The sequence below is a fragment of the Salvia miltiorrhiza genome, unplaced genomic scaffold (assembly GCF_028751815.1).
Source record: "Salvia miltiorrhiza cultivar Shanhuang (shh) unplaced genomic scaffold, IMPLAD_Smil_shh original_scaffold_399, whole genome shotgun sequence".
Taxonomy (NCBI): Eukaryota; Viridiplantae; Streptophyta; class Magnoliopsida; order Lamiales; family Lamiaceae; genus Salvia; species Salvia miltiorrhiza.
Genome location: NW_026651541.1, coordinates 37,983 through 326,340, shown reverse-complemented (window position 1 = coordinate 326,340; position 288,358 = coordinate 37,983). Strand labels below are relative to the sequence as shown.

Sequence of the window (288,358 nt, the reverse complement as noted above, 5' to 3'; positions counted from 1 at the left end):
CCGTGGATGTAAGAAGTGTTTTTCGAATCACATAAAAATCTTTGTGTTGTTTACAACTGTTAGGTCCAGAGGGTCTCGAATAGGTGTATGGGGGGGGGGGAATACACCTATGGGCTATTTTAAAAACTCATCCATTAGAGGGATCTCAGTCAGAGATCTAAACGAAACTTTACAAGCAATCAAAGACACCTGTTCAACTGAAAACAGTTTTGACCAAACAGGGTTGACGACTGATACTGAAAGCTCTTCAGTAAAGAGTTATCAGTTAAGTTGCTGGAACTTAACTGATGCAAATAAAGGCTTCAGTCGGGTTTGCTAAAACAGAGATGATAACACTCTTCCTGACTATCAGAAGATAGATCAGTCAGACTGATATCATACGCAGCGGAAATTAAACTTAGTTTTGCAATAGCCTCGGTGGAGCACGTTGTTGGTCTTTAGGTTTCTCTTTGCAGTTAATCAGTGTTCAGTTTATCAATTGAAATAACACAAGTAAGAATGTAAAACTGAAAGCTGTAAATAGCATAGAGACTTTTATGTGGTTCGGAAAAACCCTTTCCTACATCCACGGTCGGTTGATCAGACCAACAATCCACTCCGCAAGTGTTTAACAGGTGCACTGCCGGGTGCACACAACCGTACCACTGAAGAAAACCCTTCTTCAGTACCCACGCTTAACTCGCATCGAATTTCTCTTGCTCAGCACAACCCGTGCTAAGACTTCTCACTCATAGTCAAAGTACCTTCCTGAACTCCGAATCACTCAAACACTCTTTTGGGGGGAGGTTTGAACGAGTGCCAATTATACTACAAAGAATAAGTTCTTTGAAGCAAGTTTGACCTTTGGCTTCTGGGTAAACAGAGATTTGCCTAAGGTCTAAGAGAATATGTGTAATCAGCAGTGACTGATTTTGGCTTTGGAATTCTCTTCTTCGATTCAAGCTTTGGGGAGGTTAAGCTTTAGGCTGAGTAGCAATTTCGGCAGAGCTTCAGCTTATGTCGTTGAATCGGTGAAGGTTGAAGTGATCCTCAAGCGCTATTTGTAGGAGAACTCTTGAATAGATTCGTTGGCGTAGAACGTCATCAAGTTTTCTTCCGTTGGAGAGCAATTCGAATTTGGGCTGAGGCTTCAATCTTCTAGGTTCTTTGTCTGGGTGGAAACGGCTCTCTTGATGGACAGGAGATGTGACGTCTCTGAAAATTAACCACCAGATAGGAATGACCTCTGCAGAGATAAGATCCTAAGATCTCTGCATTTAATGCGGCTGTACTTTGTGAGTACGTGGCTTCCTCTGAACGTTGGAAGATCAGTCTGAGGAGGAATGTTCAACTGATACTTGACTTTAGTATCAGTCCATTACACACATTAAGTAATCAGTTCCTAACTGATTCTTCAACTGATACTTCAGTTGGTATCTGCAGTCTTCAGTCCTTCGTTCTTCAGTCTTCAGTCTTCAGTCTTCGACACCGCAAGCTAAACTAGAACCGAACTCTAACACTTGAGTTCAAAACAATTCTAGTCTATTACAAATACGACCTATGAATTTTGGTATCATCAAAACAAGGATTAGGATATTCCACAAGGTTCCCAACAGTTTCCCCCTTTTTGATGATGCCAAAACCACACAGCAGTTCTAGACAACAAAAGGACTGAACTCACAGTACAAGTTCTAAAACTGGGGTGAAACCAGTTCCCCCTTAACAATAGAACCTAAAAACTTGTACTTAGAGTTAAGAACGAAACAGTTCTAAAACAGAACAAGGAGAAGATAGAAAAACATAATCAGAGTCTGGACAAAGAGTCATTGTCTTTAGGTTGAGATCAAAATGAAGTTCTTTTCATTAATAAAAGACTGATAAGCCATCAGTCGAGGTACAGAGCAAGACTTACATTGGAGTAAAAAGAAAAACAAAAACAACATGGGAAACCCATGGACTCCAGCAGTCTGCTTGGCTGCGCCTTGAACTTCTTGATCTTCATCTTCTGTCTTCGTGTCTTCATGTTCCTAAGCTTGTTCCACTCTCACTTGTTTTCCGTTGAGTTGAGGTCTTTACTGGAACGTCGTCCTTACAACTTCTGGTGATCCTTTGTAGTCTTATCTTCAGTCAAGAAATAAGATGATGATCTGTCTTCCAACTTTTTCCCCCTTTTTGGCAACATAAAAAAGAGAGCTGATGATGAAGACAATGATCAGACGTTACCCAACTCCTAGTCTCAGAAGCTCTTGAGAAGATTCGAGAATAGGGTGAGTCCAGATATGCAGAAGAGGAGAACGCCAGTGATGAGGTGAGGAGATGAGAGAGACGGAGAAGTGGAGGAGGACAAGAGAACGTAGAATACGGAAGATAGAAGAAGGCTGCCTTGGAAAGAGGAGAAGGCTGCCTTATGAGGAGAAGAAAGAGTTGGTGAATTGGAAAGAAAGAGAGAAGAAAAGATGGGCTTGAGAAGGAAGAATCGAGTCGGTGGCAGCTGAGAAGACTAACACCGTCGATTCACCGGCACATGGTCTTTGAAGAATAGACCTGGTGCGGCTGAAGATGCCGGCCAACAACGAGAGAAGTCTCGTTGTTTGTTGCAAGCCAGGGAGGAGTGCAATATCTGCGATAAGGAAAATCTCATCCAGAAGCTGTGAAGCTTCTTGGCGCCAGGCATGAGGATGGAAGACACTCGCTTCGCTGGATACAAGTGAGGGTAGAGCAAACTTTGACGCCGGAGAGACGTTGAGATCCAGTGGAAGGGTCCGGTGAAGACCAAGTATGTGAGCGTCATTCTCCCACTCCATGACTTTGCAGTCATAGATTTCTCCTTTAGTCGGAACAATTTTTCTCTGCAGCTTTGGAAATATTGAAGGATTTTCTCACAGTGAAGGCTGTGGAGATTTGTTAGTTGATGCAGAAAAATAGTGAAGACAACATGGTATAAATAGACAAGATGTGTACCACGTAAGAAGATGAAAAGTTTTTCGAAGACTGTGCCTAAAATATTTTTGAAGAAATTTTCACGTCCGCCGTCACTGCAGGGGACTGAGACTTCAAAAAGGTGAGAGGCATCATTGCATTATGTCATGTCAATGAGGTTCTCAAGAAATTTTATCACAGAGGCAAAAGGGGTTGGAAAGATTTTTGGCAAAAGATCAGGACAAGTTCAATCAAAACAGATTTTCCCTTTAAAAAAAAACTTGTCCTTCTCGGATATTCCATTTTCCAACAATCAGTTAAAGTTTTTGAAAGAAACTGATCAGTTAGAGAAAGATTTTGAACTGAAACTCAAAACTCTGAACTGAAATAACTGATTTGAAAAGTAAGCTTTTAAAATACTTACTGATCGACTGAACATTGCAGTCAGTCGATACCACTTGATCCTGGTTGAATCATCAGGATGGCTTCTTCTTCAGATGAGCGTTCTGACTTCATCGCTTTCCACATCGTCGATCGTAGACTCAGCAGTTGGTTGACCACCAGTCAACATGACTATTTGAGAAAGTCTTCAAACACAGCATCACTCTTCAGGGTTGATGAGGCCGATCTTTCCACACAGATCGTTGAACCTCTCTTCTGGAAGAGCCTTGGTCAGCAGGTCCGCTCTCTGAACAGCAGTGGGAATCCATTCCACAGAGATATTCTTCTTTTCGACATGATCATGGATGAAGTGATGTCGAATAGCAATATGCTTAACTCTGGTGTGATGAACTGGATTCTGAGAGATTGCAATAGCACTGGAGCTGTCGCAATAGATTGGAACCTCCTTTTCGTCGATCCCATAGTCCTTCAATTGATGGACTAACCACAGGATTTGTGAGCAGCAGCTTCCGGCAGCAACATATTCAGCTTCAGTTGTGGAGGTGGCGACAGAAGTCTGCTTCTTTGAAAACCAAGAGATGAGCTTGTTGCCTAGGAATTGACATGTTCTGGAGGTTGATTTGCGATCAAGCTTGCATCCACCGAACTCTGAGTCTGAATATCCGGTGAGCTTGATGTCGTCGTCTGCTGGATACCACAATCCTAAATTGGGTGTGCCTTTGAGATATCTTAGTATTCGCTTTGCTGCATCCAAGTGAGCTTCCTTTGGATCTGATTGATATCTTGCACATACCCCGACTGCAAATGCGATGTCTGGTCTGCTCGCAGTCAAATACAGCAAAGATCCAATGATTTCTATGTACTTCGTCGAAGAGACAGATTTTCCTTCTGAACCTGGATCAACTTTCCAGTTTGTGTTCATTGGGATCTTAACTGATTTCATGTGCTGAATACCGAACTTGACTATCAGTTCCTTAGCATACTTGGATTGACTGATCAGTATTTCTTCGTTGGTCTGCTTGACTTGCAATCCGAGAAAGAAATTCATTTCTCCCATCATGGACATTTGGAATTTGTTGGTCATGATGTCAGCAAACTTCTTGCACATGCGTTCGGATTTGGATCCGAAAATTATGTCACCGACATAAATCTGAACAAGCAAAGGATCTTCTCCTTCTTTGAGAGTGAACAGAGTTCTGTCCACAGATCCTTTCTTGAAACCTTGTTCAACAAGATACTCCGAGAGAGTATCATACCACGCTCTTGGTGCTTGTTTCAATCCATAGAGCGCTTTCTTCAGCTTGTACACCTTTTCTGGTCCAGCAACCTCAAACCCTAGAGGTTGTTCCACATAGACTTCATCTGTGAGCACTCCATTGAAAAATGCACACTTGACATCCATTTGGTGTACCTTGAAACCTTTGTGAGCTGCGAAGGCTAAGAAGAGTCTGACTGCTTCCAATATGGCAACTGGAGCGAACGTTTCGTCGTAGTCGATTCCTTCTTCTTGACTGTATCCTTTAGCTACAAGCCTTGCTTTGTTTCTCACAAAGTTTCCTTCTTCGTCTTTCTTGTTCTTGAAAATCCATTTCAAGCCAATCACCTTTGCATCGTCTCGTCGATCCACAAGCTCCCAAACTGAATTCCGGTTGAATTCATTGAGTTCTTCTTGCATTGCGATGACCCACTGAGTCACTTCAGAGCTTCTTCAACATCCTTGGGCTCTGTAGATGATAAGAAACAGCTGAAAATCTTATCTTCGTTGATGCAGTTCTGATTGATGTCAAAGACGAGGTTGCACATTGATCTCCGAGTCTTGACGCCATCCGATGGTTCTCCAATGATGTTCTCCTTTGAGTGGAGTTCAAACCATCTTCGATACTTCTTTATCTCTTCTGGAGATGGTGGGGCTTCTTCGGTCAGAATGGTTCTGAGGTGTTGAGCACCTTCTGGAGCATGGGAGAGTTGAGCTGGAGCTGCTTCACCACGTTCAACTTGATCTTCAGCAAATGGAGTTCCCCCTTGACTGATGCCATCTGCATTAGCTCCAGTCTGAACTTCAGACCTTTGGTTGATCTTTTGATACTGAAGCTTCTCAGTATCTTCATCTTTGCCTGGTCCCCACACCAAGACAGTAGAGGGCTCGGTTTGTAGATTTCAGCTTTGGAACCTTCAGTGTTCTGGACATACTTTTCAGCTTCTTGTTCCCTGAAATCATCTGTAGACTCATCAAAGATCACATGAGGTGTTTCTTCAACACAAAGAGTTTGAGAATTAAATACTCGATAGGCTTTGCTTGATCGTTCTGTTCCAGAGTATCCAAGAAAGACTCCTGGATCAGCTTTGCTATCAAAAGTGTTTAACCTCTTCTTTTCATTGTTGTGGATGAAACACTTAGAACCGAAAGCATGAAAGTAGGCAATTGATGGCTTTCTATTCTTCTATAGCTCGTATGGAGTTTTTCCATGTCTCTGAGTGAGGAAGGAGCGATTCTGCGTGTAGCATGCGTTGTTGACTACTTCGGCCTAAAACTTCAAGGGGGGTTTTGATTCGGCTAGCATCATCCTTGCTGCTTCCTTCAAAGACCGGTTTCTTCTTTCTACAACTCCGTTCTGCTGTGGAGTTCTTGCTGCAGAAGTTTGATGACTGATTCCTTGTTCATCACAATACTCACGAATGATAGTATTGAGGAACTCAGTCCCACGATCTGATCTGATGCTGATGATGTTGACTTCCTTTTCAACGCTCAATCTTCTCAGTAGCTTTGGCAGTTCCTCCAGCGTCTCATTCTTCTTGAAGATAAAGATAACCCAAGTATATCGTGAATAGTCATCCACAACTACTAAGGTGTACTTGCTACCGTTGTAGCTTCTTGGAGTGATAGGGCCAAACAGATCCATGTGAAGTAGATGCAGAATTCTTTCAGAGAAGTGTCCTGTCTTTAACTTGAATGACATTCGCGTCTGCTTTCCTCTTTGACATGCTTCACATTCTTGCTTCTTCTGGAACACAATAGAAGGGAGACCTTCTACCAATTGATGATTAGCAAGCTTGTTGATCGTCTTGAAGTTGAGATGGTTGAGTCTCTTGTGCCACAACCAGTTGAGCTCCGAGCTGCTTTTGCTGATGAGGCATGTTTCTGGTGGGCTGTCTTCCCATGAAACGACGTAGAGACTTCCTTGTCTGAATCCTTTCAGAACCACCTTCTTTTGATTGTTTCTAACAGTGAATTCATCCTTCTTGATCTTCACTGTGAAACCGCTGTCACAAAATTGACTCACAGACAACAGATTATGTTTAAGACCAGAAACAAAGCTAACATTACTGATACTGGCGTTACCCATGTTGAGCACACCGTAGCCTTTTGTTTCTCCGATTGAGTTATCTCCGAATGCAACTTTAGATCCAGCTTTCTTAACATACTGAGACAGATATTCTTTGTAGCCCGTCATGTGCTTCGAGCAGCCACTATCCAAATACCATGTTCTGATTGAAGCTTTAACCTCTTCCTTCTTTTTGTGTTTCTTGACATTGACCTGCAAGGAAGAGTTGCTTCAGGCACCCAATCAAGCTTTGGGTCCTTCGATGTTAGCTCGAATTCCCTTTAGAACCCATATCTGCTTCAGAATTGGTCTGGCTGATCTCTTGCGCTTTGTTGATTGTCTGATTGACGTTGTTGGCGCTTTAGTTGGCACACGAACATTCTTCTGTTGAGAAATTCCTTTAAAGGCCTCACTCTTGTAGCAGTTCTGTCTGATGAGTGGTTGAGGTCTTCTTTGCTCGGCGAAGTATCTTTCTTGAGATACTCGAGTCTTTGCAGACTTATGGAGACTTGACTGAGGAACATGAGTCATTTGATGTCCAGTAGCTTGTCGTCGTGGAAGTTGCTTGGCTCGACTGGACTCAGCATTGTTTGGTCTCCATGGATGTTGTTCCTTCTGAAACTGAACTGATGTCAGTCTCTGACTGATGTGGCCTTTCTTCCCCCTGGATTGGTGAGGAAGATTCTTCTTGATTCCTGATGTTCCTTCCCCGATCTTTGACTGAAATCTACTTTCCAGTCTTCTCAGTAGAATGATCTGGTTGGGGGCCTCCTTTGCTCGTCTGTAGCTCCGTAGAGGTGGAACATTTGATCTTGCCATCAGTCTGCGTTTGCGAACTTCATCCATATCATGATCTCTTGATTCTTCTGATGATGTGATTTCAGAAGGATCTTCCTTTGAAGCGATCATGACTTTCTTTCCTTTGTCAGCTGCAACCTTTCCTCCAATGCTTTTAACAAGACCTTTCGATGGAAAGTTGCTCATCATGGGAGACTGCATCATGTAGTTCTTGACTGTTTCTTCCAGCTTGTGATTGAGCCTCTTGATCTCATGAGATGCTCTTTCACATTCTGAGTTGGAGATTCTGAGCTTTTCTTCCAGTCGGCTGTTCTCCATGATTAGCTGATCAAGACAAGTTTCATCCGGAAAGTAGATGATTGTCTGATTCCTAGCTCGTTCATCATTGATCTCCTTGTCCATTTTCTGATTCTGCTTGAGGAGATCTTCGAACATTTTCCTCAACTGACAATGATCAGTCATGAGTTGATCAAACTCGTCAGTTTCATCGGATGAGCTTTCTCCAGATTCTGAGTGGTCTCCTGAAAGCATCAGGAAGTTATCAGTATAAGGAGTTTTTGAGTGAGAGATTACCTCTGAGCCATTCATTCCATTGTCGTAGCTGTTGTCAGCCACGCTTTCAGATTCATTGGCCATCAGGGCTCGGCTCTCATCGTCTGAGCTGGAACTGTCGAAGTCGGATGATTCTGATGTGTCTTTGGAAGAATCAGCATCGTCAGCAACCATCGCTTTCTTCTTCGAAAAGCTGCGATCTTTCTTGGATTTCAGTTCTCTACGCTCAGCTTGAGTCAGATCAGGGCATTCATTTCGAAAGTGCCCTTTCTTTCTACATCCAAAGCATTCCATGTCTTTGATGTCGTAAGCGGCTGACTTCCTTTCTCCGCTTCGATCTGTGGAATGTCTGGAGTTGCTTTCTCTTTCTTTTCCTTTGTAGTGCTGCTTGTGGAACCTTCTGTACTTCCGGAACTTGGACTCCATTTTGTTGAATCTTTCAGTCAACAAAGCATATTGACTGAAGAAGTCCTCAGGGTTGAGTTCCGTTGGTTCCTTGATCTGCTTCTTGCCTTCTCTTGTTGAGGCTTTCAGTGCTGCTCCTCTTGAGGTTGATGGACCATCTTCGTCTGATCCTCTAGCCTTCTTGATTCCAAGATTTCTCAGAAGGTCGAACTCATTTGCATGAGATCGGAGAAAAGCTTGTTTGTCGGGAGCTGACTGAATCCTGGCTTATGCTGATGAGCGACTAAGTAGATCTGCCATTCTCCTCGTGGCAGTGCTCGAAGAATCTTCAGGTTGATTTCTCGTTGAGTGTATTTGTCTTTAGAAATGGATTGAACTTCATTCAAGATTTGATTGAATCTAAGTTCCATTTCCTCGACAGATTCATTCTTGAGCATGAGGAATGAGTCGAACTTCTGGCAAGCTATGGATAGCTTATTCTCCTTGATTTCCTCAGAACCTACGCACATTCTTTCCAGAATGTCCCACATCTCCTTTGCAGTTCCACACTTGATGATCTTCATGACATGCTTGTCGGGAACGGTGCCGGAGATGATGCTTTTGGCGAGGTTGTCAAGCTCATCTTGCTTCCTTTATTCGGTGGTGAAGTCTGTGTTTTGCTTGGGCTGGACCTCATCGTAAGGATCTTGTTGTGGATCAACAGGAATCCGTTTGATGGTTTCGGTGATGATGATTGGTCCGCTGGTGATGACTTCCCACATTCGGCAATGTTGGGCGGTGAGGAAGCTTTCAAGCCGGAACTTCCATATGTCGTATTTTTCAATACTAAACATAGGTAGAGAAGATAATCTGCTGTGGTTAGTCTCCATAAAAAAAGAGAGAACAGATAACAACAGATAGAACAGATAGCAAGCACATAAAGAAAGAGATAACTTTTTCGAGACCTTTAAGAAAAATGATCTAGTTCAATTAGAACCTAATCAGACACAGAGTGTTCTTGCGAACAACCTGCTCTGATACCAATTGTTAGGTCCAGAGGGTCTCGAATAGGTGTATGGAGGGGAGGGGGGGAATACACCTATGGGCTATTTTAAAAACTCCTCAATCAGAGGGATCTCAGTCAGAGATCTAAACGAAACTTTACAAGCAAACAAAGACACCTGTTCAACTGAAAACAGTTTTGACCAAACAGGGTTGACGACTGATACTGAAAGCTCTTCAGTAAAGAGTTATCAGTTAAGTTGCTGGAACTTAACTGATGCAAATAAAGCCTTCAGTCGGGTTTGCTAAAACAAAGATGATAACACTCTTCCTGACTATCAGAAGATAGATCAGTCAGACTGATATCATACGCAGCGGAAATTAAACTTAGTTTCGCAATGGCCTCAATGGAGCACGTTATTGGTCTTTAGGTTTCTCTTTGCAGTTAATCAGTGTTCAGTTTATCAATTGAAATAACACATGTAAGAATATAAAACTGAAAGCTGTAAATAACACAGAGACTTTTACGTGGTTCGGAAAAACCCTTTCCTACATCCACGGTCGGTTGATCAGACCAACAATCCACTCCGCAAGTGCTTAACAGGCGCACTGCAAACCAAACCGTGTGCTTGCCGGGTGCACACAACCGTACCACTGAAGAAAACCCTTCTTCAGTACCCACGCTTCACTCGCGTCGGATTTCTCTTGCTCAGCACAACCCGTGCTAAGACTTCTCACTCAGAGTCAGAGTACCTTCCTGAACTCCGAATCACTCAAACACTCTTTTGGGGGGGAGGTTTGAACGAGTGCCAACTATACTACAAAGAACAAGTTCTTTGAAGCAAGTTTGACCTTTGGCTTCTGGGTAAACAGAGATTTGCCTAAGGTCTAAGAGAATATGTGTAATCAGCAGTGACTGATTTTGGCTTTGGAATTCTCTTCTTCGATTCAAGCTTTGGGGAGGTTAAGCTTTAGGCTGAGTAGCAATTTCGGCAGAGCTTCAGCTTATGTCGTTGAATCGGTGAAGGTTGAAGTGATCCTCGAGCGCTATTTATAGGAGAACTCTTGAATAGATCCGTTGGCGTCATCAAGTTTTCTTCCGTTGGAGAGCAATTCGAATTTAGGCTGAGGCTTCAATCTTTGAGGTTCCTTGTCTGGGTGGAAACGGCTCTCTTGATGGACAGGAGATGTGACGTCTCTGAAAAGTAACCACCAGATAGGAATGACCTCTGCAGAGATAAGATCCTAAGATCTCTGCATTTAATGCGGCTGTACTTTGTGAGTACGTGGCTTCCTCTGAACGTTGGAAGATCAGTCCGAGGAGGAATGTTCAACTGATACTTGACTTTAGTATCAGTCCATTGCGCGCATTAAGTAATCAGTTCCTAACTGATTCTTCAACTGATACTTCAGTTGGTATCTGCAGTCTTCAGTCCTTCGTTCTTCAGTCTTCGACACCGTAAGCTAAACTAGAACCGAACTCTAACACTTGAGTTCAAAACAATTCTAGTCTATTACAAATACGACCTATAAATTTTGGTATCATCAAAACAAGGATTAGGATATTCCACAAGGTTCCCAACAACAACTTTCAGTTTTTACATTCTTAATTGTGTACAAGCCTTCTCCAACTGAAAACTGATTAACTGCAAAGAGAAACTTAATTTCTGACAACGTGATTAATCTCACAGGTTATTTCGAAACAAAAGTTTTCCGCTGCGTGTGTTATTAATCTAACTGATTTATTTTCGGATAGTCAGTAAGATTCATAACATCTCTATGTTCAACAAATTCGATTGAAGCTTTACGTGTATCAGTTAGAGTCTTTGACTTAACTGATAACTATTTACTGAAGAGTATTCAATATCAGTCGTCAACCTTGTTTTGCTAAAACTCTTTTAACTAAAAAGGTTGTGTCAGTTTGTGTTTCAAGTTTCATCTTCAAAAATAGCCTATAGGTGTATTCCCCCCCCACTCATACACTTATTCGAGACCATTCGGACCTGACAAGAGGTTCATATTTAAATATCTCAAAACTAATTAAAAAATCAGAAAAATATGAGTAATATAAAAATAAAATCATAACAAAAAATATATTTATATAAATAAAGAAATAATTCGTACACATAATTAAGTATAATAATTTAAATTCTAATTTTTAGATATATATAACTAGTTTTTTTATTTATAAATTCATATAAAATATTAAAATAATTAAAATAATTATAATTAAACAATCATGTAATTTTTTTTAAAAGAAAATAAATGGCACCTACTTATTTTTTCAGCAACATAAATAAAATGAAAAAAAGTATAAATGTTCACCATTAAAGATAAATGAGAAAGAATAAAAATTAATTTTAATACATGAAATGATAATAATTTATTTGTTTCAATTTTTTTTTATAATTTTTATATCAAATTAATGATCTTTTCGTAATCTTTAATTCAATACTCATATTGGATATTTTTTTTCATGAAGTTAATGGTTTTTTGAAAAAATAAAATAAAATAAAATAACTAAAGAAAAAAGAAAATTTAATAAAAAAAAATTGAGAGAAAAGAGAAAATTTTAACTACGGGTGTTTGCGGTTTGGTTTGGTACAGTTTGACATTAAAATCAAACCAAACCGTACCGTAAAATACGGTTTGACAATTTTTTTAAACCAAACCAAACTGTATTAATATCAAAACCAAACCAAACCAAGATGTATAAATATGGTTTGGTGTGATTTGGTTTGCAGTTTTTTATATTTTTTATTTTCCTATTTAGAAGTAATAAAAAAAATCGAACTTCTAAGATATTTAATAATAATAATAATAATAATAATAATAATAATAATAATAATAATAATAATAATAATAAAATCGAAACACATTAAGAACTATTTTAAGATATAAATGAAATGACCCTATCTTTCTTTTTTAACTTAGAGAAAGTAACTATGTAAGTGTGCAACAAATTACTAAATTAATAACAACAACAACAACAACAATAATAAGAACTTTAAATATAGTATGATATACGGTTTGGTTTATTTTATATTTTTCAAAAATATAAACCAAATCATATTTTTTAAACCGTAAACTAACCCAAATCGCACAAATACGGTTTGATTTGATTTGGTTTACGGTTTAAACCAAATTGTGAACACTCCTAAATTTGACGATAAAAAAACTTCTGTAGATTCTTTAATACACATCTATCTATATAATATATAAAAGAGGAGTTTTCTTCATCCATTTTTTTCCTTTCATTTTTTCTCTCTCTTCTCCCATCAATTTTTTCACTATGTTTTTTTAATTTTAATTATTTTTTAAACATCGTCAAATTTGATTTTATGAAAACATATTCAATATGCATCTTAAGTTTAAGTTTGTAACAAAATTTCTAATGTAGTATAAAAATTATTAAAAATGAATTTAAAACAAATAGGTTATTAAAATTTTAAAATATTTTATTTTCTTTCTATTTGCTAAAATTTTACAACTTTTTTATTTATGTGTGTGTATGAAAATATTAATTTATTCATTATTAAGTGGGATACTCGATAATAATAATGTGTACATTATTAAATAATTTAGAATTATTAATAACTATAATTATCAATATACTTTATACATAGTTAAATATTACCTTTTTAAATTCAGAAATTTATTGAGTAATTGATATTTTATTTTTAAATCGTATATATTCTACATTTATTAATATTTCAATTTTGTTTAATATTTATATTTATTTATTTAAAATGTCATTTAATTTCGATTTCGCCGTGCATCGCACGGATGAGCGTACTAGTACTATATTAAAAAGAGAGTTTCCAATTTGAAATCAATTTCAAATTTATTTCAAAATCGAGTGGCAATTTTCTAGTTATAATAAAATTGAAGGTTTATGTTTAAACTATATATTTTTATTTTTATTTTTATTTTCTTTAACTTCTTATTTGTTGTTACATTTCTTTCCAAAATTGTCAAATGTGATTAATTATAAAATATTTAATATGCACATATCAAATTAAAGATCACGATAAGAGCTTTAATATGAATATTTTCTGAAAATATTTGATTTAAAATGTAAAAAATAAATTTGTTTAGATATTAAAGTTTTATAGTTTCTCTCTCTTCTCTCATCTTTTTTGAATAAATATATTTTTAATTATTTTTAATTAGTATCGGGATGCAGATGCTAGTGCTAATTAAGTAAGTAGCCAAATTAATTTCCCAAAAGTCAAAGAATAAGTGATGGGGTTTTAATCCTCAAATTAACAACTTACAATGTAAACGTATGTACAAACTCTTCATCTGTTGAGGTTCAGCAATCGATTGAGAGAGAGAGGGAGAGCTCCAAAATGGAAGCAGTGGAACTCCTTCTAGATAAGCTCCAGCAGCTATGTCTGTACCAGGCACATTTGATCAAGGACTGTAAGGACGACGTGGAGAATCTGGAGAAGAATCTCCAACTTGTGAAAGCCTTTCTGAAAGACTCCTCCGGCAAGAAGCAGCAAACGCTAGTCCTCCAAATACGCGATTTGGTTTACGAGATGGAGGACATCATCGACGCCTATGTAACAAATGCTGCAACCAACAAGTCCAAGAGCTTCTTCAGCAGAGTAGTTTTGGCTAAGCCGCCGGTCAACCTCCTCGGCGTTGACCAAAGATTCCAGTCACTCCTCCGCCAGATCGAAACTTTCAGGGATGCCTCTTCCACCACCTCTCTTGTTCAACACCCCAAACAGGTCCTTCATTTTTTTCTATTTTGTTTTCTCCTTTCTCATATACTCTACGTGATTTAGGCAAACAATAACCAAATCTAACTGGAATTCGATTTATTTTTTACGATATTTTTAATTCTTGTTAATCTATTTAAGTATGCTGCGAGCCTGCGGATGTTCTAAGTTCTCAATATGGTATGGTTTTACCAAATTAGGCTGCCTGTGGTATATATAGTTAATGGTTACTTTTAAAGTTCCTTCAAGCATCGTTAACGACTTTTATTCCTAAAAAAAGGTTTAAGACTTCATCATTGAAATTTCGCAACTTTTTACCAATTTGAAAGTTAATCGACTCTAAAATGTTTATAGTCACTGAAATATTCGCCCTACCATTGCACCGGAAAGCTACCTGAGCAGTTAACCTTTCCACAAGATCAGTTTCTGTAGCTTTTATGTTTACTTCTTGTGGATTTATATTTCTAAAATTACTTACTTTTAATTAATTTGTCTTTGGCTGACAGAATAGTCCCCGCGTTTTGACTCGTATTGTAAGAACACATAAATGATAAAAGTCATGTTTACTGTGCAAATTAAGATTTAAATGCAATTAATTAACTCTAGAAAAGAGTACATAAATTTAGTCATTAAAATAAAACATGTATCTTTCTTCTCCTAAGCTTTCTGAATTTAATGATGATCCTGAATTCCAACAGGAACCCCCGATTAGAGACAATTTAGTGGTGGGTTTGGAAGATGTGACAGAAGAAGTAAAAAGTTATCTGACTGAAGAAACTAATGAGCTTGATGTGATCACCATCGTTGGTATGCCTGGAATAGGCAAGACTGCACTCGCATGGAAGACTTATGCTGATCATGATGTCATTAATGAATTCCCTATCCGTATATGGATCGATGTATCGAGTGAGTTCACGATGAAGGAAGTCTTTTTTGCCATTTTGAAGCACATCCCCTCGCTCGCAGACGATATTAATGACAAAAATGAGGTCGAGTTAGCCCAACTTGTTGCTAAATATCTAAAGGACGGACACTTCTTGATTGTCATGGACGATGTGCTTTCAACTGATGATTGGGATAAACTCCAATTTGCTCTACCAAAGTCCATTAAGAAGGGGAAAGTCTTGATCACCAGTTGTAATGAGAGTGTAGCTTGGTATGCTAGCAAATACAGGTCTCCTCTCAGGGTGCGTTTCTTGAATCCTAGTGAGAGTTGGTCCCTACTTCGAGTTAAGGTTTTCGGTAATCTTGAATGCCCCACCGAATTGGAAGACATCGGAAGACTGATTGCGGACCAGTGTGAAGGGCTGCCACTAGCAATAGTGACTGTGGCACGTGCTCTTCTGGAAGGCAACTTGTCATCTTCAACTACGATAAGGGTGTGGACTAAAGTTTGCTCGCGAGTCCCTCAATACACTAGTAACATATTTCATCTTAACCTGCCTTACCAGTTGCGGATGTGCTTTCTCTATTTTGGGATGTTTCCATCCGACTTTGAGATCCCAGCGTGGACACTGATATGCATGTGGATTGCAGAAGGATTTGTACAACCCCGGGGAAGTGTCAGCTTGGAGGAAACTGCGGAATCCTACTTAAAGGATCTTGTTAGTAGGAACTTGGTTAGAGTCGAGAAGATCAAGAGCAATGGTAAAATTAAATCATGCCGCATTCATGGCATGCTACACGAGTATTGCAGAATTGAAGCTGGAAAAGAAGGGGTCCTCCAGCAAGTTCAGTTTAGTGATGGGGATTTTGATCCTCCCATCTCTGACCTGTCAAGCTGTTATCGCCTTTGTATTACTTCCAACATCTTGGATTTCCTTGCTTGCAAACCTTCTGGTCCTCGCGTCCGTTCCTTTGGTTTCTCCCATGATGAAGTTTGCTTACCTCTAGCGGAAATTTCCACCATCCCTGAAGCTTTCAAACAACTCAGAGTTTTAGCTGTTCCCATCAAATTTACCAAAATCCCAAGTGACATGTACCGATTGGTCCACCTGAGGTTCCTCACTTTGTCCTCTGATTTAGCTGTTCTTCCTGCTAGCCTTTCCAAGCTTTGGAGCATACAAACTCTTACAGTCAATACCACTAGTTGCACCCTTGAAATGAAAGCAGATATTTGTCAATTCACTCAGTTAAGGCATTTTAAGACGAATGTTTGTGCTACTTTGGCCACGACTGCTAAACATGGCAAAGAAGGTGAAAACCTTCAAACTCTAGCCACGGTTTCACCTGCAAGCTGCACGAAAGAATTTTTTGCCAGAGCTTGTAAGTTGAAGAAGCTGGGCATTCGTGGGAAACTATCCTTGTTTTTGGATGGAGAGATTGGATCATTTGATTGTTTGGGTGAACTGACTTGTCTTGAAAATCTGAAGCTACGAAATGACGTACCAGAAGGTCAACTGCGTAGGCTTCCCCCGGCCAATAAATTTCCACCAAGTCTGAGGAACCTAACATTAGCTGATACACAGCTTGATTGGAGTGAAATGCGTATCCTAGGGTTGCTTAAGGGGCTAGAGGTGCTCAAGTTGAAATGCAACGCATTCAAGGGAGGGAAATGGGTAACAGATGATGGAGGTTTTGAGCATCTTGAATCCCTGTACATTGAAGATACAGATTTAGTTGTTTGGGTAGCTTCCGCCCATCACTTTCCCAGGCTTACAACTCTTGAGCTGCGGAGATGTGAAAAACTAGATCAAATTCCAATTCAGCTAGCTGATATACCAACCCTCCAGTTTTTGGAATTGTACGATAGTAGACATGCAGCCGCTTCTGCCATTAGGATACGTGACGAGATTCAAGAACACATGCATGAACAAGGGCCGGGGAGGAACGCCACCAAATTCACGCTCTCCATTTACCCGCCCACTGAATGACCACCGTTGCCACTTGTCAGGTGAGCTAAGCTATCAATTATTCCATGTATACAGTTTTAGCTTTCTAATCATCATCTCTGATAAGGATAGTTTTCTTATTTTTCTTTATTAGTTATGAGATTGAATAAGGCCAATATTGGTTGTTTCGTGCTTTACACTAGGTTCTTACTATTAAGACACCTGACTCATGCCCCCCAAAAATGTTGAGGTTCCGTACATTGATGTTTTATTTATGTACAACGTCTTCATTTTCTTTTCTTTTTTTAATTTGATGTCTTTATTTTTCTTAAGATGAAATAAGTTTTGTTAAATGTACTACTAGTTTATCTATGTATATCTTGCCTCAGGCTCATATTTTATCAATGTTGTTATATGTTGCAGATGTCACTCAGAAGTTTCCAAAGAGATTATGGAAGATGCCTGCGTGGGAATCTTCTCGACAAATCTCGTAAACTAGCTTCAGTAGTTGAATAAATGTTGTACTTTTGTTGTTTTCCATTAAGAATGTTGTTTATTGCACCCTGCCTCTCTTACCCTGTTGGTTTGAGGTAATAATCATGTTGACTTGGACATTTTAGTATTTTTCAGTGACTTTCGTTTGAACACGAAATGGTAGAATTTGGGTGAATACGTTTCGTAGATTTGTGCTAGTATTGTTTATTAATTCAAGGGATAATTGCGTGAAAATACACAAACTTTGCCAAAAATTCATATTTGACGTGAAGTTAGGATTTTACATTTTAATACACCAACTTTCGTTGTTGTCCAAATTTGACACGATTTAATTCTTAAAAATTCAAAAAATAACCTCTTTTTGTAAATAATTATACAAAGACCCACTTATGTTATTATTTGGGACATTTAAACCAAAACAAGATATTTCCTTATGATGTTTTCTTTTAATCTTTGATCCATGCCTAAAATGGTTTAAAAGAAAACTTCATAAGGAAATATCTTATTTTGGTTTAAATGTCCCAAATTATAACATAAGTGGGTCTTTGTATAATTATTTACAAAAAGGGATTGTTTTTTGAATTTTTAAGAATTAGGTCGTGTCAAATTTGGACAACAACGAAAGTTGGTGTATTAAAATATAAAATCCTAACTTCGCGTCAAATATGGATTTTTAGCAAAGTTTGTGTATTTAGGTGCAATTTTCCCTTAATTCAATGATATCTTTAGGCTTTAATTTGGTGTTCAGCCCACAGAAAGCACTATCAATTTTTGGCATGTTAATGGTAAGCAAAAATATTTAAGAAATCTAGAGAAGTCATAACTCATTGTTCATACCCTTCACAGGTTTGATGCCTGCACTGTCTTATCAGCTGCTAGTTGTACATAAATGTTAATACTTGAGATGAAAATCGCAATCTAATTGACAGATTTGATCGAACTCAAACCAAAACACAAACAACACCGGATGTACGTGGTTCGACTCTTACGAGTCTACGTCCACAGAAGGTCAACAACGATCAATTCACTAAAAACAAGAATGGAGGTTACAGAATCCGGATATTGAAGGCAAGAACTCACTACTCTCAACCCAGAGATATCTATCTGTTCTAGAACCTCATTCCCTTCACAAAGAAACTCGGACTTGATATGATTGAATCTAAGTAAATTAAAAATCTACAAGATAAAAGCTATATATATATATACAGCTCCAACTAAAACATGATCTTCAGCACCCATGACCAACAGCTGAGATCATCGGCTCAGCTGAGTAAAACGTGTTCTTCAGCAGCATACAACAAAGTTAACATACTAAAACATATTTTGTATCTCAGTCCTCAAAGTATCATTATACTTTAACTTCTGCCTCAGAACATATCTCATGCAACTCATGCAGTACACAATCACAATAACGAACAGGAGCCACAACGACAAACAAGAATATCATCATTAAAAAGGACAGGTTATTGACAAATATATAAGCTAAAAACACGAGTTATATCTTTTTAAAGAGGCCGTTTGCTAGTAAACTAGAGGGTTTCATCTCGTACTTCACTGTAGTTCTAAAGCAATGCTCGTTAGAAAAGGTCAAATATCTTCAGATATCGCTGTGTTTGCTTCTTTGGAAACTGAGTAGCATTAACGTTAAAGGAATTCGTTAAGGCTAATAATAGTACTAGACTTTGATTGAATTACTTCATATAGGATGGAGAATGGATCAGTTGCTGCATAAGCACAACAACTTTTGTTGTCACTGCCATTTAAGCAGATGAGTTTAAGGTCAAATTAACATGCAGATGGTCACTATCCCTCGGATTCCGACTGATGAGCTGAAGGAGGTTACTGATAAATTCGGTTTTAAGTGTTCCGTTCATGAGGAATTCCAAGGAAAGGTATAGATTGTGCAGTCTTGAAAAGTGGACAGGTGATCGGAAAGAGTGGATTTAGCAAAGTCTACAAAGGCCTCATTGATATTATTGGGTCTGTTACTTGGGCGGTGTCTCATCAACTTCCAACCAATTGCAAGGGAATGCAGACAGTTTGCGGCGAAGATTGAAACACTAATTAATTAAGGTCCGTAGTCTCTCTGATTATGATTCTTTGTATGAGTACATGTCTAATGGCACGCTCTCACAGATCACCTTTACGATCCAATTCCCTGCAAAACGGCACGACTCTCTCACTCCCGGTTCTGCTACGCATTTCGAGTGAGCCCAGGTTAGAAAATCAACGTGGAAGAATGCTTTGTCTAGGAATTTTGTGTGAACATACAAGAGAATCAGCACATCATCGGAGATTTCTCTCTAGTCTGTTGATTACCCTATCGGAGATTAAGATGTGCTCATTGTATGGATCAAATAGTGGCGAATCTGGGATTTTTAAATTGGGGTTGCAAAAAATAATCTTATAAACACTGGCGGAGCTAGGATTTTTTTGAGGGGGTTGAACTTCTACGAATCTTTTTTTGAGGCCTTCAATACATTTTAGACATTTTTTTTTACTAAAATACAAATATAATAGTAATAACTCTGTATTCCAAATGCAAAATGTGTACTTGCAACTTTTTTATTAATTAAGAATTGAGTAATGGATTGATTAAATGATGGGCTCGATCAAAAGAATGAAAAAGAAAGAGATGACGGGCTCTCTTTTTAGTTGGGCCAATGAAATTTAGCATTTTAAAAACTGGATTTGCTTTTATTTTGGATTAAAACTTTTATTTGGGGGTGCAAATCTTAAATTTAAAATAATTTATATATGAATTTAATACTATTAATTTTTTTTTTGCCCCATGCACCACACTGGATCCGCCAGTGGATCGAAAACAGCTCACCTTGACGCTCATGCAAGAGCTCTAACTACAAATGAAAATGTAGAATGGAAACTCTTAGTATTTTTCGAACTCTATATTTATTATCATTATGTAGACAACACATGTGTCTTCCGATGTTCTACTTTGATATTAGAACAGTAGCTTCACAAGTTCTAAGTTATACTGGAGACCAGTGGCGGAGCCAGGAACTAAATTCGGGGGCTTGAACTTGTACGTGGTTCGACAGCCTTTGATTTTTTTTTTGGCATTCCGTATATTTAAGGCATTTTTTATTAAAAGACGAGTATAATAGTAATAATAAAGAACAACATTGTCATAAATTATATAAATTATATAGTTTCAATACATTATAATTTTTTTTGGACATTCTGTATATTGCCTTGTCTACGACCGGGAACCACCACTCCGGAGTTCTCGGCGCATTTGCATCGATGCCTAGAATCCCTCCGAGACCACTCGAGTCGATGGCATTCAGCACTGCATCATTCTCGCATAAAGCTTGTTGCTCGGAAGAGGCTTGTGTCAAGTCGAGAGTGATTTGAGTTGACTCCTTAACAAGCCATTGCAGCGCTGGAGCTGCTGCATTCAGCAGCTCGGGGGTGCGGAGAAACGCATTGATGGTTTCCATCAGCATGATGCGCAGGAACGCATGACCCTCCGACGATAAAAAATAGCGCATCCGATATTGTTCAGTTCCGCGCCGGAAGGCCTCATTCTCGTTGGACACGACCTGCTGCTGGAGGGCAGACAACTTCTTCGAACAGTCCTGAGTCACCGCCGCGAGTTCTTCTTTCTTCTCATGATTAACACGCGCTAGCTCCTCTTGAACCCGTGTCAACTCCGCGTCAACGGATAATCTCTCGTTTTCCTCTCACAAACGGCGAGATTCCTCCTCAGCATGAGTACATCTGGCCAGCGCCGCCAGGAACTCCCTGTCCTTGGTCTGGACCTCGCCCTCTGCACGGAGAAGGCTTCGAGAGAGGGCCAAACACTCAACCCTGGCCTGCGCAGACAATGTATAAAAGAAATTGAGGAAACATCCGTTAAAAACACCACAAAGAGAGCAAGTAACAACATTTTACCGCCTCAATCGTCAACACAAGGTTATCCGCCATTTGCTAGCGCCCCAAGGATTCCCGGGCCTCGAGGTCAGACGGAGCAATCTGGGCGATCATTTGAGACCGACATTCTTCGCTGGTCAGATCCGCAAGAGCACGAGGGGCAATGCCCACTCCAGAGGTCGTCCCACCGTCGAGAGGACGGGGAAGAGAAGCAAGCATATGAGCAGAGGAGGCGGCCTCCTCCGAGTTCAGTTCAACCGTCTCTGGCTGCGCCGCCGGCGTCGCTGCCTTCTTCTTCTTCTTTTGTTGAGATGGCTTCTTAGTCGGGGCACCCTTTCGCTTTCTCTGAATCAAGGGATTGCTTTCTTCTGTACCTTCATCGTCCAGTTCCTCATCATGAAGCTGAAAAGGACTGAGCTGGGGACGACGAGAGGCCGAAGACCCCTCTGCGATGGCCTGAGCGGCGCCACCAACGGTCTGCGCAGCTGGGACCGATTGGCCAGCTCCTGTTTGAGTAAAGTTAAAACTGGCGATGACACCGTGTGCCGGTGTTTTCCACGAATCCATACCTAACATGGATTAATCAACAATGAGAAACACATTTCAAAATATATATATATATATATATATATATATATATATATATATAATACGAACATCAACAAGATAAAGGGAGCAGATAAGGATGTAGAACATAATAAATACTAAAACACCAATAATACGTTCAATACCCGCTCGGGACAAGGGATATCGGGAGAATAATCCTGCGCCGGCCAGGACAGAAGGTTTAGTCACTAGTTCCTTCACCATCAAAACATTAGCATTACGGGCTGCAGCTAAATGATTCAGAAGGTTGTCTTCAATATCAGTGATACGTTCGGAGCTGGAAGGGAAAAGTTGTTTGGAATGATGCCATTGAAGCTGGGCATCAGCACCAACAATATCTGACCAAGAACCGTGGCGGGTTTGGACAAAGAAATATTTGTTATGAAATTTTTTGTCTAAGGAAGTCAATTTTTTCATGAAGGCCATATGGCCCCCAGACTTGGAAGTAAAATTATAATGGGACCCGGTCCGTTTCAAGACACGGGTCTTATGAAATAGGGTGGCGTTGTAAGGGTAATTGTTAGCGGCGCAGACTATATGCAACAAGTGGGCTCGACGAATAGAAGATGGAGAAAGCTGAAAAAAAGGAACCCCAAACCGGTTACATACATCAATAAAAAAGGGAGAGGGAGGGATTCGCAATCCTGCATCGAGTTGATGCACCCAAACCGGAATGATGTCAGGGTCAATGCCCCGACGAGTATCAGGCATATCAGAGTTAGGATTAGCCGAATTTTGGATCCGGACTTTAAAGTCCGGATCGGCGATGTCAATACGAAGAACATCTCTTATCACCTTTATAGACCGGATAGGTAGGGTAGACTGGGGAAGTTCGGACCCCGCGGCAGCCATGGATGATACAGAGTTTGAAGATGAAGGTAATACGAAGTGGGAATGGGGATAATGAAAAGATTGATGGGAAAAATAGTACACTATGATAAATCAGAGGAGGGAGAGAACGGGTACCTGGTCAGACCTAGCGACGGGAAAAGCGAAGAGAGGAAGGAGAGCGATCGGCAGAGGAGAAAAAGAAGCCGGAGCAGGGATGGAATGCAGAGGAATATGAGGGAAAAAGAAGAAGAAAAAAAGAAGAAGATGACAAATATTTATAGAGGAAGGGAATTTAAAAGGACGGGAGAGGGGGAAATCATTAGGGCTAACACGCGCCCAGAAAAAGAATGGTCCAGATTACATCGCAAAATGGCGGTTGGGAACGGAGGGCTCAGATTGAATCAGGGGCTATGAAAGGACACGTACGGGGAATAGTGAAAGTGTCAGGCATTAAATGAGGAAACGTCATAGATAAGGAAAACCATGCGCTGATGGGAAGGCGTCAGAAGTCTAGTACAGCTACAAAAATTCAAAACTTTCTTTTCGTAGACTAGGGGGGAGTAGCTGATGAGGAGTAAGGATCTCATCAGCCATCCTATTCCAGACAAGGATTAGCAGCGCCGACTTAGGCCCCAAACATATTTGATTCAAAGAGCATAGATGCACCAATTCATGGTCAAAGCAAATTAGCGGCGCAGACTCAAGTCTGCGCAAATTAGAAGAGACGGCTTGGTCCCAAGATAACACGCGGAAGGGATTCAAAGAAAGAAACATCTTCAGTGAAAGTAAGGATCAGAAGAGCTGCGCAGACCTGACTAGAAGGCAACACACGAGGGGGGCCGATTATGCCCTATTTAAAGGACAGCGCAGACGAAGGACCGTCCCATCTAAGACGGTGCCGACATAGGGCCATCCCATTTTAGGCGGCGCAGATGAAGAATGAAAGCAACCAACGCCAAAAGCTCGGAAGGACCACATGTTCAACATAAAGCTGCAAAGTAGTTAGGAAAGTTTGTTAGAAGATAGAGAATCATTCACGTACACCGCCTGTGGAGCACGTGAATGACCCATAAAGTCTCTATTACCCCTCGCCCTAATGTAACTCTATAAATACTCCTTGTAACTCATTATAATACACAGGCAAAAATACTTTAGAGAATTCATCTGCAAGCCTAAAGCTAGCTTTTCTCTCATATCGCTCGACAGGTTAATCCGATTTCCTTCTCCGTTTCATTTAGATCTAGGTTTGAATGTTGAGCTTCACCAGTAGGCAACAAGAAACTCAAACAAACTCTAAAAAAGTGACAGTTGCTGCATAGTGATGTGCATGCATGCATGCTGGTGAAGTATAACCGAATGGATATGGATTTAATCGGTGGATTATTGTAAAATTATGAATTATACCTAGTGTTACTTGAGAATCGAGTGAGGAAAATAAAGTTGAGAGCACAAAGACTAATTGCTGTTGTATTGCAAAATGAAGATAACGTAAGATTACAAAGAGCACGTAAGTAGCTATTTATAGATTACACGTAAAGGGTAAAATGGTAAATTCATCACTGGAGCATGCGCCTTTCGTGGTCAAGGGCATAATAGTAAAATTGCCCTCAGGCGGGAGATTTTCCCGCGTTTTTGGTGATTTCTCTGGCGAAGACCGTTCCTCTGGCGAGAGCGGCTTCTCTGATGTAGGTCGTTCCTCTGATAGGGTCCATCCCTCTGACCTCTCTGCGAGAGCCCGTTTCTCTGGTGAAGTCCGTTTCTCTGGCTTATATCATTTCTCTGCTCTGCACATATTACTCCTCATCACATGCCCATACATATCAACATAGCAATTTTAACAGGCCCCCTCAAGATGGACTGTAAATGTTGATGAAGCCCATCTTGCTCATAATCAAGTGAAGAGCTGGTGCAGATAAAGCCTTGGTAAGAACTACGTCAGCGAGTTGGAGATGATTCTTGACATGAACAGGATGAAACACATTTTGAAGAAATTTGTCACGAACAGTGTGACAATCTATTTCTATGTGCTTAGTTCTCTCATGGAAGACGAGATTGCAGCAAATATGAACGGCGGCCTGATTGTCGCAGTAAAGAGGTGAAGCCTTGGTCTGAGGGATTCCAAAATCCAAGAGCAAAGTGCGAATCCAAGTAATTTCACAGCTAGCTTGTGCCATAGCCCGATATTCAGCTTCGGCAGATGATCGAGAGACAGTAGATTGTTTCTTAGACCTCCAAGAAACGAGAGATGATCCAATGAAAACTGCAAAGCCGGTGACAGATCGTCGTATGGTGGGGCATGCAGCCCAATCTGCATCAGAAAAAGCTGAGATATCCAAGGTAGAATTTTTATCAAAAAATAAACCATGACCAATGCTTCCCTTCAAATACCGGAGAACACGTTCAGCTGAAGCCATGTGGCCTTCACAAGGCTTAGAAAGAAACTGACTTAAATTGTGGACCGCAAATGTAATATCTGGGCGTGTCAAACATAAGTATAACAATATGCCAATGAGTCTGCGGTATTTAGTGGGATCAGGGAGCTCTGCTCCTTCAATCAAGCTGAGATGCTTCCCTGATTCCATCGGAGAAGAAGCAGGCCTGCAGTTGAGTAACCCTGCATCCTTCAATAAATCCATAACATACTTGCGTTGATAAAGATAGATCCCTTTGTCATTTAGAGCAACTTCCAAACCAAGAAAATAAGTAGGCTTCTCTAGGTCCTTGTATCTGAAATGTTGACTCAGAAAGGCCTTGAAAGAAGCAATCATATCATCATCATTACTTGTGAGCAAAATGTCATCAACATAGACAATGAGACCAAGAAATTTTCCTTGTGACTTCTTGTAGAAGAAAGAATGATCACTGGTGGATTGACAAAGACCAAATTTGGCTAAAACTTCGAAGAGTTTTAAATACCACTGTCGTGAGGCTTGTTTAAGGCCATAAAGAGAGCGTTTCAGCTTGCAAACAGACTCTGCAGGATAGGGCTGACCCCTCTCATCAACTAAACCAGGTGGAAGCTCCATATAAATGTCTTCACTCAACTCACCATAGAGAAAAGCATTGTTAATGTCGAGATGGCATAGAGACCATCCTGAAACAGCTGCAAGTGACAACATAACCTTGACCCTGACTAACTTTGCTACAGGGGAGAAAGTATCAATGAAATCTACCCCTGCTTGTTGTGTAACCTTTGGCCACTAAATGTGCCTTGTATCTATCCAAGGTTCCATCAGCAAAGAATTTGGTTCGGAAAACCCACTTGCATCCAATGGCAATCTTGCCCAAAGGTAGCAAAGTAATAAACCAAGTATCATTTTTAATAAGAGCCTCAAGTTCTGCCTGTATAGCTTTCCTCCATTCAGCATACTTAGATGCTTGAGAATAAGAAGAGGGTTCAGGAATAGCAGAGAGAGAGCAAACAAGTCTTAAATAGGCTGAGGAGAGTTTGGAGTAGGAGATGTATTTATGTAAGGGATAAGGGGAACAGATGACAGAGTTACATATGTAATCTGACAAGTAAGAAGGAGGTTTCCTGATTCTACCCATCAGGCATGGAAGTGGCATCTGAAGTGGAGTCAGCATCAGTACCTGCCTCATTTGTATCAGGAGGTGTACTTGCTGATTGAGGTTGAGCTTGACTAAAAATGTTATTGGGAATTGATAAGGAGTAATATATGCAGAGCAGAGGAATCATCTTTGTCAGAGGAACGGACCTCACCAGAGGAGCGGATATGTCAGGAAAATCACTCCCGATCAGAGAAATGGCCCTTGCCAGAGAAGTCACTTACGCCAGAGAAATCACGTATGCCAGAGAAGTCGCTGAAGAGCGGAGGAATCTCCCGCCTAAGGGCAAATTTACTATTATGACCTCGACCACGCGAGGCGCATGTTTCAAGCACTAAATTTACTATTCTACCCTCAACGTGTAATCTATAAATAGCCCTTAGCATGTATCTTGTAATTTTACGCTATCTTTACTCCCAATACTACAGCAACTTTTTCTCGTGCAATCTCGCGATCTTCTCTCACTTTTACGGTCAATCTCTAGGTAAAATCCATAATTCACCGATAATTCACCAAACAAACGATCACCGTTCATTTATGCTTTACCAGGAATGAAAGTGTCTACTGGGAAGGTGAATTGAGGTTCAGGAAACTGGGAATGAGGCTTATCAGAGTAAGGAAGGATTTGCTCATGAAACACAACATCTCTACTAATATGGATTTGATGAGTGTCTAGATTTAGTACCTTATATCCCTTGTATCCAGAAGGATACCCCAAGAAAACACACTTGACAGCCCTAGGTGAGAATTTTGATCTGTGTCTATCTAGAGTTGACATGTAGCATAGACAACCAAACACTCTCAGATGAGTATAAGAGGGTGGCTTCCTGAACAGCATTTGGAAGGGAGTAGCATTGTCAGGAAGAACAGATGAAGGAACACAATTTATAAGGTAAGAAGCTGTGTGTATACAATGTCCCCAATATGAAACAGGTAAGTATGACTGAAATAAGAGACTTCTAGCAACATTAAGCAAGTGTTGGTGTTTTCTTTCAACTCTAGCATTTTGCTGTGGAGTGGACACACAAGAGTAATGAACTATAGTTCCATATTTGGTGAAAAGCTCTCCAAGACTAAATTCAGGACCATTATCACATCGAAGAATTTTAATGGGTTTTCCAAACTGAGTGTTGACTGTATTAAAAAATTGAGTTAATATAGTCTTCACATCAGATTTGTTTTTCATTAAAATGGTCCATACAAACCTAGAGTAATCATCAACAATGGTGAGGAAGTAGGTATAACCATCAACAGTGGAAGAAGAGTAAGGTCCCCAAATATCACAGTGTATTAATTCAAAAATCTCTTGTGATACATGCTGAGAATCAGGAAATTGCAATCTTCTCTGTTTAGCCAAAGGGCAAATTTCACAGAGAGTTTGCTTACAAGATGAAAGACATAAAGCTTTTGATAAGAGCTGCAACTTATGAAAAGAAAGATGGCCTAATCTATGATGCCATAACTGGGATGAGATGACTGCTGAAGCAGAAATGCTAGGGAATGTGACTTTGGTGGATGTGGCTGGATCAGTCTCTAACACATATAGGTTTCCAACCTTGCTACATCCACCAATCACAGTCCCCTGAGAAGCTTCCTGAATAACAAAAGAATCATGAGTGAAAAGGACTGAACATTTAGCTGAAGCAGTAAGTGTACTAACCGAGATGAGATTATAAGAGAATGTGGGAACACAAAGGACAGAATCTAATTGCAGATTAGGTGTGAGAGTAATGGTTCCAATGTTAGTAACATTGGCACTACTTCCATTGGGAAGATTAACATGAGCATTGGAGGTATTAGAGATGTTTGTGAACAGAGATGGATTATTGCAAACATGATGAGTAGCTCATGTATCTAGGAGCCATAAAGTAGAAGAAGAAACAGAACAGATAAGAGGTGTTAAGGAGACAGTACCACTGAATGGTGGAGAAGCATTTGTAGGTGTAGAATCCTTAGAGCTCTGAGTATCAGATACAGTAGAAGAAGAACCACCAATATTTTGCATTTGCTATTGCAAAAAGGAAATGATCCGAGCCATATCTGCGGTTGTCATAGTTCCACTAGCCTTAGACAAATTTCCAGACTCATCTCCACTGACTTGATTCACAAATCTGCCACTATCTGATTGTGTTTTACCCCGACCTCTGCCATTACCAGGGGGATAGCCTATTATCTCAAAACATTTATCAACAGTGTGGTTAGTTTTTCCACATTTGGTGCAAAGAAATTTTCCTTTTGCACCTCTGCCTTTAGCATAACCCGTAGCATTTATCATAGAACCAGAATTTTCAGTGTTGATTTGTGGTGCTTGAGGCACAAATTCAATAGATCTTTGGCATTCTTCTTGAAGCACCATAGCAAAGATCCGTGACAGTGAAGGAAAAGGAATCATAGAGATTATTTGAGATCTAATCTGAGCAAATGAGGGATTCAAACCGATGAGAAACTGCATCGAGCATTCTTGCATCTGGTACTCGCTCCATTTCTTTGAGCTGTGACAACGGCAAGTGTCACAGGTACACCATCGTGTTGGTTGGAAATCGCGGTATTCATCCCATAGAATTTGGAGCTTAGTGAAATAGGACCCTACATCTTCAGATCCCTGCCTCAGATTAAGAAGTTGTTGTTTCAGCTGGCAAACACGAGCCATATTTCCTTGAGAAAAACGATCTCTAAGATCGTTCCAGATCAGATGCGCGTCATCAATATACATGATGCTCGCGCTAATTTCAGAATTAACGGAGTTACGCAACCAAGAAACTACCATAATGTTGCAACGCATCCATTGTGGATACAAATTTTCATTTGGATGAGGTCGCTCAATAGATCCATCGACGAACGCGAGTTTATTTTTCACAAGGAGCGTCGTGGTCATGGAGCGAAACCAACTAGAGTAATTTGATCCCGTGAGTTGCTGTGTAACGAGCTGCACTCCAGGGTTATCACTATGAGATAGATAAAAGGGATGGGTTGGATCCTCGTGAGGAGGAGTGGGAGGAAGATTTTGCTTAGGAGGAGCCATGGGAGGACAACGGAAGAGTTAAGCTATTGCTTTGATACGATGTTAGAAATGGATATTGGGTCAATTCCTCCCTTAAAAGGCCTTATAAGAGAGAGATTGTCTCACCATATAAAGTGGCTCATGCCACTATCTCCAATCCAATGTGGGACACTTCAATACACCCCCCGCACGCACAACATGGACTATCTCAAACACCATCTGTTGACAACGATATTGGGGGCCCATCATTGAATTGGGTTGGCTCTGATACCATGTTAAAAACCAAAAAGATGCTAAAAGCATGAAGAAAGATAAAGGAAAATGATTGTACTATTTTCTCATTAAACCGAAATACAAAGGAGTAGCCTTAATATATAGGCAACACACGAGCACATCGTGAGGAAAGAGAAAATCGAGAAAAAGGCATAAAACCGTAGGCAACAAGAAACTCAAACAAACTCTAAAAAAGTGACAGCTGCTGCATAGTGATGTGCATGCATGCATGCCCATACATATCAACATAGCAATTTTAACAGTAAGAGAAGATAATATAGTGGGTTTTGAAGCTGAAGTGGGTGCACTATATGGATATCTCCTCGAAGACACTGAGGAACTTGATGTTATCACGATTGTTGGTATGCCCGGGATTGGGAAGACAACATTAGCATGGATGATTTATAGGGATCCACGCGTTTAAATTTCCGATCCGCATATGGATTCATGTCTCGAATAATTTTACAGATAAGGATATCTTTGTCGCCATTTTGAGGCATTTGATCGAACAAGTGTTGAGGAGTTAGGCGAAGTAGTGATTGGGCATCTAATGAGTAAAAAGTTATTGATTGTGATGGATGATGTGCGATGAGTGGGATCGACTCCGAATTGCAATAAAGTGTTGGTGAGCACTTGCAATGAGTCAAAGCGAGAGTTGGTCGCTGCTGGAGTTAGAGGTTTTCGGTAGGCAGGGTGAGTGCCCTCAGGAATTGGAGAACATCGGAAAGCTAATCGCAAAGCAATGTGAGGGACTGCCGCTTGCAGTAGTCCTTATCGGAAAGTATTCCTTTCTGTCAGACATGGCGGCAAAGAAAATTGGGTGGATCAAGGCGTCCCTAAATATCGTACTAAGAAATTTTATGATGATTTGCAGGTTTGCTTTCTGTATGGAAACTGATACAAATGTGGATTGCTGAAGATAACAAGGTGTGAGTTTGGAGGAAACTGGTGAAAACTATCTCGAGGATCTTATCAACAGGCACTTAGTTGAAGTTGACCAGATTAGAACATGCTGTATTCATCCCATGCTTCATATCATGAGTTTTGCAAAATTCAAGCTGGAAAGGACAAGGAGAATGTCCTGCAAGAAATTAGCAAGGTAGACCAATTTCTCAATTCATTCCAATCTCGCTCATTTTCTCTCTTCCAAGCCTGCTGTCCGTTCCTTGGCTGAGGAGTTTAACTTGTCAAGCCCATCATCTTCTCCAAAATTATTGAAGTACGTACCTCGTTCTATATACACAACATCTCAATTAAAGCAGATATTTGGAAATTGGCTCACTTAAGGCATTTTAAGATAAATGCTATTGCTAATCTGCCCAAAGCTAGTAGAACTAAACAACAAGGTCAAAATCTCCAAACACAGTTGCACGGAGGAAAACTTTGGCATGGCTCCTAATTTGAAGAAACTGGGCATTCGTGGGAAGCTTTACTCGTTATTCCAAGGAAAAGACTGGCTTATCTTGAAAACGATGTATTTCCTCTCCCAGCTTCAGTAGGTCGACTCCAATGCCTTCCCCTATCCTATAAATTTCCTCCGAGGTTAAGGAGCCTAACGCTATCTCATACTTTACTTGATTGGAGTCGCATGTTAATCCTAGGATCACTGGAGAAGCTGAAGGAGCGCAAGTTGAAAGAAAAAGCATTTGTGGGTCATAATTGGGTAACAGATGATGGAGGTTTTCGCAATCTTGAAGCTTTACATATTGGGCGATTTGGGTAACTTCCGCCTATCACTTCCCAAAACTTAGATATCTTGAGCTGCACCACTCTGAGAAACTTCAACAAGTTCCAATTGAGCTGCCTGATATACCAAGTCTCCAACGGTTGGAATTGTACCAAACAAAACTTGCAGCTGCTTCTGCTATTAGATTTCATGAGAGAAAGCACCGTTTCATTTTGTCGATTGGGATATAGCTGTTGAATCACGCTTTTGGTAGTTCGAGAATTGGAGGAATCGATTTTTTCATTTTTGGAAGGGAATCACTTGATAAACTCCGTGGTTGCCTGCAGTTATTCTTTTAATTAAGACATGTAAATATTGTTGTGGCCTAATAATTGAAGACTGGAAACATCTCTAACATCATTTCCCTGAAGCTCACAAATAAACATACTGCATGCAGCATGCTACTTCCAATATGACATTGTTAATCTTTATTGGAATAGTAAGGAAATTGTTTCAAATGTTTTAGCTTAACTAGATTTATCAGATGAAGAACATTGAAGAGGCCACATTTTTGTGCAACTTTGGCAGTTGATACCCTTGAGATGTATTCACCATTTCTTCAGGCTTGATCGCCTGCGACATCAGAGCAGCCGCTAGTCGTGCATAACGAACAGGAGCCGCTGCAACGAATAATATAATATCCTCTTGATAAAGAATCAAAGCTAAAAACTCGAGTTTTTATATGTTCTTAAAGAGACTGTTTAGTTGTGGATCAGAGAATTTCAATGTAGTTATAACAAAATCTTGTTACCTTCAGATATCGCCCTGTTGCATCTCTGGAACCTGAACAAACATAACAAATTGTCACGCTGTAGAATTTGATAACTAAGACTATTTGAATTGGAGTTTTGACCGAATCACTTACATATATGATGAAGAATGAATCAGTTCCTGCAGATCATCTGATGTGAAACCAATTTCGTCTACCACGACATGGTAATGGGTCGGCCTTGCTGTCCCCTGAGAGTCGAACATTATCAGCAAAAGTAATTTCTCTTACAAAAAAGATTAATTTGATCTACTTACAATCCTGGCAGAATGAGCACACATGTAGAAATTAGTACATTGAACATCACAAACTTTGCTGTCAACAATAGTTCCTGCACACAACATATATATATGTCTGAATGAACATTTTATACAACAGTAGCTCAGTTTGCTCTTTGAGAGAACTCGGCCTCACCTGGAGGAACGTTCACTCCCAAACCAGCCTCGAAGAATTTAGTGTGATGCTGCCTTTGTGACACAATAACTGTGAACTTGGGTCGCCAGTTCGCCTCTAGAAAGCTACAGGCCTTGAAATATTCATACAGAAACCAGAATTTTTGTACAGAGAGTTGGATTCAGTTGGAAGAAAAGGATTTAGTTTGATTAGGCATAGACAGAGAGACGAACCTTAAGAATCTGATCCATTTCTACATTCAAGAACTCCTTAAACTGTGATGTGCTCAATCCATTCCTGAGAAACACATTCCAAGATCAGACTCAAGCAGAAGGGGAATTTTCAGAAAGTAAGAGATTTGATAAAGGCAAAACCTGCACTGACCTAAATATTATGATTTGAGCTGGCTTTTTCTGGCCGGAGCTCGAGTGAAACTCCCTCAGCAACTCCCTTGAATGCAAAGTGATCAAAGAGTTATAACTAGTTTTTGTAGAGTGAAAATCTGAAAGAGAGAATTTGTGTTTTCCTACCTCATTATGCCGGCATCCATCTGCTCAGAAATTGGCATGAAAAGTGAATCAATCATTTGAGATTTTGGAGGAAGTGCACGGAGAGATGCACAATAACTCGACACTCTTGGCCACTCTCTCGAGCCAACTACCTAAAAACAACAGAGACAAAAAAGCAAATGAAGAACTGAAGCTGGATTGGGATCAGAATGAATGGTACATGACTAATGATTAAGTGAAAAAAGCTCATACTGAAGCAATGGAAGGCGCCTCTGCTCGAGCATGAGAAACATGGATACCAAGAATCATCGTAGGAATCTTACTAACCAATGGAATGGTTCGTGTTGATTCAGAGACGATGGCGTGATTAAGTCCACCAAGCTTTTGAGAGAGAAGTATGTAAAAATGAATTAGAAACGGAACTTCAAGAAAAGAAACAGGATCAAACTACCTTAATGTTAATCTTTAGCAGCAAATTGATCAGGTATAGCTCATCAATTTTGCTAGTTGAAAGGCATTGATTCTGAATTCCAAACTCAATGAGAGTCTTCCTTTTCCAAGGACCTTCAATTTAAAACAATCCAGTAAACCAGTGATGATGGCTTTCTGCTGAATAATCAACTCACGAGGTTCGGATAGATCATAAACTAACCATATAAATCAGAGAGCTTCTTATCAGAAAGAAGGCAGATGATAAATTTTGGTGGATGGTGCTTGAATCTTGACTGCAATTGTTGGAACATCATATCGACTCTAACAGAAGGCGGTTTCTTTCTATTTTTAGGATTTTCATCAAGAACACACGCTGGAGGACTCGTAACCTGAAACAACAGAATAAATATTATAATGTCATGAATTTCACTTCTTCAAAGAATTAAGGAAAATCTCACCATTCCTTTAGCTGAGGCGACTTTGGCAAACTCCATAAACATATTACGAACATCACAGCTAGTGGAGAAGTTCACCACCACCCAATTCTCGAGTTTCTTTGGCTCCAGGAGTTTCTATACGATGCATAGAATTAGTAACAACAGTAGCAAATGTATACAATCATTAAGTTATGTCTATCACCTTATCTTTGATGTTCCACCAACCATTTCTAGGTATAATATGCTCCCCATTTCCCTTTTTCAACTGTCCATTTAAGAATAAGTCTAAGTTAAAAACTAAAGCTCAATCAAGATTAAAGTAAAAAAGCCTCACATATTACCCGTGGGGCTGGAAGAACGCGGCCTTCTGCTTGAACCAATGAACTGTTGATGTTAAAGCCACAAGATTGTAGCAGTGGATCAGTTTCGACCTCGTGCTTAATCCTCATTGAAACCTATCAAAGAGACATATTTCAAGTTGATCTTAATTCATGTGTTTCTGAAATTTCTTCATACTGGTCCATTAACTTACATTAGTCAAAATCTTGAGCAATTCCTCCGGTTTTTGGCTAGATTTAGTCACCATTGCAGTTCTCTGATAGACGGTTAATTCATTCTTGTTGCGCTGTAGAGGTACCAGATAACAAAGCTGCATAGACTACAACATTAGGAAGCAAAATCTTGAGATGAAGAGAGAAAACTGATGAGCAAGATCACCTCGACTGGGAAATAGATAGCTCTATTAGGCTTCCCAACGTTGATGCAAGGTAACTTTTCACTATAACACAGTGAAATTGTACGCGTAGTGACGAAGTAGTCATAAACCGTAGTCTGAATTGTTTTGACACCGTCAATAGAGTCACTTGCTCCTCTCAACTCCAAAGGAAATCTGTCGAGCTCAAAAATATAAGTGAAATGTGACATCCATTCTGAATAAATTGGATTAGTCTTGACTCACTTCTGTTCTTTGCAAGATCTTTCACTTAGCCCTGTGATTCTGAACTCCTGATTCAAATGTTTCACTCTGATCCTCATATTCTTTAATGTCCGGCTAGCCTAAACAGAGTTGATCAAATCACTCGATATACATAAAAAAATGTGTTTCCAAATGCCTAATCATCACAAGAAGTTCTATTTTACCTTACTCCAATCAATGTTGAAGGGAGTTTTCACATTTTGGTTGCTCAAAAGGAAATCAACCACTGCACCTGATTGTATGGTTGTCGTCATAGACATGTCTGTAACACGAGCAACGAGAACAGTGACAAAATCGATTAGTGAAGGTGAAACAGAGAGGGAGATGAGGTTAACACCAAGAGAAGCATCATATTACCATGATTCAGAAACAATCCACCCTGAAGAGCCCTGAAGCTCGAAAAGAAACCTCTACATCCAAGAACGCCACCACCTAAGTCGATATAGTTTGATTGCTCGTGGAGAAAGAACGATTGGCCAACAACGAGACAGCCCCTAAACATGTAAAAGTCAGCATCTATAATGACACAAATCCAACAATAAAATATTAAAATTTACTCCCACATTTGCTCTTACTTTCTACTTGCTTGCTGCTGCAGAATAGTATTCAAGACTCTCAAGCTTCTCTCATTGAAGGATTTCATTGAGATTTGAGAGGCAAATCTCATCTCCACTTTGAATGCTCTGGAATGAAACGCAATCTTCTGCCTCTTCTGATCATTCCCGTTTGGGCTCCCATCGCCTCCAACACTGCTGCCTTTCCTAATACTACAAAACAATCACACAAGAAACTCAGAACTACATCAAATGCATAGCATATCTTGCAACAGAAACTCTTGTGTTTTTAACCTTTTCCGAACCATCACAACAGAAAACTCAAGATTGTTCTGTGGCAGTGGGCCAAGAGTGAATAAGCTTCCAACACCATCATAAACAAGTGTTTTCCCTGATAGCTCTTGTTTATACATCTCAGAGCCAGAGAGTTCTTCAACCACAGCCCTCTTAATATTTTTACTAGTAATCTCACTACCATCTTCACGAAAGATCGATATCTACATATAAAAAAAACAGTTATCACAAGGAAAATGTCCACAAACAGAGGAAAACTAGCATTTCAAGCAAGAAAGAGACGAACATCATAGTGATATAAGTCATCTATAGCTCTGGCGACTGTGACATTGAAAAGATTCGTCAACAAACACACTCTTCTCCCTTTCAATCCGGGCAGGTGGCTGATCACCGGAGCAGCTTTAGGCTTCACTATTTCCATCACTGGCGATTCTTTTGGTGGCACCATTCTTATGGGAACAACATTTAGGGGAATTGTGTCGAGAGGTGGCAGCAGAATATCAGGCTGTTTTACTAACTCCATTTTTTATGCTTCACTACATTACAGGATAGATCAAAATTTGACACTAACTCAATTTAGATGCAAGGACATGTACAGAAACAAAAATGCAAACAAGAATGAAAATTTTGCATGTTTTTGGAGCAGTGTGATTGGTTTCAGACAGTAAACAGAAACTAGAAACATAGTATTGTTGTATGCGCTAAGATGAAGGTGGTGGAAAACAAACCTCAGAAAATTGAAATTCTGTTTTGTCTGGTTTGACAAATGGCATGCATGAAATGAGACAAGCTAATGCAGAAAGAGAAACGTTGGTTTCGTGTCTGAAGATTAGAAGGATTTGTACTCGTTTTAATGTTCAATTTTTCAGACATTTTCAGGAAAGATTTCAGAAGAGGACAAAACGATTCTGTTTAGTACAAAGTGTTGGAATCTTATTATGGTACAACTACAGAAAAGCTATCAAAAACAAGAGATTTTCTGTTATGTCTTTTGAAATAGGAATTCACTTCTAAATTTTATGAAATTAAATCATCCAATACATTCGGTAAGTGTCGCTGAAATATTAGAAAAGACTATGGCTTGATATTAATTTATAGGAACCCACTACATGTGTTTTATCAATTTTGATAGAAATTGACGTTTGGTCTTTTTCAGAAATGTGATCTAATTAGATGAAATTAAACTTTTTTATTTTTATGGAAAACCTATACTTATTATAACAAGAGTAAAATTTTGGAATAGCCAAAATGGATCATAAAACACAAATTATGGCCACTCATTGAAAAAACATAAATTTTGGCCATTTTTATAGCTTTGGGACGTTTTTGCCCTTAATTGGGCGGACTGGGTAGGGTCAAGAGTGCGGGTCGCGTGCCGGGTAGGATCAGGCACGCGGGTCGGGTTAGGCACTTATGGCACTATTAGTGCCATAAGTGCCAACGAAATTTTTTTTTACTCCCCCTGCCCTGTCTACCCCCCCAGACCCCCGACCCCACCCACCCCCAAGCCAAAAACAAAAAAAAAATTACTCCCCCTAGAAAAAAATAAATCAAATTTTACTTTTGTTATTTTATTTTATGGCACTATTAGTGCCATAAGTGCCAACGAAAATCCAAAATAAAATAAAGTAAAATGGTCTTTTTAGCACTTATGGCACTATTAGTGCCATAAGTGCCAAACATACATAACAAATATAGAAATAACAGCATCATCTAAACCCTAAATGGAACATTTAAACCCTAAATGGATAATCTAAACCTTAGGGGAAGTGTTTAAAAAGTTCCTTTTGGCTTGGGGGTGGGTGGGGTCGGGGATCTGGGGGGTAGACAGGGCAGGGGAGTAAAAAAAAAATTTCGTTGGCACTTATGGCACTAATAGTGCCATAAGTGCCTAACCCGACCCGCGTGCCTGATCCTACCCGGCACGCGACCGGCGCTCCTGACCCTACCCAGTCCGCCCAATTAGGGGTATATTAGGCATATTGCCTAATTAATGGCCATAATTTGTGTTTTTTCAATTAGTGGCCAAATATTGTGTTTGCATGTTCAAGGTGGCCATTTGACACCATTGTTTCTTATAAAAATGCCTTATCTTACAAAATTGGATTTGTTTATCATTCCCTTACTATATATTTATATTAGAGGTGGCTTTGGGTGAAACATGTTGCATCATACAACAAGGTTGACCCATGACCCAAAACTCGCGCCTATGCGTATTTATATATTATCTGGAAGGCATAAATATCAATCTTGCACGGTGCAACATATTGAACACAAGTTTTTGCCTTTATTATTATGGGACAATAGTGTAATATGATATATTACATTTTTAGTAATTATTATTATGAAAGTGTATATTTTTATAAATATTAATTTTACGTGTAATATCCTTATTTTAATTTCGAAAGATAATTTAGTAGCTTAATATTTGTAGGTTCTTTATATATCAAATAAGAACCCCTATGTATCTAGAATTCTTTAAAATTGTGATATGATTATTGTTTGTTTGAATTTAATATTTTCAATAAAACTCATATACACCCTAGTGTACGATACACCCGAGTCGTATCCGACCCGAATCTAACCCAACTGTACTATTCTACGCGAATGTTAAGTGTTAGTACCATTTCGGTATAATGTTAGTGTCATTTCAATATAGTGTAAGTGCCATTTGTAAAACAATATAGTGTTAGTGTTATTTTTGAAATAGTATCATTTGTAAAATAAAATAGTGTTAGTGTTATTCCAAGATCGTGTTAGTGTTAGTGTCATTTCAAGAAAAATGGATCAGGATGGTCCAATTGGATTAGGATCCAAGTCGGGTACAACCCGGGTGTACGGGGGACCACCTCTAATATTTTTACATGCGTTGAAAATACATTCCTACAAATTTAAATAAAAATGTACTGAATTTTTACTCCCCTACTGCAGAGGGACTTTGAATCCGGCTAAAGAAGTGGCTTTCATGGCACGAGAAAAAGATAGTTTTACGAAGGCTATGGAATTTAGTTTAGAGTTATTGGGGTAAAATAAATATTTATAGACTATGAGGAGAATTATTGATCATCTTTTGTGCAGAATAAAAGAATGCCCAACTCAATGAGTTCCATACTTGTAGATATAAGGTGATTACATGCGTAGCTCTCGTTTTACTCAATATAATTTTTTATTTTAAATAATAATAATAATAATAATAATAATAATAATAATAATAATAATAATAATAATAATAATAATAATAATAATAATAATAATAATAAATTATTATAAATTTAGTATTTTGTTGTATAATTCATACCCCCTAATTTTAAAATCTCATAGGCTATAGCCTCCAATTAAATGCCCTATAGATAGCTAGCTAGCCTCCAAATAATTAATATAGTATTATCTCCGTCCCACGAATCTTAACACGTATTCTTTTTTGGACCGTTCCACGAATCTTGACACGTTTATAAATATAGTAACAATTAGCTAAACAATAAGGGTTCTTAATTACCTTTCTCTCTCCGACTTTATCACCTTACATCTCCTACTTTATCACTTTTATACTTTATTGCCTACACACTTAAAACACTAATCTACAACTCCTTAATTCCCGTGCCGAAACCAAACGTATCAAGATTCGTGCACGGAGGGAGTAATTTTTATTCTCATATTTAACCTAACATAATGGAATATTTGATCATTTCACGTATAGATGAGATATTTTCATATTTTTTAAGGTTGTTATTTGAAGGCCAGGAGCTATTGGATATTTAATTTGAGGCTACGTGGTAATGTATGAATTTTTATTTGGAATTAAGGCTATACACTATAGGATAACATGGTAAATACGTGTATAATTATTATTTATTACTCCGTATTATTTTAGATCGTAGCTATAGTGAGTAAAACAGCCGTGATGAATGAAATTATCCATAAATATATTAATGAGGCGCACTTGGGTGCGCTCTCCCACATTATGCGCTCATCATGCATGCTTATATATATTGAACCGTTGGAATTAATACCAACTGAGCAAGGAGCTAGCTCAGTTGGTCCGGGCTTCCATTTTCGAGCGTTAGGTTATGGGTTCGTCCGGCTCAGTAGTTTTTTTTTTAATTATCAACTTTTATAATTTTATTTTATTTTATTTTATTGTCCAGGCCCGTCTCGATCACATTCAAAAGTATCATTTGTATATATTTGAAGTGCCATTTGAATGCATTAAAAATGTCATTTGTAATACATCATTTATTTATACAAAATATCATTTAATTTCATAAAAAATACTTCATCCGTCCTTATAAAAAGTAACTATTTCTAAATGGCACGGGTTTTAATAAAGCAGCTGAATGTATTGTGAGTAGAGTAAGGGTCTCACTTTATTGTGAGTGAAAACTTATCGAAAATATACTGGATACATTTTATGTGGACAGACGAAAATAGCAAATTTGATACATTTTATGATGACGGATGGAGTATCATTCAAGAATTATCATTTGCATACATTAAAAATATCGTTTTATGTTATTAAAAGTGTCATTTATAATGCATCATTGTGAAGTAAAATTTATCGTTCATTCGAAAGTATCGTTTACATGCATTTAAAGTGTCATTTTCTATTATTGAAAGTGTCATTTGTAATACATCATCTATTTTTATACAAAATATTATTTTGATTTTCATAAAAGATATCATTTACGAAGTACTCCCTCCGTCCATAATAAGTGTGGTGTGGATGAGAGAGCATGAACTTTAAGATAATATTGAGAGATGTGTATAAAGTGGATAAAGGGTCTCACCGAAGTTGATTTATTAGGTAATTATTAAATGGTTTGTGAGATGAGTTATTTGTAAATATTGTGTGTGAATGTGGGTAAAGGTATATGTCATAAAGTGGAAAAACCACACTTATTGTGAAAAGATGAAAATGGTAAAAAGACCACACTTATCGTGGACGAATGGAGTATAATTTTATGTTATTAACTGTATCATTTGTTATGCATTATTTGCGAAATATCATTTCTTGTTCATTCGAAAGTATCATTTACATGCATTTAAAGTTTCATTTTCGATTATTAAAGGTGTAATAGCCGAAAAATTCATGGATTTTTCCTATTTTCTGGTTTATATCACGACCCTCTAATTTGACTTCTAAATACATCAATTTATAATTTGTTCGCAATTATCCCACGGCGAAGGATTCCGGAAAAATTGAAACTGATGTGGCAAGTACGTGGCAAAATCAGAACTGATGTGTCACTTTCTTAGATAAAACGACGTCGTTTCATTAATAATTAAAAACAGTTTATATTTAATTAAGAATAAAATATAAATTTAAAACCTAAATTCAGCCACGTCACCTCCCCTTCCCCCTCACTTTCCCCACTACCTACGCAGACCCTCCCCCTCCTCCACCCCCGCGCCGCCGAGTATTCTCTAGCCGGCGAACCATCCCCCATCTCGAGTCTCGACCCCTCCGAATCAGAATTTTACATCGAATCAGAATTTTACAATACAAAGCCAATTTTACATCGAATCAAAACTGATTACGTTCTCTTGTTTATATCGAATCAGTATTTTACAATACAAAGCCAATTTTCCAGAGAAGTTGCAAATGAATTCCAGTCCGTACAATGTAGGAAACAAATGAGATGAAAGACGAGAAAAGGTGAAAGAGAAGGCGGCGGATCTGGTGATGGTGGTGGGGAAGGGCGGCGGAGGTGCCTCTGCACAGAGATGGTTCTTCTACACCTCTACTCGATCTGGGAGGCGGCAGCCGTGGAAAGTCTGCGGGGGTGGTTGGAGGAAGAGGAAGGCGGCGAATCTGGTGATGGTGGTGGGGAAGGGCAACGGAGGGGGCTGGAGAAGACGTGAGATAGGGCAGTGGAGGAAAGTGGCGGATGATCTGATGATGGTGGTAGGGGAAGGATGTGGAGGGAGAAATGTGGTGGTGGGGAAGGGCAGCGGAAGAGGCTGGAGAAGACGCGGGGAGGGCGGTGGAGGAAGGCGGTGGATCTGTGATGGTGGTGGGGGAAGGCGAAGGAAGAGGTGTGGTAGTGGGTGTGTGTGTGTGTGAGAGAGAGAGAGAGGGGGGGAAGAGAGAGAGAGAAGTGTGTGTGTGATTTGGCTATTTTAATTGCCACATCGGCAATTCTGATTGCTATGTTGGCAATTCCGGCCGCCACATCATATTTAATTTGGGGAAAATTATAAATTATGGACAATTATGAACAAATTAGAAATTGGTGTATTTGGAGGTCAAATTAGAGGGTCGTGATATAAACCAGAAAATGAAAAAAAACCATGAATTTTCCTGCTATTACCCCATTATCAAAAGTGTCATTTGTAATATATCATTTACTTTTATACAAAGTATCATTTGATTTTTAAAAAAATATCATTTACGAAATATCATTGTGCATACATTAAAAATATCATGTTATTAAAAGTGTCATTTGTAAGGTATCATTGTCGAAGTATCATTTATCATTTCATTCAAAAGTGTCATTTACATGCATTTAAAGTGTCATTTGTGTGCATTAAAATGGTCATTAATAAAAAAACGTATTCATTGTTAATTAAATTAAGAAATAGGTCAATTAGAGAGAGAGAGAAAGATAAATGTTTCATTGAGAATACTAAATATTGTGAGAATTGAGAATAATTATTGCATATTGATTTATCAAATATAACGACTATAATTTATCTTATTATGTGCATGTGATTTAATAATAAAGAACACATTTATTCTAATCAATTTTTTCTATATTGTTGGAACAAATTGCAAGCTTATAATTTTTTTTATTGGAACAAATTGTGGAACAAATAAAACGAAATGATATATTCGTACTGTTCGTCCCAAGTGCTGGCGCGACAGACCTTGAAACAAATGTCGCGAATATGCCATTTCGTACCATTCATCCCAAATGGTGGCGAGGTGGACCTTGAGATGAATGGTACAAAATTATTTGCACCAATATTCGTCCCAAGTACTGCAAATAGACCTTGGAACATATAGTACGAATATCCGATTTAGTACCATTCGTGCCAAGTACAAGCGCGACAGACCTTTGGACGAATGGTACAAAATAGCCTATTTATACCAACACTTGCACGACAGATCGTGGCACGAATGGTGCAAATAGGTCATTTCGTACCATTCATCCCTACATTTGGCACGACAGCTCTTGGGATGAATGGTACGAATATACTATTTCATACCATTCGTTCCAAGTTATATCGCAATAGCTCTTGTGAAGAATGGTGAAATAGCATATCTGTACCATTTGTCCCAAGAGCTGTCGTGACATATCTTGGAACAAACAGTACGAATCAACATAAAATAATGCGAAATAACACAAAATTTGAAATAACATGAATTCGAAATAAGATATTCATCTTCTTTATTTTACAAACAAATCCAATTACCAATACAAATACAAATCTCACAAAATAACACAAAATAAAGTGAAATCTGGCAAATATAACTATGTGCCAAAATTAAATCTACAATGATTAAAGCGGATACCACTATTTCCGCCGGTGTATCTTAGATCTTGGCACACTTTTTAGGGAAGGCTGGAGGTTGTTTTGGCACCACCCTAGAAACTATACGCCGGTACATATGGGTACGTCTGGACCATCTATTTCTCCGATTAACACGACAGATCTTGAAACGAATGGTATGAATTTGTTCTATTTGTATTATTTCGATCCAGATCGAAGATTTGGATTTGCATCTCATAACTCTTGTAGATCTGCAATTTCTCGAACTCCTAGAACTTATAGATCTGGATAAGAGGATATTGACGGCAGCGTACAAGTGAAATTTGAGAAGAGATCGTTGAAGATAGAGAAATAGAGAGCAACTCGTCAAAGAAAGAAAATGGCTTGTCAAGCAGAGAGAAAAAAGAGTAGCTCATCAAAGATTCAGGGTTTGAAAAAAGAGAGTGAAAAATAAAGAAATTGAGCCTTGTCGAATGTTTAGTACGTACAAGAAGGTGTGGATAATTTCGTTAAAGCAATTAAAGTTAACTATAATTATTGAAATAATGACGGATGAATAACTATTAATTAACTTTTGCTAATCTTGATAAATATTTCGTACTATTAACTCTAAAAGTTACTACTATTTTCAGAAATTCATAATCATTATAATATATTTTAATATTTTTTGATATACTAGTTATATATTAAATTCATAATCATTATAATATATTTTAATATTTTTTGATCTACTAGTTATATTTACACTTCTCTGATTTCGCATGTGAGAGATGTGACCGAACCTTCGAGGTTTGTGCCATTAAACATTCATGTTAATAAATTAATACTGTAGAAAAACCCTTAAAACAGTTTCTTACACTAAGATACAAAGATTAACAACAAGGAAACTTTCAGTCATATCTCACTAAACTATAAAAATATAAAACAAAAAACCTCATTGGTCGAGTTGGTGTCCGCTTTCCCAAAAGCTAGCACGTGCTAAGAATGAATGTTGAAATTGTCTGGTTCATGGTTGTATTCCTTTATCAATTGTTTATTTCTCCAAAGATATTGCATCAACATTATTTGTCAGCCATCAACAGCAAATACTTCACCTTTTTCTATGACAATATTAATATATATGCATATGCTCAAATTATTTCGGAGTAGCAAGAAGTTTCGCATACATAATTCCTAACTCAAAGATTATTAGTCAACTAAGAACTGCTTAGAAACACATAAAAACGAAACGCTTTTTGGATTTTTAATTTTGTTTCAAGTTTATATTAACAATGATTCACCAATTTTAATTAGTAAGACCACATCGCAAAATATCACGGCTAAATAAATGATCTCTACTAATTAGTTACCGATATGAATGATCATATGGAGATATAATCTTTCCCAAATAATTTCCAAACTAATACATATCCAAAAATATTTTCATACATCCAACCCGTTTTAGGATGTTATATTGTCTCGAATTATTCCCCAAAAATTGGCTAGATTAAACAAAAATGACTTCTATATTACGTCCGTTTAATTTTTTAGCTAGCAACGGTTAAATTAATATTCTACGCGTTTGTTGTGGCCTCACACTTTTCTTAAGGGTGCAGGTTTAAAGAAAAAGATTTGATCAAACCACCACATCCAATCAAAACCATTTATAAAAAGTATGTAAAAAGTAAGTCCATTTTCGCATTAGATCACCTTAGTTTAATTAACCCCCCTAATTAAAAAATAATCCCATTGACAAACGCTAAGCCAACCAATTAAAGACTAGTGTGTCTGTCCAAGTGTCAACTCCTCCTCCCCCAAATCTTTTATTAATACACACATCTCCACCCCCTAATTCAAAACCCAACTCATTTCAACACATCTCTCCAGTCCCTCCACTGTGTGTGTGCGCGTGTGAATCTTCCCTCTCTTTTCTCACACAGAAACAATATAATGGAGGATTTGCATTCATGGCTGGCAAATGATGATTACAACTCATCGTCGTCGCTGTCGTCTTCGACGCGCAGCGCACCCACACTGTGTGAGGATTCGAGCTTCAACAGCATCAGATCCAGCTCCTCCACACACACATATTACTACAGCTACCAAGCCGCAGCGAAACCCTCGATCTCTCATTTCTGCATTGCCTCGATCAAGGCCACCGCGGCGCAGATCAGCTGCCTCGCGGTGCATGATAACTTCCTGTACGCCGCGACCATCAAGGAGATCAACGTCTTCGATCTCGCGAATCTCTCCCTCGTCGACACGTTCGGGTCCGGGTCGGGCTGGGCCAAGTCCATCGCCTTCAGCAACGGTAAAATCTTCACGGCGCACCAAGACTGCAAAATTAGGGTTTGGAAGCTGACGTCACCATCATCCTCATCGCCCAAACAAAGAAAACACCAACTAATTTCAACACTCCCGACGTTGAAAGACCGGTTTCTCAACTGCCTCTCCGCGAAGAACTACGTCAAAGTCCGCCGCCACAAGCAGAAGCTGTGGATCCAGCACGCCGACGCCGTCTCCGGATTGGCCGTCAACGACGGCCTCGGCGTGCTCTACTCGGTCTCATGGGACAAGAGCTTCAAAACGTGGAAAACGCATTCAAACATGCAGTGCATTGACTCCGTCGCCGCGGCGCATTCCGACGCCATCAACGCCGTCGCCGTAAGCCCCACCGGCCGAACCGTCTACACAGGCTCCGCCGACGGACGGATAAAGGTGTGGAGATCCTCAGTCGCAACAGCGACTCTGTCGAAGCACGAGTCGAGCGTGAACGCGCTCGCGCTGACGGCGGACGGGTCGGGTTTGGTTTCGGGCGGCGGCGACGGAGTTATTCTTGTTTGGGAAAGAAGGGATGATGATGATTTTTTCGTTGCTTGTTGCCTGAAAGGACATAAAGGGGCTGTTTTGTGCTTGGTGTGTGTGAATCGTGATTTCTTGATTAGTGGATCTTCGGACACGAGTGTGAGAATCTGGAAACATGGGAAAGGTTTCGGTTACAGAGGTTGCTGTCTGGCGGTAATGGAAGGGCATTGTAAGCCTGTGAAATCCCTAGTTGCAGTTGAAGCCGAAGATTTGGATGAGGAAGGGTTTTCAGTTATCAGTGGGAGCTTGGATGGGGAAATTAGGGTTTCCAAAGTTGTAATTTCTGATCACTATGCTCATTAATCCAGGGATGTTTTTCGTGATTCTTTATTATAAATAGTATTATTATTATTTAAGTTATCTAATTGTCGATTATGCGTTCTTACTGTATTTGTTTGCGATTTACTGAATAAGAGATTAAATAATGTTTGGAAATTATTAATACTATATATGATCTGATACGACATTTGGCATTTTAGTTTACTGGATAGAGTGCAGCATATATTTGAATCTGTTGCCATGTGGTATAATGTTGGTGCCAGGTTACTATTATTGAGATTTGAGGCTACTTGTAATATGTATTTGTTTCTAATTCTTTAATGTTTGGATCTATTTATTTTTGGATTTCTTGGAATATTTAGACATCCCTCGTTTGTCGGAAGTTAAAAGTTTGAAAAATAAATTGCAAGTTGCGCTTGTGCCTTCACACTAGCGTTGCTACTTGCAAGAGTGTAATGTCGGATTTGTTAGTTATAGTACTCCCTCCCTTTGTTAGTTATATGAACAATATTTATATAGTACTCCCTCCCTCCCTCCACTAACTATTGTATTTTCGCTAATTTTGGTGTCTATAATAAATATGACATTTTTTTTAGAACATGAATCCATATATTTTCTTTATTTTTTATCCTTACAAAATACTCCTTATTTACAAAAATAATCATCTTTGGCCACACTTTTTTTTTTTTTTTTGAAGAAACAAAGAAACTTATATTAAATCTCGATGAATCAAGTCCAGTAGCCAGCTAGGGAAGCCCGACTTCCAGATCTTTACACCATCACAAAGAGAAGCGAACTTCGCTAAAGAATGGGCAACGAAGTTTGCTTCTCTACGGACATGCAGAAACTCAAGAACACACGTCTCTCGAGCATAGGCGAAAGTCTCATGAAGCTCGTCGCACAAAGCCTCTTGACTGACATTGTCGTCATTTGCCACATGAACCGCTAAGAGAGAGTCCGAATACACCACGATCGGACCAAAGTCATTTTGTAAGCAGAAGCCAATGCCAAGAATCATAGCATGTAACTCACCCATCAAATTAGTGGTAGTATAACCAATTTTCTGAGCAACCGCAGCAAAAGGAACTCTTTTCCAGTCACGAACCACGAAACCGACGCCCGAAGCACCGCCTCCAGCAGGCCTTGCCACATCAACGTCCAACCATAAAAGATGCTTTCTCGGTGGGATCCATCGCCGATCGCCCTCCCGCAGAAGAAGGCGTTGCTGAGTGTCCATGGAGGCTCTGGCCTCCTGGAAAGAGCCCAAAATCAGCGCGCAACTCTCCACCATGGTGTCAAGCTGGACTTGATCTTTCCCGTGCTTAATTTCACAAAGCTTGCTCCACATCAACCAAAGGCAAACGCAAAGAAGATTAAAATCTTCCTCAAGCAACATCTCCCCAAGCTTACACAAAATATCTTTCATCGACAAATGAGCGCACGACTTCAGAAGGGGCCACCAATTTGAAGCCTTCCAAGAAGAAGAAACCCGGGAACAAAAAATCAAACAGTGGGGAGAAGTCCCCCAGTCTGCTTTGCACCAGGAGCAGATTCCGTTACAAGGGATATGGTGCCGTTTAAGATTCAAATCCGCAGCAATCCGGTCTCCTGCCAAGTGCCATAAGAAAATCTTGATTTTGGGGGGAAGATCTCTGCCCCAAAGAAAACGCCATTGAGCTTCCGTCACAAGAGAAGAAGTGTTTTGGTCTGCATTGTAATATCCCACCTCCGTCAAATACCCCGACTTAGCACTGTAGGTCCCTTTCTCGTCGAAGCGCCAATATCTGGAATCATTTCCCCTGCCCGTGTCCAGATCGATAGCCAAAATAGCCTGCTTCACATAGCTCAGGAAACAAGAATCAAGCTTTTGTTCGTCCCAAGAGCTGGAAGAGGAAGTAAACTCATTAACACACACAGTAGAATCAATTATGCCTTTGCCCGCTGCCACACCATCTCCAAACCCCGGAATCCAGGCATCAACGTGGGCTCTCACAGATTTACCATCCCCAATCTTCCAACGAAGCCCTTTAGCAAGTAACTTTTTTCCCCAACAAATAGATCTCCATGAATAGGAGGAATTAGGTGGCGGCTCAGCCTCCATAATATCTTTATCACAATAATATTTTCCTTTTAAGATTCTCGCCACAAGGGAGTCAGGAAATTTAATAAGTCGCCAGGATTGCTTTGCCAAAAGGGCTTTATTAAAAGCCTCCAGGCTCTTAAAACCCATACCTTCTTTGGACTTTGGTTTGCAGAGAGTAGTCCAAGAGGTCCAATGCAATTTCTTGGCTTTGTCCGTTTCTCCCCACCAAAAATTGGCACACGCCCTTTCCAAATCCCGGCGGACGCCATCGGGGATCTTAAAGCATCCCATAGTGTAAGTGGGAATAGCCTGCACAATGGATTTAAGGAGAATCTCTTTCCCACCTACCGAGAAGTGCTTGGACTTCCAAGAGCTAAGACGTTTACAAACCCGTTCTCTAAGATAATCAAACTGAATCTTTTTCTGGAGCATAACAAAAGTAGGCAAGCCAAGATAAATAGAATGCCCCTTGGTCTCTCGAATACCCAAAATAGAAGTAACCACTTTCACTTCTTTCTCCTTGGTACAGGGACTGAAACTCACTGCAGATTTTTCAAGATTAACAATTTGGCCCGACGCCTTAGCATACAAATCAAGAACCTCCCTGATAGCAATGGCACCAGACTCCTTTGCTTTAAAAAATAAGAGACTATCGTCGGCAAAAAATAGATGTGAGACCGAAGGACAAGTTCGCGTCACCTTCAACCCATCAAAATGCCTAAGTTCCTCCGCCCGATGAAGAGACGAAGAAAGACCTTGAGCACATAAGACAAACAAAAAAGGAGAAAGCGGGCATCCTTGACGAAGTCCCCGAGTCGGAAACACTGAACCATAGACTTTAGAATTCACCAAAAAAAGAGAACTGCACAGAGGAAACACAATCCATAATCAAAGAAATCCAGTTTTGAGGAAAACCCAGAGAACGCAGCATCTCCTCGAGAAATCCCCATTCGACCCTGTCAAAAGCTTTGCTCATGTCTAATTTAGCCGCTGCAAAACCAAATTTTCCATGCCGTTGGCTCTTGAGCATGTGCATACACTCGTAACCCACAAGAATGTTATCAGAAATCAGCCTTCCCGGAACAAAAACACTCTGGGTATCATCAATAATCTTATCCAAAATACCTTTCAAACGATTAGCTAAAGCCTTTGTCACGATCTTATAGATGGTGTTACAAAGGCTTATAGGGTGGAATTCGCTGACTTTAGAGGCACCTTTAAACTTGGGGATGAGAACAATATGAGTGGAATTCCAATCTTTGACACTAGCCCCATCATTCAGGATATGCAAAACTTCTTTAGAAACATCATCCCCAATCTCTCCCCAGTACTTTTGAAAGAAAAAAAGGGGAAAACCATCAGGCCCCGGGGCCTTATGTGGGTTCATCTGGAAAAGAGCTTGTCTGACATCTTCTTTCGAGAAGGGTCTGTTGAGCACGGCAATAGACGAGGCATCCAGAGTTCGTGAAATATTTCTCGTGATCCTCTCAAAATCATCAAAACCAGGCTGCGATGACTTGAAAATATCTTCAAAAAAAGACGGAATAATATGCGCTTTCTCTTTTTCATCCTTTCGTGGTACCCTAAAATGATCAAGAAGGTAGCCAATACGATTTTTTCTCTTCCTTTCAGAAGCAAAAGAGTGGAAAAATTTTGTGTTTCTGTCGCCCAGGCTAAGCCAGTTAGCCATGGACCTTTGCTTTCAGTGAATCTCGTCCGCCTCCAGGAGACGTTCAATCTGTTTGTCTAACTGAAGCAGTTCCTCGGTGGCCCATTTATCGGGCGTCTGATTCAAAAGTTTCACTCGCTTCTTCCTAAGCTCTTCAATAGTTTTAGAAGGATTCTTGAATTCCGATCGATCCCATCTCGAGAGAAAAAGTTGACATGAAGAGAGTCTCTCATGGAGCGGCTGTCCTCCCCACCACCTCCATTCCAAAAGTAAGTCTGGAGTAAAAGACTTGTCGAGCAACCACTTCTGCTCAAAGTGAAACTTTTTCTGGCCCCCAACAGCTGAACCCTCGTCGCGAGGCACAAGCCTCAAAGTCACAGCTCTATGGTCCGAACCGTAACAGTCCAGGACGCGAGTTTTGTTAATCTCAAAAGCCAACTCCATCTGCTCATTAATCACAAAACGATCAAGAAGTTCGTGAACCAGGGCATCACCCTTTCTGTTGTTGCTCCACGTAAAGTCGGAATCTCCTTTAACAGATTTAACCCTGCAGAAATCCAAAGCCGAGCGAAAAGCCATCATAAGAGACCATGGTTTCCTCGGACCCCCTCGCTTTTCCTACTGACAGATGATTTCATTGAAGTCCCCTCCGATGACCCAAGGAGAAGAGGAGGGATTTCCATCCGCCAAACGCCTCAACAACTCCCACGAATGATGGCGATGTGATGAATCAGGATTTCCATAAAACCCAGTAAAACGCCAAACAAAAGACTCCCATTTCACAAAACAATCAATATGACCACTTGAAAAGCTCTTAATGTCAACAGAAAAAGGCGCTTTCCAAAAAAACATTCAACCCCCCTTGGAGCCCCGGGGATTAACCACGAAATGTCCATCAAAGTCAAGGATATACTTCCATCTCTCACTTCTTCGCGAATAAATCTTAGTTTCCGAAATGAACAGGAGAGTTGGGGAAACACCGGACACCAACCGGCGAAGCTCATGGAACGCCCTTGGCTTCCCCAAACCTCGGGCATTCCAAACGACACAATTCATTGGGATCGGCGGGGCTGCAAAGATGCAGCCTCCACCGCTGGTAAATTTGATGATACTTCTGACTTGCGGGGAACCTTACTCATAGGAGTCTCCTCTCCCTCGCTCAAGATGGGACTCCCGACCCTTTTCTGTCCCACTACCTTATTCTCCAAAGTCTCTTTCTGAGCCTCGTTACAGACAGAAGTAACCAGAAAATTTTCGATGCTCTCACCTTTGCTGCCCAGATCAGAACTCACCAGAAATCCTCCCCCTCTCCTTTCTCAGCTCCCCATTCCATCCTCTCCCTCCTCTGCCTCCCCGGCCGCCTCTGTGGATCATCTCTGGATTCCTCCTGCCAACTTTTTTCTCTCCCTTAATCGCCCTCGCCCTCCTCTTCCATGTTGAGCTCCCTTTCCCCGTGGTCGTCTCCAAAACAGGCCCCTTGCCCATCGGTTGCTTTCCAGTGAAAACAGTAAGTGCCAAAGAAGGCCCCTCTGCTCCTAAGGCCTCCTTAGGCCGGTTATCACTTTGGGTAAACTCAGTCAAAATTTCCATAGGAGAGAGGAGTTCCTTATGTCCCTCGTTCATCCTGACCAAAGTAGTCTAATTCCCTGGATTCGGGTGGCTCTCCCCTTTTTCCGACCTACTAGGAGAATGTGTGCTTTGGGAGGGCTTAGTAGGAATACCCTGTTTCCTTCTAAGATCAGTAGGTTTTGCCGCTATAAGCCAAGTACAAAATTTTAAAGAATCATTCGTACTTTTCTGGTCTTCACAGAAACGCAATAAATGCCCAATTTTTCCACAGTTAAAACAAAAGTTAGGTAATTTCTCATATTGGAGTAGAATAATAGCTCCTTACTGCTCCCCATTTGGGAGAAGTCTCACACAGCGTTTGAGAGGCTGTCACAGAAGCCACCGAACCCTGACCCTGGCAAAGCGACCCAAACAAAGACCACCCGCCCCCAAATCAATTTCCTCCACCATACCAATTTCTTCCCCAATCTTTCGAATTACTTCCGGATGCATACAAGCCACCGGTAAGTTATGACACTGAATCCATCCCGTGAAAAACTCAAATTTGACATCAGTGGGTTTTTGGAACCCTTCAATCTCAGCAAATAATAGGAGATCCTGAAAGAGATGCCAAGGACCTCCATTAAAGGCATGTTGACGGTCAGCAATGGAAGAAAAATGAACCACAAACAGGTTTGCTCCAACAACCTCGACCTCGATTTTTCTTGGGGACATCAAAATGTTCGGAAGGTGAAAAAGAAGAAGGTCACTGCTTATTTGCTTTCCGACGAAGACCTTCCCAACCAAGCAGAGATCTGTATTAACTTTTAATTTTTCGGTCAGAGAGGCCGAAATGGCTACGATGGCACCATCGGCCTCTTCCGATAAGTTCAGCTGATCAACCAATCGTTGGATTTCTTCTGGGTCCATGCTGCAGAACACAAATCTCTTCCCCGGCAGAGAGAAACAAAACACCGTCGACGGCGATGAAGACTCTTCTCTCAAGTCCCTAGAGAAAATCTAGCGAGGAGGAGAAAATTCGAATTATTCTCAAAACCTTTGCAAAACCCCAGAGAGCAAGAAAGGTAGAGAGAGAAAAATGTACTAAGTCATAATGTCCTTCAAACACCTTTTTTTTTTCTTTGGCCACACTTAAATTAACATTCACCACTAATTTCATAAAATAATGAATTTCTTTCTTTACTACATAGAATTAATCAAATATTACATTGAAAATTGTGACGAATATTCAAATTATTATAATTTTCATAAACGAATGGAATATATATTATGATTATTATTAATTACTTAGAGCATCATTAGGGAGGAAATTTCGAGAAATTTGATCAGGTGAATGGAGAAGCATGACTATGGAGGAAATTTATTTTAGGAAGAGCGAGAGAAGAGAGGAGAAGCTAAAGTACTTTAAAAAAGATGCATCATTGTGGGCTTCGGGAGAAAGACTCTAATAAGGGTGGGTAAATGGTTCAGTTATGGGTTAATAGAACAAAAAAAATTGTTAATCATGCGTACTGGAATTTCGTCAAATTTCATTAACTGTAATTGTACCTAAATAACGATTCGGTTAACCGTTACAAAAACCACTAAATCTCCTACAATACACTCGGGTAGTACTCGATTCGAATCCTGATCCGGATTTAATCTAAATGGACTATTCTACCCGAATGTCAAGTGTTAGTGTCATTTCGATATAGTATTAGTGTCATTTACATGTAGTTGTTAGTGTCATTTTCGAAATAGTGTCATTTGTTTTCAATGTCTTAAATATTTTAATTGTTATATACTTCCTTCGTGCACAAAAAAATAGTCTATTTTTGTCATTTTGGGTCCTTTTCATTTTTGAAAACTATTTATCACATGGTGGACTCCATTCTCCAGTCACAATATATATATAATTAATTATCATTATAAACACTACTTTTAAGTGGATCCTTTTCTCCAGTCATAATACAATAACAATTATTATTAAAACTCGTGTCGTCCACCTTTAAAACTATTTTTGATGGGCGGAGAGAGTATTTTTATTGTTAATCCGGTGTTAGATACATACAGGCGCGGCAGATCGTCAATAATTTATTTCTAGTCTAATATAGCCACATGTAATGTCCTATCGCATTAGCATAATACTATCATCAAATGTTTATGTATGATGTCAATCAAGTAGGATTTGTTAATGAAATTAGCATAAGCAAGATGAAGAAAAGTATAATGGTCGCGTTTATTATTGGAATGTGTTAAGTGAAGCTATTGTTATTTTTCCATAACAATTAATGTTTCTCTCCAATTAAAAAGTTCAATAATTAAGAAATTGCTTCTTCTTCTTCTTGGTTTTTTTTTTTTTTTTGAGGCGGTTGCTTATAATTCATTAATGTTGTCGACTCCATGCATATGGGGACAATATAGTGGGAATTATCACATATAACCTTTTTTCATAAAAACATGAGTTTTATAGCCCCACTTTATAATACATAAGTTAAACATCCATTTTAAGCTTAAAAAGACTATAATACCCTTTGACTTTTATATATTTTATTTAATATTTTATATTTTATAACACGTTTTTTTATTTTATAAGTTCTTTCTTTTCTTATTGATGAGGACTAAATCCTCCATCTGCGCTATTTAACTGAAGGTTTTGGATAATATAAAGAAGATTCGCCTGCGCAGATAAAACGAAGTATGAAGGACGCGTGCCTGCGCAATCAAGAGAACTCGAAGCGCATGCGCAGGCAATAAACAACGAAGCTCCCTGCGCTGAAAACTCAAGCAGAAGCTAGAAATCATTGTAATAAGGGCCTAAGCCCGTTTATTGGAGTTCATGGGCCCAAAGGCCTTTAGTTTTATACTTGTGCCTATAAATAGAAGGTCTAGCATTAGAGTTAAGGGATTCATTTTTCTCTTAGTTCACTTCTAATATGTAAACACTATCGATATAGTGAAAACACTCAAAGATTTTCCATAGACGTAGGTCTTAATGACCGGACCACGTAAATCTTGTTGTTGTTTACTGTTTTAATTAGGGTGAGGTTTTATGTTCCATCACTTATTTATTTTCTTCTTCACGTTTCTTCTTCACCTTTCTTCTTCACGTCTTCGGCGCCGCATTGCAGCCGTCCGCATCGCCGCCGTGAATGCAGCCTCCACCGTCATTGAATGCAGCCGTTGATTGTAGCAGCCGCCGTTCATCCGCGTCGCCACCGTTTGCTGAACTCAGCCATGACCGTTCGCGTCATTGCAGTGCCGCCGCCGCAAGTCCAGCCGCCGTGCGCGTCGCTGTCTCCAACCACCCGCACAAAAATGCATCTGCTTCATCAATGAAGTGCAACCCTTGGATTTTTTTGCCCAATCAAACAATAGATGTATCTTCGTAACTTTTCCTCCAGTCATCAAGGCATAATCAAGGCCCTAATAAACAATCAGTCTATTTCATAATTACGAGCAACAATTTGTTGGTGTGTGGTTTCACAAAATCTGACCACTACTCGATCGAGTACATGATCCACGATTGATTACTCGATCGATGGTGAAAGGCATTGAGTACACCATCGAGTAATGGAGAATAGTGATGATTTTTTTTCATGGTTTAGATTATAAACAATGTTATATGATTATTGGTTCATGAAATAAAATATTATTGTTCTTCATTACTTGATGTGTACTTGATTGATTCATGAAAAAAAATCATCATTTTTCTTTACTACTCGATGAAGTACTCGATGGTGAACGTCATCGAGTACTCCATCGAGTAGTGAAGAACAATATTCAATTTTGCCATTTTTTCCGAGATTTGTAATGATATTAAGAAAAAAACCATCATTGTTCTTCACTACTCGATCGAGTACTCGATGGTGCCATCGAGTACTCGATCGAATAGTGAAGAACAATCTTCAATTTTGTTACTTTTCTCGAGATTTGTAATGATATGAAGCGTTTCGTCGATCATTGTTCTTCACTACTCGAAACGCCATCGAGTACTCATAACCTCGATAGCAGCATCGAGTACACCGAGTTCTCGATGGTGTTATCGAGTGTCGTATCGAATAATGATTTTTTTCATTGTTTAGATTACAAACGATGTAACAAACATCATTGTTCTTCACTATTTGATCGAGTACTCGATGGTGAACGCTATCGAGTAGTGAAGAACAGTCTTCAATTTTGCTATTTCTCTCGTTATTTTTAATGATATGAAGCGTTTCGTCGATCTTAAGTAACATGATTATGCTAAATTCAATGAAAAATAAACATATTAAGTGAATTTAGCTATTGCACTAGAGTAAATGATTGAAGTGCAGTATATCTACTACATAAGAGATAGTGTGGACTTTTATTTTCAAAATTAGAATATGTGTCACATGTTCAATTGAAACATTTAATACCGACAATTATTATCACACCTCGTGTTATATAATAGTCAAATATACTCTCGTTGACGTTATAAACAAGAAACGTGGGTTGAAATCATAATAATTGAAAAAAAAATCATCATTGTTATTCACTACTCAATCGAGTACTCGATGGTGAACGCCATCAAGTACTCCATCGAGTAGTGAAGAACAATCTTAATTTTGCTATTTTCTCGTTATTTTTAATGATATGAAGCGTTCTGTCGATCTTAAGTAACATGCTTATGCTAAATTTAATGAAAAAATAAACATATTAAGTGTATTTAGCTATTGCACTAGAATAAATTATTGAAGTGTAGTATATCTACTAGATAAGAGATAGTGCGGACTTTTATTTTCAAAATTAGAATATGTGTCACATGTTCAATTGAAACCTGTAATACCGACAATGATTATCACACCTCGTGTTATATAACAGCCAAATATACTCTCGTTGACGTTACAAACAAGAACGTGGGTTGAAATCACAATAATTAAAAAAAAGTGTTAATAGGGGAATCTACCCACATCTATAATATGTCTTGCAAAATTACCCACTTTCAAAGTCAAAGACCGAAAAGCAAGTTTGATGGTGATGGGTTGCTTGGTTTTTTGTGTAAAAGTTGATGATGATGGAAATTGTGTAAGAGTTGTGTAAGAAAACAGTTAAAATTGGTACAAAATGTGAGAAAATGTCAACTCACGTCACTTTCATGCATTATAAGATTAAATAGATTTGCAAATTTATAATAAATTAGGGGACGTTTGTATGTTACAAACATTGATAAGAAGGCCAAAAAAAACACAAATATGTCAATTCTTAAGAATTTTTTTTTTTGAAACCAGTGAACCATGTATCCGCCAGTAATTCGTAGCCGGCCGCAGTAGCCGCTGAAGTTTGTTACTGGCGGCTACTATTCAGCGGCTACTATTTACTGGCGGATACTTGTGTTATTCGCTGCAAAAAAATTTTTTTTTTCATAATTAACATGACTGTGAATTTTTATCCTTCGTGATTTTTTATTGTTACATATGCACCGTTATTTTTAGATTTTTATTTAATTTTACAAGGGGAAATATGAGAGATAGTGAAATATTTACAGTACAAGAAGTACACATGGATGGGAAATATGAGAGATAGTGAATCTGCCAAAATTTGGATTATAGTGGGGGTAATAACACTCACTTTATGCATGATTTGACTACACATAAAATAATAGACTTGCACATAAAATAATAAGAAATTATATACCAATTATTTTGAAATTCATATATTCGGAAATGAAATAATATTCTATAGCCAAAAAGTAAAGTATCCGCCATTAAATTCAGTAGCCGCTAACAAAAAAGGTATGGCGGCTACTGGGTCCTTTGTACGATTTTCTGGCGGATACTGGGTCTGTGAGGCCGAAAATATTATTTTATGTCAAAATATGTATAATTGTTAATTTTTCAGCTTGTTATGAATGTTTAAATATAACATACGCATTACTCTTTTGTATTTGTTGCTTTTTTTTTGTTAATTTTATAGTAAAAAATTAAAAGTACATACTGAGAAGGTGACTCTGCAAAAATTTTGGTTGTAGTGGGGCATTAATGCTAATTTTATGCATGTGTGAGGTGACATGCAATAATAGGTTGAAGCCATATTGAATGAACACTACACTTCACGTGAAACGTTTGTAAGGAATCAAGTTTAGTCCTTATAAGGCTACATTTGTGAATGACCAAAACACAAATTGAAATACTCACCTTGAATTTCAGAAATTCAGGCATACTCTAAAGATTTGAGTGGTTTTGTGCGAGAGCAGGCAATTTGTGTTGAATTTCAGCCCGAAAAGGTGATTCTCCTGTATTGTTTGTATAAATTATAGTTTGCATGTTTAATCGTATGTTGTTTTTAACGTTGAGAGCATGTTTTACATTATTTTAATGAATTTCTTTATTATCTGACATTTAAAAGCATTTTAGAGAAATATTAAACCTGTTTCTAATATAATTGAATGTTTTGAACAAAACAAACAAAGTATCCGCCAGAATTTCATTATCCGCCAACAATAGCCGCCTAGCCCATAAGGTCAGCGGCTACTGATTGCGGATAATTATTTACTGGCGGATACTTCATTTTTCGAGCTTATTGTGATGTTTTGAACGTTTTAAGCGTATTTTAATACTATATTTTATGTGGTTTTATAGATGGAATTCGTGAGATACATATATGTGAGATACAACGGAGTCGTCGATGGTATATACTATGTTGGCGGGGCTACGGAGGTCCTTCCCCTCTTAAATGAAACAGTTGCGAGCCTGATATACAACATCAACAATGTAATGACAACGCATTCGTTGAGCCCGAACTATCAATTGTATTATTTGGCGACCAATCGGTTTGGAAGGGAGAAGAAATGCGTAATAAGTGACGACGATGATGTGCAAGGCTTGTTGGAAACTGCCGAATATCCCATGGTGTACGTTGAGCACAACAACGACCCGGTCGAAGAAGCATACATCCCTACTTTTGATTTTGGCCAGGCTTCAGGATACGGAGATGATGAAGCACAATCTAGTCAGTATGAGACGTCGTATCATGCTCGCGAGAACGCGCCTCCAACACAGTACTTTTCATGGGATGGGTAACCGTTGGACGAATCCGCATGGAATCTGAATGAAATGTGCGGGAGATTCAACCAGGTGCGGACGGATGAAGCCGTACAACCTGAAGACGAAGCCGAAGAACCTGATGACGATTCTGATGAAGAAGACGAAGAATACGATCCAACGAACGAGTCGGGCACAGATTCTGCCGCCTCTGAGGATTTATTAGACGATGATCTGATAGAGTTCACGGCGACCGAGCGAGCAGGTTGGATCCGACAAAGTAGAACCCGTCACGGAAATCCAACGGACTCGACCGGTGATCTATCTAATTGGATAGTTCCGTTGATTCCAGTGGACGCCACGACTTCGCTCGTTGCTCGCGAGAGTGAGCTGTCCAGAGTTGCTGATTTGGGGAAGAACTCTTTTTACAACAGTAAAGAAGAATTGGTCCTTGCTGTTGGCTTCTGGAATATGAAGCAAGGGGCTGAGGCAAAAGTTGTACGCTCAGATCAGGGACGCCTCTATTACAAGTGCAAGCACTCTGATAAGTGCAAGTTCGATGTGCGTGCATCTTGTCACGGCGGAGGGATGTGGGGAGTGCATAAGTTTAAAGAGCACTCTTGCGAAGGGGAGTTGGGCATTTTGAAACGAATAAAGGCACATTCGAATGTGGTTGCAGCTTATGTGGAAAAAAGAATACGCGATGACGGAGAGGTCATTAAGCCGAAATCTATTATGTCGGAGTTGTTACGTGAATTTGGCGTCAGAATCAAATATGATGTCGCGCTGCGTGCAAGAAATCTCAGCTTAGAGAAGATATACGGTCGAATTGATGATTCGTTCCTTCTTCTGCCCAAATATTTGTATGCCCTAAGTCAAGCGAATCCAGGCACCGTGATGGATTTGGAAGTAGACGAAAACAACCGGTTCAAACATCTGTTTCTTGCTCTTGCGGCTTCCATCACACCTTTCTTCTTTTCGCTTCAGCCAGTGATTGTGGTCGACGGCACACACTTGAAGGGGAAGAACAATGGCATTTTGTTCGTCGCCGTGACAAAAGACGCAAACAAGCAAGTTTTTCCGTTGGCATTTGGTGTCGGGCCGATCGAGAATGATGAGTCATGGAAGTGGTTCCTCTCAAATGTGAGACAAACTTTTGGTCAGCCCGACAACTTACTAGTTGTCTCTGATGCGCATGTCTCCATTGCTAATGCTGTGAAGAGCGAGTTACCAAATGCTACTCACGGTCTTTGCTACTACCACTTGCAGAACAAAATTAAGGGCTACGGGCAAGCTGTTGTTGAGCTTTTCCGCCAGGCTGCATACGCCTACACGGACTCAGAATTTTCACGTGCAATGTCGGCTATGGCTCAATTGAAGCCGGCGGCGTACGGGAAGTTGATGCGCGTAGGCCCTGAGAAGTGGGCACGATCACAAAGTCCGGTGACCCGTTATAGTTTTCTTACATCTAATGCTGCCGAGGCTTTGAATGCCCGTTTGTTGTGGGCCAGACGCCTTCCTATATGCTCCATGCTGGAGGCAATCAGGATGGTTCTGGAGCAGTGGTTCAATGACAGGCTTGCGTCTGCGGAAGAGAGCGATGACCTTCTTACTCCAGAGGCAAAACAGAAGATAAATGCGGAGATCTCAAAGAGTCGTCGCTACACTGCGAAGAGGACCTCCGAGAGAAAATACAGGGTTCGTGCTGGTGATCGTCGCTTCATGGTTGACCTTCAAGCGAAGAGCTGTGAATGCAATGAATTCGACCTGGACGGCATGCCGTGTTCTCATGCGATCGCAGCCATTACGTATGCTAAATCTATTTTATTATAAAATTACAGTTATTAGATGCCTACTAAATATAATCTTTCTTTTCGCAGTGAGGCGAAAGAGCCAGTGGAAGATTACGTGGAAGCTTACTACCTGCGGAGTTCACTGGTTCAAACATACTCCGGTCCAGTAAATCACTTGCCTCCCTTAGAGCACTGGGAAATTCCGTTTGAAGTTGCAACTGATATTGTTTTGCCAAACCTTTCTCGTCGACAAGCTGGTCGACCAAGAGAATCTAGAATTCCTTCAGCTGGTGAGAGGCCGACTCAAAGGACCACAACAGCGGATGCATCAAGTAGTCTGGGAAAACGAGCACCCAAAACCTGTGGTCTATGTGGCTCGCCTGGCCACACACGTAGAGCATGCAAGGGTACGGGCTGGGAGCAGTAGTTTAATTACCTTTTATATTAAATTTCGATGGATATTGATGTTGGGAGTATTGGATACTGATTGAATATTCAGTAGAGCTAGTTCATTCCAGTAAGTGATGTTCTGAAGTTGGGAGTATTGGATACTGATTGAATAAATTTCGAAGCGGTGTCATTTGCATAATATCGATGAACTAGCAAACACCATGGAATGCTCACTATCCGCCAGTAATTAATGGTTTATCACTAGTAGCCGCCCAACAATAAACATCAGCGGCTACTGGCCGCGGATATGTATTTACTGGCGGATACTTTGATAATTAGCGGTTTTTTGATGTTTTAGAAGCTATTGTGTTGCCTGATTTGAAATATTTGAAGCAGAAAACACACGCCTTTAGTAATGACCAACATGGACATGTCTTAACAATTATGAGTTGAAATTATGAATGAGACTTTGGAGAAGTGAACAATGTTTTATATAAAAGTTTTGTTAATAGCATAAAACACCCAAAGTATGCTTTTTTATGCATTAAACTATCAAATAAGACGTTTAGCCCAAGTAGCCGCCAGAAATTAATTACCCGCCGTGATTAGCCGCTGAAATGTTTTCAAGCGGCTACTGCTTGCGGATAATTATCTACTGGCGGCTAGTTGCATTAATCATCTTATTTCATAATTTTATCTAGGATGCAAGTGGAAAATCATATAAACATACTCAAAAAGATACTGCAACCTCTAATCAAAACGTCATTTGCATAATTATCATTTAAATGTACAAATACATAAGCTATTTCGATGCGGGGATGCAAAACTCGTAGATGCTACTGCCTATCTTGCGCCTATAGTCGGCGGCGTGCCCATTGCCCCACGCAAGGCTCGGCGAGCCTGATATCAGACGCTCCACATACATGCACGCAAAAACACCGGAGCTGCATTGATCTGGCTGCTGAAACTGCTCATTCTCGTCGGCATATTGGATTTTCAACCTTCGCCATTGGAGGTTTTCCAACGGGTTGTCGACAATCGTGGTCCTTGCGAACCACTGGGACACTTCAAGCATCTTACCCAACAGGCACTGCAGCGGATATAGGGCGGCGATCACATCAAAGCGCGGCTGCGGCATGGTCTTGAACAACTGCGAATCGAAGATGTCGCAAACTCCACTCAGCAAATCCACTCGGCATGTAATGTAACGTCCACACACATGTATAGGCAAAATGAGCTGCACACGCAAATGCAATTGGTGAAGAGGAAATAAAAAATGAACTACTCCAACATATTTATACTGTAGATATATATGTGTACCGTTGTGGCATTCATCCAATCGCCATGAGTCGAAGATACCCCCTGCCCATGCACCATATACATCTTCTTGGAATGCGGTTGCCACGAAGCAAAAACTCCGTCGGAATATCTAAACCGCCCTTCTGCCTTCGCGGGAAACATTTCCCGCCACGCTGACATCAACTGCGTGAATTCATCATCGAAATATTTGATTACTGGCGGATACATATGTGGTAGGATCTCTAATATTTTACCGTTTCATAATATATGATTATATATATTTTTTATCCAACATTTTCTATTATTTTATGTGTTAGGCTATATTAATTCATGTTAAATAAAATAAAATAAAAAATTCGAGACTTATTGCACCACTATGATCCAAATTTGTCTAAATACAAGCCTATTATGTATTTCTACTTCATAGAATATATTTTAAAAAAAGAATACAAAATTAAGGTAAGTTTGTGTATAATAAAAAAGTAATAGGAGGATGTAAACAATTGTACTTTAAGTATATTTGGAAACAAAAAAAAATTCTTAACCTAATGTATACATTATCCGCCAGTAAAAAATAGCCGCTAGAAATAGCCGCCAGGATAAAAAACCCGGCGGCTATTTCGAGCGGCTATTTTTTACTGGCGGATAATGTATACATTAGGTTTAGAATTTTTTTTTGTTTCCAAATATACTTAAAGTACAATTTTTTGCATCCTCGTATTACTGTTTTATTATACACAAACTTACCTTCATTATTTTCAAACTTAGGGCATTATACGTCAATCATCTTACAATAATTGCACATTTATCTGGTTTTGTGCATTTTTAACTACCTATCTTACACATTTTCTTACACAATTGTACTTGTGTAAGAAAAGTGTAAGAACTTTTACAAAAAACCAAGCAACCCATCACCATCAAGTGTACTTTTCGGCTTTGACTTTCAAAGTGGGTAGTTTTGCAAGACATTTTATTGATGTGGGTAGATTTAATTCCAACCCTAAAAAAATCATCAGTGTTCTTTACTACTCGATCGAGTACTCGATGGTGAACGCCATCGAGTAGTGAAGAACAATCTTCAATTTTGCTATTTTTCTCATTATTTTTAAAGATATGAAGCGGTCCATCGATCTTAAATAACGCGCTTATGCTAAACTCAATGAAAAAATAAATATATTAAGTGTATTTAGCTATTGCACTAGAGTAAATGATTGAAGTGTAGTATATCTACTGCATAAGTGATAGTGTGGACTTTTATTTTCAAAATTAGAATATGTGTCACATGTTCAATTGAAACATGTAATACCGACAATGATGATCACACCTCGTATTATATAGTAGCCAAATATACTCTCGTTGATGTTACAAATAAGAAACGTGGGTTGAAATCACAATAATTGATAATAAAAAAAAATCATCATTGTTTCACTACTCGATCGAGTACTCGATGGTGAATGCCATTGAGTAGTGAAGAACAATCTTCAATTTTGCTATTTCTCTCATTATTTTTGATGATATGAAGCGTTCCGTCGATCATTGTTCTTTACTACTCGATGGAGAACGCCATCGAGTACTCCATCGAGTACCACGGGTACTTGATCATGTACTCGATAGCACCATCGAATACACCGACTGCTCGATGGTATACTCAATGGGTACTCGATGGGTACTCGATGGCATCGAGTACATGATCGAGTACTCAGTGTATATCTTGCACAATTTTCAATTTTTCTTATTTTCTCGAGATTTGTAATCATAATTATGTTACATCTAATTATTAACGAGTTATACGCTTGTGCGAATTATAATCGAACCATCAAATATGATAATCAACTAAATTATCATTCAATCATCAAATATTATAGCCAACCACACATCAATTAAAAATAAAATAAAAATAGTTTAGTTTTCAAACAAAACTTCTAAAAGAGTAGTTTAATCACATGTCAGCCAAAATATTTTGGATTCTACAAACCACCTGTACTCAAGAATACAGGCTCCATCTGTTAGTTGTCCCTTGTACTCAAGAATACAAACCACATATTTAGCGGAGAAAAAAAGAGACAAGAGAATAATTTCTGGCGAGTACTCGATGGAGTGCTCAATCGAGTACTTGGTGGTGTACTCCATCGAGTACTCGATTCACGGATTGCAGCAGCAGGGGCTGGGCTGTGAGCCCTAGTTCGGCGGCGGCCAAGGGGGGCTTCAGCGGCGGACAAGGGTCGACGACGGGTTGGACGACAAGGGCTGGGCTTTGAGCCCTAGTTCGGCGGCAGACGACGACGACGAGAAGTGCGACAGGGGCGGCAGAACAGGTCGCGCGACCTGGGTTAGTTGGGCGTCCGTGGTTGCGCTAGCTTTGAGGGGGTGTGGCTGCGCTTCGATGGCGACGGGGCGGACGGCAGAGAGGGCGAGCGATTTTTTTTTTAATATGGCTGTGCAATTTCAATTTTGAGAGAGAGAGTTTGAATTTCTATTTTGTGGGGAAAAAATATGTAAGGGTATAATAGTACTTTCAGGCAAAAAGGATTATGTAACTTGTATATTGAAAAATAAGGCTATATAACTGATATATTTATGAAATATGACTATAAAATGATTTGCGTCGACAATATAACCATGAAACATAGATATATATAGGGCATGTTTGTTTGGCACGGATTCTGTCCTGGGAAAGTAATCTGATTCCAAAATATTAAATTCTTGTGTTTGGTTAAATTTTTGTCAGATAGAGAAAGTAATCAGAATCCTGAAAACAAGGAAAGTAGTACAACTTTCCAGGATTCTTATTCCTAGCTTTTCTTAGGTATTCTTTTTCCTCATTCTCAGGATTCTTACTTACATATATATCCAATATTATTTTTTTATAAAATGAAAATTATTATTATTATTATTATTATTATTATTATTATTATTATTATTATTATTATTATTATTTTAAGAAAATCATAATTTAATTTTTAGAATTATGAATCATACTTATTATTATTATTATTATTATTATTATTATTATTATTATTATTATTATTATTATTATTATTAATTAATTCATTCATTCATTCATTCATTCATTCATGCATTATTTTAAGAAATCATAATTTAATTCTTAGAATTATGAATCATACTTATTGTTAATATTATTATTATTATTATTATTATTATTATTATTATTATTATTATTATTATTATTATTATCTAAGAAAAAAAATGAATTTAATTTTAGAATTATAAATCATTTAGTTAATCTTAATAATGTACTTTGTTGTTACTATAAAATTAAGGGTAAATATCACTTTAAACCCTGAACTATTTTCACACTATCAATTATATTCTGAATTATTGAAAATAATTTTTTAAATCTCGAAAATTATATTCTGAATTATTGAAAATTAAGAGTAAATATCACTTTAATTCTTACATATATTAATTAAATATATTTATTTAATGATACAATCCAGAATCCTAATAATTAGTTTTGATATTTCCAAACACTGGATAATGAATCTATTAGGATTCATTTTCCATAGAATCATTTTCCTAGGAATAACAATCCCAATTCAGATTACTTTCCTGACAAATAAACATGCCCATAGTGTTTGAGAGTGCAATAATTTTTGTGCTCACTAAATTTCCTTATAAGTCTCTAGTGAATTGTCAGCATCGGAACATTGCAATTACACATGACTCATGAAACTATATATGTAAGCATCAATTTAAATTATTAAGTATTAATAGTGAGACTTTTATTTTTAAGAATCTTCCCCTTCCACTATTAACTTAGTAATTATGGATTATACTCCATAATCGAAAGAATATTATGAAATCGATTTCTCCATCGCATCTTTTAATCGAGCTATCATCGCAATAATAAATAATAATAATTAAAAAAGAGAGAGAGAGAGAGACAGGGAGAAAGAAAGCTTTGACCATGACTAGTTTGGAGACTTGGACCTGCCTACAAGAAACATTTTCGTTAGACTAATGAGCAATTACAGTTAAATTACTAAATTAATATGTTTGACAGGAATATTGTTTGAAAACTCGTTTCAACGAAAAAAATCAATCATGTTATTTTAAATATTTTATTACTCTATCATTTTATACCCTAGCTTCCATTCCCCTATATATTACTCCACTTATTAAAAAGAGGGGGACATGGACTTTCTGGCCACTGTTAAAGAAAATAATACTCCATATTTAAAGTCAACAACTCTTGTTGGAATTAAGCAAATCATGAAGCAAGCGAAATGTGTCTTTGCAACGGTAAAGTCCATGCTAGATCACCCCTAATGAGGATCACCGCTCGGATTGCGACACGTGGCGTGTCTTTAAAGAGGAAAAAAAACCCATGAACCACCCCTTCCAACTCGGTTCAAATTTAAAATAAATCACCCTTCTGAATTTTTCAAATTATTGTACAGAATACTCTTCTTCATCGGACAACTGAGAAATTCTCTGAAAGTTTGAAGATTTCTTGCATCGACCCCACGTGTTACGTTTTTCCTCGTTAATTTGTACAAGATCTCTCATCGGTTCACATTCTTACAACATTTGTTTTGGTGAAAGGTAAATACACGACTAAATACACCCACCAATTCCGGTCCAAGTTTTCACAGCAAAGTCGTCGATCAGCCTAACGCAGAGGGAAAACATACTCCAAGTAACAGTTTATCGAGCTATTCACGTGAGATCTAAAGTTCTCTTTCTCGCCGAAGCTTAAGGAAACTGGGAATTTAGTTTCTCGCTGTTTATTTTAATGTTTTTCGTTTTGTTTTAGACGATGTTTTTAGATTTTTGTTATCACCTCATTTCATCTCAAACTTTATTTGTAATGAAGTCCAGCCCATGTATTTGATGAAATGGCTGCTACGCGAAATCTGGTTTTCTGAAAATGTACTTGCAATTATGTGCATACCATCTGTTTGATAAAATGCGTGTGAGACTAATTAAATGAGAATGATTTAAGTAAAATAGCTAATAAAATTGAACAGTAATAATAATGAAATGAAGTGTTTTTTTGTAGTACAATATATAGTATTAAGTCAGAGGTTTAAAGTATTTAAGCTAAACTATAAAGTATTATCATTTGTAGTATATTTACTCTATATTCGTGTATCAACTATTAATATACACTATAAATGCCAAATTTATATACAATATAAATTATTAATTATTAAATATAAAATAAAGTAGAACCAAAATATACAGTTTCCAATATACACTATATACTATAAAGTTTTAAATATAGAAGATAGTAAATTATATGTTTGTATTGTACACACTATAAATTCTATAAAATAAATATAATATATGAAATATATAAAAAAATCTGACAATAAAATATAAAAAAAATTTATACTGTAAAGTATATACTACAAAATATATATATATAAAATAAAGTATGTACTGTAAATTATTTAATTTAAGTTTAAAGTATATAGTATAAAATAAACTTGATAGTATATTAAGTAATATATATATTCTACTATTTAGTGTAATTTTTGTAGAGAAATATTCTAAAATAATGTTTCAAATAAACATTCGTTTATATGATATTTGCAACAAAGTCCTTTTACAGCTTTTATTTATTATTATTATTGTTGTAAATATTTATCTAAATTAATATTTTTTTTCTTTATTTTACTTTATATCTATTTTATATTATATTTTAAAAAATATAAATATTTATCGAATATTTTCGAATACCCAATCGAGTATCATAATTCTCGAATCGCAGTTGATACTGATCGAATGGAAAAAAAGTATTTGTAATCATATTCGAATCATAAAATTTCATATTCGAATATCAAAAATTCGAATCAACCTATATTATATATAATCAATATGTAGTCATTATATTATATATAATCAATCTATAAAGTATACTAAAAAGTAAATTATATCAATATTTTGGGTTGTATAATTTATATATTATCTACTACGTATTATGGGAAATCTAAAGTATAATATATAGTTCGAGCCTATTTAGTATACTATATAGTTTACTATAAACTATATACAACGAAAAATTACTCTATAGTTTAATCTATTAGGTTTAATATACTTTTTTTTAATATATTTTGTTTAGTAATTATTTAGAGTAATCTAAATAGTTTATTATGTAGACTAAATAATTTATAATTTAGTATAATCTTAGTAGTTGATTATAAAGTATATTATTTACTATGTCATTCTGAAGTATTTTGTTCTATATTAAACTAAATTACTAAATACATTAGATTTTAGTATAGTATTTAATCTACAATCTAAAAATATTTATTTCCAAAAAAATCTTGTTCTAATATAGTTTAATATAACCTTTTTACAGTAATTTAATTTGTTAATAGTTTAATAAATAATATAATAGAAACGATTTGTTATAGTTTATTTTGTGTATAACAAATTAAAATTACATCTAAAAAAGCGCATGTAATTATCTCAATGAACCTTTTTACATGAGATTTGAACATGTGTCTTGTGTTTAAATTGAAAAAAAAAACCAATGAGATAATTACATGCGCTTTTTTTTTCAATTTAAACACAAGACACATGTTCAAATCTCATGTAAAAAGGTTCATTGAGATAATTACATGCGCTTTTTTAGATGTAATTTTAATTTGTTATACACAAAATAAACTATAACAAATCGTTTCTATTATATTATTTATTAAACTATAAACAAATTAAATTACTGTAAAAAGGTTATATTAAACTATATTTGAACAAGATTTTTTTGGAAATAAATATTTTTAGATTGTAGATTAAATACTATACTAAAATCTAATGTATTTAGTAATTTAGTTTAATATAGAACAAAATACTTCAGAATGACATAGTAAATAATATACTTTATAATCAACTACTAAGATTATACTAAATTATAAATTATTTAGTCTACATAATAAACTATTTAGATTACTCTAAATAATTACTAAACAAAATATATTAAAAAAAAGTATATTAAACCTAATAGATTAAACTATAGAGTAATTTTTCGTTGTATATAGTTTATAGTAAACTATATAGTATACTAAATAGGCTCGAACTATATATTATACTTTAGATTTCCCATATACGTGGTAGATAATATATAAATTATACAACACAAAATATTGATATAATTTACTTTTTAGTATACTTTATAGATTGCTTATATATAATATAATGACTACATATTGATTATATATAATATAGGTTGATTCGAATATGAAATTTTATGATTCGAATATGATTACAAATACTTTTTTTTCCATTCGATCAGTATCAACTGCGATTCGAGAATTATGATACTCGATTGGGTATTCGAAAATATTCGATAAATATTTATATTTTAAAATATAAAATAAAATAGATATAAAGTAAAATAAAGAAAAAAATATTAATTTAGATAAATATTTACAACAATAATAATAATAAATAAAAGCTGTAAAAGGACTTTGGTTGCAAATATCATATAAACGAATGTTTATTTGAAACATTATTTTAGAATATTTCTCTACAAAAATTACACTAAATAGTAGAATATATATATTAGAGTGGATTTTGAAAATAACCACTTTTATATAGTAAAAATAAATTTTACCCACTAATATAAAAACTTAAAAAAATACGCACATTTACCATTTTACCCTTACATATAAAAAATTTACAAATACCCATTGTTCACTGGTTGTGAATTCAACTCGAATTCTAGTATTGGTTGTGAATTCAAGTTTTATTGGTTGTGAATTCGCGTGAATTCACAACCCACACTATTTCAAGTTGTGAATTCACAACCGATAAAACTTGAATTCACAACCAATATATTTTCAAGTTGTGAATTCACAACCAATAAAATTTGAATTCACAATCAACACTATTTCAATTGTGAATTCACAACCAACGCCGATAATTCAGTTGTGAATTCATAAACTTGGTTGTGAATTCAAGAACATTTGTACAAAATTGTGCGATTTTCATCAATTTCTTCGTTACTTATATTTTTTTCCGATTAAATTCAAATTGAATTCAACTTTTCCTCAAAAAATTTCTCTTCTAGATGGCATACTTTCTTAAAATCATAGTACTGGGATTCACCATTTTTCTTCAACAATCTCTATCATCTCCAAGTTTCACTATGAACACACCAGCATCCCTTTCATTCACTAGCTGCAATTTCAGAGTTTTGCGTAGGAAAACATCAACATATGTCAAGCTATATGCATCACTTTCTGTTCCGCTGACTTTTATGGACAGATGCACCAAATAGAGAAGCTTCTGAAGTATTCTTCCCTGCCAATTCCAGGACGAGATTCCTTAAATGGTGGGCGACGGAGGCAGCGCGGCGCTGAGGCGACGGCGTGGTGAAGGACGGGGCGGCGCGGCCGAGGCCAGGCTTCGCTGGATGCGATCGGAAGCAGAAACCGAGAGAGAGAGAGAGAGAGGGAGAGAAATCGGCGCGCCGCTGCCGGGGTTGGTAGCTCTGCTTCTGGCCTCGTCGTCGGCGACGGAGTTGGCAGTGGCCGTGGGAGCGTGCGGCGGCGCCGCTTGGAAAAGAGAAATCCAGAGAGAGAGAGAAGAGAGCGTGCAGAGATAGAGAAGAGAGAAAGAAAAAAAATGAGAGAATGAGAGGAGGCTAGGGTTTGCCCATTTATATAGAAGGGTAATTTAGTCCTTTAACACAAAAAGTGAGTATTTTTTTATGTTTTTTTTTTAGTGGCTAAAATTTATTTTTACTATATAAAAGTGGGTACTCTTATATATTAACACTATATATTACTTAATATACTATCAAGTTTATTTTATACTATATACTTTAAACTTAAATTAAATAATTTACAGTACATACTTTATTTTTTATATATATATTTTGTAGTATATACTTTACAGTATAAATTTTTTTTATACTTTATTGTCAGAATTTTTTATATATTTCATATATTATATTTATTTTATAAAATTTATAGTGTGTACAATACAAACATATATTTTACTATCTTCTATATTTAAAACTTTATAGTATATAGTGTATATTGGAAACTGTAAATTTTGGTTCTACTTTATTTTATATTTAATAATTAATAATTTATATTGTATATAAATTTGGCATTTATAGTGTATATTAATAGTTGATACACGAATATAGAGTAAATATACTACAAATGATAATACTTTATAGTTTAGCTTAAATACTTTAAACCTCTGACTTAATACTATATATTGTACTACAAAAAAACACTTCATTTCATTATTATTACTGTTCAATTTTATTAGCTATTTTACTTAATCATTCTCATTTAATTAGTCTCACACGCATTTTATCAAACAGATGGTATGCACATAATTGCAAGTACATTTTCAGAAAACCAGATTTCGCGTAGCAGCCATTTCATCAAATACATGGGCTGGACTTCATTACAAATAAAGTTTGAGATGAGATGAGGTGATAACAAAAATCTAAAAACATCGTCTAAAACAAAACGAAAAACATTAAAATAAACAGCGAGAAACTAAATTCCCAGTTTCCTTAAGCTTCGGCGAGAAAGAGAACTTTAGATCTCACGTGAATAGCTCGATAAACTGTTACTTGGAGTATGTTTTCCCTCTGCGTTAGGCTGATCGACGACTTTGCTGTGAAAACTTGGACCGGAATTGGTGGGTGTATTTAGTCGTGTATTTACCTTTCACCAAAACAAATGTTGTAAGAATGTGAACCGATGAGGGATCTTGTACAAATTAACGAGGAAAAACGTAACACGTGGGGTCGATGCAAGAAATCTTCAAACTTTCAGAGAATTTCTCAGTTGTCCGATGAAGAAGAGTATTCTGTACAATAATTTGAAAAATTCAGAAGGGTGGTTTATTTTAAATTTGAACCGAGTTGGAAGGGGTGGTTCATGGGTTTTTTTTCCTCTTTAAAGACACGCCACGTGTCGCAATCCGAGCGGTGATCCTCATTAGGGGTGATCTAGCATGGACTTTACCCTTTGCAACATACATAGGTCTACCTCCTAGCTAGTATGAGGTTTTGTGGATTCATGCACCTACTTGATTAAATAGCAAATAAATACATGTATGTTACATTCTTTGTCAAGAAATTAAAGCTTTTCATATAATTGCAATCATGCACAAATACGACAGTATCGCATGTTCGCGCAAAAAGTGCAAAATGCTTATTTTTTTATTGGTGTGCGTCAATGTCACACTCTATAATTTTACCAATGAGTGTGGGCTTAACAAATTAAAAAACATGCTAACTCATCGATCGTTATTTCACTACACGTATCACTAATTTGTTCCTTTAAATATAAGCATGATTGTTTCACGAGGGTTCAATTAATTATAAGGCATTAAATATTAGTGCTACACTTTATGCATCAGAGTACACGAATATATATATTATTTGTTTATAAGCATCGTACACAAGAATTATATATAAATAAACCTAATAATGCAAGAGAAATGTGTGAGCTCGTCGATGGAGAAAAACATAGAAAAATTCATCTACTGCCAAGTGACATACTGACATACAAACAACTTGTATAAATATCTATAAAGTACAGAAATGAATTAACTGGATGTGTTTTTTACTCTTTTATTAAAAAATAAAGTGCTGAAAATATGAAAAATAGATTCATAGATAAGTATATAAAATTTGTTTGGTGCGGGGTGATCGAGGGAGGGAATGATAAACTGAACGAGACCTCACATGCTACTTCTAAGGTAATTATTTAATTTCAAGAACTTTATGAAATGTTTGCGCGCGGTTTATCTAGTTACAAACTTTGTTTGCGTAAGAGCTTACGTAAGTTGAGGAATTCTTTTAACCTTAATTTAATTAATTTGTAAAAAGTAAATTAAAGTATTCATTGTCTGTATGTACCAAGATTGATCTTATATAATTTGACAAAATTTAGATCATTGTTACACAGATCTTATATTTATTATTATTATTTTTATTTTTTGAGGTGGACTCCCATAAGAATTAATGTGTAGGGATCACATCCAATTACAATTAATAAATTCAAATTGGATATTAATAAATTTTAATTAATAATTAATAACGTCACGTATTTTGAGGCCGTTCTTTATTCAATTTATTTGATATAATTTACAAACTTAATTTATAGATCAATAGACAAAAATTTGAATTCGAGCAGGTCATTTTTCCTCATTAGACTAAACCAAATATACTGTTCAAGTTCATCCAATTAATCAAATTCTTAAATTATAAAGGTTTGATTGTAATACTAACATGTCAGATATGATGCGTGTTTTGTTGCTATAACAATGTGGAGAGATTAATAAAAATAATTTCCGGAATTAATATCGAATCTTTAACAACCTTTGGGGAAAAGTAGTTAAAATAAGGGAATTAATAACAATCAAATACCTAGATTATGAGCTGAGTCACAAATATGTCCTAAACTATTGATAACATCAATCAATGACCGAAATTATAGATAATATCAGTTAAACATCTGAACTATCAAGTTGACAAGTTTGTACAAATATAATATAACTCAAGTTACGTTTTTCGCCACAAAAAGATGAAGTGTATTTTTTGATTTTTTTTTTTTAAATGTTGATTGGGCAAAACAGCACTGTTTTGCCAAATATTTCCGCTCAGATTGCTCAGGGTTTTGCTTATATGCTCAGATTTTCGCTCACACAATTGAAAGAAAGCTTTAAGCGCACATCAAATGCTCAAATTTTCGCTCACATACATCAAATATTTTTTTTATAAATCATTTATTTAGTAGTTTAATTTTTCAAAAGGCCTGAAGCATGTTTTTAACTTATTTTAGGCTTAAGGAATTGGATTGCTTCTATGCTATTCTAAGAATGTAGACGCAAGGGTATACTTTGACACTTCATTGTTATATTTGACCTTTTTGTAGTGTCTGCGAAAATCTGAGCAATCTAATTTTAAAAAAATAGGACAAAACAACGTCGTTTTACCCTGTCAGTGTTAATTATATAATAATGATCAATTATATTTGATTAGTAATTAATAATCGATAATTTAGTTTATACAGACCAACAGAGCCTTAGGGGATAACATTAATTTATGATGCAATTATATAACTAATCCACGTTAACTAATCTATGATTAGTGCAGATTTCCAAATCTTGTTTACACTATTATTAATCGATGATCAATTGAATTTATACATGTACTTTGGCAGTACATGTTGTCCACAGATTTTCCCCAAATATTCTTTTTGGATTGGTGCTTTCAATATATATATAATATATCGATATAATAAACTGAGATGCCTGGGAATTAATGACATAAATTAGTAAGTTACTTTTGTTCTGTATATATTTGAGAATCGAGATCAGTACAGAAAACTTAATAAGTATGTCCGTATGTGTGTATAGAATAGGTGGTCTAATTGAAAATATATATGCGTTAAAATTGATTTTTAATTATGTTACAGAATTTTGTGAATTTTTCGTCATTCGTCTCCCAAATCTTCCTACCCAACGTGGATTTTCAGCGAGAATCTACTCAATTATATGAGAGTAAATATTATATTAAATTCTAAATTATTTTTATTTTATAAAAATATTTTAAATTATAAAAAATATTTTTGTAATTATACTTCAAATTATTAGATTTGTATTACTGATGAGGAGTGATTCCTTATCAGCGTAGGCATTATTTATTTAGTTATTTATTTATTATTCTCATTATTATATATGGCAAAAAAGACTCACGGTGTAGGTTTAAGCAAGGATGCTAGATAAGCGGACGAGGATCTCACCTACGCTGCAGAGGATACCTGTGCGGACACTTCAAAGACTTACCTGCACTGTCAAGTGAAGTCCACCCACGCAGATAAATACAGCTCACCTGTTAGTTGGAAAAGCTGCAAATCAGTTAAAGGAATGACAAATGGTAGAGGACAACGACATCGATTAATCCTTTATGCATGAGGAGTACGTGAGATATGAAAAAGACTCTTGTATCCCTAACCCTTGTAACCACTATAAATACTCCATGTATCCCTTTGTAATCCGGATGGAATTTTAAGAAATTGAAAAGATATTAATTGTTCTTGAAGGTACTTCTTTGTTGAATCGTCTGCATATCTCCGGATTTTAACTATTCAGGTCATTTTTCCCTTATTATCTCTTAATTAAAGTATGTTGGAGGTTTTTGTTTCACCAATTACAAATGTCCTGCGATTATTTTTCCATCCCGAAATTATGATGTGGCTCGCCGAGTGCCATTACATAATTTTATTTTATTTTTTAAAATAAGATAAGAGAAAACAACGATAATCTTTCCACCTCCTTCCCTTACACAACATCCTCACACTATTCGCACATAGATAACAGATATCCCAAAAAAATCATTGCATATAATGGTGCTGTGTATGACGTGCTCATATGTAACGAAAAAAAAAATCATTATCTATTACTCCATATGTCCCATTATTTATGACATATACCTTTTCAGCATAGAAATTAAGGAAAAATAAGATTGTAGTATAAAAGTATATAAAACTATAAAAGTATGTGGACCCATGTGATTTGTAGTTTAAAAATGTGTAAAGGTATGTGGGCTCATGTGATTTGTAGTGTAAAAGCATGTAAAGGTATGTAGGCCCATGTAATTTGTAGTGTAAAATTATTACCAAAAATAAAAATGAGCCATTTAACTTGGGACAGTCCAAACTGGAATACGTGTCATTAATAATGGGGCGGAGCGAGTACAATAGATAACAGTATGATATATTCATACGTAACACTAAAATACCATTATTTATAGCTTAATAGATAATAATACGATGTGCTCATACGTAATGTCGAATTACAGCTATCTAATGTATTACACATAACAGTTTCGTGCACCGATACGTAACGCTTGTGTAGTGTTATCTATAGAAGTATAGATAACGGTTGTGACCGCTATCATAGAATATATCAACCGTTATATAAAGTACTTTGATTTTTTTATATTTTATCATATTTAAAGGATCTTTTTTCAATACATAACTAGGGTTGTCTAAATGGTTATCGGGTTTTGGATAATCCATTAACCGAACCAAAATTCTCGGGTTTGGGTATCCAATAACCGAATTTTTTGGTTACCGGTTCGACTTCGATTATCATTTTTAGAAAAATTTCGGATATCGGTTAACCTGATAACCGAAACGGGTTAATCGAAATAACCAAAAAATATTTAATATATTATTTAATATATATATTATATACATTTTAATTATTAATTCATTAATTGGTAGAAATTAAAAATTGAACCCTAGTACTGTGCACTATTAATCCAAGTGCTTGGGGTACTTGATGCTTCTTTTTATCCAAATGAAGTACTATTGGTAATTTTTAGTACAATTTGGGATTGATTTGTGTTCTTCCTTTTTTTTCTTTCTATGGTGTTTTACTCTGCAAAACGTAGTTTTGCAGGAATATTAAATAATAGCAGGGAGCATGCACCATAATAAAAAATGATGAAAATTTAGTAGTATTTGTGTGCATGTGTTTTCATTGTGAGAAATCCTTTATCTAGCAAATTATTTGAATTTTAATTTTTTAAATGGGTATTTTGGATAGCCAAATAACTGAATCGGGTAACCGAAGCGGTTATTGGGTAACCAAACTCCTAAAACGGTTCGGAAACGGTTAGTGAAATTTGACAATTTCGGGTTCAAATAACCGAAAATTCGGGTACGAGTAATCGAACCCGAACCGATCGACAGCCCTATACATAAGTGTCTATACCATTATCTTTCTCGTAATACGTAACAGTTGTTTATTCTCATACAGAACAATATATACCGTTATCTATAATGATTATGTATAACGTTTGATACCATTATTAAAGATTCCTAAAATCGTTGTAATTGTTATTATAGGTAACGTTTATTGTTCCACATAGAACAGTTATGTTGCGTTATCTTTATTATACATAACAGATGAAAACTGTTATGTATTCCCAATATGTATAGACAATTTTTCGTTATATTTATTGTGTTTTTTTTTTAATTTCCCTAATATCCATGTCCAAAAAATTAATAAATAAATTTAAAATTACTAAAACAATATTAAAATCCATAGCATACGTTACATAGCATCCAAACATTAAAAATACATATTCTTGAGTTTCAACACCAAATTATCACAAAATACACAATATTCAAACGTTCAAAATACATCATCATATGTTCTAATACAATAATACATTATCACAACTTAGACTTAACTTGATGCGGCACCTGCATTCCTGTACAAAATCAAATTCCATGGTATCTCAATTTTCATAAATATAGTTTAAATCAAAATTCACGGTAGAATGAAAGTTCAAATGTATATATTAACCATTGGTATATAAAATTCAACCGAGCACATTCTTTTTTCAGGTAGCTTGCCCATTCGTCACAAACGTCATCGATCTCAGCTTGAGAATACTCTCTAATACTCTTAAACTGTGAAAAAAAATAAGTACATAAATATATTTTATTAATAATTACAAATGTTGTATTACAAAATGATCGAGAATATATTTTTATTACCATTAATGACAGAGAGGTGGATGCGTCATTTTCAAATCCGATAATGATATCCTTATTGAAGTGCATCACATTGCTCATTGTCAGGCTGTATAGGACCCTATAATACAAAGTAAAAAAATTCAAGTTAAAAATAGAGATATAGGGAGACGTTCAAATGAGAATTTTTATTCATAATAAAAATGGAGAACCATCTCAGCCCTTTGATCATAAAGATCTGCAGTTGATGCATCATTTTGATGATAAATGCAATACATGGGTTCGAATTATGGAGAGAGCAATTTTTTTTTCTTTCTGATTACAGTTAATTTCACGGCCAATGCGATAATTTTACATGTCAGTGCAGTGTTCTCAATTATCATTTTGAATTGCGATTTTCACAATAGTCAACCTTATGTGTGTGTATATGGTGTCTAGGTTTAATTCATGCTTAAATAAAAGACAATAAAGATTATAATTAATGTTTAAGTTTTTTTAATTATTACTCCCTCCGTCTCGGTTATCTTGATACAAAATTTTTGGACACAAGATATAAGAAACTAGTGTTTTGTGTGTGAAGTGTGGTAGGTGAAAAAGTAAAAATGTGAATAAAAGAAAAAAAATTGCCATATAAGGAAATGTATCAAGTTAGGTGGGACGGATGGTGTATTATATACTCTCTTTGTCCACCAAATAAGTACACATATTTCTTTTTTGATCCGTCCATCAAATGAGTACTCATTTTATTTTTTGGTAAATGTACCGCATACAACTCACTTATAAAAGCGAAGCTATTATCACTCACACAATTTAATTAAACAATTTCTCAATATTCATGTCATCTCCAAATATGTACTCATTTGATGGACATAAAAAGTATATTAGTTTGAAAATATTACTAGTTTGTAACCCGTTTAGTCATATTTATAATTATAAAACTATCTTTACCAACAACTCATCTTAACCTGACCTTTTAATAAAAATAAAATTCTATTATGTTTTATCAATAACCTACTTCAACCTAAAATATATTTTATTATTAAATACGATTTTATTAAAAGAAAAAAAGAAAAAACCTAAGAAACCCTTGAAAGCACAGAGAAGCAGACTAAGGGCCGAGCCTCATTAAAACCTTTTCACGGAAAACTCCGTGGGAAAAACCGTGAGAAGGAAAAAGAGTACCCGTCTAGGGAGAAAAAGAAAAAAGAGGGAAGGGCGGAAGGGAAAGTTTCCAGAACTCCGGCCTAACCATCGTTTAAGGTTGGCCTAAAATATATTTTATTATACTACTATATTTATTATTATATATATTTTATTATTAACATGTCATGATAATAAGCGATTGTTTAAGGTTGGTCTGTGCACTATGCACATGACAAGTTATTCATTATTTTTATATTTTGTCTTTTTATTTTTACAATTTTTTTCTCTTTTAGTTACAACTTTTGACAACCGATTGTGAATAATTGTAGATGAAAGAAAAATGTTTTATTTTAAAACTTCTAGCTTGTATGAATTTCTTAGTTTAAATCTATTATTTACATATTATATATCAAATTATTGACACGATATTTAATTTGATATGTATATTGAATATTTTTTATTAATAAAAAAATATGTTTTTTAGGAAAAAAACAAGATAAAAATGAGAATAAAAAGAAATTTCTATGTTTAGTTTGAGATTTTCATACTGAAGAGATTTTCATATTTAAATTTATGCTAAAGGCTCTAGAATTGCAGAGATTTGAAATAAAACTCTTTTATAATATCACGTAGGACCTAGAAATTAAGGAGAATCCAAGAATCTCAAACCGTATTATATAATGATGATGATTAATTGAGATAAGTTTAATTAGAAACCCTTTTTTTTTTCTAATTCTTACTATATATAAAAATGGCGGCTGGAGTGGTCGCGTGAGCTGAGAGAGCGAGAGGTTGAGCAGGTGGCTGAGCTTTACTCCTTCATCAACTCTTTTTCTTTGAATGCAGGGCAAAGTGACGGATGGACATGGAAAGGATCTAAAGATGGCAAATTCTCGGTCAAATCGGCCTATAAAGCTTGTAGAGAGGAGGGGCAAGCCCGACAGAATCCTAGGGATCAAGAGGCTTTTCAAAGAATTTGGGAAGCTCCGGTTCCGTATAAGATGAAGACTTTGGCGTGGAGAGTTATCAAAGGGAGAGTGGCAACTTGCGACAAACTTCAAAGAAGGCAGGTGCAACTTTCTCCCACAGACTCTCAATGTTTTTTCTGCCAAGACAAAAGTGAGGAGCTGAACCACCTCTTCTTTACCTGCCATCTGACGAAGGCAATTTGGAATGAGATCCTCTCTTGGCTTGGGCTCTCTTCAGTTTTGCAGCAAAAGGCGAAAGAACACTTCAACGCATTCACTAATCTTGGTCAAAAATTATCTCAAAAATTTCTCTCAAGTGTATGGATAGCTACAGTGTGTAGCATCTGGAAAGTTAGGAATGAAGGAGTTTTCAGCGGAGCCAAGTGGAATAAAGGAAAGCAAGTTGCCGAGATTAAGTCACGACTGTGGAGTTGGAAGCAAGTTTATAAGACAGAGGCTCCTCCCATTGATTTTAAAGCTTGGATGCAATTTGTTCCTCTTTTTTGTCCCTGACTCTTGCTCTTGTCTGGTTTTCGGTAGCTTTGGAGTGGGCTTTGTGCCTTGGTTTCGACTTGGGCATCTGTGATTTTTGCTTCGTGGGTACCACTGGTGCCTCGTTGTTCTCTTGTCTTAATAAAATTATCTTTTTCCTGATAAAAAAAACTATATATAAAAATGACTCAAGACAAAAAAAAAAATTGACTTAAAATTTGTGGGACGAAAAAAGTTGTAAAATACTAGAAACGTACACCACCGTCCAAGCAATGCCAGCCCTATAATTTGGTGTATTCTTTGAAGGAGTCGTATGGGCCTCGAGTGATGAAAATTAAAGAGATTTATAAATGTGTTAGATATTCATAATTCGTATTGAAATAATATATTAATAACGATTTAATTTTGAGTAAATGATCAATTTGTCATGGTATAAATTATTAATGTATAATGTAATATATAGTTTTGTTTAAGTAAATACATCTATATATAATTGTATTACATACATATATATATATATATATATATATATATTAAATTATGAGTATAAAATGATAAACTTAAACTAATATTATTTAATAAAATAAAATACAAATATAAATCTTTTTCAGAAATGAAAATTAATTAAAAACTTAGAAAAAAAATGAATGAGAATTGAGGAAAATTATAATGGAGCGATTCTACGACGTCACGTAAGATATGATTTATTTTGCTATAATATATATATATATATATATATATATATATATAGATTATCCTCAAATTTGCATATTTTAATAATAATAATATATATATATATATATATAATTTTAGCAAATAAATTATATTTATTGAAAATATCATATAATTTCAATATTATTTTACATGAAAACAAGGGCGTCTGAATTAAAAATAATTATTTGGACAAAAGTTTCTAAATATTTGTACACTCCAAACGAAAAATAATACTCGCATGCGCAATACTGAAGACCCCGTCGCACCTAGGGTGAAGAAATATTAAATTTAATTAATACTCGATTTGCTCGAGGATTGTTTTTTGGATTATCTTAATTCCTCATACATCGATTAAACCTAGCATGCTCCTAAAAGTGCTGCACCTTGGAGTTAGAATCACTTACTTGTGAATTGAACGTAGAGGCTGTTGACGATTGAATCAAAAGACTCTAGTTCTGACCCAATTCGTCACTGACTAGGTTAGCTAACTTCAACGCTCCGTTGACCCCTCAAACGACCTCCAATCGTATTTTTCGTAGAAATACGACTTCTTCGTCTTCGAAAGAGATTTCCGTGGCCGCATGTTTTACCTCAATCGGAGTTCTATAGAGGAAATTATGGCTGTTTTCGGAGACTGCCAGAACTTGGTTTCCTGCGAAAATCTGACTCCAGCTCAGATATTCTGAACTGTATTCCGCTCAGTTCCCAACGTTGGATGGACAACGGACTATGAGAACTCCCAGAGAATTCGACCCCTACAGTTGGCGCCTCCTTATGGCTCTGTTCTCTAAAACCCTAACTCTTGTGTGTCTTATTCCGAGAGCAGATATCTGTATTTAAAGACAAAACACAGACCTAGGGCCTTAATAACTGTAGTAGGCGACTCCTACTGGGCTCAGGAGACTTTGGGTCAGTCCAGGGATCAGATACAAGGAATAAAGATAGGCCTCAAATGAATTAATTCTTATGATCAGCCCAGATCACAATTAATTCATAAATATTAATTCATTCACTAGAGAATCAATATTGATTTACCCATTTATTACCGATGAAGTCGGGCTTGTATTTAGACTTATTAGACCTCCGTATTTAAAATATCCGACATCCATTAATTAATTAAAGCTCTGACAGCTTATATTAATTAATCTCTTTGTAATCCTTAAGTAGTATCACTCAACACTTAATATTGCGTCTGAACTTAACCATCCTGCAGGGTTTAACGCAATAAACCTTTTGAGCTCCTTAAGGGGATGTCACTATCCTATATCGGATACGGGTACTAATACAGATAACCAAATATCATATATTAACCGCTATCACCCAAGATACAGAGTACTCAAGTTAATATATAACTCTCACCCACAGTAAATCAAAGTGATACACGAATCAACATATATATTTGAAACATTATTAGTATTAAGATCTTATTAAGTCACCGAGATCTTGATCCTTCACATATGTCAGATAGAAGAATACATCTCACTGTGATCCTATCAATACGTTACGACGTACCAGTATAGACAAGTAGTGAAGACAAACTCCTTCCATCTATACTGTAGCCTAAACCAACGACTCATCCTAGAGTCATCTCGGCTGTGATCAGTTTATATCTCTTAAGGTTATTCCAATTATATGGTCTTCTGTGATCTACAATACACCATATAATCTACTTATATAGAGACAAATGACATACATATGCAATCATGAACACAATCAGATAGGAGATTAAATAGTGAACTTAGGAAACATTGTATACAAGTATAAAACGTTCTTGCTTTCAGTATACAAATCCAACATAGGGATGCCAATCTAGCCCGAAATCCGTGGGCTGACCCGATTAACCCGCCATCCGAGAGGGTTAGGGTTGAATATTTTCACGATAAAAGTTACAACCCGATTAGCCCGTAACTGAATAGCCCGGCACCCGTCAGGGTCGGCCCAACTAACCTGATGGGCTAGCCCGAAACCCGAATGCTTAATATTGAATATTTAGATACAAAAATTAAAAAATGAAAAAATATTATAAAGTCTCATCATTTCACTTTTCTGTATTTTTGAGATGCTTTGATTCTATGAATTCAAACTATTGTTGGATATTTTATTATTTTTTCGTTAACAAAGTTGAACATTTTTATTGTTATCAACTTATTTTATATGTTATGTAATCTTGATGTTTTTTTGAATATGTTATATTTTTGCATTTCATGCTTGTTATATAATTTACTATATCTTTGATTTCTATGTATGTTTTATACATTATACATTAGATCATTAAAAATAACAAAATACAATATTTATTTTATTTTTACGCATTTAAGCCGACTAGCCCGATGGACTAGCATGAAAACCGAACGTTTAGGGTTAGGGTTGAAAATTTATAACCCGACAAAATCTCCAGCCCCGATTAGCCTGCATCCGATAGGGCTGGCCCGATTGACATCCCTTACTCACACCCAAAAAAAGACAAAAAGGAAGAATTGAATATAAAAAAATAAATTGAAACATAATTGCCCCCATGCAGGATCGAACTACAGACCTTCAGTTTACAAGACTGACGCTCTACCACTGAGCTATAGGGGCATCTCTGATATGCAAATAAACATCCCAAAATTCGATATTTGAGAACAATTGTCACAAACTTTATCTTCATTTGAGATTCTTGCATCAGTTGCATAGCATAGGCCCAAGACTCAAATTTCATGAAATTAAAGGCCCACAATATGTTTTTCTTTTTCTTTTTCTTCCTCTTCTTCTTCTTCCTTTTTTTTCTTTTTTTTTTTTTTTCCTGAGACGAAAGATTAATAATATTCTTACCCAAATATTGTTTCGTACAATGTTCCTAAATCAGGGAAATCATGAGACCACCTCATGGGTTATTCAATGTGTCGCACAAATTGTGTTAAAGGCCAGGCGATACATATGAAAAACTCCAATTAAAATATTATCTCTCGCCGCTTTCAAGATATCTCGATTGTCCAGTGGTAAGAAGGCGACATTCTCTGCCGGATCAACCATAACCCGAACTGCAAACATAGAATCGGTGTAGTGCAGACCATATTCCAAACTCAACACAATACAATCGATCACTGCCATCATCTCGGCACAATTTGTCAGCAAAATGTAACTTTGGACATAACTTACTCTTGGTCACAGTAACGACTAATTAATGTGGCTAATTTTAACAATTCTAGGTAGAGACCAAATCGATAATTTATCTTGTACTTTATTGTGGGATATGAAGAAACTTTTATCAGCAAACTAGGGAAATACAAATACATCATTACAATTAATTTGAGCAGATACACACGTCTCAACTTCTTAGACCAACACATACACATGCACTTACAAAGCAAATATATTGATGATTAATCAATGCGTAATCTGAGACAACATAGTCCTGGCATCCTTACTATTAGGCCTCTCTTTAGGATTATCCAAGGTGCAGAAACAAGCGACCTTCAAAGCCAGCAGCATCTGCTCCTCGTGGCCATTCCCCATGAGCTTGGGATCAATCGCCCGCTTGGGATCATCGGAGGTCATCACATTCCTCATCCACTTCACCAGGCTCATCTCCTCCGTATTCTGAAAGAACTCATCCGAGGGCATCTTCCCCATCACCACCACCGCCAGCACGACTCCGAAGCTGTAAACATCGCACTTGTCCGTGAACTTGAAGGTCTGGTAATACTCGGGGGCGATGTACCCTGCCGTGCCCGCAATGTTGGACGTGGACACGTGCGTGTTGGCGTCCGGCACTGACTTGGCCAGCCCGAAGTCGGCGATCCGTGCCTCCATCTCGTCGTCCAGCAGCACGTTCGCGGGCTTCAGGTCCCTGTGGATGATACGCGGCGTGTGGTTCATGTGCAGATACTCGAGCCCAGCCGCGATCCCCATGATGATCTTGTACCTCGCCGCCCACTCCAGCTCCCTCTCCCCTCTCGACACCTGCAGCAGGTAGTCGTGCACGCTGCCGTTCTTCATGTACTCGTAGACTAAGTAGTGGCAGTCCGGCCGCGGGAGGTGGGCCAGCAGGGGCAGGAGGTTGCGGTGGCGGATTTCTCCCACGGTCTTGATTTCGGATCGGATTTGCCGCATTTTCTTGTTCAGGAGCTTGCTGTCTTCTTCCGTCAGCTCCTCCGTGTCTGTGGCCGACTGGTTTATCTTCTTGATTGCGATTTCCTTGCCGTCGCTTCCCGGTAAAACGGCTTTGTAGACTTCGCCGCATCCGCCTTTTCCGATGATGTTGAGCGATGATAATCCGTCTTCTTTTTCTAAGAAGGCCAGGTCTTCTGGCTTCTTGATCAATGGGGAGAATATTTTAATTCCGGTATCCTTGTTTCTGCCGTTGATTAGGAGCAGGAGCAGCTTGAAAACTAAGGAGAAGACTAATCCAGATAAGATTCCTCCGATTACTCCGGCCACGAATCCGAGAGACCACCCGATTATTCTCTTCTTGTTGCTTTTCCTGTGTCTGCCGGTGGGAGCGGCTGACGGACCTCCCGCCGGAGATGGGCCCGGGGCGAGGAACAGGGCTGGTAATTTGGTGCCGTTCTTCGCAGCGGCGGGGGAAATTTCGGCCAAGGAGTAGCGTTTTGGGACCGTGGATTGGATTCCAGTCGATTCTGCAGCCACGGAGTGGTGGCTTTGATCAGCGGCGGAGCTAGAATTTAAAAAATGAGCAAACAAAACTAGATTTTTATATTTTGGAACAAGTTTAAAGGATCGAAATTACAATTCCATAAATAAAAAGTAAAAAAGTTACAACATACAATATAAATATAATAATTGAAAATAATTACCCGGTGGTTCGCCGGAGCATGCCCGGGGCTTGGCTGTGTTCCTGATTTTCGTGGTTGTTGATCGACGGAAGAGGGCCCACGAGGAGGCTGTTGCCGGAGACATCGACGAATTGAAGATTCCGGAACGACCGCAGCGACGCCGGCACGGTGCCGGCGAACATGTTGTCGGCGAGGTTGAGCTTCTCGAGGTTGGGGAAGTGCTTCAGGAACTTGAGGTTGCCGGTGAACATGTTCCCGGAGAGATCGAGAACTCGGAGGCGGATCAGCCACGATAAGCCGACCGGGATTTGGCCGGAGAATTGATTGTTTCTGAGGTCGAGGATCTCGAGCTTCTTGCATTCCACGATTTGAGCTGGGATTTGATCGAAGAGGTTGTTGTCTTGTAGGGAGAGTTGTTTGAGCTCGGTGAGCTTGGAAATGGCGGGAGAGAGCCTGCCGTCGAGCTGCTGCGATTCGAAGACGAGGCCGGTGATCCGGAGCGTGTGCGAGGTGTTGACGCTCCGCCTCTCGCAGAATATTCCGGCGGAATCGCAGGGGTTCGCCACGGGGCTGCGGCGGAAGCCGAGGTCCTTGTGGATGAGCAAGAGAGCTTCAAGGTCGGAGCGGAGGAGTGTTGGAGATCTTGATTGGACGAGGAGGATGAGTGTGGTGAAGTGGAGGAGAAAGAGGTGGCATTTGGATGGAGTCGGAGCCATTGCTACTGCTGGTCGTTGCCGCCAGCGGTGGAAGTTGTGGTTGTTGGAGGCTGCCGGAGTTTTGTGTGGTGGCTGTGTGTTTTTATTGTGCAATCGTGGTCGTGGATGCCGTGTGAAAGAATTTGGGGCGGAGGACTTAGCTCCAAAATTCACGTATCATAGGTTGACTTGTACAATATTACCAAACTGACCCTCATAAGAAAATTTAACCAAAAAAATAACTATGTTCTAATTTTATAAATAAAATTATTTTATTTAACGTAAAAGAGAAATCTATTACTCATAGTTTTCAGATCTCTCACCTCACTCATGGAGGAATGAATATCCACAAATCAAGATGGTTCAACATCTTAAGTTTTAGTGAAAGAAGCAAGCTATCTAAATATAATCAAATAAATCATCTGCATGCAGACGGAACATTTACACCACATAAAAAGGAAAAAAAATCACGTAAACGAGACCATTGCATCATATAAAAATGAAAAAACTACATCGCATGCAGGTGAGATTAAACTCAAAATCTTTCAAAAAAGAAAATTTTTGAATGTCTCAATTTTACCACTTGAATTATGCATCATCTGACTTACATTAGTTAAACCATACATATAAAAGAAACCAACAACAAAACTATCAAAATATGTAATCTATTGATTGAAATAGCAATTTCAGGCAAAAAAGTGAAAGTGTATCATTAAATTTACACATATCGACGAGCAACGAAGAAAGGCGTACTTAGCAAGCTCAGGTCCGAGGGCTATCGGGTCACCTCTTCACAAAAATGCAACGAGCGTTGAGTTCGAGCAGCTGTCAGGTTGATCGGATAATAGATTACGAATTGCATATACATATTTGTGTGCAACATTATACATAATTATGTTCAACATCATGCTTGTTGAAAACGCGTTAATTTTTTCAGAAAAATTGCAGAAAATCTAAACCATTATATTTTTAAGGGACAATAGCACTCTTCCACATTTTTTGTCTTTGAATACCTCTGCTAGATGTCGCATTTTTATGTGTCCACATGAATATAAATACAATGTATGATTCAGATTTAGAGTTATATACTATCTAAGGGAATGAAATCTACATAGTCCACTTTATATATATGGGGTTAGGTTATAGTGATAAATGATTATTTTCGTGAGAAATGATAATAATGAATAAGCCAACATAAATTTACAAATAAGTTGTTTGTAATGCATTAATAACATACTATCAGTTAATATGCTAAAATTTTCGCCACCTCCAAAATTTGAACTCAAGTTTGAATGGCATTACAATCAGTTTATTCGTGGATTTATATTAGTTTATTCATAGATTTATATTAGCTTAATAGTTAGTTTATTTTATACAATAAATTTGAATAAATTAATACTCCATCTGTCCCACTTCAAATGTCCCACTTTCCATAATGGGACATCCCACTCCAAATGTCTCATACCTTTTTTGGCAATCCACTCTCTCTCTATACTTAATATTTAAACAATTTCCATCAACTCACTTTATCTACTTTATACCCACTTTATTTACTTTATACACATTTCTTAATCTCCGTGCCCAAAAGAAAGGAGTATCAGTTATAAAATTTAAATATTTGACGTTCCAAATTCATACACTTGTTGAATGAATTCATGGTCCTGAGTTCAAATCTCATAGGTAGCAAAATTTTAATTTTCGCAATTCACATAGCGAAAAAATTCATACATGTTCTATATAAAATTCAGACATTTACGTACGAATCCTCTAAGATTAAATCTCAACAGTTAGATTATGAGAATATCAATGGTGCAAATATATTCCTATTTTATACTCCAAGTGTTGTTTTCATCCTAGCCCTTCTATATGTATTTATAGAAAGGTTCAAGTAAGAACCACTAAACAAAATAAGATTGGAGAACAATTTTCAGTCCTTTGATCAATAAGGTTTACGGTGAATGCATCCTATTTGTGGATGAATGCAACACTTGAGTTTTGAATCCTGAAATGAGTGAATCTTTTTTTCCGTGTGCAGTAAATTTAGTAGGGCGTATGCATTACTATTTACAGCAGATGCAACAATTTTATATGATTCTCGCGCTCTTATGAAAATTATAGTTATTATTGAAATCACACCATACACATATAGAATGTGGTTCTAATTAGATTTTTATTTTTTGATGAAAATGAAAATAATGAATAAAATTTATGAATAAATTAATATAACTCACGAATAATCGTACTTAGTTAATATGGTAAAAATTTCACTGGTTCAAGATTCGAATTGAAATAAAAATAATTATTTATACATTATATTAATTTATTTATAAAAATTATTGAGTTATTCATGGGTGTTGAAGCACATTTTCAATTCTCAACCATATCTAATATTTTGAACGAAACCTTTAGGAGGTGATTGGTATGATGGAATGGAGGTGGGAATGGAATGGTGATTCCTACCTCCATTCCATTCCTATGCTTGGTATACTTTTATTTTAGGAATCATCATTCTTAAGAGAATCACCATTCCTTTACATATAGGAATCACCATTCCTTCCCTCCCACATGGTATTACCCATTCCATTTCATTCCATTCCATTTCTAATTCACCTAAATTTAGGTTTTGACAAAATTATCCTTATATATTTTGCACCCCCACCCCACCCCACCCCACCCCTACTTACACCCCTTCCACCCCACCCCACCCCCTCTACCTAAAAAAAAATATTTTTATTTTAAAAAAAAAAATTCTCGCCATTCCACCCTCCAATTTTTTTTTTTTTTAAGTTTTCTCGTCACCCCCACACCTCACCCACCTTTCCCTTTCCCCCCAATTTTTTTTTTGTTTTTCTCCCCACCCCAACCCACCCACCCCCACCCTCCAATTTAAGACCGCCGTCTTACAGCAGCAGCAAGCAGCACCCTATCGGCGAGTCGGCGACGATGACTGCTCCCCGGCCTCTCCTCCGCAACAGCAGCAGCCCGCGATCTGCGTCGTCACGTCCACGCAGTAGCATTCTTGTTTTAAGAATGAATTGTTAATATATGTTTTTCTTGTTTTATGAATTGACTGATATGTGTGAAATTGAATCGCTGATGTTTATGGATTTTTTTCTCTTCAGATTTCGAGATGTGAGGCAGCAACATGTTTTTCTTGTTCTTTTCGCTTTTTTTGTAATTATTTGAAATGAGTCAAATGACAGTAGCATGTGTTTTATGATTTGAAAAATAGAAAATTCAGTTTTTATAAATCGAGTCGGTTCGGTTCGGTTTTGAACCGATGTTCAGCCATATTTGTGGGAAAAACCAAAATTTGAAAATTTATTATTGTTTTAAACCAAATTTACCCTAAAAAAATTGGGAAGGGGGGGAGGAGGTGTGGGGGTGGCGAGTAAAATATACAAAAATTTGGGGGAAGGGGGTTGGGGGGTGGCAAGAAAAATTTAATAAAAAGATAGGGGAGGGGGGGTTGTGGGTGGCAAGAAAAACTTAATTTTTTTGGGGGGTGCATGTTTTTGTGTAGTAATATGCATGGAAAATACGTCAATTTTTTTAAAAATATAATTTTATTAATATTCAATTTTTTTTCTTTCCGATTTTACCCCAGTGCAAATTTTGGTTTGTCCCTACAAATATAACACAAAATAGAGATGAGAGATGCAAAATAATGCCAATTTGATAAATCTATACTATATTAAAAATGGAGTTCTCAATTTCAAATTGATTTCAAACAAAATTGAGCGGCAAATTTGTGATTATAATAAAATTATTAATGTGAATTATTCTTTATTTTTTCATATTAAACTAAAATATTTATCTTAAATTACAATATTTTTTATTATATTTAGAATTTTTTATATAAAAATCAAATTAATATAAATTTTATATATAATAAAATATATAAAAAAAATTCGTGCGATGTAAATGTTAATTTAGTAAAACAAAATAATTTCATTCCATTCCTAGAATTTATTTTTAGATACCAATCATAGGAATGGAATCAAACAAGGAATTACAATTTCATTCCTCTTGTATTCCTTATGCATACCAAGCAAAAGAATCATCAAGGTTTGCCATTCCTTTCCCCCCTTCATTCCATTCCTAACCTCGTTCCATTCCACCCTCATTTCATTCCATCATACCAATCATCTCCTTATTATCTATATATGGGCGCAAATCTCGAGTAGTACGTGGAAACCGTCATCTTTTATAAAGGGTAAATGTGGATATAATTAAATATAGCTGGAAAATCAGCGTCTAGCTAGGGAGACTAAGAAATTTCTGGTCAACTTCCTTGCAGAAAATAAATAATTAAATAATAAGAATGCAAAAACAAACGACAGACTTGACTTTGGGGTATCTTTAGTGGTTGAAATAATAGTTAGTATTTTAATTTTCCAACGTTTTCCACACTCGCAATTAAACCGTAAGATGGGACTAGAGATAAGAATGAATAATTTATTTGAGATCGCCGGCTAAAATGCCATGTTGGTTAGATTTGACGTACATAATAGGGCAAACACAATTTTCAATTTGATAACTGCGATTTGAGCTCAAGTTCGATGTATAAAAACGAATAAAATGCAAAATAAGTATGATTATCAGACTATTGAGCTCGATTCATGTTCTAATCGACTTTAATTTGTTGAAGCATAAATAGATTGAGAATATTAATAATCTCAAAACATAGTGAATAGCAATACTCCTAATTAACAGGCTTAAACAATATAGTGTATTTTAATTTCTTCTACTGTTTCATCCTAAAAATTGTTTCGAATGCTATCATATGTATAATAATAAGTAGACATATAGCTAAAGTCCGACAGAATGGATAATTTTATATTTAAATTAATAGTTTTTGCATCTTTAATTATAAGAATTCGATTAATTTAATCATGACTAAATAATTTTTTTTATTATGTTTACGAATCAGATCATTCATCAGTTGCTTGAAATTATATTAGATAAAGAAACTTACAAATAAAAGATCTTTAAAAGAATCTTTGTCACCTTATCTGAATTTTCAAAATCTTAGCATGTCGCCAACTTGCTCACAATATTATAAGGATACATCTAACATCGCAAAAATACTTTCATTTTGCGGTGGATGCAGCGGAGAATCAATACAGCGGATCATCATTTACAGCAAATTTTACGACATAATTTTGCGACGAAAGTTTAGATAGATTCTATTCGTCGTTAGATAGATTGTATACGCAACATCATAGCAAATTTTACGACATAATTTTACATCATAGCAAATTTTACGACATAATTTTACTAAATTCAGATTCAGTCGCAAGATAGATTGTTTTCGTCGGATGGCATACGCAACATCGACTGAAAAAATTAATGACGAAAAACTCGTTGTCATAATTAGCGATGGTACATTCAGTTGCTAATGCCATCGAAAAATCCAGTCAACGACAGCGACCACGATATCATTTTGCAATGTATTTTTCGTTTCAAGTCCGTCACTAATCTTGCGACTGAATCTGAATTTAGTAAATAGATTAATTTATAATCCCAATTTTAGTGTCTTTCATGATTGATTGAAATTCGTCGTAACTTCAAATTTGCGAAGAAAAAGCGTGTTTTTTATATGTGAAAATTTTTGTCGCTAGGCACGTACTTTTTTTGTAGTATAACACTACTAACACTTTGAATATAAATTTATTTTTTGTTTTTTCACAAACATTTATGAAACTACGCGTAATTATTCATCGTAATGCTACACCTGCTGTATAATTAGCTCGATTAAGAGAAAGATCACTATTTTTTAATTTTGTTAAAATTTTCTATATCATACTCCATCCGTCCACAAAGAGTGTGTGGTGGAGTGGAGGATACAGATTTTAATAAAAAAGTTGGAAGATGTGATTTTAGTGTTAAATGATAGTATTGAGCTCAATAAATTGTAAAAGTAAATGATAGGTATTTTATAAATATTGAGTGTAAATGAAGTTTAAGTATAAATGAGGTTTCCAAAAAAAAAAAACACACACAATCTTTATGAACGAATGAAAATAGTAATAAACACATCATCTCAATATTTGTGGATAGAGTGAGCACTACTTGGAATAAGTTGCGTAATTATAAAAAATGTAGTGCAATTTAATCACAAGTTTCAAATATTTTTATTGGATACAGTAGCAGGTCACAAATGTCACACTCCAAGCTTAACATTGGACAATACCGGTGGACCAATAATAGTTAATTTTAAGGAGACTAGTTCTTGAGAAGAACAAACAAAATTAGTGCATCATTTTTCTTTTTTCTTTTTAATTCTTCAGTCAATGTTTAACTTCCTTGAGTCAACTAACGCTTTTCCATATAGTACATCTCTAATGAGGAAAAGAAAATCAACAAATAAGTTGCCTTAGTCCTTCTTCGAAATATATTACTTAAAAAATAAAACTATCTTACGAATTAATGGAGTTTAGTTGCTTGTCATTGGATTATTTTGTAATTATTTAAAATTAAAATTAATTCAAAATTATTGATTTTTTTTTTTATGAAAAATAGATCAAGTGAGTTATGACTAATTCTATGTGACATTGTCTCGAGATTAAGTGTTGAATTTTTCTATATATTCAACCGAATAGGATATTACATTACTAATTATTTAAAATTAAAATTAATTCAAAATTATTTGAAATTATTTTTTTTATGAAAAATAGATCGAGTGAGTTATGATTAATTCTAGCTCTAATTTCAATAAGTGCTAATATATAAAAGTGCCCACCTTTCTAAAAGTATATTCACAATATACCCACTTTTCACAAGCAATTCACTCCATATCCATGTCAATATATTAAAAAATTAAAATGGTCATGGGCTGAATCAATTATAAAAAGTGAGTATTTTCAAAATTACGTTTTAGAAATATGGGTAGAACTGAATTCCTCCCTTTCAATAACATATCAAACAATGACATTTAGAAAACCAACTTAACTTTAGATAAAAAGTACTCCCACCGTCCCACGAATCTTGACACGTTTGATTTCGGCACTGGAATTAAGGAATTGTAGATTAGTATTTTAAGTGTGTAGGTAATAAAGTATAAAAGTGATAAACTAGGAGAAAGAATGTAATAAAGCGATAAAGTAGGAAAGAGAATGTAATTAAGACCTCTTAGAGCACTCCCAGGCTCCCAGCAGAAATCCCAAAATTATGCCCATATATTCTTTCCTAAAGCTTCCCTATTTAATTTTAGGATCTCGATTTTATAAATGCATACACCAGATCTCATATTTTCTACATAAAAACAATAATTATGTGTGGGCCCTACTAATTATAAGCTTAAAATAAATTTAGGGTGAGTGTAAATTTAAGATTGAATTTAGGTAGGTGTAAACATTTTTGTGGGCCTCATCCAATTTAGGGGATCTGTTGGATGCATTTTTTTATCTCATTTTCAATTGTTTTAGCCTAAATTTAGAGTTAGTGATGCATTTAGGTGATCTGCTGGGAGTGCTCTTATTTTTGGACTAATTATTACCTTATTTGGAAATGTGTCAAGTTTCGTGGGACGGCCCAAAAAAGAATACGTGTCAAGATTCGTGGGACGGAAGGAGTAATAATGTTTCAAAGAAAATGATTTTTGTAACACCCCGATAATTTAGATTTATTTTATAAGTTTAATTAATAGTATTTTCTTGTATAGTTTTTTTTTTAAATAATTACATGATACATATAGATATGCACCATTAATTTTATTATTATTATTATTATTATTATTATTATTATTATTATTATTATTATTATTATTATTATTATTATTATTATTATTATTGTCTCCTATTAGAACTAGAACTCTTTAAAGACTAGTATAAATATGAGATCAATTTTCAAACCCTAAAAGAGACACACACAGGACTTAAAGCTAGCAGTAAGGATCGGTACCCTTCCTCTCACTTATTTTCTTTTACGCAAGATTTTGTTAAATTACCTTAGTTAGTTTCAAACTGTAAGTGTTTAAATTCTTTAGTAGCTGTTAATATTTAATTTTTTCCACTCATGCAAATCGATGCTACATCAGAATACTCTTTCAACTATTTTTTTTAAGCTTCAATTAGTTGGTTATGTCAATCAAGCAGCTATTAGTCTGTTTTCGTATAAACATGAATACTTAAATAGTTTGACTTCTATTAAAAAATTTATAATTAATATCTATTTTTCTTAATCACATCAAGAGTGGTAGTCGTCTGTCAAGGTTTATTTTTATATCATTGATTAAGTTTCAAAACTTTAAATGTGTTAGACTTTTATTAGTAATTATATATATACTATATTTTCCGTCAGGGTGACTGCCGAAATGTTTATAAGTTAACTAAGTTTTGATATTTGATTAGTTTAGATTAAAACTTAAACATGTTTATTGCATTACTTTTAAAGCAAAATATTATATTTTAATAAAAGATACTTTAGTTCCTTAAAAGTTTTCGACTACAGAATCTTTTATATATATATATATATATATATATATATATATATATATATATATAAATGCGATTAGATCAGTTGTATGTTTATACATATATATTAGATATATCTAGTTATATGTTTTGATATGGGAGTTTAGTTTAAGTTATTGTAGGATCTATATTAAAGCATTGTATTCATTGATTTAGGTGTGGTGCGACTAAGACCCTCATTCCGAATTTGATTTATTAGCTTCGTCTTTAAGGTGAGGGATTTTACGCTTATTCATATGGTTATATATGTTTTTATTATCGCGTTGATTACTTGTTTACGTGCACCTTATGACTATATTGTTATGTGCGATCATGGGACCTAAGCCATTGATCTATGATGTTATGTGCGATCATGGGACCTAAGCCATTGATTTATGTTGATAAGTTGATCGTGGGATCTAAGCCATTGATCTTATGTGTGTGTTTGGTCATGGGACTTAAGCCATCGACTCAAACTATGATTATGTTTGTCAAGGGGCTCCGGTCTCTTGGCGTATGTTTGCAAGTATGATAACGTGATTTGATTACATATGTGACATATATGAATATTTTGTTATGTTTCCTCACTGAGTATATTTTCAATATGCTCACCCCTTATCTTTTCAGTTTTGCAGTTTCAGAGTCGAAGTGGCCATGGAAGTGGAGAATGACTAGGGATAGATATTTTGCTTTGAACTTTTTAGTTGAACTTGTTAAGTCTTAGTTTATCGTTTTATTTTTTATTTTTACTTCATTTTATGTTACTACTTTAGTTTTGGCAAATTGATATTTAAGTTAGTTTAAACTTTTATAATTCAAGAAATTTTATTTTATCTATTAGTTTTCAAAGATTTTATATTGAAAAGTTTATGAAAATTGGGGCGTTATAATTTTATATACTCCCTTCCTTCATACTAAAACTTCCTAAATTTCCTTTTCGGGACGTCCATAAAAAAAATTCTTTATAGTTTTGGACTATATCCCACCACTAATAATATAAACCCTATTTATAACACCCTTTCATCGCTCCTAATACACTAAACAACACTAATTACAATATATTTTTACCACTCACAATACACTTAACATCAGGGCCTGATGTGTGTGATTTAGTTGTCTAGACTCATGTCATTTTATCGTGTATTTTATTTGATATTACCTAAGTTCGTTGGTGTTTTGGCGCATGAATTGCATGAATTATGGTTGGAAGCTCGTGGACGGAGAAAGTCCGAGAAAGTCACGAATTTGATGAAGTTGGCGTGGATTTTGGAAAAGATTAAAGATTGGACTTGGAGTTAATTATCTTAGATTTAATTAAAGTCTAATACTCTTGTTTTAATTAATCTTGGGCCTTATTATTTTGTAAGGGCCGATAAGTCCATGTTTTTTGGAGGTTAGGGCGGTTGCATTGTAGAGATTGGAGAGGATTTCCTTAAGGGTGTGTTCGTATAAAATTGAGATAAAGGGTGATAAATAAAACTTAGATAAATAATACCTAGATAAATAATACCAGGGGGAAGAGATATTAAATTTCTCAGTGGAACAATAATATAATAGCGGGCCTCTCCCTTAATGCGGACCTTCTTGTTAATCAATATTGTTATCAAACGCTTAGATAAAACATGATTATTTATCTATTTTGCTTTATCTAGAGCTATCAAGCATGCCCTAAGTATTTTATTTGTGGGCAACCGCCACTTATCAAATACTCCCTCCGTCCCATTGGGTTTGTCCCATTTGGTTTCGGCACGATTATTAAGGAGAGTATTAGTAGTGTTAAGTGTGTAGATAAAGTAGGAGAGAGAAGCAGAGAGATGGTGATAAAGTAAGAGAGAGAAAGTGATAAAGTGATAAAGTAGGAAAGTTATTTATAGAAATGGGACAAGATCAATGGGACAAACAAAAAAGGAATACGAGACAAGATCAATGGAACGGAGGGAGTATATCACATTAGATTAGAGTTAATTAGTTTTAGCTTTTAGTTTGCTTTAGGTGCAAAATTCGAGAAGAGACTCGGGAGAATTTAGAGTTGACTTTTGAAGCTATTCAAGTTGACAGATTCGATTCATCCATAATTCCAAATGGTGGTTGTGGTTAATTTCTTAGTTTAATTAGTTTTGTCTATTTCGTTTATTCCATATTTTGTTTATTAAATGTTTGCTTCAATTTGTTTGATTGATTTAGATTTAATTATGAGTAGCTAAATTTTTAATTCGGCGAGAATAATGAAATACTGATTTAATATTTGTGAGACCTAATTGTTCATATAATTGATTCATGTTGATTTTGATTTATTCCTTGTGTTTAAGGTCAATTCTGATTTAATTTAAGTCTGATCAACTTAGATTTAATTGGATTAAAGTCAATCGGTTCCTGTCAATCCGTAATTGTTGGAATATGGTTGATTAGTAATAAAGCTACCATATTTGTAGCAGGAATAAATTGATAGACGAATTATTACTTGCGTTCTTGGGTAATTTGTCTAAATTGAGTTCCTTCATCTTAATGCTATTAGAATATTAAATCTAGGTCTGACGTCTCCAACTAGGTTATATTTTAATAAGAGAAATAGGCAGATCTAGTGTCTACAACTGTCTATCGACACAGTAAGTAGGAATTGTGGTATGTCAGTGCGTTCACGGTATCTTATAACTGGTTGGTTGATAGGGATTAATTTATATTTGCGTCGATGATCAAAGTTATTAAATTGGTATGGATTTATTCGAGCCGAGTTACCTTTCTTTGATTGAATTTTAGTAATTGTTTATTTGATTTATTTGCTTCCTTAGTTTATTAATATTTCTCTCTTAAAATTAAGGCGTGGTGGCTACACCAATTTAGATATCTAAGAAATTGATTGCAATTACTCGTTCTATGTGGTTCAACCCTGCTTGCTACTAAACTATACTAATTCTTAGCTATTGCAGGAATTATTTGGTGGTATACGACGACCACCAGGGCCAGTCCTGACAAAAATAGGGCCCGGAGCGAAGTAAAAAAAATGGGCTCTTTATTTTTCATAATAAAAATGCCATATAACAATTATACATAAATAAAAAAAATATCCTTTTTAACTTACAATATGACATCTTCTAGATTTTTTACTTGCAAGGTCATTTGTAATCTCTTTTTTTTCACATTTATAATCTCTTTTGTTTCAAGCATTTCTAGAACATCTTTTTTAATAGACAAAATTGCTAAATCATTCAATCTTTCTTGCGACAGTGACGATCTCAAATATGTCTTCATTAATAATTTTAACTTAATTTGAGAAACTCTGCTCAGCTGATGCTACAGTAACATGCATAGTCAACATGATCCTATGAGCAATTGCAATTTTTGGATAACAATCTGCATATTTCACAAATTCAAGAATTTCAATTGCTGGCATAATCTCATTTGGCAAAGTCATTTGTAATACTTTAGATTCCATAAATAAATCATCTAAATTAATATCACATAAATTATCATGAGTAAAAGTAGATTTCAGAGTAACACAATGGTTTCTTAACTCATCATTATCTAATGCTTTCAAAATTTTCGAATCAAACATAAATCAAATAAATGTTTAAAAAAATTTATTTGTTAAAATCTACGTTTTAAAGAAGTGATTATCAAGTTCAAGACAACTACAAAATATTTAATTCTAAACGACTTTTCACGTGATAATAAAATTTCAACACTTTCTCCCTCATCAAATTACTTTTTTTTTTCAGAATTAAGATGTTTTGTTGAAAAAATTGACTCTATGTTTATTTTAGAAGCAAGTGCACAACAATTTAATCAATATATTAGTAATCATGTATATATATATATATATATATATATATATATATATATATTTATCAGAAAAATTCGAATTAATATAAAAGGGTACCAGAGGTACCAAAGTTCAAAGAGCCACACAGGACAAACTACATCAATATCAAATTACCCGAGCACCAAACTGAGAAACTCACATCCAACTCAATAATTTTAAAAACTTTATTCCAATTCCAAAGTCTACTCTTAATCTCCTAAACCAAAGATTGGATCTCCCAAACCTTGCCTTCAAAACGACCTTCATTCCTTCCTTTCCAAAGAAGCCAAATAGTACACATCCACAGTGCTTTAAGGAATTTGCAGCTCTTCTTTCCTCCTCCCAAATTAGAAAACGAAAAGAATTGTTGTATGATACCTTGAGGACGAGCCGTACATATCCCGAGCCATTTCTGAATCTCATCCCAGACCTTCCCCGCTTTGGGGCAGAGAAGAAACAAGTGGTTTGCTGTCTCCGGGCTTGCTACACACAAAGTGCAGTAGCTCTCCTCGATCGCAAGCGGGATATTCCTCTTCAACAGCTCGTCACAAGTTGGAAGTCTATTTTTGATCAGCCTCCAAGTAGTTACCTTTGGCTTGTGAGGCGCTGGGACCTTCCACACCTTGTAGGAAGCTTTCTTAACAATGGCCGGCATGGAGCTTTCGGTCGAAGTCTCCATCAGGATGGAATATGCCGACTTCGTAGAGAAGACTCCGTCCTTGGTCGCCTTCCATTTCCAGCAGTCCGCCATTCCTGCATTCAGAGAGAAAGGAGAAATGGCCAAGAGCAGAGTATTAAGCTCCCCAAGATCTCTCCCGAACAGTTCCCTCCTCCACTTAATATCCCAGGTAGAGATGGCAATTTACCCTCGGGTAATGGATACCCGCAAAAACCCGAACCTATTAGGGTGGGTTTGAGAGGCATTTGATATCCACGGATAGTTTCATGGTTGCAATTCACTATCGATTTAGTTCGTGGGTATGGGTTTGGATACTTACTATCCATACCCGCGAAACCCGTTTACCCGCGAAAAATATCCGTCAAAATACCCGCCAATTACCCGTGAAATACCAGTTAAATTTGTTATAAATTTATAATTAAATTTTATTTCACGGGTATTCAATGGATAGTGGATGGTGGGTATCCGGCGGATAGTGGGTGGCGGGTATCCGATGGATAGTGGGTGGCGGGTATTCGACGGATAGCGGGTGGCGAATACCCGACGGGTAGCGGGTTCGTGGATACTCGATGGGTAACGGGTATCCGCGGGTGGCGGGTTTGGATATCATTTGATATCCATGGATAGTTTCGTGGTTAAAAACCACTATCCATTTAGTTTATGGGTATGGGTATGGATAGTCACTATCCATACCCGTCGTACCCGATTGCCATCCCTAATCCTAGGTCCACTTTCTGTCTTCTCATCTCCCGTAGTCCCCGATCACAGCTTCTTTATTAAAACAAATGAAAAGGCCTCGGGCAAACAGCCCTAAGAGGTTTCTCGCCAGCCCACCTATCATACCAAAACCGAGTTGTCTGACCATTCCCGACTTCTCTATTCAGATTATCCCAGAACCACCCACCACTCGCTCCCCCCCCTAGCCACAATTTTCGGCCACCATCCTCCTTTTCCATTTCTATGTCCAGCACACAACATCCATTTCTCTCCCCACTCAAAGTCACCATGAATCGATCTCACAACCCTCGCCCACAACAAATCCCTTCCCCCAAGATACCTCCAAATCCATTTCAAAACCAACACACAATTAAAACCTTCTAAATTTCTAAAACCCAGCCCGCCTCTCCTTTTTTGACACATAAATCACTCCACTTCACCCACGAAATTGCATCCGATTCCCCAGTCCCCCCCACAGGAATTTACCACATATTGAATTAATCTCCTTCACTGTTGCCTTAGGAATGAAAGAAAAAGAGAGTTGGTAGATCGGAATAGCCTGCAACACCGCCTTCACCAAGGTAATTCGCCCAGCCAAGGAAAGCTTTCTATTTTTCCATCCGGTCACTTTCTTTTTAATTTTTTCCTCCAAGAATTTCCATTCGACCACGCTTCTGCTACAAGCCCCAACTTTAATTCCAAGATATTTGAAAGGAAAATTCATCCACCGGCGGCGGCAGACGAAAGTAAACAGCAATTTAATGAATAAAATAACTAACAATTTATATATTCTAACAGTAAAATTAAATTTTACTAACTTGAAAATCAAAATCGATAAATTGCCTTCGGCCTTCCTTTAAATTTAATCTCAATTTTCAAATACAATTGATTGTAGATGAAGATTTTCAGTATGTAAATTGTAAAGAATTAATAAAATTATATAGTTTGTAGATTGAAGAATATTCTGAATATATATAATTTATTATTACGACATAAAACTTCCAGGAATAGATTTTGGGATTATTTTTGAATGGCTGTTTGCAGAAAAGAGGAAGAGAAGTTGAAGCGACAACTTAAAGAACGATATAATTTCAAAACATTATTAAAATGCGATTTTATTCAAGAAAAAAAAACAGGAAAAAAAGAGTAAAAATATATTTGTGATGATAGAGTAGTTAATTTAAATTTATTTTATGCTATGATCACCAAATAAAATCATAAAAATTATATATCGACTTTACACTCTATGTTTCACCTCTTGTCAAAACGCGTTATTTAACTGTTCCGCTGGAAATCGATGCATTATGAATCCACAATGCAATTGCATTGATAATCTTTTACATGTAAAGCCATACTACTAACCACACAAATTCTTGGCAGTTTCACGTTGGAAAATACAAGACCATTGTTTTCGAAAAATGAAAAATGAAAAATAAAAGACGATTATTGTCCCATCAATCGCCCAAACTTTACTCCAGAAAATGAAGTCCGTCTTTCATTCCCCACCACTGGCACTGCATTATTGCTACAGCGACCACTTGAAATTTTCCCCTGCTAATTATATTTCAAATTCAAGTATATATGGTAATCGGTACGGCTAATATTTTAGTACTCTCTCCGTCCCACAAATCTTGACATGTTTGGTTTCGCACGAAAATTAAGGAATTGTAAATTAGTATTTTAAGTGTGTAGTTAATAAAGTATAAAAATGATAAAGCAGAAAAGAGAAGGTAATAAAAATGATAAAGTAATAAAAGTACTCCCTCCATCCCACCTTTTAGTATCCAACTTTCATTTTCTGGCCGTCCCACATTTTGATATCCATTTTTATTTTTAATAAAAGTAGGTGGGACCCTTACTAACCAGGGGGCTTAGCTCGCCTGGCCACCGAGTCCTCACTTAAGTGATGAGACCCGGGTTCGATCCCCTTTGGGAGCGAATTTGGTGTTTGGAGAGATAAGGTGGGCTTGGTGAATTCTTGGAGTGTTTGTTAACTAATTGTTAACATCTAACACCTTACTCCACTTTAATTATTTTAACTCTCACATAAAATATGAGACCATTATTCTATTCACAACACATCAATCACTTTATTAAAACCCGTGCCGTTCTCAACTGGATACCAAAAGTCGTGACGGAGGGAGTAATAAAGTAGGAGGGTGAAGGTAATAATTATTACCTTATTTGAAAATGTGTCAAGATTCGTGGGACGATCCAAAAAAGAAAACGTGTCAAGATTCGTAGGACGGAGGGAGTAATATTTTATATTTTTGTATTTTAAACAACTTCTTTTAGTTTGTTTGTCCTTCTACTTTCATTGTTTTGTACGTTTGCATGCTATATATAGCTTGAAAGTTTTACTACCCTTTGGCCTTTTTAAATGAATGTGAAATGGTCATACACTATAAAGTGCAAGGGGACAAAGATTTTTGAAGATCATGACCAAAAAGTCGAAATAATTGAAAGTATAGCAGCCTAAAATTGAATCAATTTAGTGGAAAAATAAGTTACACAACCACGACAACAAAAACAATTAAATCTAAACTTTATTTTTGGCCAAGGAAAACAAATTAATAGAGTGAATGAATTTATATCTATATAATATATAAAAGAGGAGTTTTTCCCTCCATTTTTTCCTCTTTTTTTTTCTCTCTTCTTACACCAATTTTTTCACTATTTTTGTTTTTATTCTTTTATATTTAACTATTTTCTAAATGTCATTAAATTTGATTCATGAAAAAATAATCAATATATATCTTGAATTTAATATAGTATAAAAAATCATAAAAAATGAATGAGTTATGAAAATTTTAAAATATTTAAGTTTCTGTCTCTTCATCAAAAATTTATAACTTTTTATTTATGTTTGTGTATGAAAATATTTATTATGATGAATAATAATATATAATAATATGCATAATGCAAATTTTCATTATCGAATCAGTTTTAAATTTATTTAATAACTATAATTATCATATATTTTGTATAAATTGAAATTTTATATTTTTAAATTCAAGACTTTATTGAGTCATTGATGTGAATTATTATATTTTATTTATAAAACATATTTTGTATTTATTTATATTATAATTTTTTATTTTTATTTATTTAAATTTTTTGTTTAATTTCAATGTCCGTCGTGCATCGCACAAATGAGTGTATATTAGTACATAATCAAAATTAGGGGTGTGCATTCGGTTATATGGTTCGGTTTTTGCTAAAACCAAACCAAACCATATTTTAATTCGGTTTGGAAAAAAAAACCGAACCGAACCGAATTAACCGAAATTTTCATAGTTAAAACCGAACCGAACCGAACCAAAAAACCGAATTAATCCAAAAAAAACCGAAAAAACCGAAATTTTGAAAAAAAAAAATCAGAAATTTTGAAAAAAAAAAAAACAAAAAAAAACTATTAAATTAAAAAATATTTGAAGTTAGATATTATACAATTATAATTAAAATATTATATTATATATATATAAACCGAATTAATAAAAAAAACTGAAATTTTGAAAAAAAAATCAAAAATTCTGGAAAAAAAAACAAAAAAACTATTAAATTAAAAAAAATTTGAAGTTAGATATTATAAAATTATAATGAAAATATTATTATTATTATATATATATATATATTATAAATATAATTCGGTTTTTCGGTTTTGTTCGGTTTTAAAATATTCGAACCGAACCGAAAAACCGAAATTTTATGAAAAAATAAACCGAACCGAACCGAAAAACCGAAAAAACCGAACCATATTTTAAAATTTCGGTTTGGATCGGTTTGATTATTCAGTTTCGGATTTTTTGCTCACCCCTAATCAAAATAGAGGAACACTTACAAGACCAGGCCGAGCGCAGGTTAGAAGCAGGCTGAGGGCGGGCCGAGCCGATCATCAAGTTGGGTTGATGATTTGGCTAGTCAGTTCATATTTATAAAAAATTAAACAAAATTAACAACTAAGTTGAGGATCAACTCCTATATTTCTGGTTTTAAAGATAAATGTCTTATTTATTGTACCACATAGTCTTTCTTAACTTTTATTACTAACTTTATTTATAAAGTTTTAGGGGTGTTTGTTTTGCATGATTGATAAGATGTATGATTGTGTATTTTTATTCGTAAGATTAAGATTTCTTCAATCTCACTGTTTGGGATAATAATCAAACAAAACTAGCTCAAATGATTGAAATAATCATGGCCTTTGAATATCCCAAAGTTACAATCCATCAAAATAAATAGAGGATTAGTTTTACTATTTTTTTATCTATCAAGGCTAATCCTTCAAAGTACACATCCTCCTATTTGATTATATGAAAAGTCTCATTTCCGAATAAAGTCTTTGCTCTCAAGAAAAGTCTTATTTGGTTTTAAGAAAAGTCTTATTTGATTTTGTAAAATGTCTTAATTGATTTTGTAAAAAATATAACTCCATCTGTTTACGATAAGTGTGGTGCAAATGGGAGGGCGCGAATTTTAAGAACAAATATTGAGATATTTGTATAAAGTGAAGAAAGAGGCTCACCAAAGTTGATTTGTTAGATAATTAAAAATAGGTTTTTGAGTAACACTAGATTTTTTGTAAATATTGTGTATGAATGAAAGTAAAAATATAAGGGTATATGTCCTAAAATGGAAATACCACACTTTATCGTGGACGGATGCATGGAATATTTACATTCAAGCAAAATTTTCATTTATGAATAAAAAGTCTTAAAATTTTATTTGCAATTAAAAAAAGTCTTATTTCTATTAAAAAGGTCTTATTTTATTTATGAAAAATATTATCGATATTCAAGCAAAACTCTCATTTACAAAATCTTAAAGTTTTATTTGCTATGAAGAAAAGTATTATTTACTCTTGAGAAAAGTCTTAGTATTTGATTATATGAAAAATATTACTCCCTGTGTTCCATTTGACTTGACCTGTTTTTCTTTTTGGGTTGTCCCATTCAACTTGATCTGCTTCCCTTTTAAAATCAATTTTCACTACAACAAATATGACACACACATTTATACACACTTTTACACTATAATTTTATTCTCCTAAATAAATGTGTCGAAAAGAAATAGCTAGGCCAAGTGAAACGGGACCGAGGAAAGTCCTCTAAGGGTGTATTTATAGGATTGTAGGCTTTCAAACTTGGATTTTGACGTGGAGGAAATATGAAATTTTGGTAAAGCAAAATTTTCCTCAGAAAATTTGTATTTTGTATCTCCATTTGAATCTGTTGTGTATTGGAATTGAAACACCAAATGCGAATATAAGCGCAACTTGCATTACAATTTTTAATGATGTTAAATTACAATTTAATTCGTATATATATTAATTAATTATATTTATTTAATGATACAAATTCTGCTAATCATCTCTCTCACCTTCTCAAACACTGTAAAAATCAATTATCATAGTATATATCTCAATTTTTGCCCCAATTAACGGGCTACTCAATTCTGTGATTCTCATTTAAAAGACTACTCAAAACTCGAATTCTCATTATTGGGACTCCCAACAATTGGAGAAACTAGGTCGATTTTTTAACAGAGTGCCGTCGGATTTGACTATTTTGTGGTCGAAATTTAAATTTAAATTGCCGTTGCCTGCGACGAAGTCGCCGGAGGGGGAAAAGGCCGGGAACGAGCAGTTGAGCCTGAGTATGCAGAGGCCTTCTGGTGGACTAGAACTTGGTTCGAGGTTAGGCATCGTGGTGGTGCTGGCAGCGCAACCGCCTTTGAAGCGATGATAGCCGAGAGAAATAGCTCCCGGCGACACGATGAGGTTATAATGGTGGAATTTAAGGTTGAGCGGCTCGGTTATAGGATAAGTATAATTTAGGGACGAAAATAAAACTACCCACTTTGATAAAATGTCTATGGAAACTACCCACTTTACTTTGATGTTGATAGGTAGACATTGAAATTTGAAAAAGTTCTTACACTTTCTTACACAAGTACAATTGGTGTAAGAAATGTGTAAGATAGGTAGTTAAGAATGGTTCAAAATCTGAGAAAATGACATTAATTGCTAACTCACGTCAGTTTCAAGCACTGTAGGTTTAAAAAATTTGATAAAATAGGCTACGTTTGTGCGTTATAAAATATCAATACGCAGGAAAAAAGTTTCAAATTTAGGTATATTGTGAACAAAAAATATTCTAAAGCCAATGGAGTAACAAGCCTCCCATAAACCCAAGCCGCCTGCATAAGCCTCGAGGTATTTTCACGCGCGGCTTTTGCAGAAGGCTAGGGTTTATGGGAGGCTTGTTACTCCATTGGCTTTATAATATTTTTTAGTTGACAATATATCTAAACTTGAATTTTTTAGATTTTTTATTAATGTTTTATAACCCACAAACGTGCCCTCATTTCGTATTTTTTATATATATATATATTTTCTAAAAAAATACATATGAGTGATCCAAAATGATGATATTTATATAAATAATTAAATAGATATAATCGAATATATATATATATATATATATATATATATATAAACAAATACGAAATTAGGGCACGTTTGTGGGTTATAAAACATTAATACAAATGCTAAAAAAATTCAAATTTAGGTATATTGTGAACAAAAAAATATTTTAAAGCCAACAGAGTAACAAGCCTCCCATAAACCCAAGCCTCCTGAAAAAGCCGCGCGTTAAAATACCCCAAGGCTTATGCAGGAGGCTAGGGTTTATGGGAGACTTGTTACTCTGTTGCCTTTGTAATTTTTTTTTGTTCACAATATACGTAAATATTATTTTTTTTGCCTTCGTATTGATATTTTATAACATATGTATCGTTATTTTTATAAATTTTAAGTTTCAATTTTTTTATAGTACAAAAAGTACACATAGATGTGAAACATGAGAGAGAGTGAATCTGTCAAAATTTGTATTATAGTGGGGGGTAATAATACTCACTTTATCTATGATTTTATTGCACATAAAATAATAGAATTACACATAAAATTATAGAATTGCACATAAAATAATAGGAAATTATCAATTAAAAATATCCAACCTCATATATTCTGAACCAATATAATGTTATCTAGCTAAAAATGTGATAAGCCTCCCAAAAACTATTAGTCGGCGTCACTAGCCTCGTGTAAATTCACCGAAGGCTAGTGATTCCCGCGAACGATTTTTGGGAGGCTTGTTGGTCTGCTAGGTAGGAAATACTTTTTAGTTTCACAATATATATTATTTTGTAATTTTTCGCATTGTCATGAATGTTTCAACGTAACATACATATCCTTATTTTGTATTTGTATTTTTTTTGTTAATTTTTCAGAAAAAAAGTACATGCTGACATGAAATGTAAGAGAATGTGACTCTGCAAAAGGTTGGATGGTAGTGAGGCTTTAATGCTCACTTTATGCATGCATTCCATTGCACATGAAATAATAGGTTGAATTGTACTAAATGAACAATAAATTTCACGTGAATTTGTAAGGAATCTAATATTAGTCCTTATAAAGGCTGCATGTGTGAATGAGAATACACAAATTCAAATACTCATAGATTTGAGAAGTGATTTTTTGCGAGAGGTGGTGCAATTTGTGTTGAATTTCTGCCTCAAAAGGTGATTACAAAGGCAACAGAGTAACAAGTCTCCCATAAACCCTAGCCTCCTGCATAAGCCTTGGGGTATTTTAACGCGCGGCTTTTTCAGGAGGCTTGGGTTTATGGGAGGCTTGTTACTCTGTTGGCTTTAAAATATTTTTTTGTTCACAATATACCTAAATTTGAATTTTTTTAGCATTTGTATTAATGTTTTATAACCCACAAACGTGCCCTAATTTCGTATTTGTTTATATATATATATATATATTCGATTATATCTATTTAATTATTTATATAAATATCATCATTTTGGATCACTCATATGTATTTTTTTAGAAAATATATATATATATAAAAAATACGAAATGAGGGCACGTTTGTGGGTTATAAAACATTAATAAAAAATCTAAAAAATTCAAGTTTAGATATATTGTCAACTAAAAAATATTATAAAGCCAATGGAGTAACAAGCCTCCCATAAACCCTAGCCTTCTGCAAAAGCCGCGCGTGAAAATACCTCGAGGCTTATGCAAGCGGCTTGGGTTTATGGGAGGCTTGTTACTCCATTGGCTTTAGAATATTTTTTGTTCACAATATACCTAAATTTGAAACTTTTTTCCTGCGTATTGATATTTTATAACGCACAAACGTAGCCTATTTTATCAAATTTTTTAAACCTACAGTGCTTGAAACTGACGTGAGTTAGCAATTAATGTCATTTTCTCAGATTTTGAACCATTCTTAACTACCTATCTTACATATTTCTTACACCAATTGTACTTGTGTAAGAAAGTGTAAGAACTTTTTCAAATTTCAATGTCTACCTATCAACATCAAAGCAAAGTGGGTAGTTTCCATAGACATTTTATCAAAGTGGGTAGTTTCATATATTTACACTATAATTTATGTGACTATGTAGTCTATATCAAAAATCTCAATGTCGCAATGACTTTTTCCCTTCCGCCTCGTTGCGACGGCAATTCTCGAGCTATTCGATACGGCTGCAGGGTGAAGCAGTTGAGTCCCGATGGCGTGATGCAGAGGATGTGAAATCATGAGGGAAATCAGCTTGGAAGATACTCCACCATCCATCATCGGATTGGTGGTGGAAATCAGCGGAGAATCTGTCGGTAATCAAACGAAACCGAAATACAAATTGAAATCGAAAATGCCTCCAGATCTTTAGCCACGAAGAAGAATCCACGGAGAAGAAGAACAGTTGTGCAGATTTTGTAAAAAAAAATAGATTTTGGAAAGATCATCTTTAGCTGACGGAAATTATTCAGATCTTTAGCTAGCTTTGATGAGAAGATATTCAAATTTTGGGAATTATTCACATCTTTAGCTGATGAAAATTCCAAATTAATGGCATGGTAAATTTAACTTTTTTCACAGAAAGTAGCTAATTTTTATATTTTTATTTTATTAAATATTTTTATTTTAGTATAGCAAAATGAATATTTTCATACATCTGTTAGAAACTACTCCATATTATTGTAGCTTGCATGCCAATATGACCAAGAGCCAATCCATTTAACGGCCCAAGTTAAGAGATTGGGCTTAATATTAAGAAAGAAAAGCCCAACCCATTATATATATGATTCGCACCGATAGTTGATATATAAACAAAAGGAATCGCAGATTGGAAAGCGATAACTGATAAGTGAGGAAAGGAATAACTCAACGATTTCTGTTGCTATTCGCTCAATGCGTACTGTTTCAGCTACCTTGCGCCTTCGACTTAACCTTTGATCACTTGACTCTCCGCGGCATCCCCCACCGCTGCCGTTCATCTCTCGCCACCGTCGCCAAACGCTCATACCTTCCCTTCCTCACTCCGTCGCTGACGCGTCCTTAAAACCCGTTTTTCTACCGGATGGAGGTATCCGTACTCTATTTTATCACCGCTCGCGATCACAAACTCACTGACGCAGCGTGTATGTGTTTGCATTGTGAAACGAGATTGAAATTTAGAAGAAATGGAGTAGCTTTTACTCGAAATTTATGTTTTGATTAACATTGGATATTGGAAATTAAGAACTCGTTACTGGAATTTGTCGGTAACGTGCAATGATTCTGTAGAGCTAAATTTGCAATATCAGATTTGTTGTTTTTTTGCGGATTAGTGCTAATTACTGTTTTTGAGTAACGGAAATCTGGTAATGCTTGAAATCGGCCTTATTGAGTCTAAGAGCTAAGTACTAGTTTGATTAGGGCTTTTCTGTTTAATGGGAGCTTGATTTAGGCTTTATCTGAGATAAAGTTTGGAAATTGTTAGTATGCCAAAGTTAGTATGTCCAGCTTGCATAGCTCTCATGAATGGCAAAAATTAGATGAATTCATTGACTTAGTTCATGTGAAAACAGAACTACTAGAAGTCTAAAATCCAGAACGGTGTATTGTATTGTACTTTGAAAAGAGAAAAAAGGAGATCCATATTGTTCGCTTATACTATCAGCTAAAGATGATTAACTGGAGCTTTCAAGTTTATAAAAAGCAATAGATGAGTAGAATTAGAGTCTAGGGAGAAATCGTTTAGCTTTTTGTTCCTATGTAGTATTACTGTGTGTGAGTTGTGAATTCTTTGTATTTATCTTGCTATTTTTCTTGTCGTATGACACATGATCTGTATCATGTGGTTTTCCTGTTGTCTTAACGAACAGATCATGAGAAGTACCTTTATATGGCATCTAATCTCAACTTCGTTTTCTCTTCCCTGACAGCAATACTGGAGAGGAAGCAGTATCAATAAGGAGGGAATGGTGCAGCACTTGCAGAGTTATGGGATTATAAAATCAAAGAAAGTGGCAGAAGTGATGGAAACCATTGACAGGGGTTTGTTTGTTCCAGAGGGCACACCCCCATATGTTGATAGTCCTATGCAGATCGGCTACAACGCCACTATCTCCGCACCTCACATGCACGCCATGTGCCTCGAGCTGTTGGAGAACCATCTCAAACCCGGCATGCATGCTTTGGATGTTGGCTCTGGTAATGTAGATTGTCCCAACACGTTGATATACGAGGGCATATTTTCTGCTCAGTTGGTGTTCTCTAAATAGTTGGTCCATTCGAGGAACATAACATCGCTGTGCCCCAGTTCTTATACTGCCCTTTGAGCTTTTGTAAATTATTCTTGTAGGAACGGGTTATTTGACTGCTTGTTTTGCTGTAATGGTGGGAGCACAAGGCCGTACCGTTGGCGTCGAGCATATTCCTGAATTGGCTGAATTTTCAATCAAGAATATAGAGAAGAGTGCTGCAGCTCCGCTGTTTAAAGAAGGATCATTCTCGATTCATGTTGCTGGTATGTCATGGTGAATGCTGGTCTCTTTTGGTCTGTTCAATTCATCTAATACATTATTTCTTGTCATTTATGCATGTGCTGGAGTTGTCATGACTTGTTTAATGTTTTAAAGTTAATTGTTATGACTTTGATAATGCAACGACACTTTGATTGCTTAATCTATATTGTGCTCTTGTAGATGGCAGGCAGGGATGGCCGGAGTTTGCGCCTTATGACGCCATCCACGTCGGAGCTGCCGCACCAGAAATCCCACCAGCGCTTATCGAACAACTGAAACCCGGTGGCAGATTGGTTATCCCTGTCGGGAACGTCTCCCAGGAACTGAAAGTTGTGGACAAGAACGCAGACAGCACACTCAACATTCAGAGCGAGACGGCTGTTCGGTACGTGCCGCTGACTAGTCGAGAAGCGCAACTCCAGGGGCGATAACTTTACGTGCATGCCATGTGTATATTTGTGAGGATTATGAAATAAAGCAACTCAATGTATAACTATGCCGCATACATGAAAAACCATTTGACAATCACACCAAATGATGTTTTACATGCTCAAATAATAGCTGCGTTCTATTTGATGGAAAAAGATGGAATATAAATATTTTTCTTTATTTTTGACTCTTTTCATATATTTTCTTAATTGAAAATTTTTCCCAAGCAGCTTGTTTCCCCTTTTTTTCATCTCAAATTATAATAATATTATTATGAGATACAGGTGTGATACGATTTTCTCATGTTATATAATTTTTGATCTTCTAATTTTGCTCTCAAAATATTTGAAATTTGGCAAATTTGTTCTACAAAATCCATCGATCTCTCACTCTTTTTTCTACAAATCATCTATCAATTTCCGAGGTAGCATCTCCATCAAATTTTCCGCAGTGAAGAAGAAAATAGCCAAGAAAAACAGTAATATGTTTATATAGAGAAATGTTATACTACATTTTTATACTTATGTGAACAGGGTGCAGTTATAATGAGAACTACACTTATCGTGAGAACATAAGAACCATTAAAATCAATGCATCTGCTATATAAATTAATGCATTCGCTATTAAATTTAATGCATCCGAAAATAATAAATTTTTTGTTCCCTTCAGGATTCGAACCCAGGATTTGCATTCATTCACCAAGATGATGCATCCACCGTAGATCTTGATGATCGAATGACTTAAAATGGTTCTCCGTTCTAATTTTATTTAGTGGTTCTTATTTGAACCTCTCCCTATGTGAACATCACTAACATAACCATGTTAATTTATACATAAATGAGCATTTTGAAGGGCTAATAGGAAGAGTCAAATTGATCACAGAACAACCCATCTCTAGATAGGCCTGAGTTACAACGTGGCTGCATTAGCAGAGCTGGTTTTCCTGTTGTCTTTACGAACAGATCATGAGAAGGACCTTTAGATGGCATCTAATCTCAACTTGGCTTTCTTTTCCCCAACAACAAAACGCAGTATCAATAAGAGCGAGTGAATGGTGCAGCAGCAGCAGCAGAGTTATGGAATTATACAGTCAAAGAAAAGGGCACAAGTGACAGGGGTTTGTTTGTTCCAGAGGGCACACCCCCATACATTGACAGATCGTCTACAACGCACCTCACATGCACGCCATCTGACTCATCTGAAATTTATAAGCAGTTTAAGAGCTTAATTGTTTTAAAAAGCTTATAGCTTATATTGTGTTCTTGTATCTGGCAGGTGGGATGGCCAGACTTTGCGCCTTACAACACCATTCACATCGGAGCTGCCACACCAGAAATTCCCCCCAGCGCTTATCCAACAACTGAAACCCGCTGGCAGATTGGTGATCCCTGTTGGGAACGTATACGAGGAACTGAAAGTTGTGGGCAAGAACGCAGATGGCACGTTCAATATCCAGAGCGAGACGGCTGTTTGTTACATGCCAGTGCCACTGCAGCTCTGGGGGCGCTAACTTTACGTGCGTGCCGTGTGTATATATATGATAATTAACTTAATGTATAACTATGCCTGCATACATGAAAAACTATGTTGCCAAGTCTCTTTTAAATGAGAAATTTCTCGTCCGACTACCCAGTTTAAGCTATAAATATATAAGAGTGCAGGCAAAAGCAAGCTGGTTTTTCATGTGTGGAAATAAAATCTCTCTTAGCCTCCTAATACCATATTGATCATATCTGCACAAATAAATAAGCCTTAAGACTTGATGCAATAGTAGATTCGTACAACTCAAATACCGTTGCCTGGCGGTTCATCTGCAGCGACATTGACCCTGATTGCTCTACCATCCAAACTCTGCAAAAAGTTCAATGGTTGAAGAAGATTAAAATGTAAATATCTAGAGTTTCTCCGAATCTTATATCGGTCACATATACTAAGAATGAGAAACACAAGCAGATTTACCATTCCATCAAGGTTGGCAATGGCATCATTCAATTCCGCTTCACTTGACATCACTACAAAGCCAAAACCACGAGATCTTCCATTCTCTCTATCAGTGAGCACACGAGCACTCACAACTTTACCGTACTCACTGAACACCTGCTGAAGACGTGCATCATCCACACTCCAAGGCAAGTTACCTACGTATATCCTGTAACGAGCAGGGGGCTTTGATCCTCTTTTAGCTGCTTTACTAACAGTCAGCAATCGGCCATTGAGATCCTGTTCAGAGGGGTAGGGGGGTTATAAAGCATGTTTCTAAACTAAACAAATTTGAAATCAGATAGTAGTTAAGAAACAACACACTTCTTTACAAGAATTGGCACACTTCCTTTCACATGAACTAGAATGTAATACCAATATAGATACACATAATTTAACACATGTAATGAATTTTGTTTAGCAGAGCTCCTCTCCACGTATAGAGTTTCAATTTTACATAACAAAATCAATGATGAGAAGTTCTTTCAAGTCATTACATCTAGACACCTTCACAAACCTTACACAGAAAATCCCAGTGGTTATTTGCTTTCATCAAACGATGTTCATTCTTCACATTATTTACCAGTTTCCAAAAATACTGGAGTTCGAATTAAAAGATTTACCATATAGACATTGAATCAATGCAGCAAAATGACTACTACTTTATCTTCCACATCTTGCAATACCAAATAAACAAAACTGCCACTCAATGCACCATCAACTTCTTTAAGGAGGACTGATTCTGATAACTATTTTTACCCAAAATACTACTACACTGTTTTCAATACATCGCACCCCTCTTCTACTAATTTTACCTAGAGCCCAAGAAAAGTTACCAACACAAATATAGACCAGTCTCCACCAATAGCATAAATTCATCAAACTAGCAACGCCAGACAACATAAATACGAACCTCAGCAATACCAATTTAGAACTTACATAACGATTGAACATTTCCACAGCTTTCTCAGCTTCTACCACACTACTCATCGTCACGAACCCGAACCCTCTACTCTGCTCAGTCTCCCTATTGCAAATAATCTGCAAATCCACACCAAGCCCACAAATGAAAAATCCAAATACACACCTCCAAAATGCAACCAACATATCAAAATTCAATCTTGATCTCAAAAACTGACATCACAATATAAATTACTCAATACATCACAGTAATTAAACACTCCATACATTAACAATTTCCACAGTGCCAGCCCCCTTGAAAATCTGAGCCAGACTATTGAAGTATGCAACTCAAAGCTAAGGATCCAGCCTCTGCCACGTCACTATATCTTTAGATAGTTGTTATACAGCTGTTATGCAATAGTTATAACTGCCACTGTTGTAAGTTGTATAAATAGGCTATTCTCTTCACAATGTAATTAGTCTTTAGTTTTTCAAGATAGAAATGAATTCAAGCTTTTTAGCTTCTCTCTCTAAAGTTCAGTGCCTTTAACACAGACTAACACCGTCGACGTCGTACGGCAAATTCCCCACATACAATTTGGCTTCCTCCGGCGGCTCAACGAACACATCAGTCTCTCCGCTGTCGGGAGCTTCAGCCCAGCTGAAATCTCTGCCGTCTTGCTCCTCGAGGAGAACAGGGCTGTCCTCTTCTTGCTGAGCGGCGATGACAGAAACCCTCAAAATAGGTGATAGTGGAATTGAGGAAGCGCAAGAGCAAGAAATTTGTAATTTGATGGGTTTGATGCGGATTGACGGAAATGGGTGTGAGTATGAAGCTTTTGAATCTGTGAAGAGTGATGGGAGTGAAGAAGCTAGGCAGCCATTTGTAGATTTTGCAGCAAAAGCCATTTTTCTCTGAGAATTATCAATTTGGAGAGAGCGTCAGAATTGGGTTCGAAGGGTTTTGAAAAGTGAAATATATATATATATATATATATATAGGGGCAAAAAAATATACATATTCATTTTAAAAGAGAAAATTTAAAAAATATTAATTTTTTATAAAATATATAAATTATATTATTTAAATTCTTTTATTCTTATATAGGAGACATTTACTTTGAAGGATTAGTTTTGATAGTAGATAAAAATAGTAAAGTTAACTCTTATTTACTTTGTTGGATTGAAACTTTAGAATATCACAATACCCTTAATTATTTTTATCATTAAAGTTTATTTTACTTGATTCTTATCCCATTAAAAGGGTGGAATTGGAGTAATCTTACTCCTGAGGATAAAAATACTTAATCATCCATTTTACATTGATGTTCAATTTAGAGTATTAGTGTATTTTACATTGATGTTCAATTTGTAATTGGTAAATGTCAAGTATTAATGCAATTTTTAAAAACGTTCGACTACTAATATTCGATTGCTCGACTCATAATGGTTGAACATATTGAGTCACAACCCACTATACCTAAGTACTGATTAACCCGGGGTTATGACTCGGGGTGGGAATTAAGAAGCGGGAAAGAAAGAGAATTTATTTGTTTAACATAAAAGTATTTTGAGAAAACATAACACTAGGGTCATATCTGATCATCTGAATACTTACAAAATATTCACACAATGGTGACTTAATCGAGGTGGATTACCTAATAACAAATATATCGACTTCATAACATAGAGTTACCATAATCAAAGTATTTCACAGTGAAAAAACGTGTGAGACATACATATGAAGATATATACTCAAGGTTACATTACTTAATCATCAAAAGAGAATCCGCTCAACACCAATTCATTCCATCGCCTGCTCAATCTGCACATTTAGAAATACATGCAGGGCTGAGTATAAAAATACTCAGTTGGCACATGCCGAAATTACAAACATGCATACACATATATATATTGTACTGCCAAACAGTAACACACATGAGTTTTCTTGAAAGACATGTGCTTATTAAAACATTTCTTTCATTTTCATAAGAATGGCCAGCCGACCCATTTTCCTTTCATATGTTCCATATTTGTTCCTTTCTGTCACACGCCGGGAAGGAGGCCTCCTTCCGCGGAAGTCAGGACCGATCGCAAGCGACTCGCAGTCTTCATGAGTGTACACGTTAACCCGTACTAGCAAACATTCGTCTAGCATAGGGTCCGAATTCGATTTCCTTTAAAGTTGGCGAACCAACACAGATAGCATACATACGTAAAACATAAACATTTTTGGCAGACAATCATTTCATTTCATTTCATAACATTTCATATGATTTCATAAAGAGCCATTCATCATTTGAACTTTATATAAAACTGAAATTAGCAGTTAAAAAGAATCATCTGTTAGGTCCCTTGGGGTCTCGAATAGGTGTATGGGGGGAGGGGGGAATACACCTATAGGCTATTTTTCAAACGAAAACAAATTGGCACAACCTTTTTTAGTTAAAAGAGTTTAGCAAGACTTAGGTTGGCGACTGATACTGAATACTCTTCAGTAAGGAGTTATCAGTTAAGTCAAAGACTTTAATTGATACACGTTAAGCTTAAGTCGAGTTTGTAAAACAGATGAGTAATATGAATCTCACTGACTATCTGAAGATTTATCAGTTCGACTAATATTACTGGTAGCGGAAAACGTTTCTTTCGAGTTTGTAAAACAGATGAGTAATCACCAAAAATGAAGGCTCTACAGAGAAAGGACGATCCTCGAAATCTCTGCATTTAATGCGGCTGTACTTCTGGAGTGCGTGGCTTCCTTTAAGCTTTGGAGCTTCAGTCCGAGGAAGAATGTTTGACTGATACTTGACTTTAGTATCAGTCCGTTGAATCCACGTAGCTCGCATTAAGTAATCAGTCGTAACTGATTCTTGGACTGGTTAGTCAAATATTAGTATTTGACTTTGCCTTAAATCGTCAACAGTCGGCAACTTCAGTCTTCAGAACAACAACTAAACTAGAAAAGAACTATAACACTTGAGTTCGAACAGTTCTAGTCTATTACAAGTGAAACCTATTGATTTTGGTATCATCAAAACTAGGATTAGGATATTTCATTAAGTTCCCAACAATTTCCCCTTTTTTGATGATGCCAAAACCACACAACAGTTCTAAGACAAGAAAAGACTGAACAAGAACAGCAAGTTACTAAACAGGGTGAATACTATTCCCACTTAACAAGATAACCTATTAACTTGCATTCGAAGGAAAAACACAACAGTTCAAAGAAGAAAACGAAGACATAACTGAAGTAAATAATCAGAGCCTGGACAAAAAGATATTGTCTTTAGGTTGAGATCAAAAGAAGTTCATTTCATTTCTTTAAAGATAACTGATGAGAAATCAGTTGAGGTACAGAGCATAACATACAAAGGAGTAAAAAGTATAAAAACACATGGAAACTCATGGACTCCAGCAATCTACCTGTTTGCACCTTGAACTTCGTCTTTGATCTTCGTCTTCATCTTCATGTTCCTAAGCTTGTTTCTTCTATACTTATTTTCCATTGACTCGAGGTCTTACTGGTTCGTCATCCTTGAACTTCTGGTGATCCTTTTGCTTTACCAACTTCAGTCTTTCGACAAGATGCAGAGAACCAACTTTGAGAAGGTTTTTCTCTGACTTCTACTTTCCCCCTTTTTGGCAACATAAAAAAGAGAGAGCTGATGATGGAAGCTATGATCAGAGGGTACCCAACTCCGAGTCTCAGAAGCTCATGAGAAGATTCGAGAGGAGTGTAAGTACAGAGATGCAAAAGAGGAAGACGCCAGTGGGAAGGAAGATGATGAGGGAGACGGAGAAGAGGAATAGGCTTGGAGATGGAGAAGATGAGGGTTGATGAGGAGAAAAGGAGTGTGGATGCGGGGAAGAGGAGTGTTTGTGAGGAGAAGGAGGGTGGGGAAAAAGTAGGTATGCATAGCTCTTAGGAGATATTCATGTAAGGCGACTATGCATACGGACCTTAAAGGGAGGATGAGGAGCTTAAGATGGAGAGAGAGAGAGAGGACTAGGTTGGAGAAAGATGGAGAGTACGTGAGATGGGTGTGAGAGGAGAAAATCGAATCAGTGACAGTCGTGAGGACTAGCACTGTCGATTTGCCCGCACGAGGTCTATGTTGAGACGACCACGTGCAGCTGGAGATGCCAGCAGATAACGAGAGAGAGCTCGTTGTTGTTTTATGCCATGGAGGCGAGCAAGATATGTGAGATAATCTTTGGTAACCTCCTGAAGCGTAGAAGCTTCTTGGCGCCTGGCATTAGGATGGAAGACACTCTTGTCGAGGGATATAAGTGAGGGTAAAAACAAGCTTGACGTTGGAGAAATATCGATATCCAGTGGAAGGGTCATGTGTAGATCAGTTGTGCGAGCATCATTCTCCCACTCCATGACTGTTTTGTCATTGATCTCTCCATTGTTGGAACGAAAGTTTTCCGCAACTTGTGACAAGTGTTCTCACAAAAGTGTCTGTGGAAAATTGTTAGTTGTGGAAAAAGTTGAATATGTGAAGAAAAAGTTGAGGTACAGAGCATAACATACTAAGTAAGGAAGATTAAAAGTTTTTGAATATTGTGCCTAAAATTATTTTGAAGAAATTTTTCACGTCCGCCGTCACTGCAGAGGATGGAAGCTTCCAAAAGAAAGATAAAATAATAAAAATCATTGCAATTTGTCAAATCAAAGAGATTTTTAAGATTTTAATTGCAGAGGCACAATAGTTGAATTTGATCAAAATAAAGGATCAGGACAAGTGAAAATATTTTTAAACGTAAAGGTACTTGTCCTTCTCGGATATTTCATTTCCAACAATCAGTTAAAGCGTTTTAAAAGCAACTGATCAGTTAGAGAAAGATTTTAAAAAACTCATAAGTGAATTTAACTGATACTCCCTCCGTCCCATAATAAGTGGCCACATTTCCTTTTTCGTCTGTCCCACTATAAGTGGCTACTTTCTAAAAATGGCAAAAGTTTACTTTAATTAAGTCAACAATTACTCACTAATTTGGTCAACAATTGTAGGCCACTTTATACAAATGCCAAAATTACTTTAATTAAGTCAACAATTACTCACTAATTTGGTCAACAATTGTAGGCCACACTCTATTAAAACATATAACACTCAATTTCTTAATCTCCGTGCCGAAAAGAATGTGGCCACTTATTATGGGACGGAGGGAGTATATAAAAAGTCAATGTAAGTTAAATATACTTACTGGTCGACTGATCATTGTATTCAATCGATACCACGACGTTTGTTGATTTTTCTGAAGAGGTCCCCCCTCAGACGAAGGCTTATCTTCTTTGGTTGCCACGTCATCAGTTGAGGAGCACCTATTGACTGAACAATAGTTGTCGTGACTGTAGTTAGAAATATTCAAGAGCAGCGTTATTCTTCGGGGTTAATGAGGTCGATCCTTCCACAAAGATCGTTGAACCTGTCTTCTGGAAGAGCTTTGGTCAGCAAGTTTGCTCTCTGAACTGCGGTCGGAATCCATTCAACAAAGACGTATTTCTTTTCTACATGGTCACGAATGAAGTGATGACGGATTGCGATATGTTTGACTCTTGTGTGATGAACTAGATTTTGAGAGATTGCAATAGCACTGGAGCTGTTGCAATAGATATGAACTTCTTTTTCGTCGATCCCGTAGTCCTTTAGTTGTTGGACTAGCCATAGGAGTTGTGAGCCGCAACTTCCCGCAGCAACATATTCAGCTTCAGTTGTAGAAGTGGCGACTGAAGTCTGCTTATTTGAAAACCATGAAATGAGCTTGTTGCCTAGGAACTGACAAGTTCCTGAAGATGATTTCCGATCAATTTTGCATCCTGCAAAATTTGAATTTGAGTATCCGACAAGCTTGAAGTCGTCGTTAGCTGGATACCACAGTCCTATGTTGGGTGTGCCTTTGAGATATCTTAGAATATGCTTTGTAGCGTCCATGTGAGCTTCCTTGGGATCTGATTGATATCTCGTACAAACTCCGACTGCAAATGCAATGTCTGGTCTGCTAGTAGTCAAATATAGTAGTGATCCAATGATTTCTCTATATTTGGTTGAAGACACAGATTTCCCTTCAGATCCTGGATCCACCTTCCAGTTGGTGTTCATTAGAATCTTGACTGATTTCATATGCTGAATGCCGAACTTATTGATCAGTTCTTTGGCATACTTTGACTGGTTGATCAGTATTCCTTCTTTGGTCTGCTTCACTTGTAGTCCTAGAAAGAAATTCATTTCTCCCATCATTGACATCTAGAATTTGTTCGTCATAAGGTCAGCAAACTTCTTGCACATCCTTTCGGATTTGGATTCGAAGATGATGTCATCGACATAGATTTGAACAAATAGAAGTTCTTCTCCTTCTTTGAGTGTGAACAGGGTTGTGTCAACTGATCCCTTCTTGAATCCTTGTTCAACCAGATACTTAGAGAGAGTATCATACCACACTCTTGGAGTTTGCTTCAATCCATAAAGCGCTTTCTTCAGCTTATACACCTTTTTTGGTCCAACAACTTCAAACCCTGGAGGTTTTTCTACATAGACTTCATCAGTGAACACTCCATTGAGAAATGTACACTTCACATCCATTTGGTGTACTTTCAATCCTTTGTGAGCGGCAAAGGCTAAGAAGAGTCTGACTGCTTCCAGTCTTGCAACAGGGGCAAAGGTTTCATCGTAGTCGATTCCTTCTTCTTGACTGTATCCTTTGGCCACTAGCCTTGACAAATAGCGGCGACAAAATGCCGCTGCTAATTACCGATGGCGTTGCCGCTGGTAATGTATATATCAATTAATATTAAACATAAATTAAATTATTTTAAAAATATCGGCGGCGCGCCGTCGGTGATCACCGGCGATGCCCTCACCGCCGGTAAAATTAAAAAAGCGGGCCGCCTTGTTTGCCGTCACCGGCGGCAGCTCCGCCGCCGGTAATTCTCGCCGGTATTTCCTCATGTTTTGTAGTGTTTTATGTGCTACAATTACACCGTTTAATTGTGATATTTTATTATTAGTATTTTAGTAATCAACTACAAAGATATAATAGCAAATTTATTATATTTTTATTATTATTTAAATAAGAAAGCTATAATAAATAAAACGACGACCGTATGAAATCACGATTAGGAGACTCTTATTCCCAATTCCGCACATTTTTATGTCCAAGCCCAAAAATAAAGCTCGATTTCTCACTTTTGAGTTTTTGTGGATTAACTAATTACAAAAATTCCTCGGAAAAAAAATTAGTTACAAAAATACTTATAAAAACTAATTACAATATGGAGTAATATTTTAAACAATAATATTTACGCTAAATATTTACTTATTGAGGATGTAATGACTTGAAAGTCGGACTTTCCATCATAGCTTCTTCATATTGTATATTCGAATTTGGATTAATATATAGCTTACTTCCCGTTTCAAAAAATAGAAAATTACATTGTCAAGCATTATATTATCTTTATGTATTATATTTCCACATTTAAGAAGTACACTTCATTAAAACCACTGGCTTCAATGAAGTGTACGGAGGTTGAGTTTTGGAGCAAGAAGAGTAACATATGCTTAATCTACATAAATTATTGTACTTTAAAAAGCCATAAATAATTTATTTACAATAAAAAAATAGAGGATATCCGGAAAGGATTTCATCAAGAAGAAGAAAATGAAGAGATTGGAGAAGAAGGGTTATGCTACACAAGATCGCAGGAGCAAAACTACAATTAAAAAAATTTAGGAGAAGGGATAAAATTAGAGGCTACAGATAGTAAATTTATTAATATTTTTATCATTTATTTAAATAAAGAAGTTATAATAAATAAAAAGATGTCAGTATAGAATCAGGATTAGGAGACCCTTATTCTCTATTCCGCTCATTTTCATAACCAAGTCCAAAAATAAGGCATACTCAAAAATCATGCGCGCCACGAAATAATCATATTTGTAAACAATTCTAGATGCGAGGAATAAAGTCGCATTCATTTTTATAAATCGCATTAACAAGATTATTGGATGAGCACGAACCCATGAACAAATTAAGCCAAACACTTGCTTCTAGAAAGTAGCATAATCGACCCTAAGAAAAAAGTATCATAATCTTCCTATTATTTTAATTTTGTACTCTTAGTACTATTTTCATAATCAATATATAATACGATTAAGGATTCTTGCGCTCTCCTTAATCCGGGGTCCTACGTGGCATATCTAAGAATTCACCATTCAAAATCCCTGCAATTCTAGAGCCTCTAGCTCAATTCTCTATCGCTGACGTGGCAATATGATTCCACATCAATTATTATTATTTTATACTCCCTCCGTCCCATAATAAGTGGCCACATTCTTTTCGGCACGGAGATTAAGAAATTGAGTGTTATATGTTTTAATAGAGTGTGGCCTACAATTGTTGACCAAATTAGTGAGTAATTGTTGACTTAATTAAAGTAATTTTGGCATTTGTATAAAGTGGCCTACAATTGTTGACCAAATTAGTGAGTAATTGTTGACTTAATTAAAGTAAATTTTTGCCATTTTTAGAAAGTAGCCACTTATAGTGGGACAGACGAAAAAGGAAATGTGGCCACTTATTATGGGACGGAGGGAGTATATATTATTTAATTAAGTTAAACATTGTAAAATCATTTGATGATCCACCGATACCCACAATTTGTCTTCTTTTCCTTTCTCCGCGTCGACCACCACCTCCATTTCCCTCCCCGCGACGATTCGACCCACCGGCCGATGCCACCTCCATTTTCCCCTCCCTCTGTCGGCGATTCGACTCACCGTCCGCAGCCGCGATCTGCCACCTTTCGCCCCCGCTAGAGATCTGCTCTTCCACCTTCTCCGATGCCACCTCCATTTTCCCCTCCCTCCCCCGGCGATTCGACTCACCGGCCGCACTCCACCGCGATTCGCCTTCTGATTCGACCAGAACCTGCCGCCCCTCACAATCGCCGGAAGAAAGAAGAAGAATTCACAGAAGCCCTCTTTTCGTATCTGCAGATTCGGGGGTTTTCCATTTTCCCCCTTTTTCGCTTTTCGTAGAATTTGCCGCGGTTCCTCTCGATGCTCGAACGCGCGCCTCCGCCCCGAGCTCCGCCGCGGCGATCCTCTACTCACCCGGCACTACGGGGTGAGTAACGGGAGCCCTGCTTACGTACCGGAATTTGATCGCATTGGTGCCAGGGCTGTATCACAACTGGTGGGACCTCCCACCGCTGCATTCTGCTTCGCCGGACCACCCGCTCCGGCGCCCTCCGCGATCTGCCGTGATTCTTGGTATGTATTAATTAGTTTCCTGATTTAATTCCTACACAGCCATTGTAAATATAGAATGATTATATTTAAGTTTAGAAAGATTTGTTTTTGGAAAGATGTTTAATAATGGAAACTTAAAACCTAGATTTTGAGCTATAAATTTCTTAGTTAATAGTGATTTACACCGCATACTTTTCTTCTCATATATTGTGTTTCTTCTTCATTGTTTGAGAATCGACTAAGTCGACGGAGTTAGTCTTCTCTGCCGCGACTATAGGCCGTCCTTGAGCCCGAAAATCGTTCGACGACGCGCAGTCGTGCCATCGGCTCGAGTCCAAGGTAACCTTTTTCTTCTTTTGCTGTGTTTCGTTTGCATTGATTTTTTTCTGCATTAGATTGATTTCTCTCTGTATTTCTCTATATTGCAGCACCCAAATCAATATTTTTGGCTTCCTTTCATCTACAATTGTAAGTGAGTGCTCTTCTTGAATCTCGACTCAATTTGGTGGCTATGTGTAAATTAGTTGCTTTGCATGTTGAAATTGTAATGATAGGTAGGATTCTAATTATTGGATTTATTTCAATTTGGCAGTGGGTAACTAATGGGGGTTGAGTTTCGATTTAATTGTTGGATTTTCGAAAGATGGGTGTTAATGGGGGCTGATTTTCGATTGAAGTTTAATTTATGTTTATGGGTGATTTCAATTTAAATATGGCGCTGATTTTCAATTGAAAATGGTCTGATTTTCGATGGGTGTTGGATTGAAGAGGAACAGAACAGATACTCGGTCACTTTTGTTCTACTTTTAATTTTTCTACGCGGTTTGATATATGAATCTGCTGCCAACATGGTGTTTTTAATCTGCGAATAAAAAATGTCTCGACCCATTCCAATGCACATGGTGTTTTGATTCTCCCTTTTAGTTTCTGCTTTTTTTTTTATTAAGAAATAGTAGTTTGTTGAGAACTGTGATAACTTCACAAAAACCATTTACTGTAGTGCTCAGTGTATTGTTTTGATGATACTTGCTGAGCAAATTAGATTCATGTGAATTTGCCAAGATATAAAGAGATTCATTTGCTGGAAAAACTCTCTCATGAACTCCTTTCACAAGAATCAGGTGGACGGGGAATCTCAGACCTTACTACAGCAACGACAAAATCAACAGCAACAACAACTGGCTCCACTACAAGACAATTACATACAGAGCAGAGTAGAGGCTCTTCAGAACGTGGTAATATCAATGTGGTTTTTGGGTTTTATTATAGTGAATTTTGATAATTTAGTCAATTCAAAGAATCTTCCATTGTGAGTATAAGTTAGAGGATTGAATGACTGAATGAATTGCGTCATGCCTCTGATTATAGTTCATTGTTTATGTGGTGGAATTTTCTGTCAAATTCAATCACAAGGATTTAAGATTTTAGGCTCCACCATACAATTTAGAAGTTGTCTATGTAGTGATTTTAGTTGTGTTTTTTAGTGATATGCTTCATTTGCTGTATTTGAGAATCTGTCAAATGATTTCTGTAGCTTTCTAAGTTTGTCGGTCCTGCTTAATATTTCTAATATAGTTGTTTTTAATCATCATTTTGTTGATTGAAGTTTTCTTTCACGGTTTCACCTTATTCGTATTGATTATTAAATTTACAGCTAAGTCTACTGCATGGAAAGTTAGCTGTAAATTTACCTCACAGTTTGCTCAAAAAATAAAAAGAAAAATTGCGTCATAGTTGTTGCCTAACTGGTTACTTTGGTGTTGGATCACAGGTAAAAATGTTGCTATTGATCAACTAATGGACTTCATCTTTGCTGCACGGATGGCTAGAAAGTATGAAAATATACAAATAATTCAATTCCTGGAAATGAGGAAACCGAAAAGGTCTTAGATGACATCTTTTTTTTAATTTGTTAGATTAGATCTGATGATTTCAGATGGTTAGGTTACATGTTTGGGGATGTCATCATAGATTTTATTTGCTATTTATACAGATACTTATTTATTTCTATTATGCTCACTATCTTTTATGTTTTGAACTCCTTTGCGCAACTTTTGATAGATGTGGTGAGATGATTATGCAAATTGTGCATTTAGTAAGTTCACCAGATGGTGCTAGAATAGTCATATCCAAAGTAAGATGGTTTTCCCAAATGTGATGTCGGAGTCCTATTCTGTTTGATACCCCATGCATCATTCCTCAATTTAGTCTTAATTCGTATTTTCTTTTCCTATTTAAATCCAATAATCCTTAATTATCTCCTAATATCATCTACATCAGATTTAAATTCAATCTTAATCACGATATCTTTTTCCCTTATTTAAATTCAATAATCATTAATTATGTCTTAGTCTCTCATATCGCTTTTATATTAACGCCTAATATGTAATCGTTAATTGTATTGATTAGATTTTTAGATTCACTATGTCAATCAATTAATTCACAAAATTCATAATTTAACTTAATTAGATGATTGCAATAATATTATTATAAGAAACACATTAGCTCCAAATTTTGAACAAGTCAAACACACAACTACATGGATCAATATATTCAAAGCTAATTACGGATGGCAACGGGCCGGATCTGGACCGGGTCTGACCAATACCAGATCCAGATCCGTTTTCATATACCAGATCCAGATCTAGATCCAGATCCGTGGATCTGAAAATTTTGGATCCAGATCCAGATCCGTCAAATCCGCGGGTCCACGGGTCCAGATCCATGGATCTACTATTTTTAAATTAAATTAAAAAAATCACAAAATCAACAACATCTAATTTTCATCATGAAAAATATAACACAAAATACTTTTATCTAATTACTTTTAGTTTTTATTCTTTTGAATATAATTTATTTATTATTTTTAATTTAGTTAATATTATTAGTAAACTAAATATAAAATATAAAAAATGTATATAAAATAAAACGGATCCACGGGTCGGATCTGGGCCGGATCCGGATCTAAAATTTCAAGATCCAGATCCAGATCCATTTTCAAAACTGAGATCCAGATCCAGATCCAGATCCGTCGGGTCTAAAAAATTGAGATCCACGGATCTGGACCGGGTCCAAGATCCATTGCCATCCCTAACGCTAATATTAAAGATCCAAAAATTATTGGTAAAACATGAAGTCAAATTTGTTTTTATTGCAAAAAGTTGGTGTATTTACATGCAATGAACCCTATTATTAATAATTATTTTGTAATGTTCAAGTTTTATTGAGATGAATAAATAATTATTGTAAAATTTAATAATTATTGCAACATTTAATAGGTTCGGATAATAAATAAAATTTGGGACGACTACAAGGGTATCCGACGGGTAGTGGGTGTCGAGAATCCAACGGGTAACAGGTGGCGGGTATCTGCGGGTCGCGTGTATGGGCGACAAATAGTAGTGTACAAGAAGTTTAAATTTTCTCAAACTTTGTTGCAGTTTCGTGGTGATTTATTTGTTGGGTGGTTTATTGCATTTGTTGGGTGGTTGATTGCAGGATGTCGACGCAGAGAAGCAGCGGCGCCCCTACCTCTCAAGCCTCGGCGGGTATCCGACGGGTAGAGGGTGACGGATATCCGCGGGTCGCGGGTATGGGTGACAAATAATTTTTTCGAATATACGTTTCGCTAAGTCATGTTAATGATGAAAGTCCTCTTTAATTTATTTTTTCATTTTAGTTTGATGTGTAACGTTGACCTATATCATATTAACAGTTTTTTTAGTGAAAATCTTCATAATTTATAAATATATTAAAAAATATTTTTTACATTTTTTTTAAATATAAATTATAATACCAAATGATACCCGTCGAAATTCGACGGGTTACACACTAGTTTTATTCAAATATGTAAATCACACAACAGGAGACGAGTTATAATAAGTTCAATTTATAACATATTAATGAAAATCAATAATACCATCTGCTATCACATATTCACAAATTGTGGCCTTATATTTCTTCCGAAGGCCACGTAGAATAATTATGTTTGAAAATGGGGAGCTATGATCGTTATTATCACAATCACAACAACTCACAAAATACAACTAAAGATTATGATTCTAAATCCTAGTCATTGCCACGTCAGAAATTCATAATCGTACCACCTAATTAAAGTGGAATTTAAGGAACAATAAACTTCCCTAACATTTTGAAGGGCCTACTTTTAACTATCTAATTCTAGAATCATCCACACTAGGGCCAATTAGCACTGATGAGATTAGTTCAAGTGATAAAATTAAAACACTTAAATATATTTCTTTACAAAAAATCTTGGGTTCAATTTTACTTATATACAATGTAGTATATTTTGCACCTTTATGTAGTGCAAAGGTCTCATCTGCATGCGGTGTAATATATTGTGCACCTTTGTGTAGTGTGTAGAGATCCCGCCTAGGAGTGGACCGATACGGTATGTCGAAAAGTTTTTACCATACCATATTATCATACCGTAAATTGCAGTATGAGAATTTTCATATCGTTGTCATACCGGACTCTTCAGTATACCGAAGATAGGCATACCGAAATTTTCGGTATGAAGTTTTCTCATGCCGATGTCATATCAATAGTGTGGTATACCGTATCGAAAGTCGAATATCGTATTTTACGATATACCAAACTTATTGGTATATCGTTTTATGACTAAATTACTAAAATATTATGGTATATCATGTATTTATACATACCAAAATTTCTTTTCTGGTTTTCCCCTTTGGGTTTTCCATGAAAAAGTTTTAATGAGGTTCGGTCCTTAGTCTGCTTTTGTGTGCTTTCAAGGGTTTTTAGGTTTCTTTTTCTTCTTTTATATATAATCGCATTTTAATACATACCAAAATTCCATTAATTAAACAAATATAAATAACTTTCTAAAATTATACATAAAATCTGAATATTTATCATTCGACTATAGTTATGGTCTATATATTATTCTATTTGATAGCGTTCAACTGTATTTAGCTCGTTCATTTACTTTTCAAAATCTTATAATTACTTAGTTATATAACATAGATGTAAATTATTCTAAAATTATAATTATAGTTTATAGATATAATATAACTATATACTCCATAACTCATACTTGTATAATTATATATTATAATTGACTATATATTGATATTCTAATTTCATCAATAACTTAGTAGATCACGTAATTACTATTTGAGTTTTATATTTACTCAGTTCATTTACTTTTCAAAATCTACTCATGACTTTTTTTTTTTTACTTTGAGGGAGGGGGAGCGAAAAGTTTGAATCCTAGACCTCACTGTTCGTAGATAGGAGTTCGCACCGCTTGGTGTTTCCTTGGAGACAAATCTACTTATGACTTATAATTATATTTATCTTATAGTTAATTTTTTATATGATTCAAAAAAAATTATACAATATAGATGTAACTTATTTTAGAGATATAGTTTTTCTAGAATTATAATTATAATCAATAAGTATACAAATATAGCTATTAATGTAGCTCATACGTGTATAGTTATATAATATATTTGTTTACTTTTCAAAGTTCTATTAGTTAAATACTTCATCCATCCCATTAAAAGTGACGGATTACTTTATTGCACATAAAATAAGAAGAATGTGTAAATGATTAAAAGTGGCAGGGTGGCTAGGGCCTACACTTTTTATGGGTTAAATTTTATCATTTATAAAAACAAGTCACTTATAGTAGGACAACCCAAAATGAAATACAAGCCACTTTTAATCAAACGAAAAAAATAACATAGATGTAACTTATTTATATTTACTCAATTTATTTACATGTTTGTAATTATTAATAAACATATATTTTATAAGTTGTCCTTAGTTTTTTATAGGGCTGTAAACAAACCAAGCCACTCGCGAACTATTCGGAGCTCGGCTCGAAAAAAGCTCGTTCAAGTTCGTTTAGAGAAGCTCGTAAAATAAACAAACCAAACTTGAGCTTAATAGTATTCGGCTCGTTAGCTCGTGAACATGTTCGTCAAGTGATTCAACTTTGAAAAATATAAATTATTAGTAGACATAACTTATATTTATCCCCTAAAATTAATAATAATTGTATTAAATATCTAATTAATTTTATTTGTTATAAGAAAATAATTAATATATTTATTATTTTAAATAAAATAATTTATTTGTAAAATAAAATAATCAATATTTTGAATATAAATATAAATTTAGAAAGTTCGTATAGGCTCGATTAGGCTCGTGAGCCTCAAAGTATTCGGTAAGTAAAATTTGGGATTCGATTCGATACTTAACAAACCAAACTTGAGCACACCACTATTCGGTTCGGCTCAGTTCGATTACACCCCTAGTTTTTTAGTAATTATGAAGAAAAAAAGCTTTTTAATAATTTATCATTAACTATATTATATATATAGGGGAGGGCTACGGTATAAACACTTTCTAACATATAAAATATAAACCACCTAAAATGTATGAATTCTATGTAGAACACGTACGAATTTGTTGTATAGATGTATGAATTCTGAAAAATAATTATTTTGCTACCTATGAGATCCGAACTCAGGACCATGAATTCACCCAACAAGATGATGAATCAATCGTAGACCTAATTAATAAACCAATCGTAGACATTGATGATCTAAGGCTGAAAACAGATTCACTTGTCAAGATTTTTTAGGAAACCTTGTTCGCCTCGGCGACCACCATCATGGTGTGGTTGGAAAGAGATCAACAACGGGAGTCAATTGGAGTAAGAAGAGAAGAGAAGGGAGGGGCGACGACAGCGGTGTTGCCGAAGGGTTTTGCGGAGAGGGTGAAGGGGAGAAAAAAAAAGTTAATGGCGAGAAAATGTATGAATTTTATGTAGAACGCGTATGAATTTGTTGTATCAAGGTATGAATTGCGAAAAAAAAAAATTTGCTACCTTTGTGATTCGAACTGAGGACCATGAATTCATCCAACAGAATGATGAATCAACCATAGATCTTGATGATTTAAGAGCTGAAAATGATTCTTATTTTATATCTTAAGAAGTGTACTTATTTTAGTCTTCTCCTATATATAGGTACGGTATACCGACTTTTTCGAATATACAATTTTTTCGGTATATACCGTGGTATCGGTGTATATTGGTATATCACGGTATGAGAAAAATAAATATCGACGTTGTATCGAAATTTTTTGGTACGGTACAATACCGTGCCGAAATTTACAGTATACCAAAATTTCGGTATTTTTGATATGGTAAGTACGGTATACCGATTTTTTTTAATATTTTGGTCCATCCCTAGACCCGTATGCGTGCAGTATAGTGACTTATTTGATTATATATATATATATATCTATATATCTATATATCTTATGTAATTTAAAATAAAAAGTATCATTTACACTACAGATATCAATAGAGTACGAAACCAACAAGTCAATTCGAATAGATAAAAAAAGAAGATTATGGTTAAATTATTTTAACTCAAAAAAATTCAGCTCGATTGACCCGAACCGAAAATAGGAATGGCCTGAAAATTGAGTGGGTTGGTCTGGTTAATTGAATTATATATTTTCTTGTAGAATGTGTTTTGGTTTGCGCGCGGGTTAGGCACATATGACACTAATGACACTAATATGGCCATAAGTACCATTTGTGCAACACACTAAATAGAAAATCTAAACCCCACGAAGTGTTCAAAATAATCATATAAATGTACTCATCTAAATAATATCAACACACAGGTTTTTTTACACTAATGACACTAATATGGCCATAAGTATAATTCGTATGACACTAATGACATTAATATGATCATAAGTACCATTCGTGCAACACTGAGTATATGGCACTAATGGCACTAATAGTGCCATGTGTGCCTAATCCGCACGCAAACCCGAATCTGGTTCGCCCTAATTAAGGACAAAAATAATCCTAAAATGCAAAATATTGCTAGATTTTTGTGTTTTTTCAATTAGTGACCAAATATCGTATTTTCTTCTTTAGAATGACCATGCGAATATACTTTCTATAAAAAAGTCGTAAACTTGTGAGCCCGTCGGACTAGTTTGAAACTGAGTTTGTTAGGATTAAAGTCAAAATTTATAGTTCAAAAAATAAAAAATTGATTAGTTCAATCCGAAAATAGTCTAAAATCAAATGATTTGGCTCGACACCGAGTGACTGACTCAATTGATATCTTTCGTCCATACCTCACCTAGAATTTTATTTTCTATATTAATAAAACTCCATTTTTTTAGTCTAATATATGTTTTTTTTATATACCCCTTTCCTATACTCCCTCCGTCCCATTAATAAAAACACATTTTCCTTATTGAGTTGTCCCAATAATAAAGACACACTTCTAAATAAGGAAATAATTAGAGAATAAGAATACTTAATTAACTACACCTTAATTACATTATAAATAAGAAACAAAATCCTAAATTCTTTCTTTATCTCTATTCTCTCGGCCTCTCCGCCACTCTCTCTGCCTTCTTTGACCGACGGTGGCTCCGGCGCCACGCCGCGACCGCCTTCCTTCCCCCCCTCGCATCTCTCTCTGTTCGACCCCTCTCGGTTCTCCCTCATCTCTCTCTTTCTAGACCTCTATGTTTGCCGCCGCCGCCTTCTCCGACCGAACAGCCGCCACCCATCCTCTTCTCTTCTCCAACGAATCTTGTTCTAGTGGCTAGGGTTTGCAGGCATGTGATTTTGAGCGAGAAGAGAAGGAGCAGAGGCGTTCGATTTTGGGCTAGAACCCCTCCACCTTTGTTCTGGAATCCTCTATAGCCGCCGCCCATCTCCTCGCCCCAATTCTGCCACCGCCACCGTCCGTGTCCGGCGTCACCGCTATTACAACCACCATCACCTTCACCTCACTCGCTCTTTCTGCCTATGAGAATTGAAATCAAAATTCTTCTTCAGCAATACCTTTTGGGTTTCAAATTTGCAGATTTATTTTTGTTTGATGCTTATAAAGACCTTGATTTTGGGGATTATTTCTGATTTGAGGGTATGAATTGGGGGTTGGTTCCAAATTTGCAGATTTTTTTTTTCCTGATTTGGGGTATATTTTGGGGATCCCAGATCGAAGAGAGAAGGGGCGAAGGGAAATGAGGTGACGGGGAAAGCGGCGATGGCTCGCCGGATCAAAGAGTGGTGGTCGGCGGTGGTGGTCGAAATTCTGAATTTTTAAAATTAAAAAATCAATCTAAAATGTAAAATAAAAGTAAATAAATTCAATAAACAAAAGTTAATCAACTACACTAATGATGTCGGCCACAACACTTTATCATCTAAATTATATCTTCTTAATTTGCATGCCCAAATGAAGCATGTCTTTATTATTGGGACGAAGAGAGTAAATAATAGTAGTACAATTTTTCTGGACGTGGAGATTAAGAAAAATGTTTTTAGAACATAAATTACATAAAGACTATCTGTAAGATAGTGTGTAAAGTAAGTGAATATCACTTGTTTAGGGTGTAAAGTAAGTTGTGCATGAGAATTAAAAAAAATAATGACTCTAATTATTTTTATTTAAAAAAAAATATTATTATAAATAAGATAAATGGAAAAAAAAATTATGTCATTATAAATAAGACGGACGAGGATTTTATATCCAAAAAATATTTATCAAATTTGTTAAAAGACATGTAATAAAACTTTCCTCAAAAAGAATTTGTAACAGCTTCTCATTTCCTCACTTTGCATAAAAGGAAATTCAAACCGCTTCGGTTTCAACATCAACGAGTTTTTCACCGCCGTCCCCACCTCCATTCTCTCTCTAAAATATTTTCACCTTCCACCGCACCGATGGCAATTTCCACAACACTCTAAATATTTCCACCTGGCGATGGCAATTAGCACAACATTCAACGCCACTGCTGCTATATATAGGAGCATGAATTCAAGAAATTTCTTCAAGAGGCTGCCTTTAAATCACTCCCATTATCATCGCACCACTGCTCATTCTGCTCTTAATATCACATTCAATTCTTGCAAAGAATCCATTTTTTCATCGTACCGTAGTAGAATTTCAGACAGACGCGAGAGTTATACTAGTGGTGGGAACAGTTTTCGTGGCAAGAATTTTACTGGGGTTGCGTTGAAGGCGGAGGCGGCAATGACGGTGGCAGCGCCGTTGTGCATTGAAGATGGCTCCCTGTTGGTGAATGGGAGGGTGGTGTTGGAGGGTGTCCCCGAAAACGTCGCCGTCTATCCTGTGACTGACGGATTGTCTTTTTCTTCTACCTCTGCTGCTTTTATTGGTGCCAGCTCGAGTATTCCTAGCTCAAGACATGTTTTTAGTCTTGGCGTTCTTCGGTAAGTTCCGTTTATAGCTTCTTTTTTTTTTTTTTTAAAGGTTTCTTCTATCTGAATTGGGTTTATATATAACTGGAAAAGAATGTTTTTTTTGTTGGGTCATTTATGATTGTAAGAATTTGTCTGAGGTTATGTGTTGTTCTTGCTTCATGATTGGATGTTCTTCTACTGATTTATGTAATGGGTTTTCCACCTGGCATTATGAGAAACAATTTATAGAGAGCTTCTGTTGAAATATGAAATTCTTTCAGAATTAAGGGGTGTTTCTCTAAGCTTATTTTAGAGAGCTAATTATAAGATCTTTCCTCTCAAGAAGTTATAAGTTGTCAAAATATTTGAATAATTAAGCTTATAAGTTAGAGAGAGCACTCTGAGTTAAACATAGATGAATTAGAAGAGTATATTTTGGAAATACAAAATTATAGTAGAATGATTTTTATAAAATGGAGTACTTGCTTATAAGATTATGAAAAAATAAGTTGGGGTTGAAGAACTTTTTTTGGAATCTTATAAGTTGTTGGGCTTAATTTTATAGCTTATAATGTGTTTAGGAGCTTATTTGTCAAACACTTCTCAAGAGCTTATAAGCTTAGCCAAACCTCCCTACTTCATTATGGAGGGAAAATGGTGCAGCTTGGGCTAGAATTGTGGACTGGTGCATGATATTGGTTTTTTGAATATTTTCTTGTGGCTGGTGGATGTTGCAGAGAATGCAGGTTTATGGGTCTCTTCAGGCACAAGATTTGGTGGATGATACCTCGTTTTGGGAGTTCGGGTAGCGATATTCGAATGGAAACACAGATGTTTCTGTTGGAAGTGAGAGAGGAGTCTGCAGTGCAAGATGATAGTTTCTTGGGACAATCAGCTGACAACACATCTTACGTGTTGTTTTTGCCCGTGTTAGAAGGGGGATTTAGGGCAACGCTGCAAGGCAACTCGGCTAATGAGCTAGAGCTCTGTGTTGAAAGTGGTTAGTTTAACTACCTGCATACTACCTTCCCCGTCACTTCAGAGTGTCTGAAGTGCATTACCAGCATATGTTTCATTGTACATCATTATAAACTGTTAACTTGGTTTCTTGCAGGAGATGCTCATGTACAGACCACTCAGGTTTCAGAAGCTGTCTTCATAACATCGGGGAGTAACCCGTTTGAGCTTATACGGGATTCTTTAAGGTAAAGCAATCTAGTTCACACCCTTCGGTTTAAGATAGTGTTGTTTTAGAATTTCTGGATAGACTGTTGTTTTTAGGTTTAGCTTAGTAAATGTGTTTAATATGTGTGCAAAGCTCTACAAATGGAACTTATCCTGAAAAGGGAGGGATTAATGTTTAATGTGACTCTTCATGCTCGAAATTAGAATGATATCAATGCATCTTCCTGCTGCAGGATTCTTGAGAATCATAAAGGTACCTTCACTCATATTGAACACAAAAAGGTACAGATTAGTTCGTCTGTATCACCTTTGTGATGTGTGTAATGGGGAATCTTAATCTCATCATATTTGCTCTATAATTTGCAGAAACCTACACATTTAGATTGGTTTGGTTGGTGTACTTGGGATGCTTTCTATAGAGACGTTACTCCACGTGGAATTAGAGAAGGTCTTGAAAGGTATACATTCCATTGTTATAACTTCAGGATTTTGGGTCTTCGGCCTGTTTAATGTAATCTGAAATAGAGGTAACGGTTATGCTTCTGATCAGCTTCCTTGAAGGAGGTTGCCCGCCTAAATTTCTAATTATAGACGATGGATGGCAAGATACATTTGATGAGTTCCAGAAAGAAGGAGAACCTTGCATTGAAGGAACGCAGTAAGCAATTCTTGTTTTTGGAATCACATCTTGTTTTGTCAACTTAAAAGTTTCTAATTTTAGTTGTATAATGTGAGTACTCGCAGATTCGCCATTAGATTAAACGGTCTCAAGGAAAGTTCCAGCTTCATGGAGACGGGCACAGATATTTCATGCCATGATCTTCATGACTTTGTCAAGTTCATTAAAGAAAAATACGGCTTGAAGTATGCTGTTATATCAGATTACCTTATTTCTTTACATAAGCTACTTATTAACAAAACTAACTGCAACCCGACATATGGTACAGATACGTGTATGTGTGGCATGCTTTGGTAGGTTATTGGGGAGGGCTTCTTCGATCTTCCGAGAAAATGAAGAAGTACGGTCCCGAGCTAGTATACCCCAAACAGTCTCCCGGAAATGTTGGAAACACGCGTGATGTAGCAATGGACTATTTAGAAAAATACGGAGTTGGTCTTATTGATCCTGAGAAAGTTTATGATTTTTACAATGATCTTCATAGCTATCTTTCCAGCAGTGGAGTCGATGGAGTGAAAGTAGATATCCAAAATCTGATAGAGACTCTAGGAGCAGGCTATGGGGGGCGAGTCTCCCTCACCAGAAAGTACCAAACAGCGCTGGAGGATTCCGTTGCTAGGAATTTCCAAGAGAATAACCTGATATGCTGTATGAGTCTCAACACCGACTCCATCTACAGGTACAAGAACTCACCTAGACTCTTATCAGTCATCTTTTTTAAATTTGTTTGTGTCTCGATTGTTTCTGATTGACGATGGTTTACCAGCTCAAAGAGAAGCGCCACTGTAAGAGCATCGGAAGATTTTATGCCACGACAGCCTACATTTCAAACTTTACATGTTGCTTCTGTGGCTTTCAACAGCCTTCTACTAGGGGAGATCATGGTGCCTGATTGGGATATGTTTCAGGTACAATTTTTGATATGGAATCTGTTTCCGACAGCCTTTGAATTTTAATTTGGATTGCCCCGTTGTATTTTACCTGCCAATCCTATTTCAGAGCCATCATTACACAGCAGAATTCCACGGTGCAGCAAGAGCGGTGGGTGGATGTCCTGTGTATGTGAGGTGAGCTTTGATAGTAAATACTTTCTTCGAGTATTATGTGATGCTCCAAACCTCACAGAGGGAATATATGCCTTTATTGTGGATTGTCTACAAATGCTACAGTGATAAACCGGGAATCCACGACTTCAAATTACTTAAGAAGTTGGTATTGCCCGATGGCTCGATACTGAGGGGGAAATACGCTGGGCGACCTACCCGTGATTGCTTATTTGTAGACACAGTAATGGATGGCAAAAGGTCAAAATGATGCATACTATCTGTATTCGAATTTGTATTTAAAGTTTGGAACCTCTCTAGGCTAACTAGTTAGCTGCATTCCCCTTTTCAGCTTATTGAAGATTTGGAACTTGAATAAGACATCCGGAGTGATTGGCATATTCAACTGCCAAGGAGCCGGAAACTGGTCGTTGAGAGATACGGAGCAACAAGATCCTACTTCATCATCCAAGTCTATATCTTTGTCAGGCTCTGTAAGCCCTCATGATCTTGAATCTCTTGGAGAAATTGCTGATGAGAGATGGAAGGGGGACTGTGCCGTCTATGCTTTCCACACGGGTAAACCTTCAATTTTCCTGTTCATTAACCTTTTCAAACTGCACACCTCCTCGTTTAGACGATGTATATTAACATGATCGCAATACAGGATCGCTTTCTCGACTGGCAAGGGAAGGAAGTCATAAAGTAACTTTAGCCACTCTTGAATGTGAAGTATTTACAATCTCCCCTATACACGTAAGTAAACATGCTAACTCTATCAAGAAAATTGAGTTGTGGTCTCATAGTACTTACTATGTAACTTCCATATGAACAGGCTGTGAGCAAAACGCTCGATTTTGCTCCAATTGGATTGATCGATATGTTCAACTCTGGAGGTGCAACGGAAGGCTTAAGTTTTAGCCATGACGACCCTTCTGGTTGCTTTATAAGGATAGAAGCTCGTGGTTGTGGCCGTTTTGGGGCTTACTCGAGTGAGAAGCCGATCCATTGCACAGTCAACGGGCTTAAGGTAGAGTTTGAATACAATCTGGATAGCGGATTGCTGATAGTTAAACTTGAAGGTGAGTGCAAAATCAAGAACATAACCATTTGCTATTAGTTTTTGAGTTTTTTGGCTTTATATTTCTGGGAGTTTGATTCACAGAGTCGTGCATATATTTTCTCGTGGTTTTTATGTTTGAATTGATTGCATTCTGTAAACTGTTTTCCTGGGAATAATACTACACATGTTACACATTTTCAACGTCATTGTTTTTGTGTTTATTTATTCCCGTTCCATCGTTAATTTATCTTGACTAGGTTTGCATTTGTTGACAATTTGATATCAATAATTTAATATTACTATAAATTGTCTATTTCTATTAATATCGGTAGTAACCAATATTCATTCCTGAAAGTCAACGTTGTATTGTGATGTTAATTAAAAAGAGAAAAAAAAAAAATAAAAATGATAGCGTTGTTGACACCTAGTTGGACCGAAAGTTCGGATGATTTTTTAATCAAAATTTGAGAATTTAGTTGCCAATATTTTTTAGATAAGATATCTGATTGACAGATTTTTTAAAATTCATCATCTGGGAAGGTAATATCGAAATTTTCTTTTAAAAAAGTGTAAATCAAGATAAATTTCAAGGTGTTTTAAATAGTGTAAATCAAGATAAATTTCAAGGTGTATGAGGTTAGTTAGAGCATCTATATTGGTCTTATTTGATAGCCTATTTGATAGCTTATTTGATAGGAGTGAACCACAATAAGTAAGGAGGTCATATTGGGATTATTTGATAGCCTACTTAATTTTTTTAGTTTTGATTTTTTTTTCATTTAAATTTAATTGCATAAATTTAAATAACACAATTTACTTCAAATTTAAATTGCATTAATTTTGAAATCCTAAAAATTACATAAAACTTAATAAAATAAAAACAAATCCTAAAAATAACTATTCCGGCCCTAGAGGTCCGAAACGTGCCCAAACATGCTCCATCAAATCATGTTGGAGTATAGCATGCATCTGCCTATCTCGGAGAATATTATCTCTTTGCGCATATTCCTCAAAGGAAATCGGGGTTGCTCGACCACTCTCCGTCGAGTCACTGCTAGACACCCCGTGTCCTGCGTCGTCATCTCTCCAATTGGTAGCTCCTTCACCTTCGTGCTTCACAATCATGTTGTGGATAATGATGCAACATAACATGATGTCCTTGAAGTGCTCCACGTACCAATTACGCGTCGGATTTCGAATGATTCCCCACCAAGCTTGAAGGACTCCAAAGGCATGTTCGACATCCTTCCATGCCGATTCTTGCATTTTCTTGAACCTCGCCTCTTTCGAATTGGTCGCCCATCGATGGACTCTTGACGAAGCAACGCCACTTCGGATATATGCCGTCACACAAGTAGTAGCCCATCTGGTAGTAGCGTCGGTTGACCTCAAAGATCACCGGCGTCGCCGTTCCATCCAACACGTCGGCGAAGAGATGCGACTGGTTGAGAACGTTGATGTCGTTGTTCAAACCAGCGACACCAAGAAGGCATGCCAAATCCATAGATCGTGGGATGCAACGGCCTCCAAGATCAAGGTTGGCTCCCCTTGATCACCGCGTGTATATGCGTCGTGTCATGGCTTTAGGCAATTCTTCCACCCCCAATACATACAATCAAGACTCCCGAGCATCCCGGGAAATTCGTGTCGCGCCTCGTGCATCTGAGTAAGGCGTGTGATGTCCTCCAACGTTGGACGGCGCAAATAATGGACTCCGAAAGCCCGGATGACCCTTGCAGAACTTTGAGATACTCGTCGAAAGTATCTGAACTGACGCCGGTGGCTAATTGGCGGATAGCCGCCGTGCATTTCTGCAAAGGGGAGAGAGAGAGTCCCAACCTATTGCATCAGTGGTCATCTGGAAGTAAGTATCTTCACCTTTAACAGCCTCGTCGATGCGCAAGAACAGCTCCTTCTGCATTCGAAAACGACGTCGGAAAAATGTAGGCCCGTACGTCGGATTGTCGTTGAAGTAGTCTTCCATAAGACGTAAATGGACCCCCTCACGATCACGGTGGACATCAGACCAGGGACGTTTAACACGTTCCGGCTCCGGTTGGGTGTAGATTTGAGCAAGCAATTATTTCTGCAACTCTATCTCGTCTATGATCGCTTGAGCTACACCGTCGGATGAATCAGACGAAGAATCGTGCTGGGATTTCGCCATTTTTTAAAGAAAAAAGAAAGAAATATTGAAAGAGAAATTTGGGGAGCTTGAAGGAGTAGAATTGTTGTTGTGTTAATGAAAAAGTTTAGAGGTATTTGTAGATAGGAAAGCAAAAAAAAAATAAAAAAATAAAAAAATAAAAAAATTCAAACGACTAAAATAGTTGTTGACTATTAAAAAAAAGGAATTGAAAATCGGACCGTTTGAATTAAAATCAGTATTTTTTTTAATTAAGCGCATGTAAAACACGCGCCTGAAATAGAGGACATCGGGTGATACTCGACATCTCGAGTAGCCCTCGAGTAACCAAGGCCTGCATCGCCCTACTAGATCTCGCCCCTACTCGAGTAGGGGCGATCGAGTAGAACGATGCCAATGCTCTTATATATACAAGTTCTCGGATATTAAACCTAGACGCGCCAATATATAAACAAGAGTGTGTCCATTATATATGGGTGTGTTGACTTAGCAATAGATGATTAATGCTCAAGACCTGAAATTCTGCAATCGAGTCCATCGTGTATGATTTTTAACTTTTTATTTAGTTGTATAATTTATAAAAAAAAAGGTCCCATCTTTTATTCATAATATTAACAATAACAATATTATGTTTTTTTTTGGGGGGGGGTGGGGAATGGAGTGGTGAGGTTTACAAACCTTGCTATTTATAGATAGGAGTTCGCATTGCTTGCATGTCCCATTGGGAACATAACAATATTATGTTTTGAAAAAAAAAATACTTTATGCGTCTCACTCTAATAAGCTCGTTTCTTTTGGGCACGAAGATTAAGAAACTTACTTTTTAGGAAGAAACTGATGTGGTCCACATCAATTAAGTACTCCCTCCATCCCACTAAATGTGATATGTATTCTATTTTGGGTCGTCCAATTATAAGTTGTTTTTTTTCATAAATGAAAAAAATTAATCGTTAAAATAATGTGGGTCCTACCATTTTTAACAAATTTACACATTCTCCTTAATTACCGTGCCGAAAAGTTTTAAGCCATATAGTGGGACAGAGGGAGTACATTTTTTTTTTACTCAAAATGAAAAACGAGTTTATTCTAGTGGGATATCCCAAAAAGAAAAAACAAGCTTATTAGAGTGGGACAGAGAGAATACTAAAATAAAATTCAAAATGGATTTCATTTTAGATTTATATGTAAACATGTATTTAATTTAATAAATATTCCCTCTGTACCATTATAAATGTCCCATTACTTTTGGGCACGAAGATTAAGAAATGTGTAGAAAGTAGATAAAGTGGATTAGTGGAAATTATTTAAATATTAGGTATAGAGAGAATATATTGTCAAAAAATGAATGAGGCATTTGTAATGGGACATCCCATTATGAAAGTAGGACATTTGTAATGGGACGGATGGAGTACAAAATTACGTACAATTTCAATATTTGTAAATCAAATGTATTTTTGTGGATTGCTATGATTCTTCTCTTCAAATTGATTTTCGAATGTACTTTGAGTAGTTCTTAAGATTTGTTAGAGAAATATACCATTAATTTTTTTGGGCTTGATCTTTGAGCTTTATGACGTTGATGTAAAGGGCATTTGCCTTGTTTCCGTATCGAACGTTGAATTTTGTTGGAGCTTCGAATTTGACTTAAACTTTGGGTTTTATAACGTTGATGCACAAAGTCTTCGCTTTGTTTCTGGATCAAACGTTGTGCTTGATCTGAGCTTTGAGTTTGGCTTGAGTTTTCAGTTGCTTCTACAAATAACATTTTGAACCTCGATGGGACACTTTGAATATTGAAGATAATTTCGCTATAGATAAATTCTCCTCCAATCTTGAGCTCTTCAATTGTAATTTAACGTGTTTAGAACTGATATTGAGGCCCCTATTTATAATTGTATGAAAAGTCGGGCTTTAGGTTTGAGCCCGTATAATTTTGGGTCTAGAGCTGACATAGTACGATTTCATTGACTCTTGAAGATCGACATATATCAATGTAAAGATTTGATTTGTTGACAAAAAAATTGATATAGATCTTTAAGATAAGGGAGTACCTTCATTAACAATATCTTATTTAATTTTGAATTTTATAAGATTCAAAAGTAGACAAAGATATAAAATTAATAAAATTCTTCTTTTACAAATGTCCCCTCGTGATTTGTACATGAACTACTTGTCGTGGAAATGAATGAGTTGCGATAATTTTGAATTTAGTAGTCAATATATACTCATATCCTGGAGTTCTTGAGATTCAAACTTGTGAGTAGTTTATACTTATATTTAAGAGTTTTTTAATTTGAATTTGAATCTAAATAGTTTATGTTTATATCAAGAAGCTTTTAATTTTGAATTTGCATTTGGATAGAAGCTTTCTTGAACTTGATTTGTAACCTTTTATACTCATGTTAAGGAGTATTCACTTGAATTTTTAGATATTTTATACTCGTGTCAAACTGTCAATGAGTACTCAACTTGAACTTGGATTTGGAGACCTTTTATACTCGTGTTGTGGAATCTACATTTGAATTTCAAACTTGTGTCCAGGACTGTTCACTTGAATTTGAATTTAATATTAAATTTATAAATATTTTATACCCGTGTCAAGGTGTCATCATTTGAATTTGAGTTTGTAGACATTTTATACTCGTGTCAATGAGTTTTCACTCGGATAACTCTTCAAATAGCTAGATAGTTTTGTTCGTGTCCATGAGCTCTATTGATGATTTAGGCTCTTATCAAGTAGAATTTTATAGGTTGCATCATATGTTGGAAGATAGACTCGTGACTAGAGACACAATCTTCTCTTATTCTTCAATTGATGATTCTTCAAAAGGCTTGACCCCAGTATATGTTTGTTGGTTTTCATCATAGTTGTGAGGCTTTTATATCTATAATTCTTCAATTTCATTTGCAATAATGCTTAACTCCATATCATGAGCTCTAGTAGTCAATTCCTCAAAAGATTTTGGTTGAATTCCTTTCACGATATATTGAAGACTCCAACGCATGTCTTCGATGCATATTTCAATTCCTGAAGTTTTTGACAGTTGATCATTGCAATTTAAACTCAAATTCCTCCAACGATTGATGTAGTTGATGTCAGACTCTTCTTTCCATTGACTTGATTTTGTAAGATCAAGCAAGCCCACTGCCAAAGCCCATCGTTAAGACTCTGGGTGAAATGATATTTGTATTTTCCTATGCTCTGCAATCAAGATGAACTAATGGCAACTATAAGGTCGAATCCACAGAGAGTCGGTCTATCTTGGAACTCGGTGTCACAATTTTATGGATTTGCACTTTGGTCTAAGTGTCAGGGCTCTGGTCTGAACGAGATGTAAACTTTGATTGAATGTAAAAGTTGAAAATGAAACACAGAAAAAAATCAATAATAAAATAAGCACGGTCTGGGCATAGTCTAGTAAGGTATAGGGTGTATTTTTCAGTCATTCATTTAAGGTTATTCGTTGTGCCTGCATGTCATTGGGTGGAAGTGGTTTATTTCCTCCCTCAACCTCGGTAGATTTCCCGCATCAAAACTTGAGGTTAATTTGCGGGTATGCTTAGAACGCATTAACGCTTAACAGACCCAAATGGTCACAGGCATGCCCAGAGACATACTATCACCATCTGCATCAGTCACATTATACGAAGTGTGAGATCTCCACACTTTGACATGTTTACTGTTTGTAACTTAATCTTGCATATAAAGTTATCAGTCTTATAATATTCCAAGTTTGATTAAGTTGTTTAATTAAGACCTAATGCTTCGGGAGCACACATGCACAATTATTTTGCCCAATTAGACCTCACGATTCATTACCCTCGTACCCAACGTCGACTTAGCCCAAACCAGGAATAAAAACTTAGCTACTCATAAACAAAGTAAATAAAGACAAAGAAAGAAAGATCAAATAACATACTTGATAATTAACGTAGAAGGTCTAAACGTAAAGCAATCTTTGTCCGACACCAACTCCGGGCAAAACAACTAAAAACATAGAACTGAAAGTAAATGTGGCTTCCTGACTTGTTTCTTCCCCACCACACTCAAAGCATATGTAAATAAAGCTAAAGAACATGAAAACAAAGTGAATCGGCGGTGTTGGGGGCAGCACTGGAAGCTGCAATAGCGAACCTGCTCTCTGCTGGATTGCTCCCATATTTATAGATAGTTAGTGGGCTGAGGTCTTGGCCTAGAAATCAGGGCCGACATCTTGATACTAGGGTTGATAGCGAAGACACTTTCCTTCTACGTTGAAACCCTAGTATCTGTTAAATTGGCAAGTATCCTCCCGAAAAGGTAAGTAAATTCGTCTTTCCTTCTTGCCCTGCAATGGAGTGCGTCGCTTTGCCCAATTGTCGCCCAAAATTTGCTTTTTTCTTCGGCTTATTTTCCTTTGTCTTCTATTCACACAAGCTTTGAGTAGTCATTGAGATTTGTTGGAGAAAAAATGCCTCTGGCCCTCTGGTCTTCTTGGATTCGATCTTTAAGCTTTATAACGTTTATGTGGAGGGCCTTCTCAATGTTTCCGGATCTAACGTTGGGCTTGACTTGAGCTTTGGGCTTTATAACGTTGATGTAGAGGGCCTTCGCCTTATTTACAAATCGAACTTTGGACTTGATTGAAGCTTTGGGTTTTATAATGTTGATGCAGAGGGCCTTCATCTTGTTTCTAGATCAAATGTTGAGCTTGATTTGAGCTTTGGGTTGCTTCCATGAAGAGCACCTTGAACCTCGATGGGAAACTTTGAATATTGGAGATAGTTTCGTCGTAGAGAAATTCAACTTTAATTCTTGAACTCTTCAATTATAATTTGATGCGTTCAGAACTGATATGTAGACCTTCATTTATAGTTATAGGAAGAATCGGGTTTTAGGTTTGAGTCCATATAATTATGGGTCTAGAGCTAACATGATGCGATTTTATTGACTCTTGAAAATTAATACTATACATCAATATAAATATTTAACTTGCTGTCAAAAAAATTAATATAAATACTTGAAATATGACAATATCTTTATTAATAATATTTTATTTAATTTTAAATTTTATAAGATTTCAAGATTGACAAAATTTGAAAATAAACAAAAATATTCTTTTTTTATAAAATTCGTGCGTCGGCACTATGATCCATGAGACATCAGTTATTATAGTCTATAAATTATGTATGTATATTTAGGGTTCGTTTACTTTTATAGAAAATGAGAGAAAATATATATTTTCACTATTTTTCTATCATTTTCACATGTTTACTATGATAAAATTATTTTTCCGAGTAAGATAGAATATTTTGTTGGGCAGTTCATTTTCACTCATTTTCGGTATAATGCTCAATAATGTAATCTTTGGGTGTTAGTGTGAATATTTTCTCATCTTTTCATCTATAATAAACATATGATAACTAATAAAAAAAATATACTCCCTATGTCCCCCCAAATAACTTCTTATCTTTTCTTTTCGGATCGTCTCCCAAATAACTTTCTATCCATTTTGGGACACTACCTCACCACTAATAATACACAATTTATTCACCATTCTTAATATTCCCTCCATTTCACTATAAGTGACTCAATACTTTTCAACACAAAAATTAAGGAGAATGTATAAATGAGTTGAAAGTGATAGTGCCTACACTTTTTTAAGTGTTAATTAGGTAAAAATGCCCACTTCCTTAAGTTTTTTTGTAAAAATGCCCTAAGTTATCATACAAAGCATTTTATGCCATAATTATGTGAAGTACCTATTTTACTCTTTAATGTTGATGGGTGTGCTTGGTTTTTTGTGAAAGTCTTACTATTTGACTGATTTGACAGCTATCAGTCATAAAAGTCAACGATTTGACAACTATCAGTCAAGAGTACATATGACCGGTGGGTGGCTAGATCATGTGTCTGTCCGGGCGAACACATAATTTCACCGGGCGGACACATGATTTTACCGGCCGGACACATGATCTAGCCACCCACCGGTCATCTGTACTTTTGACTGATAGCTGTCAAATCTGTCAAATGTGTAAGATTTTTACAGAAAACCAAGCAAACCCATCAAATCAAAGGGTATTTAAATAATAGGGCAAAGAATGCTTTGTATAATAAGAGATGACATTTTTACAAAAAAAAGATAAGGAAGTGGGCATTTTAAATTTTTACTCATTTTTTAAGTTAGTTAAAATTTTTCATTTATGAAAACATGTCATTTATAGTGGAACAACTCAAAATGCAATACAAACCATTTTTTGTGGGACGGGGAATATGAGGAATATTAATACTTTTTCATCACCACCTTCAATACTAATTATAATATTTTTTTCACTATTTTCAATATATTCAATAATTTTATCTTAAAATCTATCCCTTCCTTCTAGAAAATTATTTAGGAAATAAAAGGAGTAATATTTTCTCAACTTATTTTATTCATCTTTTTAAGGAAAATTTTATGTAAACCCACTTTTATTATATTTCGAGAGATGAATTAGTGTAGAGTAACGCATAAATAAATTATAGCACAATAATTGCCGACAACTTGAATAATTTAACAAATACTTTGATCCACAACCGAAGCTGAATCGTACACACTCAAAAAACGGATCCTACGTAATTCAAAAAAAAAAAAAAAAGAAAAAAAAAGACAACCCGGATCCTACGCGGTTATTTCTTTAACAGCTGCAAACAGAAGTTGCAACTTGCAAAATTGTAGTAGTATTTGGTTTAATGACTTTCAAACATGGGGTGGTCAAAGTTGAGCAAGAAAATGCAGTGGTTTCAACGTTTTTCTTTCTTTTTCTTTGACGGTATTTATTTTGATGGTGTAATTTAAATATTATCAAAGTAAATCAAATTCATGAATAATATAATACATGCATCGTATCTTAAAGATACTAAAATATACTCCTTCTATTCCGCCGAGATTGAAGCGTTTCTTTTGGGCACGAGAATTAAGAAATTGTAGATTAATATTTTAAGTGTGTAGTTATAAAAGTGATAAAAGTAGGAGAGAGAAGGTAATAGAGGGTGTAATTAGTTTTATAAATTAGTGCTTTAAATTGCTTAATTTTTGTCAAAAAAGAAAATGACTCAAGCTCGGCGGGACAGCCCGAAAAGGAATACGACCCAAGCTTGGTGGGACGGAGGGAGTGAAATATTATATGGGCACTTCAAAAAATCTTTCTATTTCTTATTGTAATAGTTTACGTACGTAGTTACATATTATATTTACATTAATATCACTAATATTTGTATATATCATACGGTTAAATAAAATATGAAATAAGCAAAGAATTTAGTCAAATAATTACTTTGCTTAATTAGATCTATATCTTCTAGTGTAAGGTACAGCTGTTAATTAATGCATTAATGGCACTTTTCTAGCTGTTTTAGCTCATAGCTTGCACCAATAATATTTCGTAGTCTCTAACCATTGGTTTAGTATTTTATTTTTAATTAGTGAATTGAGTTTTTTTTTTTTTAAGTACAAAATTCATAAATTTAAACTCTAATTAAATAATTGCAATAAATAATTAATTTTTTTTCACACTAAACAGAAGGCCATTAATTCTTCGGCCAAACCTACTCTCAGATTGGTGGGTCTTCAAACTCTCTTTTTATTCAAGTCAGGTTGCTGACCACATAAATTAATCTATTACTATTTATAGAAAATAATGGACAATATCACAATAACGCCAATAAACAAACAATCAAAACTGCAACTTTCATGAAGATGGCCACGATCCCATATGGCCAATCATTTTGATAATTCTCAATACAACGAACCTAATATTTAATCTGGAAAAATCATACACCACCATAATCTAATTTCAATGAAATCTTTAATTAGTTATATGCCATCACAATAATTTCAACGAACTAAGATGGCCATGATACCACATGGCCAATCACAGATTATAAGAGTTACATATTATTTGAATAAATTCTTTGATTGGATCTAAGAGTTGCATATTATTACAACACATAAGGTGACGGGATTTTGGCATGATTTTAGAAATTGTACTTTTAACGTGAATTTTGAAATTTGATGAATTAAATTATCACTTTTTTAATTTTTACAATTTTATCTTTTTAATATTTTTCAATCATCAAATTGCTGAATTAGAGCTTACATGGATTAATTTGCCACATAATAATCATATTATGACGTTGTTAGCAAAAAAATTGTTGAATGTAAAAAATTAGGGTACAGATGCAGGATACAATCCCTTTATAATTTAGAGAAAATGTTAATTAAAATTATACGAAACGACATCGTTTAGGCTTCACAAAAGCGATGTACGTTTTACTAATCCACGTAAGCTCACATTCAGTACTCTGGTAATTGAAAAAAAAATAGGGGAACAAAATTAAAAAAATAGTGATTTAATTCGTCACGCTTCAGAAATCGTATTAGAATTAAAATTTTAAAATAATTCGCAATTTTATTTGTCAAAACTCAAGATGAATAATTAATTTGAAGATTTATTTTATCTAGGGCGACGCGGAAATACCAAGAAAAAGTCGAAACTTTGAATCTCGATTAATGCTCCAAGCACTATACCAATTCGCCCCTTTAAGTGCTTAATAGACAAATCTGAAGCTGTGGTCAGGTTGTCTTGCCTCCAAAAACAGTGGACAGTCTTACACATTATTAATGTCCACGAATGCTCATTGCTGACTCATCTCCTTGTCAATATTACTTGTATTCATCCTAATGTAATAATTTTCCCAACAACCGATTTTCCAAATCATCTCAATCTTTAGCTGCTTCCCTTTTGTTCCGTTGATCCCATTGGCCCATTCCACCTATTTAAAGCCAAATTTTGAATCATAGCTCCTCACCTCTGATCTCATTCTTCTTCTCTTCTATTCTTGTTTCTCATTTCATTAAGGCAGTTGAGACATTTTAGATTGGTAAGAATCTTGATCATCCATCACTTTTGCTACTTTGCTTCTCTTAAAATCTAGTCAAAGTTATGCTTGTAATAAACTCTTGCTTTTGCCACTTTTCTTGATCTTGATTCATGCTGCTTCATGTCTAGTTCTTGCAGTTGAAACCCGAAAAACGCCTTGGTAAACTGTAGCAAAACAAAAGGAAAAATGACCATCACAGCTGTGCCAGTGATCAAGAATGGGTGCCTCATGGTTCGGGGCAAGGTTGTCTTAACCGGAGTTCCAAACAACGTTGTCATCACCCCAGCAAGCTCGGGATCAGCCTTCATTGGAGCCACTTCGACTAGCTCGAGCTCACACCATGTCTTCAATCTTGGGACTCTCGAGTGAGTGCTGTGCAGTCACATTTTGCTGCATCTTTTTTCAGTTCTAACATTTTTCTGCACAATCATGACAGAAACTACAGATTCATGTGCCTCTTCATCGCGAAGATCTGGTGGATGATACCGCGTGTTGGGAGATCAGCTAGTGAGATTCCTATGGAGACTCAGATGCTTCTGTTGGAAGCTGAGGAAGAATCTGTTTTAGAATTGTTAGACGAGGAGAGTACAACGAGTGGGAACAAGACCTACGTGCTCGTGCTCCCCGTGTTGGATGGAGCGTTCAGGACAACGCTGCAAGGGACTAAGTTGAACGAGCTCCACTTCTGCTATGAAAGTGGTAGGTTGAATCAGCTCACACATTCCCTCTGTTAAGGCATACACCTCCTTTTGGTTTCCCATTGAAACTGAGCTCGTGTTTGTTTTCGCATTCGTGTCAGGCGATCCGGATGTCCGAACTTCTCAAGCGTTGGAAGGCGTTTTTGTCAGTTCGGGGGATAACCCTTTTGAGCTTCTCAAGGATTCAATCAAGTATGTTACGTAGTTAAATGATCTCAAAAATATGTGGCAAATCAGATTTTGATTCTTGAAATTTCTGTTTCTGCAGGATTTTGGCAAAGCACAAGGGCACATTTAGTCACCTGGAAAACAAGAAGGTAATAATAGTTTATCCATGATCCCCAAAACGCACTAAATGTGTGTAATTTTCTTGAAATCTGAATATGGTTTTTTGCTTTAAACCAGGCACCTGCTCATGTAGACTGGTTTGGATGGTGCACATGGGATGCTTTCTACACTGATGTTACTCCACATGGAATCAAGGAGGGTCTACAAAGGTATGATAAAAAGTGAAAAATCCCAAGTTTTCAATCATACTAACATAAATGATAAATCAAATATCTTCCTTTTTCTTAATTTGTATGAAATTCTTGCATCATGCAGCTTCAAAGAAGGCGGCATTTCCCCTAAGTATCTGATCATAGACGACGGGTGGCAAGAAACAGAGAACGAATTCAAGAAGGAAGGAGAGCCTGTCATTGAAGGAACACAGTAAGTCATGTACATTTTTAGCAAGAATCATCTCTTCTGATGCATTTGATCATTACAATCATCATCTTTTCAATGCTTTTTTTTGGTACAGATTTGCAACCAGATTAACAGATATCAAGGAAAATAGCAAGTTCAAGATTTCAGAATCAGATGGTTCAAGCACAAATCTCAAAGAGTTGATCCATCACATCAAGGAGAATTATGGCTTGAAGTAAGATTCTTGATCACAATAGGCCTAAATTTTCTGTCTGAAAAATAGCTTCATCTTCTGTATAATTCCTCACATTTTACTTATTGTGCAGGTATGTCTACATGTGGCACGCTTTAGCAGGCTACTGGGGCGGAGTGCAGCCTGCATCGGAGGCGCTCAAGAAGTACAACCCAAAGCTGCAATACCCCGTGCAGTCACCAGGGAATCTCGGGAACATCACAGACATAGCCATGGACAGCCTAGAGAAGTATGGAGTTGGAGTGGTTGATCCTGAAAAAGTTCACGATTTCTACAACGATATGCATAGCTATCTTGCCAGCAGCGGGGTGGACGGTGTCAAGGTCGACGTGCAGAACTTGATCGAGACTCTGGGAGCTGGACACGGTGGCAGAGTCTCCATCACCAAACAGTATCATCAAGCTCTTGATGAGTCCATTGAGAAGAACTTCACTGATAACAACTTGATCTGCTGCATGTGTCACAACTCAGACTCGATTTTCAGCTCGAAGAAGAGCGCGACTGCTAGAGCCTCCGAGGATTTCATGCCTAACGAGCCCACATTTCAGACCCTGCACATTGCAACTGTGTCCTTCAACAGCCTCCTGCTAGGTGAAGTTGTTGTGCCAGATTGGGACATGTTCCATGTAAGTATACTTTCGATTTTACACACTTCATTCAGTTCATGTAACGTTTGATGTAATTATCCGATACTAAAAGATCATCGATGCTGCAGAGTAATCACAACACTGCAGAGTTCCATGGTGCAGCAAGAGCAATAGGAGGCTGTCCAGTCTATGTGAGGTAAAATCATTGCCCTGATCCTTCAAAAACCTTCGTTTATTTCAATTATCGTGATCAACTCAACTCGGCTACATTTTGTTTACAGCGATACGCCAGGGAAACACGACTTCAAGATTCTCAAGAAACTTGTGCTGCATGATGGATCCATCTTGAGGGCTAGATATGCCGGAAGGCCTACACGGGACTGCCTTTTTGTTGATCCAGTCATGGACGGGAAGAGCTTGCTCAAGATATGGAACTTGAACAAGATAACTGGAGTGGTTGGAGTTTTCAACTGCCAAGGAGCTGGAACTTGGCCTATGAAACAAGCACCCGAACCCAATCAAAACACCGGCCTCATCTCAGGTCGTTTTAGCCCCCTTGATGTGGAATACCTTGAAGACATTGCAGGCGAAACATGGACTGAAGACTGCGCTGTATATGCCTTCAACGCAGGTTCAACAAAGCTTCTTCACAGAAACAGCTCAAAACACAAACAAACCATGCAATAGAATTCATCTTGATCTTAACTTCTTTCTTCTTTTTCAAATGCTGCAGGAACCCTTTCAAGAGTGCCTAAAAACAGAGGTGTTGGAGTGTCGTTAGGCCTATTAGAGTGTGAAATCTTCACTATTTCTCCAATAAAAGTAAGCAAAGTTCTTGAAGAAAAAAAAAAAGAAATCTCATCTTTTCATATATTATTATCCATGATGACTAACATGGACTACTTTTATCTGATATCACCAACAGATGTTGAATAAGGACATCCATTTTGCACCTATTGGTCTGATCAAGATGTACAACTCTGGTGGAGCAGTTGAAGATTGTGCTTTTGGTGATACTGTAACAATTAAGGCAAGAGGCACAGGATTGTTTGGAGCATATTCGAGTAAGAAACCACGTTTCTGTAAGGTGGAGAAGAAAGATGAGGACTTCACATACAGTTCAGAGAGTGGCTTGCTTACAGTAAATCTTCAAAGTGACAGCAGCTACAAAGAGATTGAGATTGTATATTGAATTATTGCAGATATTCCAAGAGCAAAAATGTAGGATTTTTTCACAGGAGAAAATTATTCAAATTTTTTTTATCATGAAGATCGGTACAGCAGAAGGGAAACTGTTTCTAAAGGTGCAAACAATGAACTGTCTCATTATGTATGTACTCTGTGTGTGTGTGTAAGGGTAGAGTTAACTGTCTAATAAAGTTGAGTACTACTGATATATAAAGATGTATCTTTGCAGTTAGCACAGTTTAGTTGAAACTCGTATATTGTGGCGGTCCAGTTGTTGGTCGCCTCCTAATTTTAATACATTGACTTGCAGCATCTTCATCTTGGTACATCATAACTTCCCACTCTTTTGCTTTGAGAGCATCTACTTCAGGAACCTTAGTTTCGGATGCAGATGCCCAACCATCTTTCACTTCGAACTAAATATACAAGATATGAACACTCAATTAATCAAACAAAACTGCAATCACTCTCACATCCAATATCACCCCATATCTCATTATGTTTATATAATACAAGTAGCACTTAATTATACTCAGTCAAACATATTAATACAAAAAGGTTGCAACCATTTCACCATTTCTCAATTTAGCAATGAGAACACAAATCCATATTGGGGGTGTTTACTTTTTATGATTGATAAGATTCATGATTGATTATTTTTATCCTCATTACGTGTATATCTCCAATCCCACCCTTTCAATGGAATATGAATCAAATAAAATTAGCTCAAATGGTAGAAATTATCAAGGGCCTTAGGATATCCCAAATTTCTAATCCATATTAGTAAACGCTGGAGTAAAACAAGAACCTGTCAAGTTCCCCGTTATAGTCCACACAATTATCATAAACTTATCGCTTTAAGCAGCTTACATATCAAACTCATAAAATTCTAGTTCAAACCCTTGAATTTCTAAGAAAACCAAAAGTGGTCAATCTGCATTAGACCGGACTAATTCTTCAAACCTCTTGTAATATCTTCCACATGCAAATAGCATGGCCACTATTAATTAAATTAACCCCAAATCCCATCAACAAGATTGCAGCTTTGAACAAATGAAACCGTAGAAAACATCAAAACCCACCAAATAACACCTCATTCAACATGTACTAAAATGTTAAGTAAATCTGCTTACCTGTTGAGACTTAATGGCGGCAAAGGAAATTTACCCCAAAAATGGCTCACTTCATCTGGGCCTGCGGCATAAGCCTAAAAATGCAGAATATTTGGTTATGAGATTGAGTGATTAATTTCTCAAAAGAGAACCCATCAAATTCACGCTCTCCATGGATGGACGTAAATTTATGCATATGAGAGATGTCTATATATCTATCTATCTACGTAAATTTGTGTATAATATTTTCCATTTTTATGTGTAGGGAATACCGAATTTGAACCGGCCCCATGCAAGATAAGACATGGTAGATAAAAACCAGAGAGCTTATTGTAGGCAAGACATCTTAGGTAGTATAGTGTTGTGTTTGATAGCTAAATTACAAAACTAGATAATAAGTTTTGGGTGTTTGGTAGACACGATAAAACCCAAAATAAAACACATGCAAATAACAAGCGTTTTCTTTTTTGAATTTGCAATTCATTTGACCCATTTGTAATCCGCTACAAAATCTGATTAATAGCATCGGGGGAGGAAAATTTCTGACCAACTCAAAGATCCCACCCATTGCACGTGCGAACGAAATTGGTGGAATACGACGGGAGAATCGCCACTCAATTGCAATAGAAGCCTGAGCCGGATTGGAATTGGCTGTAAGGAATTCTTAGACATGGCTTCAACACAGCAAGGTTAGGAAAATCCCTCATATATGTACTTGTGGTTAGGGTTTGTCTGTTGCCATCCTGAAAAATACATATTCGATGCGTGATTCCCTAATAAAACTAGTAATGTGCGAATTGAATGTTTTAATACGTAATACCGACTAAGGTTTCCATTTTTTTCGATGCACATCTCTGATTTTATTATTTTTTATTTGTTTATTGTATGTAAATTAAATTGGTTCGTATATACGTGTGAATAGGGGTTGTATGTTACTATATGAAGAAAATAAACAATCGCAGTGTTGTTACTTGAATTTTTTTTTTAATGCAATTTTGTCTTGGTTATGTGTATCAGTGATTGGGGATTAGCCCATTGTCATTCTTCCAAATGTATTATTGTCTGATTCATTGAGTTTGTTTAGGTGTTATTGCCTCCGGATTTGCATATTGTCTGATTGGGTAGTACATATGACTCATTAAATTATCTGTTTGAATATGTGATAAGTGTTATACGCGTTTGCAGCGTGTTTTGCTACTATTTTAAATCGTTCTAGACCTTTACTAAAGTTTTGTGTTCATTACCAAGGTGTTAAGACGAGGAGCAACGAAATTGGCCGTAATCGAGCCAATAAAATAAAAAAGACACATCGTTCGTGGTCCTTGAAAGAGGAGGTTGTACTGTTGTCCTCGTTGAAGGAATTGGTGGCACGAGGCTGAAAATCAGATAACGGTTTCCGGGCGGGATTCATAGGCAAACTCTAGGACGCTTTAAAGAAAGAGTATACTGGGACATATTTGAAAGCTTTGCCACACATTAATTCCTAGATCGACACTTGGAAGAAAAATTACTACCCTTTGACAGCCATGTTGTCTTGAAACGGAATCGACTTCAACATAAAAGGCGATCACATGATACACTGCAAATGTATGGGTGCAATTGTGTACAGTAGCAAGTAAGGTCGTATGACTCGTATCCATAATAGGCGGGCGCTTGGCTGGGCCGTGTGGTCCTCCTCGTTGCCCCTTCTTCAAGCGGCCGCGTGTCTCGCCTGACACGCGGACTTCTCTTCGTCTGTTCTCCCTCGTCTGATGTGCAATTTGAGCTCCATTCGCGCTCACGGACTCATATCGTCATGAACTCTTCTCTAACATCATCAAAAACTTTCCAAAACGAGTCCAAATATATGTAAAAACAGCACAAACACGAACGGGTAGTTTATTCCACAAAATTATAACAAATTCAAAGCTAGACAACTCAACTTTCACTAGAAAAACACTCAATAAAGCACTACAATAACACATAATAGGAGTGAAAATGCATGTAGATCAATGATAGACTGCAGCAACAATCAATGGGAACAGATTGTGAAGGTGATTATGACATCTTTTCTTTGTTAAGAAGTTGCTTGCTATATGTATGTTTTTACCAACTGCTTCTATTGTTTGTAGTGTTCAAGCCGCATTTTTATACCGTACCAAATCGGGACGTCGATAAATAACACATTGGTAATTTGTGCTTAATGAATTCATTTATATGATGTTGTTAATATTGTACAATAATTGCATGTTTGATAGCCTAAGTGAGATAAACAAAGATAAATAAAATTCAAGATATGTATTGTTGATAAGTAAGATTAATAATGTATTTTAGTGTTTGATAGATCAAGATTAAAATATAGATAACATGAATAAATTGTTTGATAGTTTAGATTAAAATTTAGATTAAATAATCAAATTACTATTTTAACCTTATATTAATTAATTGTTAAATTTAAATTAAAAAAACAAAGAAAAATCTAATGCTCCTCTCTCAATTCTCCCTGCCTCCCCCGACCGCCCCCTCCAGCTAGCCTTCCCCAGCGCCCGCGTCCCTCTCCGACCACAGCATCGTCGTCGCCCAAACAAATTCTAAAATCAGTAAACAAATTAAGATGGATTTGTTTGTTAAGTTCGCAAATCAACAAACCAAATTTATGAATCAACAAATGTTAAAGCCGAATCCCCCCTCCCAATCGATGCACCCCCATCCCAAACAAATTCAAAAATCAGCAAATAAATTTGGATTTTAGCAACTGCCGACGCCTTCCACTGAAACACCCCCCTCTCCCGCTGTGCCGACGCCACTCCGACGCTACAGCCTAGCTGAAACATCCTCCCCTCCTCGACGCCCCCACGAACACGTCTCCGCCACTGAAACACACCATTCCCCCAACCCACCGACGTTGAACTTCATCTTCTTCCCATTCTGAAACATTCCCCGACGTTGAACTTCATCTTCTTCCCATTCTGAAACATTCCCCACCCTCTGCCGATGCCCCCATCACACGCAGAAGAAAGAGAATGATAATTTTTTAGAAACAAAAAGTTATGTGGTGAAATTATTTTTCTTTGTGTAACAATGAAATATCACTGGGCTTTGTGTAAATGACGGGCCGCCCATATTAATAATAGGGTTAATAGCTAGAAAATACATTAAGTTTGCCCGAAATTATAAATTGCACATGAACTTAAAAATTAGCCCCAAAATACATGAACTTTTAATTTAAACGCAAATTGCACCCGCGCTGACCATCTGCGTGAGCGTAGTTGATGTGGCAGCCGGAAATTGCAGACGTGGACTTCCCGCCGGGCATTTAAAACGACGTCGTTTTTGTCAAACTTTTTTAAATAAAAAAATTAAAAAAAAAAGAATATGAACAGAAGAGATCGGCGCGGTGGTCGGCGACACCCGGCGACCCCATTACCGCTGCACAAATCAACACCAGCCGTCGACGACACCCGACCGCCAGCGCCCACCTCGCCATAATTTCAGATGCCTAACGGTGGCGCCGCCCAGCGCCTTCCCTCTCTTTTCCAGCCTATCTCTCTCTCCCAGACTCCCTCTCTCTGACCTTCGACCTCTTTCCCTCTCTCTGGCTCCTCTCACCCTCTCGGCCAGACGGCCATCCGACGCCGCTCCCCCTGCTCCGGCGAGCAGCTAGCCATCGCCGCCGCTGCGCCCGATGTCGTCTTCTCCAGCCCGGCGGAAAGTCCTTCTTCCTTCGATCTGGCGCACTCCTTCTTCCAACACAACTGCTTCACTACCTCCACCCATTTTTCAGATCTGGCGGACTCCAAATTTTCTCACAGAGGCGCACTTTTCAGATCTGCCTCCACCCATTTTTCAGATCTGGTGCACTTCAAATTAGCAGTGGTTCTCCAGCTCGGCACGGCCGCTGCTCCAGCCAACGCCGCCACTGCGCCCGACGTTGTCTCCTCCAGCCCGGCGCGGTCTCCTTCTTCCTTTGACTGGCAGCAACGGGTGCCGCTGCAATCACCTTGGCGGACAACACAGCTGCTTCGCTGCCTCCACCCATTTTCCAGATCTGGCGTCGCCGCCACCCCTGTTTCTCCGGCGAGGGCGTCGCCTGCCTTCTCTCCACGCCGGCGCCGTTCAGACGCCCCTTCCCTGTCTACCCCCAAACTTACTTCAACCTTTTCTATTTTCCATTTTCCAATTCTTCAACCCAAAAAAAAGACAATTAATTAATTTATGGGCAAAACGACGTCGTTTTGCCCATGTGGCTTGCCAGCGTGTACAAAAAGTCACATAATATGCCATGTAATGTCCACGTAATCACCGGTCAAACTTATTCCTCGCCGAAAATTTCGCCGTGTGCAAATTACAACAAAATTAAAAGGTGATGATGTATTATGAGGCTAATTTTAAAGGTCATGTGCAATTTGCAAATTTGGTGATAGTTCATGTATTTTTTAGCTATTAACCCTTAATAATATGGGGTAGCAAACAGCCAGAGAAGATCATATTATTTGTATATCCTACTTTATAAATCTTATCAAACACCACCTAAAGTTATCATATGATTCATTCATAAGATGAACGATCTGTGTATCCACGACAACATAGTTTAAATGTGACAGCTCGAAACCAAATCATTTATCTAAAATTATTTTGTTTTAAATTATTTTAGATTTCATTATTTTGAAGCATTTAGAATGTGAAGTTATTGAAAATTTTATTTTATGACGAATTGTTTAGTCGCGCCCCTAGTTAGATAAATAAGTTTGAGGATCATGTCTTTAGAAATAGAAACTTATGTTTTCAAATATCTAATTCAATTTTAGACCATAAATAAATTTTTATATAAATATGTATATTGGGCCTTACAATTAATGAATAAAGTATTATTTTTGTGATTTCTATACGTTGGATTTTGAATAAAAGATCTTCATAATTTTTAATTTTGGGCCTTATAAATTAGAATGCCAAAACATGATCCTAGCAGCCCATTTATGATTAAATTCTGATTTGAAGAGGGAGTTTACGTGTCAGTGTTCTACTCCAGCCACCTATTCCTAATTCAGCCACGTGTGATTCACCATATTTAATTCCTTCCTCAATACACATTTGCTCAACAAATTACTCGTCATTCAGCTCAGTTTTCTCTACTGAACATCAACCTGATTTCCTTCATATGTCCTCTACGGAATATCATCGGTAATTTCATTGTTTCAATAAACTTTTATTTCATCACACAAGCTATCTTGTTTATAGCTTATGCAGAAACCCAACAAATATGCCTCTCACAGATAATTTAATTCTCAAATCAAACACCAAATTTCTGCTAAAGAAAACATTTTTATTGATTTGGGAGTTTAGGGGATAAACTAAGGGAAGAAAAGGAGTTATGGCGGCTGTATGATGGTGGGCGGCGCCGCTGCTGGCGCTGTCCAGCCGTGGAAACGAGAGAGAGAGGTGATGAGGGGTGACGGAGCAGGAGGCGTGGCGGGCGTAGCGGCGGAGATCGCGGTGGCTGGCCGCCGGAGGGTGGCGGGCGGTGTAGGTGAGAGGAGGAAGAGAGAGGGAGAAGGGTTTGCACATGTGTTGGTGTGCGGGTTCTGTGAAAGAGAGATAGAGAAGAGCCGAGAGGTGAGAGGTGAGAGGCGAGGGACGAGATCACGAGAGGACGGCGGATTCGCTGGAGGTGGCGGCCGCGTCGGATTCAGAGAGAGGGGGGCGAGAGGTTGAGAGAGAAATTATGTGTCCGCGTGGGCGGACACATGATCTAGCCATCCATCGTTCATATGTATTCTTGGCTGATAATTGTCAAATCGTTGACTTTTATGACCGCTAACTGTCAAATTGGTCAAATGTGTAAGACTTTCACAGAAAATTAAATAAACTCATCAAATCAAAGGGTATTTAAAGAATAGTGCATAGAATGCTTATATTTATAAAAGATGGCATTTTTACTATAAGACTTAAGGAATATGGCATTTTAAATTTTCACTCTTATAATTTGGCCTATACTAATTAAAATTTGATTTGATTCTAATTGAAAATTAAAATTTGATTTGATTCTAATTGAAAGTTTAGCTGATTTTGACAATAAAGATCTATTATTATTAATTAAACTGATGTTTTCTTTAAAGATTTAAAGAGGATATATTTTTAAATATATAATTATTTTCAAGTACATTTAGGTCCCTTATATTTATATTTGAATTTATCTGACTAGGTGCGGCGCAACTAGGACATGAATTTTGATTGAATTATTCAAGATAACATTCAAGTTCAAGTTCAAGTTAAATTTTATTTAAATACATGCCGTGGTTATTTATTGTCTATTTTAATAATGTGTATTTACCATATGTATGATGACGTATATTTGAGGATATCGCTAGGGGCCCGTAAATAGGGTCCAGGACTTCACAGTCCTTGGATTGCCACAATGCGATTTGATGTTTATTTTGAGGATGTCGCCAGGGGCCCGTAAATTAAATAGGATCCAGGACTTCACAGTCCTTGGATTGCCATAGTGCGAATATTGAGGATATATATGAAGTGACCGTATGTGTTATTGTGTTATTATCTTTGACAATTATTGCATGATATCTCATACTGAGTATATTTTGTATGCTCATCCCATTATTAACATTTCAGGTTATTGCAGTTGGAGATGCGTAGAAGGTCGAATGGCCGCCTCAAGTCATTTTGAAAATAGTTGATTCAAGTATTTAAAGTTTTACTTAATAGTTAAATATTTTTATGATATCTTTATGCCATGCTTTGGGACAGGATATTGATTGTCGATTTTAAATCAAAGGTAGTATTTGAATATATTATTAAAAAGTTGATATCTTTTAAATCGTTTGAAAAGTGTTTTAAAAGTTTATTACATTTAAGGTTTTGCTTTCCTTAAATTGTTTGCTAGAATTTTATTTTAAAAGTTGATTTTTTTAAAGAAAAATTTAAAGACTTCCGCATTAAATATCTATTTAAAATTTGTAATTAACTCTTTAATTGGATTAGGGTCATTGGCGGAGCCACACTATGAGGTGGTGAGGCAATTGCCTCCCCTCAAAAAAAAATTAGTATACTTGTTATATTAATATATGTGTATAATTATTAAAAAAAAAATGCCCCACCAAAATTTTGAGAAAAAAGGAGCAAAATGTGGAGATTGAAAAAAGTTAACTTTGATAAACTACATTCTTTTTCTTTTGTCTAACATGGAGATCAGAAAGAAGATAAATAAGTTAAATTTGTACCAATTAGGAAGTCTTGCAATGGAGATGGTGAAGATAAAAAGAGATATTGTGTATTTATTAGTGTATAATCTTATTAAACTTACACTTGTTTTACCTGTGACAACTACAACTGTGGAAAGATCTTTTTCTGTCATGAAGATTGTACAATTTTTTATAGAAATTATTTTTAAAAAATACAAATAAGTTCACTTTTATTTTAATTACTGAAGTTAATTTTCAAATTTCAAGTTTAAGGTGTGAGATTTTACTTAAGTCATGTTGTGGACTTATTTATTGTCAATTTTAATATATGTGTTTATGTTATGAATTATATATCGCTTGAGGCCCTCCTTGGAATGCCACAATGTAATTTGAAGTTATGAATTATGTTTCGTCAGGGACGCGTAAATAGTGTGCAGGACATTAAAGTCCTTACGTCATCGTGCGAGTTAAGATTATGTATTATGTAACTGTATGAGTTACCGTTTTATTAATATGAAAAATTATTGCATAATGTCTCATACTAAGTATGTTTTGTATGTTCATCCCATATTTTATAAATACCAGATAATTGACATTGAAGATGCGTGGAGGAACGAATGGGCGCGTCAATTCATTTTAAGAGATTTTTTTTATCTTTTCTCATCTAATCTAAATATCTAATGTTTTACTTGTTGTAAACTTTAAATTCTAAACTATTTCTAAATTTCGTATGACTTACTACTTACATATTATCATGACTTCTAGATATCGTTGCTTGATGGTTTCAATTCAAGATTTTCATTTGAGTGTTTTATTATGAATTTATTTTCATTTAAAGTGTTTAAAAGTTATGATTAAAATGAGGTTTATTATAAAAGAAAAAGATAAAAATCCCTTGAGAGCACAAAACGCAGACTAAGGGCACGAAACTCAAAAAGAGATCGTTAAGCTAAGATACCTGAAGACACTAGCAATCCCATAAATCAGGATAGTCGTCCATCTCATCTGACCAACGTCTATGTACTATATTATTCATTGCCCTCATGCTATCACTATTGCTACAATCAACTACAAAGTCCCTCGGCTTGTAGCCCATTTCCCCCGCATTCCTGAGACGACCTTTTATGCTACCTTCCGGAACCGCTTTCATCGGCTCACTTTCCATGCCCTTTCCCGTGCCCTTTGGGCGGCCACGTCCCCGCTTGGTCGTCTTGTCCGAGAGCATTTTCATCCCCTGACTAACCTGCTCTTCTAACTGACTAATGCGACTAGCAATATTGTCCGGGCCAAGAGCGGACAATTCCTTGTTACCTTCATGCGAAACACCCCCTCTTTTGTCCAAAGTTGGGTCACGTTCGAGAGCAACAACTGTGTCGTCAATAATCGGGCTGTTCAAACCCGCGCCATCCGGAGCCTCCATCTCCAAAGTTTCCTCCACATCCGAGTCCTCCTCGTTAATGACCAAGTCACTATCTTTAATAATCACATCTTTATCCCCCTGAACCGGGACCAAGATATTTTCCAACAAATTCGGCCCAAATAAATGAACCCCGAAAGACGTTCCAGAAATAGGATCAACACCCATATCCAAAACAGTCTCCGCATTATTCTCCAAGTCAAGAGCCTGAAAAGCGTTCCGCGTCTCAACAGCCTCTTTCTCAATAACCGGAACAGCAATCTGTTTTTTAACCGCCTGTTCGGTAACCTTTGACCAATCCGCAGATCTTGGCGCTGAAGAATCAATCTCAGGCCCTTCCACCACAATTTCCCCAACCTCATTTTCCTCCAAAACTCGAAAATTGTCCCTAGCCTTGGCCTGCCATGACGGTTTTTTTCGACACAGAAACTCCAGGATGAGTAGCATCCTTTGATTCCAGCTTCTTAGCCTCATCCCGAGGCTGTTTCTTGACCTTATTACATTTATCAACACTATGCCCAGTGATCCTACAGTGGGTACAATAAAGAGGCAACTTCTCATAATAAAACTCAACGTGATAGGAAGTATCGTCACCTTGAACGTGCATCGACTCTTGAAGCGGAAGGGATAAATCAACTTCAACGAGCAATCTAACAAAATGCCCAACGTCTGCATGGGCAGACGCCCCATCAATCTTAATAGAAGTGCCTATCACGTTGCCAATGGCCGTGATGACTTCCGGGTGCCAAAACTCCACCGGGAGGCAATATATTCTAACCCAGATTTGGCTCAGCGAGGAAACTTCCTTATAAGGATTAAAACCTTTCTCCCAATCTCTTATACGGAGAGAGCCCTTAGATAACTCCCATAAAGATCGTGCTTTCACAAGATTTTTCTCCTCCATTGTTTGAAACTTTAAGATAAAAAAACCTTTGCACATAGGAATCAGCTTCCATGTCGAAGAAAGTTTCCAAAGTGATTGAAGTTCCTGCTTAAGATCAGCTGTCGAACGAGGCTTATCACCTTTCTTCAAAAGCAATCTTCCAATAATCGAGAATTGAAAGTCCTCAAATCGTTCCTTGCAAAATTCAGAAGGCAAGGTAAGAGTGAAGCCATGACCAGAGTCTTGGGCTTGAAGCGCCGTGAATTTATGAGTGAAGACGTCCGGACGTCGTAAAACTTGAGGGGCAACAACCCCCGCATAAGAGCCACGCTGAACACCATTACTCACAAAAATATTTTTCGGGAGAAATTCTCCATTTTCGCCAGAGGCCTGTATATCATTCCCTGAATTTTCCATCGATCCTCCCTTTGCGCTAGAGACAAGTGACTGCCCAACGGCGTCTGGCCGCTGCCTGTCAGCCGAACCATCACCAGGCAAAGACTTAACCGGCGGCAACAAGGACTTCTGCGTGAGGACGCCCGCAGTCGCAGCCGCCTTCCCAGAACTAGAAATACTCGAAGCTATGAAATTATTGGAGACCTTCGGCAGATTGAGGCCGGATCTGTCCGTGACCGGCGAGGGAGTGCCGGAACCATTCTGCGGCTCTTTAGAAGCCGAAGAAAGGGCCGCCTCCGAGACCGAGTGAGAATCCGAATCAAGGGTCGCCTTCACGATAGTCGTCTGTGGTTCCATGACCGGCGAGGATTGGATGCCGGCGAAAGCGTCCTACGGTCGGGCGACTGGATCGGGCGACGGCGTGCCGTTGGACGGCTGTATGACTGCTGGTTGCCGGAGCTAAGCGTGGCGTAGAGGGAAGGAGGGTGGGTCAACGATCTCGCCGCAGGATCGACGCTTGGAGATTTTGAATGTTCGCGGTGGATGCGATGGTCTCGGTGGCCGGTGGGGGTGGATTCGATGGGAACGGAAACGGCCGACGGGGTCGCCGTTGCTGTGTGGGAAGCTGAAGGTGGGTGGGTCAACGATCTCGCCGCAGGATCGGCGCTTCACGTTTTTTCATTGGTCCCAATTTCTTTCATATTTGGTAAAAATAACGAATAAATATTTAAAATGATATTTGGTCCCAATTAAAAGTTATGATTTCACATTAAATATTTATTTAAATTGAACTTTAAAACTTTGATCTGATTATGGTGTTACAATTAACACATCATTTATATGTGCCAAATGATATAACTTGATTGGTTAAGAAGTTGAGTTACAAGAACCATTCATGAATTATATTCAGGATGCACATAAAAATGTGCGCAGCGAAAACAAAGTCTTTCTACCATAAGACGAGAAATTAGAGAATTCGGGGCATTAGCTTTATTTATTTAGGCTGCGTTTATTTTGATGGCTAAATTTATTCATAAAAAATAATGGATAATAAAAATTGTGTTAATAAGTAAAAATGACCACATCCTTAAGTTGTATAGTAAAAATGTCCTAAGTTATAAACTTAAGCATTTTATGCCCTAATTATATGAAGTACTTATTTTACCCTTTGATGTTGATGAGTTTACATGGGTTTTTGTGAAAGTCTTACACATTTGACCGATTTGACAGCCATTAATCATAAAAATCAACGATTTGACAGCTATCAGTCAAGAGTACATATGACCGGTGGGTGACTAGATCATGTGTTTGATCGGGCGGACACATGATTTTGCCGGCCGGACACATGATCCGGGTGGCTAGATTATGTGTCCGACCGGTAAAATCATGTGTCCGCCCAGTGAAATTATGTGTTCGCCCGGGCGGACACATGATCTAGCCACCCACCGATCATATGTATTCTTGACTGACAGTTGTCAAATCGTTGACTTTTATGACTGATGACTGTCAAATTGGTCAAATGTGTAAGACTTTCACAGAAAACCAAGCAAACACATCAAATCAAAAGATATTTAAAGAAAATAGCATAGAATGCTTATGTTTATAAAAGATGGCATTTTTCACATATAACTTAAGGAATATGGCATTTTAAATTTTCACTCATAAAAATTTATGCCTTGAAATGTCTCATTTCTTTTATAATATTTGACACAAAAATGATATTCACCATTTTTCCTTCCTTATTTTCACTTCAAGGCATAAATTTTTATTATCCATTATTTTCCATGAATAAATTTAACCATAAAAGTAAACGCACTCTTAAGAAAAAAGATGCTTATAAAGAAAGAACAAAACAATATTTTAATAGTCTAACATCCAAACATGTTGACATGAGAGAGTTATCAACTACACAATAAGGGGAGGAATAATAAAACTCATAGTTACAGTACTTCTTCCGTCCCATTATAAATGTTCTATTTTTCATAATGAGATGTCATATTATAAATGTCTCATTCCTTTTTTAGCAATATATTCTCTTTCTATGCCTAATATTTAAACAATTTCTATCAATCCATTTTATTTACTTTTTATACATTTCTTAATCTTTGTATCTAAAAGTAATTGAACATTTGTAATGTGACAAAGAGAGTAGTAAATACTTCCTCCGTCCACCAAAAATAGTGCTAAAAGTGGACGATACGAGTTTTAACAAAAATAATTATTGTATTGTGAATGTAGAAAGGGGTTCCACTTAAAAAAATAATAATAAAAAATAAAAAATAAAAATTAATGATAATTTATTGCATTGTGAGTGAAGAATAGAGTCTACCATGTGATAAGTAGGTTTTCAAAAATGAAATTGAACTAATTTTTGTGGACATCCCAAAATTACAAAAAGAGACTATTTTTTGTGGACAGAGGGAGTAACTCTTAGGGTGCTAAATTTATCATGGAAAAATGAGAGATAAACAAAATTTCACACTTTAAATCCTTCTTTTCTTTTCACTCATTTCCTATTTGACCCTTTCTCATTCCTCTTTTTCACTATAAAGGAGGGATGCTATTATCCATCTTCACAACTTATCAATGGATATAACCCTTTTGGTATGAATAGTTTATCGATTTGGGCATGGATATTCTTATTTGGACATCTTGTTTGGGCTACAGGATTTATGTTCTTAATCTCCTGGCGGGGATATTGGCAAGAATTGATTGAAATTTTAGCATGGGCTCATGAGCGCACACCTTTCGCGAATTTGATTCGATGGAGAGATAAACCTGTGGCCCTTTCTACTGTGCAAGCAAGATTGGTTGAATTAGCCCATTTTTCTTAAGGTTATAAATTTACAATCAAAGATAATGCACCCTTGTAGAAAAAGCGAGTAATTTAAGCATAGGGCTTATGAATTGTTCATTTTGAGGAAGTATCGTTAGAGAAAGAAAAAAAAAAGGATCAAAAAAGTAATTGATGTGAGCATACATTATTACCCACTGTGGAAAGGATGATGCTCTAATAAAAGAAAAAAGATGTGATCCAAAACATCATTGCGACGAGGTAAGTAGAAAAGTCGAGCTAAGTTGAAAAAGATGTGGAAAGGATCATTGCTCTAATAAAAGAAGTTGATTTTCCAGCATTTCTAAAATGGAGACACTATCCAAATGAAAACTGTGTGCGAACACAGCTACAACATTATAAATAGGAAAATTCAGTCGAAAACCAAAAATGATTTCAAGCATACTCCTTTCCAATTACTATTACAGCACAAGCTTCACACACACTTGTCTGGGGTCGGTACAGACATTTTAAGATGGAATGTATCAGATTTCACAAGGATAATTTTTATTTTAAGACCAGTCCACAACAAGCACAATTTTCCTGTTGAAGTCAATGAAAAATGATAATTCTTGACTGCTTCTTTGAGTGTACACAAAAACAAGCAGATAGAAGGTCACCTGTACAACCAGTGTTTCTTTGATTCATCTTTCACATTTCAGCGAGTGCGTTCAGAAATAACCTGAAAGTATCATGTTATCGAAGATTGATCATCTGAGAGCAGAGTGATCTAAGGAGCACCACAAGTGGCAGAAAAGGCTGACCTCATTGATTAAGGGCTTGGCATTTTCTTCCCATTCTGTTTCCCACCTAACTGAAGATACCCTACCCATCAAGTTTGATCTCATCAACTTCAAACCATCACATCTCTCAGGAAAACCCTCGAACAACATCTATAAGAAACGGATGGTGTTATAGTTATAACCAGTAGGCAAGTCACAAAATTTAAGCAGGATCAACAACAAATATACCAACTACTAAGGAGGTGCTTGGTATGTTGGAATGAAGGAGGGAATGGAGTGGTGATTCCTACCTCCATTTCATTATTTTGTTTGGTATGTCTTATGATTGAGAATCACAATTCCATGCAGAATCACGATTCCTTTCCCAATGAGAATAGAATCATTCCATTCGCAACCCATACTATTAGCCATTCATATCCTCATATATTTATATTATTTTATTATATGATCAAATTATTCGTGTATATTTTATTATTTAATCAAATAATTTTAGTGAGAAAAATCAAGAGAAAAAAAAATTAGATAGAAAATTATAGAAAGGTAGAAATTTCTAAAGAAGGAAAATTTACAGAGATAACATTTAAAAGGGTAAATTTTAGAGAAAAAAATTATCAAGAGAAAGAAGATTTTTTAAAAAGAGAAAATTATTGAGAGAGAAGATGCTAGAGAAAGAAAGGAATTTTTAAAGAGAACTTAAGAGAGAAAATACTAGAGAGAGAAAATTGTCCATAGAGAAATATTTTAGAGAGAAAATTATTAAGTGGAAATTTATAGAGAGGAAATTTTTGAGAACACAAATTTTATTGAAAGAAAAAATTATAGAGAAAGAAAATTTACTAAGAGAATTTTAGAGTGTAATTTTTAGAGAGAAAATTTTAGAGACAAACCTTAAACTTTGCAGAAAAGAAAAACTTTGAAAAGAGAAAATTTTCTATTTCCAAATTTTGCACTATTTTGAAATGTCTCTCTAAAATTTTCATTTTCTAACATTTTTCTCTTTAGAATTTTTTCCCTCCAAACTTTTCTCTCTAAAATTGTTTTGAGAAAGGAGAATGATATAGAATGGTAATTTTATATAAATGAACAACAATTCCATTATGTATTCCTTGTGCATGCCAAGCATATAATCAACCAAAGTTTGTCATTACATTCCTATCTTCATTCATTTCCCCCTCATTCCATTCCATCATACCAAACATAACCTAAGAGGTTTCTCACTTATCCTTGATATCTCTCTCGAACTCTTGAGTTAAAGCATGCGTAAATTACGAATTAAAAGATCAAATTGTATCCAGTCCAACTATGTTAATACATGTCTATACCTGATATGCACAATTCTTTATTATATTTATATCAGCAACAATTCATACGTTTAGGAAATGATCTTCCTATAGTCCATACATCTATGTTGGAATAGCTAAGCTACAATTGACGAGGATGTGTCAGTACTCGTTCACCTATTGCTGTTGCTAGTACAAATGAGACTACTGCTCCATCCAGTCCAACTATGTATTTAAGCACACCAATGAAATCTACAAGCAAAATCATCTTCCTTTCTTGATTCAATCTATACCCACAGCCATACAATAAAATAATAAGGGCATGTTCTCTTTGGTTGTAAATTTATCAATAAGAAAATGATGGTTAAAATGGAATTCTCCCTTTAAATCCCTTCTTTCTTTTTCCCTCATTTTTTACAAAAAAAAAAAATCATCTTTCCTGATTCGTCTTTTTCACTTCAAGAAGGGATAATATTATCTCTCCATTTTTGGTGAGATAATATTATCATTCCTTGGAGTGAAAATGAGGAATGAGAAATAATGAAATTCTCTTTTATAGAAAATGAGGAAAGAAAGGATGGATTTAAATGGAGAAAAAAAATTATCCATCATTTTCTCATGATAAATTTACAACCAAAGAAAACACACCCTAAAGAGAAATTTACTGCAGCAAAGTGGTTTACTGCACTAGGTCCATTAGAGACCCGAAAATAGTTTCTATGCGCAAATAGTTTCTATTCAAGGTTCAACATGCAAAAGACATCCAACGTTTTATGCGCAAATTCCAGTTTCTTAAACATAGTATCAAGAAGCTACCATTTAATACCAGAAAATAATTTCTATTCAAGGTTCAAGGAAACTGTATGTTTGACATGCAAAAGACATTGAACGTTTATGCACAATTTCAAATTCTTAAACATAGTATCAAGAAGCTTACCATGAGTTCATCAGCCAGTTCTGAAGATGATGAAAAAAGGAGTCCATTCTTGTTAACATCCACCAGCTCCTTTATGCTTGATGCAGAATCAAGATGAATATATTTATTATGTCTTCCTACATAGTCTATCAAAGAGGATATTTCAAAAAAATACTCAGATTGATCTTACCAAGAATATGAAACAGCACAAACGGGTAGCCCACAGCCAAACATATCCACAACCTAATTAACCAACATGTTCAAAGATGAAAATCTTCATTCAAAAGGGCAATTTTCCAAGAATTCAAGGGCAGCAAGAATCTTGAGGAGCTGATCCAATAAATTTATACTAGTGTTCTGCTTCCCTATAGGACTGAAGTTGTGGCTTTATTAGGACAGACCTTCATGGGTAGATCCAGCCCTGATGACGAAGTATGCAAACAGACACCTAGATCTGCTGACCCTGTTTGTGTAAAAAAGAATAATGTAAATGTTTATATAGGAAAGAAAGCCTAAAACCTATCGAGGCTTCCCAAGTTACCAAGAAGTAGTGGATAATCCTCTGCCGACAACCACATTGTACGGAACGCTACACGTTTGAGGCTAAGTTTTCTTATCTTCTCCTCGTACTTTTCCTTCTCAGGTCCTTTACCTTCAGTTCATTTTATTGTCTTAGAATACCTAGAAGTACAATATTGATTGGTGGGGAAAATCTGATGGGGTATAAAGATAGGCATACCAGTAATGATGAACAACAATCTTGGGTACAAGAACTGTTTCCCTTCATGAATACTATCCCAAACAACTTCATTTGTAATAGTGTCATCCTCACGTAAGAGTGCAGCAACACGTCTATCATACATAAGTGCTGCTTCCAGTAGAATGCTAAAATCTTCATCTGGAGTCCTGAATAAAATTATTCTTTACTGTCCAACTATGTCAATGTAAACTATAAATATCCATTCTATCAATTGTGGACAACAACAGGTCAAGGAGATGCGGCCGAGCCACCTTTGCTTCACTATGTCCATTCATGACAAGAAGATTAAAAGTCATACGACAAAAATCTAAATTGAGGTAGCAAGTAACCAAATTATCAGGAGTGTACCAGCTTGTACTGCTGACAACCAGTGCTGGTCTGTTTTGATTTAAGAATATGTCAGAACCAACCCGAGTTGTAAATGGAGTTATATTGGGATCATTGTCTGGCCCAGTCAATCCTGCAAATGTTCACATTTTATAGATCAAATTTAGCGGGAACATGCTTGCGAGTTTAAAATGGATCAGAAACAGTATCATTGCTTGCTTCACCATTGCTTATGCAATCTTGAAGACCGTATGGCCTGTGAAGACTTTTGCTAATCCTGCAAAATAACTAGAAGATTGTTGACTTTAGATTTTGTTAACTCAATGTTATCTCTAAGCTAACCATGAAATATTAATTTGCTCACATTATGCTTCTGCTCAAGTGATGCAGGCTGGAAAAATTCAGGAGGCTGATCGTACAAAACAGTCGCTCTGTAGTATCAAAACTCACAGATGTAAGTTACACTTGAAGCAAGTAAGCGCAACAAAATAATAAAACAATGTTTTGATATCGTCATCCTACTTAATCCCCCAGTTCTGGGACAACTCATGTTGCATTGCCCTCGTCACACACAAGGAACCATGAGCCATGTTTCCATAATGCTTCTCAATCCTAGTCATAGATGAAGACACCACAGTTATATCATCTCATGCAAAACCAGCCATCAAAAAGTCATCAAAATCGGACAAGTTAAAGTCCAAATTCACCAACGATATATCGAAACAAAGAGACTACTCCTTCCAAGGGACAGAGCCAGCAGGGTGTATCCAAAATTATGCCAATCAACAATGAATGCTGATTGTCTCAACCAGCTGGCCCACTTCACAGCTACTAGAGTAGGAACTGACGGTGGATTCTGCAGAAGCAACATTACATGATTTTTTTTTTAACAAAGCTTACTAATACTCATTGGTGTTGTATACAAGGAACAACATAATGATCATGCAATGTCTCCGCATCTTTCAACTGCCCAGGGAATAGTTCTGCTAGCAAAAACTTTGTAAACAATGATTGTCCCTTGTTTTATATTTGACCACTGAGTCATTTCAAAAATAACTTCACCTCAACAGCAAATCCACCAGTAAGATTTATAAATTTTGATAATAACCAATTGCAAACACAATGACAATGTACTCAAAGAGAAGTATTAAGGAAGAATAACAAGAGTATGGACATATTATTTGAGTGAAGAATAAATAAACACAAAATGAAGCTCACCTGCACTATAAATGCATCAGGAGCTGGTATCTTCACAGAAAGATACCAAAGCAGCATAAGAAACTGGACTATGGATTTGAGAATAAGAAATAAAGGACGTAGCATACTTGGAAGCTTTCGAGGAACTGTTGGCCATGGTGGCTGTGAAAAGAAATAGAAGATTGCTGTCAAACCCTGCAGAACTGAAAACACTTACATATCTACGAGTAAAAGTCTTAATAATACCATTCTGTGGATATGGATAGATTGATGCTCTAGCACCGAAATGTGGGGTTCCGTACCTATCCAAAGATCAAATCTTCAATCAGGAAATTTACACAACTACTAGTCATCCAGCAATGCCATATTCTGTATAACTCACATGTCTAGAAATATATAGAACTTTTTATAATAAGCCTTAACTTTGTAGTTCAGAAATTTTAGAAAAAAAATCTCAGGCACAGTTAGAAATACAAGAAAATCTTATCAGATGAGCTAAAACATATGCTATGTATTTGTCTGTAGCAGGTAACAAGTAAATTTGCCTGAATCGTCCGCCTCACATATAGTTGTTTCAAGTAATATACTATTTTAGTTCCTCAATTTCTTTCCTATGCTTTTATAGGAATACTGTTTACATGAATGATAGTTCATGGTCACCAATATGTTTAATCATACTTCTCTAGTGACACTATTACTTACATAAGAAAAAAAAATATAGAGAGCATGCATAAACAGTAGAAAATCAAAATATAAAGAATACTGAAAGAGTCTTAAGTTCTTCAACTTGATGCATACCCACCTCCAACATACTATAAATCAAGTTATCATAAATGCATTAGGAGATGCAATGTGAAGGATAAATTTCATTAAGGAAGCCATTAAAACTATAACAATAGGTCTAATGCCTAATCAGACACTTTTTTTAATAGGAAACAGAACATTTTATTACATAATGACGTAGGTGAGCTTAATGGACAACTATTAGCATGATCCGTTTTTTGACTCTAACACTACATAATTCAGTGATCTATCTTTTTTTCTTTCTTTTTTTTTTCTCTTTTCCTGCAATAAAAGATCTAATCCTCTGCTATGGCAGAATGAATGCGATCCACTCAGAGATTCTAACCTTGTCAATCTTAAGAAAATTACAAAGAACAATGATCTACTAAGCACTGCAAAATTTCTCATCATCTCAAATGCCAATGTAATAGCTAGTTTTCAAAATGAAGAGACGTTAAAATCCAGAATCCAAGCAAAAACACAGACACAATCAATGACGTAGTAATGCAAAATGATTAAAAATATTGACACCATCAATCTGCTCCAGTAAAAATGGGTGACAGCAAGTTTTAATGTTCAGCTCTGCCAATTCCACGCATAACACATCGTTGAAATTATTGTGTGCAAAATTAAATTGATAGGAGAAGGCATAAGTCATAAAGTAGAAGCATACCTCCATATGCGACAATATCAACATCTAGTAAAGCCTGCAAAGTTGGAAATTTATTATTCAAAATTCCCAAAAGGATAAAGAGAATCAATATAACACCCTATAGGAGTATAAACTATGAGTTTATAATTCTTAAAATAATCAAAATAGAAGCTGAAAAAATCTCAAAAACACCAAATTCTCCGATTAATTAAATCTTTAAAATTTTAAACATCTCACTCATCAAGATCCCCGTCTTCATCATTATTCCCATCCAAATTTGTTACATATATCTCCTCAATATCATCATCGTCATCTCTCATCTTCGATCAACTGTTGTCGAAGTTTAAAGTGTGTCAGCGAGAGAGGCGTGAGAGAGCGATGTTGTGGAGATGAGAGAGTTGGACACTGACTACTGCTCGGTGTGATTTGCGTTTTCTCATGCAAGTTACTCCTTCCATCTCCGAAAAATTTGGCACAATTTCTTTTTCGGTCTATCCACAAAAAATTTTGCCTCTTTCATTTATAGCAGTAGGGTCCACACAACTCCCCTTATAGTGGGACCCTTACTTCACTAACAACGCCACTCACATTTTATTAAAACACGTGCTATCCATCCACAATGTGGCAATTTCTTTGTGGACGGAGGGAGTATTATATATTTATACTTTCAATATATTAGTTAGGGTTAGAATCTAATTATTTTGAATGGGCCCACTTTTAAGATACAAATTGCTGCTCTGTGCATAGGCTTTTGAAATTTAAAAAATATACTTATATAAAGCGGATGTCACAATTGTGCTATGACTTTCATCACCGCCTTACAGCCTCAAGGCACCACCTCAAGCAGAAAAAGTGTATGTTATTAAATTAGCAATAAAAGCGTAAGATGCGACTTGAGGCGCGCCTCAAGGCGACAGCCTCAAGCGCTTTTCACAACACTGAGAATCATAAGGGACTTTAACAAAGAATGCAACTTGCATCACATAGTCGCTAAAATCAAAGGCAATCATGTTCACAGCTCTGATGAGGTTTGTCCAGTTGTACTGCAGGGCAATCGAACACAGACAAAAGCCGGATTTGTTCATAGTTTAGTATTTCTTTTCACAGTTTTAGAATAAAAATAATTGTAGCACTTCCAAAACTCCAACCTGCTTAATTTACAACATGCTATTCAATTTGCAGTTTGAAGTTCTCTCTCTGCGGGACTGGGGACACAAACAAATATGTACTTACTAGATTTGATCAATAGCTGCCTTCTTATCATAATGTAAGACATCGTAGTAAAATCAATATTTTATTAAATAGTCAGAAATTGATTCCAAGCAAATATATATTATTATCCTGATAAGTGATAACCTAATACTTAGACACCAAATTACAAAGAAAATAATTCTTGCCTGATCATTAATCTAACTTGATATACATAAGCATAAAGTATGGGTACACAACTCTTCAACATGTTGTAAGCAAAAAGCTAGCAAGTAACAACAAATATAATAATTCATGCACAGATCAAAATTTCCAAAATATAATCTCCTGAATCCAGAGTGAGAGGATGCATAAATTACAATAAAAGACACAAACACGCAGATGCATGCACATAGATAGAAGAATACCTGTCGAGCAAGGGAAAGGGCATGGTATTGCATCCGGGGGCTCCTTCCAATGTCACCAAGAACCACCACAGCGACCCTATTTCTCCTCCCCATTGGAGGCCCAGTGTCCCTAAATGAATACAGTTCAACATTTTATAAACTTGAGTAAGTGGAATACCACTTTTAATACATGCAGCATCGTAATGTTCAGATCTAGTGATGATACCAATGATCTACATACATACATATCGCATATCAAGAAGTATAGAGTTGCCCAAAATAGCAAGTGTCAGTTTTCTTGCCTAAATGCAAGTTTTTATATGTGGAAAGACATTATTTTGTGTCTACTAACATTAACTACTAAATGCAACGTGAAAATGGGTCGGATATGGCCGGCCTGATTACTGGGTAGGCTGCTAATTTAAGAGAATAGCCCAGGCTGCCCAGCACATCGAGGGTGATTGGGACAAACTGGTCCTAACTTTGAATTAATTATTTAAAGAAAAGAACATCATTTGAAGTGAGTTTTAAAAGAGAGCATTGACATGAGAATCAGCTCAAAGCAAACAAGCATGACAGAAAGCAAAACCATTTCACTTAACATGTGGCACAAAACTTCAAATATTTGGATTACTTTGGCATTTATTACACTAAAGCAATGTTGTGAAAATCGCTGGAGGCGGACGCCTTGAGGCGCACCTCAAGGCAAGGCGACGTTGAAGCGCACCAATCAGTGCGCCTCTGTAAGACGGCCGCCTCGACGCGCGGAGGCGATGCTAGGCGGCGGTGAGGCGATGCGAGAATGTAGGAATCGGGAGATTCAGGCATATTTAAATAAACGTGATTTCGGCAACAATTTCAAAATTTCAGACTTGATTTCAGCAATTTTACGCATAAACATGGATTTCAGTAATCACATCAACAAAATTCATTCAATATTTTCACCATTAAAAAGAAATGTAAGGTGAAATCATCTTCCATAAATACCTTTTCTTGAATCTGCTTCTGTGTCCCCAAACTCTGGAATTAAAGATGCAGACGAGGGGAAGGGGAATTAGGGCTCAAGAAGGATTAAAGACTGATGGGAATTAGAACCAAAGAGTGATAGAACTCGTTTATTTTCATAAGGTTTTTGAGTGTTTTTTCATTTTTTCACTTTGTTTTTTTTTTTTTACAGACATTTTTTCACTTTGTTGTTACTTCATTTCCACAAGTTTTTACTTTTAATCGTCACTTTGAATCGAGGGATAATTGTCTTTAAATACATAAATATTCACTAGATTCTAGAATTGCATGTTTAATTTAAGGAAACGCGGTCGTTTTTCTTAATCAAGGACACACCGTTTTGAACGACCCGTCCGGCAAGTCCACGTATTAATTCCAACGTCCACGTTATTTTCACATTTGGAATTTTTCATGGGAAAAATCAAAATATATACAAAAATTATATATTTGTCAGACTGATTTTAAAGGTAGTGTGCAATATCAGAATCTAGTGAAAGTTTATGTATTTAGGGCAATTTTCCTCCATGATTCAAATATTGCAGTTTTTTATACCTATGTTATCTTTATTTTTTTCATCTTTTTTTAATAAATAACTAATGGTAAAATACTCATTATGTGAAAAAGCAATTTAAGGTAAAAAAGATGTACAAATTAAAAGTTTTATTCAAAATAATCATCTCTCTCTTACCACTTATTCTTATTCTCTGTTATAATTTTCTTATTCTATAAAAACCGAAATAGTTTGATTTCATTTTATGTTCTTTATTTTTATTTTTGATTTTATTTTATTTTATAATTTTATTTTTTATTTATTTTATAATTATAATTTTAATTTATTATATGAATAAAAAAGATTCACTAATATATGACAAAAGAAATACTACTTTTCACCATTTATTTAATATTTATATTCCAAATGAATATGCATTATATAATATTCCATCCGTCCCATTAATAATGACTTACCTTTTATTTTTGTTTATCTCATTAATAATGACTTATTTCAAAAAAGGAAATTACTTTATTTCACAAAAGTTGTTGGCTCCATCACTTTCGATCACTTTTATGTTTTAATCATTTTTCTTCTTAATAACTGTGTCCAAAATTATGTAGCCATATTTAGTTGGAGGGAGGGGGTTAGTATAGTTATAATATTGGTTGTTAAAATGACAGTAAAATTTTCAAAAGTAATAAAATATATCATGATGTTTGCTATCATAAATCTTTTATGATAGATAGACATAATGTAACATGCCTCATTTTTTTTTTTTTTAGTAAAATAGAGACCAGAAAACTATTCATAAGTTTTTTTTTTCTCCTTAATTTTTTTGTTCACTAAAATATAAAATAAAGCCAAGGTGACAACGCAAGAATGAAAGTAATATTGTAGCTTAAAAAGGTTGACAAATTTTATACTATAATCAAAATAATATTCAATATAATTATAACATGTGCATGCACAAAGAATAATACTAACATAATGCTATAAAGCAATATATATTTGACGATTTCTACCACGATATGCATAGTTATCTTGGTAACAGCGGGGTGGACGGTGTCAAGGTCGACATGCACTGCTAGAGCCTCTGAGGATTTCATGCCTAACGAACCCACATTTCAAACGCTGCACATTGCAACTGTGTCCTTCAACAGCCTCCTGCTAGGTGAAACTGTTGTGTGTCATATTAGGACATGTTCCATGTAAGTATACCTTCGACTTTACACACTTCATTCAATTCATATAACGTTTGATGTTAATTATCTGATACTAAAAAATTCCATGGATGTTGAAAACATTGTAGAGTTCCATGGTGTAGCAAGAGCATTAGGAGGTTATCCAGTTTATGTAAAATCATTGCCCTGATTCTTCAAAAACCTACGTTTATTTCAATTACCGTGATCAACTCAACTCGACTACATTTTGTTTACAGCGACAAGCCAGGGAAACACGACTTCAAGATCCTCAAGAAACTCGTGCTGCGTGATGGATCCATCTTGAAGTCTAGATATGCTGAAGGCCTATACGGGACAGGAGTGACTGTTTGTTGATCCAGTCATGGACGGGAAGAGCTTGCTCAAGATATGGAACTTGAACAAGATAATTGGAGTGGTTGGAGTTTTCAACTGCCAAAGAGCTAAAACTTGGCCTATGAAACAAGCTCTTGAATCCAATCAAAACACCAGCCTCATCTCAGGTGGTTTCAACCAGTGGCGGATCCAGGAATTTTAAATTGGGGGTACGAAAAAATAATCTCATAAATATAAATGTTAAAGATAATTAATTTAATGTTAAAAATAGTACGTCCCAAAACATTATTCGAATAAAAAAAATAAAAATTACATAACTATCTGATTTATCTTCGAACAAGTCTTTATTTCTTCAAAACGCTTCACAACCTCGTCATCGAAAACTTGTAGAAATATATCTCACTCTATTTTTTTATTAGCCAACTCTCTCTAATTCTTTTGTGTGCAATGCAACCCCCTTTATTAACTTTTAGTTGGGCTCCTTGGGCCCAAAGCCCAAACTAAAACTATTTAGTTAAAGTAATTTGGCCGGTAGAAAAGTTGGGGGTACAAGTCAAATACTATCTACCCCATAATCATGTACTCCCTCCGTCCCTAAAATAACTTCCTCTTTTTCCATTTTGGGACATCCCCCAAATAACTTCCTCTTTATTTCTTTCCATTTTTGGAAACCTACCACACCACTAATAATACTTTATTTATTCTTACTTTTCACTTTTCACCACTCTCAATACTAAATATAACACTTTTCACAACTTCCAATAATAATTATATCATTTTTTCTCCACTATCAATACACTTTACAACTTTTTATTAAAACCCGTGCCGTCCCCAAAGAGGAAGCCATTTCAGGGACGAAGGGAGTATAATATTATTACTAAAAATTTTCGATTTTTGGGGGTACAACCATACCCCCACCGCCCTTCATTGGATCCGCCCCTGGTTTCAACCCCCTTGATGTGGAAATACCTTGAAGATATTGCAGGTGAAACATGGACTGAAGACTACGCTATATATGCCTTCACCGCAAGTTCAACAAAGCTTCTTCACAGAAACAACTCAAAACATTGACTCAAAAAAAAAAAAAACAACTCAAAACACAAACAACCATGCAATAGAATTCCTCTTGATCTTAACTTCTTTCTTTTTTTCTGAATGCTACATGAACCTTTTCAAGAGTGCGTAAAGCAAAGGTGTTGGAGTGTCGTTAGGCGTACAAAAGTAAATAGAGTTCTTGAAAAAAAAATGATATTTTCATATTCTTGTTATCCATAAATGACTAACATAGACTACTTTTTTCTGATATCACCAATAGATGTTGAATGAAGACATTCATTTTGCACCTATTGGTTTGATCAAGATGTACAACTCTGGTGGAGCAGTGGAGGATTGTGCATTTGGTGATACTGTAACAATCAAGAGGCACACGATTATTTGGAGCATATTCGAGTTAGAAATCGTGTTTCTATAAGGTGGAGAAGAAAGATGAGGACTTCACATACAGTTCAGAGAGTGGATTGCGTACTGTAAATCTTCAAAGTGACAGCAGCAACAAAGAGATTGAGGTTATATATTGAATTATTGTAGATATTCCAAGAGCAAAAATGTAGAATCTTTTCACAGGAGAAAATTATTCAAATTTTTTATCATGAAGCTCAGTCCAACATAGGAAAAATATGTGATGTTTTTGCTATTGTTTTCTGTTGTTTATTTTATTCCTTCTATTTTTGTAAAGGTAGGTCAGTTACGATAGTTGAGTTTTTTCTTATATGCTTACTCCATTCACAAAATTATGAAAAAGCATACTCATTTATGAACTATCCTAATACCTACTCTCTCAATTCCATAAAAATATGCATAATTTTTCTTTTTCGTCTGTCCCATAAAACACATGCATACTTCATTCGTAGTAATAATTCTCCTATTAAACAATTACAATCAACGTGAGACCCTTTTCTCCAAACACATACTTTACAGAATTTCTTAAAATTCGTGTCGTTTCATACTATGCATATTTTTATAGGACGGAAGAAGTATTACTCAACTTGGAAGCGGTCATCCTTTGAAGAAATATTTGTTGATTAAAGTCCAAAACAAAATCTTATCTGTGAGATAAAAAATGAATTGGAGTTGTCAGAACACATGCGTTAGGAAATTCACAATATTGAAACTTTTTCTTCATAAGATTTTTGTCAAAATAATCGTAGACGAAAGTCAAAATAATCGTAATTGATTTTTTTTTTTATTGGCAGTTTTTAATCGGAGGAACGTTATACCGGATAATTTTGATGCAAAAATGAAAACATTATAAACAATAGAAAATTTTCCAACAAGAAAAGGCAACCTCTTATTGAATAATAAACAAAATTTGTTCCATGCAACTACAGAATTGTTGTGCATCAAACTCGCCACTATATGTCGCATCTTTACTACAGTTTCGAGCTAAGTTATCAGACAACGCCGCTAAAGAGTCGTTGCCATGCTAAATGAGCTGCAGAAAACTATGGATGTCGATGAACATCATAAAGAAATATCTTTACCGAAGAGTTGAGCTATTCCAGCACCAGGATCTTCCTGCTTAACAAGTGACTCGCCCACCAGCACCTGTTCAAACCACAAGAGCCTGCGTGAGTGCACAGATACACAACGTGCAGTGGTTACTAGGGCTGAAAATGAGTTGAGCAACAATTTTTGCGCTAATTAAATAGATAGCGGCCACAAAGATACAGAAGAGACCCCAACTTATCATTATTGGTGGTAAAATTAGACACAATGTAATTTCAGTATGACAGGATGAAATAAACGAGCATTTTCAGTTTCCAAAAAAATTATTTACAAATAGGTGCATCAATTGATAGTCGTTACTACTTACTGCCCTAACACCAGCTTCTTGGACATAAGCAATATCTGCAGGTGTGAAAAGTCCAGACTCTCCAACAACCTGAGATTCGTGAAGAAAGGATTCAATAGTATCGATATAAATAACATAAAATAAGGGGAATAGAAGGATTGAAAGCTACTTTTAACACTGCTTACCATAATTCCTTTCTCACGTATCTTATGTCCACGCTCACCTTCAAGAAGCTTTTTCGTATTGGCTATGTCGAGCTCAAATGTTTCTAAAGGTGCAAACAATGAACTGTCTCATTATGTATGTACTGTGTGTGTTTGTAAACTGTAAAGGGTAGAGTTAACTGTCTAATAAAGTTGAGAATTACTGATATATAAAGATGTATCTTTGCAGTTTGCACAGTTTAGTTGAAACTCATATATTAGAGGTGCAAACGAACACGATCAGCCACGGCTCATAAATGCAGAAATTTTGAAGTCAATACCTAGGTCACGATTATTAATGCCAATAAGTTCGATCCCCTCAATCTCTATGACACGATCCAGCTCTCTCTCATCATGTACCTAGAAGATGGAAGATTGACTGGGTGAGAGAATAAGCATCGAGATGAGAGAAATACCAAATTACCGAGTACATAAAATGCCCCAAATAGACGATCATAAAATCAGAGTTCATGCATCATAGTACATGAAGTAGTTCATGGCAAAAGTGAAAAAGGCCAAACCTCAACCAATGCTGTCAACCCAAACAATTTGCAAATCTTGGTCATGTACTTGATATCGAGATCAGGCAAGATCGCAGCAATCAGAAGAATTGCATCTGCACCTTTTACCCGAGCATAGTAGATTTGCCATGCATCTATCACAAATTCTTTACACAAGAGAGGGCACTGAGTTCAAGTTTGCAGAAGTCAGTTAACATATTGTGAAAAGAAGCATTAAACTACACATATGGAGATACCCATAGAAGAATCCATACCTGTACTCCAGAATTCCTAATGAGCTCTAAATTCTCAAAGCTTCCCTTATTTGTCAGGAAAGGAAAGACAACCAAAAAAAAACCCTCCTATTAGCCAACCATGTAAGGTGTATCAGAGTTAAGAAAAAGCAAAACATATAAACTCATACTTGGAAATACTTCTCGTCGGTCAAAACACTAAGGCAAGCAGCTCCACCTTTTTCATAAGCTTTAGCGATCTCAACCTGTAAAAAGACAGCCACAAGATTCACATGCTCACCATTTTGCTATATTCCTTAAATAGAGAAAGAGTCAATGCAAGTTCAGTTAATGTCACTTGGACGCTTCTTTCATATGGGAAATAAATCAAGTAGAAGCAAACAAAGCCTTTAAACAGGGTATAGATGCCATATCTTATCAACCACAACAAGTGATACTGATGAGACCAATAATTTAGAGCACTTTACAAGACTCTTTTTGGACATGTTGTACTAATTTCTTCAGGTTTACAATGCCCACAATGGATGATGAAGAATAAAAATGTAGACTTACAGGATCAAAATTCTCTCTCAGAACTCCTCTGCTCGGAGACGCCTTCTTCACTTCAGCAATTAAGCCGGGAAACCCAGTCCGTGAGTTCGCCTCTTTCAGAGCTCCAATAAAATCTCTAGCTGGTGGCGCTTTATCCAGCAGTTTCTTGAGCACCGAGTATGGCTTCTTCTCTTTCATCTACCATTTGAATCCAACAACACATTTGCAAAAATCAGTATCCACAAAAAGAAGCCCTTATTACAAGATAAACTCAAAAGGACCAAGATAAATTAGCAAATATCAGAAGAACACCTGAGCGACTTCAACGTCCTTATTCCAAACGATCTCTTCAAGAATATTACGGGGAGTATTGCCTTCATTCTGCAAGCGAAACTCAAAAGGACCAACATAATGTTGTGGCGGTCCAGTTGTTGGCCGCCTCCTAATTTTAATACCTTGACTTGCAGCAACTTCATCTTGGTACATCATAACTTCCCACTCTTTTGCTTTGAGAGCATCTACTTCAGGAGCCTCAGTTTCGGATGCAGATGCCGAGCCATCTTTCACTTCGAACTAAATATACAAGAGATGAACACTCAATTAATCAAACAAAACTACAATCACTCTCACATCCAATATCAGCCCATTTCTCATTATGTTTATATAGTACTAGTAGCACTTAATTATACTCAGTCAAACATATTAATACAAAAAAGTTGCAACTATTTCACCATTTCTCAATTTAACAATGAGAACACAAATCCATATTGAGGGTGTTTATTTTTTATGATTGATAAGATTAATGATTGATTATTTTTATCCTCATTACTAGAATATCTCCAATCCCACCCTTTCAATGGAATATCAATCGATTAAAATTAGCTCAATGATAGAAATTATCAAGGGCCTTAGAATATCCCAAATTTCCAATCCATGTAAACGCGGGAGTAAAACAAGAACCTATCAAGCTCCCCGTTATAGTCCCCATAATTATAATCAACTTATCGCCTTAAGCAGCTGCAGCTTCACATATCAAACTCATAAAATTCGAGCTCAAACCCTTGAATTTCTAAGAAAACCAGAAGTGGTCAATCTGCATTAGACCGGACTAATTCTTCAAACCACTTGTAATATCTTCCACATGCAAATGGCATAGCAACTATTAATTAAATTAACCCCAAATCCCATCAACAAGATTGCAGCTTTGAACAAATTAAACCGTAGAAAACATCAAAACCCACCAAATAACACCTCACTCCACATATACTAAAATGTTAAAGTAAATCTGCTTACCTGTTGAGACTTAATGGCGGGAAAGGAAATTTGCCCCAACAATGGCTGATTCTTCATGTGGGCCTGCGGCATAAGCCTAAAAAATTCAGAATTTTTGGGAATGGGATTGAGTGATTGCTGAAAAGAGAACCCCGCCGTTGCTCTTGTAGCAGGCGACGTTGCACTCAAGGAAATCAAATTCACGCTCTCCATGGATGGATGTAAATTTATGTATATGAGAGATGTAACTATCTATCTATCTATCTATATAGATATATATAAGTATTTCGCAATATAGATATATATGTACGTATTTCGCCCAGAGCAAACTCGAGTTCTAGCTGAGTTTTTCGGTTGTGTATGGATATGTTTTTTGGTCGGCAAAATGGAGTGAAGGATTTTGCCTTTGGGATTTGACTGGTAAAAAATATGTGCGGTCTGATGCAATATGTAATAAATGAAAAAGTCCAAAACAATATAATCGAATTTTAGCAATTAATTTTACTTTTATGTACACCTTCTAAAATAAAATATCGCATTCCTTCGCAACAAAAAAAAAATATCACAAATCTTTTTTTGATAATTAAATATCACAAATCTTGGATATCATATTGAGGCATTCTTGTGTGCTCTATGGAGCACCGTGCTCCATGATACTAACACTTGCATTAAATGACACTAACACTATTTTGAAATGACACTAACACTATTTAATTTTATAAATGACACTAACACTAACACTATCTTGAAATGACACTAACACTATTTTATTTTACAAATGACACTAACACTAACACCATCTTGAAATGACACTAACACTATTCTGTTTTACAAATGACACTATCATGTTATATAAATAACACTGTCGCAAAATGACACTAACACTATAACATGATAGTGTCATTTGTAAAATAAAATAGTATTAATGTCATTTTAAGATAGTGTTAATATTAGTGTTATTTAATGCAAATGACACTAACACTATAACAAGAATTTGCGTATCATATTAATTGTATAAAGATTTGTGTACTTTCTGTAACACAAGAATCGCATAAAATATTGACATATAATTAAAACCTAAATTTAGTCAAGGATTAAGCAGTTTGTAAACAAAAATTAACTTGGTTGAGTAAATAAAATTCGACTGATCCACCTTTACTTCACATTAACCAAAAAATAAGTGGATTTGGTAATTTGAGAAAAAGTGATTTGGTTGAGTGCATATTGATGAGTTCTAAAATAATTCTCAAAATATAAAAGATAAACGAAAATGGTAAACGATTCAAGATCGTGGTTTGATCATAAATTATCTACATTCACGGGCGTTATTCGGGCTTTCGACTGTGTTTCGTAAGAAATTTACAATTTACAGGTCAAGTGCCAAGAAATGAATGAATCATCCCATTTTTCTACACATATGAGCCCTATTTATTGAATAAAAGTAAACCCTAAGGCCTTTGGGCCACTAAAGCCCATTAGCCCAAACCCCCTAATACTGCTCTATAGCCTGGAGTCGAGCTATCAGAGCTGGTGCACTTCAGAGTTGGTGTATGCCCGAGCTAGTATACGCTAGAGCTGGAAGGCGGAGCCGAGCTGAGCCAAGCCGAGAGTCAAGTCAATCATGTACCAAATATCAGAAATAACCATGATAACAATAGTAATAATAATGATCATAAATAGAAATATTCCCGGTATATAGTGCACAACGCTGATGCATATTTTACTCATCATCAGCTACTCCCCCCCAGTCTGGTTGAACCGGGTCTTCTTCATGTTCAACTGGTGAAGTGTTGTGTAGAGTCAACGTTGTGCTACTCGAAAAGGAACTCCAACACTTTTGGTTTATATTTATGATGTCAATTTGCTTATAGTTGTTAATGTTCTTATGATGTCAATTTTGTAGGGAATTGTGTTGGAAATTAATATAAATTTCCTATCCTTGTTTTGATGATCCTAAAACAGTAAAACACTTAGTTTATCTTCTCTAGACTAGAGAAATTATGGACTCAAGTGTTAGAGTCCATGTTTTAGGTAGACTGAAGATCGAAGACTAAAGAACTGAGATCTGAAGATTGAAGTGCCGAAGACTGAAGATCGAAGACTGAATGCTGAAGTTCCAGTCAAAACTGAAACCAAGAGACTCAAGACTGCTGACTCGTATTGAAGGATGTATATATTGAAGTATCATTGTTAGGAAAACACTGATACGTGCCACGTCGGATAAAACAAAACTGATACTGAAGAAAAGTATCAATCGAAACCTCAGACTGATTATTTGTCCCAAACTGATTCTCAGTTTAAGGTTGTCTCATTCATTTCAAATGAAGCAACGTGGAAAGCACTCAAGTACAACTGCATTAAATTCAAAGATCTGCAGAATCGTCCTTTGGAATGCAGAGTTTCCTCTTTCGTGCTGCTTTATTTTGCAGAACCCTGTCCTATGAAAGAAAGGACGGTACCTTCTTCCAGTTGGAGAGAACGAAGATTGAGGACCTTAGCCCTATGAGTCACAACGGCAGAAAATTGAAGTCAGACCTCATCCAACGGATTTTTCTCAAGACGCTGCCTATAAAAAGAGCTCAAGGATCAACCTCATTTTTCACCGATTCAACGCACAAGCTGAAACTCTGTCGAACTCGAGACTCAGCAATTTCACTAGCAATCAAGTTTGAATCGAAGAAGAGAATACCCATTGTTGTAACTATCAGTCTAACTGATAATATACATTCTCTTAGTTTTTCTAGGTATATACATTCAATCTTTAGCCTAGAAACTGATTACTGAGATCCTGTTCTCAGTAATCCTAGTTGAAATTCGAACCTCTTTTCAAGAGTGAGAAAAGAGTGTTCGAGACAGTTGTTTGAACACTAGGTTGTTTAGCACCAGCAAGCTAGACGTGTGGTTTACTGCACCAGTAAGCTAAGGAAGAGAAGTCCAACCCAGTGTGTTGGCACTGCAAAGAGTTTTTCAGTTGTAAGGTTTGCTATACACCCGTAAGCACGAGCTTAATCGATTGTCAGTGTGATCTACTGAATGTGGATGTAGGAATTAGTATTCTGAACCACGTAAAAATCCTTGTGTTTTTTATTGCTTTCAGTTTTTCAGTTCTTATCTGTGCACTCAATCTGACTTATACGGAATACTGATAACCTAAATGATAAACCCTAAAACTGATACTCTTTTCACTAAAGGCTATTTCATAAATCGCTTCCGCCAAAAGTGTTATCAATCTAACTGACAAGTCTTCTGACTGTCAGTAAAATTTCTAACACTACTCTAATTTCAAAACTGAAAAGGTTGAACCCCTAACTGAACTTCAGTTTATCAACCAGTTCCTCATACTAAAGTTACCTGACTGACTCATTATCAGTCACAGACTTGAACCCTTTCCTTAAATTGATTCTATCATTTACCGCACATTAGTTTCAGTTTTAATTTTCAATGAAAAAGGCCTACTGGTGTATTCTCCCCCCCCACACACCGGTTCAGTATCCCACCGGGATTGAATATTTGATATTTGTTTTGTGCTTAAATTGTTTTATATATCTTATGAAATATGATAGGTTGTACTTTGAAAGATTTTGCAAAAGTATTGAGACTGTATTAGGTTGAATGATCTAAATGAAAGTTGAAATTCGTCTCAATATAAGTTTGTGGGTGTAAACGGATCGTAAATCAAAGTTCAAACGAAAGAGGTATGACTGAAACAAGAAAAATGCATGGAGTAGTGCCAAAACGACAACAAAAACAGTGGGAGCTAGATGGAGTTGGTCGCCTTTTTCGTCCGAGATTGAGTTATATATATTAGAGTTTTTCTCTGTATATTTGAGTTTTGTATTGTATTTTTCCCTTGTGTATAGGTCATTTTGTTGGCCTATTAGACGCCTTTCCACACCATTTTTCATATCCTAACTTTAGAATTTATTGTTTTCACAATTTTCATAGCTTAGATTTATTTTCTACAGAAGATTAAAGACTTGTTCATCCTAATTTTTTTCTGGGTTCTATCAGTTTTATTTATTCAATTGCTTTCTTTTTAATTATATATTTGATTTATTTTATTATGTCTAGCTAGTTTTCTTTTCTGATTCTAGGTGGTGTTTTATGAAACCAACACCTAAAACTATAAAGTGAAATCATAAACTATACCTAGTGCGATTGACTGAAGAAGACGAAGTAAATGATCGGAAACTTTGCACTAGAGAGAAATAGCTGTTATATTCAAAAGTATCAGATAGCATAAATGTAATACACGAATTGAGGTCTATTTATAGATTACAATTGAGGGTAAAAAGGTAAAACCAATACCCACGCATGCTCCTTGCGTGGTCGAAGGGTAGAACAGTAATTTTGCCTTTACGCGGGAAGTCTCCCGCGTCTCTGATGATCCCACTGATGGAGGTGATCTCTCTGGCGACGATGACTTCTCTGACGATGATGATCTCTCTGTCGAAGATGACTTCTCTAACGGATATGATTCCTCTGGCGATGATGACTTCTCTGACGATGATGATCTCTCTGTCGAAGATGACTTCTCTGACGGATGTAATTCCTCTGGCGATGACCATTCCTCTAGCAAATGAGTTGTCTCTGGTGGATGAAATCCCTCTGGTGAAAATGGTTCTTCTGACCAGTATGACTCCTCTGATGAGGATGATCCCTCTGATTTGTATCCTTTCTCTACTCTGCACATATCACTCCTCATCAACCACTCCCCCCTCTAGTCTGGTTGAACCGGGTAGTCTCCGTGTTCAACCAGTAGAGTTTTGTGAAGATCAGCACTATGCTGGTTTTCCCTGATCCCTGCAAATCATGAAGATATAAACACTCTAATATTACACGAGAATAGAGGTAAGTCCTGTAAGTTGTTCTCTGGTGTTTTTGTTACTCCCACCCTCTGGTCTGGCTAGTTCACTTCTGGAATAGTGCAACTAGTCAGAGGATTCGCCCGCATGGATGACGTCACCTGCATTAAATGCCTGCCCGATCTACAGTGCTTTTTCCCGTACCCCGAGGTTACTTTTTAACCTTTGCGTCTTTTCGCCTTTTCGTAGGGATCTTTGGCCGTTGATTCATTTCCGTATGCCACGTGTCGAGCATCCCGCGTACTGGTAGTTGCCCGCGTACATTTTATTTAGTCGATTCGAACTTCCATTTTTCACTATTCTTCTTCTCCAAGTTTCCGAACTCCTTTATCTGCAATTTCCGGCGATCTTCCTTCCTGTTCCGGCGTGTTTTTCCGCGACCCTTCCGTTCCGGTATTTACAGTCAATCTTTACTCGACCTAGGTAATTCGCGTACCTTCCTCTCCTAATTTCTGTGATTAGTTGTAGCATAGTGGTGTAATTATTTGGTGCTCTGATTGAGTGTGCTAGAAAACCCTAGGATTGGTATTTCTGATAATGGCTTCCACTTCCGCTCCTCAACCCTCGCGTTCACCCTCTCCTTCTTCCCGAACTTCTTCATCTTCCTCCCCCCAACTCCAGGATCTCGAGAACCTCCCTTCCCCCTCTGCCTCTTATGATTCTCCAATTATTCCCAGTTCTTCTTCGCCTAAAAGAAGGGGTAAGAAGACACCCCAACCCCCCAAGTGTATTCCTGAATCCCGCCTCAGTGTCGCGGAGATGGACAAAATGCGACGCAAGTGTCGCTGCCCTCTAGGTTTACAATTCATCGCCTTTTCCAAAGACTCGACCCCTCCGGAAAAACTCTATGATCATAAGACAGTGGCTATCTGGAAAGCCCAGATAGATGCTGGTCTAAGACTTCCTCCTCCTCCTTTCTTGGCCGAAGTTTGCAATTACTACCGTATCCCCTTTTACCAGCTCACTCCCTCTGCCATCCGGAGATTGTACGCTTTTCACATTCTATGCCGCTTCCATGGTGTTGGAGATACTGCTCAGTTATTCTTCCAGACCCAGTCGCTTCGTATGCAGAACAGCCCTCTGTACAGTTTTGCTAGCCTTAAGAAGTATCCCACCACCTTTCTTTCCTCCCTAAACTCACACGACAAAAACTTCCTGTTCCAATACTGTTATGTGCGTACTCTTTCGGGTTCTTGGCGCGAGTATTTCGTTTCGGAGCTGCAATGGCATAACCCTTGCACCACCTATAAGCCGGCCTCTCCCGATGCCCCTTCCACCTTTGATTTGGGGGTTATAGCCCACCTTAATGCTATGAACAAAGCTCAACCTTTAGATTGTAAATACCTGGCTGAGAACAATTCGGCTCTGGCTTACAATGGCCTGTTTCCCCTATATCCACAGAAATCGATAGGTAAAGCATATGAGTTAGAAAAATACATTAACTTCTGTTACCTTGATGCTAATGGTATAGCATTTTGATCTGCAGACATGTCTTGGAGAAGCAAGTGCGGGGACAAATTGCCTGACATTACTGCTCCTGCTCCCAGTGGGGGGCATGGCTCGGGGGGTTCTGTTTCCAGGACGTCCCTATCAGAACAACCGACCGGGGCTGAGCTGATCGCCATTCCCTCTGTAGTAGAGATCTCAGAAGGAAATGTGGAAGCCTTACGCCCATTTGATGCAGAGGAGATTGATGCGGGCGCCCTTGTTCATAGGAGCAAACGTCCCAGTACTGGTGGTGCATCTGGCACTTGTGGAGAAGGTATCCAGATTGTGGATATTACTGATGAAATTCCTTCACCCGACTCGACCCCCGGTGTCACCCTTGCTGAGTTTTCGAAGAAAAGGAAAAGGGGTTCTTTGATCTCTGTGGGTGAGAAGGAGAAGCAGGAGGGCCTGAAGAAGGCCGACAAGTCCCAGGAGCCGGCAAAGAAGTCGACTGGTGGTTCGAAGGTCCTCCCTTCTGCTAGGGAAAAGGGCAAGGGGCCAGCAAAGAAGTCTTCTGGTGGTTCTAAGGTTTCCGCCTCTGCCGGGGGAAAGGGCAAGGGGAAAGCTGTGGTGCCCCCTGCTGATGAATCGGAGGATGTTGTTCCTGGGCCGATTTCGAGTTTGTCGGGTCAAGGGCTAATTGATGCCTTGCTAGCTCGTGTCCACTCACAAGACCAGGAGAAAGTGGAGAAATTGTCCCGGGGGTTTTAGCTACTCAGCTGTGCCAGTTGGCTCTTCAGGTACCTTGTTTCTTATACCTTTATCATAGAAAGAAAAACGAAGTTACTAACCTTTTTGTTGTTCTGTCGGAACCCATTTTGTTTTCTTGCAGGTGGAGGCTCGGATGTGGGGAGTTGTTAAATGTATCCATGACTATGACATGTCAGAGAAAGAGAGAGAGAAGGAGCAGGTGGACAACGCCAAGCGCGATGATGATGTCGCTGGGGTGGTGGAACGTCTGAGCAAGGCTGAAGCAGAGATTGCTGAGTTGAAGGCTCAGCTGGCCCAAGCAGAGGTGGAGAAGTCTTCCCTGGTTTCTGAACTAACCAGGACAACCAAGGAAGGTCATGAGAACCTGGCTAGGTTCAAGGCGGGATATGAAGAAGCCTACAAGGCGACTCGGCGTGATTGGAAGAAGACGCTCGTGGAAGCGCAGAATCGTGCCTATGTCCTGGGGGTGCGAGATCAACGCCTGGAGTATTTCTTGTCTCCGCAGGGTCAGCATTTCCTGGGAGTGATGCTAGAGGGCACTCTGGAGGCTTTTAAAAAGACTCCCGAATACCTGGAGGATTTTGGGCCCCTTTTTGCTTACGTGATAGAGCGTACTGCTACAAAGGCACTGGAGATGGCGGGAGCCACCCCGGAGTAACTTGCTTCCTTGGATTTTCGAGCCCTGATGGATAACCTCAAGGATGAGGAAATAAATGAACTGATGGGGATCCCTGCAAATTCTCCAGGGAAACCAGAGTGGTGGTATCCAGTGTTGGAGAAGGCCATTCCCTATTTTACTCTTGGGATTGGATTTGACTCATTGCCCTCTGCTCCCATGTATATGCCTGCTTTCTCTGCTTCCCTGGTACGCTTTGTAAACCGGCTGCGGGATTCCACTGGCAAGGGCACACGGACATTTTCTCAGTTCAGCATGGAGCCTCCCCTGCCCTCTGATTTAGCGCCTTCAGCCTTCTCTGACTCTGCCTCTTCCTCTGCTGCGGTGGACCAGCTGTTTGATCTGTATAGGGATGAGAATTTATATGTGCAGGAAGCTATGAAGTTGTTGGATTTGGGAACTCGTCTTCCCAAGGTGAAAGAGATCGGCATGCTGCCTGTGTTTACAGGGGGAACCTCGGCTAGCCAGATCCCTGCCAGTGGTGTTCCTCCTCCAGTATCATCTGCCTGTGCTCCTACTTCCTCTACTTCTCCTGAAGATGCCTACATCCCTCCTGCCTAATTTGATAACAATTTTTGTAACTCTTTATTTTGTACAGATTGAATACTTACCTCCGATTTTTGGTGTACAGCTGTGCCTCCTTGGCACTTCTTTTCCGCTTATGTCGCTTTTTTCCCTTTGTTCTTTGTGTTATTTTTTGTTGCTTGTTCATGCTGAGTTTATATTCTCGCATCTCCTCTGCTGATTTAATTTGGTTTCGATGACCCTTCTTAGCGAGGGTTCTGACGACTCCTCTGTCGAGGGCTCTGATGACTCTTCTGGTGAGGATTCTGATGACTCCTCTGGCGAGGATTTTGATGACTCTTCTGGCGAGGATTTTGATGACTCCTCTGGCGAGGATTTTGATGACTCCTCTGGCGAGGATTCTGATAACTCCTCTGGCGAGGATTTTGATGACTCCTCTGGCGAGGATTCTGATGACTCCTCTGGCGAGGATTTTGATGATTCCTCTGGTGAGGATTCCGATGACTCCTCTGGCGAGGATTCTGATGACTCCTCTGGCGAGGATTTTGATAACTCCTCTGGCGAGGATTTTGATGACTCCTCTGGCGAGGATTCTGATGACTCCTCTGGCGAGGATTTTGATGACTCCTCTGGCGAGGATTCTGATGACTCCTCTGGCGAGGATTTTGATGACTTCTCTGCCCGAGATTTTGCTGCCTCCTCTTACGAGGATTTGGTTAACTTCTCTGCCAGAGATTTCGTGATTGCTTTTCATCCAAGTGCTCTTTTGCTGTTTCCCACCTGAGCTGCTTCCTATCCGAGCTGCTTCCCATCCAAGCTGCTTCCCATCCTAGCTTGAGCATTCTGCGCGGAGCATGGAGGACCCGGGGGGTGCCACCAACTTTCGCGGCTTACGATTAAATAGTAATCCTCTGCGCGGAGCATGGAGGACCCGGGGGGTGCAACCAACTTTCGCGGCTTACGATTAAATAGTAACCCTCTGCGCGGAGCATGGAGGACCCGGGGGGTGCAACCAACTTTTGCGGCTTACGATTAAATAGTAACCCTCTGCGCGGAGCATGGAGGACCCGGGGGGTGCAACCAACTTTCGCGGCTTACGATTAAATAGTAACCCTCTGCGCGGAGCATGGAAGGCCCGGATGGCACGACCAACTTTCGCGGCTTACGATTAAATAGTAACCCTCTGCGCGGAGCATGGAAGGCCCGGGTGGCACGACCAACTTTCGCGGCTTACGATTAAATAGTAACCCTCTGCGCGGAGCATGGAAGGCCCGGATGGCACGACCAACTTTCGCGGCTTACGATTAAATAGTAACCCTCTGCGCGGAGCATGGAAGGCCCGGATAGCACGACCAACTTTTGCGGCTTACGATTAAATAGTAACCCTCTGCGCGGAGCATGGAAGGCCCGGATGGCACGACCAACTTTCGCGGCTTACGATTAAATAGTAACCCCCTGCACGGAGCATGGAAAACCCGGGGGGTGCGACCAACTTCCGTGGCTTACGGTTAAATGCAACCTCTGCACGGAGCATGGAGGACCCAGGGAGGGTACGACCAACTTTCGTGGCTTACGATTATGTGCAATCTCTGCGCGGAGCATGGAAGGCCCGGATGGCACGACCAACTTTCGCGGCTTACGATTAAGTAGTAACCCCCTGCACGGAGTATGGAAAACCCGGGGGGTGTGACCAGCTTCCGTGGCTTACGGTTAAGTGCAACCTCTGCACGGAGCATGGAGGACCCAGGGGGGGTACAACCAACTTTCGTGGCTTACGATTATGTGCAATCTCTGCGCGGAGCATGGAAGGCCCGGATGGCACGACCAACTTTCGCGGCTTACGATTAAGTAGTAACCCCCTGCACGGAGTATGGAAAACCCGGGGGGTGTGACCAGCTTCCGTGGCTTACGGTTAAGTGCAACCTCTGCACGGAGCATGGAGGACCCAGGGGGGGTACAACCAACTTTCGTGGCTTACGATTATGTGCAATCTCTGCGCGGAGCATGGAAGGCCCGGATGGCACGACCAACTTTCGCGGCTTACGATTAAATAGTAACCCTCCCTCTGCGCTGCGGGGGCGTGATTCCTCTGCGCTGCAGGAGCGCGATTCCTCTGCTCTGCGGGAGCGCGATTCCTCTGCTCTGCGGGAGCATGATTCCTCTGCTTTCCTTGAGGAGAAATTTTAGAATTTAAAAATTGGGACCTACGGGTATACACCCTACTCCCCCCTCTGGTGACATGTGCAATGCTCTGCATGAACATGTTAAATAGCATATGTAATGTAAGAAAGCAATGATTGAAATAAACAAACACAACACCAGGGAATTCCCTAGAACCACATATCTGTTTTATTGATATCATGGCCCCGGACCTCGTTAAAACCCCTGTGGGGAAAAAGAGTATCCGGTCTACAAGTGATTACTCCTGCTAAGTAGCAGTTATACATAGAACTTTTTGAGTGTGTTTATATTCCATGGCCTGGGGAGAGCTCTGCCGTCTGAATTCGACAATGTGTACGCTCCGCCGCCCAAGACCTCTGTAACGATAAATGGTCCTTCCCAATTTGCTTCAAACTTGCCCACTGCCTTTAATGCGTCTGCTCTTTTCAATACTAGATCGCCCTTGACCAGCTTTCTTGCTCTGACCCTTTTGTCGTACCCTGCTTTGATGACACTTTTATATTTTGCTGCTCTGATTTGCGCTTCTTCCCGCTGTGCTTCCGCCAAGTCAAGCTCAGTTCTTCGAAGATCGGCGTTATGCTCTGTATCATAAGTGATGATGCGGTATGATTCCAGTCTGGCCTCCGCTGGGATCACTGCATTGGACCCATAGACCAGCGTGAAAGGTGCCTCGCCTGTGGCCGTCTTTGGGCTAGTTCGGTAGGCCCAGAGAACGGTGTCCAACTCCTCCACCCATTTCCCTCGACTCTGGTTCAGCCTCTTTTTAATCCCTTCACAGATTGTTCTGTTGGCTAACTCTACTTGGCCATTTGCTTGTGGATGAGCCACTGAGACGAAGCGCTGAGTGATGTCCATTCGATCACAGAAATCTGCTATCCTCTGCCCTGTAAACTGAGTCCCATTGTCAGACACAATGATTCTCGGTACACCGAATCTGCAACAAATGTTCCTCCAAATGAAACGTTCCACTGTCACTTCATCTATCTTGCTCACAGCCTCGGCCTCAACCCATTTAGAAAAATAATCTACTGCCACGATAAGAAAGCATTTTCCCCCCGGTGCTGTGGGCAACTTTCCGACTATATCAATGCCCCATTTGTCAAACGGACATGCCGCGTACATGACACCCATAGGCTCCCCTGGTACGTTGATTCGCCCGGCGTGTCTCTGGCAAGCTTCGCACTTGCGGACGAACTCTCTGGCTTCCTTATTGATGTGAGGCCAATAGAACCCGGCCCGGATAATTTTACGTACAAGATCCCGAAATCCCGTATGCCCACCACAGCAACCTGCATGAATTTCTTTCAGAGCAAAATTAGCCTCTTCTGGAGATAAGCATTTTAGTAAAGGCTGAGTAAAAGATCGTTTGAAGAGTTGATCGTTGATTAAGCAGTAATTCTCATAGCGAGCCCTCTGATTTGATTCTCTGCTTAGCCGTTCCCCTGTCTTCAGAAAGTGTATGATCGGAGCCCGCCAATCGTCCCTGATCTTTACCGAGAAAACCTGCGAAGTCTCCATCTCTCTGGTATCACAGAGTAAAATAATTTCATCATTCCAAGTTTGCTCCACCGCACTAGCCATGCGCGCCAATAAGTCTGCTTTCGTATTTTCCTCTCTGGCAATTTGCTCGATCCTGAATTCCATGAACTTTTCTTTCATTTCACTGATTTTGGAATGGTATGCCCTCATCCTCTGATCCTTGATACTGTAAGTCCCTGAAAACTGTTGGGCAACCAACTGAGAATCTGTCTTTATGATGACACACTCGGCTTTGAGCTCGGACAAGATGTGAGCCCCTCTGACCACGGCCTCATATTCCGCTTCATTGTTGGACAACCGACAAGTGAATTTGATGGCGAACTGGTATGTCCCATAACCCGGTGAAGTGATATAAACCCCGATCCCACATCCCTCTTTCGTCACGGATCCGTCCACAAAGGCCACCCAAAACTCTGGTACAGGACGACGAGTTGTTTCTTGTATGAAATCTGCCAATGCTTGCGCTTTGATCGCTGTTCTCGGTTCATACTCTACGTCATACTCCCCTAACTCCACAGCCCATTTAACCATTCTTCCTGACAAATCCGGGTGCCCCAAAACTTGTTTGAAGGGAAGAGATGTGCGTACTATCACTCGGTGTGAGAGGAAATAGGGTCTCAACTTTCTGGCCGTAACCATGACTGCCAGAGCAGCCTTCTCAATCTCTGTATAATTCTGTTCAGGCCCTTGTATGATTCTGCTGACAAAATAGATGGGCTTCTGGTGGCTTCCCTCTTCTCTGATAAGCACAGAGCTGATCGCATCCTCCCCCACCGCTATATACAGATACAAGGTCTCACCCGGCACCGGCTTGGTCAGAGTCGGTAACTTGGCTAGATAGATTTTAAGATCCTCAAACGCCGCTCTGCATTCCTCTGTCCACAAAAACTTAGTTCCCTTCCTCAGTACTTTGAAAAACGGCATGCTACGTTCTGCCGAGCGTGATATAAATCTACTCAGAGCAGTGATGCGCCCATTCAGAGTCTGCACTTCTTTGATTCCTCTGGGCGGCGTCATGTCCATAATAGCTTTGACCTTTTCTGCATTAACCTCAATCCCTGCAGGCGTGACCTTATATCCCAAAAACTTCCCTGTTGTGACCCCAAAGGTGCATTTCGCTGGGTTCAGCATAAGCCGATGATCTCTGACCACCGTGAAGATTTCTTCCACATCGGAAACATGATCTTCTGCCCTGACACTCCGCACGAGCATATCATCCACGTAAACCGAAATGTTCTTTGCCAATTGCTCTTTGAAAATTTTCTCCATCATCCGCTGATATGTAGCTCCCGCATTTTTTAAGCCGAAAGGCATACTTCTCCATCCATATACTCCGCAACAGACGGCAAATGTTGTTTTGGCGATGTCTCCCTTATTCATCCTGACCTGATGGTATCCCTGGTATGCATCCATCATGGACAATAAAGCACACCCTGAAGTGGTATCCACCAGCTGATCGATCCTCGGCAGAGGATAGTGGTCCTTTGGGCAGGCAGCATTTAGATCTCTGAAATCCACACACATCCTCCAGGTATTGGTTTTCTTGGGTACCATCACTGCGTTTGAAATCCACTCCGGGTATTGCACTTCCACGATGTGCCCTGCTTCCAACAATCCGTAGACCTGTTCCCTTATTGCCGCGTCCTTCTCTGCCCCAAAATTTCTTGTTCTCTGCTTTACCGGCTTCACCTTAGGGTCCACGTTGAGACAATGCTCTGCCAACCTTCTGTCAATCCCCTTTAAGTCGGTGGTACTGAATGCAAATACGTCTGCATTTCTTCGAAGACAACCAATGAGTTCCTCTCTGACCTGATCACTCATGGCAGACCCAATCTTTGTCTGGAAACCCTCTCTTCCTGGAAACAATTCTATCATGTTGCAGACATCACTGGTGGACACCAGCGCGGTTTTTTCTGTGCTATCTCTGTCTTTTAATAATTCCGCCAACTCTTGGCGTTCCTCTGCTAAGGCATGCACCTCGCCCACCTTTCCCCTCTTCTGTGTATCTGATCCCTCTGTCATTCTTTCCCTCTTCTGGCCCGATGAGTGTGCAAGCATTTGGACGTGACATGCTTTTGACGCTGTTTGATCCCCACAAACTTCTCCTACTCTTCCCCCCTCGACTGGGAATTTCATTTTCAAATGGAACATAGAGATTACTGCCCTGAATGCCGTCAAGGCAGGTCGTCCGAGTATGATATTGTATGCGGGTTTGGGCATGTCTACAACTAAAAATCGTACCATCCTTGCTCTGCTGATATTGGCTGCACTGCCGAGGATCAACGGCAGCTCCACATACCCTAATGGCATAACCATCTCTCCCCCGAACCCAAACAAAGGAGCATTTGTGGGCTCAATGTGCACTTCTATTCCCATGTTTTGGAGGCATTCCTTATATAAAATATTCACGGCGCTCCCAGAATCGACGAAGACACGGTGTACCATGCAGCCTGCTATGTCCGCCGTGATGACCAGCGCATCATCATGTGGGTACATTAATGTACGCATATCCTCTGCTCCAAAAGTAATCGCCGGCTCCTCTGCCGCACCCGTAATTTCCATGACCCTTTTAGGATAATACCCTGTTTTTACTGCTCTGATGACTTGCTTTTTAGCCCGATTTGATGTGGGCGTCCCGTTCTCTCCGCAAATCATGTGCACCTCTCTTCTGTATGGTGGAGGAGGGGCTGGCCTCTCTGCCCCTTCTCTGCGATTATCCCGGTTGTCATCAGGCCTGCGATCTCTGTTGTTTCCCTGCTCTTGTCGCTGATCCCGATTATTTCTTTGATCCCTTTGATCTCGTTGATCCCTCTGATTCCTCTGATCTCGCTGATCCCTCTGATCAGTCCGCCTCTGGTCCTCATTTCCTCTGTCAATAAACTGGTCGAGATATCCTTGGCGTACCAACAACTCCAGTTGGTGCTTGAGGTGTCCACAATATTTAGTAAGGTGACCGAAGGCATTGTGGTACTCACATAATTTGTTATTGGACCCTTCCTGTGGCGGCCCATTCCGATAGGTTCCCGGTGCCCGAAAGAACGGTTGGTCTTTTATCAAATGGAAAATTTCATCTTGCGGCTTATTCAAGGGCGTGTACTCAGTAAACCACGTAACCTCATTTACCGTGTGTTGTTGAGATGGCATTCATCCCTGAGGTGGCAACACCCTTGGAGGCAACCCTCTGAATGGGGCCCTATCTTGGTGTCTCTGTCTCTCCGGTGCTTCCTCAGCTTTCTTGACCCTATGCTTATCATTTTCCACCTTTCTCGCCATCTTGGCGTCCTCCAACTGCAGGTAACCTGGCAACCTCGCCATAATGTCATCAAAATCCCTTGCTGGTCGGATTTGCAATTCGTCAAAGAAGATCCCCGGCCTGAGTCCTCTGACATAGGCGCAATTTTTTATTTGTGATTCTGCCTCCGGCACTTCCAGAGCAGCGAGGTTAAATCTTGCTGTATACTCCCGCAACGTCTCACCTTGATCCTGTTTGATATCCATCAGCGAAAGGGCTGACTTCCCTACCCTCCGCGAACTCGCAAACTGTCGTAGAAAGCGAGTCTGTAAATCTTCAAAAGAGTAAATAGAATTCGGCGGAAGCGTTCCAAACCACAACTGAGCTGGTCCAGTCAAAGTAGTTGAGAAAATTCGGCACTTGATGCCCTCCGTGTACATGTGCAGCGTAACCAACCCTTCAAACCGATTGAGGTGCACCTCCGGATCGGTAGTGCCATCATAATCCAGTGAGATGGGCTTGTAGCTTCTAGGCAAGGTGTCTGCCAAGATATCGTCCGAGAAAGGACTGCGATTGTTGATCGGGTGAAACCTTGACGTCTTAGCCCTCTTGTCTTCCTTATATCTTCCCTGCTCCCTTCTGTCTCTTGGCACATCTCGGTCATGACGTTTGTGAGCCCGATGCTCTGGCCTGCCAGAGGAAAACTCCAGCTCCCTTTATTCTCCTCTTTCGGTATACCGTGATTTTTCCAGGCGATGAGACTTCTCTACTCTGTAGGACCGTTCAGATCTCTGTTCCTTGTCTTCCCTCCGGGATTTCTCCCTCAGCGATTCCTCCAGATTTTCAAGCTGATGTTTCAATTGTGATACTTGCTTTTTCAGCCGTGCTTTCTCCTTTGGTCTCTCCTCCTCAAACACCAGGGAGACGGATTGACTATCAGACTCGTCAACCCGCTCTCTCCTGACCACACTATTAAGCCTAACACGGCTCCCCTCTGGTATAGCTAACTCTCTGTCAGCAGCGTCCCCTTGTCATTCTCCAGGCATCACGGCCTGTTTGTTGATTGCCAGTATATTTGCCTCCTGAGCAGCGGGAGGTGGGGCCTCAGTGCCCTGCAGGTTGGCTGCTCCTACTGGGGTAGCCGCAGTAGGGATGACGGACATCATGGGAGTTCCCAATGCCTGCCGCATGTTGGCGTAGCTGAGCAAGGCCATCATTTGCTCTGCCAGCCCAAAGTTGATCGATCCTCCTCCAGACGCGGGAGCCAGATTCGGCAGATCAGAACCCAGTGTGACCAAAGCAAACCTCTGTGCGCTGACATTCAGCCCTGTTGTCGGCGTGGCTGAGATAGCCTGGAATCCTGGTGGCACCGTGAAAGTAGGATTGCCCTGAAGGCCAGTGAACAACGAGGTAGGCACCTCAGTAGTGACAGCAGCGGAGTCAAACTCCTTCTCCAAGTTCCGGTGAGCATCAGAGGATCCCATGGTACCTGCATATAAACAGAGTGAGAGAAAAATCCCAGCGATGAAAGCATAAATCCCCCATTTACGGATTGAAGTCCCGATATAAGAAATCCAATAAGAAATCCCCGATACCGGTACAGAGACCGTTAAGAAGTTCCCCTCAAGGTAACGCTTATGCACTGGGAAATAAACCCAGGGCATAAATCTTAAAGAACAGAACTCGCGTAACGGAGTTTTTCCCCGGTGAAACCGCATTAAGAACCGACGGAAAAAACAGAGCACCAAGAAAACCAAAACAACCATTAAAAGGCTTGTCAGCGCAATTCGTTAGAAATGATAGATAAACAAGAGCTATGTAAGGAAATGAACAGGATTAACACGGCAATCAACCCAGGATTGACACGATCATGTCCTATAGTAATCACAAAGCCTATAAGCAACAGGATTACCGCGGCAATCAACCAAATTAGCAGCATAAGGCAGTATTCAATGCATAATATGAGAGTTAATCTAAGCAAGCATGAAGGACATCCGTAATTATTCCCTTTAAACGCAAATTATCCACCCCTCAGTAGCACAAAACCCCATTATAACAACAACAAAGCATTAATCGACGTATTAATCGGTGCTAAACTCGTGAATTAACAGCAGAAAAGTCCATGAAAAAAGAGACAAAGTACTAAACCATCTTTCATCAGTGCGAAGCTCCTAATTAACAACCAAACCTCACATCCTCCCAAAAACAGAATAATACTCAACAGCCCACAAGCATAATTCTAAGATTATTGGAGAAAACATGAAGATCACCCACAACTATCACGTTTATACGTAAAACACCCGTATATTAACAGCATAAACTCAAGATACCGGAGATAAAAGGTCAATCCGCCGTTCATCGATGCAAAACACTAGATCCGTAAGAAGAGAGCACCCAACATAATCAAAACAGAGCCTCACACCCCAATTTTCCCATATAAAACATTAGATCAGTGAAGAAAACATCAATCCTACAAAGAAACCCTTCGTCCATAAACAATTAACCCCAACAAACGGTAAATAAACGTAGAATTCCCCGATTCATGACTTATGCCCGTCGCCACCTTTCCCCATGCACCAAAAACATAAATCAACACAAACCACAACAGATTAATAGCATATTAACCCAGAAGACGCAATTAACCGATTAAAAACAGCTGGATGTCCGAATTATCGGCTCGATTGGTGCCAACGCCCGCAAATCCGATTGGAATTTCAGATCTGCGTACGCCGACGACCGTGATCTCACATCCTAGCTCAGTAGCCTTCCCACAGACGGCGCCAGTTGGTGTTTTATGAAACCAACACCTAAAACTATAAAGTGAAATCATAAACTATACCTAGTGCGATTGACTGAAGAAGACGAAGTAAATGATCGAAAACTTTGCACTAGAGAGAAATAGCTGTTATATTCAAAAGTATCAGATAACGTAAATGTAATACACGAATTGAGGTCTATTTATAGATTACAATTGAGGGTAAAAAGGTAAAACCAATACCCACGCATGCTCCTTGCGTGGTCGAAGGGTAGAACAGTAATTTTGCCTTTACGCGGGAAGTCTCCCGCGTCTCTGATGATCCCACTGATGGAGGTGATCTCTCTGGCGACGATGACTTCTCTGACGATGATGATCTCTCTGTCGAAGATGACTTCTCTAACGGATATGATTCCTCTGGCGATGATGACTTCTCTGACGATGATGATCTCTCTGTCGAAGATGACTTCTCTGACGGATGTAATTCCTCTGGCGATGACCATTCCTCTAGCAAATGAGTTGTCTATGGTGGATGAAATCCCTCTGGTGAAAATGGTTCTTCTGACCAGTATGACTCCTCTGATGAGGATGATCCCTCTGATTTGTATCCTTTCTCTACTCTGCACATATCACTCCTCATCACTAGGGTTTGCATGTAATTGATTGAATTTATATGATTGATTTATTGATATCATTTTGCCTTCTAATTTTTGATTTACAATTGTTGGTGCTTGTTTCTAGTGGATTATCTAGCCAACAATTTGCATGATTAGTTATTCAATTTGAGATCTAGCGGAGATAAATATTTTTTACCGATTCAGGAATGTGTTATATGATTTTAATCTTGAGACCTAATGGAGATAGATGAATCATAGAGAGTTATTCTTATGTGCTTTTGGGAGCTAGTAGATTTTCTTGAGACCTAGTAGAGATAGGGAATTTATTGATCAATTGTCATAAACTGCTCTAGCTAAAGTGTGTGATTATTTATGTGATATCTCATTAGGACTTGATTAAATTGATAATTTCAATTAATAGGTTAATTGTGTAGATTAATAACGTAATTGCATTCCCTAGGATCAATATTTTTATTCTTGGATTTTTATTATCTGATTTTGTTTATTTCTATTACTTGAGTCTAGTTTTAGTTATTCTCCATATTTATGTTTGCCTGAATATTGAATAGGTATTTGTACTAAATTATTCATTGTGTTTTCGTTTGTCAGTCCATGTGGATACGATACTCTGATTATTGTTCAAGCTACAATTACACTATGTTAGTTGCAATTTTTGTTGCTAATAAAATAATGATCATTATGGTATTCTTATTTATCTAGTTGTAGATTCAATCAGTGTTAGCTATAGAAAATTAATATGTATAAGTATTTAATTTTATAATCCCATTAGATTCTTAGTAGAATAGTGAACTCCTTCACAAGGTTCCATTAGTTGGTATCAGAGCCAATCATAGGCTTTGATAAAATATTAACTATTTGTATATTTAATTTTAGTTGTCAGATTTATGTGAGTATGATTGGATTTGGACATAGAAGTATTAGAAAAAATATTTTCTATAGGTATCTTATCATGGCAAAAATTGAATGAATAAATTTATTTATTTTGTTTTATGTTGTATTTGGTTCGTTTGGTTTATGGTGCATTGCAATCCCACGATGGTTAAACGTGGTAGACTAGATTTATTTATTTGTAATTACTTTAATGTAATTTGTACTAAAAATTAAGCAAAAGAAAAACACATAATACTAAGCAGCCTAGCCAACCGAGCACACATGACGCGGCGTGCCATACATGCATACCGAGAACTACACACAACGAGTAGCCATAGCAGGCATTACATGCTGGGGCATCAACGCGCGGGTAATGCACGCACGAGGGCTAGGCGGGGACTGGGCGGCAAGACCGAGGCACGACGCTCAACTAGCAGCAGCAGCAACAGCAACAGTGTGCATCACGGGCGGGATTATAATTGCATTTATTTATTTATTTTTATGAATAAATACAGAATTATATATGGTCTCCATAAATTGATTTAAATATGAAGTAGCATACGCACTAACCATGAGTCTTTCTCCTCCCCGGATAAGGCTATTATAAGTTCATATGATTAAATTTCTTTATGACAACTGTAAAATATTTTAGTAGCGATAAGACCCCCTCCCCCCGTGGACATATTAATATATATGAAGTAATATTTTGGTGTTGAATTAATAGTTATGAGCTTAGGTATAATTTTGCAAACATGCTACACCATAATATTTTCTTATTTGTGAAAATTATATGACCACTTCATATTTTGGTTTAAATTATGTAATTGATCACACCACAATGGCTTGCATAATTTTAAACCAAAAGATGTACGATGTTTTATACTGTTTTTAAGGTTTACAGTATATTGTTTCTACATATTATGAGATGAATGAGTGTTTTATTATTTCTCAGTTTGTTTTTCATTCAGCTTACCTCTATCATAAAAGATTTTCTTGATGTCAGTATTATTATGTTTGGAAAATGAAACTTTCTTAACGAAAGAGAAGTGATGTACGTGATCTATATTTCTTTTTCACTGGTCCTAACATGAACTTCATGTCAAGAGAATCTTGCAGTTTATGAAAAATGGTTGGAAGATAATATTGTCGCAAGAAACTACATTCCAAGAGCCATGTCATGTCATTTGCGTAATTTTTTTGTGATGGGAAGAGCTAGCGAAATCTGGTATAAGCTCCTGGACGTGACATAAAATTGTCAATGATACATCGTAAAAGTGATGTGCTTACATTACGATCGTTGTAGAGAAGCATCTTAGATGATCAAATAAAAGTAATTAAGTAGAGCTACAAATGGTAATCTGGCGGACTTACGTACCATGCCTCCACTAGACTAAGGAGAGTAGTTGATGAGGATGGTATTAGGATTCACTTTATGCAGCATGAAGTAGACCTGAATACCCACACCATAGGCCCAATAAACTCAAATGAAGGCCCGCATATGAATGAATTAAGAGGATGTTCCAAAGCTGAAACGAAGGCTGATGAAGGAGGCTTCTCCATATTTGAAGAAAGCAGAGAAGAAAAAGATAAGAGTATTTAAGAGAAATCTGAGCAGAGTTCCATAGCATGCATATTTGCTTGGTCAAGGCAAGCAAAGCTGAAGAGAATGCAAGAGGAAACAAAAAATGAGAAAACTCGAAGCACTTTAAGAAGAGCTTGACACTAGTTGACAATGCTGATCCCGACAAAGCTTTATTCTTCAAAAGATTCAACATTTCTTTTATCTCTAATTTTCTATTTTATACGTTGAGATTCAAACCAATGTCAACAATTTGTATGACATGTTGATGGCTGCAAAGAGAAAAATGGAGAGAGAGAGAGAGAGAGGGAAAGAGAGTTGTGGTTTGATTGTAAAACTCACACGCAACTATCACTAGTAGCACGATTGATGAGCTTGAAATCAGAAAAAAAAAAAAAAAAAAAAAAAAAAAAAAAAAAAAAACATATCGGATGGTTGTTTAGTTCAAATTTGTGAGTTGATCGAGGAAGTAGCTCCTGAAGAAAATTTGGTGACACAAGACTTCTATAATGCGAAAAAACATCTTCGTGGGATGGTTTGCCAATAGAGAAGATAGTTTGGTGCCAGAATACTTGTATATTATTTTGGAGGTTGATTGAAATTTGTAAATAATGATTCAAATGATAACGATTAAGAGACTTGTTTGTGTATGTTATTATTTGTGTTAAAGCTATTAACATATATAACTATTTCATAATCTAAGAAGCTTTAAACTCAAGTACTCCCTTAGTCTCAATAGTAGTGTTACATAACTTTTGGGCACGAAAATTAAGAAATGTGTAAAAAGTACATAAAGTGAGTTATTGGAAATTATTTAAATATTAGGTATAGATAAATAATATATTGCCAAAAAGGGAATGAGACATTTGTATTGAAACGTCCCATTAAGAAAAATGGGGCATTACTATTTGGACAGAGGGAGTATAATTTTAGTTTATTATTTTTATCTTAATTTAGATGAGCCATCAGTTAGACAATTCTGATGATATCACTCTTGATTTGAATGAAGAGACCTAACAACCTAAGTCATCACATTCACATGTCTCCCAGACACATGAATGTATCCATGTTCTTCCTAATGGAAAGACACGATGCACTTGTATGACGAGTATATACAACAAATATAATTTGTAATACTCCATCCATCCCACTCTAAAATAGGCTTGTTTTCCTTTATGGGACGACCCACTAAAATAGGCTTGTTTTCATTTTAAGTAAAAAAATATATTTAATTGGTGTGGACTATATTACATTCCTCCTAAAAAATAAGTTTTCTAATCTTTGTGTCCAATGTTAGAGTGGAACGGATGGAGTAATATATAAATATCTAACCTTAAATTTCCCACATGAAAGATTTTATAACCAAATTAATAATCCATTTCTACCTAATGCAACGCATGACTTCCCAGTCTATCTAGAAATCACACCAATTCTTCTTTCTTAAACTTGTAAAACAATGTGTTCTACAAAAAGCTTGTAAAACAAAGATTTGTATTTTTTAAAAAATAATTAAAAAATAACAACATGTAAAACAAAGATGGGCCAACAGTCAGCTAGCAGTTGCCAAGTAAAGGCCCACTGGGCCATCCGTAACATGACACTGTCCATATAAGTGCACTGAATAATAAAAATATATCGTAAAGATTTGAGTGCGGCCGATTAGTAATTAACTAATTAATTAATTAATAAAAGTCATTTAGAGTTTTGATTAGTAGTTAGTAAATTCTATAATAAGTGTTCTTCTCAAAACGCCTCGCAAAAAAAAGTGTTCTTCTAAAAAAATATCTAAATTGATTTCAATTAAAGTATCAATTATAATTTCAATTCTGTTGTCCAATCCAGAAAATTGATTGTTTACAAAAGTCTGCAAATTGAATGTTAAATTTGACATTCAACAATGAAGTATACTAATATCAGGGAATGACAGTTCATGCGATTTTATATATACTTTTTATTTCTCAAAGGAGCGCTGCATACGGAATCTATTAAACACTTTTCAATATTACATATACTGCAAAGTGTCTTTTGCAATAGATAATCCAAAGTATCTTCCCTTTTTATCATTAAAAGGTTAGTGCAGCTACAGTTAATACTTTTTTTTTCGTTCCATATAAAAGTCTCCTGATTGGACCATTTTGTATTATTATGTAGAGAATCTTTTGATAAATACTTCACTCTAAAAAGCACTTTTATTCACTGCCCCTAGACCATGCGCCAGTCAGATTATATTTTACTATCGATTTACTGAAGCTGTCATAAAAGAATTACTAATATTTATTTGATTTGGTTGTCAAAGACCTCAAGGCAAAAAGCTATCTTCATCTCAAAGCGTCTGCATAAAAGCTAATTATACTTGTAATTTTCTTGCCCCAACCTCAAATGTTATGATGAATATTCAACTTTCTAAGCTTCCGAATAAGTCTTGTGTGCAATCATGAAGTTTACGTTGAAAAATTATTGAAACAATTTTAATAAGATCATGTTTCGAAACTTCAAAAATTATACTAGTATAAGAAATAAAATCGCTAACTTATTAATTATACGTGTATTATATTTACGTCCAAAAATGATTATGCTTCTTAGAAATTGACAAGAACCTTATCATAATCCATAAAGAAATTGACAGAGATACCAAATCAATTACGTAATCTAGTATTACAAAAAAACATGATGAAAATGATAAATGTATTAATCATACATAGTTCGACCGCCCCCACCTGCAACAAATTGAAAATGACCTACTTTTGACATCTTCTTTATTGAGCTGGATTAGAACAAGTATCTTTATTTCTTTGTCTTCGCGATTTCTGTAAGCTTTCGCGACTTTGTCCAATGTGTACAAAATTAGGTCAACGACTTACAAATATTTACTTGTACGAAACATGTAGAAAACAGGATTGAATAAATTAAACCTAGTCGACCGCATAATTAGAGCATCCACTGAGCTCGACTAAGGGGGCTCCTCGAGAAAATTAAACCTAGTCGACCATAGAGCATCTACAATGAGCTTGACTAAAGGCCCGTCCTCGACGAGCCCCATCGTGTTGCAGCACACCCGAACTTGAACATGGGCTCAAATTGGTGAGCGGAGCGCGAAAGATGCAAAGCACCCTGGGTTCGAACGGGAGCTCGAATTGGCGAGCCGGGCACGAGGGATGCGTGGCGTGTGTAGCGCGCCAATTAAATTATAAAGATTTTAAATTAAAAAATTCAACTGTTTGAATTTTGTTTTCTAAAATAGTCGTTACAACGATAATGATAATAATAATAATGATAATAATAATAATAATAATAATAATAATAATAATAATTATTATTATTATTATTATTATTATTATTATTATTATTATTATTATTATCTAATTTATTCTATAAATACCTCCTATTTTCATTCAATTTTTATACCACATTTAAATCTCTATTACTACCTTTCTTCTTCTTCTTCCAATTTAAGTTTTGTTTTTATTTTTTGTCTTAAAAAGAAATTGGAACGTGACTTCAACAATTGGTTCTCCAACCAACCAAATTCACCATTGATTCAAAATTCTTCTCCTCTCGGCTTTTCGTTATTTTCTCAAGCCTTCAATACATTCAACTCTCAAAGTCTTGAGGCTATCAACTTCAACGGAACTCAATTCATTTAAGATGACGAAGTTGCCGAGATTCCTACGCTCCCCAAGACAATGAAGAGATGCGCTAGCTACACCCCACCAGAGAACGAGCTAATTTACTCCCTATCAGCCGAGGCGACCCTCAGGCCTCAACGCTGTTAAGGGTGCCGATCAAAAGACACTCATTTATTCAAGAGAAATCACAAAATGCTACAATGTTTCTCGTCCTTCTGGTACCCCGGCGCGCATCGACGAAGCGCACGAAGAATACCTCCTACGAAGGTACACAATGAAACCCTCCAATCCGAGTATCACGACTAGGCATATAGGCCAAAAGGCAACAAAGCGCGACAAAGGTAAATGTGAAAAGGTTGATTCAGAGAAGTGGAAGTACGTCCATATAATGAAAACAGTCAATGAGAAGCTCGACCATATATCCTCAACGAAGCGCGACATAGCCAATACCCTAATTATTTCCCTCAACACTTCGCGATTGGGGCTGACTCAATCAGTCATCCTTAAGCAAATGTGTCAGGAGATCGTGAAACATCGAGAATGTAACCTCTAGTTTTAATTGTAATTTTTAATTTTTTTCTATTTTAATTATTGTGATTTTTTAATTTAAATTTAATGAAATTTTAATTAATAATTTGATTTTTATTTTATTTAAAATTCAATTTTTCAAAAAAAAGATGAAAAATCTATAGAGCTCGTCCTCAATAGAGGGTTCCGTCTCTATAGAGCCTCATTGTGGAGGGGGTGGTACTATAGAGGCCCCCACCTCTATAGAGCTCCAAAGTGGCTCTTGCATTGGGGATGCTCTTAGAGCATTCAGACCCAAGAGCCATTTGGGGGCTTTAAGATAGTGGACCACCCCACTTAAGAGCCCCTCTTCAATATTGGGGGCTTTAAAACGGACACTAAAAATTTAATTTTCATTTCATTCAAAATAAAATCTTTAATTTTAAAATTGAAAATTTTATTAAATTTAAAATTTAAATATTACATTAATTAAACTAAAATACAATAAAACTAAATCAATTTTAAAATTTTAATTTTTTTTAACTAAATATGTATAATAGTAATAATTAAAATTTTAAAATACAATAATAATAATAATAATAATAATAATAATAATAATAATAATAATAATAATAATAATAATAATAATAATAATAACTAAATATGTATAATAGTATTAATTAAAATTTTAAATTGTAAAGCAAATAATTTAGGTCAATCTCATTTTGAGCAAATAATACTAAATCATCAATATACCAAAATTAACAGCCCATCATTTAATGTACAAATTTGGGCTTTTAGAAGTTCAAACTATATTATTTTTAAAAGTTCATATTTAAATATCCTAAAACTAATTAAAAATTAAAATAAAAATACGAATCATATAAAAAAATAGAACAAAAAATATGTTTATATAGATAAATAAATAATTCGTACACATAACATAACTAAAAATTAAATAAATCTATATAATATTTTGAATTAATTTTTTTAGATATATAACTAATTTTTATTTACAAATTCATATTAAAATAAATACAAATTTCCTTATCCTTAATTGCATTAAAAAGTATTTTAAATTAAAATAATCATAGTTAAACAATTATGTAAAATTTTTAAAAGGACAAAAAATAACATCTACATATTTTTACACCAACAAACGCTGAAATATAAATTTTATTAAAGAGGAACCAAATCAGAAAGACCTAAATCCATGAGAGCACAAACGCCACTGAAGGTCGGGCCTCGTTACAATCTCATTAAGGTAAAAACCCCGACGAGGAAAAAGAGTGTTCGTCTAAAGGAAAGACGAAAAGAGAAAGAAAAGGTACTGGTGGTGAGTGGGGTATGAGCCACCTCAGAGGCTCTGGCCGAACCATCGCCCCTACGAGGCTCGGCTCACACAAAACAAAAACAAGGGAAGCCAACAACGGAAAAGCGGAAAAGTAACCCAGAGAAGGAACACCAGCAAACACCCCAACGGGAACACGGGTAGAGCCGGGGCCAGCACAACAACTTCAGAACCTAGCAACCACCTGGAACAACAAAGAGCAAGCCAGGAGAAAAAGACACAGGAAAACACAGAAAAGCACAAGCACAAGCACACACCAAAGACAACCGAAGGTGAGAAAAAGCCCCCCAAGCCTAAACAAGAGTCAGATCTCAAATAGCAGTCACAAAAACCGAGGCGGGACACAGGTGAAACAACATTCCAACAACACCTTCCAGCCCAAGTCTCACAGTACTGGCCCTGGGAGGTGAGCAAAGCTAAGGCTTTGAGATGCAACGACAAGCTGATACAACTCAAACCGCTCAGACCTAATTCTCCGTTATGGGTGAATTTCCTAATGCAAATGCCTTTACAATCAGTCTCAAACAATAACAAAACAAAAACACTGAGCAAAGTATAACTTTAACAGTTAGGCCAACTTCACGGGATGAACACTTTCAGAGAAAATCCAAAATGTTCCCGCGTGGTTTCCCATGCTCATGATGAACAAACGAAACACCAGAGGAGCAGAAGCCCAAAGTTATCAATTCTCAACACTCAGCTAATCCATACACACCAGAGAAAGATATTACCCCACCACCAGGCAAACAAAAAGCAAAAACAGATAGGGCAAAAAGAAAAAGGAAATAGAACATTCCCTGAAAAGAGGAGCGCCCCACCAAAGCAAAGGCTCCTAAGATACAATTTGGACATAGGGAAGACCACGCTTGTCATCCCGAACCAGCTGCAGGATATCATGAATGCAATAAGGCCAGAAACCCTCATCAGGCACCAAGGAAACCAGGAAATCAGCGACCTTGTTCCCCTTGCGAAAGATGTGAGAGATCGTAATGTGTAAACCAGCAATGTCCTGAATAATCTACCTCCACCTGCTAAAAAATCTCCAAGGGATATATAGTAGTAGAACGAGACCGAAATAGATCCACCAGATAGGTGCAATCCGTCTCAATCCAAATGTAATCCCAACCCTGAGACACAACCTGCTCCAAAGCAATGATAAGAGTGAAAAGCTCAGCCTCGAAAGCCCAACCTCGACCACCAGAAAAGTGAAAGCAACTAATCACAGATAGCCCTAACTTGGTCCAAAAAACCTTCATGGCCGCACCACATAATGAGAAAGAGGAACCGCCGGCCAGGAGGATTAACCTCCGAATCCAGATAGCGAAGCAGGTTAGGAGAATGATCAGACTCCAACCTAGGGAGCACCAACATCGAAGAAGAAGTCCAAAAATCACAAAAATCATGGGAAAAAGAGCCATATTCAAAACCAACTCGATCGGCAAGGGATACCGTCTGCGGTCAGTCCAAGTGAAGAAGGGCCCAGAAGACTCGGGCTGAATCGAGCAGTGCTCATCAATGAACTCTCTGAACTCTCGGTAAGGAGTAGTGGCCGGAATCCGCCGGCCCCGACGCTCATGAGCTCCCAAAATAGAATTAAAATCACCAATCATGAGGAAGTTCCCCACCACAAACGGGCCAACCAATAACCAAAGATGCCGACTGACTCAACTAGAAACACCTCTAAGTTGACTTGCAATAGAACAAGGACATCCTAGTGATGGTAAGTTGACCCAGTGTCATCTCTCAAGGAAGATCTTTAAGGGCTTTTAATTATGTCACAACGAAAACAGTAAAGGTTGGATTATTAAACTAACACATGGAAAGTAAATTAACGTGAATTTAAACTTAACTAGGCAAAAAGGAATTATTAACTAATACTAGTAATTTAAACTTAACTAAAAACATAATCTTAAAATTATCTAGGCGTGAAACTATTAAACCCTAGGCAAGAATTAAATGAACTTAAAGTAAAGAATTAACTAGGCAAATTGAATTTAAATAACTTTAATTAAAATATTCTATTCTAATCTAACTAGGCAGAAACTAAATTGCATAATTTAAAGAAAGCATCATAAAATCGCATAAGTAAATTTGCAGAATTTAAAGAAAGCATAAGTAGAAGCAAATAAATAAACTTGATTAAAGAAATACCGTAAATCATCTCGAGAAGTAATCTGTCACGTAATTACAACTCTAAACGGGAACTACTCTAAAACATGAATTAAAAGAACTATATTAAACTAACTAAGAACAGAAATCGAAACTAGAACTATGAAAGCAATAAACCTAAGCTTTGGATGCCAACAGATTTCAAAGATGGCGTCTAAAACTAGGGCAAAAGTATTATTGTTACAATGAAAAGTATGGCCCTATTTATAGACTTCGAATCCCTATGGATCACCATGAAAGTTGCCATGCAAAGCCGGACTCTAAAAGGAAATAGAATCGTGCAAAAGAAGGTAAGTCCAGCTGTGACGCGCTCTACAAGTCATCTCCACCCTAGCAGAAATCGCGGCTCTCGCCAGCGGAATGGGTCGCCAGCGGAATGGTGATTTCTCTGGCTATCGCCAGAGGAACGGTGATTTCTCTGGCTTCACGATTCCGCTGTAATGGACTTTTGCGATCCCGCCGTACTGGCTTCTATCCCCTCTGCTCTGACTCTTGACTCCTCTGGTGATGACTTGGCTACACTGGCTTCTTGATTTCGCTGACTCCAGAGAAATGGTGATTTCTCTTACTCCAGAGAAATGGTGATTTCTCTGGCGTTTGATTCCTCCGCACTTATGATTCCAGCAGCGAAGTGATTTCTCTGGCGCTTCCGATTCCTCTGGCGCTTCGATTCCTCTGGCTTGGTTCCGCTGCTCTGGCAAGCGGGGCTTTGCTTCTCTTACATGCTAGAGTATGCACAAAAACACGATTCTTAGCCCAAACTCTCTAAAATTTGCACTCTTCATCTCGAAAACCTAAATCTCCTGCAAAGCATAAAATATACCATAAAACGCACCAATTTCCAGAAGATTCTCTTTAAAATATGCACATGCAAACCCCTAAAATTAGAACAATTAAGCATAAATCACCGACGCTCAATATAATCGCAGTCCGCATGAGTAAAAGCAACAGTGAAAACTGAACACAAGAAAGAGAACTAGATAATATCCACCTGAGCAGAAGATAACACGACAGTCGGAGCAAGAGAAAAATCCGTAGAAACCCAGATATTAGACCGTCTTCTACCACGGCTGTTTTGATGAATCAGAACTAAACCCAAAGAACGCCAATAAGAAGTAGGAATGCTGGTAAAACGAGACTTTGGCTCTAGAATACCAAGGAGACAAGGCTTATAAGTAACACAGTAGTGACGAAGAAGAGGCATGGCATTATTATTCATGCATCTAATGTTCCAAGAAAGGACATTCATCTATAAGTGTCAGTGTGCTCATCCCCCACAGGAGGATCCTCTTTATCTACCATATCTCGCCATTTTTGCTTAGAAACCCCAGACATAATCTTAGCAGCCTCAGACGAAGAGCTTGAAACAACAAAACTCTGAATGACGGCACCATTAACCTGGGCCTCAGAAACACGGTCCAAGAACTCAGTCAGAAACCGACCATCAGCAACGATGGCTGCTTTCCTAGAGACCACCTCCCTCCGAAGCGACTCTAAGTCAGGGTGCTGCGACGGATCATACTCCAGAATGACAGAACCATCATTATGAGAGCGCTTGAAGGAGATGTAATGAGAAGAGGTCGCTCCATCACTCCCAATATCAGAGTTGTGATGTGTAGCAGTAAGTGAAACATTGTGTGGAAGTGGCACATCCTCATCAATATTTGTGGTTCGAGTGATGGCGATCGGGCCCCTGTCAACGTCTTCCATTGATTGGCAGTTCGAGAGGATATCCATCTCGTCATCCCAAAGTGAGGGGTCACGATTCGTGGGAATCGGAATCACACCATCCTCAGAAGCAACAACGTCAAAAGGAGCAGTAGAGCTAGTTTGCTTAGGTCCCACCTGTTTCCAATCAGAGCGCTGCTGTTGTCTATAGGCATCTCCGGATCCTTTTCCTTTAACCTGATCCGTACTGTCATTGCTCTCTTTAGACCTCCTGTAAGAGTTAGTTGCATGGCCAACAACGCAGCAAGACTGACAATAATACTACAGATCTTCATAACCAAACTCCATCCGTCCACAAAAAAAATAGTCAATTTTTACCATTTTGGGATATTCACAAAAATAAGTCATTTTTCAATTTTTAGAAATTATCTATCACATGGTGAGCCTTATTTTCCACTAACCAATACAATTAATTATCATTATAAACACTATTTTTTAACTGAGACTCTTTCTCCACTCACAATACATTAATTATTTTTATTAAGACTCATGTCGTCCCTTGCTAGGACTATTTTTTATCGACGGATGTAGTATTATTATTCTCATTATTTTCAAATGGGTACTAATTATCACATTTTAATCTATACTAATTATATTCTCATTATTTTCAAATGGGTACTAAATTAACGCATTTTAATTCATACTATCAGAAAAAGTGTCTTGATACAAAATATAAATCGCCTAGTTTATTATTATTATATATTTTATTTTAAGGTCAATTTTATAAATTATATATTATATATTTATATGAATATAAATTAATTTGTTAGATATTACACTAAATCTATTTGATATATATCTAAAATATTTTTATACTCACTCCGTCTGCCAAGATTATGTAAAAATTACTATATCGGGTGTCCGCCAAGATTATGTCACTTTCCTTTTTAGGCAATGGGTCCACCATCCTCTTTAATATTCTATCATTACTAACACTCTTTATTTACAAAAAACCCACCCAAAATTCAATCTCAACCACATATCTCATAAAGTGGTAGGACCATTTCTCTACTATATCAAAATCATCATCAATTTTATTAAATCTTGTGCTGCAAGCAATTTTACATAATCTTGGCTACGGAGGGAGTAATATATTAGCTACGGATTGATCATTAAAATATTGCTATATTTTAATATATAAAAAATATCATAATTATATATTGAGAGCGCTTTTGAAATAACGATTTTGAAAAAGGAAACATAATATTTGGCCACTAATTGAAAAATATTCGTATGACACTAATATGACCATAAGTAACATTTGTGCAGCACTGAGTATATGACACTAATGGCACTAGTAGTGCCATGTGTGCCTAAACCGCTTGCAAACCCGAATCTAACTAGAATCTGGTCCGCCCTAATTATGGGCAAAACAGTCATAAAATGTAAAAAATGGTCAAATCTTGCATTTTTTCAATTAGTGGTCAAATATTATGTTTCATTCTTCAAAATGGTCATGCGAATATATTGTTTCATTATATATTTATGAATATTTGTAATCAAATATATTAAGATATTCATATTTTAATTTTTTTAATATTGCAACATTACATTAGAATTTCAATAAGGCAACATAATTAAGAATAATATATTTATTTTATTATTTTTTGGACGAATTTGATATTTACTTTTATGATACAGGTAATTATTGGTTACACAAAAGTAACAATTAATAAATACTAATACTTTAAGAAATACTTGTATGGACTGAGATCAGTATCACGAATCCTACCCTCAATATAGAGACTTGGTTGCGCTTGCCTTTTTTGATTTGTAATTTGTGATATTTTTTCAGACCATAGCAACAAGAATAAAAAAGAAATTTAATAGACTAATTATAAATTTTAATTTCAATGAAATTTATGTTGTTAAATTTAATATTAATTTTAATTAAAAACAATATTAAAAATAAAAATAAAAATAAAATAAAATTAATATCAAAATTAAAATTTAAGAGTTGAAGTGTTGGCTCTCTCATAGTAGATGGTGAGCTCTTAAATGGTGGGAACCACTTTTATGAGCCCACCTTGACTCTCTATAATGGATGCCTTAAGAATTTTATTATTATTAATTTTTTTGAGAAAACAAACTGGAGCTTATATTATATCATGATGAATCAAATCTAGAAGCCAGCTAGGATAGTTAGACGTCCCAATAACAACACTAGTACAAGAAATACCGAACTTCGCTAAAGAGTGAACAACAAAATTTGCTTCCCTACAAACATGAAAAAATCAACATGGTGATGTACGATTGAATGACTATGGATTTTATCGGTGAAATATTGTAAAACTATGAGTTATACCTAGTGTTGCTGAAAATCGAGAGAGGAAAGTAAAATTGAGAGCTCGAGAGAAAACTGCTGTAGTATTAAGAGTAAGGATAACGTAAGATTACAAGGTACGCGATAGCAGCTATTTATAGATTACACGTAAAGGGTACAAGAGTAATTTCGATGGAAATGCATGCGCCTTGCGTGATCAAGGGTATAGTAGTAAATTTGCCTTCGGGCGGGAGCTTATCCCGCTCTTTTGGTGATTTCTCTGGCGAAGGTCGCTTCTCTGTCGAGAGCCGCTCCTCTGGTAAGGATGACTTCTCTAGCAAAGGTGGTCCCTCTGACAAAGTCCATTTCTCTGACGTGTCCATTCCACTGGTGAAGCTCATTTCTCTGATAAAGCCCGCTCCTCTGATTCATATCATTTCTCTGCTCTGCACATATTACTCCTCATCAGCTACTCCCCCCTCTGGTCTGACTAGTTCGCTCTGGAACAGAGTAACCTAGTCAGAGTAATCACCTACGTGGCTGACGTCATTCGTATTAACTGCCCGTCCTTTCACAGTGTACTTTCCCGTATTTCGAGGTTACTTTTTACTCTTCGCGTCCTTTCGTCTCTCCGTAGAAATTCTTGACCATTGATTATTTTCCTGAGGCCACGTGTCGTTCATCCTGCATGTTGGTGGTTGCCCGCGTACGTTATACTTAGGCGATTCAAATCCTCACTATTCATCTTCTTCCATTTCACTTCTTCGCGATTCTCTCTCGATTTTCGGCGATTCTCCTTCTCCTGTTCCGGCGATTCTCCTCCTCCTGTTCCGGCGAGTACACTGTGACCTTCCTCCTCCAGACCCCTCCGTCGACTTTTCCAAGTATTTGGTTTAGGTAAATCGCGTATCCTCCTCTCCCGATACTTGTGTTTAGTATAGAATATTTTCTGGGAATTTGTTGGTGCTCTGATTGAGCGTGAAAACCCTAGCTTTTTCTTCTTTAAGTTTTTATCCGATCATGGCCTCTACCTCCGTTGCCCAGCCTGACTTCTCCCCTTCCCCTTCTCCCTCTCCTGTAGCTTCTCCGACTAACTCTCCCCCTCCTTCCAACCCTAATTCTCCCCCAGATTCCCCTGCTTCGTCTGAGCCTCAACCCTCCGCTCCTAAATCCCCCAAGACCATTCCTCCATCCCGCCTAGGTGTTGCGGAGATGCAAAGAATGTTTGATAGGTGTCAATGTCCGGAGGTCTTGACGTTTGAACCCTATTCCAAGGCCTCCGAGCCTTTCACTAAACTACATATGAACAAAATTTCCCTCTTCCGTGCCCAAGTGGATGCTGGTTTAAGGCTTCCTCCTCCCGCCCTCTTAGTAAAGGTTTGCAATAATTTCCGAATTCCCTTCTTCCAGGTGGCCCCCTCCGCTCTCCGGAGGTTGTTTTCTTTCCATATTCTTTGCACAACTCACGGTGTTCAAGACACCGCTACTTTATTTCTTCAAACCCAAACCCTACGGTGGCAGGGCCACCCTTTGTACAGCTTCGCCGCCCGCAAAACCTATCCCACCACCTTCTTTAATTCCCTCAACTCCCACGACAAAGGCTTCATAGCCTTTTATTGCTTTGTGAAAACCAACCGGGGTTCCTGGCGTCAATTTGATGCTCAGGAGCTGTTATGGCATGAGTCTAGGACCAGCTATAAGCCTCCTGCCCTGGCGAAGCCCACCGATTTTGACTTAGGTGTAATAGGCTTCCTCAACACCCTGAATAGAGATGATCCTCTTCCTTGTAAGGAGCTGGCTGAGAGTAATTCGGCCTTAGCTGCCACCGGCTTGTTTCCCCTGTTTCCCCGCCGCTCTACAGGTAAAATTAGGTGTTAGTAAATATGCACAAATTATTTATTACCTTCCCTTGGTTGATAAATTCTTATTTGTTTGCAGGGATGTCGTGGAGGAACAAGTCCAGGGCTGATCTCTCAGTCGACCGTCCCTCTGGCGAGGGGGGACAGGGCTCTGGGCAGCCCGTGGATCCTGGGGTGGATATCTCCCAGATGATACCAATTGTTCCGGAGAAGACCACCCCAGTGCAGCACTTCCCCCCGAGCAAGGGAAAGGACATGGAGGTGCTGACTATGTTCAGCCCGGACAACCAGAGGGCAGGGGGCTCCGGCTTCGGCCAGAGCAGAGGGAAGTCCACCATTCAAGTGGTGGATGTTGAAGACGATGTCGATGTGCCCCTCTCTCAGGTACTCCACACCATCCCTACTCCCGATTCCCGCTTAGTCCAAAGGAAGAGATAGGCTGCCACTCTGGCCCTTGCAGAGAAATGGCGCAATGAAAGCCTCCAAAAGGGCAGCAAGTTTGTGGATTTTATCGGTGAACATATTACTCCTCATCACAACAACACATGTCTTTTTTGTGTGAGAAAATGCGTCAAACAAATCCTTACAAAGCGCTCCCTTGCTTGTCCGGTCTTCTTTCACGACATGAATAGCCAAGAGCGAGTCCGAATAAACAATAATGGGATCAATATCAATAAGAATGCAGTATCCAATACCAATATGCATAGCATGGAGCTCTCCCATCAAGGTAGAGGTAGTGCAACCAATCCTTTGAGCACCCGCAACAAGGGGCTCGCCTTTATAGTTCTGAATCATAAATCTGATTCCAGATGCACTTCCCCCATCCCTTCGAGCCACGTCCACGTCCAACCTGAGCATATGCTTTCTCAGTGGCATCCATCGCCGATCTCTTTCCTTCGGCAGAAGGCGCATCTGGGAATCCGTATGACCACGAGCTTCCCTGAAGGAGTCAATGTAATGCGCACAGTTAGACAACATGACTTCAATCAGACCCAAGTGTTCGCTATTTTATTTAACATGCCGCAAGTGTACGGGTGCAATTGTGTACAGTAGCAAGCAAGGTCGTATTCCACAGAGACTGATTTAACCAATTCCTATCCTAAATTATAATCCTCTATCTGGATAACCGGAATTTAGAGTTTTGGTTTTGAAAACAAAATAAATAAATAACAGAAAAGAAAATAAATCAAACTATGAAAATACGGAGAAACAGATAAGAGAAGATTTCCCAAGGCAAACGTTTCAACAGATTCTCCTAACTAACATGTTCAATTCAATTAATAAGATGATTCCTAAGGCAATCTCTAAGCTAGTCCATACCCACTCCCGTGGCATACAAACCGTTGATTACATGCAAGGCTACCGTCCCCGGATCGCACTTCTAACATGCAACTCCTAAAAGCTCATTGGATTAACGCCCTCACAAATATCAATTCCCTTTAGAATTAAAATAAATGTGTTATATGTTCTTAGTTCAGGTAATAATTATCATCTCTCGATCTCAAATTAAAACCTATGATTATGCTAAATTGGTGGCCAATCAATAAAACAAACAATTATAACAAGAACATAGAAAGGAAAAACAATCTCAATCAATTGAATCAAACAGTCAGAAATTCCCATGTTTACTCCCTAAACCCTGGGAAAAAGGGATTTCAGCCACACATAGACATATGACTAAAAATCAATATCTCAATAAAATTGTAAAACATTCAACAATGAAACCGTAATAGAATCGAGAATCTTCAGTTCTTGTTCTGGTCCGTCCTCCGTCTCTCTCAGCTCTCAGGAAAAGTAAAATATGATACAAAGTGATAAAAGCTTGCAGAGAATAAGTTATTGGGGAGTATTTATATGCCCTAGGTCTTGTAGCTCTCAAAAATACCCAAAATCGCTGAAAAAACGAATTTTGGGAGGAGACACGGCGACTCGCGCGGCCACATCGCGCGGCCGCATGGCTGGCCCGCGTGACGAAACAGAACTCCTGACAACTTTGCACAGTAATTTTTTTTTGGCTCGTTCTCCCTCGTCCGAACTCCGATTTATGATCCGTTTATGCTCACGAACTCCTATTGAGATGAACTACAACTTGTATTTCAGCCAATTCTTCCAAATTCTGCTTCATTATTTCTGAAAATTCGTTCAAACACAAGCAAGTAACAAGTTCTTGACCATAAACGAATATAAGCTCAAATAGACCATCAAACACACAAAATCCTCACAACTAAGCATAAAAAATGACACACCTAGAGGTAAAAATGCATGTTTATCAACCCCCCAAACTTGAACTATTTTCCGTCCTCGGACAAAACAAATATGAACCAAGAATGAATCAACAAGAGCGCAGAGAAAAGTGGATAACATTGTGGCTTCAGATTTGTCAATAAAAATACCAACATGCATTTGTATCTCCTATCATCAAGATATCATACTCATGACAAACTTCAAATTATGGTCTCAATGACTTGCAATCCTAGCCAAAAAGATATAGAATAGAATATAAGAACTCTCAACTCTCAAGTGTATCAATTAACATGGACGTGTATACGCTCAGTTCAAGCAGAACAAGTACTCAACCATAAGCTTGTCAATCGTCTCACATCTCCACCACTCAATGTGTGCTCCTATAACCAAGATCAAAAAGATCTTTATTGAGGGTTGTAATGTAGGCTCTTTGGTAGGATAGGATATATTTGGCTAAGTGACTAATAAATACTCTCAATGTAGCACAATCACCAACCTTATAGCATTCTTACTCAACACAATCCTCCACCTCCCATAAACCAAAATTTTCAATACAAAACCATCACAACTCATCAATTATTCCTCATGACATTATGACTTTCTAAAGCATTCTATGTACCTCTTTTCTTTCTTTTTCTTTTTTCAACTCTTTTCCTTTTTTCTTTTCTTTCTTTCTTTTTTTTTCTTTTTTTTTTCAAACAAGTCAGGGTACTAGGATTTTTTTCAATCAAGAACAAAATTTACAATTCATGATCACTCATCTCCGCAACGCCAACTATCTCCCATCAAATAGTCTCCAAGCTTCCACCCATAGCTAAATCAAAGAATATGGAAAAATAAGGCTCAAAGGGGGTGAACTAGGATCATATAAAGATATAGGACAAATAAGGGATAAATAGGCTAGCAAAGATGGCCTTCTATCATCTCAAAGTTATTAAGCACACTATGTGACCTCGAGGGAGAAACCAAGACAAGTTCTAGTGAGAAACAGGCATGCTCGAACAATCACTCAAGAATAAGAAATAAGACTGTAAAAATGGTGACAGTCAAAGCTCAAATCTCACAGCTTATTTCATTGATTGCAAACACATAGAGACCATGCTTATCATTCATCATTCATGCTCAATCTCAACAATATCGACACAAACACATGCAATTTCACAAGTTTTAAACAAAAATCATCATAAGCCAATTATCCAAACAATCTCTACACTACTCACATCATCATCAAGGTAACATCACAGAGAAACTACCAAGGCAAGACTAAAACAAACTCAACGACAAAACAAAAACAACTAAAACAAAAAGTGCACCCACAAAGACACATCCCCCCAAACTTATTCACCACCAAGGAGAATAAGTTTGAAAAGGAATTGTGGGGTACAAAAACAAACAAGCGAACAAAAAGAAACGAACTAACCAAGATTGGGTTGCCTCCCAATAAGCGTTATTTTTAACGTCGTTAGCTCGACGATCCAGCAGGTGTAGGTGGTGGCTACTTTTCATCAAATTTGAGTACATCATCTGTTGCGAACCAATGATAAGGTGGTTTTCCAACCTTCAAAATTTCTTGAAAACTATGGCCATCCTGTGAACAATCAAAAGTACTACCACACTCCAAAAAGTGTTCATTAGATGAATCAAAATTAAAATCAAAAGATGGAGTTAGATAAAAGCTAAAGAGACAAGCCTTCAATGATTTCCCTTTGTCGATGCAAGTGTCGACTACATTTAGGACATTGCGCTCTTCAACACTTTTAAAATTTTCATCCTCCAAGCTCATCTCAACTTTCCGAACTTCTTGCTCTTCTTCTATCGCTTGAGGCTCTTCATATAAAGTATCACATTCGAGCTCATCGGTCATACACTGCTCTTTTGGATTCACTACGGTATTGCTTGAGAATTGGCCCGAGTGATATAAATTGCTAATAGCAGTGGCTATTTGAGTCATCTGAGTCTCAAACGCCTTCATCTGAGTCCCCAAAGCAGCGGTGGTAGATTCAAGCTTCTCCATCCTCTCATCCGACTTGGAGATAAATTTCATCACCATCTCTTCCAAATTAGGCTTCTTCTCCTCATTGATGACTCCATTGGTGACAGAGAAGCCTGATGGAGCCAAAAGCTCATTATTTAGATTCCCATAAGATAAATTGGGATGTGGGCACCCTCCATGATAGAACTGGTGCCCACTCTGATTGTTTCCCTGTTGTCCTCTTTGAAATTCACCCTGCTCAAAATTCCTAAAATTCCAATTGCTGACAAAATTTGCCTCTTCCATCATCATCGGATTTTTCACAGCTGACTCCATCTTAGCAATACTCAAAGCATTTATCTTGGAAGACAATGCAGCGATTTGAGTGGCTAACAAAGTAACTGAATTAGAATTTGTGGTGGCAGCAACATTCTCCAAATATACCCTCTCGGCTGGCCATTGATAGCATGTAGTGCCCATGCTATCAAAAATCTCCATAGCTGCTCATGCACTACCTGGAAAAACTCCAGAACCAAAAAATAAGAACCAAAAGAAAAATAGAGAAAATAAATAAAAATAACAAAAAAAAAATCAGATTAGTATCAAATAATCAACAGATAGTACTGATAAAAATCAATCCCCGGCAACGACGCCAAAAACTTGTTCGCTATTTTATTTAACACGCCGCAAGTGTACGGGTGCAATTGTGTACAGTAGCAAGCAAGGTCGTATTCCACAGAGACTGATTTAACCAATTCCTTTCCTAAATTATAATCCTCTATCTGGATAACCGGAATTTAGAGTTTTGGTTTTGAAAACAAAATAAATAAATAACAGAAAAGAAAATAAATCAAACTATGAAAATACGGAGAAACAGATAAGAGAAGATTTCCCAAGGCAAACGTTTCAACAGATTCTCCTAACTAACATGTTCAATTCAATTAATAAGACGATTCCTAAGGCAATCTCTAAGCTAGTCCATACCCACTCCCGTGGCATACAAACCGTTGATTACATGCAAGGCTACCGTCCCCGGATCGCACTTCTAACATGCAACTCCTAAAAGCTCATAGGATTAACGCCCTCACAAATATCAATTCCCTTTAGAATTAAAATAAATGTTTTATATGTTCTTAGTTCAGGTAATAATTATCATCTCCCGATCTCAAATTAAAACCTATGATTATGCTAAATTGGTGGCCAATCAATAAAACAAACAATTATAACAAGAACATAGAAAGGAAAAACAATCTCAATCAATTGAATCAAACAGTCAGAAATTCCCATGTTTACTCCCTAAACCCTGGGAAAAAGGGATTTCAGCCACACATAGACATATGACTAAAAATCAATATCTCAATAAAACTGTAAAACATTCAACAATGAAACCGTAATAGAATCGAGAATCTTCAGTTCTTGCTCTGGCTCCGTCCTCCGTCTCTCTCAGCTCTCAGGAAAAGTAAAATATGATACAAAGTGATAAAAACTTCCAGAGAATAAGTTATTGGGGAGTATTTATATGCCCTAGGTCTTGTAGCTCTCAAAAATACCCAAAATCGCTAAAAAAACGAATTTTGGGGGGAGACACGGCGACTCGTGCGGCCACGTCGCGCGGCCGCATGGCTGGCCCGCGTGACGAAATAGAACTCCTGACAGCTTTGCGCAGAAATTTTGTTTTGGCTCGTTCTCCTTCGTCCGAACTCCGATTTATGATCCGTTTATGCTCACGAACTCCTATTGAGATGAACTACAACTTGTATTTCAGCCAATTCTTCCAAATTCTGCTTCATTATTTCTGAAAATTCGTTCAAACACAAGCAAGTAACAAGTTCTTGACCATAAACGAATATAAGCTCAAATAGACCATCAAACACACAAAATCCTCACAACTAAGCATAAAAAATGACACACCTAGAGGTAAAAATGCATGTTTATCACCAAGTCTTTCCCATGTTTTAACTCGCATAACTTCCACCAAATCCACCACAAACACATGCAAAAAAACTCAAACTCAACCACCTCCAAATTCATACCCAGATTACAGAGGATGTCTATCATAGATAAATGGGAGCAATCTTTCAAACAAGGCCACCAACATGTCTCTTTCCACAAATGTCTCACTGAATTACAAAAAGAAGACAGTGGTTGGTAGTCCCCCAATCGGCCTTGCAAGTAGCAAACCCCAATAGTAGGGATGTGATGCTTTTGAAGATTAACTTCAGCCGCAATCCAATCATTCACCACACGTAATAAAAATATTTTGATTTTGGGCGGCAGATGCCGCTCCCAAATCCAGATCCATTGTTTAGTGCCGACAGTAGACGTCATGCTTGGGTTTGGAGAATAAAACCCCATCTCTGTTAAGTAGCCCGACTTAACGTTGAAATAACCCTTTTTCATAAAAACACCAGTATCGCATGTCAGACCCTGTATCCCGATCGAGATCAATAGCCAAAATAGCTCGACTTTCATGGAAAAAAAAGAGCTTTCCACTTTCAGCTCCCATTTCCTGTTAGGAAGGATGAAATCAGCAACGAGCGCCATAGTATCAATAATCCCATTCTCAACAGCCACCCCTTCACCGTGACCCGGAATCCAGGCATCAACAAAATCTCGAACAACTAGCCCGTTCCCTATCTTCCACCGAAGGCCTTTAGCTAAAAGTTGTTTTCCCCAACAAATAGATCGCCAGACATACGAAGAGTTTGAGAGTGGGGAAACAACCATAATATATTCATCCTTATAGTATCTTCCATTCATGATCCTAACCACCAAAGAATCTGAGAATTTAATCAGTCGCCAAGCTTGCTTAGCTAAGAGGGATTTATTAAAAGCCTCAAGATTCTTAAAACTCATCCCACCCTTGGATTTCTGTTTGCACAGGTTCTTCCAGGAAGTCCAATGCATCTTCTTCCCAAAATCAGTTTCTTCCCACCAAAAATTAGTGCATGCACTTTCAATATCGCGCCTCACACCATCTGAAATATTGAAGCACCCCCATAGTATAGGTCGGGATTGCCTGAATAATAGATTTTAATAACATCTCTTTACCCCCTGCCGAAAAGTGCTTATACTTCCAAGAGCTCAAGCGCTTACAGATGCGCTCCCTTAAGAAATCAAACTGGACCCTTTTCTATCGCATAATAACAGTGGGCAGACCCAAATAGACAGAGTGTCCTTGAGTCTCTTGAATGCCCAAGATATCGACCACCTTCTCTAAGTTTTTAGAAGAGGTACACAAACTGAAACTTACTGCCGATTTGTCGAGATTAATGACCTGACCCGAAGCCTTAGCATAAAAATCCAAACCCTCTCGAATAGCTATCACTCCAGCCTCTGTGGCTTTAAAAAATAATAAGCTATCATCGGCGAAAAATACGTGCGTGACCGACGGACAAGTTCTCGCCACTCTGATCCCTTCAAATAAACGCCGCTCCTCGAAAATTTTTAAAGTTGAATACAACCCCTGCGCACACAAAACAAACAAGAAAGGAGATAGGGGGCACCCTTGCCGTAACCCCCGAGATGGAATCACTGAACCATAAACTCTGGAATTCACGATGAACGTGAATTCCACTGATGAAACACAATCCATAATGAGAACAATCCAGGAGGGAGGAAAGCCCATAGACTCCAACATAGCCTTGAGAAAGCCCCACTTGACCCGGTTGTAAGCTTTGCTCATGTCTAGTTTAGCCGCAACGAAGCCGAACTTTCCTTTCTTTTGGCTTCTTAACCAAAGCATACACTCGTATCCAACCAAAATATTATCCGAAATCAATCTCCCCGGAACAAAAGCACTTTGGGTGTCATCAATGATACCACCAAACACTACCCGAAGTCTATTTGCCAAGGCTTTCGTCACGATCTTATAAATGGTGTTGCAAAGGCTTATGACGGTACTCACTGACTTCAGATGGTTTTTTCACTTTAGGAATCAACACAATGTGAGTTTTGTTCCAATCTTTTATACTCGCACCCTCGTTCAGAATCTGCAAAAAACATCATAAGTCACATCCGCCCCGATCTCACCCCAATACTTCTGAAAAAACAACGACGAAAAACCATCGGGGCCGAGGGCCTTATGTGGGTTCATTTGGAAGATAGCCCTTCTAACTTCCTCCTTCGTGAAAGGACTAGCAAGAATAGCACGAGCCGTGTCATCAAGAGTCTTAGTCACATGCCTAGTAATCTTCTCAAAATCCTCCTCCCCCGGTTGAGTATATTTAAACAGATCCATAAAATAGGCTTGGATAATAAGAGCCTTATCTTTGTCTTCGTTTTTCGGCTCCCCATATAGATCTCGCAGCATCCTGCGGATTCTATTCTTTCTTTACTTTTCAAAAGCAAACGATTGAAAGAATTTAGTATTTCTATCGCCAAGATTCAACCAATTTCCCTAGATCTCTGTTTTCAGTGCATTTCTTCAGCCTCTTGCAAAAATTCAATCTTATTATTATTATTATTATTATTATTATTATTATTATTATTATTATTATAGAAAAGAGAACGATAGGTGAATCTAATTAGATATAAAATTAAGATTAATTTCAATAAATTCAGTTATTCATATATAATAGAATTATATACGAGAATATATTAGAATACGGTTAGGATAGGGATAACAAAAGTTTAATAGAAAAGGGATTCTATGATTATTAAAGAGAAAAACAGTGAAATGGAGGAAAAACCGATTAAAAATCAAATTATTTTTATGAGAAAGAGTTGGGGAAGGCTTGGTTCAAAGACAATAACACGTAGCTGCTGCAACCTCTTGGAGTTGCTCTGGCAATTCTTGGAGGATCCAACAAGTATGAGTTGCTCTGGCAATTCTAGGATTTGGTGGATTCCTGAATGTTTAATTATAGTTGAAGGATATTTAGGAGAATATATTAATTTATTAAATATTAAATTGCTATAAAATTATATATTAATGAACTATATTATTTTATTTAAAAGCTATTTGATATATATCTGAAACTTTTTTTAGAATCCTAAAACAGATAAATATTCTATAAAATCTAACTATTTAACTGGATAAATGAAAAACTTTTGGATCTAAAGATTTTATTAATTTAACTATAAAATCTAACTATCTAACTATTTTTTTTTAAGTTTTAAAAATTATAATTCTAAATAAAGTTATAACGTGTAAAAATAAATGATAAATAATATTTAAATTAAATAAATATATGTATGTATCAATTCATTGTGACTGATATTCTTAGAGATTATGACCGATATTATTAGAGATTATGATGATGATAAAGCTAAAGATAATTCAATAATATGTTTATATAATAAATTATCATAATATTCATAAGTGTTATATTCTAACAATTATTAATAATTTATAATATTAATAAGATCTATATATTTATAAAGGGATTCTCTAAAAATTTAATATTATTTTATTAAAATTAATTATTTTTTAACCTGATCTAAACCGGGCAAAGAGGTGTGGAGTACTCTATTTAACTAAGCAACAGGTTAATAAAAAATCACGTGCGACTTTATACGACAAAAAACTTTCACAATCCCACCAACTGGTGTAGTTTAATCCTCTCTCTCTCTCTCTCTCTCTCTCTCTCTCTTCACGGTCACTCAAATGCACAGAGTTTAGAGTGTTGTTTCCCATCTTCTCAGAGCCAGCCAATGCTGAAAATGCAGAGAGTTTCTTAACGAGGTGAGGAAGATCTCTACTAGAATGGAACGGATGTAAAAACGTTTATAGCTTTCTTTCTTTTTGATTTTTTTCTGGCCGTTTCGAATCTTCTGCTAATTAATCCAGATGGGTTTGTTTTTCTGTAATATATATTGACAAATTCTTTTTTGAATTCTACCGTCGTATTTCCGTTTTTATGTTCGGTTATCTATACTTTTTTTTCTCTAATAATTTTCCATGATTATTTTACATTGAAAAGATTTTGATATGTTCAGATGCAGTAAGAATGAGCTGATTCTAGAGCTTAAAAATTTCCATACTGGTTTTTGTATGCCAAAAATTTTCTGGTATGCTTGTATATGTTCTATTAAATAGAAGACTCAATCTTGGAGTAAGAATTATATTAGGTATTCAAATCTATTTCAGTCGGAAGAATTATTGGTTTCTCCCATGATTCTTCTTTTGGTGGGGGATTTTGATTTTTTATGATTCTGCTAGAATTCATGTGCGCTCTTATTATTTTTGCTGGTAAATTGGACTTTGTAAAGATGTGGGTTGAAATGCTACTGAAGAAATTTACCTTTTATTTAATTTATCAAGGAAGCGTGTTTTGTAGTCAATGGCAACGGTTGTCTTATTTGTATAAGTTCAAGTATATTTCCTTTTTTTTAATCATCTACTATCTGAATCTCACATGTTCCTTTCATAGAGAAATTCTTGATGTAAAAATGAGCCTAATAAAAATCCCAATTGGACTAGACGTTCGAGCCAAGTGTAGTTGCATCGATGCCTAGTTGGATGGGTATAATATGAAGTTTAGATTGCGCTAGATATTGAAGTCAGGTTTCAGGAGACCAAGAGAGTAATGCTAAATATTAGTTTGATAAAAAACTATGATACATGCTTATGTTGTATTGGTGCGCAAAATGAATTTTCTGTTCGAGTACATTGTTTCAATGAAAGAGTAACTTTTTAGGTTCAAGAGCTAATGGGTGCCAAGAATTCGAAAAGGTCAATCTCAGGTCGGTACTCATCTTATGCATCCAGTTCGAATTCATGGAGCCATCATGCCTATCCGCAGTCATCATATCCTCAGCCTAATCACAGCTATGCTCCTCCAACTCCAAGCTACGGTGATCCACCCCCGGAATCTAAGAGAAGGTTGGAGAGGAAGTACTCGAGAATAGATGACAATTACAATAACATAGATCAGGTACAACTGTTCTTGCATATCCTTGTATCAAAGTAATCGAATCAGTTTATGTATATCTGAATTTTTAAATTTAGAAGTAACTGAAACAAGGAAGATGGAAGGAAAGACTTTTTACACATGGTTATATTAAATGATGTACGAGATAATGGAGGTGGATATTCAACATAAGACTCTTCTTCCTTTTTCCTGATTGTTACTTGCTGTCTTGAATCTTGATAGGTCTAATGCATTTTGTAATCTGGCAATATTGTCCTGCTGCATGTAATATACCAAAATATTAGGAAAGCATGTCAAAGCTTCAGTAAATTAGTTGCCTAATGTTGCAGTACAGGTTCAATGTGGCCAGCAAATACATTTGATAGATTTCCTTTTTTGTTTGTACAATAATGGTGGACATCAATCGGCTTTTATAAATAACTTTGTCCTGTTATGTTATGTACTTTCTGAATGGTTTCTAGAAGTAATTTATCGAATGACTCTGCTCAATGATTTATCGGTTGCTGTAGGTTACCGATGCCCTTGCACGTGCTGGTCTGGAATCCTCAAATTTAATTGTTGGTATTGATTTCACAAAGAGCAATGAGTGGACTGGTATTGTCAGTTCTCCCTGGCAATAAAAGTTTTGGAAGTAAATCAGTTGGTTTATTGCAATTTCATTGGGTCTCAGGTGCCAGGTCTTTTCATAGGAGAAGTTTGCACCACATCGGAGATGAGCAAAATCCCTATGAACAAGCCATATCAATCATCGGAAGAACACTATCCAAATTTGATGAAGACAATTTGATTCCCTGCTTTGGATTTGGAGATGGTATATCCTCCAGAGTCTGATTGTTTTTGAGTTCTGACACCCTGCAGCATTAAAATTGGTCTTGATCTTATTATTATTATTATAATATTTGACAGCTTCAACACATGACCAAGAAGTCTTCAGCTTCTTCCCCGATGAGAGATTTTGTGAGGGTTTTGAGGAAGTAATGTCACGATATAGAGAACTGGTTCCCCAATTACGACTTGCAGGTTGATGTCCGAGTCTTTTGATTTAAACCTTTTGCTGAATGGTCTTTCTGGGTACAAATGTTTCTTTTTCTTCTCTACAGGGCCGACATCTTTTGCTCCTGTCATTGAAATGGCTATAACTATTGTGGAACAAAGCGGTGGCCAGTACCATGTTTTAGTGATTATAGCTGATGGGCAGGTAAATATTCTACCGAGAAAAAAAGAAATAGATTACTGGTCCTTGTTGATGTCATTATCTAAATGATCTATATCTATGTCCATGAAAAGCGGTATAAATTGGGATTTTCATCGAAATGTTTGGGTCTTTGTGTTTATAAAGAGTTTGTTTTTGGCCGTAGTCTTGTTTATAAATGTTTTCAAAATCAAGTGATCTTGTATAATTTCCACCAAATGCAACAACTCGCATATAGATGTCTAGATTTCTGAATTTTTATTTAGATTCCTATTTCATCTAATGATAGGTCACAAGAAGTGTCGACACTGATCGTGGCCAGTTAAGTCCCCAAGAGAAGAAAACGGTTGATGCAATTGTCAAAGCGAGGTACTTTTACTGCTTAGTTAAACGACATACGAGCAATTGTCTTAATTTTAATAACGATTTGAACCAAGTTAGGTCTTTTGTCTTGCTCTATTGTTTATTTTACAGCGAGTACCCCTTGTCGATAATATTAGTGGGTGTTGGAGACGGGCCTTGGGATATGATGAGGGAATTCGACGATAATATTCCTGCTCGTGCCTTCGACAATTTTCAGGTAGATTAACCTCATGCAACTCTCTCTTGATGACAATTTTTCTGAAAAAATTAACATATTGTGTTATGTTTACTTATTCTGGTAAGTGTAGTTTGTAAACTTCACAGAAATTATGTCGAAAAATATGGATCCTCCCCGGAAAGAGGCTGAGTTTGCACTTTCAGCTTTGATGGAAATACCTTCTCAATACAAAGCAACACTGGAGCTCAACATTCTTGGGTTTGTCTTAATTCATGAGCACTCTATTTAGTTACTTATTTTCCGTCCCTTTGTGGAATTCTCGTTGCGATCTCTTACTATAATCGAAACGTGGCCAGTGCTTCAAGAGGGAAAGGTGTAGATCGGGTTCCTCTGCCTCCTCCTCTGTACGGTGCAGCTTCTTTCTCCTCACCAAAACCTTCCCGTTCAAACAGTTTCCAGCCAAGTGCACCTTCTTCTAGCGCACGCGAACCAATTTCTAGAACCAGCCAATCTGGAAGCCATGCTTCCGAGAACCATGTAAGAAACCCATATTTGTCCATTATTCTTTTGGAAATGAATTTGATATATTTAAGAGGAGGGTGTTTGACTAAGCTTATTTTAAAGAGCTTATAAGCTCCAACTTCTTATAAGATCTTTTAAAAGCTTATAATCTCTCAAGAGCTTTTAAATTGTCAAAATGTTTGGATAATTGAGATTATAAGTTAGAGAGCGAATTGTAAGTTAGAGACAGAAAATAGAAGAGAGAAAATTGGTGGTAGGATTATTTTTATAAAATGATTGTTGCCTAAAATATGTATTAAAAAGTAGTTGGGATTGAAGAGCTTATATTTTAGGAATCTTATAAGCTGTTGGAGCTAATTTTTGCAATTTATAAGTTGTTTAGAAGCTTATTTTGCCAAACACTTCTCAACAGTTTATAAACTCCTAAGCATCTTATAAGCTGTTTTGAAGAGCTTATAAACTCAGCCAAACGCCTCCTAAGTGCTATGCATGAGCCATAAACTTCAATTCTTTATCGTCGCAGCTCTGTCCAATTTGCATCACCGAACCAAAGGATATGGCATTTGGCTGTGGACACCAGGTACCAAAATTGCTCGTTTTTTGTTACTTATGTCGAACAAGATACAATTAATGTATATAAGCATCCTTGATTCTTTCTTCGTTGCTCTCTTGTGTCGAACAGACGTGCTGTGAATGCGGGCAAGACCTCTCGTCATGCCCGATTTGTCGGATGCCGATTCAGACGAGGATAAAGCTCTACTAAATACGATCACTCAGTTGCTTCATCTCTCTCCAATGTAGAGATCTCAGTGAAGAAATCTGCAAGTTGTCGTCTGAAGCTTTTGGCCCCTGCACATCTACGTCGGTGTGAAACCTAGTTTATTATAGACGAGATATAAGATTAATTTCTTCAGCATTAATTATCTTTGTACATATGCTTCAATATTATTTTTTACGAATAAGAATTCTGTTTTGTTTTCGTTGAAGTAATGCTATTATGACGAAATTTGGAGTATACTTGTTTTAAATCTATTGCTTTTATTACGAGGACTGAATAAGAATTCAACACTATAGTCAGATCAACAAAGAAAAGTTCGAACAAATCACTATGAAAAAGTTCAACTTAAAAGTTTTTTAGCGGCTGTACTTAAGCATAAGCTAGCGAACAATGAAATAGATTATTGTAAGAGGTGGTTTATTTGGATGGGTTGGAATTTTGGGATATTTCACGATTTTTTTTATAATTTTGATAATTTGTGACAATTTTATTTGATCCATATTCAATTAAAAGAGTATAATTTAATAAATCTTAAATGAAAATATTAGAAAAATCCTTGTGATGAGGATAAACAATACTTAATTATATGTCTTATAAAATATGAAAAGTAAATAGGTAGGATTAGGGAAATCCTTGTGACGAAGATAAAAACATTCAGTTATCTTATTAATCATGAAAAGTAAATGTTCCAAACGAGCATGTGTTGGTCTATGGTGGTCAAATATCTCATGTTCGAATCCAACGTCATGTGATTTTTAAAATTATTCATTCATTTTCTAATAATAATAATAATAATAATAATAATAATAATAATAATAATAATAAACGTCGCCTAATAGAACTATAAAATCTCAGCTCGTAGCGGCTGCAAATAGTTAGGGTTTACTCGTCAAACTCCCCCTCTAAACATACGCGATTCAGCCACAATTATATGTATATGTATATATAGTAAATAACCATTATGATTGGTTAAATTACACAGCACTAGTCTACACCCACATTCCAACTTTCAACATAGAAGAAGAAGAAAGTACATAAAAGATGATTGCATTAATGCAATTGGACAGGGTGTGAGCACCACCAAAGAACCAAACCACAGAAAATCAAAGCCAGTGGGATTAAATGAACAGCTTTCTCTCCGGCCGAAGGCTTTATCTTCGACGAGCCGTCAGAAACCACATATTCATCATCGTATTCTGCTAACAGATTCTGGTTCGAATCGAAACCTTTCAATGCAGATGATGGGAAGTTCACCAAGAATTCCTCCGAGGATCGAGCAGCCGAATGACTCGCCGATCGATGCATATCTTCCACGAACCTATTATTCGACATGTAAAATGTATAATGAGTGAATATATATATATATATATATATATTTATAAGAATGAAGATTTTGTGTACATGATTATGAAAAGAAGTTAGAGAGATGAGAAAATCATATATAGCGGTGGCAAAAGTAAGCACCTTTGCTTCTTCTTCTTTGTGTGCTTCTTTTATTTCTGACTGAGTTGTGAAATGTGAAGAGCAAGAAAAGTGGTTTTGGATTTGTGGGGGATTGGTTTCTGACTTTTGATATTGTAATGGGATTTTGAGGCTTGAGAGAGTCAACTTGTGAAGCAAATAAAGGGAGGTTGCATGTGATGAAGAAATGCTTTTTAAGTATGATGTGTGTGTGTGTGCATAGATATATATAGTATATATTCATTATTTGGGATTCTGTATATATATAGCTGGATTTGGATTTGCAGTGGGGATTATCTTCATAAATAAGATTTATACGTTTTTATTTCGGTATGATCCGTGTTTGGTTGAGTTTATAGGTTATAAGTGTTTTAATCAAGCTTATAGTTGTTTTAGGATTATATAATTAAGCTCAATATTAATCGCTCTTAATTACAACTAATTTTAAAAACGAACCATTAATTACTTCCAAACTTAGTTTTTTAAGTATGATAAATATGTTGGTTTAGAGAAAGGTAAGGTATCGTTTTTTTTAAAGAAGATATTTGATACATAAGAAAATTGTATATGCAACAGATGCTTTAATTTTCAACTTGTGATATAGAAACTAGGTTTTTAAAATAACTAAGCTTATTCAAATACAATGTTATTGTGTATTGGGAGAATTACGATAAGAGACGAATATAATTTAAAATTTGTACATATATATAAACACAGTGTATGTTTTTGTTTATAATTTATTTTATGATATTATTACGATCATATTCAATGGCATATTGCATAATGCATAATGCATTTACGGGTGGTAGGATTTCGATTTTCGATAGCTTATTTCCTTTTCTTGGTTGGTTTTATATGGGAGGTGTTTATATATGTTTCCTAAGCTCGGCCGGATAGTTTTCTGAAAATTTTAAATGCCATTTTCTCACCTTTTTCAGCATATCTCCTAATAGAGGGAAGATATATCACAATAGTTTTATAGAAAGATTTATCAAAAAATTGCTATATTTTTATAAAAATAATACTCCAGATCAATAAATACCACACGTCGTCAGCAAAGAGAAAAAAATTAGTACTCCTTCCCGTTCCACGAATCCTGACATATTTTTTTTTGGGCCGTCCCACGAATCTTGACACGTTTCCATTTTGGGTAATAATTATTACATTCTCTCTCATACTTTATCAATTTTACTGCTCTCTCTCTCTTTTTATTACCTTCTTTCTTTTACTTTATCATTTTTATATTTTATTAACTACACACTTAAAACATTAATCTACAATTCCTTAATTCCCGTGCCGAATCCAAACGTATCAAGATTCGTGGGACGGGGGGAGTACTATATAAGTAGTATTTTTTTTACAGCAGTTATGTGTACAATTATGCTCACGTGGATCTTGTTTATAAAATACGTAAACTAGTCCCCTTTTTTTGACATACTATACATGTATTACACATGTAGTTTTTCATTTTTTATTCTTTTATTTTTTTTTATTGTGAAGAAACGGTATATTCCCTCCGTCCCATAAAAACATTCATAGTTTGGGATGACTTGGGTTTTAAGAAATCCTATAAAATGTAGAGTGAGTGAGAAATGGTTCCACATTCATTGTGATGTTTAGTGGGAGAATTGTTACTATAAATGGGCTATATGCATGTTTTTATGAAACAGACGAAAAAGGAAAACTATGCATATTTTTATAGGACGGAAGGAGTATTTTGAAGGCAATAATAACGGTTCATGGAAATTACGAGGAAAATAACATACCAACGAAGCACCCCGATCTTCTATGCTTCATATATGAGAATAAATCTCTAGGAATATTTAAAAGGGAGCCTTAAAATGATAGATTACTAACTTATTTTAAATGTGTGCACTTATTGAACGCAAAAATTTGGGTCGGGTCAGGGCTTAGCGCAAGTCGGGGCGGGGCTGGACACTGGCCACGGGCTGGTTGAAAAATATGAATGATTCAAAATAATTATTGTTGTGATGGAAAATAATAATCGACATGAAAAAAGGTAATGTTTCAATAAATATCTTAATGCTATAAAGAAAGCAAAAAGATATTGCTGCTCTTGGGAATCGAACCTGTGACATTAGAGATGGTAGGCAAAGAAGCATACCACTATATATAGACTAGTGGCTTTTATTTGTAGAATATCAAATAGATTTTTTTTATTGCTCCTGAGAATTGATCTCGCAACATTAGAGATAATAAGAGAATAAGCATGTCACTGGGCTAGCATGTCTTATTTGTAGAACTGTGGATAATTTTATTTTATAGCCTCCTGATGAGAATCAATCTCATGGATGAGACCGGTCTCATACAAGATCGATTCCTTATTGAAAACTAATACCATTAATTAATTTGAATCTTCACACATTATTATATGCATGGTATCATTGTCTCAAAAGCTAAGGAATAATTTCTCCATTGTGGAATCATTTGCTATCCATGGTGACCAATGAAAAATGTGGATGCTCACTAAGAAAAAGAAAATGGAAGATGTGGATGTCAAAAATAGTAGGGATGAATGATCGGATTTTGAATCAAATTTTGCCAAATTCGATTCGATTCAAAAATTTGAATTTTGAAGAAAATGAAATCTGACGCGAACCATATTATCCAAAAATTCGAATTCAAAGTCTAAACATTTCAAATCAAATTCGATATATCCAAAGAAAGAATTCAAAGTGCAAAAAAAAATTAAAAAAATCCGAAATATATATAAACATAACCAATTAGACAATTATGATCAGATCAAAATCCTAAGTAACAAATCATTCATTATAATCAACTAAGATAAATATTGTATTTTTAACTTATATGTTATTTTACTTGTATTCTTCTATAACTATTACCGATGCTTCACCAGCACAGAACATAGATGAAAATGGTTTGTCATTTTACGAAAGTCGACGCATATGCAATTGCATCTCTTAATATTTGTGTTTATATTTTTGTTCTCTGAAATATGTTGATTATGTATTTTAATTTGAAATTGAATGTGCTCGCATAGAAACATATCGATTTTGCGTCTCATTTTATCTACTTTTTTATTGTTGATTTATGCTTATAAAATTGCATGGTAGTGCATATTCGTTTATTATGTTGTGCGGATTAGTTCTAAAATCTTGTTTACTCAGTTAATCAAATTTTCTAAAGTTTTCATTCATGCAAATTCATATTAATTTTCTTTGTTTAGAGTTGTATGATTGTAAAGTTTACTACTGGTCCAACTAGGTTTATGTTGTTATGCAGATCATTATTACTTGAATTATTAGACATTTTTAATTATAACTATATGCTTCTTGGGTTGTTTATAAGTGCACTTGTGCTTTTAGTGGGGTGCAAAAATTTTTATGCTAAATTTTCATACTTTCTTAACTAATTAGGATTTTTTTTTTTTGGTTTTCTTCAATTAAAATTTTGTCGCTATTTTTGTCGGTAAACTCGCCGGCCAATTCCTGTGACATCAGTAGATAAAACGACAGATGTCCCGTTGCTATTGTCATCGGTATCGCACCGACGGACTCAAATTACATCGGTAATTTCTTTACCAACTATGTGGACGCCAACCTACTATCTCTATCGGTTTTTCGTTAGTAACATTGTTTGCTAATGGATTTTCAAGGGATACCAACAGAAATTTTCTTCGGTGTCCGGCCATAATGTTGTAGTGTAACTAATGGTTTATGAAAGTTGAGTTTACACATTTTTATCTGCGATGATGCGTTGAAACAAAAAAATTGGCCTGCTTTTAGTTCACTGGAGGAGGTTTATGAATTTTACCAGGCATATGCTACAGCATGCAGATTTACTACACGCAAGAGTAGTTTGAAGAAGATAGCTAATAATATAATTGTATTGAGGCATGTGGTGTGCACATACGAAGGTTATAAGAATGGAATTGCATGTGATTATGTGGAGGAAAATGAGAAACACAAGCAGTGTGTTTCAATTTGAAGCTTAGGTTGGATATATTATACTCTCTCTATCCCAATTCAGTGGGCCACAAGGCATGTGTAAGGGTGTTATAAGAAACAGATAGTGTAAATAATGAGTTATATGTGGGTGTAGATTATATATTGATTTTTCATTTTAGGAAGTGACCTAAGCAAATAGGACGTCCAAATAAGAAAATGTTGCCTATTAAATTGGGACGAAAGGACTATTTGATTTGATTCAAATGAGATGTTCAAATAATAAGACTTGGCATATTGAATTAGGACAAAAGAAGTATGTAATTTCATTGGGGTTGTACTCATAATTGCTATCTTTAGGTTTTCATCGTATAATTTCCGCACAATATCAGTTATTAGTGCAACTACTTTCGAGCAGTCAATAGGATTGCCAACTAATCATCAAGTTGGACAAACATTATCTGGATTACAAGTCAACTTACCTTTCTGTCAGCTGAGCTAAATCATTCTAGCTAATTCATTATCAACCAAAAAGTTTGCAATTGATGTATTCCCTCTATACACCAGTGCGTGCTCATTCGGGACCAACAATTGGTACAGGAGCCGGAGTTCGCTAGACCTCGGCATCCAAATATCAAGTCTGCTTAAACTGATCTTTCAAAAACATTTTCAAAAATCTTTACATATCATCGTATATGCATTCATGTCATGGAACACTCATCCCGTTCTTTTCTCAAGTATACAGTTCAGAACTAAGAGCTATAAAAACTCAGAATAAAAAGTGATCTAGCGGCTCAACACGGTATGACCAAGTAGTCAATGAACACAAGAATCTCGTTGACTACACATCTAAAGATAGAAAAATGGTGAACTTGGAAAACATAGCCAAGAACACCATGCAAAGTACACTCAACAATGCTCATCCACTGAAAACTTCATGGTGTGAAACTGCTAAGTAGTTATGGGAAACTCTGGAACAGTCAGGCGTCGGCTTAGAGGAGATAAAGGGTAACAAGCTTACGAGAAGGACGAGAACCTAGAATCCATGGAAATGAGGTTCGGACTAATAGTGGAGAGATCACTGCTCTTCGAATGAATATACTAAAGAGAAGTCAATCTCAAAGTTATCTCCGTGTTGCCACCATCTGATTGGAAAGTCTACACTGTTGGCCACCAACGGAGAGCATACTTCAACTATTTATCAACTGATCAACTGTTCGTTGCAGTAAAGACTGAGGTGTCTCTTTCGTGCCAAAGAACAACTTTCAAAGGATGCTGCATCTGAAGAAGATATTCTTTCCACCTCGACATCAAAGTGGATTGCACTGAAAGCGAAATCCAAAGCATGAACAAATGAAGCAAAGCCAGAGAAGATAATGAAGATATGATAATGGAAATACTACTGGAATAGTACAACCTAATGGCCAGGAGATTCAACAAGATGAACTCCAAGCTAAACAAATACAAGCAATTCTACAGAGAGAATCGAGAAGACAAGAACTGGACTGATAGAAGGACCAATGATGAAGCTGAAAACAAGCCCAAAACATATGAAAACAAGCAAAAATATGATGAGTGCTTCAAATATGGCAATAAAGGACATTTCAAGGTGGATTGCTCTGATCTAAGCCACAAGGAAAAAAGAATGTTGAAAGCCAAGTTGGAGAAGAAGTAAGCTGATAGCAACACAATGATTGCTGAGAAAAATAATGGATCTAAAAGTGAAAGTGAAAGTGACAGCACACCCGGCTCAACTGATATCTCAGTGACAGTCAATGTTTCATTACCATAGAAGTTATCGACGAGTTAGAAAGTGACAATTGCATGAATGGTCGGCTACTAAAATGGGCTCGATGAGCCAAAGGTAACTTCTAGACCTTCCTCTGATAATATTTCATATAAGTTCTTTCAGAGCAATGACACCCCCAACGTGGGAAGAAGTAGAAGAGATAGTCTAAAACTATCAACTAATAGAATGTTGTATGAAGGAGCTCAAGCTGAAATTGCTTAGCTGAATGGAAGACTTCAGTCAGCTGAGTGTCAAGCTGATTTGAAACCATCAAAATCTGAGCAATTACATAAGGAGGAGCTGAAAGCCCTTGATAAGAGTACTGCTCAGGCACTGATGAACGAGGAACATAAAGCTGACAACGATAAACTTACTTGCAAAATCCACCGATTGGTGAGCCAACTAGGTGAGCTTGTTGACTGATTATTAGAATCTCAAGTCAAAGTATAGAGTCTACAAGAAATAATTGATTCGATACATAGAGTCTCACGCAAATTGGATGAGATCCAATCAGCTTAAAGGAATCCAATAATCAAAATTAGGTTAGGGTATGACTCAGATGGTAATGGATGTGGTGCTTTCATAAGTACAAAAACTGTGTTTGTAAAGGCTGTTGAAAAGCCTAAAACTTCAGTACCTACCAGTTGATAGATCATCCAAATACCCTAAGATTCAATTACTTAGGAGACCTGATCAAATTAGGCAGCCACAAGATATTTAGCGCGCTCGTGCGCACGCACACGCATATATATATATATAGGGAGAAGATATAAAAACTAGACTTAAATATTGCAAACAAATAAAATCAGATAAAAAACAAAGATATGAAAGACTGATAACAGGGAATGCATATACATTAATTATCAATTAGACCTATATATTTAACCTATTGATTCAATTATCATTTTAATCCAGCCCTAACGAAAGATCACAACCTTATTCATAATCTTCTCTAACGAACAATTATGAAAATAGATTAATAAATTTCCTATTGTTTAGCCCTATTTTGTGATGAATTTGTGGGTGTTTACGTCTTATATTGACTTTTATTTTGGTCTCTTTCACACAAGAGTTGATTTATTTGAGCTTTTGTGCTAATTTTGTTGTCTCAGGATTTTATGCTCAAATTGATTGATATGTGGACAAAAATAAAGTCAGAATTTAGTTGAATGGTCTGAAGAAGAATCGAAGTTCATTTCGATACGAGTTCGTAGGCGAAAACAGATCTAAAATCCGACTTGAAATGAGTGAGAACGGACCAAAACAAAAACATTGCGCGTTGTAGTGACCGGCGCCCGCCGTGCCCATTCTGCGAAGGGCATAGGAGGCGGCCGCCGCCCGAGCGGCCATGGCTGCCTGCGCGATCTGGCAGTTACGTTTTTTAGGGTTTAAAACCCATTTTTAGGGGTTTCTGCGCCCATTCTCGACCCATCCAACATCCAGCTCCATTTATACTGTATTTTCTTAGAGTTTTGGTAGGGAGAAACACATTAGAAACTCTCGGATTACGCTAGATCGTCGTTTCCTTTAATCAATTGTAAGTTCTATCTATTGATTTATCGAATTCTACAAGCTTTCTTGGTTGCTCTTTTCCTAGATAATTGAACATATTTTGATAATGATATTTAGCACTGATTTATGCTTTATTAATCTTATTGCCTCGTTATTATAGTTAGATCGTTGGTTGATTTGTTAGAGTAATACTTAGTTGAATTTGTGTCGCTTTTCATTTACATGTTCCTTAGGAAAAATCATGATTAGTGTTTGCCATAGATTTGAATGCTTGTTTATTTTGCTTGCCTAGATAATTGTTGCTTTATGATTTTGGATTTAATTATTGATTTTTAGATTGTTAGATTAGAACCCTAGTTCTTTATGTTGTCTTATTCCTTTGTTTACCTGCTTCCTATCTTTCGCCTAGATAAATTTATATGCTTTATTTTAATTACGAATTAGTTAACCGGAGAGAGAGTGTCAGACCCAACCTTCTGATTAGAGTGTTTAGGTTATTTCCTATTTTCTGTGTGTAGCATGATCAGAGCCCTGTTTAGCCTTCCTTGAGAGACGACTTGGGTGAGCTTATTACACTAGGATGACCTCGTACGATTGCGAGTCAATTCCTTAGGTGTTTTGGGCTGAGTCAAATTTTGGCGCCGTTGCCGGGGAAGGCTTTAGGCGTTTGGTTGTGCTACTTTGTTTTTCGTGTTTATTTTTTTTTTATTTTTGCTTGGTTATTTTCTTTCTCCCACCGGTGCGTTTGATCTGTTTTGTTGAGTGTTGTGTTGCTAGGGAGTTAAAGTCTTAACAGGAATTTGGCATTTTATTTGACAACACTCACCGTGCACGCGAGGTGCTTGAAGCCTAGGAGAGGGTACCGAGTCTCTTTTGTCTAGCGATGGAGTTGAGAAGATGGCAGGAAGAAATTTGCAGTACATGGGGGATTTTACCCGGCCTGTCATAGAGGCCACGAACTCAGCTATTGTGCTCCCCACTGCAGTCAGGAATTACAACCTGAAACCCAATGATTCAAGTCTGCTCCCCCTCTTCTATGGACTGTCGAATGAAGATGCCCTGCAGTTTATCAGAGACTTCTGCACCCAAATGCAAACTTTTCCGCTGTTGGACCTCACAGAGGAGCAGCTAAAGCTTAAGTGCCTCCCATATGCACTTAAGGATCGGGCGAGGACGTGGCTGCTATCTCTGGCGCCCAACTCCATAACCACTTGGGGGCAGGCGTGTGAGAAGTTCATACTGAAGTACTACCCGAATCACAAGACACAGGAGATCAGAGCTCAAATCATGAACTTCATCCAAGGAGCGGACGAACCTTTTCATAAGGCTTGGGAGAGATTTCAAGAACTCCTCCGCCAGTGCCCGCAGCACCAACTGACCACTGTGATGTTGATGCAATTTTTCTATGACGGGCTGGTACAAACTGCTCAATTCATGGTGGACAGCACGGCATGATGTAACATCGCTAGGAAGACCGCCGACGAGCTTAAGGAGATTTTCAAGACCCTAGCTGAGAGCTCACAACAGAAATCAATCCGTGAAAGGAATGCTGAGGCCAGTGCAGTGGCACCCCAGTATGAGCTGCAGAAGCAGGTGGCAGAAATTATGAGAGAAATGCAGCAGTTGAAGATGAGTAGGGTGGAACCACCTCGCACCCGTGAGCCTAATATCGAGAGTTGTGGCATATGCGGCGAGTATGGCCATGGAACCAACGAGTGTCATAAGATTGACGAGCGTACCTATGAAGGATGAGTTGAAGTATTTGCTGCACAAGGGTATTCGAGTAGGCAACACCAAGGTCACATGCAAGGACATGGGCAAAGTTCTCAATTTTGTCAAGTCCAGCAGCCTATGGGTTATCAAAACCAGTAGCAATTCTACCTATCCTCGCAGCAGTTCCCCATGCAACAAGGGAATTTCCAGCAGCCGCAGCAGCTCTACCCACCTCAGCAGCACCAACCTCCAGGCCCCTTATTTGAAGAACAGATGCAAGCTTTCATGCAAACTAGCAAACAGGCGATGGAGGCTCAGAGTGCTACCATCAAGCGCCTCGAGACTACATTGGGCAACTAACAGGAGCCTTGAATCAGCTGCAGCAACAACAACCAATTGAGAAGTTCCCAAACCAGGACAAACAGCCGCATCAAGCTCATGCCGTGGCGGTAGTCACGGAAAATGCCCCAATAACCATGAGAAAATGGAGAAGCAAAACTGTGGAAGCAATCAAGGCTACCCAATGCCCCAGTGAGCCACTGCCACCTGTCACTGTTGCACTAGACCAACCACCACCCAAGCAAGGAGATCCAAGTAGCTTTATTTTTGATATTAGCTTAGGTGGGGTTGAAAAGGTTTTGGGAATGCTTGATTTGGGCGCGACAGTCAATTTGATGCCGCTTGATATTTTTGAGAAATTGGGTAATAAAGAGCTGAAATGCACAAATATGAAGATAGAGCTAGCTGACGACTCTATTAGCAGCCCATGGGGCCTTATTGAGGATGTTGAGGTTGTTGTGAGGGGGATTAGAGTTTTGGCTGATTTTGTTGTCCTTGATGTGGGAAAATAGATTAGAGGGGGGAATGGGCATCTTGTTTTGCTTGGCCGACCTTTTATGGCCACCACCCATACTCGTATTGACGTGAGTACTGGAAATTTGAGTATGGCGGGGGCAGGGAGGTCTATAACTTTCTCTGTTTTTGATAAGAAATCTCCTACTCGTACCCCCTTATTGCAAAACTGCTCTTATGTTGAGACTTTTGATGTTTTGGATGAGGACTGTATTGTGCAGGATTTTCTTTATAAGTTACAGGAGGAGGACGAGATTGTGGAGGAATTCCTTGCTAACTTGCAAGATGAGGCTGACATTGAGCAGGAATTTCTGGATAAGCTGCAAGAGAAAGATGATATAGAGCAAGACTTTCAGTGTGCCTTGCTACTGGAAGAGAAGCTTGATGAGGTTGTGTCATTCAATCTCGTTGGATGTGCGGATAGAAGACCATCTCATGATATGAGCATGGAGCGCTCATTAGGAGGACTCGCAGCTGCAATTCAAGAAGATGTGTTTACACATGCACTAAAGCAGCTGACGCTTCAATCGGATTTCGGTTAAGGGATCCTCTTAGTCGGGCTGGCGACTTAAAAACTAGCGCTGCATGGGAGAAAACCCATGTTTTTCTTGCTTTCTCTTGTTTTCGTTTTTCTTTCGTTTTGTTTGATTTATGTTTCTGTTGTTTGGTGCAGGTTGGTGCGTTGGGGATTGTCTGTTCTGTGGATGAGAAATAGGCGGGCATCGTAGGATGTTACAGGCTCACCACTTGGATCAATATTCAAGGAAGTTTTTCTCTTTCACCTCTCTTTTTGTGAGCACTGAGGACAGTGCTAGATTTTAAGTGGGGGGGGGGGTGTTTCCTGTGGATGTCTTTTTTGTTGTGTTTTTGGGCTTTCTTGTGTGGGGCAAATGGTCCCCTTTATCTTGGTTGTTGCTTGGGTCAAAGTAATACTACACACTTTGATGATTTGTTCACAAGTAAATTTCATGAATTGTGTTGGCTTGGTTGTTATCTTTGTCTCTCAGGCTATGCATATTCCTCACTTGATGTAAGTTGTTTAATGTTTTGGATGCAACACCCTTATGAGCTATTTTTGACGTGATTTGTCCGGTAGATGCTAGAGGGAGTGTTTTCATTGTGATAGCCTACGATCTTATCCCTTGAGTTTGAATGTTGGTTTGTTGTGAAGTTTTCTATAGCTATGGGTCTCTGCTCCTCTGACGGTAGTGTTATGAGCATGGAAAACCACGTGAGAACATTTTGGATTACCTCCAAAAGGGTTGATCTCACGAAAGTTGGCCCATCTATTGAGAATGGAATAACATCACCTTGAAAAGAAAGATGTGTAAAATTAGATTTGGTTTGATTGTTTATCATCTTCAAGGAAAATGGGATTTGATTATAAAGGCAATCACATTAGGGAATTCACCTCTAGCGGAGAATCGGGTCTGATCGGATTGAATTGTATCATGTGGTTGTTGCTTCTTAAAATCTTAACAATGAACATCTCGTGAGGAATGTAAATGGCTAAGAGACTTAGATTAGTTGGAGATGTGAATGGTGAGGAAGTTTTTCTTGTGAACTATCATTTGGTGTCGTGACTTTGCTTGAGGACAAGCAAAGGATCAAGTGTGTGGGGGGGGGTTGTTTAGCCCTATTTTGTGATTAATTTGTGGGTGTTTACGTCTTATATTGACTTTTATTTTGGTCTCTTTCACTCAAGAGTTGATTGATTTGAGTTTTTGTGCTAATTTTGTTGTCTCAGGATTTTATGCTCAAATTGATTGATATGTGGACAAAAATAAAGTCAGAATTTGGTTGAATGGTCTGAAGAAGAATCGAAGTTCGTTTCGATACAAGTTCGTAGGAGGAAACGGATCTAAAATCCGACTTGAAATGAGGGAATGTTGCGCGTTGTAGTGACCGGCGCCCGCCGTGCCCATTCTGCGAAGGGCATAGGCGGCGGCGGCCGCCGCCCGGGCGGCCATGGCCACCTGCGCGATCTAGCAGTTATGTTTTTTAGGGTTTAAAACCCATTTTTTAGGGGTTTCTGCGCCCATTCTCGACCCATCCAGCCTCCAGCTCCGTTTTTACTGTATTTTCTTAGAGTTTTGGTAGGGAGAAACACATTAGAAACTCTCGGATTATGCTAGATCTTCGTTTCCTTTAATCAATTGTAAGTTCTATCTATTAATTTATCGAATTCTACAAGCTTTCTTGGTTGCTCTTTTCCTAGATAATTGAACACATTTTGATAATGATATTTAGCATTGATTTATGCTTTGTTAATCTTATTGCCTCGTTAGTATAGTTAGATCGTTGGTTGATTTGTTAGAGTAATACTTAGTTGAATTTGTGTCGCTTTTCATTTACATGTTCCTTAGAAAAAATCATGATTAGTGTTTGACATAGATTTGAATGCTTGTTTATTTTCCTTGCCTAGATAATTGTTGCTTTATGATTTTGGATTTAATTATTGATTTTTAGATTGTTAGATTAGAACCCTAGTTCGTTATGTTGTCTTATTGCTTTTTTTTATCTGCTTTCTATCTTTCGCCTAGATAAATTTATATGCTTTATTTTAATTACGAATTAGTTAACCGGAGAGAGAGTGTCAGACCCAACCTTCTGATTAGAGTGTTTAGGTTATTTCCTATTTTCTGTGCGTAGCATGATCAGAGCCCTGTTTAGCCTTCCTTGAGAGACGATTTGGGTTAGCTTATTACACTAGAAAGACCTCGTACGATTGCGAGTCCATCCCTTAGGTGTTTTGGGTTGAGTCACCTATCACATTCAAGTCTGAAAAGAATAAATTAACTTCCAAAAGCTCATAAAGAATAGCTTCCTATAGCTACCTATCACATTTAAGTTTCAAGGTAAAAATATATCATGCATTCTTGAATCGGCTGAACAATTATCATATTCAAGTCTCAAACTGAACAGCTAGACATGCAAATTATTGATCAGATAATTCACAAGAAATCAGGTACCAAGAATCATGAATCATTGGAGCGCAAATTGATATCAATAAATCATCACGTGAATTCAATCAACTACATACAAACCCTAGAATTAGAAAAGAAACTAGTCATACACAATTAAATAAATCAAAGACATAATTGAAAAGAAAGAAATTGAAATAAATAAAATAGATAAAACCCAGAAATAATTCATAATGAACAGTTGGAATCTTCAATCTTGCAGAAAATAAATCCAAGCTATGAAAACTATGAAAGTAATAAATTTTAAAGCCAAAAAGTGAAAAAATGAAAAGATGGAGAAAACAGGTGTTTAATAGGTCAACAAAAGCACCTATATATATGCACATTGGATAAATATAGTACATAACTCGAAAATACTGATAAAAGCCCAAAAATTATGAAATAAAAAAAAAGAAACTATGGTATAAAGATAATGAAGGAATATTAAACTTAATTAATACTCGATTTGCCCAAGGATCGTCTCTTGGATTATCTTAATTCACCATACATCGATTAAACCTAGCATGCTCCTATTAAATTAAGTGCTGCACATTGGAGTTAGAAATACATGAAGAATTCCTAAGAATTCGTCAATTCATCGCTGAACAGGTCAGCCAACTTCAAGCCTTCTTTCGAAGCCTCAAACATCCTCCAATTGTATTTTGTCCAGAAATACGACTTCTTCCTTTTCGAAAGATCTTTCCGTGGCCGCCTATTTCGTCCAAATCCGAGTTCTGTAGAGGAAGTTATGGCCGTTCTTCGGAAACTGCCAGAACTTGATTTCCTACGAAAAACTGACTCCAGCTCAGATCTTCTGAACTGTATCCCGCTCAGTTCCCAACGTTGGATGGACAACAAACTATGAGAACTCCCAGTGACAGTAGCCGCTTACTCAGTATTGTCGCCCCACTCTCCTTTCACAAAACCCTAATATTTGTGTGTATTTTTCTGAGAGCAGACAACTGTATTTATAGATAAAATACAGTCCTAGGGCACCAATAACTGTGATTGGGCATCCCCTACTGTTTCCTGGGCTCAGGAGACTTTGGGCCAGTCCATGGATCAGATACAAGGAATAAAGATGAGCCTCAAATGAATTAATTTCTATGATCATCCCAGATCATAATTAATTCATAAGTATTAATTCATTCCACTAGAGAATCAATACTGACTTACCCCTTTATTGCCGATGATGAGTCGGGGCTTGTATTTAGACTTATTAAATCCCCGTATTTAAAATATCCGATATCCATTAATTAATTAGAGCTCTGACTGCTTAAATTAATTAATCTCTTCGTAATCCTTAAGCAGTACCACTCAAACTTTATTATTGCGTCTGAACTTAATCAACCTGCAGGGTTTAACGCAATAAACCTTATTGAGCTCCTTAAGGGGATGCCATTATCCTATACCGGATACGGGTACTGATACAGATAATCAAATATCATATATTGACCGCTATCACCCAAGATACAGAGTACTCAAGTTACTATATAACTCTCACCCATAGTAAGTCAAAGTGATATACGAATCAACATATATATTTGAAATCTTATTAGTATTAAGATTCTATTAAGTCACCGAGATCTTGATTCTTCACTTATGTCAGATAGAAGAATACATCTCACTGTGATCCTATCAATACGTTATGACGTACCAGTATAGACAAGTAGTCAAGACAAACTCCTTCCGTCTATACTGCATCCTAAACCAACGACTCGTACTAGAGTCATCTCGGCTGTGATCAGTTTATATCTCTTAAGGTTATTCCAATTATATGGTCTTCTGTGATCTACAGCACACCATATAATCTACTTATATAGAGACAAAGGACATATATATATGCAATCATGAACACAATCAGATAGGAGATAAAATAGTGAACTTAGGAAACATTGTATACAAGCATAAAACGTTCTTGCTTTCAGTATACAAACCCAACAGATAATTTGAATTATATTAAAACCACTAATAATAATTACATTAAATGATAAATTTACCTGAATTAACCCTAAAAAAATTATCAACAATAAGAAAAATATTAATTCATGGAAGTTAATCTCTGCTATTAATAATTAAAAATGAATGGATAAGATTGGTTCTAAGAGTTGTTTAGCGTGAAAATCACATTGTATCGTAATACTCCCTCCGTCCCAGCTTTTTGTATCCACTTTTAGTTGTATTTACAACTAAAAGTGGATACAAAAAGCTGGGACGGAGGGAGTAATTGAGAACACTACACTGCCGAGTAAAGTTACTGTATAAGTCGTTAAATTAACTATATATATTCCGAAAAAATAGGAAGAAAAATAAAAAAAAATTCATTGCCTCCAGGATTTGAAGTAAGCTATTCATCCAGCAAGATGATGCATCTAACGAAAATATTCATGATTGAATGACTGAGAATAGTTCTTCGTTCTTATTTTAAATAAAAATTCTCATTTGAACGTCCATATATATATATAGGGTTAGTATCCTGTGAGAATTTAGGATTTTGTGAGAACTAAGAACCATCTTAGACCCTAGATTATTATTAATCCAATGGTTTAGATTAGTGGATTGACGTTAATATTATAATTACCATCTAATTAGGATTCAGCCGATTTATGAATAAGGGTAGTTGGGGTATTTAATAGAAAGGAAATAGCGCGTAAGTATTAATGATAGGAATGGATCCCTATATTATTGCATTGGAGATCTTTTTAATTTTTACATTCATCTTCTCACTCTCTTCATATATAGTAATTGTCGTTGACTTTTTACATTCTCTCTTTGTCAAATTCATGCTGTCATTATAGAACACTCTCTATTGATCTTCTCACTCCATTAATCTTCTCTCTCTTATTCACAGATTTTTTCGAACACCATTGTGTCACTCGACGAACATCTGCGCTTTAAACAAGATTTTCTTTTTGTTGGGGCTTTTAAATTTTGTTTTCATTGCGCCTTGTGGTTTCGTTGTTTTTTTATATTTCATTAGATGAACAACAGATGGAGTTTCTGAGTATGTATGTGTTGGTTTTTTTTCTTCTAATAATGGTAAAGCCATTGAAGAAGCTTTCGTTTTCCGGTGCTACCCGGCGAAGTGTCGAAAATTTATGAAATTATTAGGTTTTTCGTTCTGTCCCATGGGTATGTGTGTCACTTTTATAGATATACTTTTTGGTGAAAACTCAGATTTGGTGTTATTCATGTGTCTGAGTTATTCATGTCTACAATCTGCAATTTTTTTTTTTCTTAATTTAGATACAAAATATAATGTTATTTATAGTATGAATTCAGTTGTTGATTTGATTTTTTTCAGGTGCGCCCATCTGCGCCACCTTTTGCCGGACGAGTGTTATACCTCCATTGCACAAATGAACAATCAGCAGGTGCGTTGTTCACAACTATTGTTTTCTTATTCATAGGTTATGAATGCATGTGGGGATGGTGTGTTATTCATTTAAATAATGTGTTTTTGTTCATGTGTGTGTTGATTTATTCATGCATCTGTATTAGTGTGTATGTTTTTATATGTTGATTTTTAAATGCAAAATATTCATATTTATTTATGCAAGTGTGTGAGAGATAATATGAGTACATGATCATAACAAGGAAAAAGTTTATAATATGAATTCAGTAGTTAATTTGATTTTTTTAGGTGTGCGCCCGACTGCGCCTCCTTCTACCGGGATGAGTTTTATACCTGCCATTGTTGAAAAGAACAATCAACATGTTCGTTGTTCACCAATTGTACTTTCTTGTTCAGGAATGCATATGGGAATGATTCTCATTCATTTGTATAATGCATTTGTTCGTGTGTTTGATAAGTTATTCATGTGTTTGTATACATGGGTATTTTTTCATAGGTTGATTTCTATATACTTTGAGTTCATTATGTAAGTGCGTGAGATACAATATGAGTACATGGTTATAACATGCAAAAGTTTACATTTATTTTGTTAGGTTAGAGAACAAAATATAATGTTAGTTATAATATGACTTCAAGTCTAAACTTATTTTTTTAGGTGACCACGCCTGCGCTACCAACTACCGGGAAGAACGTTATGCCTGACATTGGACAGAAGACCAAGCAACACGTGTGTTGTTCACCATTTGTTATAACTTGTTCATATATAATGAATGCATGCGGAATTAGTTGTTATTCACATAGATAATGTGTTTGTTCGGGGATTTGATAAGTTATTCAGTTAATTAGTTTAACACCATTCAGTTTCACCAATGAATATATTCATGTATGTTTTTGAAAAATGATTTTAATCATCTAATTGTTTGTTATAGGTCATAGACCCTACACCAGCTTCTGTTGTCCTTGAAGTTGCATCAACCGAAGTGCCGAAGTGTCGTATGAGAGTAAGATATTGCGCTAGAATCATAAATTTCGACTACAATGATGCGAAGGAAGATGTTTTTGTTGGGAACTTAATGAAATATCCTAATTCTAGTCTTGATGATACCAAAATCAATAGGTTTCACTTGTAATAGACTAGAACTGTTCGAACTCAAGTGTTAGAGTTCTTTTCTAGTTTAGTTGTTGTTCTGAAGACTGAAGCCGGAGGATTGAAGACTGAAGACTGAAGATGCCGACTGATGTGACGATTAAGGCAAAGTCTAATACTGATATTTGACTAGCCAGTCCAAGAATCAGTTACGAATGATTATTTAATGCGAGCCACGTGGATTCAGCGGACTGATACTAAAGTCAAGTATCAGTTAATCATTCTTCCTCGGACTGAACCACTAAAGTTTAAAGAAAGCCACACACTCCAGAAGTACAGCCACATTAAATGCAGAGATCTCAGGATCGTCCTTTCTCTGCAGAGGCCATTCCTTTGGGTGATTACCTTTTCAGAGATGTCCTATCTCCTGCCCCTCAAAGTAGCCGTTCTCACCAAACAAAGGAACCTCGAAGGTTGAAGCCTCATCCTAAGTTCAAATTACTCTCTAACGGAAGAATTCTTGAAGACCATTTCAGCCAACGGATCTATTCAAGCGTCTCCTATAAATAGAGCTAGAGGATCACTTCAATCTTTACCGATTCAACTACATAAGCTGAAATGCTGCTGAATTCGTCACTCAGCATTCAAAGCCCTTCCAAAGTTTGAATCGAAGAAGAGAATCTCAAAGTAAAAAATTAGTCACTGCTGATTACATACATTCTCTTAGAATTTAGACAAATATTGTATATCCAAAGCCTAGGTATAACTGATTACAAAGAACTTGTTCTTTGTAATCTAGTTGGCAAGTTTTCGAACCTCTTTTCAATCGACCGAATCGAGAGTTTGAGTTGTAAGGAGTTCAGACCAGTGCTCTGTCTCCGAAGAGATCTTAGTGCCCAGTGTGCGCTAAGAGTGAGAAATCCAACCAGGTGTGTTGGTACTGAAGATAGGATCTTCAGTTGTCCAGGTTTGTTGTGCACCCGTAAACACACGGCCAGGTTTGCTGTGTGCACCCGTAAGCACATGCCCAGTGAAGTTGTCGGTATGATCAACTGACTGTGGATGTAGGAAGTATTTTTTGAACCTCGTAAAAATCTCTGTGTTATTTACAGCTTTCAGTATTTACCTTCTTACTTGTGTTCAAACTTTCTTAAACTGAAAAGGGAAACTTAACTGCTGACAACATGATTAATCTCACAGGCTATTTTGAAATAAAAGTTTTTCGCTGCGTGTGTTATTAGTCTAACTGATCTATTTCCGGATAGTCAGTAAGATTAATAACATCTCTCTGTTTAACAAACTCGACTGAAGCTTTACGTGTATCAGTTAAAGTATTTGACTTAACTGATAACTCTTTACTAAAGAGTATTCAGTATCAGTCGTCAACCTTGTTTTGATAAAACTCTTTTAACTAAAAAGGTTGAGTCAGTTTGTGTTTCAAGTTTCACTTTCAAAAATAGCCTATAGGTGTATTACCCCCCCATACACCTATTCGAGACCCTCCGGACCTAATACTTTTGAATTGTGCATTGAAACACTATCGCAACTTGTTCATGGATAGTATGTTCAACGCCAACTTTGCTTGGATGAGAGTATGAGAAGATACAATGAATATTGCTTTGAATTTTATTATTTTACTTGAACATTTATCGAAAATTCAGTATTTCATTCAATAAAGTACCAGGTTTTATTATGACATTTTTATTCATGTAAATTGCAACTTTTATTCATGTTCATTCTCATGTTATTCATAAAATGTGGTTGCTTGTGGTACTTAGAGTATGATCGCGTATCATAATTATAAAAAACTAAAATAAAAAATACGAGCATTATAGTTTAACAACATAGTCTATATAAATGCATAATAATTTCGTACACATGAATATGTGTATATACAAACAAGAACATAATTATATTCCACATCACATATATGAACAATGTAAATTTTATTAAAGTATTAATTATCAAGTATTTTGGGATTGCACAAAATTTTATGTGATAGACCCTTTAGGATTGTGAATAAATGGATTATATTTTAACATTGTTTATATGTAAATTGATATTTTTTAGAATTCACATCTAGATTTGGAAGAACATGTTTTGTTCACAAATTGTGATATTCAAACTATACACACAATATATGACAATAATATTCAATATGACATCAAAATAATTTGTTATGGTATAACACACTATTATTCAATTTGATTAAAGTTATTAATTAATGACTAATTTCAATATTGGTGCAAAGAATTATGAACGTGTCACAATTAATTCAACCATCATGAATAGATTATAAGCAATATCAGGAATTACGCGAACATATACAATGTATCAGCGGTCGTGAATATAATATATTCAAATATAAATAGTGCACAAAAGAACATGAACAAGTGTGTGGTAATCACACTACATGAATAGTGTAAATGCAAACATAAACAAGTGAATACACAACCATAGTCGTTGTCATAACATCTTGAACAACAACCTCCCTAAGCACCCTCACAAGGGCCATAACAGTCGCTACTGCCGATTGCACAACCACGTCTTCCCTCGCAATATCCAAGCTACTACCACCGCCTCTGCCATAACCTCCGTCGTCATGGCGTGGGCCATAAAACTCGCCGCTTCTGCTCTGTCGAAGTCTCTCGATCTCTCCATCTCTCAATCTTGCGATTGTTAACGATCTTCGTCAGCCTGCGCACAGCACCACGCTCAGCGCACCTCTCTTCCTTGCCGCATCTCCCCTAACTTCAGCACTTTGTCGTACTTCCCCCACCAGCCATCAACGTTTAATGAGTAATAAAAAAAATCTGAATAATGAAATTTGCATAGGATGTTCCAGCGTGAATTGTAAAAGATAAATTCCAAATCTTTGAATGTGTGTTAGTGGGTGAGTGCATGATATGGTTGAAATCCCAAATTCCATAAATAAGAGATATGTTGTTCCATAAAATTGGGAAAGTCACGGTTACAAAACATGAGGAAATGACCGAACAAACCTTTTAGACGAAAATTAAGCTTGACTAATATTGTAGATCATAACCGCTAGATTGCAAGGATCAAGGGCTATAATTAGTTCCTAGTTCTCACAAAAAAATGGAGTTCTCATAGGATCCTCTCCCTATATATATATATGCATGTATATATATAGGAAAGGGCTAGGGTACAAACACTTCTTAACATATAAAACACGAACTAGATAAAATGTATGAATTCTATGTAGAACACGTATGAATTCGCTGTGTAAATGTATAAATTGCAAAAAAAAATAAAATTTGTTACCTATGAGATTCGAACTAGGGACCATGAATTCATCCCACAAGGTGATAAATCAACCGTAGATCTTGATTTCTGTTAGATATAAAAAGTGGGGAATTTTGTGGGTCGTTAGATTGTGGTGTATTTACCTGTAAAATCAGTTCAAGCAAAGAATACAAGCTCAAAAAGTGATGGAGAAAAATGTTGCTTTTTTCATATATCGGGATCCGTCCATTACAATAGAGAAAAATGAGGTATTTATAAACAACATACAAGAGGGATAAAATAGTAAAAGACTGTCTATGTCACGCGCTCCGCATGTACGGTTGTTGCTGCGATATCCGCCAATTGTCAGAATATGTCTGTTTTTTGGACAATAGTGACAATGCCGGAGCTCGAATCCTGTATAACGGGAAGGGTTGCAGAGCTGGAATCTTTCCTTAGCTGGAGTCCTTTCGCGCGTGGAGCTTTTCCACGGCTGGAACCTTCTCGCGACTGGAGCCTTCCAGAGCTGTTTCTCTCCACGCAACGTCCTTCCACTGACAAGTGGCCATTCATGAAGCTTCTTACTGAAATCCCCAGCGTTGCTTTAATAGTCCCATATATAATCAATTTTCCTCTAATTCTCCGTTATTTTGTCCACGTGTCATAATCTCAGCTCTGCACACACTTTTCTCCTCCATCAATTTCTAAGCGCTGAAAATGGATCATATTTTATATTCTAAAATGTGCTTTTATTTTAGTTTACCCCTATATATATATATACTATAATAAAAACACATCTTTTTGTAAAAACTAAAAACGGCTAAAATGTATGAATTCTATGTAGAACACGTATGAATTAGCTGTGTAACTGTATGAATTGCGAAATTCATACGTGTTCTACATAGAATTCATACATTTCGCAATTCATACAGTTACACAGCCAATTCATACGTGTTCTACATAGAATTCAGCCGTTTTTAGTTTTTACAAAAAGATGTGTTTTTATTATAGCCCAACTCTATATATATATATATATATATATATATATATAGACATATTTTAGAATATAAATTACAAACATATTTTTGAATATAAAATAGGAACCATTTTCAGCCCTTAGATCATTAAGATCTACAGTTGATTCATCACCTTGTTGGATGAATTCATGGTCCCGAGTTCGAACTCATAGGTAACAAAATTTTATTTTTTACAATGTATATATTTACATATCGAATTCATACGTGTTCAACATATAATTCATACAGTTTAATTAGTTCGTATTTTATATGTTAAGAAGTGATTTAAATGAATCAATGTATATATCATATTAAATATAATTAAATTTCAACCCTTAGATCATTAAAATCTACGATAGATTCATTATTTTGCTAATTGCTGCAATTTTATCTTTTTTAATGGTGTAATAGTGCCTAAATATACGAACTTTCATATATTTTAGTTTTACAAATGAACTTAAAATCTTGCCTCCCACGAACTTTCCTTTTTTTTTTCCCATAGTTTTCACACACCGAACATTTCCAATGAATAAATGCTAAGGTGAAAGTCGGAACTGCATCAGATAGATTACACTACAAAAACACAAAATGTATTAACGAATCAAAGTGTGACATGCAACCATCGATGTTCATATTTATTTTAGCACTATCTATTGTTGCATGCATGTCCCACTTCTTGTTGATTTATTAATACTATATGTTTGTGTTTCTATAATGTAATCTACCTAATGTACAACTATGTCGTTTGGGAAGGCTTCAATTTAAGCCACATAAAACAGTTCCACCTTCCACCTCAATATTTATTTGCAAAATGTTAATCTATTTATGAGCACTATCCCATAATAGATTACCATCTATATATCAATTTATTTACTTATTCTATCATATGTGGGGCCCTCTCCCCACTCACAATATAATTAATTACTTATTATTAACACTACTTTTGTGATGAAACTCTTTCTCCACTCATAACATATTTAACTACTTTTATTAAAATACGTGTCACTCCCTCCTACGATAATTTTTACGGGACATATGGAGTATATAGTAATCCCTCCATCCTATTTGACTTGACCTATATTATTTTTTCACTTGGTCTTGTGTGCGGGTGGCCGCATATCATGCGGTCCGCCCGGACACATTCTATGTGTTATACATTTTTTTAATTAAATCTAAAAATGTTGTTTGGTGCAGTGGTATAATTGCATTCTCATTGTTTCAAGGTTAAGGGTTTGAAACCCCTCTCCCCCTATTTTTTTGATTTTTCGTTTTTTTTTTTCCCGATTTTTTGCCCATTTTTTTGATTTTCCGTTTTTTTCTTCCTTTTCCCCCCTCCAATTTTTTTGCTTTTCCATTTTTTTCTCCTTTTTTTTGTTCCGATGTTTTTGCCTTTTTTTTTGTTTCTTTTTTCCAGTTTTTTTTCTTGCTTTTTTTTTCTTGTTTCAACTTTTTTATCTTTTTCGTTTTTGCTTTTTTTTCCCTTTTTTGTTAGCTCATTTATTTTCTTCTATTTTGTTGTTTAATTTTTTCGTTGTAACAATAATTACTCCATTCGTCCCTGAAATAAGTTCATATTTTTTCTTTTTGGGACGTCCCGGCCCCCAAATAAGTTCATCTTTCTTTCTTTCCATTTTTGGACAACTACCCCACCGCTAATAACACTTTATTTATTCTTACTTTTCAGTTTTTCACCACTCCCAATACTAATTATAACATATTTTTCTCCATTATCAATACACTTTACCACTTTTCTTTAAAATCAGTGCCGTCCCCAAATAGGAACTTATTTTGGGGACGGAGGGAGTATTTTTTATTACGACAATAATTACTTGACCAAATAGCTAAGAATAAAAGTTCTAGCGAGTGAAAATAAGATTAGTTTTCTTCACATCAATAATTATTTTTGTTTACAAAAATAATTACTTGAGCAAATAAACTAAAAGTACAAATTCTCATAAATAAAAGTAACAATTATCGTGAACAAATGTAATAATTTAGAAACATTATATTACATCATATCAATAGTTATTTTTCCTTAGGACAATGATTACTTGAATAATTATTTGATTATTTTTTTCTTTATTCTAGTATTTATTTATACGTTATTCAATATAATTATTATTATAATGAAAAATAATTATGTTAATATAAGTATTTATTTTCATTCAATATAAAGTATTATATTTTCTAAATCCTAAACCCTAAACCCTAAACCCTAAAACCCTGAACACTAAACCTTGAACACTAAATCATGAACCCTAATAGAAATATTTACTTTTAATTAGCATAAAGTATACATTTGTTTGCACAAATGTATACTTATGTTAATATAAGTATTTACCTTCATTCAATATAAAGTATTATATTTCTAAACCCTAAACCCTGAATAGTAAACCCTAAACCCTGAACACTAAATCCTAAATTCTAATAGGAATATTTACTTTTAATAAGTATAAAATATACATTTGTTAGCACAAATGTATACTTATATTAATATAAGTAGTTACTTTCATTCAATATAAGGTACTACTTATATTTTCTAAACACTAAACCCTGAATGCTAAACCATAAACCCTAAACACTAAATTATAAACCCTATGATGAGGACTGTAATACTCATCAGCGCTGTGCTTAGCAATACCACAGACAGCTCTGCCAGAGCCCGCCTCACTAGAGACAACCTTACCAGAGCCCGCTCCACCAGAGCAGAGCTGACCACCTTGCCAGAGCAGAGCTGCCCGCCTGCCAGAGCAGAGCTGCCCAGCTTGCCAGAGCAGAGCTGTCCGCCCTGCCAGAGCAGAGCTGCCCGCCTTGCCAGAGCAGAGCTACCCGCCTTGATAGAGCAGATCTACCAGAGACAACATGCCAAAGACAGAGTTCAACCAGAGAGAGCTCTGCCGAGAGCCCTACTAGAGTGAAGCGTTTCCAGAGCCAGTCTTGCCGAGAGTCAGCTTTACCACCAAGTTGGGCTTCATGGGCTTTAGGGTTAGGCTCAATTAGTTATCTATAAATAGGGATCTTGTACATGAAAAGGGGGGGGAGGGTGAGGGAGTGTTGGATTTGTATACTGAAAGCAAGAACGTTTTATGCTTGTATACAATGATTCCTGTGTTCACTATTTAATCTCCTATCTGATTGGGTTCATGATTGCATATGTATGTTCTTTATCTCTATATAAGTAGATTATATGGTGTGTTGTAGATCACAGAAGACCGTATAATTGGAATAACCTTAAGAGATATAATATAATCACATCCGAAATAACTCTAGGACAAGTTATTGGTTTAGGCTGCGGTATAGATGGAAGTAGTTTGTCTTGATTACTTATCTATACTGGTACGTCATAACGTATTGATAGGACCACAGTGAGATGTATTCTTCTATCTGACTTAAGTGAAGAATCAAGATCTCGGTAACTTATATGATCTTAATACTAATAAGATTTCAGATATATATGTTGATTCATTTATCACTTTGATTTACTATGAGCGAGAGTTATATAGTAACTTGAGTACTCTGTATCTTGGGTGATAGCGGTTAATATATGATATTTGATTATCTGTATTAGTACTCGTATCCGTATCGGATAATGGCATCCCCTTAAGGAGCTCAATAATGTTTATTGCGTTAAACCCTGCAGGTTGATTAAGTTCAGGCGCAATAATAAGTTTTGAGTGGTACTGCTTAAGGATTATAAAGAGATTAATTAATTGAGGTTGTCAGAGCTATAATTAATTAATGGATGTCGGATATTTTAAATACGAGGATTTAATAAGTCTAAAAACAAGCCCCGACTCATCACCGGCAATAAAGGGGTAAGTCAGTATCGGTTCTCTAGTGGAATGAACTGATATTTATAAATTAATTATGGTCTGGGCTGACCATAGATAAATTAATTTATTTGAGGCCCATCTTTATTCTTTGTATCTGGTCCCTGGACTGGCCCAAAGTCTCCTAGCCCAGAAAGAGCTGAAAATCGTCCAACCCTAAACCTGCGCCCCCTCCCTCTGTATTTTCTATTTAAATACAGCTGTCAGCTCTCAGGAAATACACACTGATAAAATTAGAGTTTTTGAGAGAGCTGGTAGGTGCAGGAAACGTGTGGGATTTTCCAGCTTGGGATTTTCATAGCTCGTTGTCCATCCAACGGTGAAAGCTGAGCGGGATACAGTCGAGAAGATCAGAACTGGAGTCTTTCGACACGATTATCAACGACCTCTGCATCCGCTTTACAAGTAAGTATTCCTAACACCTATGTGCAGCTGTTAAATTCATAGGAGCATGTTTAAGATTAATCGTTGTATGATAAATTAATAATAATCCAAGAAACGATCATCGGGCAAACGGAACGTTAATTCAATTTAATATTCCTTCAGGGAGATCAAATCATTCGAGCAACACACTTGTAATATGTAAACACTCTCAATATAGTAAAAACACTCGAAGATCACCCGTGGATGTAGGTCTTAATGGCCGAACCACGTAAATCCTGCCTCGTCTATTGCTTATCAGTTAAGGATTGATTTCATGCTTCATCAACTGGCGCCGTCTGTGGGAAATCTGGGCTAAGGCGTGAGTTGGGGATATTTTCTGGGCACTGTTCTTCATAATTTCAATGAATATGCATGTTCTAGCGAAAATCTAGGTAAATGGTTAGGTTTCGGACTAGATCTTTGAGTGTGCTTCCACATCTGATCGTTCCGACTGTGTAATGTGAAAAATAGTAGGACAATTGCACATTAATGTGTGAGATTTGCATAATTTCGGGTGTGTTTCTGTGCGACCACTTATGTCCCTGTGTTCATCTGGAGATTTTCTTTTGATTTATGGGAATTGGGCCGATTTCCGACTGTTTTGCATGAAGAAATGATAGTTAAGATGGCACATATCGGGTAATTCAAAAGAACTCATATGATTTTTGAAATATTCTTGGGACCTGTGCGATTTTAAATTTTCCTTGGGATTTGTGGAATTTTGAATCATGATCTAATCACGGGGGCAATTATACCCTGTTCTGTTTCAATAACGTATATTCCCGATGTGAAATCGGAGAAAGATAATCTCTGGCGAGTCGTCTTCTCTTGGTTAAGATCATTTTTCCTTTTCTTTTTGCCTATGTGAACCTGATGGGAACACAATTTACTCTTCTGGGTTTATTTCCCAGAGGGGTGGGATATTCATCATTAGATGGGGATTTCTCCGAGTTTCTTGCGCTTAACAAAGTCCGTACATTTGATCTAAAATTACATTATAGGCCGAAGTTTGTGAGTTTTTCTAGAGCTCTGGTCGAACATTTTCAGCTCTGATCGAGATGCTCTAGGTCAACATTAGCTCTGACCACTATGCTCCGAAAGGGTATTTTTCAGCCCTGACCCGGATGCTCTGGACGGATATTTTTCAGCTTTGACCGGGCTGCTCTGAACGGATATTTTCAGCTCTGACCGGGCTGCTCTGAACGGATATTTTCAGCTCGGACCGGGCTGCTCTGAACGGATATTTTCAACTCTGATCGGGCTACTCTGGATGGATATTTTAAGCTCTGACCAGGCTGCTCTGGATGGATATTTTCAGCTCTGACCAGGATGCTCTGGATGGATATTTTTCGGCTCTGAGCGGGCTGCTCGGAATAGATATTTTCAGCTCTGACCGGGCTGCTCTGAACGAATATTTTGAGCTCTGACCAGGCTACTCTGGACAGATATTTTGAGCTCTGACCAGGCAGCTCTGGATGGATATTTTCAGCTCTGACTAGGCTGCTCTTGATGGATATTTTTCAGCTCTGATCGGGCTACTCTGGACGTATATTTACCAGCTATGACCGGGCTTCTTTGAATGGATATTTTTCAGCTCTGACCGGGCTGCTCTGAACGGATATTTTGTAGCTTTGACCGGGCTGCTCTGGACGTATATTTTCCAGCTCTGGCCGGCTATTCCAGATCAAAAATTACAGCTCTGACCAGGATGCTCCAAATCAAAATTCCCAGCTCTGACCAGACTGCTCTGGATGAATGTTTCCAGCTCTGACCAAGATGCTCTGGATGGATATTTTTCAGCTTTGACCGGGCTGCTCTGAAGGGATATTTTTCAGCTCTGATCAGGCTGCTCTGGATGGATATTTTTTAGCTCTGACCGGGCTGCTCTGAACGGGTATTTTTCAGCTCTGTTTAGCTGCTCTGGACGGATATTTTTCAGCTCAGATCGGGATGCTCTGGGCGAATATTTTCAGCTCTGCATGAGACATTTACAACAAGACAAACCAATAACTTGTCTTCTAATTTGTTTCTCAATAATTGGTTTATAGCCCTGTTAAGAGGGGCTTTCATGTTTTACTAACATTGGTACTTGAGGATTTTTACAGCACAAGATAAACATATTTCGGGAAAACACTTGAACAAATATGATAATCACCATAACACGAAAAGCTAATCCACTAACAAGTGGTGACTCAGGTACTTCGCAGAATGAAAACTTTTCGTTACATGATCTTAGTTATTTCATCGAAGTATGAAAGCATGATAGGGATTTGGGAAATGTTATAACTTAATTTTTGGGCATAAGCATGACTTATATTATCTATCCTGGGATTTATGCAATAATAATTATGTCTTGGAAGCTGTACACCTTCTGCATATGTGCCTAGGGCTAGAATATAAATCGACTAAGTACATGAAGCTGCATACCTTCTGCATATGTGCTAGGGCTTGAAACATAATTTGGATAACATACTTTGGGACCATAGTCATACCAACGCTGTCACTAGCATCACAAGTAGGAACACCAATCACAAGCATACACATAACATGTTTTGTTGAATAATGCACATGTTACTAAGGGGGGAGTGGAGTATATGCCACCATGCGTGTTTTCTCGAAAAACTTAGCAGGATATTTAAGCCTTAACGACAACTCAGCCGCGTAGCGGATATTAAAACCTTAAATGGTAACTTAGCCACGATCCGGAACTGTAAGCCTCAGGATGTATCTGAGCTTTCTCAGCGCAGTCAAGACAAGTTATCTCAGCCTGCGCAGCCGTCTCAACTATCTCAGTTATCTCAATGCAATCAGAGATCAAATTATCACCGTAACTATCTCAGCCATCTCAGCCTGTGCAGTCTTCTTTATCTAAGTCATCTGCAACGTAGATTGCATAAATCATCTCAGCGCAGTCAATGCGATTATCTCAGCTCAGTCAAGGCAATTATCTCAGCGCAGTCAATGCGATTATCTTAGCGCAGCCAGTGCGAATATCTCAGCGCAGTCAGTGCGATTATATCACCATAGCCAGTGCGGCTATCTCAGCGCAGTCAGTGCGATTATATCAACGCAGCCAGTGTGGCTATCTCAGCGCAGTCAGTGTGATTGTCTCGTCTAAGCTACCACAGATTACCTAAGTCATCTGCGGTGCAGATCGTCTAAGTTATCAAAACTAAGGCATTAAATGCAAAATCTAGCCCTTTGTGGCATCGCAGACCTAGCCCTTTGTGGCATCACAGGCATTAATTGCAAAATATAGCCCTTCGTGGCATTGCAGACCTAGCTCTTTGTGGTATCGCATGCATTAATTGCAAAACCTAGCCCTTTGTGGCATCGCAGACCTAGCCCTTTGTGGCACTGGTTGAACACAAAAATGACACAGTTCAACCAGACTAGGGGGAGAGTAGCTGATGAGGACTGTAATACTCATCAGCGCTGTGCTTAGCAATACTAGAGACAACTCTGCCAGAGCCCGCCTCACCAGAGACAACCTTACCAGAGCCCGCTCCACCAGAGCAGAGCTGCCCGCCCTGCCAGAGCAGAGCTGACCACCTTGCCAGAGCAGAGCTGCCCGCCTGCCAGAGCAGAGTTGCCAAGCATGCCAGAGCAGAGCTGTCCGCCCTGCCAGAGCAGAGCTGCCCACCTTGCCAGAGCAGAGTTGCCCGCCTTGCCAGAGCAGAGCTACCCGCCTTGCTAGAGCAGATCTACCAGAGACAACATGCCAAAGACAGAGTTCAACCAGAGACAGCTCTGCCGAGAGCTCTACCAGAGTGAAGCATTTCCAGAGCCAGTCTTGTCGAGAGTCAGCTTTACCACCAAGTTGGGCTTCATGGGCTTTAGGGTTAGGCTCAATTAGTTATCTATAAATAGGGATCTTGTACATGAAAAAGAGGGAGGGGGGATCAATTCATTCGAGCAACACACTTGTAATATGTAAACACTCTCAATATAGTAAAAACACTCGAAGATCACCCGTGGATGTAGGACTTAATGGCCGAACCACGTAAATCCTGCCTCGTCTATTGATTATCAGTTAATGGTTGATTTCATGCTTCATCACCCTAATAGAAATATTTACTTTTAATAATTATTATAATGAAAAATAATTATAGTAACAATAATTACTTAGACAAATAGTTAAGAATAAAAGCATTAACGAGTGAAAATAACATTACTTTTCTTCACATCAATAACTACTTTTACTTACAAAAATATTTATTTGAGAAAATAACTAAAAGTACAAATTCTCATAAATAAAACAATTATCGCGAACAAATATTACATTTGTTTATAATAATTGTTACTTTTATTCAAGTAATCATTGTCATAATGAAAAGTAACTATTAATATGATGTAATGCATTATGCAATGTTTCTAAATTATTACATTTGTTCACGATAATTGTTACTTTTGTTCATGAGAATTTATACTTTTAGTTATTTGATCAAATAATTATTATTGTAAGAAAAAAATTATTAATATGTATAAAAATAATTATTGATATGTGTAATTATTTCAAATAATTATTATTATAAAAAAGTAAAATACATTGTAAAAAAGCAGAAAAAAGAAGAAAAAAATAGGAAAAAAAGATGCACGCAAAAAGAAATAGTAAAATGAGCAAAAAAGGGGAAAAAAAACGCCAGCAAAAAAGGGGAAAAAAATGCTAGCAACAGGGTTCAAACCCTAAGGGTGAGGAGAGATGGGGAGGTTGGTGCCATTGCGCCACAACACAGATTGGTTTTAAATATCAAACGTTAATATATATCTATGCGTGTGAGGGTGGGTGACCGCATACCATGCGGCCGCCTGCACACAATAATTTGCATTTTTTTTTGTTGTCCCAATTAAATTTATCTATTTTTTTATATATAAATAATCACTTTACACTATATTAAATATGAGTTCACACATAGTTATAGTATAACCGTTATTATATTCCTAAATAATGATGTCTAAACAGAAATAGGGAAGGTATAGTGAATCAGAGCGAGTACATATGAATAGAGTTGAGTTACTAATAGTAAAACGATCATTATAATTTTCAGCATATTATATTAAAATCAGCATAAAACACAATGATATTTTAGAATATAATATAAGATCTCTGCACCAACAACATGCTTCTACTGATTTACCGGGCAAGCTACCAAGCGAAGAGGAATGTTCTTATGCATAGTAATCCCCGGCGCTTCCTCCATATCAACATCCTCAACCGATACTCCTTCTGGAAGCTTCCAATCAAAGCGGAATAGAAGATTCGCGAGCGCCAGCTCCACCACTGGCATCGCGAAACTGATTCCGGGGCAACCCCTCCTCCCGGCGCCGAACGGCAACAGCTCGAAATGCTGCCCTCTGAAATCGACGCGGCCGTCCTCGAACCTCTCCGGCAAGAAATCTCCAGGGTTCACCCAAACTGCAGGATCCGCGGAGATCGCAGCCGCGTTGAAGAAAACCCTCGTTTTGGCGGGAATCTCGTACTTGCCGCCGTCAATGACGCAGAGGTCCGTGGTTTCATGTGGCAGTAGCAGCGGCGCTGGTGGGTGGAGCCTGAATGACTCTTTGACGACGTGCTTTAGGTATATGAGTTTGGGAAGGTCTGATTCTTCCACCTTGGCCTTCCCTTTCACGATCTCTCGCACCTGTTGCTGAGCTTTCTGCAGAATGGTTGGATTTCTGATGAGTTCTGCCATTGTCCATACTACTGTTGCTGCTGAAGTATCAGTTCCCGCCACAAATACATCCTACGTGTAGGAGCGGATGTTACAAAATTATTTTTTGGGAAGCCAAAATAAAAAATTAAAAAACATATCAAATATAATTAAGGTGAATTTTTTTGATTGAGTATACTTGAGCTACGCCCTAACACCCCCTATGACCGCCTCTGCAAACGTGGTGCGGTGTGTTCATTAGTGGAATATAGTTGTATTGTTGAAGACCAGAGTTTGATCCTTCTAAGTAATAGATTTTTTGAATTTTAATTTTTTAAATAAATATTATTCGAATACCCAGATAACCGATTCGATTTTTGGATAATCGATCACTCAAAACGGTTCAGGAACTATTAGTGAAATAGGGCATATTTCGAATTTGGGCAACGAAAATTTCGATTCGGGTAACCGAACCGAACCGTTTAGACATCCCTTACCATTACCTCATTCATTTCTATAAACTTATGAAATACTAGCAAATATACCAATTGAGTATTTGATTCATTTTTATTTATTATTTAATCTATTTTGACAATGACAGTATTTTGGTAAGTTGGTGACTGATGTGTTAAAATGGTGGATTAGTAGAGGTGTAATTTAGGGAGTTTTTATTTTTATTTTTATTTTTATTTTTATTTTTTAAAGGAGATGTAATTTAGGGAGTTAGCACAACATTTGTGTAACAAAATAAATAACAATGTGTAACTATATATATATGTTGTGCCTGTAAAATTAATAATCCCAAATCATATATCTATCCACCATGAATTATAATAGTTCAATCAAAATTGGTAGATCTCTAAAATAAACGGTTTAAATTCAGTATCCTAATATTTTTTATGTCTCCTTAGCTCATGTTCCACTATCAAATTGGTTAATTATTTTAATAATACTTATTTTAAAAGTAAATAAAATAAAAATTATTGGAAAACACTTATAATCATATATTAATTTTTTTAATCAGTATACCCTACTTATAAATTTATGAACAGTAATACTGAAATTAAATGCTACAAAATTTATTAGACGCCCTAATTAGGTGTAATAAACTATAGTTAATAAGTCAAAAATTAAATTAAAACCCAAAAAAATGCAACTAAAGAAAGAAAGTAAAAATAGAGGTACACAATGGGCACCAAATAGTGTGGGACACTATGAATCTCAAATGAAAAATATTACTCCATTCATCCACGAAAATAAGTTTTATAGAAAAGTGGCACGTATTTAAGAAAATGTGTGTTGTTTATTTAGTGAGTGAAGAAAAGAGCCCACAAATTAAGAAAAAAAAATTAATTAAATTTAATGAGTGGAGAAGGAGATTCACAAATTAATTAGTAAATGAAGAAAGGGACCCACAAATTATTATTAAAAATTAATTAGGACATCTTTTTATAAACAAATTAAAATAACAAATTAAGACATCTTTTCGGTGTATAAATTTCTAATAGTCGAGTCTTACTAATATGCATTACGAGTAATAATTAAGTTAACTTTAATATTTGTAACTCATAGTCGTCTATTCATAAATGGAGACATTTTAACTATATTTATCAATAATCTTCACCAACTCAATCTTTTAGTAAAAATTTATTTATTTTCTTCTATGTATACAATTTATAAATTCTATAACATTTTTACTTTATTAATAATCCACTCTAACCTAAATATTTTTTCGTTTTCTATTATTTATTATCATATGTTTTAATTATAAAATGTCGAGTGTCATGTTTTAAATTGATTACAAAAATGTAAAGGTTGGCCTGATAATGATATCATCACAATACTTTATCTTCTAATTTTTTTCAGTCCAGCTGTGAGGTGGTGAATAAATATGGTCTTAGACTTTTAACAAATTTAGAATTATCAAACGACAAGATCTTGCATGAACACTCAACATGTCCTGATCAAATCAGTCAAAACCAATACCAGTACTTGTATAGATCTATCTTTATTTAATTATTTTAAAAGATAACTTCTGTGTGGTATACAGCCAAAGTAATGTATACTTCGACACATAGAATGAAATAGGTTCTAATTAGCTATTAATTTGTTCATAGATAGATCATACACAGCCAAATTAAGTAGTGTATACTTCGACACACACCGAATGCAAAGGGGCGCTTATCATTGAAGATTAAATTCTATAAATAAATTGTTTATTAAGATATCGGAACTTTATATATCTTAAAATTGTCTTTGATAATTCCTATATATCGTTTAAACTAATTTTGATTTATATCTCATTAAAATAATTGAATTGAAAAATACAAATAAAATACCATTCATTTTACTATTAGTTATGCATGAAAAGTACAGGATATCAAAATGGAGCAAATAAAATTTTAGATAGTCATTATATATGGTGGAAATTGAAAAAGTGGTCACTTTAATATTTAATAAATTGTAACAATTCTAAGAAATGTGGACAAAATTATAATCATACTAATACGAATGAGATGATTCACACCAGTTAGTGATATGACTAGTATAAATGAAGATTGTGTGTACCAATTGTAACACGCATCGTCTTAGCTAGTGTGCATAGTCTCAATTCTCTACGAATTCATAATAAATGTATCGTATATATGTATAATTAAAAATTATTGAATTAAGTTGATCGCTAATATTTAATTTTTACTATCCATTTCGTATATTTTGCATCATCGAGGTAAACAAAAATGCTAAAAATAGAGTTTAATTACCAAGAGGATAGCCTTGATCTGATCATCCGTGAGCTCAGAATCCTCCTGCACTCGAAGCAACACATCAATTATATCTTCCTTGTCGGAATCCAACACCCTCCGATCACGATGCTCTCCGATGACCCCCTCGAAAAACACATCCATATCCCTAAAATTGTCCCCTATCCGCCTGTCGACGCCGTTGATCCCATTAATCCAATCCAATCCCGCGAAATAATCGGCCACGTTAAACTCTACGGCGAGGCTCTGCGTCTCATGAAAAATCTCCTGGAAACTCCTCCCCATCCCCTTAACGTCCGTCTCCCCGAACGCGGCGCGGCTGACTACGTTGTTGGACATGGCGAACACCGCGGAGCTCAGGTCGACCGGGTCCGGACCCGCACGGGAGATCCGCTCGATCAAACTACCCACTTCCTCGACCCGTATGTGGCGGAAAGATTCGACCCGTTTCGCGGTCATCAGTTCCAGAACCACGATTCGCCTCGCTTCTCTCCAGTAGTCCCCGTACGGTGCGGCCGAGACGCAGGAGAGATTGTAACACATTTTTTTCATTGCGTAGAGAGAAGAGGGCCGGCCCGAGAAGGCGAGGTCGTGGTTTTTGAAGATATCGCGGGCCTTATCGGCCGATGAGACGACTAACGTGGGCACGGATCCGAGCTGTAGGAACATGAGATCGCCGTAGGTTTTGGAGAGCTTTTGAAGCGACCTGTGAGGCAGTTTGCCCAGCTGGTGGAGGTTGCCGATGATTGGAAGCTGTCGCGGGCCTGGAGGGAGTTTTGCTGCGTTAATAACGGGCTTTCGGGTTTTCTTCAGGATTAGGAAGAAGAGTGTGATGAATGTGAGAAATGGAATCAAGGGAATCTGCAGAGTCATTTTTTCCTTTTCTTTTTTGGTGTTATTTTGCTAGGGTTATGGAGGTGGGAGTCGGAATATATACAAAGAAGTTTGAAATAAATAGTGCCAAATATTTTGAATAGTCACTCTATTAATTATAAGATATATTATCCATGAAAATTAATTAAAGTTAGATTCAACCAAATATTCCATTAACTCAACGACAGAATTTGTGTGGTTTATGAGAGAATTTGCTGATAAAATTTCCACGAAGGCGGCGGCGGCGGTTGTAGGGTACAGCAGAGGAGGAGACGGAATCCAACACCAGCCACACATGACAGTTTTCTGGATATGCAAACGTATTGCCAAAACCGACACTAGCTTATTTTTTCTAATATATAGTATTTGCCAATTTCTTTTAAATCAACTTTGTCATTATTCCCTGACTGAGATAAGTTAGATCGCAAAAACTTGGGTGAGTTCAACCTCACCCTATGAGACGGGTTTGACCCGTTTGACTCGACCCGCGATATTTAATATACATAATCGAGTTTTTAACTAATAAATATAAAAGTTTGAGCTGGTGCAGTGGTAATAGTCACTTATTGTTCGAATCCCTTTTACCCCCAATAAAACTTCATCTTCTTCTTTTCCCTTTCTTTTTTACGTTTTTTAGGTTTTTGTTTCCTTTTTTCTTCTTTTTGTTTTTACTTTTTTTTGTCTTCCTATTTTCATTATTTTTTGGTATTTATATATATATATATATATATATATATATATATATATATTCAGTATTTTTTTTTCTTTTTAGCATTTCTTTTTACTGCTTTTCTTTTGCATTTTTTTTATTTTACTGTTTTTCTTTTGCATTTTTTATATATTTTTGTGAAAATATAATAATTTTAAAATATTACAATTCTTCATAACAATAATTACTTTTTCTGACGACAATAATTACTTGAGCAAATAACCAAAAGTATAAGTTCTCGTGAGTGACAATAACAATTATTGTGAATTTTTCTAAATTATTGATGTGAAGAAAAGTAATTTTATTTTCACTGGCTCGAATTTTTAAACTTAGCTATTCGGTCAAGTAATTATTGTCGGAATACAAAATAATTATTATTACAATGAAATGTAATGTTTCTAAATTATTACATTTGTTAACTATTATTGTTACTTTTATTTTTGTGAATTTATACTTTTAGTTATTTGATAAAATGATTATTATTGTAAGAAAATGCAATTATTAATATATATATATATATATATATATATATATATAAGTAATGTTATTTTTACTCGTTATAATTTGTAATTTTGTATATTCAGTCAAGTAATTATTATCGTAAGAAAAAGTAAATATTGATGATAAAAAATAACATTTCAAAAATGTTACATTTATTCATGTCAATATTTTTTTTCATTATAATAACAATAGTTATTTTGAATAACGTAGAAATAAATAATAGAATGGCGAAAAAATAATCAATAAATTATTCAAGTAATCACTGTCGTAAAGAAAAGTAACTATTGATATGAAGAAATGTAAATTTTCTAAATTATTAGATAAAAAAGGTAATGTTTCGAAAACAATACTTTTCTTCATGTTGATTATTACTTTTTATCACAACAATATTTACTTTGGTTTGAAATAATGTAGAAATAAATAATTTTATTTATTTGGTGAAATAATTAGTTTCTTGAAAAATAATATTATTTTTATTGGCGAGAACTTGTACTTTTAATTATTTTGTCAAGTAATTAAGCATTTTCATGAGAAAAAGTAATTATTGATATGTATAATACTTTAAATTGAATAAAGGTAAATACTTATATTAACATAAGTATATATTTGTGAGAACAAATGTATATTTTATGGTTATTAAAAATGAATATTCATATTATGATTTAGTCTTTAGGGTTTCGAGTTTAGGAAATATAATACTTTATATTGAATGAAAGTAGATATTTATATTAACATAAGTATACATTTGTTAGCACAAATGTATATCTTATGCGTATTAAAAGTAAATATTCTCATTATAGTTTAGGATTTAGTGTTCAAGGTTTAATGTTCAGGGTTTATGGTTTAGTGTTCAGGGTTTAAGGTTTAGAAAATATAATACTTTATATTAAACGAAGATAAATATTTATATTAACATAAGTATATATTTGTGCCAATAAATGTATATTTTGTACTCCCTCCGTCCGCCAAAAGTAGACTACTTTGGTTGGGCACGGGATTTAATAAAATTAGTGATGATTTTGATGTAGTAGAGAAAGGGTCCCACCACTTTATGGGATGTGTGGTTGAGATTGAATTTGAGGTGGGTTTTATTGTAAATAAAGAGTGTTTGTAAGGATAAAAGATTAAAGTGGGTGGTGGGACCATTTCCATAAAAGGAAAGTGGTATACTCTTTGCGGACGCCCAATATAGTAAAAGTGGTCTACTTTTGGCGGACGGAGGGAGTATTTATTTAGGGTTTAGTATTCAAGGTTTAGGGTTTAGTATTCACTATTTAGGGTTTAGTATTAAGTGTTTAGGTAATTACAAAATATAGAATGACAGGAAATACCTATAGAAACATAAGTATACATTTAATTTGTACAAAGAAATGTATATGCTAGCCTAAATAAAAGTAAATATTTCCGTTAGGATTTAGCATTCAAGGGTTAGGGTTTAGTATTCATTATTTACGGTTTAGTATTCAGTGTTCAGGTAATTACAAAATATAGAATCACAGGAAATACTTATAGAAACATAAGTATACATTTGTACAAAGAAATGTATATGTTAGACTACATAAAAGTAAATATTTCCATTAGGGTTTAGCATTCAAGGATTAGGGTTTAGTATTCATTATTTAGGGTTTAGTATTCAAGGTTTAGGGTTTAGTATTCAGTGTTCAGGTAATTACAAAATATAGAATGACAGAAAATACTTATAGAAACATAAGTATACATTTGTTCAAAGAAATGTATATGTTAGACTACATAAAAGTAAATATTTTCATTAGGGTTTAGTATTCATTATTTAGGGTTTAGTATTCAAGGTTTAGGGATTAGTATTCATTATTTAGGGTTTAGTATTCAGTGTTTAGGTAATTACAAAATATAGAATGACAGGAAATACTTATATTAACATAAGTATATATTTGTGCTGCTAACAAATGTATATTTTATACTTATTAAAAGTAACTATTGTCTTAATAAAAAGTAATTATTCATATGAAGAAATGTAATATTTCAAAATTATTACTTTTTCAAAACAATGTTATTTTTACTTACGAAAATTTGTAATTTTAATGACTTGGTCAAGTAATTACAGTTGTAAGAAAAAATAACCATTGATATGAATAAAGGTATTTTTTTAAAAAAATGAAATAAATGAAAAAAAAGTATATATAAAATGTTAAAAAGAAAAAATTAAACGAAAAAGCAAAAGAAAATAAATAAAACACTTTACTAAAGTAATTATTATTGTAATAAAACTTAATCATTGATATGAAAAAAATATATATATAGTATAAACGTAATAACATAAAAAAAAACACAAAAAATGCTAATGCAAAAAGAATCATTTATAACAGAAAAAAAGAAAAAAAAGGAAAAAAAAACGCAATAACAAAAACAAAAAAACGCTAATGCAAAAAGGAAAATAGAAAAAATGAAAAAAAAAAAAAGAAAACAAAACAAAACAAAAGATAAAACAAAACGCATAAAAATAAAACACTACAAAATGCTGTAGTGAAGAGTCAAACTCTGGTAGACAATAAAGGGAAAGCTTCCCCCAACCACTACACTACATTTAATTTTGTAATTTAGAAGCAAACAATTTTTATATATTATATACAACCCCAGACCCGCCCATCCCACACCTTAACCCGCCAGACCCGCGGCCAAACCCACCCGACCCGCGCCCGACCCGTCTCATGGGGTGAGGTTGACCTCACCCAAGACCAACTCAAGTTAGATGTGCCCATGTGAACTGGAACTGTGGAATCGAATCGGAATCAGAACTGTGGTCAATGATTTTTGAAATCGAAATCGTGGTCAATGGTTTCAAACTGGAACCATAACCATAATCAGGTTGGATAGGTTAATTCCAATTTTTCAAAACAACGGTTCATGGTTCGAACTGTGACAATCCAAAACAACATCAAACCGGCGGTTCCACGGTTCAAATTAAACTGTGGAACACCTCTCTGAAAATTTGTGAAACCGACAGTTATTTTAAAAAAATTCAAAATTTAAATTTTAAATACCCCCCCTCCCCCCATTCCAATTCACCTTAATCTTCCCCTATAAATATTCTACATCATTTCTCACACCATCTGAGCTAGAAGAATACTTAAGTGAGCTTACTTAATGCAGGTCCAAATGATGTAATGCATGTCCAAATGATGTCGACATATTGCAATGGTGGTCAATGGAGCAAGTCCAATTCCCCATTCTCGCTATCACAACCAAAGAGATATTTGCGGTTCTCATATCAATAGTAGCGGTTGAGCAAACTTTTAGCGATGGAGGATACACGCTCGATGAACGAAGACCCATGATGACACCACATAATCTTGAAGCCCAAATATTGTTGAAAGATCATACTTTAGCCGAAGCAAGAGAGCAAGAGAATAAATGGGAAGATTGTTCCAAGAGTACCCTATAAGCACAACCGAAGTCGAGACCACTGATTGTATCGAATCATTTCAATGTACTGATGGCGATGATTTCAACTTCAACATGTAGACTGACTCAACTTAAACACTATGCTAGATTGACTCGCAATCGTACGAGATCTATTGTAGTATGTAAGCTAACCCAAGTCGTCTCTCAAGGAAGATTCAACAGGGCTCCGAATTGTATCACAACGAAAGCAGTAAAGTTTAAGTTCGATTATTAAATGAAACTAATGCTTGGAATTGAAAACTCAACTTAAAACTAAACTTAGAAAATAAACTATTAAACCCTAGGCAGAATTATTAGATAAACTAAAGGCTACTGGGAATTAAAAGCTACTACGCTAACAATTTAAATAACTGTAAATAAAAACTTCTAATCTAATTTGACAGAACGAAATTGCAAATTGAAAACTCAACATAATTCATGCAAATTCAAAGAAGTTAACGTAAATAAGAAATACCAATAACGTCGCGAGAATCGAATCACTGTCACTGATTACAACTTCGAAACGGAAAATTGAAGCAAAACAGAAATTGAAAGCTAACTAAAACAAAATCTCGGAAAACTCAAAGAACTTAGAAACTATAAAAACGCTAAAGTGTTTTTAGTGCCGGAGGCTGAGATGATCCTGATTAAGCGTAGTTAAGCCCTTTTTATAGACTGCCTTTCATCAACCTCAATTCAAACAAGACGGCCTTGCAAAACTGGGCCTAAAAAAGAGAGTCGGCAAGACATACGTGCGCGCACAGGAGATTGCAGCAAAGGATAAGGTGCTCGGCAAGTCTCGACAGCGCTGGCAAGTGATTGCTAGCTCTGAAGCAGTGTTGGCGACCTTGCGAGTGATTACCAGCGCTGGCGACCTTGCGCGTGAATTCCAGCTCTGGAGACGTAGGCAGCGCTGGCGACGTAGGCAGCTCTGGCGAAGTAGGCAGCTCTGGATATGGTCAGCTCTGGGGAGAGTTGTTAGTGCTGGCGAGGGATTTGTCAGCGCTGCGGAAGTGTCAGCGCTGGGCACCACTTTGAGCCCAAATAAGCAATTTCTGATCCAAAATCTCCAACTTAGCATTCTTCCTCCTATTTTATCAAAAGCTTCTACAAAGCATCAAAAGGACTCATAAACGCACCAAATTCCAGAACAATTAACTCAGACTTAGCACAATCAAACCCCCAAAATAAGAACAATTAGGCATAAATCATACCCCCCACACTTAGCCTTTTGTTTGTCCTCAAGCAAAATCAATACGAATCCAAGGAAGAGAACGTTCCACGATGATTATTTCCATCCAATCATTCAGCAAGCCAATTCAAAATTTTCGAATCAACACATATCTCTCAAATCATGCAAGTAACTTAAAGTTTAAGAAGCAACACAACAATAATGCAAATAATTCGATCAGACCCAATTCTCCGCTAGAGGTGAATTTTCTAATGTGATCACATTTATAATCAGTATCTCATTTTCACAACTTTTCCTTTCTTACACTTTGTGTGCTTAAAACCAATTCACTTAGATTTCAACAGTTAAGCCATAATTCGTGAAATAAAGTCATTTGGATGTAATCCAAAGTCTTCTCACGTGGTTTTCCATGCTCATAGATTTTCTAGAGGAGCAGAGACTCAGAGCTGTCAACATATTCAGCATTCAAACATTTCACATATAAGGATACGATCGTAGGCAATCACAATGACAACACTCCCTCTAGCATCTACTGGAAAAATCACATTTCACTTGCTTACAACAGTGTTTCAACAAAACTCATAATTCTTTGCACAAACAATATACATATATCAAAAGTAAAACCAGAATAACCACCAATCAACACAAACCCGAAATTCACATAAAAACCCATCTCTTCCAAAGATTCATAAAAATTAGCAAACATCTAAGAACAAGTTAAGAATAGGGAGACCAATCGCCCAAAATCCACATCATAAACAACATGCACTCATCAAAACAAGACAACCCCCCCCCCCCCCCACACTTAAATGATGCCATGTCCTCAGAGCGAAAGATATATAAAGAGTTAGAAGACGTCCCTGAATATTGGCAATGAAAAACAGAAGCACTGTGAGAGGCGGCGAAGCGGTTTGGGAGGCAAGCGAAAGTTAATAGTATGCTGCGTGGATGTCACGACCGGCCCTAATGAAGGATAATTAAGCCGGGGAAAACGTGACTAATGGAGGGAGATTAGAAGCGGGGTAGAAAGGGGAATAATCAAACAAGGAAAGATCGCATTTCATCATTTTTAACAAAAGGGATATTTATAATATAACGGAGGTTTAGTCGTATAGACTCAAATAACTAGTAAGTTCGGGTAACTCCGACTTAGCCAAAATAACATAAAACTTCTGAGTACGCAGCGGAATAAGGTTCTGATTACATGTATGAAGACATGTATCCCTAGAGTTCATTAATACGTAATAAGACAAAAGAGTCCCGCTCGTCACTTCATCACCATCGGCAGCTACTCAACCTGCACATTTAGAAATATATGCAGGGCTGAGTACAAAAGTACTCAGTGGGCACGTATGCCTAAGTATAAAAATACATGCTTCAAAACTGTAAATTGTCATGCCATCATAAACAGTACAGCAAGGGAGTTTTTCGCTAAAAAGGCCCAAGCTTACTAAGTTCATTTGTGATTCTTAAAGTTCGTCTGCAGACTAAGTTCTCTTGTAATCTATCATATCTGGAACTTTGTGCCGGAGAGGTGGCCACCTCTCACGGTCACTTGACCGGCCAACCCGCTAGATGACTCACGGTCACTGGTGTACACTAGTCCTGGCAGGATAGCTATCAACTGCTCAGGACCCGAATTCGATTGCATCATTGGCAAAGCCAAAGCAGATAGATATCATACTAAAATTTAAACATTTTATGGCAAGACAATACTTGAAATAACTTTAACTCAAAGATTTTGTCATGAAATAACTTGCTTGAACATTTAAACTCATTTGATATATATGAAAGTAATGCCCACCTGATAGTGAAGCTTTGCTACAGTTCAGTAATTCATTGACTAGCTCTTACTCTTTCGCTTAACCTTGAATGCGAGAACATAAGGTCAAACCTTAGCTCGATTAAAATTCTCAAATAAATGAGAATGCGTAAAATAAATATGCATGGCTCATATTCCTTTAATTATTATTATGCGACAATAATCTGAGAAATTCTAATAATAATCCAAACTATAGGATTAAAACTCGTCTTATGAGGTTGGATTATTGATCTTAATTAATCTGCTCACCCTAGAGTATTATAACTCGTTTTCCAATTAATAACATCATTCTAACTTAATCCATAATTAGAAACAATTGAGTCTGATTACATCGATTATAAAATCCAGAACTAGTAATTAATCGAGCTTAACTTAATAATAATGACAGCCCAATCATAGATCATAATTTTGAAACACTTAAAGAGTTTTAAATAACTTCAGCCCATCATAATTAAATAACTTCAGCCCGAATTGGTAAGCAGATGGCATCAACCCAAGTCTCATAAATAACTCCCACTCCAAAAGAATTTTAGCCCAAGAAATAGTCAAAATCGGCCCATCCCTCTCTTCTCAAATTAACGGCTGAAAACAGCCTCTTCTTCACATCTCACGCTGAGTTTCAAACCAGCGTCGCCTACCTTGGGAATCCGGCGATCCGACGCCTCGTCCGGTCGGTGCCTCCTTCGCCCCCTCCCCCTCTCGCCAGACTCTCTCCCTCCATCTTTATTCTTCTTATCGATCTCTTATAATTTCAGGAAGCACACTCTTACATGAGAATCAACCCTAGCTTCTCTCCAAAATTGTCGCAGCCGTGGCTCTTCTCCGGCGAGACGGCGCCACCGTCTACTCTCCTATCTCTCTTCTCTCCTCTTTTCTCAATTACACCACTCCCTCTGAACTTTGAATCCGTCGCACATAAAGGGCAATGCCGAGCCGTAGGTTCTCTCGGCTTCGACGACATCGCCGCCGCAGCTGCCTGGGCTCGCTCACTGCGCCGTCGCGCCTGGAGTCAGCGTCTCCTTCCTCGATCCTCCGGTGGGCAGTTAATTAGGGCAGGGCGGCGTCCGTTGCTCCCCCCCTTTTCACTCGCGTACACGAACGAGGAAAAAGCCAAACCCTCAGTCCTCTTAGCTCAGGCGAGAGAGTCACCGCCGTCTGCCCTCTGGTTCAACGGAACAGACAAGTCGCCCCCTTCTCGATTTATTGAATCAGGTACAGTAAAATACCCCCCATTCCCCTTAAAATTCTAAGTTCGGTGTGAAAGTAAATATCTTGGAAACTAGTATTCTATGATTCTCATAAATGATATTGCTGTATTGGGTGTTTGTGTTCAAGAGTCAATCTGCTAAACTGAACTTAAGGTACTTGTCTCACATAAAAATTCTAGTGTTATGCCATTCACTTCATGCTTTACTCTAAATATTTAAATCTGAAGATATGCTTATTGGTGTGAATCATGTAGCATGAAGAGTACTGAGATAGTATATACCTTGCATGAGTTTGTGTTGGTGGCTGCTGTTATTATTGAATTCAATGGGGAAGGAACTGAAATTTGCAAATGTTGTTTCCTCAACAAATGCAGAAAGAACCAAGTATGAAATGAAGAAAACTTAGGCCAAGACTCACCTCTCGATACTTGGCAGTTGGCAGCATGAATTAACTTCTCTTCATCTCCCTTTCTGGTGGTTGGTGTATGAGAGAAGGAATGAGGTGTTAGGCTGGTGCTTTAATAAGTGAGTTGTTGGCTGTAAAGTCAAAGGATTGGAGATGGTGGTTGGCTGAGTTGAAGGGAGGAGCCGATTGGTCTTCTCTCATTTTTCTTCTTTTTACACTCACGCGTTATCTCCCGCATGCTTGTAGGTTTCTCTCATTTTTCTTCTTTTTATTCTCACACGTTATCTCCCGCATGCTTGTAGGTATGTAGCTGTAGTGTTTTGTGATAGTGATAGGTTTTGATTGTAAGTAGGGAATAGTGGTGATGTAAATAATTCCCTACAGTCATTGTGTAAAGTTGTATCTGAAAATCTAATTTCTTTGTATCATCGCATATCTATAAAATTGGTTCTAGGTTTTGCTGAATAACTATGCTTCGATGTAACATCTCTACGAATTAAATAACTAATTTAACTCGTTCTCATTAGTCGGAACTAAATCACGACTTTCAAGTAACTAATAGAAATAAAATCTCTATCGCATATAAAATAACAACTTTAACTTGACTTTGCTAAGTCAATTATAAATCTGAAAATATAAATTATTGACTGGCTCAATAATTTATATTGCGGTTTTTCTCACTCGAGTTAACAAGCACAACTAAAATAATAATAGGCATAGTATACATACAATTTAGAATCATAGCTGAATTTTAAACATAAATAATTACTGGATTTTTTATTATTATTATTAATAAGTGAAGGATGCAACAATAATTATCACATTACTGGTCTTAATCATAAATAAAAGAGCGGGCTACTACAGTGGAGTTTAGGGTTTGCGGCCTAAGGGCTTTAAGGGCTCGGCGAGGGAAATGTCAGCGCTGGCGGCCCTCGTCAGCGCTGGCGGCCTTGTCAGCGCTGGCGATCTTGTCAGCACTGGCGAATAAACTCTTCTACAAAACATAGCAGCACTGTAATTCCCATCATTTGCAACATAAGCAAGAACATTTAAAATCAAACCAACTAGACCGGCACCAAAACAAGAAACACAGAAACAGAAAACAAAGAACAAGCATAATGGAAATAAAATTAAACAAACTGTGGGTTGCCTCCCACAAAGCACTAGTTTTAAAGTCGCCAGCCCGACTTAGAGAAACCCTTAAACAAAGTCACGTTGAAGCTTCAGTTGCCTTAATCCCTATGAAAACACATCCTCTTTGATTGCAGTTGCGGGTCCTCCTAATGAGCATACAACACTCATTACATCAAAAGACCTCCTGACCACCATTTTTCGGGAGCCAGATCGAAAACTCCCATATTTCTTCTTCTCCAAGGGCAGTACACACTGCAACCCTTGCACGACACCGTCTTTACACTGCAGCCCGTCCAGAACTTCTTCTTCAATGGCTACCCCAGCTTGCAGGTCATGAAGAGAATCCTGCACATTTTCGTCCTCCTTCTGCATAAAATTATCTTCCTCCTGCAGATTATCAAGAAATTCCTGCACAATACAATCCTCTTCCGCAGGGTCAAATATCTCAACATAAGAACAGTTATGCAATGAAAGAGTAGAAATAGTAGGCTTCTTATAAAAAATAGAGAACGTTACCGATCTACCTGACCCGACCATATTCAAAGTTCCAGATCCCACATCAATGCGAGTCTGGGTAGTGGCCATAAAAGGCCGACCAAGAAGAACAAGATGGTCGTTCTCTCCTCTAATTCATTTCCCTGCATTCAGCACCACAAAATCCACTAGCACTCTGATTCTTCTCACCATGACTTCAACATCATCCACAAGTCCTCGCAGACTGCTAATAGAACCATCAGCTAGCTGAATCCTCATATCAGTGCACTTCAGCTCGTCTTCCTTTCTTCCCAACTTCTCAAAGATGTCGAACGGCATCAAGTTAACTACCGCTCCCAAGTCAAGCATACCTAAGACCTCTCAAACTCTTCCCAACTCAATACCAAAAATGAAGCTACCGGGATCTCTTTTCTTCGGTAGAGGTTGGGTTGACTTAACAATGACAGGTGGCAGAGGCAGACTGGGACGTTGGAAAGCCTTTATAGCCTTCACTGTTTTGCTCATCCATTTTTTTGGCTGCATCTGCTGTTCTGCCTTCTCTTCCTGGCAGGTGCTCGCCAGCGCTGGCGGCCTTGTCAGCGCTGGCGAGTGATTGTCAGCGCTAGGTATTTTCGCTTTATTATCCACCGTCTTGCCACTGTGGAGAACAGTAACAGCTAGAGCCTTATGAGCCTACAAAGGTTGACCATGAATTTCCCGGGCTGCTGCTGCTGCTGAATCTGGTTCAAGGTACCAGAAAGTTGGCCAACAGTCGTTTCAAGGCGTTTGATAGTAGCGGACTGAGACTCCATGTTTTGCTTGGTCATCTCCATGAAAGACTGCATAGTATCCTCTAAGGATGACTTCTGGGGCTGAACCTATTTCTGAAACTGTTGGGGAGCAGTCTGATACTGCTGCGGCTGCTGAAAGTTCCCTTGTGGCATGGAGTACTGCTGGGGGGTATTGCTGTTGATATTGCTGAGGAAGGTATTACGGCTGAGGTGGGTAAAACTGCTGTTGACTTTGATAGCCCATCTGCTGTGGAGTCCGGCGGAACTAATTATTTTGATTGAATCCTGACCCTTGGCCAGGAACTTGGTTCCTCCATCACGAGTTCTGCTGACTCCTCCATCCCATACTTGAGCACTGTTGCCCTTGATTGTATAGAGGGCGTCTCTCAAATGGCGGTCTTTCCTGGTACCCCTGGGCAGCATACACCTCAGCCTCTCCCTTCGGTGTGTACTCACCCATCCGATGGCATTCATTAACTCCATGACCCAACGCGCCGCATATGCCACAACTCTCGACATAAGGCTCATGGGTACGAGGTGGTTCCACCCTACCCATATTAATCTTCTGCATTTCTCTCATAATTTCTGCTACTTGCTTCTGCAGCTCATACTGGGGTGCCACTGCACTGGCCTCAGCCTTCTTTCCACGGACTGATTTCTGCTGGGAGCTCTCAGCTAAGGTTTTGAATATTTCCTTTGGCTCGTCTGCAGTCTTCCTAGCAATGTTCCCTCCTGTAGTGCTGTCCACCATGAATTGGGCAGTCTGCACCAGCCCGTCATAAAAAATTGCATCAACATTACAGTGGTCAGTTGATGCTGCGGGCACTGGCGGGGGAGTTCATGAAATTTCTCCCAAGCCTCATGAAAAGGCTCGTTCGTTCCTTGGATGAAGTTCATGATTTGAGCTCTGATCTCCTGTGTCTTGTGATTCGGGTAATACTTCAGCATTAACTTCTCACACGCCTCCCCCCAAGTGGTTATGGAGTTGGGCGGCAGAGATAGCAGCCACATCCTCGCCCGATCCTTAAGTGCATAAGGGAAGCACTTAAGCTTTAACTGATCTTCCGTAAGATCCAGCAGTGGGATGGTTTGCACTTGAGTACAAAAATCACGAATGAACTGCAGGGCGTCCTCATTCAGCATCCCGTAGAAAAGAGGTAGCAAACTTGAATCATTTGGCTTCAAGTTGTAATTTCTTACGGCGGTAGGGAGCACAATAGCCGAGGTGTTAGTGTTCCTTATGACGGGCCGGGTGAAGTCTCCCATATACTGCATATTTGCATTTGCCATGACTTTTTTGTCGTGATTGGCTGGCTCTTCTTCTTTTTCTGTTTGATAACCTCTAGATTCTTTAGAATGATTAGATTCAGTATCTGCAGTATCCTCCAGAGTGGTATCTAACTTAGGACTCCTTGCGTGCTCATGCTCTTTTTCCACAGACTCGTCTGAACTGGACTCAGATTCCCCCACCCGTTGGTTAGGAAATAATTCCTTGATGTTCTTTCTAAACACACCACTGGTCTGATTAATGTTATCGACGTAGGGCACCAATTCCTGATTTAAGCTTCGGCGACCCTGCATGCACAACACTAACAAACGGATCAAACGCACCGGTGGGAGCAAAATAACAGAGTCAAAAGAAAATAAAAAGAAATAGAAAGAAAACACATAAAACAACGTGACAAAATTAAGATGCCTAAAACCTTCCCCAGCAACGGCGCCAAAATTTGACTCAACCTAAACGCTATGCTAGATTGACTCGCAATCGTACGAAATCTATTGTAATGTGTAAGATAATCCAAGTCGTCTCTCAAGGAAGATTCAACAGGGCTCCTAATTGTATCACAACGAAAGCAGTAAAGTTTAAGTTCGATTATTAAATGAAACTAATGCTTGGAATTGAAAACTCAACTTAGAAAATAAACTATTAAACCCTAGGCAGAATTAAAAGATAAAGTAAAGGCTACTGGGAATTAAAAGCTACTACGCTAACAATTTAAATAACTGTAAATAAAAACTTCTAATCTAATTTGACAGAACGAAATTGCAAATTGAAAACTCAACATAATTCATGCAAATTCAAAGAAGTTAACGTAAATAAGAAATACCAATAACGTCGCGAGAATCGAATCACTGTCACTGATTACAACTTCGAAACGGAAAATTAAAGCTAAACAGAAATTGAAAGCTAACTAAAATAAAATCTCGGAAAATTCAAAGAACTTAGAAACTATAAAAACGCTAAAGTGTTTTTAGTGCCGGAGGCTGAGATGATCCTGATTAAGCGTAGTTAAGCCCTTTTTATAGACTGCCTTTCATCAACCCTAATGCAAACAAGAGGGCCTTGCAAAACTGGGCCTAAAAAATAGAGTCGGCAAGACATACGTGTGCGCACAGGAGATTGCAGCAAAGGATAAGGTGCTCGGTAAGTCTCGGCAGCGCTGGCGAGTGATTGCCAGCTCTGAAGCAGTGGTGGCGACCTTGCGAGTGATTACCTGCGCTGGCGACCTTGCGCGTGAATTCCAGCTCTGGAGACGTAGGCAGTGCTGGCGATATAGGCAGCTCTGGCGAAGTAGGGAGCTCTGGCAAAGTAGGCAGCTCTGGCGAAGTAGGCAGCTCTGGATATGGTCAGCTCTGGGGAGAGTTGTTAGTGCTGGCAGAGGGATTTGTCAACGCTGCGGCCTTGTCAGCACTGGGCACCACTTTGAGCCCAAATAAGCAATTTCTGATCCAAAATCTCCAACTTAGCATTCTTCCTCATATTTTATCAAAAGCTCCTACAAAGCATCAAACAGACTCATAAACACACCAAATTCCAGAACAATTAACTCAGACTTAGCACAATCAAACCCCCAAAATAAGAACAATTAGGCATAAATCATAGACCAACCTAAGATTATGCGGTTCCATGCTATCCCCAAAGGTAAGACGAAGGTAAGTGAAGTACGTAGGCTTGATTCCTTCGTGATACGTTGACAACTTAATTATAACATTAACTACTATACCAGTCATCGACAAAATCGAAATTGAATGATATTTTAAATAAATATAAAATATGGTTTAAAAATAAATTATCAATTACTCAATAAAATCCCAAATTTAAAAACGTAGATTTCAACTATGTATAAAATAAAATGATAATTATAGCTATTGAATAATTTTAAATGTATTTGATAATGAAAATTAATATACACATTACTATTATAGAGACTTTCACTTAATAATAAATAAATGTTTTTATACACGGATATAAATAAAAATGGGTTAATTGCCGCTAAATTCAAAAACTTTTTGAGAATTCACGATATTCTCACCAACTTCAAAATCGGTGTATGAATACATGAATTGAGAATCCGTTCTTAATGTTCCCAAAATTAAAAAATCCGGCGAGATGACATGACAAATACCTATGACATGTCAATTTCATGCCAAATCAGCTATGACATGTCATTGTTTTAATTTTTTAATAATTTTATTTATTTATAATTTATTTTAAAAAAAATAAAAATCACCTACCCTACCCCATCCCCAAACACCCCCCAAACCTACATCCTTTCCCGACCCCCCGACCACCACCTCCCCAAACCCCCGGCGCCACCCCAACCACCACCTCCCAGCCTGCAAACACCCCCCAAGCCTACCTCCTTCCCCAAACCCCGTTTGCCTCCTCCATCTACCCCCATCCCCACCCACATTGCCGCCTCATTCACCCACGCCACTTCCCTCACCTTCCGCCTGCTCCACGCCGCCGCTTCCTCTGTTACGCCTCCTCCTTTGAAGTAGGGCAAGTGGTAACGAGGGCGAAGAAGAGACACGCGAAGAGCATCGAGACTTAGGGTTTGTGGCTTCGGGATCGGAGAAGAGCAACCATGCCCTCTCTTCACCGTCAGTCGCCTCTTTCTCTCTCTCCATTTCCGGCTTGTCAACAACCCTCACCCAATTTCATCCCCATTTTAGTTTGTGGATTTGGGGATTTGTTGATTTAAGGATTTTTGGATTTGGGAATCTAGGGATTTTTTGATTTGTTGTACGTGTATGTGGAGTTCCCATCCACAGCGGTGGTGGGAGGAGCAATGGCGGCGGCGGCGGTAGGGGTGTTCTGTTCTAGCGGTGGAGGCTATTGCTGCGGTGGAAATTGAGGTGGAATCGGCGACGGCGGTGGTGGAAATTGAGGTGGAATCGGCGGTGGTGGCTTGAGATGGCGGCAGTAGGGGTGTTCTGGTCTCGGCGGCAGTGGTGGTCTGGTGGCTGGAAGTCCGGAGCTTGGTGGTGGTGGTTGGAAATCAAGATTTTTTTTTAAAAATTGTAGTTTGAAATCAAAACGACGTCGTTTTGATTAAAACTAAACGACGTTGTTCCTTTAGCTGGCCGACATCGCCACGCTGGATATTCTGGTGTCCATGTTAGCTTCAGATTGGGGGGATTTTTAAATTTTGGGAACATTAAGAACGGATTCTTAATTCATGTATTAATTCGCCGATTTTGAAGTTGGTGAGAATATCGCGAATTCTCAAAAAACTTTTGAATTTAGCGGCAATTAACCCAATAAAAAAGTTATAAAATTTTAACAAAGAGTAAGAAAGTAAAAGTTTTTAAAAATTTAATAAGCTATTAGTTTTAAATTCATTTTATGATTTTTATTCCATATTAAAGATCTTGTTACGAGCTTAAACTGCATATTGAATATTTTCTTCATAAATCAAATTTGACGATATTTAGAAAAGAATTAAAATTATATATAAAAAAAGAAAAAAAATAGTAAAAGAATTGATGGGAGAAGAGAGAGAAAATATGGAGGGAAGAAATGGAGGGAGAAAACCAGCTACCGTGAGAACACATCTTAAAATAAGAAATAAGAGCAATTTTCAATGTATGAATTTTATGTAGAACATGTATGAATTCGCTCTATAAGGGTATGAATTTTGAAAAATTTAAATTTTTGCTATCTTTGGGATTCGAACTCAGGACCATAAATCCATCCAACAGGGTTACGAATCAACCGTAGATCTTGATGATCTAAGGGCTGAAAATGATTCTTATTTTATATCTTAAGAAGTGTACTTATTTTAGCTCTCCCATATATATATATATATATATATATATATATATATATATATATATATATATATAGGGGGCGGTTATTCAATAAACCACCCTTATTTTAAGAATTACGAACCAGCAAAAATGCATGAATTTTATGTATAACACGCATGAATAAACTGTATAAAGGCATGAATTGCGAAAAATAATTTTTTGCTACCTTTAGGATTCGAACTCAGGACCATGAATTTATCCAACAAGGTGATGAATCAACCGTAGATCTTGATGATCTAAGGGCTGAAAATGGTTCCTAATTTATATTTTAAGAAGCGTTCTTATTTTAGCCTTCCCCTATATATATATATATATATATATATAGGGGAGGGCTAAAATGAAAACACTTCTTAAAATATAAAATATAAACAATTTTCAGCCCTTAGATCATCAAGATCTACGATTGATTCGTAACCCTGTTGGATGAATTCGTGGTCCTGAGTTCGAATCCCAAAGGTAGCAAAAATATATTTTTCACAATTCGTAACTCTGTTTGATGAATTCAAACGTGTTCTATATAAAATTCGTACATTGAAAAACGTGTTTATTTTTATTTTAAGAAGTGTTTTCACGGTAGCCCTTCCCTATATATATATATATATATGTTATAATTAAGATCAATTTTTATTTTTTTTCCAATTACAAGTTGTAATTTTTTCCTTTAGAAAGCTAAAGTTTTAATTTTGTATCCTTAAATTGTAAATTATTGTAACTTTGAAATATTATTTGTAATAAAGTAATTATGGAATTTATATTTAACTTACTGTGTTTTTTATTTTGTTGTATATTTCATTAAATTTTAAAACAATACATTGAACATTAATACAAATCAAGAAAAGGGCTCAGACGGTTCGAACCGTGAATCAGCGGTTCACGTTGGTCCCCTTACACGGTTGGGTTCTAATTTTTGGAACTATGGAACCACCGGTTTCTGTCCGATTCGAACTGGAATGAAATCATGAACACCTCTAAGATAAGCCGTCACCATCTCGAGAAAATTTTCGATTATAAGAAACAAAGCATTCTTTGCAACTCTCAATCGTCAGTTGTTCGAAGCTTTATGTAAGTTTCCACTTATGGCTTACTCCATCCGCACACAAAAATAGATTTCAATTTGTTATTTCCGTCTGTTCACGAAAATATGTCATAATATTTTTTTGTCATTTATGGACTCATCACTTTTTAATTTGTGGGGCCATTTGTCTCACTAATTCTCTCTATTTTTTTTTTTTTAAATTTGTGGTGACCTTTCTCCACTTACTAAATAAACAACTAATTTTTCTTAAAACATGTGCCGCCTCCTTTAGGACCTATTTTCATGGACGGAGAAAGTATATAATTTGTTATTATATAAAAAATTAATAGGTCAATCTACATTCTTATTTAATAAAAGAAAAAAGTATCCATGAAGATAAAAAAATTAAAAATATCAACCTTTTCTTATGCAAATGTACAAATATACCCTTATTAAATTTTTAAGAAAGAAACAAAAAAATTCAACCCTCTCTCCAAACCTGATGCCCGTTTTGCCCCTTTTGCGGTGCCACCGCCATCTATCTCCATGACGTCGTCGCCATTCGCCTACTACCACTATTGTCGTCGCGGTTCCAGGTTTCCTCTCTCTCTCTCTCTCTCTATGTACCCTCGTCGTTTCCTGCAGTTGCGCCATGTCTTGGTGCGCGATTTCCATTGTCGTCCCTCTTTCTTCGGTGTAATTTTGTCTTCACCTCTTTCCTTATGTCTACCTCACTGCCTCGATTTCCATGTCTCGCCGCCTCAATGGCGGTGGTTGTTGCTACTGTAAAGGGTCTAATACATAAGCTGAAATCACCATTTTTAGAATTCTCTTGTTGTTGATAAGGTATACGAGGATAATCCTCAGCAAAAAAGAACTTTAGAAAATGGGTAAAGAAATGTGTGTTTACCTCGCTACCTCAATTTTCCAATGCTACCGCCGCCTCGACCTCCATGTCGTTGCCGCCTTCGAACGTCGTCTCCAAAATCATAATAGTTATGAGTTCCTTGATTATCTCTAGAGTGTTAGTTGAGCTGAGGATGTTGTCGTTGTTGCTTTCAGTATCTGAGTCATCCTCAATGATCATAGCTTTGCAACCAGCTTATCTTATTTCCAGCATGGCCTTTATTTACTTTCTTTCAGTATGGCTCAGCTCGAGCAGTCTGCTTTGTAGAGTTCCTTCTTTCTGCAGTTGAAACATTCTTCATCCTTATGCCAGTTGTCAGGTGTGTTGGGCTTGTCTTCAGCATCATTTTTGTATTTCGGTTAGTGGGATTTCTATCTCTACTGCTGGCTCTATAGAATCTCTTGTACTTGTTCAGCTTGGAGTCCATCTTGAAGAATCTTTTGACCATGCGATTGATGTGCTCCAGAAGTTCATCTTAGGACATCTCTTCCTTGTCCTTCTTGGTTGAGTTGGTTAGTTTGGCTGATTGCAATTCCTTTGTCCTTGATCTAGATTCTACCTTTAGTGTGATAGAGTCAGTCGCTGAATTAGATGGATTTTCTTCTTCTATTTCAACGTTCTTTGACTGCCAATTTTTGGTTTTGATGAGATCATACTTATTAGTCTTCAGTGCGGCAAAGAGGTTGTCAGTTAATAGTGCGTTGAAGTTCGGAGAACGCTGATGGCCAATGGTGTACAGCTTTCATTAATCAAGAGACAAGGCTGAGAGAACTTTGAGGTTTTGTTCTTTCTGTGTGTTTTTGTCCTTTCGAAAAGCTGTAATTTCTCTGACTATCAAACCAAATCGCAGCTCCACAACTGTAATTTCTTCCTTGATTCCATCTGAAACAATGCTCATTAACTCCAGAGTGTCTAATAACTGCTTGGTAGTTTCACACCACATAGTTTTGAGAGCATATGCATTGCTGAGAGTGTCCTCCATTGCATTCAGTGCTATGTTGTCGAGGTTCACCAGCTTTTTCTCTTATGGAGTGTAGCCGGTTGGGATCCTTCGGCACATGAGTCTGAGTGGCTTGGCTTGTTTCTCTCCAACCAGTTCTTGGACAACGATTTGATTTTTTAGAATTTAGTCATAACAACTTTCCACATCCTTGGATGTTGAGCTCGTAGATGTCTCTTCATCTTATGTTTCCACAAATCATAGTTTTTGACAAAGAACATATGAATAAAACGTGCAGAGTGCTCCATGACAGACATGCACTAATATGATATGATAAATTAAAGATTTTCTAAGATAAGTTCAAGAAGACAGATGCAGAGGTCTTTTGAACCCCTGCTTTGATATCAATTGTTGGGTCCAAGGCGAGTATGTGCTGATGTATAGGAGGGAGATGGGAAATACAACAATTAGTAATTTTTCAAAATCTTTTTCAACTTAGAATGTTCTTAGGCAGGTGGGTTGATAATGAGTCAGCCTGATGAATGCAGTCCAACAAACTGATGTAAGCTGAATGATGTTCATAAAGACTCCTACCTAACAGAGTTTTAAGTTAACAATTCCACTGACTGCTCGCGAGCTGATCAGTTGGACTGACGTAGCTACGGAATATGGTGATGGATTTTAACTCACTTTATGAAAATTATTTTTAGGGGTCGTTTGATTTGCAGTTTAGGATTGATTAGGATTAAAATTATCTTGAGAAATTAG

General features: G+C 37.0%; 18 protein-coding genes, 2 long non-coding RNA genes and 1 other non-coding gene across 29 annotated transcripts; 9 read left to right on the top strand and 12 right to left on the bottom strand.

The window, feature by feature from the left end:
* Positions 1–13,556: 13,556 nt before the first annotated feature.
* LOC131004453 (putative late blight resistance protein homolog R1A-10) lies at positions 13,557–17,603 on the top strand. Its single transcript, XM_057931149.1, has 3 exons — positions 13,557–14,098; positions 14,788–16,982; positions 17,344–17,603. The coding sequence occupies exons 1-2, from the start codon at positions 13,712–13,714 to the stop codon at positions 16,960–16,962; spliced, it is 2,562 nt and encodes an 853-aa protein (XP_057787132.1). The 5' UTR covers positions 13,557–13,711; the 3' UTR covers positions 16,963–16,982; positions 17,344–17,603.
* A 10,718-nt stretch (positions 17,604–28,321) lies between these two features.
* On the bottom strand, positions 28,322–29,335 carry LOC131004437 (uncharacterized). Its single transcript, XM_057931128.1, has one exon. The coding sequence runs from the start codon at positions 29,333–29,335 to the stop codon at positions 28,322–28,324; it is 1,014 nt and encodes a 337-aa protein (XP_057787111.1).
* A 2,318-nt stretch (positions 29,336–31,653) lies between these two features.
* On the bottom strand, positions 31,654–34,006 carry LOC131004455 (protein argonaute 4A-like). The gene is made up of 12 exons (XM_057931150.1): positions 33,875–34,006; positions 33,637–33,805; positions 33,436–33,548; positions 33,237–33,365; positions 33,006–33,136; positions 32,860–32,925; positions 32,709–32,772; positions 32,497–32,608; positions 32,340–32,413; positions 32,179–32,273; positions 32,065–32,096; positions 31,654–31,933 (listed from the first exon to the last, which is right to left on the bottom strand). The coding sequence occupies exons 1-12, from the start codon at positions 33,914–33,916 to the stop codon at positions 31,794–31,796; spliced, it is 1,167 nt and encodes a 388-aa protein (XP_057787133.1). The 5' UTR covers positions 33,917–34,006; the 3' UTR covers positions 31,654–31,793.
* Positions 34,007–34,037: 31 nt separating this feature from the next.
* On the bottom strand, positions 34,038–36,200 carry LOC131004435 (protein argonaute 4B-like). The gene is made up of 10 exons (XM_057931127.1): positions 35,964–36,200; positions 35,678–35,880; positions 35,405–35,596; positions 35,187–35,323; positions 34,994–35,091; positions 34,812–34,909; positions 34,571–34,742; positions 34,386–34,502; positions 34,195–34,308; positions 34,038–34,118 (listed from the first exon to the last, which is right to left on the bottom strand). The coding sequence occupies exons 1-10, from the start codon at positions 36,198–36,200 to the stop codon at positions 34,038–34,040; spliced, it is 1,449 nt and encodes a 482-aa protein (XP_057787110.1).
* An 8,808-nt stretch (positions 36,201–45,008) lies between these two features.
* Positions 45,009–46,349, top strand: LOC131004447 (protein JINGUBANG-like). The gene has a single exon (XM_057931145.1). It carries the CDS (start codon positions 45,098–45,100, stop codon positions 46,313–46,315), a length of 1,218 nt encoding a protein of 405 aa, XP_057787128.1. The 5' UTR covers positions 45,009–45,097; the 3' UTR covers positions 46,316–46,349.
* Positions 46,350–59,492: 13,143 nt separating this feature from the next.
* On the top strand, positions 59,493–60,924 carry LOC131004434 (uncharacterized). The gene is made up of 2 exons (XM_057931126.1): positions 59,493–60,403; positions 60,476–60,924. The coding sequence occupies exons 1-2, from the start codon at positions 59,493–59,495 to the stop codon at positions 60,813–60,815; spliced, it is 1,251 nt and encodes a 416-aa protein (XP_057787109.1). The 3' UTR covers positions 60,816–60,924.
* Positions 60,925–61,529: 605 nt separating this feature from the next.
* On the bottom strand, positions 61,530–62,162 carry LOC131004432 (uncharacterized). Its single transcript, XM_057931124.1, has 2 exons — positions 62,099–62,162; positions 61,530–62,015 (listed from the first exon to the last, which is right to left on the bottom strand). Exons 1-2 carry the CDS (start codon positions 62,159–62,161, stop codon positions 61,581–61,583), a joined length of 498 nt encoding a protein of 165 aa, XP_057787107.1. The 5' UTR covers position 62,162; the 3' UTR covers positions 61,530–61,580.
* Positions 62,163–83,396: 21,234 nt separating this feature from the next.
* Positions 83,397–83,468, bottom strand: TRNAT-UGU (transfer RNA threonine (anticodon UGU)). The gene has a single exon. It is a non-coding gene; the product is annotated as a tRNA-Thr (tRNA).
* Positions 83,469–84,093: 625 nt separating this feature from the next.
* On the bottom strand, positions 84,094–86,600 carry LOC131004443 (leucine-rich repeat receptor-like serine/threonine/tyrosine-protein kinase SOBIR1). The gene is made up of 2 exons (XM_057931141.1): positions 85,688–86,600; positions 84,094–85,548 (listed from the first exon to the last, which is right to left on the bottom strand). Exons 1-2 carry the CDS (start codon positions 86,380–86,382, stop codon positions 84,258–84,260), a joined length of 1,986 nt encoding a protein of 661 aa, XP_057787124.1. The 5' UTR covers positions 86,383–86,600; the 3' UTR covers positions 84,094–84,257.
* Positions 86,601–98,079: 11,479 nt separating this feature from the next.
* Positions 98,080–99,367, bottom strand: LOC131004433 (uncharacterized). Its single transcript, XM_057931125.1, has 2 exons — positions 98,995–99,367; positions 98,080–98,168 (listed from the first exon to the last, which is right to left on the bottom strand). The coding sequence occupies exons 1-2, from the start codon at positions 99,365–99,367 to the stop codon at positions 98,080–98,082; spliced, it is 462 nt and encodes a 153-aa protein (XP_057787108.1).
* A 9,831-nt stretch (positions 99,368–109,198) lies between these two features.
* On the top strand, positions 109,199–111,488 carry LOC131004446 (protein-L-isoaspartate O-methyltransferase 1-like). The gene is made up of 4 exons (XM_057931144.1): positions 109,199–109,456; positions 110,298–110,565; positions 110,717–110,881; positions 111,060–111,488. The coding sequence occupies exons 1-4, from the start codon at positions 109,451–109,453 to the stop codon at positions 111,308–111,310; spliced, it is 690 nt and encodes a 229-aa protein (XP_057787127.1). The 5' UTR covers positions 109,199–109,450; the 3' UTR covers positions 111,311–111,488.
* An 868-nt stretch (positions 111,489–112,356) lies between these two features.
* LOC131004445 (28 kDa ribonucleoprotein, chloroplastic-like) lies at positions 112,357–115,167 on the bottom strand. The gene is made up of 5 exons (XM_057931143.1): positions 114,751–115,167; positions 114,477–114,525; positions 114,228–114,329; positions 113,268–113,528; positions 112,357–113,159 (listed from the first exon to the last, which is right to left on the bottom strand). Exons 1-5 carry the CDS (start codon positions 115,098–115,100, stop codon positions 113,094–113,096), a joined length of 828 nt encoding a protein of 275 aa, XP_057787126.1. The 5' UTR covers positions 115,101–115,167; the 3' UTR covers positions 112,357–113,093.
* Positions 115,168–122,814: 7,647 nt separating this feature from the next.
* LOC131004448 (uncharacterized) lies at positions 122,815–125,455 on the top strand. 4 transcript variants are annotated; one of them, XR_009095017.1, is made up of 5 exons: positions 122,821–123,466; positions 123,678–123,784; positions 123,874–123,913; positions 124,567–124,680; positions 125,217–125,455. It is a non-coding gene; the product is annotated as an uncharacterized LOC131004448 (long non-coding RNA). The 4 variants fall into 4 exon arrangements; XR_009095018.1 differs by having other exon boundaries at positions 122,815–123,784; positions 124,567–124,677; XR_009095015.1 differs by having other exon boundaries at positions 122,815–123,784.
* A 7,684-nt stretch (positions 125,456–133,139) lies between these two features.
* Positions 133,140–137,859, top strand: LOC131004442 (probable galactinol--sucrose galactosyltransferase 2). Its single transcript, XM_057931140.1, has 14 exons — positions 133,140–133,718; positions 134,426–134,688; positions 134,803–134,893; positions 135,107–135,155; positions 135,240–135,331; positions 135,424–135,531; positions 135,618–135,737; positions 135,821–136,231; positions 136,319–136,460; positions 136,552–136,619; positions 136,722–136,856; positions 136,948–137,174; positions 137,263–137,351; positions 137,431–137,859. The coding sequence occupies exons 1-14, from the start codon at positions 133,249–133,251 to the stop codon at positions 137,713–137,715; spliced, it is 2,550 nt and encodes an 849-aa protein (XP_057787123.1). The 5' UTR covers positions 133,140–133,248; the 3' UTR covers positions 137,716–137,859.
* A 10,656-nt stretch (positions 137,860–148,515) lies between these two features.
* On the top strand, positions 148,516–152,431 carry LOC131004441 (probable galactinol--sucrose galactosyltransferase 2). The gene is made up of 13 exons (XM_057931138.1): positions 148,516–148,706; positions 148,835–149,071; positions 149,143–149,405; positions 149,506–149,596; positions 149,673–149,721; positions 149,810–149,901; positions 150,008–150,115; positions 150,207–150,326; positions 150,418–150,970; positions 151,060–151,127; positions 151,213–151,562; positions 151,665–151,753; positions 151,857–152,431. Exons 2-13 carry the CDS (start codon positions 148,893–148,895, stop codon positions 152,121–152,123), a joined length of 2,229 nt encoding a protein of 742 aa, XP_057787121.1. The 5' UTR covers positions 148,516–148,706; positions 148,835–148,892; the 3' UTR covers positions 152,124–152,431.
* A 13,895-nt stretch (positions 152,432–166,326) lies between these two features.
* Positions 166,327–175,335, bottom strand: LOC131004440 (UDP-glycosyltransferase TURAN). 6 transcript variants are annotated; one of them, XM_057931135.1, is made up of 18 exons: positions 175,176–175,335; positions 174,210–174,318; positions 172,615–172,648; positions 171,405–171,460; positions 171,180–171,320; positions 170,669–170,817; positions 170,484–170,573; positions 170,326–170,392; positions 170,172–170,249; positions 169,983–170,095; positions 169,614–169,780; positions 169,416–169,526; positions 169,276–169,337; positions 169,065–169,117; positions 168,896–168,971; positions 166,700–166,828; positions 166,556–166,617; positions 166,327–166,478 (listed from the first exon to the last, which is right to left on the bottom strand). In XM_057931135.1, the coding sequence occupies exons 2-17, from the start codon at positions 174,300–174,302 to the stop codon at positions 166,594–166,596; spliced, it is 1,443 nt and encodes a 480-aa protein (XP_057787118.1). In that variant the 5' UTR covers positions 174,303–174,318; positions 175,176–175,335; the 3' UTR covers positions 166,327–166,478; positions 166,556–166,593. The 6 variants fall into 6 exon arrangements, with proteins under 6 accessions (XP_057787118.1, XP_057787120.1, XP_057787117.1 ...); XM_057931137.1 differs by having other exon boundaries at positions 169,983–170,094; positions 170,186–170,249; XM_057931134.1 differs by having other exon boundaries at positions 166,327–166,617.
* Positions 175,336–179,543: 4,208 nt separating this feature from the next.
* LOC131004439 (indole-3-glycerol phosphate synthase, chloroplastic-like) lies at positions 179,544–183,301 on the bottom strand. The gene is made up of 10 exons (XM_057931131.1): positions 182,854–183,301; positions 181,873–182,133; positions 181,582–181,758; positions 181,200–181,274; positions 181,051–181,095; positions 180,797–180,961; positions 180,557–180,635; positions 180,258–180,340; positions 180,094–180,162; positions 179,544–179,825 (listed from the first exon to the last, which is right to left on the bottom strand). The coding sequence occupies exons 1-10, from the start codon at positions 183,043–183,045 to the stop codon at positions 179,742–179,744; spliced, it is 1,230 nt and encodes a 409-aa protein (XP_057787114.1). The 5' UTR covers positions 183,046–183,301; the 3' UTR covers positions 179,544–179,741.
* Positions 183,302–227,087: 43,786 nt separating this feature from the next.
* LOC131004444 (E3 ubiquitin-protein ligase RGLG2-like) lies at positions 227,088–231,755 on the top strand. Its single transcript, XM_057931142.1, has 12 exons — positions 227,088–227,296; positions 228,252–228,488; positions 228,995–229,079; positions 229,156–229,296; positions 229,392–229,505; positions 229,586–229,683; positions 229,967–230,046; positions 230,152–230,257; positions 230,349–230,476; positions 230,575–230,755; positions 231,264–231,320; positions 231,423–231,755. The coding sequence occupies exons 2-12, from the start codon at positions 228,264–228,266 to the stop codon at positions 231,501–231,503; spliced, it is 1,296 nt and encodes a 431-aa protein (XP_057787125.1). The 5' UTR covers positions 227,088–227,296; positions 228,252–228,263; the 3' UTR covers positions 231,504–231,755.
* A 679-nt stretch (positions 231,756–232,434) lies between these two features.
* Positions 232,435–233,160, bottom strand: LOC131004454 (uncharacterized). Its single transcript, XR_009095021.1, has 2 exons — positions 232,983–233,160; positions 232,435–232,836 (listed from the first exon to the last, which is right to left on the bottom strand). It is a non-coding gene; the product is annotated as an uncharacterized LOC131004454 (long non-coding RNA).
* Positions 233,161–263,666: 30,506 nt separating this feature from the next.
* LOC131004456 (cytochrome P450 71A9-like) lies at positions 263,667–268,074 on the bottom strand. Its single transcript, XM_057931151.1, has 2 exons — positions 267,105–268,074; positions 263,667–264,435 (listed from the first exon to the last, which is right to left on the bottom strand). Exons 1-2 carry the CDS (start codon positions 267,975–267,977, stop codon positions 263,818–263,820), a joined length of 1,491 nt encoding a protein of 496 aa, XP_057787134.1. The 5' UTR covers positions 267,978–268,074; the 3' UTR covers positions 263,667–263,817.
* An 8,097-nt stretch (positions 268,075–276,171) lies between these two features.
* On the top strand, positions 276,172–277,703 carry LOC131004450 (uncharacterized). Its single transcript, XM_057931146.1, has 2 exons — positions 276,172–276,833; positions 277,204–277,703. The coding sequence occupies exons 1-2, from the start codon at positions 276,392–276,394 to the stop codon at positions 277,233–277,235; spliced, it is 474 nt and encodes a 157-aa protein (XP_057787129.1). The 5' UTR covers positions 276,172–276,391; the 3' UTR covers positions 277,236–277,703.
* Positions 277,704–288,358: the final 10,655 nt, after the last annotated feature.

Excerpts from the sequence above, each read along its gene's own strand:
- LOC131004453 (XM_057931149.1), top strand. The coding sequence starts at position 13,712 with ATGGAAGCAGTGGAACTCCTTCTAGATAAGCTCCAGCAGCTATGTCTG. Across the intron at positions 14,099-14,787 it reads TTGTTCAACACCCCAAACAG|GAACCCCCGATTAGAGACAA; the intron begins GTCCTTCATTTT and ends GAATTCCAACAG.
- LOC131004447 (XM_057931145.1), top strand. The coding sequence starts at position 45,098 with ATGGAGGATTTGCATTCATGGCTGGCAAATGATGATTACAACTCATCG.
- LOC131004443 (XM_057931141.1), bottom strand. The coding sequence starts at position 86,382 with ATGGCTCCGACTCCATCCAAATGCCACCTCTTTCTCCTCCACTTCACC. Across the intron at positions 85,549-85,687 it reads ATGCTCCGGCGAACCACCGG|CTCCGCCGCTGATCAAAGCC; the intron begins GTAATTATTTTC and ends TTTAAATTCTAG.
- LOC131004432 (XM_057931124.1), bottom strand. The coding sequence starts at position 62,161 with ATGTATATGGTGCATGGGCAGGGGGTATCTTCGACTCATGGCGATTGG. Across the intron at positions 62,016-62,098 it reads ATTGGATGAATGCCACAACG|CTCATTTTGCCTATACATGT; the intron begins GTACACATATAT and ends TTGCGTGTGCAG.
- LOC131004435 (XM_057931127.1), bottom strand. The coding sequence starts at position 36,200 with ATGGAGTTAGTAAAACAGCCTGATATTCTGCTGCCACCTCTCGACACA. Across the intron at positions 35,597-35,677 it reads GTTGTGATGGTTCGGAAAAG|TATTAGGAAAGGCAGCAGTG; the intron begins GTTAAAAACACA and ends ATTGTTTTGTAG. Across the intron at positions 34,119-34,194 it reads GCGTTCTTCCAGCCCCACGG|TTGAAAAAGGGAAATGGGGA; the intron begins GTAATATGTGAG and ends TTAAATGGACAG.
- LOC131004456 (XM_057931151.1), bottom strand. The coding sequence starts at position 267,977 with ATGACTCTGCAGATTCCCTTGATTCCATTTCTCACATTCATCACACTC. Across the intron at positions 264,436-267,104 it reads AGATCAAGGCTATCCTCTTG|GATGTATTTGTGGCGGGAAC; the intron begins GTAATTAAACTC and ends TCCTACACGTAG.
- LOC131004433 (XM_057931125.1), bottom strand. The coding sequence starts at position 99,367 with ATGGCGGACTGCTGGAAATGGAAGGCGACCAAGGACGGAGTCTTCTCT. Across the intron at positions 98,169-98,994 it reads ATGTACGGCTCGTCCTCAAG|ATTGTTATCCAAAAATTGCA; the intron begins GTATCATACAAC and ends TGAAATATGCAG.
- LOC131004455 (XM_057931150.1), bottom strand. The coding sequence starts at position 33,916 with ATGTTTATGGAGTTTGCCAAAGTCGCCTCAGCTAAAGGAATG. Across the intron at positions 32,773-32,859 it reads GCTCAAATCATAATATTTAG|GAATGGATTGAGCACATCAC; the intron begins GTCAGTGCAGGT and ends TGTGTTTCTCAG. Across the intron at positions 31,934-32,064 it reads CAACAGGGCGATATCTGAAG|CGGCTCCTGTTCGTTATGCA; the intron begins GTAACAAGATTT and ends TATTCGTTGCAG.
- LOC131004444 (XM_057931142.1), top strand. The coding sequence starts at position 228,264 with ATGGGTGCCAAGAATTCGAAAAGGTCAATCTCAGGTCGGTACTCATCT. Across the intron at positions 230,258-230,348 it reads GTGCCTTCGACAATTTTCAG|TTTGTAAACTTCACAGAAAT; the intron begins GTAGATTAACCT and ends TGGTAAGTGTAG. Across the intron at positions 231,321-231,422 it reads CATTTGGCTGTGGACACCAG|ACGTGCTGTGAATGCGGGCA; the intron begins GTACCAAAATTG and ends TGTGTCGAACAG.
- LOC131004439 (XM_057931131.1), bottom strand. The coding sequence starts at position 183,045 with ATGGAGAGCGTGAATTTGATTTCCTTGAGTGCAACGTCGCCTGCTACA. Across the intron at positions 181,096-181,199 it reads CCGACGAGAAGTATTTCCAA|GGAAGCTTTGAGAATTTAGA; the intron begins GTATGAGTTTAT and ends CTGACAAATAAG. Across the intron at positions 180,636-180,796 it reads GGTTGACAGCATTGGTTGAG|GTACATGATGAGAGAGAGCT; the intron begins GTTTGGCCTTTT and ends TCCATCTTCTAG.
- LOC131004441 (XM_057931138.1), top strand. The coding sequence starts at position 148,893 with ATGACCATCACAGCTGTGCCAGTGATCAAGAATGGGTGCCTCATGGTT. Across the intron at positions 149,072-149,142 it reads TTCAATCTTGGGACTCTCGA|AAACTACAGATTCATGTGCC; the intron begins GTGAGTGCTGTG and ends CAATCATGACAG. Across the intron at positions 151,754-151,856 it reads TCACTATTTCTCCAATAAAA|ATGTTGAATAAGGACATCCA; the intron begins GTAAGCAAAGTT and ends TATCACCAACAG.
- LOC131004445 (XM_057931143.1), bottom strand. The coding sequence starts at position 115,100 with ATGGCTTTTGCTGCAAAATCTACAAATGGCTGCCTAGCTTCTTCACTC. Across the intron at positions 113,529-114,227 it reads TGGAAATGTTCAATCGTTAT|GATCTCAATGGCCGATTGCT; the intron begins GTAAGTTCTAAA and ends CCCTCTGAACAG. Across the intron at positions 113,160-113,267 it reads TTGCCAACCTTGATGGAATG|AGTTTGGATGGTAGAGCAAT; the intron begins GTAAATCTGCTT and ends AACTTTTTGCAG.
- LOC131004437 (XM_057931128.1), bottom strand. The coding sequence starts at position 29,335 with ATGGCTCCTCCTAAGCAAAATCTTCCTCCCACTCCTCCTCACGAGGAT.
- LOC131004450 (XM_057931146.1), top strand. The coding sequence starts at position 276,392 with ATGAGAATCAACCCTAGCTTCTCTCCAAAATTGTCGCAGCCGTGGCTC. Across the intron at positions 276,834-277,203 it reads TTCTCGATTTATTGAATCAG|AAAGAACCAAGTATGAAATG; the intron begins GTACAGTAAAAT and ends CAACAAATGCAG.
- LOC131004442 (XM_057931140.1), top strand. The coding sequence starts at position 133,249 with ATGGCAATTAGCACAACATTCAACGCCACTGCTGCTATATATAGGAGC. Across the intron at positions 134,689-134,802 it reads AGAGCTCTGTGTTGAAAGTG|GAGATGCTCATGTACAGACC; the intron begins GTTAGTTTAACT and ends GGTTTCTTGCAG. Across the intron at positions 137,352-137,430 it reads TTACAATCTCCCCTATACAC|GCTGTGAGCAAAACGCTCGA; the intron begins GTAAGTAAACAT and ends CCATATGAACAG.
- LOC131004440 (XM_057931132.1), bottom strand. The coding sequence starts at position 174,302 with ATGGGGAGGAGAAATAGGGTCGCTGTGGTGGTTCTTGGTGACATTGGA. Across the intron at positions 170,096-170,171 it reads GCAATGGTGAAGCAAGCAAT|GGATTGACTGGGCCAGACAA; the intron begins GATACTGTTTCT and ends TGAACATTTGCA. Across the intron at positions 169,338-169,415 it reads GGATTATCCACTACTTCTTG|GGTCAGCAGATCTAGGTGTC; the intron begins GTAACTTGGGAA and ends TTACACAAACAG.
- LOC131004434 (XM_057931126.1), top strand. The coding sequence starts at position 59,493 with ATGGATTTGGAAGTAGACGAAAACAACCGGTTCAAACATCTGTTTCTT. Across the intron at positions 60,404-60,475 it reads CATGCGATCGCAGCCATTAC|TGAGGCGAAAGAGCCAGTGG; the intron begins GTATGCTAAATC and ends TTCTTTTCGCAG.
- LOC131004446 (XM_057931144.1), top strand. Across the intron at positions 110,566-110,716 it reads TGCTTTGGATGTTGGCTCTG|GAACGGGTTATTTGACTGCT; the intron begins GTAATGTAGATT and ends TTATTCTTGTAG. Across the intron at positions 110,882-111,059 it reads ATTCTCGATTCATGTTGCTG|ATGGCAGGCAGGGATGGCCG; the intron begins GTATGTCATGGT and ends GTGCTCTTGTAG.